At 43.0% G+C, this 286,670-nt stretch overlaps 10 protein-coding genes and 1 long non-coding RNA gene across 24 annotated transcripts; 6 read left to right on the plus strand and 5 right to left on the minus strand.

Annotated features, from left to right (window-relative positions):
• Positions 1–28,664: 28,664 nt before the first annotated feature.
• GNE (glucosamine (UDP-N-acetyl)-2-epimerase/N-acetylmannosamine kinase) lies at positions 28,665–76,939 on the plus strand. Of its 8 annotated transcripts, XR_003204629.2 has the most exons (13): positions 28,665–28,795; positions 45,337–45,542; positions 52,678–53,129; positions 56,337–56,489; positions 58,628–58,840; positions 62,592–62,679; positions 63,436–63,646; positions 66,587–66,716; positions 67,061–67,282; positions 69,160–69,342; positions 71,937–72,053; positions 72,810–73,097; positions 73,667–76,939. XR_003204629.2 is itself a non-coding variant. In XM_073881343.1 (12 exons), the coding sequence occupies exons 1-12, from the start codon at positions 28,745–28,747 to the stop codon at positions 73,043–73,045; spliced, it is 2,262 nt and encodes a 753-aa protein (XP_073737444.1). In that variant the 5' UTR covers positions 28,665–28,744; the 3' UTR covers positions 73,046–76,939. The 8 variants fall into 8 exon arrangements, 7 of the variants coding, with proteins under 7 accessions (XP_073737444.1, XP_073737447.1, XP_073737449.1 ...); XM_073881343.1 differs by having other exon boundaries at positions 72,810–76,939; XM_025853006.2 differs by lacking the exon at positions 28,665–28,795 and adding an exon at positions 39,888–40,093 and having other exon boundaries at positions 72,810–76,939.
• On the plus strand, positions 32,355–33,297 carry LOC112809647 (small ribosomal subunit protein eS26-like). Its single transcript, XM_025853009.2, has one exon. The coding sequence runs from the start codon at positions 32,519–32,521 to the stop codon at positions 32,864–32,866; it is 348 nt and encodes a 115-aa protein (XP_025708794.1). The 5' UTR covers positions 32,355–32,518; the 3' UTR covers positions 32,867–33,297.
• Positions 76,940–77,000: 61 nt separating the features above from the next.
• Positions 77,001–91,572, plus strand: LOC112809648 (uncharacterized). Its single transcript, XR_003204630.2, has 3 exons — positions 77,001–80,906; positions 81,205–81,304; positions 91,337–91,572. It is a non-coding gene; the product is annotated as an uncharacterized lncRNA (long non-coding RNA).
• CLTA (clathrin light chain A) lies at positions 82,030–102,351 on the minus strand. 6 transcript variants are annotated; one of them, XM_073881349.1, is made up of 7 exons: positions 102,004–102,351; positions 96,185–96,222; positions 93,836–93,953; positions 88,989–89,100; positions 84,574–84,627; positions 83,433–83,468; positions 82,030–82,474 (listed from the first exon to the last, which is right to left on the minus strand). In XM_073881349.1, exons 1-7 carry the CDS (start codon positions 102,218–102,220, stop codon positions 82,303–82,305), a joined length of 747 nt encoding a protein of 248 aa, XP_073737450.1. In that variant the 5' UTR covers positions 102,221–102,351; the 3' UTR covers positions 82,030–82,302. The 6 variants fall into 6 exon arrangements, with proteins under 6 accessions (XP_073737450.1, XP_073737453.1, XP_073737451.1 ...); XM_073881351.1 differs by lacking the exon at positions 82,030–82,474 and adding an exon at positions 82,487–82,911; XM_073881352.1 differs by lacking the exon at positions 84,574–84,627.
• Positions 102,352–123,138: 20,787 nt separating this feature from the next.
• On the minus strand, positions 123,139–125,077 carry CCIN (calicin). Its single transcript, XM_025852932.2, has one exon. The coding sequence runs from the start codon at positions 124,954–124,956 to the stop codon at positions 123,190–123,192; it is 1,767 nt and encodes a 588-aa protein (XP_025708717.1). The 5' UTR covers positions 124,957–125,077; the 3' UTR covers positions 123,139–123,189.
• Positions 125,078–128,950: 3,873 nt separating this feature from the next.
• GLIPR2 (GLI pathogenesis related 2) lies at positions 128,951–150,275 on the minus strand. Its single transcript, XM_025852803.2, has 5 exons — positions 150,138–150,275; positions 139,883–139,991; positions 139,432–139,535; positions 137,506–137,583; positions 128,951–130,479 (listed from the first exon to the last, which is right to left on the minus strand). The coding sequence occupies exons 1-5, from the start codon at positions 150,148–150,150 to the stop codon at positions 130,319–130,321; spliced, it is 465 nt and encodes a 154-aa protein (XP_025708588.1). The 5' UTR covers positions 150,151–150,275; the 3' UTR covers positions 128,951–130,318.
• Positions 150,276–162,369: 12,094 nt separating this feature from the next.
• RECK (reversion inducing cysteine rich protein with kazal motifs) lies at positions 162,370–236,194 on the minus strand. 2 transcript variants are annotated; one of them, XM_025852802.2, is made up of 21 exons: positions 236,040–236,194; positions 223,240–223,298; positions 220,480–220,554; positions 219,536–219,572; positions 216,678–216,763; positions 215,238–215,285; positions 200,302–200,335; positions 198,002–198,199; positions 195,387–195,654; positions 192,867–193,046; positions 189,350–189,562; positions 187,793–187,929; positions 185,665–185,805; positions 183,833–184,021; positions 181,558–181,680; positions 179,449–179,620; positions 169,167–169,359; positions 167,798–168,008; positions 165,736–165,809; positions 164,773–164,928; positions 162,370–163,916 (listed from the first exon to the last, which is right to left on the minus strand). In XM_025852802.2, exons 1-21 carry the CDS (start codon positions 236,137–236,139, stop codon positions 163,695–163,697), a joined length of 2,916 nt encoding a protein of 971 aa, XP_025708587.2. In that variant the 5' UTR covers positions 236,140–236,194; the 3' UTR covers positions 162,370–163,694. The 2 variants fall into 2 exon arrangements, with proteins under 2 accessions (XP_025708587.2, XP_073737456.1); XM_073881355.1 differs by lacking the exons at positions 215,238–215,285; positions 216,678–216,763; positions 219,536–219,572; ... (1 more) ...; positions 223,240–223,298; positions 236,040–236,194 and adding an exon at positions 213,918–214,019.
• A 15,724-nt stretch (positions 236,195–251,918) lies between these two features.
• Positions 251,919–252,863, minus strand: LOC112809621 (olfactory receptor 13C7-like). Its single transcript, XM_025852973.2, has one exon. The coding sequence runs from the start codon at positions 252,861–252,863 to the stop codon at positions 251,919–251,921; it is 945 nt and encodes a 314-aa protein (XP_025708758.2).
• Positions 252,864–259,321: 6,458 nt separating this feature from the next.
• On the plus strand, positions 259,322–260,281 carry LOC112809622 (olfactory receptor 13C7-like). The gene has a single exon (XM_025852974.2). It carries the CDS (start codon positions 259,325–259,327, stop codon positions 260,279–260,281), a length of 957 nt encoding a protein of 318 aa, XP_025708759.2. The 5' UTR covers positions 259,322–259,324.
• Positions 260,282–273,575: 13,294 nt separating this feature from the next.
• Positions 273,576–274,535, plus strand: LOC112809614 (olfactory receptor 13C7). The gene has a single exon (XM_025852969.2). The coding sequence runs from the start codon at positions 273,576–273,578 to the stop codon at positions 274,533–274,535; it is 960 nt and encodes a 319-aa protein (XP_025708754.2).
• Positions 274,536–282,792: 8,257 nt separating this feature from the next.
• LOC112809617 (olfactory receptor 13C7-like) lies at positions 282,793–283,752 on the plus strand. The gene has a single exon (XM_025852971.2). The coding sequence runs from the start codon at positions 282,793–282,795 to the stop codon at positions 283,750–283,752; it is 960 nt and encodes a 319-aa protein (XP_025708756.2).
• Positions 283,753–286,670: the final 2,918 nt, after the last annotated feature.

A 286,670-nucleotide genomic window follows, 5' to 3' on the forward strand; every position in this document is an offset into this window, starting at 1 on the left:
TGCAAAACATTATCGTAAGTAAAAGAAGCCAGACAAAAAGGCACATGTGCAGTTCATTTATGTGAAATGTCAAAGGCAAATCTATGGCAACAGATTAGTGGTTGACTAGGGCTGAGGGGGTGGGAGGCTGGGGGTGACCGCTAAGGAGTGTGGGGTTTCTTTTTGGAGTCATGAAAAATATTCTGAAATTGTGATGGATGTACCATTGTGTGAATATATTGAAACAAATGCATGCACTAAAATACATGTATGAGACTATTCATAGCAAACTGTAATCACCCCAAACTGGCAACAGCCCAAATTTTTATCAACTATTGAATTGATAAATTATGGTTGAGTTTTATAACAGTATTTTAATACAGCAAAGAGAATGACCTACAAGTATGCAGAGCAACATGATGAATCTCATCAAATATATTGAATAAGACACAAAAGAATTCATACCAATTATTCCAATTATATATATACATATATATTATATAAATATATAGATATACATTCCGGTTATAGAAAGTTCAAAAACAAGCAAAGTGGATCTATGCTATGAAAAAGTATGATGGTGGTTGTCCTTCGCTTTGGAGGTTGTAGTGACCAAAGGGTGCAGAGGGCATGAGTGGGGAGGGGTACATCCAGGCTGTCAGTAATTTTGTTTGTTGATCTCTGTGCTTGATGACACAAGTACTTCAGTTTGAGAAATTTGTTGTGCTTTATGATTTGTTCAGTTCTCTCTATGTATAATTCCATAAGCTTTATTTTAAAAAAATAAAGGGTAGGTCCCACTCTGTGACCCTTTTATTAGAAGTATAGCTATACAACACACATGGGCAAATGCATTTTTAACCATCTTGAAGGAGCCAAACCAGGTACGTTGATATCCCCAAGGGCACATGTTGCATCCCATAAAACCTAAACAAGCGAAAACCTGAATCAGACAACCCCACCCCTCCATGTGTGAGAGCAGGAATAATTTGAGAATATTGCCTTCATGCTAATAAAAGATAAGCATGACATCCACACCAGAGGGCACTATTGTACACAACCAAGTTCCAAATAAAAGCTTTTTTTTTTTTTTAAGATTTTATTTATTTATTTGACAGGGACACAGCGAGAGAGGGAACACAAGCAGGGGGAGTGGGAGAGGGAGAAGCAGGCTTCCCGCGGAGCAGGGAGCCCGATGTGGGGCTCGATCCCAGGACCCTGGGATCACGACCTGAGCTGAAGGCAGATGCTTAACGACTGAGCCACCCAGGCACCCCCAGATAAAAGCTTTTTAATGTATAGGTCAAGATTGATGTGGTTATAAATGTCCAAAATGTGCCTTAATGTTGCTTTTATTTACAGAAAGCATACATAAGAAATCTGTTTTCTTGGAATCGTACAGGATCAGGACAGCTCAGAGACTCACTCCTTTAACATTGTGTTTGTTCCGTACTGGGTAGGATTTCTAACAGTTTAAATGTTTTTTAATGTTTAACCTACAACTGGTTTGTTTGCTTGTTTGGGTTGCATTCCAAAATGCAATTTTATTTAAAATCACGCTCCCTTTATATTGATCAAGATCGATTCATAGATGGGAGCTCAACTCCCATGCTCCTTCCACATGCAAGCAGGTGGGACGGGGGCAACTATATCTGCCAAGACCTGCCCCCACCAGTCCCAGGTTTACCAGTGGCTTCTTTTTTTTTTTTTAATATTCTATTTTATTTATTTGAGAGAGAGAATGAGATAGAGCATGAGATGGGGGAGGGCCAGAGGGAGAAGCAGACTCCCCGCTCAGCAAGGAGCCCGATGCGGGACTTGATCCTGGGACTCCAGGATCATGACCTGAGCTGAAGGCAGTCGCTTAACCAACTGAGCCACCCAGGCACCCTACCAGTGGCTTCTTAAATGTTGAGGCAGATGGACACTTTTCAGTCTTAGTCTTGCTGGACTTCTCTCTGGTGTATGACACCACTCATTTCTTAGAGCTGTGTGGCTTTGGCTTTCGTGATGTCTCCCCACTCAGTCCTCCTTGTTTCTTCTCTTCTGTCTCTCTGAGTTTCTTTTCTCTGACCTGCCCCTTCCCTGTCAGGGCCCCCTAGGGCGTGTCTTCACCCTCTGGTTTTCCTATTCTGCATATTCTCGCTGGAGTGACTACATCCTCCTATTGATTCAACGGTTCTGTCAGTTCTCATGACTCACAGATTCATACCTGCAGTCCCAGCTGCTCCCCCGGAGCTTCTGCCTGCCTTCCCAGCTTCCTGCTGAACGTACCCTCCTGAACCTCCGCTCCCGAATATCCCATAGGCACTCCATCTCAGTGTCTCCAAATATAAACTCATCACCTTTCCCCCAAGCTTGTTTCTCCTCCTGTATCCTCTATTTCTGTTTGCTGGCCCCACCAGCCGCCCAGATACCCTAGCCAGAATCAGGGAAGTCCTCTGACTCACTCATCTCTGGCCTCCAAATTAATCAGTTGTCCCTTTTTCTCCCCTTCCTCCACAACCGTGGTTCAGTTTCCATCATCTGCTTTCTCAAGATCTTGCTTCCAGGCTTGCATCCCTCCCACCAACCCTCTTTTTCAGACCTCTCCACAGCTTCCCAAGTGAGTCATTCAAAATCTGGCTCCCTTCACCACCCACCCCCACCCAAAGTCCCAAACCCTTCAGTGGCTCTCCATCACCTACGGTCTTTTACATTTCTTCCTTTTTTTTAATTTAATTTAATTTAATTTTATGTTAATCACCATACATTACATCATTAGTTTTTGATGTAGTGTTCCATGATTCATTGTTTGCATATAACACCCAGTGCTCCATTCAATACGTGCCCTCCTTAATACCCATCACTGGGCTAACCCATCCCCTGAGCCCCCTCCCCTCTAAAACCCTGTTTCTCAGAGTCCATAGTCTCTCATGGTTCGTCTCCCCCTCCAATTCCCCCCCCTTCATTTTTCCCTTCCTACTATCTTCTTTTTTTTTTGACATATAATGTATTATTTGTTTCAGAGGTACAGGTCTGTGATTCATCAGTCTTACACAATTCACAGCACTCACCATAGCACATACCCTCCCCAATGTCTGTCACCCAGCCACCCCATCCCTCCCACCCCCCACCACTCCAGCAACCCTCAGTTTGTTTCCTGAGATTAAGAATTCTTCATATCAGTGAGATCATATGATACTTGTCTTTCTCTGATTGACTTATTTCGCTTAGCATAATACCCTCCAGTTCCATCCACGTCATTGCAAATGGCAAGATATCATTCCTTTTGATGGCTGCATAATATTCCATTGTATATATATATACCACCTCTTCTTTATCCATTCATCTGTTGATGGACATCTTGGCTCTTTCCACAGTTTGGCTATTGTGGACATTGCTGCTATAAACATTGGGGTGCACATACCCTTTTGGATCACTACATTTGTATCCTTGGGGTAAATACCCAGTAGTGAAATTGGTGGGTCGTAGGGTAGCTCTATTTTCAACTTTTTGAGGAACCTCCATACCGTTTTCCAGAGTGGCTGCACCAGCTTGCAGTCCCACCAACAGTGTAGGAGGGTTCCCCTTTCTCCACATCCCCGCCAACATCTGTCGTTTCCTGACTTGTTAATTTAAGCCATTCTGACTCGTGTGAGGTTGGTATCTCATTGAGGTTTTGATTTGAATTTCCCTGATGCCGAGTGTCCATCGCCTACAGTCTTACTCTCCAACAGAAGTGCTCCTAAGTCTGCTCCTAATCGTGGTTCCAGTCTTAACTCAAGGCCCCTACCCTACTGTCTTTTACCCTCTGGCAGCACCAACCTACTTGTGGTTTCTCAGACACACTGTGTTCTTTCTTTATATATTTTCTCCTGCAGACCCCTCTGCCTAGAAGGCCGCTTCTTCCTCTCCTAGCTCTTTTCTCACAACTCAACGCAGGTATCACCTCTTCCAGGAAATCTTCCTTGATCCCTGTGCGCTGGGTTAGACACTCCATCCCTCCTCCTGGAACAACCCGGAGTGTTCTTGTGGGTTCCTCACTGGCCTGTGAGCATCTGGAGCCTGCACCGTTCCGTGTCTTTACCTTTAGGGCCTAGCACAGAGTCTGGCACTGGATGGTAGTTCCAGAAAGGTCCCTTGAGTGGAGGAATGGAGAATGACTCAGCTTGAATGGTTAGGCAGCTGGTGGAAACAGTCACCCAAGAAATGAATCTTGCAGGAGGAGTGGGTTTTAACAACAGTGAGACACCCTGTGAGGTGAACACATAGGGGCAGATATTCCATATCCAGGTCTAGAACTCCTGAGAGAAGCTTGGGCCCCTGGGTGTTAGAAACATTTAATTGTGTCAGCTAGGACAAGGCTGACTTCAGGACGCCTCAGAAGGAAGTCTCCTCAGGGCCGGCTGGGGAACCAACTCCACCTTCTTCCAAATCTCGGCCAGGTTGCACATGACTCGGGATGGTGGAAAATAAACAGACACTCCTTTGCTGAGACGTGTCAGAGAGAGGCTGCTGAGGCTGCCTTTGACTCTTCCAGTCATAGCGAACTGCCCTTCCCGGATTTGTGTATTGAATGACTTAGGTTCAGCTCACCAGGCAAGGGTGAGAGCTGCACCCCACACACCAAATGCATGAGGAGATCACAATCAGGAATGAGCCCCAGCCTGTGCACAGAACACAGATGCCACCAGCTTCTTGCCTACCCAGGGTCCAGCATTTGTCTATAAAGGGCCTTGCTTGTCCCCTATGGGGTGGCTTGTCATGTCTCTTCCTAGGAATCCACTACCCAAACCCAACCTGGAACTAAAGACATTTGCTGGAGGAAATGCACCAGAATTTCATTGCATAGCAATGTGGCAGGAATCTCAAGTTCCAAGCAACCATTTCATTAAGGCTTCTCAATTCCACTCTGAATTGTGCAACAAACAACTGCAGGAGTTTGGACAACATGCCTGTGGAGAAAGAAAAGTAGGCAACCAGCAGAAGTGGGCTCAAAACGTGTTTCCCAGCGACCCACCTGCTGCTGCAAGATCCTGACTGAGCACGCACAGGTCAGTTATCTAGTGCTGGTCTGCAAAGAATATACTGCTTCGGGGTTATCCACTGCACTCGTCATGACCTTATTTGACACCCACCCAGAGTGGGGCCAGCAAAGCAGTCATTTCGTATAATTCACTCACCCCTGTGTGGATGGGTGTGCTGTCTCCAGGATTTTGGAATTGAAGGAGGAGAAAGAAAAGAACAGTGTCTTCAGTGGACACTTGTTCTGGCTCAAAGCTCGAAGAAGCAGAAAAGGTCTGTCTGCAGGAAGAGAGAATGAAGCAGAAACCCAGAGAGGAGCAGAGATGAAAGAAGGGAAACCTAATGGCTGTTCAGTCCCTAATTCTTGTCCCACCTGCATCTCAGGGCTCAGCCTCCAGGAGACACCTTGGACCCTGAAGACAAATTCCCTGTGTTTTGAGTCCGGTGACTCAACTCCAGTTCGCTGAGAATCCTCATACCGGGAACGTGCCACTAACTCCCTGTGTGCCGTGGGTCAGTTGCTTAACATCTCTGGGCATCGTTTCCTCATCTGTCAGCTGAGGGTCATAAGATTCTTCATAGGATCAAAGGAACTAAATGAAATAATTTAGCACAAGTGAAAGTGCCAATGATAGTGCCACCCACATGGCAGGCTTTTCCCGTTTATTTCTTCCCTAAGAGACCAAAGGCACCCCCTAAAGGTCTGGGGTCATTCAGCTCTTGGTGATGGGTGGTTGACACCCAGAATTAATGAAAAATCAATTCTTTCACCCGCTTAAAGAGGACTCAAGCATTTAGTGCTTCTAAAACAACAGGTGGCATCTTGGGATTCTTGGGTTTGCAGGTCTAGACGTTTTGTCTAATGAACACTTCTCATTGCCTACTGGTATCCATTCTCTCATTCTTCTCTGACAGTCCCTAGCCATCCCTCCCCCATGCACCCCATGCTTAGAGGAGGGAACTGGCTTCAGTCCTAGATCCAGGGTGGGCCCCGGCTGGGTAAAGTCAATGAACATATTCCATTTCCCCGGGCAAATCAGGGTTTTCAAGAGGCCACCTGGTCCAAGCAGTGCATGTGAAGCTGAATCTTACTTGAAATGTTGGCTCAGAGATGCTGTCTGTTCCTCTGGATGTAAAGATGGAAGTATGTATCCCTCTTAGTTCCTGACAGTCATCCTACAGGCATGAGGGAAATTAGCCTCCTCCCCTCCCCTTCCCTTTATTTCCCCTTCCCCCGTGGGGAGGAGCTGTGTGAAAGAACCACTCAGGAAATGACTAGAGGACTCACCGGTGTCCCTGGACTTTGGGGGACAGAAGGCGCGGCGTCTACCACCTACCTGAGAAGTGGAGAGGCAAAGGGTGAGGAAGGGCTGAGCAGGGCTGCACGGGCAGCAGTGACCTCCCACCGGCCAGTGCTGGACAGCAAGCGTTCAGATAGCAAGCTACCTGCACTCGAACGTCTCGAAGGATCGAAACCAGAATATTAACAGTGACTGTCTGCAGAGGGGAGTGGAATTCGGGGTTGAAAGGAGTGGAAAGGAACTCTGATGTTTTAATCCAAGTAGTTCTATATTGTTCAAATAAAACGTGTTCACATGCTACAAAAAAAAAAAGGAAAGAGAAAGAAAAGGAAGATAAAGAATAAAAAAAGTACATACAGGGATGCCTGGGTGGCTCAGTCAGTTAAGCGTCTGCCTTCGGCACAGGTCATGATCCCAGGGTCCTGGGATGGAGTCCCACACTGGGCTCCTTGCTGAGCAAGGAGCCTGCTTCTCCCTCTGCCTGCCTCTGTCTCTCTCTCTCTCTGATAAATAAATAAAATCTTAAAAAAAAAAAGTACATACAATAAACAGAACAGTAAATTGTTTCCTCTAGGAGGCAGTACTGGGAAAACACTTGTAGCGATTTTAGATTTTCATTGTGTTTGAAATTTTTACAATAAACATGTTTTATTCTTAGAAGTAGAAAAATATCCAGACAGCACTTAATAAATGAATGAACGAGTGAAAGCCACCATACGGGCCACACAGAACTCTGACCAGTTGGGTGGGACAGCAGCTCCCCTGCCCCAGGGCACCCCGGTGGGGGAGGCACTGGCACCAGTAGAACTCTCTGTTTCTCGGACTGCCCACACCTGGGGGGGAGGGGCGTTATCCAGCCAGGACTGCAGACTGGTCTGTGTTCAGGAGCAGTAGTGGTTAACTTTCTTTTTTTTTTTTTTTTTAAGATTTTATTTATTCATTCATGAGAGACAGAGGGATAGAGAGAGAGAGAAGCAGAGGGAGAAGCAGGCTCCCAAGGAGCAGGGAGCCCGATGCGGGACTCGATCCCAGGACCCTGGGATCATGACCTGAGCCGAAGGCAGACGCTTAACCATCTGAGCCACCCAGGCGCCCAGTAGTGGTTAACTTTCTGACGGGGAAACTGAGGCACACTGGGAAAAGGAAGTCAAGTAGGGGGTTAAGAGAGAGGTAGGGCAGAACTGGGACCTGGTTGTCCTAGTAGCTGGCATCATGTTCTTTCCATGAGTGGTGTTCACGTGGATGGTGGCCAACAAGGGGGCTTCCCCTCCTCCACTCTCCTCCAACCAGCAACGGAGCAACTCAACCTATTTGCTCTTTGGCAAGTAAATGAGATTGGCGAGGTTTATTGTTTGTCTTTGTTTTTTTTTTATTGTTTTGTTTTTACAACACTGGATTCCTAGGAAAAATGAAGAGAGCACTCTTTACTTACTGTGCCCCTGTAGAAACCTGGAGTCTCTGTAATGCCTGTAAGTAACTTCACGCACTCTCCACTTCTCCTTACCTACACATTAGCTGCGGGTTACTGGGGAAGTATTTCTGGAGCAGTAAGTCTGATGAGAGAGCTCTACAACCTAGAGCTTTGTTATCCCCAGGGTCGGATCTTAAGCCATCCATACCAGTTCTGGCAGAACCTCTCCTCTCTGGTCCGAGCCCCTTCCTATTGGCTCCTGGCCACACTCTTCCATCCGCCAGGACTGACCTGGAGTAATGGGCTGTTCCCAGAGTTAACGTGTCCTTGATGCATGGCCAGACTCCACAATAACTTTCTTAATGAAACAGGGAAACTGCAAAGTTCAAGTGGGTGTTTAGCCCTGAGCTTTGGCTCATACACTCAGTGATCAAATAGCAGTGGAGTCCTCAAACAAAGACCATAAAGTTCTCATCTCGACCTTCTTGAGGAAAGATGTTTGGGGTCTGGGAGTTCTTCAATAGGCCGGGCAGCCGGCTGGCAGGTGTTAGGAGCCGGCTGGGAGTTTTAAGCAGACAGCTGCTGAGTCTAAGGAGCCAGCTGATGGTGCAGAGGGAGAGACCCCTAAGGGGCCGGGGTCCCCGAGCCTCTGCTGGTTTCAGCTCTGACTTACGTGCTTAGATTTGGTTGTACCATGTGTTGGGGTTGGTGGTGGGGAATGTCAGCAGTGACTTCCCCTTACTTTATGTCTCCGGGGACCCTCCACCCATTTTCTCCCACGTCACCATCCTGTTCTCTGTTGGCCCTTGGTCAACTTCCTACAGCGACAGACATGAGCAACAAAGGGCTTTGTGTCTTCTGAAAAGGATGTTGAAACGGAACTGAACATGCCTGTGTTTTCAGAACCTCCCATTTGCTGGCCACTCTTCTGGGTTCTTAACCTTTCTGTGTGCCATGAGCTCACTCCTTTGGCAGGCTGACCAAGCCTGTGGACTGCTTCTCAGAATGCTGTTTCTAATGCCTAGAATAAGTACAAAGGGAACTGATCAAACTGAAATATAGTTACCAAACTATAAACAAATCTGCCATATGGAAAGTAAATGCTACTTTATTAACGCATTGAAGGAAAAAAATCTAGCAGGTCTAATAATGACTATGCTTTTGTTTTTGTTTTTTTTAAGATTTTATTTATTTATTTGACAGAGAGAGAGAGCACAAGTAGGCAGAGAGGCAGGCAGAGGGAGAGGGAGAAGCAAGCTCCCCACCAAGCAGGTATCCTGATGCGGGGCTCGATCCCAGGACCCTGGGACCATGACCTGAGCCGAAGGCAGCTGCTTAACCAACTGAGCCATCCAGGCGCCCCAATGACTATGCTTTTGAAGAGGTGATGAATGGAAGTGATAATTCATGGTCTCTGCCACAATTGTGCTATGAAAACATGTGACTCTGGCAGGTGACAAAGTCACGGGTCCCCTGCTATACCATGGTTTGTGGCCCACATGCTTAACCGAAGGAAAATCTAAATTGTAGTTGGAAAAGCAGGCTGTCATCTTTTCCTTACTTATATTTTATAGACCCTCTCAGTTCTCTCGTGGACCTCTAACTGAGCCCCCAAGTCAAGGCTTCTGCCTGCAAGAGGCCCTTTGCCTGGTAGTGCTGGCCCGGGTCTTGCAGCCAGGCCCCCACCTGTACTCTCACCCCCGCCCATAGACCCCACCCCCTCAGCCTCTCCTTGGTGCTCTCTCCTCAGGGCAGGGGGTAATATTGTCAGATTTAGGTGGACTTGGCAAGAGGCAGGGATTGTATGGAGTTCCCCCAGTAAACCGGCAGGTAGATGGGTGATGTCAACCTCCAAACCCAGGTTTGTCAGCGCCCAAAATAATGTTCTTCCTGGCAGGCCCCAGTCATCCACGAGAACTTCCCCCAAGAGAGCAATGACTACTACTGCCTCCCTCTAGCTCAGGAATGGTTCATCTAAACAAAGGGCAGCCATTTGGACCTGCAATAAGAGAATTTTCAAATGCTGCCCATGCAGCGGAGCGCTCAGCTGGCTTTGCCTGCCTGTTGGTCAAGGGCTCTGGTCTGGTGCACCCTGACATGAAGGCATTTCAAAATGTCGTTTGGTAAAGATTTCATAATGCCTTCTCCCGTCACAAGCCCTATTAAAACTGAGGGAAAGAATCCAAGCCAAAACCTCTCCCTGCCAAAGCCAGACACTGGCTTGTGCGTTATTGTCTCTGTGTCCTACAAACGCCGATCAGAAAGCATCGTTGGCTGGACATGGGAAATAAAGGTCACAATGTCCTGCACACACTGCTCCGAGGCTGAACAAAGGCTGATCCACAAAAGGCAGGTGTCTGCTTCCACTTTCTTTGCAAAGGATTACAGAAGCTGTCCACCAGACAGAGCTCTTTCTGAATGGCTCATCTGTCCCCCCACTCACACGGTCACCCTGCTCCATTCCCTTGATGGACCCAAGACGGCCTTGCATATTTCACTCATTCATTTATTTACCCATTCGCTATCCATCATTTGTTGAGTATCTAGATATGTGGGTGAAGCCAATCTGACCAAGCTCATAATCATTCGATTAGATTCCCTTTTAAAATGGATGTAAAGGGGCACCTGGGTGGCTCAATTGCTAAGCATCTGCCTTCGGCTCAGGTCATGACCCCAGGGTCCTGGGATTGAGCCCCACATCGGGCTCCCTGCTCAGCAGGGAGTCTGCTTCTCCCTCTCCCTCCCCCTGCTCATACTCTCTCTCTCACTCACTCTGATAAATAAATAATAAATAAATAAAATCTCAAATAAATAAATAAAATCTTAAATAAATCTTAAATAAATATAAATAAAATCTTAAAAAAATAAAATGGATGTAAAGCTGGGTTCTTATGTTGCTTTTTCTTTTTTCTAGAAACACTTTCAAAAAGAGGATACTGATATTGGAAAGCAACTTATACATAAGCCTATGGATTATGGCTGGTTGTTATAAATACAGAAGAGACTGAGCTTTAGTTCTGATCTGAAGGACTAAAGGACGGAAATCTGTCCTCCCTCCCCGGCAGCCAAGGCCCTCTGGATGGCCACAGGACAGTCCTAACCTGTCTTCTTATCCTGTGTAAACCCTTGGCTCCAGGAGTTCTGGTCTGGCTTAGTCTTATACCACCTCCCCGACAGGAAGCATCTCCCTGTCCCTGCTTCGGCCTTGAGAATCTCTGCCATCCCTTAAGGCCCAGAGGGCGCCAGATGTCCTCCGGGGTGGGGGAGGGGGGGCTTTCCTGCCCACAGTGAAATGAACGCCCTCTCCTCTGAATGGACATGCTGTTGTCCATGCTTTTTATCTGACAATGCCACGTGAGTTTTATGACCTCATAGGCATTGAATGTTGCTCTGTGACTTGTGACTCGGCCGTGATTAGGTCTTCTCTCCCAAGTTCTGGAGGCGCGTCTTCATCATATTCCTTCCATCTGAACCTTTTTTTCGGTGACCCCAAGCCCTTGTCCCTTCATCTCTGAATATAACCATGTTAGTAGTGTTAGCTGCCTACTTGAGGCCAGGGCTTGTTCTTTTTTTCAGCTTTATTGAAGTGACAAAATTGTAAGATATTTAAAGTGTATAACAGGACAATTTGAGGTTTTCACATTGTGAAAGGAGTCCTACCATTGAGTTAATTAGCACATGCATTACCTCATATATTTATCTACCTTTCTTTCTTGCTTGCTTGCTTTCTTGCTTTCTTCTTTCCTTTCTTTCTGGTGAGAACACTTAAGTTCTACTCCAACCCACAAAAGGCAGATGTCTGCTTCTGCTTTCTTTACAACTGATTTGATTTGGGGGCCTGTCCCTTGGGTGGCAGCTGCGAAAGTTGGGGCACTAGATGTGTGGACGAGCTCCTTCCAGGCAGATCACAGTGACCGGATGTTACTGTTGGAGCAGGCTGGTGGGGAGAAGGCAGGAGGATTTCAAGGATGGCAGCCAGTCCCTAGCTGGGTGCTAGATTAGAAGCCAGAGCCTCAGGCAGCAGCATGGAGAGTGTGCAATCAAATCTCCACCAGGGAAAGACAGGGAAATGGGCACTCCAGCCTCATCTCCCTGTGCTGAGCCCCAGGGAGAGAGCGGCGGTGCTGGGCACCCACTAATAACTATTTCTTTGCTGGCTTTAGTCCTGTGGGTCTTGTGGACACAAGGCCCATTGGCTTTCAGAGCGAGGTGTTTTGGAGGCCCATCTCTCACATGGGAGTCTTAAAAGTTGGGGTGCTAGATGTGTGGTCCAGACTCTTCACGCCTCACAGGTAATGAAATCCCCTCCTTTTAAAAACGAGAAAATAGAGATCCGGGTTGTAAAAGTGAATTGCTCGAGGTCATATAACTTGTTCACAGGTAATATTCCTTCCTTCCAACCCAGGGCTTTCACTAGGAAAAAACTAACAACACATGTGAATTTTAGAAGGCAAGACAAAATTGACTATCAGCTTACTACTCCAGCTTATACCCAGAAAACACACATGCCCAAGAAGATTTACATGGTAAAGATCCTGGTAGTGCCAGAGGCATCAGGGATTTCTAAACTTTATACTTCAGATCAAACAGATGCCTGAAATTGCAAAGCAGAAGCTCAAAAGGTTTGGTGGTTAAAAAAAAAACAAAAGCAAAAAAACAACCAAAAACCAAAAAACAACAACTCCCAAGTCCCATGAGCAAAAGCCTGGCCTCTGAATCGGGTTCACTTACTGAGAGCCGGGGCAGCAAGTAACCAACCACTCATGCTCTCTTTCATTTGCTCATTCAGTCAGCAAATCATCTCCCTGATGGAGCTTATTCTAATGATGGGGACAGAAACGTAAAAAGTAAGTAAAATCATTTTACTTTTGTAAAGTAAATCGTGTAAGACAATGACTTCAGTGAAAGAATGATGAAAACATACACGAGCAATAGGAATGAATTCTCACTAGGTATGTGCCATGGGGTGGGCACCTTCTAAGTGCTCAGTGTGTAGGAATTTATTTAATCTTTCCAAAACCTCTATGAGGTGAGCAGCAGTACACGCCCAAAGTTTGTATTAGAAAACTCAGGCACAGAATGGTTTCGTAACTTTGCCACAGACCCACAAGCTGGTAAGTGGATTCAGGCCCTCTGGCTCTGGGGCCTGCATCTTCCACATCTCACTTCTGTTCAGAGGACAAGGCAAGTGAGCAGGTAGCTTCCAACCAGAAGGATCGGGAAGGCTTTGTGAAGAGCTGGCATGTGAGTTCATCCCTGAGAGTGAAGGAAAAGAGCTTTCTGGGTTAGGAAAGGAGATGCAGAGATAAAAAGAACAGATGTACTGGGGGTAAGCGCCTGGCGTGGAAGGAGTAGGTGGGCAACGTGGGGGGAGGAGGGTGTGAGCCCCCTAACAGTTGTTTGCACATTATTTTGAAGGCACTGGGAACTTTTCTGAGCAGGGAAGGACTCTATTCTAACACTTTCTATCTGTCCCTTCAACCAGTATTTATTTAACATCTAATTAAATGTCTGCTTAAACACCTAATTGAATACCTGTTACGTATTTATCTGACACCTGATTTGGGTGATGGTAGAGGGCAATAATGTCAGCGATCAAAGAAGTATAACTGAATTGAAGACACAAGAAATAACATTTTCCAAAACCGTAGACAAGTTAAATGATAGGATACAAGGGGTGTGCCAAGGTAGTACGTGATGAATGGTTTGACAAACCACACGGTTTTGCAAATTTCAGGGTATATTAATTCTCTCTTTGGCTTGGATTGAGGGTTTGCAAGGGCAAAGTAGGAGAGGAGTCTGGGAAGCCTGTTGGGGCAATAGGTGATGGAGGCCTTCAATAAGGGGGCTACCCAGCCCGCTAGCCCTGGGACTGCCAGGTGCAGGAACAAAATGGTCAGTTTTGGAACTGGCTGCCCAAGCACCCTGTCCCTAATCCCCATCAAGCCCCAGGGAGAGCAGAATTCCTGTCCTCAGAGACTGGGAGTCGGGAGCCGGCTCCGATAGAGGCCTGGCTGTCTGGATCTGGCTGTTCCGGGCTGACTGTGTGGTCCCATAATTTAGAGTGAGAAAATTCCAAAGCCTCCCTGCTAGGCCACATCCTAAAGGTATAGGTTTCCTCAGGAAAAACTGTCCAAGATATGGAAGTGGGCAAAAGTGATTCCATACTAGGTTTCCTTTCTGATTCCATACTAGGTTTCCTTTCATTTTGGAGTCTCTGTCATTTTCTGATTCTATAAATTAGTGCAGTTTGACTGATTTCTTATTAATTAGGCTATTTCCTGAACTCTATAGGAATTAAAGGAAACTTGTAAAAAAAGTTGTTATTAATGCAAGTGGTTCTTATCCATAGCAATACAAATGAATTTTGTCTGGTAATAAAACAAGTGATTTCTGCTCTGTAGAAAAGAAAACCCCAAACTTTACATTCTCTTGCACTGGGATATTAATTAGTTTTGCATGGATTAGCAAAACCATTTTAGGTGGTTTGGTTAGGAAACCTCATTGCCTCTCTGTTCCTAACATTCTCCTTTGAAACGGTCTTAACATCTTACTGGTGCCCTTATGAATTAATGGGTTTGATTAAAATCTTTGACCCGTGTTCATTTCATATTTGCCTGAAAGTCATATTTTTACATTTTTGGAAAAATCATCCTTTAACACTGTTAATTCCCGCAGATTCTCCAGCACCTCGATTAATCAGAAGAAAAGAAATGCCACAATTTCCATTGAAGAACCAGAGGTAGTTTCCAGCAATTCTGACTGTGGAGCTTGTTGACAACACTTTGAGAATTCTAAATGGAGTTTTAAACAGATGCTTTATGAGAAATTAGAAAAGAAAGGGAAAAAACATTTATTGCGTATATTGCCAGTTTCCATGCTGGGTGATTTACATATATTATCTCACTTAATCCTCAGGAAATCTCTGAAATAGGTATTATTGTCCTAATTTTGCGGGTGAACAAGCAGGAAATATTTGAGTAAGTGCAGGAACACCCATCTGCAGGTGAAGTCATATAAGTGGAAAGTTACAGTAATGGTTCATGAACCCCAGTGGTTAAAAGGGCACACTATAAATAAGGGCGTAACATGCGATAAACATGTGAGTGAGAGGATAACCAGCAAGATTAAAGTCATAAATCACTAAAACCGGTGCTAATGCTCAGCTGCGCTCTTAGTTAACGTGGGTAGAGCCTGAAGGCTTCTGTCGGTAACCTGTTTCTTTAGACCTCGGTTAACAACAGACCCTCCCACACATCCCCCCTCTGCTGTCTGCCTGCCCTCCTGAGCAAGAGAGCGCGAAGTGAAGGTCCAGTTCAGTGCCCGCCTTCGAGTCCAGATACTCTCAGGCGGATGCGTACTCCGCCGGCGGAAGGCAGCGCCACCCACAAGGAGCTAAGGGAAACAGAGTCACCTCCTAGAGACAGGAAGGGCAGACCCCTCCGCTGTATCTGTGATCTTCATCTCACTACAAGGTTTATTGCAAAATGGCATAATGCTAACATTTAAAAGCTGGATAGTGACATTTCTCTCTGTTCTTGCCTCTGCATTTCATTAAAAAAAAAAAAAGTTTATTGTTAAGAGAAAAAAAACCTGGAGGGAAAAAGGTTTAAATTATTCGTTTTGATTTTGGCCCACCCTCTTCCAACAGAGAGGCGAGAAGGCAGAGGGAAGGCCGGGATGGTGCCAGGCGTTGTCCACACCCCTCGCGAGCTGGCGCGGCCCCTGCTGCTCCCAGGCCACCGGCTCTTCCTGTCAGGCTCTGGCCTCCCCCGGGGTCAACAGCCCTCTCTATCTTCCCCCTGATAGATGCCCCTTTCTCTCGGACACCATCTCTTGGAAAGCGCACGACAGCTCAGGGAGACCCTACATGTACAAGATCTGCGGGCATAGGCCCTGAACGTCTCTCCGGGCCTCATTTCTCCTCTGGCTCCCCCGTCCTGGCTTCCGTTCTCACTCGGCCCTCCCCTCTGAATCTTCTGCTCCCCCGTCTGCGTCTGTGCCTTTTAGCTCCTCATCAACGTATCCCGCGTCAACCACGGGTCGGGCACGCTCGCAGGATCCAGACCGGACTGTGCCAGCGTCTGCAGCCTCACAGCAGATCTCTGGAGAAGCAGTCAGAGCCCGGGGGTTCTGGCCTAGCGTGGCCTGCGGCGGACGAGTCCGCTTCTGCCTCTGGGAGCTCCTGCCGGCGTCGGCGACACCGGGCCCCGCCGGCTTCTACTCCGTCACTGCCTCCCGGCACGTCTGCCCGTCGTTTGGAAGAGTTTGGGCCTCACACACCAACACGTGAGGGCGGCCCCAGGGGGGCACCTATCCCTCCTCCCCAGGGCGCCTGTTTCCTCTCCGCGGATGTTTAAGAGGTTTTAAGGGCGCCCGGCTCCCCGCAGGGGGCACCCGCTGTCAGCGCAGGTGTGCTGAGGGGGCCGCCGGCGCCTCCCACGGGCCCTCACACGAGCCCCTGTCAGGCCTTCATTTTGGCGCCATTACCTGGGGCGTCTCCGGGCACTCTGACCCTGTCATGGCGCCTCAGGAGCCTTCCTTCTCCCTAAATCCCACCCTTAAGTCTGTATGGTAAATGTTCTTCCTTCACTCTCAGCTGACGCCCAGGCGTCCCTCGGGATAGAAAGTCTGTCGTGACAAGCTTTGACGGGCACCTGTCTGAAACCAGGTGCCCCTGTCTGCACAGGGCCCCAGGCAGCTGACTGGTTTGCTTCCTGTCAACAGCAAGCGAGCAGCTGGGCTGCTGTGCCTCGTTGGTTATGAATCTCCTCGTTCTTCTGAACCACCTGACTCCCCGGGCTCATGCTTCCTTTCTGAAACCCTGGGTTTTTCCTAGTGACCTTTCCGAGGCCTGGTCATGTGGCTTCCAACATCTCCACTTTTAGTTCTGGGCTCTGAGGGGCCATGAGAATGGAACAGGCTGCAGGTCTTCCCGCTCCCGACGGCGGGAGGCGCACTGCGGGGAAGGGCGGAAGACGGCCCAGAGGGAGTCGCTCTGAGAGAGGACGAGCGCAGGGGGAGAGGAAACGAGGCCAGCAAACACAGTCCTCTGGCTGCCCTCCTCCTAGGGGGTAGAGGTGAGTCAGGAAAAGCCTTGAAAAGGAGCCGCACAAGGCCACCTGGTGCCAGAGCCAAGGGAAGGTCCACACGCCATTGCCTGTTGGGGTGGATGAGGGTGGTGAGAAGTGACTGCCGACTTTTCGGAGAGCGGTTTCAGGAGAGTGGTGGGGCCTGGAGGCAGACAGACTGGGCCAGTTAAGGAAGGAGTGGGAGGCTGGCCGGTGGAAATCCTACATGTAACCTATTCTCACAATATTGTGTCACGAGAGGAAGGGAGGAGATGACCCCAGCATGCCAAGGGTATCCGGTAGCGAGAACTGGTTTGGGTTGGTTGTGTTTGTTTTTGCCCTAGAGAAACGAGTTGGTACACAGAGAGGAAGGCCTGTGGAGAAAGGAGGAGACCGAAAAGGTGGAAAAGAAAGGAGATGATTGAGCAAGCCCAGTCCTCATGAAGGAAGAGACTTGGAAAATCAGACCAAGGTGGCAGTCTGTATTAGTTGGAGCAGCATGTGGTGCCCTGTGGTGCCACGTGGTGCCACGTCTGACAGAGTCAGACACAGCTGGGGTAGAGCTCTTGGCTTAGTGTAAAGGTAGCCTCTCTTAACCCCCAAATCTGAATCTTGGCATCTTATTAGTGCATGGACCTGGAGCCCCAAACCATGTTGTGAGAAGGATGTAGGCCCCTGAGGAAAAGAAAAGAGGTTAAGATGGCTGGCTTGCCCAGGCACCGTAGGCCCTGAGCCAACTTACTCATGCAACCACCTGGAAAGAGGAACAAAAATGAGAGCGAGAGAGAAAACACATACACAGAGGACGGCCAAACCCACAGAGCAGGCTTGAGTCCATTTTTTTCTTTCAGTTACCTACAAGGAAGACTTAGATGAAAAAGTAAGAACAAGGGGTGCCTGAGTGGCTCAGTCAGTTGAGCGTCTGACTCTTGATTGCGGCTCAGGTCATGATCTCAGGGTCGTGGGATCAAGCCCCACATCGGGTTCCTCGCTCAGAGGGGAGTCTGCTTGAGATTCTCTCTCTCCTTCCCTCTCTGCCTCTGGCCCCGCTGACTTGCTCTCTCTCTCTCTCTCTAAAAATGAATAAATAAAATCTTAAAAAAAAAAAAAAAGAGTAAGAACAAGATGCTCAGGCCTTCAAATAGATTCCCCCAGCCTTTTCCATTTCCTCCCTTCCACTGCATGGAGGCAGTGGAAGAGCGGAAGAAAGCCCCTGGGGGCGCCTGGCTGGCTCAGCTGGAAGACCATGCGACTCTGGATCTCAAAGTCGTGAGTTCCAGCCCCATATGGGGTATAGAGACTACTAAAAAAAATAATAATGATAAAAAAATAAATAAACTTGAATGCAAGAAAGCCTCCAACCCGAGGCCCAGGATCTAGTGTTCCCTGCCTGGGCTCCTTGGTAAACACATAACAGACCTTCCTACCTGGTGTGGCAAGTCATTGATCTTCTCAGTCCCAGGAACAAGCCTCAGCGTGGGTGGTGGACAGCCCTAAATTTGTGCCAGCCTGTTTTTGTGTGTGTGTTTTTTTTAAGACTTATTTATTTATGTTTACAGAGAGAGTGAGTGAGCAGGGGGAGGGAATCTCAAGCCGACTCCCTGCTGAACGTGGAGCCCAACTCAGGGCTCGATCTCATGACCCTGAGGTCATGACCTGAGCCAAAACCATGAGTTGGACCCTCAACCAACTGAGCCACCCAAGCTGTTCTAACACAAAAAGATGCTCTAATATCTGCTGAATGAATGACTACCTGTATTCATTATAGTTTGTATTAGAAAAAAGATCTTAAAAAATCTATAACTAGCACAGTAATCCTATTGAGAGCATAAAAGACACTCTAAATTTCTTTGGAATATCCCTGTGTGTTGAAAAAAAAACATAATTAGCAAGTTAAACCCATGATTTCACAAATATTTGTTAGTACAAGGCTAAGTAAAAAAAAAATAGAAGAATTGACTTAAAGTTGATTTCAGGAAAAATATAAGTAAAACAAAGTTACAAGGAGATAGGGCAGTCATCAGACTGAGATCCACCGTCTCTCCCATTGCCTGCACTACCCATGTGCGCCTGCGTCACCACTCTGTCCGGCTTGGGGGAGAGGAAGAAGCTCCCTGAGCGTCAGGCACTGGGTGTGCATTTCGCATAGGTGTCTCCTTTGACCTGGCAACAGCCCTTTGAATATTATCTCTTCAGAAGTATCATCAACCTTAGATAAGTTAAATAACTTGTCCAAGATCTATCAACTGTAAATGGTGGAGCCAGAATTCAAACAACTCCGGCTGACTCCTCAGGCTCGCTCCTTTTCCTCCGCCAGGCAAGGAGAAGAGAGTGAGTCAGTGCTTAGTAAATGTTCAGCTCAGGGGAGGAAGCAGAAGGGAGTTTCCTTGGGAGGTTCTCTGTTTCCATGAAGTCAGTGGCGAGGTCACTGTGGGGGATTTGATAAGAAATCACCCTGATGGAAGCTTTCATCCTGATATAAGAGAAAATTATAAGAAATAAAAGCACTGGAAAAGGAAAGCCCTTAATAGGTTTGCAACCACCTATGGCACCTCATGTTGGGAACTAATACTTAGGAATTTATCTAGTGCAAGATACTTTTACGCTTATTCCCATAATTGAAGGGTCTCAAGTTTTCACAGTCCCCACCCCCCACAGGAATCTCTAGCTCCTTACTACTCAAAAGTGTGGTCTGTTGGACCAGTAATAGGGTGACCAACCATTCTGGTTGGCCTGGGGCTCAGGGTTTGCTTGGGACAAGGATATTCCAGTGCTGAAACTGGGATAGTCCTGGGGACATGTTGGTCACCCTAACCAGTAGCACCCTGAAGCTTTTAGAAATGGAGAATCCTGGCCTCATTCCAGATCTACTGAATCAGTCTGCACTTGAGCAAAATCATGTGCCCATTCAGGTCTGAGAAGCAGTGCTCTAGATGAGACATGGGTGAAGTAGATCTAATAGTAGGCCCCTGTATTAGTCTGGGTTTTCCAGAGAAACAGAACCAATAGGATGTGTAGGTATATATAGAAAGAGGATTATTTTAATGAACTGGGTCAGATGATTGTGGAAGCTTGAAAGTCCAAAACCCAGTGGGGGAGGCTGACAGGCAGGAGATTCTGGAAAGAGTTGTCATTTGAGTCCAAAGGCAGTTAGGCTGGAGACCCAAGAAGAGCCAATATCGTAGATGAAGTCCGAAGGCCATCCACTGGCAGAATTCCCTCCCGCTTGGTGGAGGTCAGCCTTCTGTTCCATTCCGGCCTTCAACTGATTGGATGAGGCCCACCTACATCATGGAAAACAGTCTGCTTTACTCAAAGTCTATTGATTTAAATGTAAATCTCACGCAAAAACACCCTCAAGGAAAATATCCAGAATAATTTTTTGCCACATGTCTGGGCAACATGGCCCAGCCAAGGTGACATATAAAATTAACCATCACACCCCCTCAAAAGATATGTCCTTGGCAAATCCTGGGAACCTGTGAGTGTTAACTTATTGTTAAAAAGTGTCTCTACAGGGGCACCTGGGTGGCTCAGTCGTTAAGCGTCGGCCTTCGGCTCAGGTCATGATCCCAGGGTCCTGGGATCGGGCCCCACATCGGGCTCCCTGCTCAGCGGGGAGCCTGCTTCTCCCTCTCCCACTCCCCCTGCTTGTGTTCCCTCTCTCGCTGCCAAATAAGTAAATAAAATCTTAAAAAAAAAAAAAAAGAATTCTCTTTCATATCTTGGATATAATTGCTGTCACTTCAAATAATCCAAAATGTGTTTAATCACTTTTAATAGATCAAATAATGTATTCTAGACATAATATCATGAAGATTAAGACTGAACTGACCTTCAGCACCAAAGAGACCATTCTTGTCTTTCTCAGCTTTTTTTTAGCCTCTTTACCCCCATTTATATCAGAAATCATGGTAATATCTTACCCCATCCAGAAATCATCTCATCTCATTTTAATTGAACTCACTATTTACTGAGTGTCTACTATGTGCTTAGCATTATGCGAGATTTTGGAAATACAAAGATGAACAAAATGGCTGTGGCCAGCCCTGATGGAGTTTACAGTCTACCTGAAGTGCCGGTCTGTTAAACCTATCCTACGCTGAGCAGTGGTTCTCAAAGTATGGTCTGAGGACCTCTGGGAAGGGAGGAGGAGTCCCTGAGACACTTGCACGGCTGTGTGTGAAGTCCAAACTATATCCCTATATTCGTTGTAATATAGCCTATTCTCGTTACGTGCAGTAGGACGTTCTGTAAGGTGACTGTGAATGCTGACTCAGTGAATACTAAACTGTTGCCCCCAGGGGAAAAATGGGATTATGTTCCTGCACATCTCTGGTCACATTTTTGTCAGTTGATCAATATAAAACCTGGTCTTCTGTGTTTTTCTGTCTAAAGGCACCTTAACATGAGAGGATGGGAGGCTCGTGGGCCATCTCTCATTCACCTCGCCAACTTCGCTGGGAGGATATCATGACATGATTTCTTCTGGTCTTCTAGGTTCTGATGAAGTGAGAGGCTTTCTGCCCCAGTCTCCTCCAGACGGAACTTCAGAGCCTCAATCTGCTCGGCCGTAGCCCAAATGGGCTCCTCAACGGCGGCCGGCCCGCATCTCACACTGAAGTCCACGGGGCCCGCTGTGTTTCTGTATTGTCCTTTCTGGTGTGTGGGACAAAGACCGGGGGAGTTGGCACCCTTAAAGTGGCTTCTTGTGTCTTTACCCTTCAACCAGGCAGGCTCATCCACAGCCTTGCCTGGGCTTGATAATCAGTGAGAGCCCAGGGCAGATGTTGGGTAGGCGCACTCCCCAGGTACTCTGTTCACAGCTGGGCCATCTCACCCCCGGATCCCAGCCTGCAACCCAGTGATGAGAACCTTCTTCAAGTCTCAGCCCTCACAGCTGAGCTTTCGTGGCAGAGACTAGGAAAGGAGGGAGGGGAGAAGAGGGCTTGTTTCCGAGAGTTTTTAGGTCATGAAGAGAAGCAGACTGGATGTGAGGAGAAGGTGGGAATGAAGAGTGGAGATTTAACAGAAGAGCGTTGCTGAGGGCTCTGATACACTTAGTCATATTTGGCCATGGTAAGAGGAAATTTGAGTTATTTAGAAATTACTCATTGATGGCCCAGCTGGTTTCTCTGACTGCAACACTGCTTTTAAATTCAGACCATGGCTTGCTTCATAATCTGTCAATATATAATGATTAACTAGGAATTTTTGTGCCTGGGGGGAGACTTCATGGTGCATGTCCCAACCAAACTGCAAGAGGTAGTTCTATTATTTTCTATGTAAGTACAAATTCCTTAAGCTTTCTACATGTGGTGAAAAGAGAGTGGGCATAATACTTCTGCAGAATTTTTCAATGGGAATGGTCCTGCCATTTGGGGCAGGGAAATTGTTTGTTGTGCAAGACAATTCCTGGCATTGCAGAAAGTTCTTACCGAGTGACAAAAGCACCCACTCCTCATTGTGACAATGAAAAGTACCAAACCCCCTCCACACACAGTTTTAAATACACCCCTCTTGGGAATGGAACTGCCTCCCTTGAGAACTATTGCCAGTCAAGAGCAGACAGAGAAGATCTGAGAAATTCACCTCAAGCTTCCCTCTGCCTGGGGCGCCTGGGAGGCTCAGTCGGTTAAGCATCTACCTTCTGCCCAGGTCATGATCTTGGGTCCTGGGATTAAGCCCGACGGTGGCCTCCCTGCTCAGCAGGGAGTCTGCTTCTCCCTCTGTCCCTCCCCCCTGCTTGTGTTAGTGCTCTCCTTCTCTCTCTCACAAAAATGAATAAATAAAATCTTAAAAAAAAAAAAGCTTAAAGCTTCCCTCTGCCTAACTGTGCCATACCATTTATTTCACTCCTGCAGCCACCCCCATGTTGGTGGGGCAGGGGAGAAGGGGGACCATCCTGTGAGGAATTCTTATGAACTAAATGTTTGTGTCTCCCCCAAAACTCATATGTTGAAACCCTACCCCCCAAATGGGTTGGTATTAGGAGATGGGGCCTTTGGGACATAGGTCGGATTAGATGAGGTCATGAGGGTCTCAGGGTGGGATTGGTGCCCTCATTAGAATCAGGAGAGTGCTCGCTTTCCCTCTGCTCTCCCCCACTTGAAGATACAACAAAAAGTTGAGATGTTGACAATTTGCACTTGAAAGAGGGCCTTCACCAGAAAGTAGCCATGTTGGTACCCTGAGCTCAGACTTTCAGTCTCCAAGGTTGTGAAAAGTACATTTCTGCGGTTTACAAACCACTAAATTATTTAACTATAGACTGAAAGTTCCTTCCCATAATTAATTATACGTTGAAAATAAAAATGTAAACACCTGCAAAACATTTTATGTTGAGTCATTATGCTATTATAGGTCATTCATTCATTTGTTCATCTACATCACCATTCTACAAATATTTATTGAGTACTTACTGTCCTCCAGGCACTAGGTTAGGTGCTGGCAGCACAGTGAGAACAAGATAGGCATGGCCTCTTGTCATCAAGAAGCTTTCAGTCTATGGGGACAGAGAAAACTTAAAAATTAATTAAACCCATAAAAATCCTAATTGTGTTTCTCATGGAACTTGGCAAGTTGATCCTAAATTTATATGGAAGAGCAAAGAATAGAGGAAAAAAGAAAAGTAAGAAGTGCATCATAATACCAAAATAGTTAAATAGTAAAGACTATGTATGTAATTTTCTAAGTTCTTAACAGGTTTAAGTGAAGATTGGAAATCCTGTTTGTATTGTGCTTTTTTGAATGTTGCATTGCTTTTGGAATAAAATGTGATTTAGTGACTACAGTAGTTGTTGACATATGAATACATATATACAGTGTATAGAATGTAGTTTGGATTTATTTTTTACATACACGGGATCACACTATGCATATAGTTTGGATGCTCCTTTTTCATTTAACGGTGTGTCCCAGAAGTGTTGCGTATCGATACGTTCAGACCTATGTGTTCCTTTAATAATTACATGGTATTTTACAGGGTGGATATCCCGTATTTATTTAACTGGTCTCCTATTGAGAGTTATTTAGGTTATCTCCAACTTATAAAAAAAGTACAATGATCATGATTGTACATATATCTTTGTATGCATTTGCAGGTACATATGTATAATAGAAGATTTGAAGTGGAAATGATGAGTCAAATAGTATATACATTAAAAATATTGATAGATGTTATCGGGCTCCCTGCTCGGCGGGAAGCCTGCTTCTCCCTCTCCCACTCCCCCTGCTTGTGTTCCCTCTCTTGCTGTGTCTCTCTGTCACATAAATAAATAAAATCTTTAAAAATATATATATTGATAGATGTTGTCAAATTGTTCTCTAAAAAGGATACAAACTTTTATACCCTCATCGGCAGAGTATGAGAGCTCTTATTCTGCCAACACCATCACCATCATTATATATTATCAAATCATTTTAGCTTCATAAGATTTGGTAGGCAAAAGATAATTACTCTGTCTTTGTTTTCATTTACATCTCCCTGAGTACTAATGAGGTTGAGGATCTTTTCAAATATTTACTGGAATATTTGTGTTTCTTCTTCTAAGAATTATCTGTATTTCTATCTTTTTTCTCTATTAGCGTTCTTTTTTTTTTTTAAGATTTTATTTATTTATTTGACGGAGAGACAGTGAGAGAGGGAACACAAGCAGGGGGAGTAGGAAAGGGAGAAGCAGTCTCCCTGCTGAACAGGGAGCCCGATGCAGGACTCCATCCCAGGACCCTGGGATCATGACCTGAGCCAAAGGCAGACGCTTAACAACTGAACCACCCTGGTGCCCCAGCTTTCTTGTTTTTAATAATGTATTTATAGAAATTCTATGTATTATAGTTATTAAGCATTTGTCTATGATACATGTTGCAAATATGTTTCCTCGTCATTCACTATGAGGAGTTTTAAATTTCTATTTAATAAAATCTGTCTGCTTTTGCTTATGACTACTGATTTTTTTCACCCATGATTATAAAGATATTGCCTTGTGTTTTCTTCTAGTGCTTTTATAATGTAGATCTTGAATCAATCTGGATTTATTTCTGAGAATGGTATGAGGCAGAGATTCACTTCATTTTTTCGCTTGTGGCTCTCTTACTGTCCCAGTACTATTTCTGAATAATCTTTCATTTTCCCACTGTTTAGAAATTCCACCTTTATCGTGTAATAAATTCCTATGGGTACTGGGTCAATTTCTGGACTCTATTCTCCTTGGTTAATCTGTTTATTTCCACTCCAGTACTGTACTGTTTTAATTATTGTAGTTTTATAGATTGTTTTCATATCTGTTACGGTAAGCTCTTCACCTCATTTTTTTCTCAAACTTTTTTTTCCTTTGGCTGCACCAGCTTGCATTCCCACCACCAGTGCACAGGGCTCCTTTTTCTCTACATCCTCACCAACGCTTGTTGTTCCTTGCGGTTTTGGTTTCAGCCATTCTGACAGGTGTGAGGTGATTGCATTTCCCTGATGATGAGTGATGTTGAGCATCTTTTCATGTGTCTGTTAGCCATCTGTATGTCTTCTTTGGAAAAATGTCCATTAATGTCTTCTGCCCATTTTTTGTTGTTGGTGGTGGTTTTTTGTTGTTGTTTTTGTTGTTGTTTTTTTTTGGTGTTGACTTGTGTAAGTTCTTTATATATTTTGGATACTAACCCCTTACTGGAGATAGTATTTGCAAATATCTTTTCCCATGCAGGAGGTTGCCTTTTTGGTTTTTTGATGGTTTCTTTCACTATGCAAAAGCTTTTTATTTTGGTGTAGTCCCAACAGTTTAATTTTGCTTTCGTTTCCCTTGCCAAAGGAGACATATCTAGAAAAATGTTTCTATAGCTGATGTCAGAGAGATTATGGCCTATATTTTCTTCTAGAAATTCTTTAGTTTCATGTCTCACATTTAGGTCTTTAATCCGTTTTGAGTTTATTTTTATGTGTGGTGTAAGAAAGTGATCCAGTTTCATTCTTTTGCATGTAGCTGTACGGTTTTCCAACACTATTTGTTGAAGAGACTATCTTTTTCCCATTGCATATTCTTGCCTCCTTTGTCAAAGATTAATTGACCATATAATCATGGCTTTATTTCTGGGCTCTCTATTTTGTTCCATTGATCTGTGTGTCTATTTTTGTGCCAACACGTACTGTTGTGATTACTACAGCTTTGTGGTGTATCTTGAAATCTGGGATTGTGATGCTTCCAGTTCTGTTCTGTTCTTTTTCAAAGATTGCTTTCACTATTTGGGATCTTCTGTGGTTCCATACAAATTTTAAGATTATTTGTTCTACTTCTGTGGAAAATGCTGTTGGTGCTTTGCTGGGATTGCATTAAATGTGTAGATTGCTTTGGGTAGTATGGACATTTTAACAATATTTGTTCTTCCAACCCATGAGCTGGAATGTCTCCATTTCTTTGCATTGTCTTGAATTTCTTTCATCATTGTTTTATAGTTCTCAGAGTACAGATCTTTCACCTCTTTGGTTAAGTTTATTCCTAGATATTTTGTTTTTGGTGCAATTGTAAATGGGACTGTTTTCCTAATTTCACTTCCTGCTACTTCATTATTAGTGTGTAGGAATACAACACATTTTTGTACGCTGGTTTTGTATCCTGTGACTTTACTGAATTTATTTACCAGTTCTAGTAGTTTTTTGGTGGAGTCTGTAGGGTTTTCTATGTATAGTATCAAGTCATCTGCAAATAATGAGAGTTTTACTTCTTCACCAATTTGGATGATTTTATTTCTTTTTGTTGTCTGATTGCTGTAGCTAGGACTTCCAGTATCATGTTGAATAAAAGTGATGAGAGTAGACATCCTTGTCTTGTTCCTGATCTTAGGGCTACAAATCTTAGTTTTTCCCCATTGAGATGATGTTAGCTGTGGGTTTTTCATACATGGGCTTTATTATGTGGAGGTATGTTTTCTCTAAACCTACTTTGTTGAGAGTTTTTGTCATGAATATATATTGTACTTTGTCGAATGCTTTTCCTGCATCTATTGAAGTTATCATGTAGTTTTTATGCTTCCTCTTGTTAATGTGGTGTATCACATTGGTTGATTTGTGAATACTGAACCACCCTTGCATTCTGGAAATAAATTCTACTTGATCATGGTAAGTGTATTGTTGGATTCAGTTTGCTAATATTTTGTTGAGGACTTCTGTATCTATGTGCATTAGAGATATTTGCCAATAGTTTTCTTTTTTTGTAGTGTCTTTGGTTTTGGTGTTAAGGTAATGCTGGCCTCATAGAATAAATTTTGAACCTTTCCTTCCTCTTCTATTTTTTTGGCATAGTTTGAGAAGAATAAGTGTTCACTCTTCTTTATTTATTTATATATATTTTTAAAGATTTTATTTATTTATTTGACAGAGAGATAGAGGGCACAAGTAGGCAGAGAGGCAGGCAGAGGGAGAGGGAGAAGCAGGCTCTCCTCTGAGCAGGAAGCCCAACGTGGGGCTCGATCCCAGGACCCTGAGATCATGACCTGAGCTGAAGGCAGTGGCTTAACCGACTAAGCCACCCAGGCGCCCCTTAACTCTTCTTTCAATGTTTGGTATAATTCACCCATGAAGTCGTCTGTCCTGGACTTTTGTTGGTTTAAAGTTTTTTGATTACTGATCCAATTTCTTTGCTAATTGATTTGTTTAAGTTTTCTGATTCAATTTTGGGAGGTTATATGTTTCTAGGAATTTCTCCATTTCTTCTAGATTTTCCAATTTGTTGGTATATAATTTTTCATAATAGTTTCTTATAATCCTTTGGGTTTTTAAATTTTTATTTATTTATTTTAGAGAAAGAGAGAGCATGTGCATGCAAGCGAGCATGGGGGGCAGGGAGAGGCAGAGGGAAAAGAGAATCTCAAGCTGACTCCCTGCTGAGCATAGAGCCTGATGTGGGGCTTGATCCCAGGACCCTGAGGTCATGACCTGAGCTGAAACCAAGAGTCAGTCGCTCAACCAACTGCACCACCTAGACACCCCTCTTATCATCCTTTGTATTTCTGTGGTGTTGGCTGTTATTTTTCTTTTATTTCTGATTTTATTTATTTGATTGGGATTCTTTAAATCAATTTCATTTTTTGATTGTGCTAGCCTGCACTAGTTCAGTAAATCTGCTAGTGTATGCTAGTGTATATGCTTCCCAATGTTCACTGATATTTACAAACAGCAGCATAAAGTGTTCCTTAAGTAGAATGTAATGTTGTGTAGTAGATAAGGCTAGGCTGACAATGTGTTCAAATGAACATATGCCAATCAAATGGAAAAAAGCAGATGATCAGCCTATATCCCTTGCCACCAGTCTGGCTGTGAGGGTCCCTGAGCACCAAAAGTGCAAGGTACAACCTTTACAAAATGTAGCAACAGTTTTCTATTGTAATGTAGCTTAGACAAAAATGCAACAATATTGATTTTTCCTTCAGTCTAGTGAAACTAAGGATTCTAAATATACTGAGGTCAGTGACTATTAAAAAATCTTAAATCCTCCTTTAATTTTAATTTTTTGATTAAAATTTTTAAGTTTTCAGTTTTTATTTTTCGTTTAATTTCTTTAGTTTCCTTCTTTGCTCAAAGTAGTATGTCAATAAGTGTTTTGAATATACCTGCGTGTGAAAACAACGTGAAAAAGACAACTAAGATTTTTGATTGTAGATTTTTGTTTCTACCTTTGAGAAACTCAGAAGAAAATCATTTTTCTGGTGGAAAATACAATCAAATGGTAGAAACAGGGAAGTAACACTCCGAAACTGACTGTCCTCCTACTTTCAAGCTACTGCCCAGGAATACAGGAAGACTTTAGAATCCCCCCTTTTTTTTTTCCTGGTCTTCCTTTTCAGAGGGGCGGGGCTCAAGATTTAGTTTGGAAATCACATGCCTATTAATGACTGCTCTGTGGCAGCTAAACCAAGAGAACAAACAGCTGCCCTGTTCATTAATTCAAACACCGGGTACAGAGCTTGTGCTACAGACCTTTTGCTCCGGGATGGAAATCAGTGTGTATCCTCACTGGAAGTTGTGCTTTCAAGGACCTCACGTAAGTCATTTAGCAAGTCAATAGAGCTTCCTCGTGAAAACTGCAATAGGCGGGTGGGACAGGGAAATTACAAGGAAGAAGAGGAAAGCTTTGGTTTTAAATCTACCCATCCATCTTTTTTTTAAATGTCTTCTTTTTACTGCTAACCCATGTTAGTCATCCTGTGGTTGCTATTTGTATCTCTGTGACTGTGCTGAAACTCCTGGTCTAAACTGAAAGCTGAAAAGGAACTCTTTCCCTCAAATTCCTCGTGCTTTCATCAGATAAAGTGGGTTTGCTTTTTACTTTCTGAATCTTCGGCTTCCTAAATGCAGTTTATTTCCAAAAGTGTGATGTTCACGACAACTATTTTTACTTTCCTCTTTGCTTTTTGAAACTTGACGTATAGAGGGGCTCAGCTAATGCTTCTTTCTCTCCCAATTATTTAACTATTGACTAGCCACCTGCGGGAGAGGAGTGTGTTTACTCTGAGTTAATTAGTACCCAGTGGTAATGGCAATTACCATGTTTATCGAAATATAACTATGTCATATAGTGTGCTATATTATAATGAAACTTACTTAACCTAAATTTTTTATTAAGGCGTATGGAAATCCAGATGTTTTAGGGAATTAACATCACATTTCAATTCGGTGATTTTAAAAAATATATTTATATATTTAAAGATCATCTAGGGGCGCCAAGCTGGCTGAGTTGGTGGAGCATGTGACTTGATCTCAGAGTTGGGAGATTGAGCCCCACAATGGGCATAGGGATTACTTAAAAAAATAAAATATTAAAAAAAAAAGATCGGCTATAGTTAAGGAATGGTTTATAAGCAGTTTTCAATCAAATAACGTCATTCTTGCAATTATTTTCAACACAGTCGACTTCTAACTGTATCACTAATGTCTAATCTCAATTTGCCTTCTTCGGCGAGAATTTATCATCTTTATTTTTTGTAGCACTTGCACTTACCTTTTTTTTAAGAATTTATTTATTTATTTGACAGAGAGGTAGAACAAGTAGGCAGAGAGGCAGGCAGAGGGAGAGGGAGAAGCAGGCTCCCCGCTGAGCAGGGAGCCCGATGCGGGCCTTGATCACAGGACCCTGGGATCAAGACCTGAGGCGAAGGCAGCCGCTTAACCGACTGAGCCACCCAGGCGCCCCTGCACTTACATTTAAATTCAAGGTCAGATTTTCTGAGTTCTGAGTTGGAACTTCTTAGTTGTTTTTTTTTTTCTTCCTCATGTCTTCAATGAAATCTAAGAAATGGCTGTCTCTAGTTATAAAGGTAGTAGTTGTTCTGATTCCCATTTTTCATGTGACTGATTTTTTTTTTTTTAAGCGCCTTGAAAGTACCATTTCATCCATCTACCTAATGTTTGGTGGTTCTAGGACCACATCAACTCTGAAATACTCTATGTGGTTTTTAAGTTACCTTTCAAGGTTCTCTGCCCCTTAATAATACTTCTGTATTTTCCAATATTCCTCAACAAAACTTTTCTCCTTGTTGGACTAGTCTCCTCTATATGCTGTTCTCACTTCCTTATTATGTGCAATCACACAATATTCCCTTCTAGAAAAATGCTCATCTGAAATGTAAAATTGGTAGGATCATGACAGACTGAATTTGAGAGTTAATGGAGAAGTCAAGGAAGTCTCCCACTTACTGGGTGGACGATGACACCATTCACTGAGAATTAGAGTAGAAAAGCCCAAGTTTACGGAGGAGAAGAAAATTTCACTCTGGCAAGTTGATTTGTAGTGTCTGTGAAACACAGCCAAATGCAGGTGTCCTAAAAGGAGTTAGTGATTTTTTTAAAAAGATTTTATTTATTATTTGAGAGACAGAGACAGAGATAGCAACAGAGAGCCCAAGCTGGGAGGAGAGAAGAAGCAGGCATCCTGCTGAGCAGGGAGCCGGACTCGATCCCAGGACCTGTGACCTGAGCCAAAGGCAGAGGCTTAACCAACTGAGCCATCCAGATACCCTGAAAAGGAGTTAGTTATTTGGGTCTGGACTGAGAAGATGAGGCTGGAGTTTCAGATTTAGCAATAATTTAAAATGTTTGTTAAGTCATGCAGTGGATGAGTTTCCACTGGGAGTATACTAAAGTGAGATGAAAAGGAAGCTAAGTGGGGAATTCTGAGAAAACATTAACTTTTAAGGAGTGGTTTGAGGAAATAGAGCAACCAGAGAGGTGGCAGGTAGGCAGGGAATCAGGAGATGTCATGGAAACGTGGGAAGAAGAAAGTTTCCAGGATGAGGCAGTGACCACAGTGTAAAGAAGGGATTAAGAGAAGAGCAGCCGGAGGGCAGGAAAGACTGGGTGCCAGAAAAAGTGAGTGGAGAAAGTGGGAATGTGGCCAGGAAAGCACCACTGAATGTTTAATGTAGCACACCATAAACTGAAGTCCCGGGGTTTCCACTCCCTATAAAATTAAATTTAATGATGTGTAATAGTCTGACCGTTTAGGACTTAGAAAACTGTTATATACAGAATATTATAAAAAGAGTTCTGAACTGGCCAAGAGTAAAAGTATAACAAACTGGGCATCAGGGGCATTAAAAAAGTCTGGTGAAACAGGTAGAACAAAAAAGGTAGTTGGGCTAAGAGTGTGCAGTGTATTTCAAAATAGATACAAATTTTGTTGGGTGAATTATGCCTATCACAATAAGGATCTCTGACCTACATCATTCTCCAGGTCTCCAGTCTAATGAAAATGACCTTTCGGTATTGCAAATTCAACATATCCAAATCAGAGATCCTTATCACTGCCTCCCGCCCATCCCCTGGACGCTTCTCCTCTGTTTTAGATAGCAGCCCTGCCAGCCACCCAGCTGCTTTGAAATGGAAACCTCATCATTCTCTTCGACCTCGTCATTCTCTTCGATCTCGTCTCTGAGATCAAGTTCTGTCCATTTTTTCTCCACATTCTTTTGATTCCATCCTCTTAATTCCCACTACCACCATCTTTTTTTTTTTTTTAAGATTTTATTTATTTATTTGACAGCGAGAGAGGGAACACAAGCAGGGGGAATGGGAGAGGGAGAAGCAGGCTTCCCGTAGAGCAGGGAGCCCGATGTGGGGCTCGATCCCAGGACCCTGGGATCATGACCTGAGCTGAAGGCAGACGCTTAAGGACTGAGCCACCCGGGAGCCCCCCACTACCACCACCTTAATTCAGGTCCTGAAATAGGATTCTTAACTGGTCTGCTTTCTTCTAATCGTACCCCCTCTTTCTAACCCATCTTCCACAATTGTAATGAAGCAAGTCTGATCATGTCACTGTCTTGATTTAAAAAATCTCCCAATTTTAATGAGGAGAAAGAAAGCCTGACCTTTTCAGTTCCAAGACACTTGCTGATCTGGCCTAACCCCACATCTTAGCTGCATCTTGTTACTTTCTGCCTCCACACATCTATGCTATAACACCATTATGTTTCTCCCTGTTCTTCAATTCACCATACTTTTTTTTTTTTTAAAGATTTTATTTATTTATTTGACAGAGAGAGACACAGCGAGAGAGGGAACACAAGCAGGGGGAGTGGGAGAGGGAGAAGCAGGCTTCCCGCGGAGCAGGGAGCCTGATGCGGGGCTCGATCCCAGGATCCTGGGATCATGACCTGAGCCAAAGGCAGATGCTTAACGACTGAGCCACCCAGTCGCCCCTCACCATGGTTTTTACACTTGATCCACTATAAAATCTGAGCAAGAGCTCTCGGGTCTCGCTACCAAGATGACCAAGAAAAGAAGCAATAATGGTCATGCCAAAAAGGGCCGCAGCCACGTGCAGCCTATTCGCTGCACCAACTGCGCCTGTTGTGTGTCCAAGGATAAGGCCATTAAGAAGTTCGTTATTCGGAACATAGTAGAGGCTGCCGCCGTCAGGGACATTTCCAAAGCGAGTGTCTTCGACACCTATGTGCTTCCCAAGCTGTATGTGAAACTACATTATTGTGTGAGTTGTGCCATTCACAGCAAGGTAGTCAGGAATCGCTCTCATGAAGCACGGAAGGACCAAACACCCCCACCCCGATTTAGACCTGCAGGTGCTGCCCCACCACCTCCACCAAAGCCCATGTAAGGAGCTAAGTCCTTAAGGACTGAAGAAAAGCTGTTCTTCAGAAAAAAAATAAATGGCGATTATACTTCATACGGAAAAAAAAAAAGATCTGAGCAAGAGTGTTGTACTAGTAAGATCATAAGCTTGGTTGCTGGAGGAGGGCAGATGGGGAAGTTGAATCCAAGAGACTTGGACCAGCCATGGAGAAAAGAACTGGGATGGCAGTGACTTTATTTTTATTTTTTTTTAAGATTTTGTTTCTTTTAAGTAATCTCTACATCTAGCATGGGGCTGTAACTTCACAACCCTCAGATCAGGAGTCACATGCTCTACTGACTGAGCCAGCCAGGTACCCAGCAATGACTCTTTGATAAGAGATATGATTCCCCCCATTTCACTCGATGCTTATTAGACGGTATTTCTTACATACATCATGATTCAAGGAACTATCAGGGAGACAAGTATACCTAACAGAATGAACTTCAAGGAATTTATGATCTGATGAGAAAAATAGGACATAAAGAGTAACTTATGTGACCGATTTTCTTATAAAACATCAGATCTATTACTTTACAGTCATAAATATGTACATTCAAAGATAGCAGGTAACTCGGAATAAGTATGAAATGAGTAATCAAGACAAGGGCAAGTGCTACAGGCATTTAGAGGAAGAAGAGATTGTTTTGGATGTTCAAATTAGGTTTTACAACAGAGATAGGACCAGAAGCATGAGTAGCCCGTAAGTAGCAGGAGGGATGATAGCCTTCTCATTGTGGGGAATGACGCAAAGTGAGGCGGAGAAGATCTGTTCAGGGCAAAAGGATCTGGGCAGGGGAAAACGGTCACAGGAACAGGTCACGGGGTGATTGTGGGGGACTTTCAATCCAAAATTGATGTCATAGGCATACCTTACCTAGCAGGGAATGGGGAGCTGAAGTTATTCTTAAGCAAAGAAATGACTTAATGAAAGCAATCCTTTAAGGGGATTCACCAGGCAATAGGGTGCAGGGCAGATTACAAAAGCAAGGGGGCATAGGCTGGAAGAACAAATAGAAACACAGTAATTTAGGGCTAAGATGCCATATTTTCTCAATTCTAAGACACTGTTGACATAACAGAGTTCATAATAAAAAACTCTACATTAAATGCCTACATTGATTATAAGATAAATCTTGACTTTAGGTGTGAAAATCATAAAAATATAGGCATTTCAGAATTGAGAAAATAACAGGATGAACTAAGGTAGTGATGATAGGAATGGTAGGAACAGGAAGGAAGAGTAGCTGTAAACCGCCCCCCCAAAACAAAACAAAACAAAAAACCCAAAACTATTTTGAAGAAGTTTAGACATTGGATGTTAAAAGTCAGAGAGAAGATTAAAATATAACTCCGTGATTTTGAGTCTGCATGAAAGTGGCAAGTTGGTACCATTAACAGACATGAGGAAGTGAAGAGGGAAAAAACTGAACTAAATTTTATATATTGAGTTTGAGGTGAGGAAATATCTAGCAGGCAATTGGGATATGGGCCTTGAACTAGGAAAAAAGATCAGGCTAGCATGTGCATCCAAGGAATTATCTACACAGAAGTCAAAATGGAAGACTTGAGAGTGAATGAAATTCTGAAGGACGGAATACGTAGAGAGGACCAGGGGCAGATGTGTAATCCTTAGGAAACCCACATTTAGAGACAGGAAGCAGGGTAGGGAAGAAAAGCAGAAATGATGTGATGGGTTGGATTAGATTCATTCCAGGGTAGGGGCATGAAAGTCATGAGAAGAGAAAGGTTGAGGTTTATGTTCATGCTTAGGATTTATAGACGTTAATTATGTGTATTTGGATGTCTTTTTTTTGGAGGGGTAGGGTAGGGCCCAGTGCAGAGCCCAATCTCACGACACTGAGATCATGACCTGAGCCAAAATCAAGAGCTGGATGCTTAACTGACTGAGCCACGCAGGCACCCCATGTATTTGGATGTGTCTTAAGCATTCACAGAGGTTAAGCCCACTAAAGTGCTCCAAAGGAATGTCCATGTGGGACTCCACCTTCATCCTTAGCTTCATGCTGACTACCAGATGTGGGCTATTCCTCAGCTCCAGGGGTTTTGGATCAGTACTTTGGCTGGTTCCTCAGCCTCTATTGAAAAATCATGAAATTTTTCCAAAGGCTTGTTGCTGATTTTGAGTGCTATTGATTTTAGCGAGGTCCTTTGAAGTCCAAAGAACATTCTTCTCACATAACTCTTTCATGAGCAGTTATTTTAGAACATAATTTTGTTGACCTAACTTTTTATAACAGAGTCAAAGTTAAAGATAAACTAGTTTTAAATACTTTTCCAGTTCTTCTGGAATAGCTGTGCAAATTAAACTTTCTGAACTCCAATTAGTCAGGGATGGCTGAGCTCTCTCTGGCTTACCTCATTTCCCTAGCAGACAGAGAAGAAATACAATTATTTACTGGTTTGAAATATGATACTTTCATAGCTCTTAAAGAAAAATACACTTAAAAGTCCCACTAAAGGGCAACCTTTCACAAAAACAAACACATAGTCATTGTATTTATTTGTACTTTTCTTCTGTAATTGGGGGAGCTGGCCTAGGGATGGCTCACCAGCAGAGGTGCTTTAAAAGGCTGATTGGCTGACATAAGAAACGGATCAGTAATTGAGGCCAGGAAGAGTAATTAAATGGTCCCGAAATATGAATTCCAAGAGGCTTCTTTTCTTGCTATAAATATCTTAATCACTACCTTTGTAAGCCTATCTTTCAGTCTTAGGCTCTTGCAAACCTGGAGTTGACACATAAAGTTTAGGATGTTACTGAACTATTTTCAGTCAATGTAACCTTAATCCTTACATGCTCTTCCTAAAGGGGAAAGAATTGCTTTCCCATCTATGTCATCATCAGTGCAACAAGAGCAGTTCTCTCTGTTCTGGGGAGGTGCCTATATGACTTGGTTGGGCTCTCAACAATCTGACTTATGCAGTGATATCTGGTTTGTAAGATGTGTTTTATCTTCTTTACATACTCAAGAGGTTCTGGCAATTAAAAGTTTTGTGCCTGAGATACAGAGTGGGATGAGGGGAACAGTTAACAAAAGGATATTTATTAAGCAGAAAATTCGAGCTTAAGATGGTGATTAGTTGCTCAATTTTTTCCATGTTTTGATTTCTTCATGAAACTGGCAAAGGACAGGAATGGCAGGTACATGGCACCACCCTGCCTGAAAAAACACACAGCTGATAAACCACAAGATTTTTTTCCTTTGAACTCAGCCTCAGAGTCGTTTTCCACACAGTTCTCTAGGAAGCCACTCCCAGTTGGTTGGAGTTGGGAGTTGAAATAATGGGGTTGGAGATTCTTCCTGGTTTACAGTTTTGGTGTTAGTATGACCTGATTGCAAGGAACAGGGCACCTTAAGAAACACAGGATTTTTAAAGGATTCACATGGGTTACAGTTGTTTAGGATCCAAGGCAAGTCAGGGACTAGATCCTCTCCCTGCAGCCCGCCCGTTCTACCTCCTGTAGCATATCTGTTGTGTCTGTTTTTGTGCCTCATTTTCCAATTCACTCCCAACTGGCCAGTCCTCCCTCTATTCCATAGCCTAAATGCTTCAGAGAAGTAGTTTAACATGCTTAATCAATACCATTGTGTCTATTACTAAGCACAGCCTTGGTGCTAGATCTTTCCATGGGTCATGGATAGGCAGCCCTTGCATAGACAGCCCATAGACACTGGCAATGTTTTCTTTCTTTATTTTAGTGGTAGTTATCCAAGTATGTTCACTTCATGAAAATTCAGAATTCAACACATACTTGTTATGAGCAGGTGTCTTTGTTACACTTTAATGAAAGTTTATTTTTTTAAAAAGGGCCAAACTGATCTCATTTTCTTTTTTGAAGGCTTTATAAAATTAGTACATCAGGAGACTGTCATAGACATTGTATGCCTTGAGTTTATTTTATTTTAATTTTTAAAAATATTTTATTTATTTATTTATTTATGAGAGAGAGAGAGAGGGATAAGCAGATTCCACGGAGCATGGAGCCCCAGAAAGACCCAACACAGAGACTGCGGGGTGTGTGTGGGTGGCTCATGTGGGGCTCAATCCCGCGACTCTGAGATCACCACCCCAGCGGAAATCAAGAGTCACTCAACTGACTGAGCCACCCAGTCTCCCCTGTATATCTTGATTTTAAAGGAGATATCTTTAAAAGTCTCTTAAAGACGTTTATATAAGCAATTCAGAGAGACGTGGGCTCGATAACAGAAGAGTTATGTAAATTCTTAACTAGTGGAACAGCATACCCAAAAATTGATGAGCAACCTGAAGATAGGTTTCTATCATAAGAAAGGCTCTGTTTAGTATAAAGAGGAAATTCAGGGTAGTGGCTAAACATGTGGGATCAAAAGCTGGGTTCTTCTGCTTAACAACTGTGTGACCCTAGGCAACTTTCTCTTTTGTGCTTCAGTCTCCCTATCTATAAATGGGAGTGATAGAATCTATATCTTAAGGTTGTTAGGAGTACTGTGGATATATAAATAAAGTGTTTAGAATAGTTGAGTACTAATACATGGGTAGATTTCATAGAGAGGCAGAGTACTTTATAATTAAACCACCAAATAAAAGAGCAAGATAAGTCCCTATTAGAACAAATGTTCCTAAAGTGGTCAGATGAATATCTGTCTGGGATGCTTTAGAGAGGTCTCTGCCTTTGATGAAAAGGTTGGGCTAGATGATCTTTTAAGATTTAGGATTCTCTGATATCCCAATTATGCCACAAATGTTTGAAGGTGTAATTCTGCTTATGGAGTAATCTATAGAAAATTTGATTTTATTACATTATAAACCCCTAAGTACTTTTTTGCAACTTCTAGAGCTCTCAGATTAAAGCCAAAGGAAACCAAACCAAACATACAAAATATAATGACTGGGGAAGATTTTTGATATGTTAATTCACACTGTTAAATAGCAAAGTGACAGAGATCTGGAAATGTAATATTACCTATAGAAATGTGATCAGAAAAAGCCAAAAGAAAATGCCTCCTAGAGCTCCTTGTTGCAACTTCATCTCCAGAGAACATAGAGAAAAATTCTAAAAAAGAGGGTCATTTCATTAATTTCATTTTCATTTCAAGGTTAAATGATTCCATGAACACAGAACTACTCGAACTATGTACAGAAATACAAAGTTTTCAATATTGGTCAAATAAACATAAAATCTACAAGTGGCTTAATAAAGTGCACAAATTCTCACAATTCTATTATCTTTATTAAAAGTATTTGTATTTCTAGCTACATTTTTTCCTAGCTATAATCTTAAGCATTAAGTATTTAAAAAATATATAGTACTTATACATAAAAAAGTACAGATATCTTAGGTGTACAATTTGAATTCTAATAAACTAAAAATAGCCATGTAATAAGCAGGGAGTCTGCTTCTCCCTCTGACCCTCTTCCCTCTCGTGCTCTCTATCTCTCATTCTCTCTCTCTCGAATGAATAAATAAAATCTTTTAAAAAAAGAAAATTGTTACTGTGTGGTGATGGATGTTAGCTAAACGTAATGGTGATCGCTTCACAATATATACATATATCAAATCATGTTGTACACTTGAAACTAACATACAATGTTTTATGTCAAATCTGTGTCCAGATTCATATATCTTATTGTTCACTTAATAGCTTTATATAGCTACTTCATAGGCATCTCAAACATATCCCAAATTAAAACTTTACTTTTAACTCCCCACACCTGGTCACTCCCTCAGCTTTTCTCTCATCTCGGTAAATGGCACCAGTCGCCCAATTACTAATGCCAGACACCTGGACGTCATCCTTGTTTCCTTCCTTTTCTGTCAGTCCCTCATACCTAATCCATATTTTTCAAATCTGTGTCCAAACTCAATCTCGTATCATCCATTTGAGTTCCACTGCCACCATTTTTTTACAATTAATTTTATTCTCTTTAATACGGAATATATGCATGTACTACAAGATACAAACGATATTATAAATCGGTATTCGGTGGAAAAGTCCATCTCCTTCCAGCCCTGTCAATCAGTGGGACCAGTTTTTCATGTATGCTTGCAGACTATTTTTTTGCATTGCCACATTCTTTCAGTGCCAATCCATTCTCCACATACTAGCCCAAGTGATGTTTTAAAAAATCTGTTAGCACTTCCTTACACATATCCTCTTAAAGTCTGTCCTTTTGTGGCTAATATGACCTTTTAGTAGCTCCAAGCTAGTTGCGGGGAACTGCTTGTTCATAAACACTCTGCAAATTACAGCTTCATCATTAATTGAAATACATGAAATGCAAAAGTTTTATTGGATTTGAAATTCGCTTTACAGCAAGAACGCTGGATGAGTTGTTAAATAGTTTCACCATTAATTATTTAATGGTTGTAAAAAATGTTTTAATGTTTTGTAACACCAACTCATTCGAAGCTTGTCATTGGTGACTCGGTGATTTGAAAAGATCACTAAAAGTCTTTATCAGGCGCCGTGGGAGCCCTCTTCCGCCACCTTTTCTGCGCCTGCCAAGTTCCCCTTTGGACATCCCCGGGCCCGGACTGGTGGAAGGTGCCCTGAAGGGGAGACCTAGGTGGAGCGCCTTATGATCAGCTGCTATCTGCCTTGTTTGGATCATTATCAACACTCCATCAGTCTTCTAGCAGACATGGTCCTGGAGTGGCAAGGCTTTACCTCAAGAGACGGCTCTGGAGCGGACCGGCTGCGCGACAGTATTGTTTTGGTCAGGGCCTACGAAATGCCTGAGGGAACAGAAGGCGTAATTCTCCCTTGGGTGCAAGGCCAAAACAACTGCCACGTGTGAGGACCCGCGTTCCCCAGCGTGCGTGCGGCGGCGGAGGAGAACGCGCCGGGGCGGGGAGCACACACTGGCCGGCCCACCACGACAACGGAAAACACTCCGCCCCCCTCACCGGGCCCCTGCCAGAAACCGTTTGGCAAGAGGGTGGGGCCCGGGCGGGCGCAGCCAATCACAGGGTCGCTCTCAGGTTACGTAAGGGCGCGTTCGCCGATTCGGTGCTGGGGGTACGCGTGCTGGGGCGTGCGGGGCTGGGGTCGAGACGAGAGTCGTCTACGCGCGTGGCGGACTTTGTGGAAGCCGCGGGGGCGGACTTGCGCGGGCCCGCCTTCTGGTGTTGCGTTCGGCTCTCGCCCGCGAGGCGCGGCGGCGGCGGCGGCGGCGGCGGGGGAGGGAGCTGCGCGCCAGCGTCTGGTGAGAGCCCCGCATCGGCCGGGACTCGGGGGACGGGCCGGGGAGAGCATCCTCCGGGCCCCCAACGGCCTCCTTTTCTGACTCCTGCCTCGTGGCCTCCGCGGTCCGGCGGAGGCCTCGGACCTCCCCGTGTCCCCAGGCCCGCACAAGACCCGGCCTTCGCCCTGTCTTCCGCAGGCCTACGTGCCAGGGCCCCTCTGTATTGCGGTCACGGGCTCCGTCTTGTGGCCCGCGGAGCAGACAGGTTCATTGCGGGCCCCGGGCGAGTAGCCGGCGGCTCGGAGTGACTCCAACCCAGGGCCAGTGCTGTCCAGTAAGGAAGCAGGCTGTCCCCCTGGGAGATAGTGAGGGTTCTGTTACGGAGGTGTGCAAAGGAAGGCGGCGAGCTCCTTAACAGACAAGTTGCCCTGGGGTGTAAAGGGTTGAACTGAAAGATGTTGAAGATCTGCGCCCAATCCTGACTACGTTCTGAGTCTTGGCTTTCTTAGAAGTTTGATAGGCGTTTATTTTTTCTCCCAAATCTGAGCACACCCGTTAAATTGTTAGAGCACGATAAAGTATTGTCTTCTCTGAAAGACAGGAGGGGTGCAGTTTAGCAGCTGTAGAGGGTCTGGAAGAAGCCAAAGCAAATTACAGCTCAGGAATAGGTTTCTGAATTTCAGGCCGTTTTTATATAGCCCCTTCTTCTTAATCCTGACTCTCATCCCCGCTGCACGGAGGGAAGAGTGATATATCATGTTCTTTTCATTGCTGTGGGCCCTGGCAGGACCTGGCACAAAGGTCCATGGATGTTAATGATCGGATACTAGGCAAACACTGGATGTGGCAGTATCCTGCGTGCTGGGTTTGATTTTTGGTTCTGGCAATTATTAAATGTGATTTGGGGCAAGTAAATTATTTTGGCTGTACCTCAGTGTCCTCCTCTGTAAAATGGGGCTAGTGAGAGGGCTGTCAGGATGAGATGGTTAATGCTTACGAAGCTCTTAACACAAGTGCGTAGCACCTCAGAAATACTTCTCAAATGTTTGCTGTTACTCTTTGCTTAGTGATTGCTTGAGCCAAATGTTTGTGAGTCTTTTTCCACAGCTGAGTGGAATATTATTCTGGAAAGTGTTGAATACCTTTTGTCAGTATTTAAAATGGTCAGTCTTGAGAGAATGCAGGAAGTGGTCTTTAAGAATTGGGTTTCTCAGAGATAGCCAGTGAATTCAAGATGAAAGCATACTTCTCTGGCATTTATCTATATTTTAGTTACAATTTTGGAATTCATAGGTGAAATGGGGGCAAATATCCAATCCCTCCTGACTTTCTGAGCTTTAGGCTTGAGGGACTATGGACGACATACCTACTTCATAATATCTGTTTAAAAGAGTTCTTGTTTTTAAGAATGAAAATTTCAAATGTGCTTAAAAGGACAGAAGATGGTATGACACCTTCTACCAGTCACCAAGATTTAACACATGTTAATATGTTACCATGTTTGTTTCACATTTCTGCTTATGGTATGATTTAAAAAAAAAAATGTTAGCTAAAGCCTGAAAAGCCCCATTTTTCTTTTCCTTCCTTCCTTCTCCAAAGGTAACTACTTCCCTGAGTTGGCGTGGAACTTTAGATCAATAACAACATACAGTAATGTTTTATACATTTTAAAAAACTTACAAAAATGGTACCCTATTGTAACTAACTTTTTAGAATTTGCTGTTTTCCTCTAATGTTCCGTTTCTGAGATTTATTAATATAGACAAATACAGACATAGTCCATACATTTTAATTGCTGTCTGGTATTCCATCATGTAAAGAATCGAGTTTTATATTGTTTGGTTTACGTTGTACTTTATGCAACTTAAATTTGTCCTATTACAGTTTAAGTCCATTTTGCCACTCATTATTTTGCCATTCATTCTATACTGGTCATGGGGACTCTGGTCATAGTTCTCAGTATAAAAATGTATCTTTGGGTATGACCTCTTATCCAGAGCAAATAGTAATGTATACTGGGCTGAGAAAAAAATTAATTTTGTTTCCGGGGATTCTGTTTGGAAAAGTGAACTAGTTAAGATCTGTTATGTGGCCTGGTGTCAGGTACTAGATTTAAGGTTTCTAAAAATCAGAGACAGGGTCTTTCTCAGTTCTGTGTCTCAGCTTTCTTTATAGTGCTCTGCACAGAGTAGATACTAAATGTTTGTGACACTGATTGTTTTTACTTCTGGGTCTTTCATAACCCTTCATATATTTAAAGAGATGATGGCCAGCAATTTTCAAAACTTTGCACTTTTAGTTTTGATATTTCCAGTGCCTTTAGACTTTCCCATTTTACCATTCAATTCAGAAACATAATTAAAAGCATTTTGAAAAGCAAGGTATGCAACATCAGTTTGTAGAAAGTTATCAGTTGTATAATATATGCTGTATGTATTTATAAGCAAATACATCTGTATTTATATATGTATGGTTTACCTATAAAAGTATAGATGAGAAACTAGTAACTCATAGCTTCCAGGGAGAAGAAGTATGTGGCTGGGGAACACAGATAAGACTTTTGCTATATAGCCTCTTGTGATTTCTCAGTTTTAAACCATGCGAAAGTACTCCCTTAGAAAAAAAATAGTTAAGATTATTTTAAAAAACCCCAAACCTCTCTCCTTAAAGAGGCATTTTAACCATATTTTAAAGATTTAAGTTCTTTCCTGAAGGAAACTTTGGTCTTAGTAACATTTTTGCCTTTTCATAGTTTGTTTGGCTAGCTTACTTTGTTTTGGTAGAATAACTTTTGAGTTACTTGGTAAATACTAAACATTTTAGTATTGCGAGGCAGAATTTATGTTCTTTTAAAATAAAAACAAATTGACCAACCATGAATGATTTGCCTCACCTAGCAAGTTGCATATCACCAACAATTTATTCAGCTCAAATTTAATGATCAGTGAAGGAAGGATTATGTATAAGAACATTTAAGACAACCATTTTTGGAAAAGTATTTTTGTCTTTAATTAGGTAGTGCTTAGATCTGGTGAATACAACTCTCTTGACAGAATGCCTATATCATTATATCATGAATGCTTTCTGTTGGATGGAATTAGCTTTTACTGGCGATTGTTGAGTTCAGAATGGGCCTAATGATGGGGCAGTTTGTGTGCTCACAGAAGTTTGAGCCTAATAGAGATGAGATGGCAGCTGATGAGATTTCCAGTGGGTTTTAGAGTTTACACTGATCTAAAGGGCAGCGCCCCTTCTACTGGCATCCTTAATCAAGCTTCTTTGTATTCCTGATTGCAAATTCTAAATATTGACACACTTCCTGAAGCAAAAGCATTGAATCTGTGAGGTGGAATTTTACATTGATATAGAGAAGTTTAAAATGCTCCATAAAACATCTCATATTCCTGATTGCAAATTCTAAATATTGACATACTTCCTGAAGCAAAAGCAGTGGATCTTTGAGGTGGAGTTTTACATTGATATAGAGAAGTTTAAAATGCTCCATAAAACATCTCTTATCCCTTGCCCCTGATTTTTACTTTGAATGGAGGGTATAGATGGCAGGAGGGAGGGCCGGCGTGGGCAGAGAAGTTGAGCAAAAGTATTATGTGTTGGGTAGGGCCATAGTGCTCAGAGGAAGGCAGCAGCTAAAAAGGGTGAGGTGAAGAGGAACTGAAGCTTATGTAGAGGGTTTAACGAGGAGGCAACGCTTAGACTGAGTTTTGAAGGAGGAGGAGGAGCCCAGGCCAGAGGGAAAGGAAGTTTTACCTAGAGGTGCATACGTCTAGAAAGGCACAGAGATTTGGAGACTCACTGGTTGAACGCAGGTACTTGGTATGGCTTTGGCACAGAGTAAGGGTAATTGTAGGTCAAGGAGAAGTGGTTGGAAAGATGGGGTAAGTCCAGATCAGAATTTGGACTTTATTTATAGGTTGTGTATTCTGTTGAGCATGATAATCAAATTTGTGAACTTTGGAAAGATCACTCTGAAAGTGTGTGGGAGGCAGGGCAACACTAGAGACAGGCAAACTACTTTGGCAGTTGTTAACAATGGTTCAGACCTAAAATGAGAGGTTAGACTAGGGGGTGTCCTGGGGATGAAGAGGAGGAGCTAGAGTTGAAAGATACTCAGGAGGTGGAGGGGCGCCTGGGTGGCTCAGTCAGTTAACCATCGGACTCCATCTCAGCTCTGGTCTTGATCTCAGGGTTGTGAGTTGAAGCCCTGCTTTGGGCTCCACGCTGGGCATGGAGCCTACTTAAAAAAAGTTCAGGAGGTGGAACTGACAGGGTTTAGGAGGTACAGAGTAAGGGACAGAGAAGACAGGGATGGTAAGGGTCAAGGCATTTGGATGAATGGAAGTTCGTACCTGAGGTAGAGAACAAGGAAGGAGGAACAGAAATGAGGAAAACAGTAAGTTCGGTTTGGGTCATTGACTTTAAGGTGTGTATGGGTCAGTAGATACCTGGTAGGCATTTGGAATTGTCCGAAGTTTGTAGGCACTGGCTATAGGAACTAATGAGGCCTTGAAGGTAAGGTTTTTTATTTTACCTTTCTCTTCCCCAACACTAATCACAGTGCTTTGTATATAGTGGGTGTTTAGTGTGAGGGTGAATAGATCCTATCCCTTATAAGATGTGATCTTGAATCTTGGGGAGGTAATTTCCTCTCTCAAAACATGTGTTTCCCTTTCTGTAAGAGAGGGAGTTGAACTAGATCAGTTGTTTTCAGTAGTCTGGTATGTTGGGATCAGTTGTGAGGTATGGTAAGTAATTTCTAATAAAGAGCTGATGTTTGCTTGCCTTTTAAATGGGAGCTGATTTATGTCACTGTTTCTTAATTGCATTCCAGTGTGTTTTCTTAAGTGTGAGAGAAAGGGGTGGAATTAGTTGGCAGGAATTTCCTAGCTCTGGATATACCAGTGGGTGTGTCACATAGCAGCAGCGGTGGGGAAAAAAGGTTAAGAAGCACTGTATTAAATGGTGGCTAAAAGGCTTGGAACTAGGGGCGCCTGCGTGGCTCAGTCATTAAGCATCTGCCTTCGACTTAGGTCATGGTCCCGGGGTCCTGGGATCACATCGCGCTCCCTGCTCCGCGGGAAGCCTGCTTCTCCCTCTCCCTCTTGCTTGTGTTCCCTCTCTCGCTCTGTCTCTCTCTGTCAAATAAATAAAATCTTAAAAAAAAAAACTTAGAACTAGAAAATTCTGTGTTTATGTCTAGGATGTATCATTCTGATGATAAATAATTTTTATTTTTGCAACTTTAGGAACTCTATTTTAATAACCTCTCAAAACAAAAGAAACAAGTCATGGAGAAGAATGGGAATAACAGAAAGCTTCGGGTTTGCGTTGCTACTTGCAACCGTGCTGATTATTCTAAACTTGCCCCGATCATGTTTGGCATTAAAATGGAACCTGAGTTCTTTGAACTTGATGTGGTGGTACTTGGCTCTCACCTGATAGATGACTACGGGTAAGATGAAAGCAATTTCTTACGATATCCTTCATTGCAACATGGTGTACTAGAGAGAGCTTGGATCTTGTGGCCATGTGTACCTGTCTTCAAATCCCGGTTCTCCCTCTTAGTTTTTATATGGCCTTGGAGAAGTTGCATCTTCAGGTTCCTCGGTTATAAAATGGAGCGAAAACCTGTGGTGTAGTTACTGTGAAGAATGGAGGTAGTGATAGGAAGTGGCCATCGCAGTGTAGCTGCTTAATAGGTGCTTGATAAATGATAGCTATAAATATTTTTATTATTACTTGTTACATTCAGGAGAAATGCCACTTATATGTTGTGTGACTCTAATAATGTAACTTCCTGTAATATGTTTTGTGAGTTCTAATGGTACTGCTTTCTTAAAACTCGTATATAGATTGACAGCATATAAAGTAGTAGGTATGAAACAAGATTTTAAAAATCTAATTTACAAGATAATTTAGAATGTTATATTGCCATTGGTATTTATCTTGGTGTTTGTCATTAGGTTTGTTATTGATCACAGTCTAAATTTGAAAAATGAAAGTTGGGAAATCTTAGAGGGAACAGAATGTCTAAACCAAAGATGAACATTCATTTTGTTCTGGGTAATAAAGTGGCATTTAGTGCACTCTTGTGGCATAAAAACGTCATGCAGCTTCCAAAGGTGGTCAGTAATACCATATTATATATGAAAGAAGCTTGTGTTAAAGTAAAATTGCCTTTTCAGACTATTCTGTAAAAGCAAGGCAACAGCAACAACAAAAGCAAACAAAAACCTGCCTCTAAAAACCAGCTTTCTCTAAGAAAATACTTAAAGAGTAGAGGAGAAACTCATGTATAGCTCAAAAATCCATAGGTTTTAAAAATGTGAAATGAATTCTGGCTATCTAAGAAAATCCACTGGGTTTTCTTACATAGGACAAAGTAGAAGAAAAGTTTTGGGTAGAGCCTGAAATGAAGTGTAAGTGTGTTCTTTTGCTTCTTTGAGAAAAGTTTGTTGGGAAGATGAGTAGGACAGAGGCTCTCAAGGAAATTGTGTTGCGTTTTCCTGTCTGCCACAGTAAGTAAGAGTGGAAAGGCAGTATTTGTCTCGTGAGACTGCTAAATAGGACACTGGACTGGTACTTAATGGAAAAGTCATGTAAAGTACATTCAGACATAAGTTGGTTGCTTCTGGGAGAGGAACTGGATGACTGGGAGACAAAAGTGAGAAGGTAGCCTTTTCACTAGAGAACCTTTTGTATCTTAAATTTTAAACCGTGTGAATGTATTATCTGTATTTCAAAGACATTAAAACAGAAAAGTGAGCTACCCTCTATTTCAACTACTTGTATACTTTTAAAAAACCAGCATTTTTATACTCTTTAAGAACTGGGTGAAAAAGGAAATCAAATAAGTAACAGCAGACTAGTTAGAAATTCATTTGTTCATTTATTTCATATGAGTACATGATACAAAATATTAAAACATTTTAGAGTAGTTTTAGATCTACAGCAAATTGGAGTAGAAGGTACTGGGGTTACCCTGTATACCTCTCTGCCTCCACACATGCTTAGTATCCCCCATTATCAGTGTTAGCCCTCACCTCCAGGGGTACATTTCTTTACGTTACATTTTGAGAGAGAGAGCGTGTGCGTACACGCAAATGTGGGGAGGAGGGTAGAGGGAATCCTAAGCAGGCTCCACACCCAACGTGGAGCCCAATGCGGGGCTTGATCTCATGACCCCGAGATCATACCTGAGCTGAAATCAAGAGTCCGATGCTTAACCAGCTGAGCCACCCAGGCGCCCACCCAGGTGGTGTAAATTCTGTATGTTTGGACAAATGTATAATGACTTGTATCTACCATTGTAGTGTCAGAATTGTTTCACTGCCCTAAAAATGTGTTCTATAACTATCTCCATAGATTTTACCATCTCTGTAGATTTGCCTTTTCCAGAATGTCATGTAGTTGGAATCATATAGTATGTAGCCACTTCAGATTGGTTTCTTTCACTTAGTAATATGCATTTAAGTCTCCATGTTTCCATGTATTTCCATGGCTTGATAGCCCTTTTTAAAAATTTTTTTATAATTTATTTATTTGAGAGAGAGTAGGACAGAGAGAGAACAAGAGCAGGGGGGAGGAGCAGAGGGAGAGGCAGACTCCCTGCCGAGCAGGGGGTCCGGTGCGGGACTCGATCCCAGGACCCCGGGATCATGACCTGAGCCAAAGGTAGACGATTAACTGACTGAGCCACCCAGGCGCCCTTGATAGTCCTTTTTAGCACTGAATAATATTCCATTTTCTGGATTTACCATCGTTTACTTATTCATTCATCTACTCACGGGTATCTTAGTTACTTCCAAGTTCAGGCATTTATGAATAAAGCTGCTGCAAATACCCGTTTTTCAGTTTTGTGTGGACATAAGTTTTTAGCTCCTTTGGGAAATACCAAGGAGCCTGATTGCTGGCTTGTGTGGTAAGAATATGTTTAGTTTTATTTATTTATTTTTATTTTTATTTATTTGAGAGAGAAAGAGAGAGAGAGCACATGAGAGGGGAGAGGGTCAGAGGGAGAAGCAGACTCCCTGCTGAGCAGGGAGACCGATGCGGGACTCGATCCTGGGACTCCAGGATCATGACCTGAGCCGAAGGCAGCTGCTCAACCAACTGAGCCACCCAGGTGCCCATGTTTACTTTTATAAGAAACCACTGAACTGTCTTCCAAAATGGCTGTATCATTTTGTATTCATGCCATCAATGAGTGAGTGTACCTGTTACTCCACTGTGCTTATCAGCATTTGGTGATATCAGTGTTCTGATTTTGGCCATTCTAATAGGTGTGTAGCAGTATCTGTTTTAATTTGCATTTCCATGATGACATATGATGTGGAGCATCTTTTCATATGCTTATCTGCCAATTTTACATTATCTTTAGTGAGGTGTCTATTAAGGTCTTTAGTTCATTTTTTAAAAATATTTATTTATTTGAGAGAGAGAATGAGATAGAGTACATGAGAGGGGGGAGGGTCAGAGGGAGAAGCAGACTCCCTACTCATCAGGGAGCCCGATGCGGGACTCGATCCTGGGTCTTTAGTTCATTTTTAAGTCAGATTGTTTAAAAATTTTTAATAAAAAATATAAAAAGGGGTGCCTGGGTGGCTCAGTTAAGTGTCTGACTCTTAATTTTGGATTAGGCCATGATCTCAGGGTCATGAGATCGAGCCCCATGTCAGGGTCTGTGCTGGGCGTGGAGTCTGCTTGAGATTCTCCCTCTCCCTCTACACCCCCCCCCCATTGCGCACATGCAGGTGTGCACTCTTTTAAAAAAAAAAAATTGTTTTACTGCTGAAGTCTAAGCCCATGGACCAAACAAATTCTAAGGGAAATTTGAAAAATCTTTTGAACTGAATAATAAATATTACAGTATATCAAAATTTGTGGGTATAGATGAAGGAATGCTTGGAGGAAAAAACAGTTTGGTTGAAAAGGAGTTTAGAGGGGCGCCTAGGTGGCTGAGATGGTTAAGCATCTGCTTTCGGCTCAGGTAATGATCCCAGGGTCCTGGGATTGAGCCCCGCATCGGGCTTCCTGCTCAGCGGGGGGTCTGCTTCTCCCTCTCCCTCTACTGCTCCCCCTGCTTGTAATCTCTCACCCTTTCTGTCAAATAAATAAATCTTAAAAAAAAAAAAAAGAAAAGGAGTTTAGAGAGGCACCTGGGTGGGTCAGTCGGTTAAGTGTTTGGCGTTTGAGGTTGTCCTTGGGCTCAGGCAGCCCCACATTGGGCTTTCTGCTCAGTGGAGCCTGCTTCTCCCTCTCTGTGCCCGCTGCTTCCCCTGCTTGTGCTCACACTCTCTCTGTCAAATAAATAAATAAAATCTTAAAAAAGTTTAGTTAGTGTTTTCACTTTATTAAGAACAGGATGAGAAAACCCCTAAGTAAGTAGAAGGGAGGAAACGATGAAGAGTGGAAATCAATGAAACAAAAGTAGATTAAGCAATAGAGAATTATACTTAAAAATATTAAGTTGACAAATTCCTAACAGAGCCGAAGAAAAAGAGAACACATTACCAATATAAGATGGCAAAGAAGATATCACTACTGATCTGATAGCCATTAAAAGAATAAAAGAATGTTAGGCCAACAAAGTTGGCAATCAATTTATATAAACTGGACAAAATCCTTGAAAAAACACTGCTTACCAAAACAACACAGAGGGAATAGAAAATATCTATAGCCCTGTATCAAAGAAATTGAATTCATTATCAAACACTTCCTATAAAAATTTCCCATAAAAGCGATGTTGTCATTTATGAATTCTATCAAACATTTAAGCAAGAAATAACAATCTTTTTGTTTTTAATTCCTGTACAGTTAAAATACAGGATCATCTTAGTTTCAGGTGTACAATATAGTGATTCAACAATTCTTTACTCAGAGCTTGTTATGATAAGTATACCCTTTACTCCCCTATGACATATTCCTCCCCACCCTTAACCATCAGTTTGTTTTTTACAGTTAGGAGTCTGCTTCTTGGGGTGCCTGGGTGGCACAGTTGGTTAAGCTTCTCACTCTTGGATTTGGCTCAGATTGTGATCTCAGGGTTATGAGGTCGAGTCCTAGGTCGGGCTCCACACTCAGTGCAGAGTCTGTTTGAGTTTCTCTCTCCCTCTCCTGCTACCCCTCCCCTGATTCTCTCAAATAAATCTTAAAGTCTACTTTTTGGTTTGTCTCTCTTTTTTTCCCTTTGTCTGGAAATAACACCAATCTTACATAGACTTTTTTAGAAAATAGAGGAGCAGGGAATTTTCCCAGATTGTTATAAGAAGTCAGCATAATCTTGGGGCGCCTGGGTGGCTCAGTCGGTTAAGCATCTGCCGTTGGCTCAGGTCATGGTCGCAGGGTCCTGGGATCAAGCCCCATGTTGGGCTCCCTGTTCAGCAGGGAGTCTGCTTCTCCCTCTACCCCTCCCCCCACTCGTGCTTGCTCTTGCTCTCAAATAAAATCTTAAAAAGTCAGCATAATCTTTTTTTTTTTTTTAAAGTCTTTATTTGTTTGACAGAGAGAGACACAGCGAGAGAAGGAACACAAGCAAGGAGAGTGAGAGAGGGAGAAGCAAGCTTCCTGCTGAGCAGGGAGCCCGATGCAGGGCTCGAACCCAGGACCCTGAGGTCATGACCTGAGCTGAAGGCAGACGCTTAAAGACTGAGCCACCCAGGAGCCCCTAAAAGTCAGCATAATCTTGATAATAAAACCTGACAGGGCGCCTGGGTGGCTCAGTTGGTTAAGTCTCTGCCTTCGGCTCAGGTCATGATCCTGGAGTCCTGGGATTGAGTCCCGCATCGGGCTCCCTGCTCAGCGGGGAGTCTGCTTCTCCCTCTGACCCTCTTCCCTCTCGTGCTCTCTATCTCTCATTCTCTCTCTCAAATAAATAAATACGAAATAAAAAAAAATAAAAAGTCATTTAAAAAAAAAACCTGACATTGTAAGAAAAAAAATTCGGACCAGTATCCCTTATGAACATAGACAGAAAATTAAAAAAAAAATTAAATCACATCCAGCAATATAAAAAACAGATAATACATCATAACCAAGTGGGTTGGTCTCAGGAAAATCAAGATAGATATAACATTTGAAAATCAGTGTTACTCACACATTAACAATAAAGGGGAAGCACATATGATCATCTCAACAGATGTCAAAAAAAGCATTTGACAAAATTAGTTATAAAAAAAAAAAAACAACTTAGCTGACTTTGAATAGAAGGGAAATTCCACAACCTGATAAAGGCCATCGGTGGGAAAACCTATAGCTAACATAAAAGTAAGCTTCCCCCTGAGGTAGAGAACAAGGTAAGGATTTTTGCTTTCACCACTTCTCTTCAACTTGTGCTGGACATAACAGCCAGTGCAATAAAGTGAGAAATAGACAAAAAGACATAAAGATTGTCTTTGTTTAGAGACAACATGATAGTTTTATAGGAAAATTCCAAGGAATCTATAAGATAAGACTACTGCAACATCCATATGATGTAAAATGATGTATGTAAAGAATCTTTCATGATCTGGGAAAATATATGAAATGGATTAAATAGATTATACAATTGTGTTCTCAACCATGTTAAAATGTACATAAAGTGGCTAGGAAAAAAAATGATTTACATTGGTATTGCTGAGTGGTAGGTTTAGGGACAATAATTTTATATTTTCCAATTAAAAATATAAAAATTACAGAATTACATTATATATGTTCTAAATATATATATATTTAGGGGAAAAAATCCGTATCTTTTAAAATTATTCATAATAGGAAACCTTGAGGCATTGAGAATTGCTGCTGTTATTGAAGCATGAAACAGATTTGAAATTGCGTTTCATGGCCAAATTTTTTTAATTACAAAAAAATTATTTGAGAGTGAGTGCAGGGGGAGGGGCAGAGAGAGAGGGATCAGACTCCCTGCTGAGCGCAGAGCCAGACTCCCAGGACTCCTAGATCTTGAATTGAGCCGAAACCAAGAGTTGGCCACTTAACTGGTTGAGCCACCCAGGCACCCCTCATAGCCAATTTAATGCTGTAAAATCTACATCTACATCCCATTCAGAATTATGGTGCATTAATCGTACAGTACAAATTCAGAAGATAATTTCCATCATTCAGAAATTTATAGTATAGTGCCATGTCAGGTATCCTAATTTCCTTTTTTTTTGTATTAAAAACACTTTGCTTTTAGAAGTAACTTTTTTTATTAGGTAGCATATTTCTTTTTTAAAAATGTATAAAAAGAGAAAATAAGTCAACCACCAAAAACTTTGGTCTCTGTTTTAATAAAAAAAAAATTCTCCGTCGGGTGTTTCTCTATCCAGGTATTGACCAGGGCACTAGTGAGACTTTGCAGGTGCTGAATGTGGTACATCTTGATCTGGGCGGTGGCCACGGGGGTATTCATGTAAAATAAGCGATCTGTACACTTATGATCTGTGCTTTTCAGTTTTTGTGTGTAAGTTATACTTCAGTTTGTCTATTTTAACAAGTAGATTTTAGAAAATATTTCTCCCTTCAGGGTTGATGTTAGATTGCTTTTTTCATATGTTTTTATGGCCCTGTGTTGAAGAACATTTCTCTCATATCTTTCTCTTCTGCTCTAGGAACACATACCGCATGATTGAACAAGATGACTTTGACATTAACACCAGGCTACACACAATTGTTAGAGGGGAAGATGAGGCAGCCATGGTGGAATCAGTGGGCTTGGCCCTAGTGAAGCTACCAGATGTCCTTAATCGCTTGAAGCCCGATATCATGATTGTTCATGGAGACAGGTTTGATGCCCTGGCTCTGGCTACATCTGCTGCCTTGATGAATATCCGAATCCTTCATATTGAAGGTGGGGAAGTCAGTGGGACCATTGATGATTCTATCAGACATGCCATAACAAAGCTGGCTCATTATCATGTATGCTGCACCCGAAGTGCAGAGCAACACCTGATATCCATGTGTGAGGACCATGACCGCATCCTTCTGGCGGGCTGCCCTTCCTATGACAAGCTTCTCTCTGCCAAGAACAAAGACTACATGAGCATCATTCGGATGTGGTTAGGTATGTATCAAACTTTATTCAGTCTAATGGTTGTTTTTGTCCTCTTGGGTATGTTTAAGGTTTTTTTTTTTTTTAGAAACTGTTGTAGGTAGAATATTCCATTAGAATTCGGAAGGCTAAAGTTTTCGTTCATAGATCTCACCCTATGGTATGACTTCACCTCTCTGAGACTCACCTTTTCTGTGGAATAGTCTTAATGGATTGAATTTTTTTTAAATCTGTGCTATAATTTGGGGCACCTGGGGTGGCTCAGTCGTTAAGCATCTGCCTTCAGCTCGGGTCAATGATCCCTGAAGTCCTGGGATGGAGCCCTGCATCGGGCTCCCTGCTCCGCGGGAAGCCTGCTTCTCTCTCTCTCCCACTCCCTCTGCTTGTGTTCCTGCTTTCACTATATCTCTCTGTCGACTAAATAAATAAAATCTTAAAAAAAAATCTGTGCTATAATTTATAGAATGGAATGCTTTTAATCCATTAAATATGCTGTGGGTAAATAGTTACAAGGACAGATCCTGATAATAACAACAAGGAGGAAAAACAGGCTACAAAATTATATGTATAATAGGATGCCATTTTAATTAAAACTATAACATAATGGAAATTTTAGGAAGTATGTATACCAAATCATTCATAATGTTTATTTCTGGTTAGTAGAGTTGTGGGTGTTTTGGTTTTTGGTTTCCTGTATTTTGTTTTTTGGGGAATGAAAAAACTTTTTTTTTAAAGACTTATTTATTTGACAGAGAGAGGGGTTGGTGGTGGGAGAGGGGCAAAGGGTAGAGGGAGACAGAGAATCCCAAGTCGACTCCATGCTGAGCACAGAGCACGACTTAGGGCTTGATCCCATGACCCTGAGAGCACGACCTGAGCTGAAACCAAGAGTTGGATACTTAACTGACTGTGCCACCCAGGTGCCCCTGAAAAAACTATTTTTAATTTTAATGTCTTTCATATGAGATTGTTGGAATACTCAGATAATGTTGAAAGCAGTAAGCTGTAAGTACTTATTAACATAAGGGATTGTGGTGATTATCATTAAAGCAAAAGTCATAGTTGTACCGTTAAGATTATCTCTGTAAATAGCCTTAAGTTCTGAAATCTTCACTGATCAATGATCTAGCTTCCTGGAAATTATCTTTTTTGAATAAGAGGCAAAGGAAAGTTTTATAAACAGAATGTCAATTGCTTAATTTATAGTGAGTGTACTATCTAAAGGGCAAATCAAGACCAATCTTAGACATTTGGGACTCTGCTTTTTTAAGAGGTAGATCTATAGTATAATGAAATTAATGAATAGAAAATTGATTTAATGTGGGGCACCTGGGTGGCTCGGTCGGTTAAGCCCCTGACTCTTGATCGCAGCTTAGGTCTTGATCTCAGGGTCAGGAGTTCAAGCCCTGTGTTGGGCTCCACACTGGGTGTGGAGCCTACTTAAAAAAAATTGATTTAGTGATTGTATGTATATTTCTAGCAAGTGGGGGGAGGGGCAGAGGGAGAGAATCTTCAAGCAGACTCCCTGCTGGGTGCAGAGCCCACCATGGGTCTCGATCCCCAAACCCATGAGATCATGACCCAGAGACAAAACCAAGAGCTCAACTGATTGAGCCACCCAGGTGCCCTGTGATTGTGTATATTTTTAATTTAGATCACATTAGAACAGGAAAGGAATAGGGCTTTCCTACTAATGAGTTAATCCAATCTATGTATTTCTTACCGTTGGACAGATATTAGTTATCAAGGAGCCTGTCTAGATAATGCCAATGGAATAAATTCTGTCTTTTCAGGCTCTCCTTTTTGTATGCTTTTTTTTTTTAGATTTTATTTATTTGAGAGAGAGATGAGCCAGGGGAGGGCCAGAGGACCACTGAGCAGAGAGCCCAGTGTGGGACTCGATCCCAGGACCCTGGGATCATGACCTGAGCCGAAGGCAGATGCTTAACCGACTGAGCCACCCCGGCACCCCTCCCTTTTGCATGTTTCTAAGTGTACACTCTTGCATTCTGATTATACTGTTTGCTCTAGATGGATTCTGAAAAACTTAGTATTTCTGAAAAAATGTAACGAATAGCAAATAACCCTTATAAAGCAAAATGTGGCAAGATTGTACTTGTGGGGCTTAAGGTTCTATTTGGAACCATTTCAGCAGTTTTTTTATGAAAAGAAGGATGACAAAATAGGAAGGCAATGAGTCTAAGCCACCCACCCCTGCCAGTATGTTTTGTGCAAAACCTGTAACTGCTTCTCCACCTGCAACTTCGTCATCAGAACATGAATTAATAACAGTCATAGTAAAAATAGTAGCAAAGTTAAAAAGATTTGGGGCACCTGGGTGGCCCTGTTAGTTAAGCTTCTGACTCTTGATTTCAGGGTCATGAGGTTGGGCCCTGCGTCTGGCTCTGTGCTGGGCATGGAGTCTGCTTAAGATTCTCTTCTCGTTCTCCTTCTGCCCCTCCCCTTCCTTCTCTAAAAAAAAAAAAAAAGGTTAAAAAGACTTGTTAAATTCCTAATAAAGAAATGCCACAGTAAATAGAGAACTTTACAACATGAAACAAAATGATGATACCTTAATGGAAAGGGTTGTGTAGAAGGGCTGAGTGAGACAAAGCAGAGTGATGTCAGAAGTTGCACATTGAGGAGCAAGAGGTTGCGTGTTTAGTCTCTTCCTTCCAGTTCCCACCAATGAGAAAATGCAGTAGCCAAGAGACATAAACCGTAGAAGGTGGGAGGGTGTCTCTAGGAAGGTAATGGCCCTACGCACTACGGGGAAATAGCCATTACTGCTACTTTTTGGTCTCTTATTTATGTTAGCTATGCATTAAAGTAATCTTGAGCTTCATCAGTTCATTAATATTGTTGATAATTCATTAGAAACACTGGTTAGAAATCGGGAAGATTTACATTTTTCTAATGCTTTGCAGTATTTTGAATTTTAAAGCACCAGATTCTTGTGACTACTGTTGAAAGTTATATATTTTTGTTTGTGGTAGCAAGCGCCTTTGTCAAATGTTAACTTTGCTAGGTTCCTGGACTTGTTCCTGTGAGTTCTTACTGTTTGATCCTGTATTCAGATACTCTGCCTGGAATGTGGCAAACTGTTTTTTCCTTAGAATTTTTAAGCACAGACTTTGGGTCTTGCTTTTTAGAATTTGCTTCTTCCTCTTTAAGATTCTTAACTAATGAAGCAGTGTGGTTTGATTTTTCTTTAAACAGGTGATGATGTAAAATCTAAAGATTACATTGTTGCACTACAGCACCCTGTGACCACTGACATTAAGCATTCCATAAAAATGTTTGAATTAACATTGGATGCGCTTATCTCATTTAACAAGCGGACCCTAGTTCTGTTTCCAAACATTGATGCAGGTAATTGAAAATGAAGTTATGCCACCTACTTTTCCGATTTGCTGTTTCTATTATGTCTTCTTTTGACTGCCCCTCCTGTCTTGCTTTTATCATTGAAGCCATTGTAGTCTGAAATGCATTCCAATTGTCAGGGGATCACCAAATTTGTAGTAGATGGAAGTTCGTGATGTTTTTGCCGAGTTTAGTAGAAACTGAAAAGGAAAGAAATACTACAAAAAATTTCTCCAGTCTCCACTGTAGTTCCAAATTTAGTCTCTTCCCTCCAGTTTCTACCAATGAGAAAATGCAGCAGCTAAAAGACATTAACCTTGGAAGGTTGAAGGGTGTCTCTAGAAAAGTAATGATCCTAGTGAGTGCAGTAAAATAGCCACCGTTATTTCTTGTTCTCTTACTTATTTATATTAGCTATACCTTAGTTTTGAGCATAGGCAGTTGAGATCTGGAGTCCCCAGCCGGTTCATCCTGAAGCCTGACCTGGTTGACCACCTACTGGTGAAAGGTACTGTAGGCTTTGGTGCTGGTGAGACCTTAAGCAGGTTAATGGGAAGATGAGATATAAATGAGAAATGCAGAGCAGGACCTGACACTGCAGAATTTTCAATTACTGGTTTAGCTGATACCACTCATTGCTGAGCTTTTAGGCATTTTTTGATGAAGGAGGCAGGACCCTTCCCTGCAATACCAAGATGTCACCATCTTACTCTGAAAGTATCCCTCTCTTAGTGTCTCTTGAATGATCTTTTCTGTTAGGGGAAACACTGTAGGATGTTAGTTGGAAAAAAAGAAATTAAGAACCCCCAACCCAGGTTTCATCCAGGTAATGTACCAGTATCTCAAAAACCTTTATATTGATTCTTCTAATCCTTTCAATTTTCTAAACATTTGGTAATGTAATTATATGTCTCTCATTCAGTATTCATTGTCAGCGATACTGTTTGTTATATACTTTCCTGATTGTATACACTTTAGAATTAGAGATATTTTTCCCCTAGGAAAATAAAGGGTCCCAGGAATACCTAAATCATGTCTGCTACTCACTTCTCCTCCTCACAGGGTTTTTGATAAAATATACATAAGGAACAATAGGGAAATAATCGTGGCATCTCTTTATCATTATGTAGTATAGGGCCCAATTCCCCAATGTAGGAGAACAGACGTAGTGTTTAAGCCTAAACCAGAGAAAGCCTTCACTGAGCCCAGATCTGAATCTTGGAGTAGTACCATCTTCTGGTGTACCAAATACTGCAGTAATTATAGTCAGTGACCGGCATGCTCTGGCAGGACTGGGCATAGAGAGAGGTGGTCAGGCCTGCTGTAAAGAGTTACACCCTGAGTCTGTTACTTACCTCACCACATAGAGAATGTTAAAAAGAGAGAAAACACACGCATGTCCAGCTTCTCTTAAGTCAGTAGCTCCTGCCCACTGGTGAACACAGTGTGGTAACATGGTGTGGTCTCTGGTCCCTGTCTTGTCTAACCAATCTCGGTAGCAACCTTGTATCCTTCTAGATGGTAGCTAGGAAAGGGTGAGTAAAGAGGCAAGCTGAGAGGCATTAAATATTGCCTCCCCCATACATGTTTAACATTTAAAAAAATCAGGCATTTGAAATAAAATGTCAGCTACAGTATCAGAATCTACATGTATTTTCTTGGAGCTTTGTCCATGTAAGTGGGAGTGCTATCCAGTTGAGCTGTTGTTAGGATAAATATGAGCATAGCTGAGGCAGAGGCTCTCTGATCAGCTTGGTGTGTGGAGCCTGAGACCTTTCAGTTTAGGAACTCCCAGCTTAAGAGAGAGAGTGCTGGCCTGTCTTGAACCTCTTAATTGCTGTTTAAGGTAGAGCTTTTATTGGGGCATCAATAAAAGGTATTTCCTTTGCTGAATGCTGTTTGAAACGTCCCAAATACTGCTGTTTAAAGTTCCTAGATGAGTTGAAGCAGAGAGCTGACCAGACATTTTAGATAGTCATCATTCCTGAAAAGATCAGTAATTAAAATTACTGTCTCCCTAATAACCATCGTGAATTTTTATAGGGTGATTTCTTTAGGTGGGGCTTTACTTGCCAGTGGAAATGGTTTATCTCATAAACCATTTATCTCATAAGCCATTTAACAGGTGGTTCTTTTCATTTTCACAGGGAGCAAAGAAATGGTTCGAGTGATGCGGAAGAAGGGCATTGAGCATCATCCCAATTTCCGTGCAGTTAAACATGTCCCATTTGACCAGTTCATACAGTTGGTTGCCCACGCTGGTTGTATGATTGGGAACAGCAGCTGTGGAGTACGAGAGGTTGGAGCTTTTGGAACACCTGTGATCAATCTAGGAACACGTCAGATTGGAAGAGAAACAGGTATTTACCTCAGTTTGTGTCTCACTTGACTAGAAATCTGTGTGGAATCAGTGGCTCCTGCCCACTGGTGAGCCATTGTGGCCGCTGTCCTGCTGCCTGACCAGTCAGATTGGCAGCTTTGCCTCCCCTGGTGGCCAGTACCTAGGAGAGTATGAGGGGAGAGGCATGAAACATGGGCTCCCCCTTATACATCTGTGACCTTTTTTTCATCCTGTATTTGAATTATTACAAGGTTTGCATGATTGGTGCTGTAATGCATTTTTATGAACGAGTGAGAGAAGGAAGTTAATGACCAGTTGTCGCCTAAAATCTGTAAATAGCAGAGTGATTTTTGTTTTTCTTAGGGCTCTACTTAATATTTTTATTGTCTTTGTAAATGTCAGAGCTAAGATTTTCTTAGCTGATTATGGTCTTTGATGGCTGTGTTTAAGATAGAATGATTGTGTTATAAGCATATGAATGCTCGTCTTCCATTTGTGGGTACAGTAGAGTGCCTTTAGTACTTTAGAGCATGGAAATTCTAAATAAGATGCCCCCTTAATAACTAAAGTATAAGAAGGATTATTATTAATGAATTCACTAGCTGAGCTAGATCTTGTTATTAATATTAGTCCAAGTTCTAATAGTATCCATACAAATACATTTCTGTAGCTAATGGAAAAATGTATATACTTTGTGGACAAAGAACTGGAATAGAATCAAAGAGGTTAGTTCCAGCTCTGCTCTTTCTGTGTTCATAATTGCTACCCTAATTTTCTGTTACCTTTAGGTCTTCCTTCTCTTTCATTCCCAACATATTACTTTGTTCCCCACTTCACAGAGAAAATACAAACCATTGAATTGAAATTCTCTCAACTTCATTCATTAAGAAAATATTTAATAAGCACCTACTATGTGTAGGCACTGGGATTTGGCAGTAAACTATACTAACCAGGGCTGAGCTCTCATGTAGCTTTATTCTAGTGGGAGGGGAGATGGATGATAGACCAAAAAAAAAGAAGAAAAAGAAAAGTATCAGATGTTCTGTGTGCTGTGCAGGCTGTAACACAAGGTAATATGATGGGATACATTAGATGGCATAAGGGAAGGCCTCACTGAGCAGATGACACTTCAGCCGAGACCTGAGTGACAGTGAATCTGCTATGTGAGAATCAGGGAGAAGCAGAGGGAACAGCCAGCGCGAAGACCCTAAGCTGGGAACAAGCCTGACGTATCTGAGAAACAGAAGAGCCAGTGTAGCTGTAAGGTAGTGGGCAAGAGGGAGAGTGATACAAGATGATGTAAGAGAAGGAGGCAGACCTTTGTAAGCCAGGGTAAATAATCTGGGATTTTTTTCTAAGTATCATGGCAAGCCATTTTTATGGGAGGAGGACACCATGTGACTTGGATTTTGGAAAGACCACTCTGCTGCTTTATGGAGAGTGGAATGTGGTGGGACAGGAGTGGAAGCAGGGAGACCAATTAAGAGGTTATTTCAGGTCCTATGAGAGATGGTACTGGCTTAGAGTACCTGGTAATAACAGAGATGGACAAAGGTTAGATTGGGGGTTTGTTAGAGTACTTGCTGCTGCTTGGATGTGAGCAGTGAAAGGAAGAAACTTTTAGATTTTTGGTTGGAGCAATGGGGGTACTCTTTCCTGACATGGGGGAAGCTGCAGGAGGAAAACATTTGGGAGGGGTGGAATTAAGAGTTCTCTAATGGCCGTGTTAAATTTGAGGTGCCTGTTAGATTTCAAAGTGGACATGGCAAGCAAGCAGCTAGATAGTTCTAGGAGAGTCAGAGTTGGAGATAGAAATTTGAGAGCGATTGGTGGTATGTGGATGGTGTTTAGTTAAGATATCAGTTCATTTGCTGTAACAGAGAGACCCAAAATAATAGTGCCTAAGTAAGTTAGATTTTCTTTGTTTCTCATTGGTATAGCTCCATGGTCATCAGAGAATTAGCCTCTGTCTGTCTTCTTGATAGATGCTCCACCTCTTGCTGTCAAGTCCACATTTTAGCCATTGGGAAGGAAGAGAGGAAAGGTATCCCTCCTTTTAAAAGCACAGCCCCCTCAAAAGTTGCAAATATTTCTTCACATATCCTATCAGAATATAGTCACAGGGTCACATCTAGCTGTAGGGGAAGCTGAAGAATGTAGTCTTTAGCTGGATTATCGGATACCCAGCTAAAAATTCTGATACTAGTACAGAGAAGGGCTATGGAGGATAATGGTGCACTCTGCCAGAGATGTCATTTAAAATGAAGGGACTACATGAGATTGCCCAGGGGTGACATGTAAATAGGGAAGAGAATGGAGCCTAGGACCAACCGTTGGAGCCCTTCAGCATTTAGAGTTCTGGTCAGGAGGAAGGGGCCGGCAAGGAAAGACTGAAAAGAAACTGCCAGTGGGGTCAGAGGAAACCCAGGAGGGTGATAGCATTAAAGCCCAGGAAAGAAAGTGTTTTGAATAGACAGTGCTGAACGCTGCCGAGAGTTTAAGGACGATTCGAAAAGACAATTGAACGCTGGATTTGGAACGGGTCTTCTGTTGTCAAAGGCGGTCTTGTATATTCCGTCAGCACACTTAGATAAACACCTGCCCATCCATCCTTTCCTTCTTACCTGTTTACTTTGGAGGCTGTGGCATCTCTCTGTCCTGCCCACCTCTCAGCCTTCTACCCACGTTCTAGATCCCCACCCTTCCTACCTTCTCCGGGACCTCAGGGGCATCCTTTTTCTGCCATGAATCTTCAGCCTCCTCATCATTGAAACATGCCTCGGCCTCTCACATCTTAGAAATAATGACCCCACACCTCTCTCTAGCTACCGCTCTTCTGCTCTTCTCTTCTTAGCCAGCGCTATTGAAAAATGTGGCCATTTTCACTGTATTGACTTCATCGCATTGGTCAGAAAATACATGGAGACAAAGTGACTGAACAGCTGACAGGCTTATTGACTGACTGACCAACCTCACTTGAGCAGCTGATGAACAGCCGGCTGAGTAGATAATGGAAAGAACGGACACACTAGACAGCTGGGGAGCAGGGGAGGGTTCGCAGGTGCTAGATTCATGCATGTCATTTATTTCAGTAAATCAACAAGAACTTGATTTTTTTTTTTTTTTAAGATTATTTATTTATTGGGCGCCTGGGTGGCTCAGTTGGTTGGGCGACTGCCTTCAGCTCGGGTCATGATCCCGGAGTCCTGGGATCGAGTCCCGCATCGGGCTCCCTGCTCAGCGGGGAGTCTGCTTCTCCCTCTGACCCTCCCCCCTCTCATGCTTTCTCTCTCTCTCTCAAATAAATAAATAAATAAAATCTTTAAATTCTGTTAAAAAAGAGTATTTATTTATTTATTTGACAGCAAGAGAAGGGAACACAAGCAGGGGGAGTGGGAGAGGGAGGAGCAGGCTTCTCACGGAGCAGGGAGCCTGATGCTGGCTCCATCCCAGGAGCCTGGGATCATGATCTGAGCCGAAGGCAGACACTTAACAACTGAGCCACCCAGGCGCCCCAACAAGAACTTGATTGATTCTCTTTGGGAATAAAGGACCCTAGTGTTCTTAAGTATTTGATACATGGAAATCTTGCTGAGAGTGCTTTAAAAGGTATAAAGGAGAGAAGTTGATGCTGCTCTAATAGAAGACTCATTTGAAGTCCTCTGGGTTTCAGGGTTAATTTTGAGCACAACACAGCACATTGCTAATTTCTTTATTCTTTGGACATTTCCACCTCCAAATCAATGTAATGTGTCACTGGGTTCACCTAGGGGAGAATGTCCTTCATGTCCGGGATGCTGATACCCAAGACAAAATACTGCAAGCATTGCACCTTCAGTTTGGTAAACAATACCCTTGGTGAGTATATATACCCTTTTTAGTGATTTCAAAGGGGAGCTGCCTCGGGTACCATTTTTAAGCTGTGACCATTCTTCAGTCATTTTAACAGTTTTCATTCTACATCCCTAGGGGTCCCCTAGCTGCTAGTGAGACAGGACTTGCTAATATAACCCCTTGTTATTCTACCAGGGGTTCAAATGGAGGATAACTTCTTTTATTTGTCTCAGTTAATTAATATAGCACTTCTGTCAGGAAATACATCTTTAGCCTACTTTGACTTTTTGTAAATATTAGAAAATAACTGATTTTCTTTAAAAATAGTCTAGTTCAGCATTGTAATTTAGACTGTTCTCCTATTTCAAATTAATGATATTTTCCTATATTTGAATGTTTGAAATGTTTGAGTTCTGAAAATAACTATTTTTCCCCATGAATGTAAAGATTAAAAAAGCAACAAGTACATACATTTGTTTTCCCAAACTATGCTATATTCTGAAATTGGCTTAACAAAGATAATTTGTCTTTGATGATAGAGGCATTTGCTAATGGTATCTGAGGCTGAAAATAGCTGTATTTCAATCAGCAGTAGAATTAGACCTTCCGTTAGTAATGTGCATGTACTTAACTGTGTTGCTGGAGATATCAGATGTTGTTATTTTAAAATGAAGAAGCACAACTTTATTACCTGAAGTCTCGGTTCCTATTTTACCATGTCCTACATATCATTTAACATGTATGAGGGAAGCATTTAATTTGAGTTTTTTGATATTGCAGTTCAAAGATCTATGGGGATGGAAATGCTGTTCCGAGGATTTTGAAGTTTCTTAAATCTATTGATCTTCAGGAGCCATTACAAAAGAAATTCTGCTTTCCTCCTGTGAAGGAGAATATCTCTCAAGATATTGACCATATTCTTGAAACTCTAAGTGCCTTGGCTGTTGATCTCGGTGGGACAAACCTCCGAGTTGCAATAGTCAGCATGAAGGTAAAATAATTCCTAAGTCTTAACTTCATATCTCATATAAATAATAGATTTTTTTTTTTAAGTATGGTTGGAAGGTAGGACTAGAAACATACATTAGAGCTTGTAATCATTTGCCTACAGTATTGACTTTTGGATCCATTACAGTGTTTGCCTGTTTTACTAAGCATTAACATTTCAAAGAAGTAAAATTCTCTGGGAATCCAAGTTAGTAGACTTGAGTTGACAGTGGAAGACCCCTTACACACCAGAGAGGGCTCTTGCCATCCAGGAGACCTGGAATTCTATACTTGGTAAAGCATGGAGCATGCTGATTACTGTCCCTACCCAGAGGAGGGTATCAGCAAATGGTGAAGGGAATTGCATCTTCTCTAGATAGAACATGATTTTAGTTGAGTACAGCATACCTTCAATCCCTTAACCAAGACACCAACACAGTGTTGACAGAAACTGAGAGCCTTCGTAAAAACATAAATTGTTTCATGTTAAAATGATCTCTGATGACTTAAGAATAAACCTACCAGAAAAACCTTTTTTTTTTTTTTAAGATTTTATTTATTTATTTATTTGACAGAGACACAGCAAGAGAGGGAACATAAGCAGGGGGAGTGGGAGAGGGAGAAGCAGGCTCTCTGCTGAGCAGGGAGCCCGATGCGGGGCTTGATCCCAAGACCCTGGGATCGTGACCTGAGCCAAAGGCAGACGCTTAACAACTGAGCCACCCAGGCGCCCCCCCCGTACCAGAAAAACCTTTGTTTGAAATGTAGTATATAAAATTTTAGGAGTCCATGAGAAATGGCAAGGATTTAAAAAATAAAGTTGTTTAGGTCAAATAAAACAAAGCAAAACAAAACATAATTTTCTCAAAAGAAGCCAATGGTCTCCTTTGTAAATACTCTTTAAAAAGCATTAAGACGGGTGCCAGGGTGGCTCAGTTGGTTAAGTGACTGCCTTCGGCTCAGGTCATGATTCTGGAGTCCTGGGATTGAGTCCCACATCGGGCTCCCTGCTCAGCAGGGAGTCTGCTTCTCCCTCTGACCCTCTTCCCTCTCATGCTCTCTCTCTCTCATTCTCTCTCTCTCAAATAAATAAATAAAATCTTTAAAAAGAAAAAAAGCATTAAGAGATTTTCTTAACCTAAAGATGGTCTTTCTGTATCACTAGCCAGAACCCTTTGTAGTGGTTAAATTCTAGAAACATTCCTGTTAAAATCAAGAAGAAAAGAAAGATGTTTTCTGCAACATTGCACATAATTCTGGAAGTTAGGAAGGGAAGAAAAGCAAGGAACAAACAGCACAAGTGGAGATTGTGCACAGAGTAAAACAAAAAATATTGTAGACAATATGAATGAATAAGCTTGTAGAATTAATAAGACACCTGAGTAAAATGGTTAGATGTTAGGATAAATATATAAATATCAGTGACTTCCTACTTACATGAAATTTTAGGCAAAGATTTTTGAGTTTTCCTGTAAATGAATGTTTGTTAGCCTGACTGCACATTAGCATTACCTGGAAGCTTTTAAAAATATATAGATACCTGGCTCCCACCCCAAAACTAAATTGAATTTCTGGGCGGCATCAATATTTATTCAAAGCCCAGGTGATTCTGCTGTACAGTGAACGTCTGAGAAGCACAACTTTAGGTTTGCTTTGTTTGTTTGTTTGTTTAGTTTAAGTAGGCTCCAAACCCAGCATGGAGCCCCAGTGTGGAGCTCAAACTCAACGACTGTGAGAGTAAGACCCGAGCCGAGATCAAGAGTTGGACCTTTAACCAACTGAGCCACGCAGGTGCCGCTAGGTTTATTTTTAATGACAGGCATTAGTGACAGCTCTAACCCTTGTAAATGGATAAAATCCGTTAGTAACAAAAGAATGGAAAAAGAACCTATTCAGAACAACAACCAGAAAAATTGTAAGAATCATCTAAACCAAAAAACTGTGTAACCTATATAAAGAAAACTATAAAACTTTAGCATATAAGATAAAGGCTTGAAAAATGTCCTGGATGGGAGTGCTGAATATTGTTAAAATGTCAGCACTTTCCAGATGGAATTATAAGTTTAACATAATTCTAGTCCACATTTTAATGGAATTTTTTTTTTAAAGATTTTATTTATTTATTCATGAGAGACAGAGAGATAGAGGCAGAGGGAGAAGCAGGTTCCCAACGAGCAGGGAGCCTGATGTGGGACTCGATCCCAGGATCCTGGGATCATGACCTGAGCCGAAGGCAGACGCTTTACTATCTGAGCCACCCAGGCGCCCTTTAATGGAATTTTTTAAAAGTTTAACAACACTGTTCTGAAATTTACTCAAAATAATGCACAAATGAGAAGAGCAAAGAAAATTTTTAAAAAATTTAGGAGAGACTCTCTTTGACTAGTATTAAAACATATCATAAAGCGCAGTAATTTATTTTTTTCAGGGGGCAGCAAAGTTTATTGAGCGATAGCAATGTGATAGTACAAAGCTCCCGAAGAGGAAGGGGACCCGAGAGGGTTGCCCACAAAGCGTGGTAATTTAAATATCATGGAACCGTGCTATTATTGGCTTCCGTTACAGGAGGTGATTAAAGGTTCACCTCCTTAGGATATTTATTTAGTTGCCTTAGTTTTTAAGCAAGGAAATTTTGTCAGCCTGAAAGAATAAACTATGACCTTCTCATGAAGATTGAGATTAGCCAGCATTCACTTGGTGCTGGAAGAGGGCCCGTGGTTTGCTGTGGAGGTGTCACTGCTTCAGGACGGCTTCCCAGGAGACGGCTTGGGCGTATCTTAGGGCTGGCCTGTACCAGAGTGGCTCCCTCCCGAGCACTCATCTAAATCTACAGGACTCTCTGTCCTTTGGCAAAGTCTGATTTAGCATGAAAAAGGTCTGAAGATTCACAGGATGCTCCTTAGGTACCATCAATGAGATAGGGTTTGTTTTTTTTCTCTTTTAGGGTGAAATTGTTAAGAAGTATACTCAGTTCATTCCTAAAACCTATGAAGAGAGGATTAATTTAATCCTACAGATGTGTGTAGAAGCTGCAGCAGAAGCTGTAAAACTGAACTGCAGAATTTTGGGAGTAGGTGAGATTGTGAATTGCATATTCAAGAAATGTTCATTTTGATATACAGAGTTTACTGAGTTCTGATGCATGACTGACCATCAGGTCACTGCCCTGTGTATGTGGCTCCAGGTCCTGTCTGTGGACCCCAAGCATGGGGACTTTCTGGAACACCAGTAATCATTATCATTGGTGGGGAGCTACAGATTTAGCTCAGAATTGCCTGACATTTCCTTGCAGTCTTTGGTAATATTTGTCTTAGGAGATCTTGGGTGAATTAATTTGTGTTTGAAACCCAGGAAGTTGGCACACTTTTCTAAGATGGCTTATGAGCATTATTTTCCTTATGTGTGTGGTGGAGCTCAGGTATTTCTACGGGTGGCCGTGTAAATCCTCGGGAAGGAATTGTGCTGCACTCAACCAAACTGATTCAAGAATGGAACTCCGTGGACCTCAGGACCCCCCTCTCTGACACCTTGCATCTCCCCGTGTGGGTGGACAATGATGGCAATTGTGCTGCCCTGGCGGAAAGGAAATTTGGCCAAGGAAAGGGCCTGGAAAACTTTGTGACACTTATCACAGGCACAGGTGAGAGAAGTAAGGGAAGGTGGCTCCGGGAGCTAGAATGTGTGTCGGGGCATGCCCTCAGCATCAGCCAGGCAGCTTGTAAGTCTGCTTTAGTCTTCACTTCCTGCTTGAGTAGAGCCAGAAGGTGAGGCCCATGTGAGTGCATAGGGCCTTCCTAGGCTTTCCTGAGCATGTGCCCTGCCCTGGGCATGCATGTGGACCTCTGACTCCCAGGAACTTGTCAGAGCTATTCAAAGCCTTTACTCCCCAAAGCTACTCATTCCCAGCTTCTCCCAGTCTTTTTGATTAGTATAATATTTGCCCCAACTATCAGCTGTTGTCCTGGACAGTGGAGACTAATAAATATATTTTTCCTTTAAATGTCTTTGACAAACACCCCCTGGGTAGCCCCCTCAAGTTCTGAGGTAGGTGGCATAACAAGCTCTTTGAGGTGGGAGCTGCCAGGTAGGTCAAAACAAACCACCACAGTTTTTTGAAAATAGGCTTGCTCCCTCCAGTACTGCCATCTTTGCTGAGAATGTGGGCTGGTTCAAGGCCACCAAGCGGGGAGGGGGTGGTGGGACCAGAAAATGCCAGAAAGCTCTCATTAAAATTCAGCTGGTTTTTTTTTTTTTTTTTTTTTGATTAAGCATTCCCCGGGATGTTACAAACTTGTTAGTTTCCAGAGCTCCAAAAAAATTGGTTCTGACAGTTTTTGCCCGTTTATTCATTGCTTTAGTGAAGGGGTGGACTTTTGGAGTTGCCTACTCTGCCATTTTTGCTGATGTCCTAGTTTGTTTTTGGAATGAGGAAACAGACTCCGCTAGTAGGTGGTTGAGCCACCGTTTGATCCCAGATAGGTCTAACCTCAAAACTTGTGTGCTCTTAAACTCTACATGACGCTACCTCCTCTGGAAGCTCAGGCCCTTCTTCTCTTAGTCTCAGACACAGTTTTAGCAAGCTTGGAGATCATTTCCTAGATTTCCTGTCAGAGCGGATAGTTTGCAAATTAGAGGGGTAGAGTTGAAGAGTAGGTGCCACAGGAAGTAACTGATGGCAGGGTAAGTCTAAAAAGCAGAGCCTTCTCAGGCTTTCCTCCTTAATGACTCCTAAACACCACAAAACAAGAGTCATTGATACTCATAATCCCTGAGTCACAGATTTTTAGACACGGTGGCATTAAGAAGAGGCTACATCGTATTTTGTACACTCTGTTTAAGAAAGAGGGTGGTATATGATATATTTTGGAAAGATGGTCTTCCCTTGAGTTTCCCCTACACCAGAGCCCAGGATGAGGACTTAGGTTATTTTATGTCGGAGGTGTTTCTGAGAAGCAAGAGTGAAGGTGTGAGAAGAGTAGAAACAGAGTAGGTGGAAAGCCATTATCCAAGTTGCCTTGAAGGCAGTGGGGGCTGAAATCTACCAGAACCTCCCAAGAAGTCTGCAGACCATCCAGAATTGTCCACTGGAATCTGCTGGCTCTTGCCATGCTTGGTTGAGGATGTCCTGTGCTCTCAAGGATGACGAGGCTCTTACTTTAGTGTTGGAGATGGCCTCAGGAGACACGCCATGTGAGCTTGAGGTGGTATACTGTCATCACACAGTGAGTCCGAGCCTGTGTGGATCTGTTCCCCACAGCCGTGGTTGAAATCACAGCCAAGTAGATGCAACACAGGGTTGCAACATTAGGGTTAAGGTTAGGGATCTGCTTGAAATATTTCCCTCCAAAATGCTTCCAAGGTAAAGTGTCGGTACTTAGTAAGTTACAGCTACTTAGGAAAGAAGGCATCATAAAGAACCTCACATTCCAGAGCTTTGCTAAACAGACGAGGAGTTGCTATATCACAGCTTCCTGTTTCAGTTGAAGAGCCACCTCAGTGATTGTTCTCTCACTGTAGGAATTGGTGGGGGCATCATCCATCAGCACGAGCTGATCCACGGAAGCTCCTTCTGTGCTGCAGAACTTGGCCATCTTGTTGTGTCTCTGGATGGGCCTGATTGTTCCTGTGGAAGTCATGGATGTATTGAAGCATACGCCTCTGGAATGGCCTTGCAGAGGGAAGCAAAAAAGCTACATGATGGTTGGTTTCTTTCGCCTGAGGAATTAAATAGCTATATGGTAGACAAGTATTTCAAAGTAGATATTCCAAAAAGAGCTGGACACTGAAGCCAGAACTTTTACCCTTCTCACTTCCTGGTGGAAAGGCGGGGCTTCCTTATACCAAAGCTCCAAAATCCCCTTAGTCCTGACCCATATTAACACTTCCCAGTGGTGGGGATGGACAAGGGTCTTGAGCCCCAGGATAGCAGGGAAGATTTGATTGTTGTTTCCTCAGCCCCTCGCTGAAGGAGTAAATGGATTAACATATTACAGCTGTGAACTCTGAGTCTATTTGAATTCAAGCTATTTCTGGACATGTTATAAAAGGATGGTTTCTAGTCTAATGCAAGAGGGAGTCATTTACTGTCATTATAATACAGTGTCAAGTGCCTTGAGACTGATGGCCAGGGGATGTAGATGCATATGACACCAGAGTTCCCTCCCTGCCCTCTTCATGCAGGGAGGGGAGTTTTAGGGTGCTGTCTGGGGGTTGAGAGAGGGTAAATAGAATTAGCAGGGCAAGTTGGGATGAGCCCGGGATGCTTTCAAGCCTGGGAAACAGTCCTGTGGGTGCATAAAGGGCAGGGTAGGGTTGAGCGTAGCAAGAGGTAGGCCAAGACCAGCACCTAATGGAGAAGCCATTGAGAACTTCTGGGGGAAAAACATGGTCAGGTCTGAATTTTAGACTCTTCACTAAACAGTAACTTTTTGTTTTCTGGGAGAAAAATAGGAGTCGAATGGAGTAGCTTTGAACGGTACAGTTCTAGGGTGACTTCGGTTTTCTCGTCGGAGCTGGCTGCGGTGGAAAGGGATGTGGGGGTGGGGGGTCCCGCCTGCGGGACGTGGGCTGGAGATGTGCAGGCGGCAGCTGGCTACGGGGGTCTGGCGCTCAGGAGAGAGTACTGGGCTAGAGGGTGGGGATTTGGGAATCATCAGTGCTGAGTTGCCAGTTAAACCCCTGAATGAGGTTTGGAGTGAGGCAAGAGTCAGGGGTGGAATCCTGCAAAACAGCATTTAACGGGCAGAAAGGAAAACCAGGAAAGGGTAAAGTCACAGAAGCCAGAGGGAGAGTGTCTCAAGGAGTCACACTGGGAATGTCAAGTGCTGTTTATGAGTAAGAGAAAATCAGAAGAGCTCATTGGCTTTGGCCATGAGGACATCATTTGAAACCCTGAAAACTTTGTTTTTCAACTTCTTTTTTATCATTAGCCTCCCTTAGGGGCCTGTTTGGACATTTTTTCCCTAATCATCGCTTCCACACATGATACTTCACAATCACAGATCTACTGTTTATCTATTTGTGTTTATGTACTATTTGTATAAAAAGAGTAAGCTTTTTTTTTTTTTTTTTGCCTCAAGAACAGTTTTTGTCTCCCTGGGGGCAAATGCGTGTCTTAAGAAAGAGCGCATTCAGATAGCGGGAGCAGAAGCCTCACTACTCTGAGTAGGAGGGAAGAAGTGCTTTGTCTCAGGGAGACTGAGCATCTGCCGGTGGAAAGTGCGGATGGAAGCGTCGGTTGAGAATGCAGACGAGAAGGGGCAGCTGAGCGCCCGCTGTAGGGCCCCTGAGGAGATGCAAGTCTGGGTAGAGGGCCTGAGAGGGAGAGGAGGAGTGAAGGTGTGCAAATACAGACGTGTTTTGAGGCGCGGACAGGAAAGTAAGGGAACCCCTGCCTCGTGGGGTCCTTTATCAGAGAGGTCAGCAGTCTGGAGGTCTCATGGTAGTGGGGGCGGGGTAGAAGGTTTGAGGTGGTGGAAGCGGAGAAGAGTCCTGGCGGGCCATGGGAGAGACTGGTGGCAGCTGTGAGGAGATTCCTGGGCCGGGGCTAGGTAGCAGCCTGCGTGGTTGGGGTTTGCTCTCATCAGGGCCCAAGTATGATAGCAGATGAGGAGAGTGTGGACCCGGGTTGATGACGGGCAGAGTGAGGGGCAGAAAAGCCAAGGACTACAGGTAATAGAACTACTTACTATTTAGTGAGCATTGACTTGGCCAGCATTTGATGAAGTTCTTTACGTCCATGATCTCATGTAGTTCCTCAAATAATCCTGCTAGGGTACGTGGTGGTACCCCCATTTTCTAGAGAAGAAAAGGGTATAGAAGGGATGTGCCCTGGATGTGGTTGTGCTGCTGCTCATGGCTGAGCTGGTGACCAAACCCCGGTCCGTGTCAGTGCTACAGGTGCTGCTGTAGGATGGGGGGCCCTGCAAGTGATGTGCACCTGGGATGGATAAGGGAAGGAGAGAAATAGACGAGTCTCTGTTGCATGTAGAAGTGAGAAGTCAGAAACTAGAGGGCTGGCTGGGAGGCTCTGGTCAGAGGTGAGGATTTTCTGGTTAGGAAAGTTCTGGATGATGTGTAAGCAAGGCAGCAAGAGGGCAGCAGTGGCCTCTGGAGCAATGTATGTGGACATTTGTGAATGAGAAAAAGCTCTGCCAATGTGAAAAGAACACGCTGTCTTCCCACTTGGGGGCTTGCTGCCCACAGGCAGACTTCTCAGCCTGGCCCTCCTGCAGGGCTGCCACAGCTCACTAATGCCTGCTAATGCCCGCTGCTTCTCCCCTCTGCTCACACAGAGGACCTGCTCTTGGTGGAAGGGATGTCAGTACTGAAAGACGAGGCCGTGAGTGCGGTCCATCTCATCCAAGCTGCGAAACTTGGCAACGCGAAGGCCCAGAGCATCTTGAGAACAGGTGAGCTTGTGGCTCCGGGCAGCTCTGCCGTAGGGGGGCCCTCAGACTGCCCAGGGCTCCTGCACATAACCAGCTTCCCTTGGGATCAGCGCCCTGGAATGTGTGGTCAGAGGTGTTTCTCCTGCTTTCCGAGACAGAAAGGGAATGGCATTCAAGGTATTTGGCAGCATCGCCTTTATTAAACAGGTTTTTTGTTTTGTTTTACAACTATGGATAAACTACTTGTTCATCTTACAGGAAATCTAGAGAAATATAGGAAAGTAAGAAAAAGTTTCACTTCAAGTTTTACCATTCAGAGATGAACTATTAACATCTCCTTCCAGTCTGTCCTTTTTTTTTTTTTTACATAGCTGAGATCATGTGGTATAGTATGTAGTATACCTAGTTTTTTTGTTTCAAAGCACATCACCCCCTCGTATCAGGAATGAATCATGAATAGCTTTGCAGGCACTGCTTTGTTCTCTAGTGTGGGTGTACTAAGTATTCTGGGCTGCTGACTCCTTCCACCATCCTCTGGCATTTTGTTGTTTTATTTTTTTAAAGACTTTACTTGAGAGAGAGAGAGAGTACAAGTAGGGGGCCGGGCAGAGAGAGAAGCAGACTCTCCGCTGAGCAAAGAGCCCAGCACTGGCTCAATCCCATTGGACCCTGAGATCATGACCAGAGCGAAAGGCAGATGCTTCACCGACTGAGCCACTCAGGCGCCCCCTCTGACGTTTTTGATTTGGTTTTACTTTCATTTTTGTTTTCTTGTAGCTGGAACGGCTCTGGGTCTTGGGGTTGTGAACATCCTCCACACCATAAATCCCTCCCTTGTGATCCTCTCTGGAGTCCTAGCCAGTCACTACATCCACATTGTCAAAGACGTCATCCGCCAGCAAGCCTTGTCCTCGGTTCAGGATGTGGACGTGGTGGTTTCGGATTTGGTGGATCCTGCCCTGCTCGGTGCCGCGAGCATGGTTCTGGACTACACAACTCGCAGGATCTGCTAAGCCTCTGGGGAGTGGACCTGGACCGAGACTCAGAGCTTCTTTGTGGAATCAGGTTGTCTTTTAGACGAGCGTTTCTTAAAAAGCAGTTTTGGTATTTAAATTTGGCATTTGGCAGGTGACTTCGGCAGTTAATTTTTTGCTTTTAGCCTCCTCTTCCGAAGTCACCTTTCCCAGCCCTCACTTTTGTAGATGCTGCTCTTTCTGGGGTCATTTCCGCTCAAACCCTGTAAGTACCAGCCACAATCTTCTGTGCCAAAGGAGCTCTGATCGTAGACAAGGACGCCTCAGGGCTCTGCTTACCAGATGGACCACGTAGACCTGCAGGCCTTGCCTGAGGCGGGGCCTCGAGACTGGAGTGTGGATCACTCATCCTTCCTCCTCTGACCCTAAACTCAGATTGCAGAAAGGGATCTGGTCAGGAAACAGAAGGAAATCTCACTGTGAAAGGCTTAAGTAAATTTTTTTAAAAACAGCTTTACTGAGGTATTTTTAAAAATGTACAATTTGATAAGCTTTGACATATGTATACACCTGTGAAACCATCACCGCAATCAAGACATTGGACACCTCTGTCACTCCCAAATGTTGTTTGCTTAACGATGTTATTTATTACTCTTGCAGAATCTTGAGCAACTTTAGGGATTTGAATGACAGTGGCCCTGCTGACCTTGTCCTTATCTTCTTAAGGACAGCTGAGAAGCCACTAGGACTTACAGCCTCTGAAAGGAGATTAACCATCCCCGAAGGATCCTTGCTGCTGACAGACACCTCTCCCTTCAGTAACTTTTCATGCTGATGTTGAGTAGGACTCTGGAGTATCTGTTAAGGCAGTGTTTGTGGAGCCCGGATCTGTGACTCTGGATTCGGGCTCAATAAGATTCTGTGCTTTCATTGGTGTCAAGATACAAAGGCCAAGGTTCTTGCTATCAATTTTAACCTAGAAGAAATGCTAATACCCACCATTTATTAAGTGCCTACTGTATGCCAGGCTCCGAACTAGGTGCTTCATATAAATTACTCTAAATTCGCACAACCTGGGAGGTAGGTGTCCTCATTTCCATTTTATACGACCCCAAACTAAGTCGTGGTGTGCTGAAGTGATGGACCTAAAGCCATGTGGCTAGTGAGTCTCAGAAACAGGGTTTGATCCCAGGTCCCTCTGTGCTTTTCTGCTACGCCATACAACCTCTCAGATAAAAAACTTGCAAAATGTGAATATATCCTAATTTACTTCATGCTACCAACAACTTTAATAAGACTGACTCACTTTGTCTTTGATGCTGTCCCTCAATGATAAATTTAATCAAATATTCCTCTCTGCTGTGGACATTTTGCCAATACAGTATTTGGTCTAGTAACAGGTTTTTATGGGTACTTTTAGATGATCTAAACAAGCATATGCATGTTTTTCAGATTTTTATTTTAGGAAAACCTGAAGGTTTGCGTTGTTTCAGTGTTAACATACAAAATAAAGTGAAAGAATCAATATTGCATTTGAACCACTTCCTTCCTGGGGGATTCATGTGAAAAGATGGGTTGGCTGATTCCTAGAATTTCACCAGCCCTGAAATAACCTCCAGGTCCTGGTTATTGTTGAAAAATTCCACAGTGATTCCTAGGAAGGAAGCTGGTCTGCTTGGCCATCAGCGTCCGGGGGGAGGCAGCAGACTATGAAGGGCATCAGTTCCTTGGCGACATCTGTCACTGCTCTGTACACCAGAGAGTTGCATTGCTACCAAGTTTCATACCAAATATTTGGAAGGATGGTACTAAATCTAAAACCAAATCTTAGTTTTTATTAAATTCATGGAAAGGCTAATATATTCCAATGTAATTATTACATAGAGTTAAATCACATATTAATTTATTTTAATGTAAATATTTTTATGTTACTGTTCTGAGCCAAATTCTAAAGAAAAAATAAATCTTTGTGGAAATCCTAACATTTTTGCATTTTGTTTTCTTAGTTAAAATCCCTTTTAGGAAGAGATTTCTATTGTTGCACTGCTTACTTTTCGAAGGTGATGTAACTTCTTAAGGCATCTAATATGAATTTCTTAAAAACGACAAAATTTTTTTTGATAATAGGAAGCATGCTATATAACATTTATATATATTGAAAAATGATCACCACAGTAAAAGAACCATCACCTTACATATAGAACTTCTCTTTCTTGTAATGAGAATGTATAAGATCTAGTCTTATAGCAGCTTTCAAATATACAGCTAAGGCATATATATATAGTATAGACACACTTCATTTTATTGTGCTTCACAGATAATGTGTTTTTACAAACTGAAGGTTTATGGCAACCCTGTGTCACACAAGTCTCTTGGCACCATTTTTCCAACAGCATTTGCTCACTTTGCGTCTCTGTGTCATATTGTAATTCTTGTAGTATTTCAAACTTCGTTATGTTTGTTGCAGTGATCTGTGTTCATTGATCTTTGATGTTATTGTAATGTTTTGGGGCACCATGAACTGTACCCATATGATGGTGAGCTTAATCGGGAAATAGTCTGTGTTCTGACCAGTCCATTGACCTGCCTCCATCTCTCTCCCTCTCTCCATACCTCCCTATTCCCTGAGACACAATATTGAAATTAGGCCAATTAATAACCCTAACAATGGCCTCTATGTATTCAAGTGAAAGGAAGAGTTACATGTCTCTCACTTTAAATCAAAAGCTAGAGATAAGTGAGAAAGGCCTGTCAAAAGCCGAGACAGGCCAAAGCTAGGTTTCTCATGCCAAATAGCCAAGCTGTGAACGCAAAGGAGAAGTTCCTGAGGGAAATTAAAAGTGCTACTCAAGTGAACACACAAAAGATTAAGAAAGCACAACGGCCTTACTGCTGATATGGATAGTTTCAGTGGTGGATAGAAGATCAAACCAGCCACAACATTGCCTTAAGCCAAAGCCTCATCCAGAGCAAGGCCCTAACTCTCTTCGATTCTGTGAGGGCTGAGAGAGGTGAGGAAGCTACAGAAGAAAGTTGGAAGCTAGCAGGGGTTGCTTCATGACGTTTAAGGAACGAAGCCGTCTCCATAACAAAACTGCAAGGTGAAGCAGCAGGTGCTGATGTAGAAGCTGCAGCAAGTTCTCCAGAAGATCCAGCTAAGATCATTCATGAAGGTGGCTCCACTAAACAACGGATTTTCAATGAAGATGAAACAGCCTCTATTGGGAGAAGATGCCTTCTAGGACCTTCAGAGCTAGAGAGAAGTCAATGCCTGGCTTCAAACTTTGAAGGACAGGTTGACTCTCTTGCTCGGGGCTAATGCAGCTGGTGACTAAGTTGGAAGTGTTTATACACTATTCTGAAAATCCTAGGCCCTTAAGAATTCTGCTAAATCTACTCTGCCTGGGCTCTGTAAATGGAACAAAGCCTGGATGACAGCACATCTGTTTACAACATGGTTTGCTGAATATTTAAGCCTACTGTTGAGACCTCCTGCTCAGAAAAAAAGATTCCTTTTGAAATATTACCCCTCATTGACAAGGCACCTGGTCACCCAAGAGCTCTGATGGAGATGTACAATGACACGAATGTTGTTTTCAAGCCTGCTAACAAAACATCCACCCTGCAGCTCATGGTCGAGGAGTCAATTTCAACTTTCAAGTATTATTGTTTAAGAAATACATTTCATCAGGCTACAACAGCCACAGATGGTGATTCCTTTGACGGATCTGGGCAAAGTTAACTGAAAACCTTTTGGAAATCACCATTCCCGATGCCATTAAGAACATTCATGGGGGGGGCGCCTGGGTGGCTCAGTTGGTTAAGCGACTGCCTCCGGCTCAGGTCATGATCCTGGAGTCCTGGGATCGAGTCCCGCATCGGGCTCCCCGCTCAGCAGGGAGTCTGCTTCTCCCTCTGACCCTCCCCCCTCTCATGTGCTCTCTCTCTCGCTCTCTCAAATAAATAAATAAAATCTTAAAAAAAAAAAAAAAAACATTCATGGGGCACCCGGGTGTTTCACAGTTGGTTGAGTGTCCAACTCTTCAGCTCAGGTTTTAACCTCAGGGTCGTGATTCAACTCAGGTTTTAACCTCAGGGTCGTGAGTTCAAGCCCCACGTTGCACTCCATGCTGGGCATGGAGCCTACTTAAAAAAAAAAAAAAAAAAAAAAGATTTGTGGAAGAGGTCAAAATAGCAACAGGAACAGCAGTTTAAAAGTTGATTTAACCCTCACAGATGACTTTGAGGGGTTCAAGACTTAAGGAAGTAAGTGCAGATGTGGTAGAAATAGCAAAAGAACTAGAATTAGAACTGGAGCCTGGAGATATATCTGAATTGTTATAATCTCAGGATAAAACTTTAACAGATGAGGAGTTGCTCCTTATGGATGAGCAAAGAAAGTGGTTTCTTGAGATGGAATCTACTCCTGATGAAGATGCCGTGGAGACTGCTGAAATAACAAAGAATTTAGAAATTACATAAACTTAGTTGATAAAACAGCAGGGTTTGAGAGAATTGACTCATTTCAAAAGAAATTCTGTGGGTAAAATGCTATCAAACAGCATCAAATGTTACAGAGAAATTGTTCATGATGAAAGGAGGAGTCAGCTGATGTAGCAAACTTCATTGTCTTATTTTAAGAACTTGCCCAGCCACCCCAGCCTTTAGCACCCACCACCCTAATCAGTCAGGAGCCATCAACTTCGACAGCAAGGCCCTCCACCGACAAGAAGATTACAACTCGCTGAAAGCTCAGATGATGGCTAGTATTTTTTAATTAAGGTATGTAAATTTTTTAGACATAATGCTCTTGCACACTTAACAGACCAGTATAAGCATTTATATGCACAGGGAAACCAGAAAACTCATTTGACTCACGGTATTGCGATGTTCTCTCTGTCACAGTGCTGGGGAGCTGAGCGTGCACCATCTACAAGGGAGGCCTTGCCATGCTGTACATCACTTCCCTGTGACTTGTTTTATAACTGGACATTTGTACCTTCTGACTCCCTTTACCCATTTCACCCACTCCCTCCCCACCCTTCACCTTGGACAACCACCAGTCTCTTACTGGTTCTATCTATGAGCATGGTTGTTGGTTTCTGGTTTTTAGATGCCACATACGAGTGAGATCACAGAGTACTTGTCTTTCTCTGACTTTGCCCTCAAGGTCTATCCATGTCACAAATGGCAATATTCTGTTCTTTTTTTATGGCTGAATAATACTTCATTGTGTGTGTGTGTGTGTGTGTGTGTACGTATGAAAAAATATCTATATACAGAAAATGTATAAAAATTTGTAGATACACATATTTGTATATACACGTCTATATACACATATTCTTGTAGTTTTATTTTTAAATCTTTGAGGAACCTCCACACCGTTTTCCACAGTGGCTGCACCCATTTGCTTTCCCACCAACACAGCACAGGGTTCCCTTTTCTCCACATTCTCACCAACACTTGTCTTCTTGATAATAGCCATTATAACAGGTATAAGGTGATAGCTCATTTGTGGTTTTGATCTGCATTTCCCTGATTGGGGATATTGAGCATCTATTCCTCTGTTGGCCGTCTGTGTATCTTTAGAAAAATGTCTATTCAGATCCCCTAATTTTTATTTGGGTTTTTAGTTTCTGCTATTGAGTTACAGGAGTTTTTTATTTTTTTTAAAGATTTTATTTATTTGAGAGAGTGAGAGCACGAGCAGGGGGAGAGGCAGAGGGGGGTGAAGCAGACTCCATGTTGAACCCTGGGATCATGACCTGAGCCAAATGCAGATGCTTAATTGACTCAGCCACCCAGGTGCCCTGAGTTATAGGAGTTTTTATTTTAAAAAGATTTTTATTTATTTGACAGGGAGAGCACAGGCAGGGGGAGCAGCAGGCAGAGGGAGAGGCAAGCAGAGGGAGAGAGAAGCAGGCTCCCCGGCTGAGCAGGGAGCCTGACACAGGGCTCTTGATCCCAGGACCCTGGGATCATGACCCGAGCTGAAGGCAGACACTTAACCGACTGAGCCACCCAGGTGCCCTTATAGTTTTTAAATATATTTTGGATGTTAACCCCTTAGCAGATACGATTTGCAAATACTTTTTCCCATTCATCAGGTTGCCTTTTCACTTTTTGTTGGTTTCCTTTGCTGGGCAGAAGCTTTTTAGTTTGATAACAAGTCCTGCTTATTCATTTTTTCTTTTGGGGTACGATTGAAAAAATCACCAAGATCGATGTCAAGGAGCTTACTGCCTATTGGTTTCAGGTCTTACATTCAAGTCTTTAATCCATTTTGAGTTAATTTGTGTGGGTCTAAGATAGTGATCTAATTTTCCCAACAGAATTTACTAAAGAGACTGTCTTTCTCAATTATATATTCTTGCCTCCTTTGTCATAAATTAACTGACCATACATCCATGGGTTTATTTCTAGGCTCTCTATTCTGTTCGATTGATCTAGAGCATACTGTTTTGATTAGTATAGATTTGTAATATAGTTTGAAATTAGGGAACAGAATGCCTCCAGCTTTGTTCTTTCTCAAGGTTATGTTGGCTATTTGGGGTCTTTTAGGATTCCATACACATTTTAGGATTGTTTTAATTTTTGTAAGATTTATTTATTTGGTCAGGGGAAGAGAGGCAGAGAGAGAGAGGGAGTCTTAAGCCGACTCCATGCTGAGCACGGAGCCTGAGGCAGGCATCAATCTCACAACCCTAAGATGAGACCAAGAGTTGGTTGCTCAACCGAGTGCTACACCCAGGCACCCCTTAGGATTGTTTTAAAATATGCCATTGGAATTTTGAGAGATTGCACTGATTCTCTTAAGTTGCTTTTAGTGTGAATATTTTAATATTCTTCCAATCTGTAAACATGGAGTATCTTTCCATTTATTTGTCTTCGGTTTCCTTCGTTAATCTCTGAGAGTTCTCAGCGTACAGGTCTTTCACATCTTTACATTTATTTCTGGGTATTTTGTTCTTTCTGATGCCATTGTAAATGGGATTGTTTTCTTAATTTCTCTAGTTTCTTTAGTTTGTTGTGCGTGTACAGAAATGCAAAAGATTGCTGTATACTGATTTTGTGTCCTGTAACTTTACTGAATTAGTTCCAACATTTTTTGGTCTTTAGGGTTTTCTATATATAATGCCATGTTATCTGCAAATACTGACAGCTTTACTTCAAGACTTACAGCCTTTTCTTTTTCTTGCCTAATTGCTCTGGCTAGAACTTCTAATACTGTGTTAAATAACTTTTAAAATCTGACATAAAAAGCAAAGTGGCCCCAATAAAGAAGTTTAAATGTTGAACACTGAGTTCCTGGACCAACTCCCTTCTTTTTATGGAGCCCCCTGTGGGTAATGGAGGCATCAGAAACAGTTCGAAGTTACTGCTGTGGAACAGACCTCAAAACTTAGAGGTTCAAACAGTAATCATTTCTCTCATGGTTTCTATGGATTAGGGATGTAGGAAAGGTTCTCCTTGGCAATTCTGACTCAGGGTATCTGATGCATTTGCAGTTAACAGTGGCTAGAGCCAGAGTAGCAGGAGGTTAGAACACTGGGGACTGGCCAGGCATTTCTGCCTGTCATTTCAGGGTCTGTGTGGGCTGGTTTGGGCTTCATCACAGAATGTGGCTTCAGGGTGTTAGTTTTATGTGGTGACACAAGGACTACCAGCCTACACAGCTTGCATATTCCAACAAACCAGCTGTAAGCTGTGTTGCCTTTTATGATGGAGCTTTTGGAAGTCTCATAGCCGTACTTTTGTCATATTAACCAGTCACACTTCTTGATCTAGGGAATATCAGACTTTACTGATCTTTTAAAACTGCCACATCTACCCTCAAGAAGCCTTCTGGTGTGGGAGGCCAAGACTAGTCCAGATAACACCACCAAGAGAATACCAAAAGGTAAGCTGCCCCAGGTAGAAGCCATGGGACCTCATGGAGGGGGGTAAGGGAAGGCACTGGTGGAGGTGACCTTTGAGCTGATTCTTAAACTGGACTGACATTTTTGAAGGAATAAATGGTTGGTGAACAGTGAGTGATTACTTGGTTGCAACCAGAAGTGGCTAAAGGGAAGGAGTGAGCAAAGAGGCCAGAAATGTGAGCCAGATCAAAGAATGCCCAACTAAGAAGCTTTGGGGGGGTGGGGTGCGGGCAGGGAACACACAGGCAGAGAAGTAATGAAGTTTCCTCTTCCCTCCAGACCTAATTACCATAGGAGAGATGGCAGATTCTCCTTGCCAATACCTACCCTTCTGAGCGGTATTACAGGAGTTTACGAGTCTCCAACTTGGAAATATCAGGTAACTATAAGCAGATTTGACTTGGCTTTATTACTTGCTCGAACCATTGCCTGAATGGAGCACAGGGTCTTAGTGGTACCTATTGTGTAGATCAGTATGGTCCAGAACTTTCTGTGATGATGGAAATGTTCTGTGCTGTGAAGTTGGGATGCTACCTAACCACATGTTGCCATTGAGTGTTTGAGATCTAGGGCTAGAAATGTACTTTTATTTAAATAACCACAGGTGCTTAGTGTATTGGCCAGTAAGGCCTAGTTGAAGGATTTGACAAGTGAAATAGAGTTGCTAGGGCTGGCATAGACCCCCATGTGTACTGTGGGAATCCAGAGTAAGGGGACTAGCCACACAGTAACACCACCCTGATTCAGGTTTACTGACTGAATCTGAAGGAATAATATATAGCCAGAGAGACCCCTGTTGAAAAATACTATCCAAGACCTTAAAGTAGAGGACAGTGGCAAGAGCCAGCTGGGAGAAAATGTCTGGGTTGGTGAGGGGATTTCCCAGCTCTATTATCTCAGCTGGGCAATGAGAGATTAATTTTTAGCCACAGAACCCTACTATCAATTGTTGTAACTAACTTGGAGCTCTCGGAGTTGGAGGCAGGGGTGGACATTCAGTGGCTGTGCCTCTGCAGTCCTAGAAATGGTAACAGGAAAGTTTTCATCCCTTAAAATCTCTCTCCAAGCTGCAGTAGGTCTTGAAATCAGTAATGAAGCTTCATGTTTGTTTGAAACAAATTTATTCTCAGAATAATGCACAAAAGTAGAGGTTGAGGTTACCTTTGGGAGGCTTCCCCCCCCCCAACTCCTCCCCCTCCTCTCTGGCTGCCAGCAAGAACAGAGCTGAAGGAAACATGCAATCACAAACAATGATCAACTCTAAAGACAAAAAGGTTTGGTCCAAAAGAACTCAACATAATTAATCCAATTACTGTGAAGAGCTTCACTGAGTAGGATTAAGATCTTGCAGATGTAGTGTTTCCACAGGGTGGCTCTTCAGTGCACCAAGGGGGCCTGCTTGAGGGAGATGAGGACAGAGCGCATGCGGGAGACGTCTTTGGCCTGCTTGCTGGACTTGGGGTTAAAGTCACACAGCCGGGCCACCCGTTCCCACTCAGTGCCTGGGGACGACTCGTCTATGTCGTTTACAAAGGCTTCTTCTGCTGCCCTGGAAGCAACAACACAATATGTTGGTTTAATGCAGAACCCCCTCCCCCGTGAGCTACCTGGCGGCTGCCTTGTGACAGAAGTGACTGCCTCTTCATGCCTGACTTCCTTGCGTTCTGGTTTTCCAAAGAGGAACAGCCCCTGGCTCAGGTCAGACTCGGGAGCAGACCCGTGGCCAGTTCTCCTAGGCACAGGGTGCCCGGACCGCTGTGTAAAATGTTGGAATACAGGTGTTTGGTTCAGGGCGCTCTGTCGATACAGAGCATTAAAAAAGCAAGTCCTTAGCCAGCTATGCACTGCCTTCAGCAACAGGAGCAAAGCAGCAGGCCGGTCAAGAATGTGCACAGGAGTTGATGGCGGGCTCTACTGAGTTTCAAGTGAATTGAGAGACTTCTCAAAAGCCCACCGGTCATTGCACGATAGCCTCTGGATTTATTCCTAAGACCAGAGAGAAACAGGGCAGATCAAAAGGAATTCAAGACACAGCTCCCATGCGAGCAGCAGGCACTAGAGACTAAAGCCATTCTGGAAGGGGGTTTGTTAGGACATTCTCCAGTTGAGCTGCAAGTTGGCCATTTTCCCTCCAGTCAGGTGCCTTGGGCCACTCAGGGCACGCTCTGGAAGGGGGGGGTGCCCAATGGCTAAAGAGCCAATCAATGTTAGCTGCTTTTGGGTAGGAGGCTGCTCCAACATTCTTTCCCATCAAGGTCAGCCCACCCCCAGTTGGGAACTGGTGGGAGTTACAGCCTGAAAGGACAGTGGAAAGAGGGAAGACACACTCTATTCATCTACTCCAACAAGCATCACGGGCAAAGCGAAAGCGATGGAGATGACCGGTCTGTGGGGACGGAGGGGTGGCACGCTTACAAGGATGGCCGTGGCAAACACTGCTGCAGCCCGAGCCACTACAACACTTCATGGCACACACAGTTAGGGGCAGTGAGAAAGGTTTACTTAACTGTTCTAGGCTGTAGCAAGGATGGTTTATGTTTGTGCTTAAAGGTGAAAAGAAAAGAAACGAGAGAAACTTTAGGTCAGATATAGAAAATGAGAATGAGCTCAATGCAGATGGTCAGTAAGCTAGACATGCCCTTGCCACTCCATCTACACTTGGGAACGTGCAGCTGGCTTTGCTGGGCCACCCTGCTGCCCAGCAAACCCAGACTCGACCTTTCCAGTCTCCAGTTCTACGCCAGAGAGAATGTGCAAAAATCAATCCAACACCACCTGTAAGTCCAGCATTTCACAAATCTCATTGCAAATGCATCTGGGGACCCAGGAAAACCCGCTCTGTATTCTAAAGGGATGAACATGTCGAGGTCACAGGCCCTAAGATAAGACGCTCTACAGACAGGAACCTATCGTCCACCCTTCCCACCTGTGGTCCTTCTACTACCCTCATCTCCCTTACATCAAAATGGAGTCCTAATTTTTGAGGAAACAGCAAGCATTGTTTCCAAGTCTTCTTCGGCAATACTGCTTTGAATACAAGAGTCAAATGTTTTTCCAGAGAAGATGCAGTTTTCTTTGGGGGAAAAAGCCATCGTGGCCTATCAGACAGCTTTGGCTATCCCGACCTTAAAAAGCTGGGGCTTCGTTGTGCTAAAGTGGGGGGATAGGCATCAGAAGCTGGCCACTAAACAATTTCCCACATCGAGAGAGAAACAGTTACAGGATCCCCACCCCCCCCATGAGACAACCTCCTCTGTTCCCAAGGGAGTAGCAACCAACCCCACATGTTCTTCAAAAGAACCAAATGTAGAAAGTGCTGCCCCGCCTGGCTCCCAAGCAGGGGGGCAGCAGTGGTGGCAGCAACCCCAGTCCCAAAGCCTTCCCCAACCAGGTCACAAATGACCCACACTTTAAAAGGGAATCCAGTTCCTTCCCTCCAAAACCCCAAATGTGGAAAAAAGGCTCTCAGAGTTAAAGGGAGTCACGCTTCTACAAGACAATCGATGGATCATATCCCCAACCTTCTCTTAGGCAGTCCCCAGAGTGCCAGTTTGAAATATTTAGAAAGCAGAACTTGTGACATAACAGGAGCATTAACTCTAAACAAAAAGAATCAAAACAGGAAAAAGAATTAGTTTTGCAACATACACATAACCAATCACGTCAGCGAAGGGTTGTTTGTAGAAAGCTTCATCTGCCACCCTAGACAGCAAGAGGTCCAAAAGGCAGGCAAGCAGGCAGGAAAAAAGAGAGAACATTGAGAGGCAGAAACATCTCAAATCCATAACAGAGGCACGACTGTGCTCCGGGGCGCTGCTCCCAAGGCTGGGTGCTCACCCAGGGAGGCTTCAAGTGCTGGAGACTCCAGCAGGCAAGGTTCCCCATGGACCTTCCCCCTGGGGATTCTCCCGGGTGAGCCCTGCCAAGCCCTTCCCAGCGTCATCCCTGCCACCGCGAGCAGGTCTCAGCACCCACTTCCAGGGAAGCCCTTTTAGAGCTACTGCGTCCACTTGATCCAATCCTCAACCCCGACAACATAGGGCACCGTGTTCTCATCAACACTTTACAGGTAACAGGAGGCCTGGACAGGAAGCCCCTTGCTCAACCCCAGGTGGCAGCAGAACTCCCAAGCAAGCCTGCCTGGCTCTTTTTACCAGACAGTAATGCTGCCCCCCAGCTGGCAGGTGCTCAGGAAGCTGGGCCACCTTCCTGCAGCCTCTGGCAAGCTCATGAGCCATCACGCTACGCGCCAAAGCCACTTCTGTCTTGGATTATCCGACTCCTGCTTCCCCGCCCTGACTGAATGGGATCACTTTTCAGTCATCTGGGAACAGATGTGGTCATTTCAAAATCCCCACCTTAGAGGTAAAAGTTGCTGGATGCAAGTGGTCTGGTGCAAAGAACTGCAGCCAAGAGTCCTGGCTCTGGCTTCCTGTCTGTCCCTAAAGATGGTCTGCTCAGTCCATGCCAGACGGGACTGAGGCTGTCAGTGTCAGGCTGTCACAAGGTGCAGCCCAGGAACCAGACCTTCACTTAACTCTTAACTCATACCATACATGGGTCAAAATGGCAGGCCTCTGGGACAAAAAGGAAAGGGGGGGCATGCTGGGTGGAAAAGTTTCCACCCCAGGGGACAGGCTCGCTTAGACCTTATTGGCCCGGCCAGCCCACCACAACCACTGTGGGTGGGCAGGGTACCTCCATCCAGGAGTTTTACCCTGTCCTTTGCCAGGTTGGTTTGGGACACATAAGTAGAAGGGACATTTTTAAGGATGATCATGCCTGCTTATTAGCCTAGGCTCCCTTATTTGAAGGGAAATTCTAGTAATTTTGTTTATTTTTATTTAAATTCACACATAGCCTTCCTTCTTTCCCATTTTGGTTTATACATAGGTGGTGGTTTGTGGAAATTTAAAGAAAGCAAAAAGAACAGCCTGATTGTAACTCTAAGTCAGCAGGAAAACAGAGTTGTTTGTGGAGAGAATGAGTGGGTGGGAAAGGAAAGGCAGGCCCGCTTGTAAACCCATAATCCTTATAGTTTACACAAAGGACTAAACATAATCGATTTCAAAGAAAATAAAGGTTGAATGACTACAGTCCAAGGCATCACTAAGACAACAAAAGCCTGATGAATGGCAGGCTTTCACTCCTTTGCAGCTAGCCCCAAGACTATGGAACTCGTCAGTGACAGCATAGCCCCATCCAGGTACAGACAAATGGAGCAAATGGAAAACCATGATCACCATAGGCGGCCCCTCTAGCTGTTTGTTCTTCACTCATCAGAGGGGCCTGAAAGCAGCAATCCTCAGGGAAGCCTGAGGGAAACGGGGGTGGGGGTGGTGGTGGAATGTAGGCCTGACCACAGGGTGCTCAAGCAGTGACCCACATTAATAGCGCCCAGTGGGCATGGAAAAAATATTTGCCATCATGGAGAATCAGGGGTTCCCCAAACTTTTATAAATCTTGAAAGATAAAAAGTTAGCACCAGAGCTCCCTGTAAAAGGGGTAATGTTTCTACTGGCTCCCATGGAGTGTCCCCCCTGCCCCCCAACAGGCTGTCACTAATCATTCATGGCTCTTGTGCAGCAATATTTGGGCCCCAAGTTGGGATAAAAGGAAGGAGATGCCAGCTGCAGAGGAACACCAGACCACAGATGCCATGAAGGCAAGATCTGCTCTCATTCACCCACTGCCCAGCACCATGCCTGGCACAGATGTGCTCCTGAGGTTTTAGGCCAGGGCATCTAGAAGGCAAGAGGCCTGATGATACACTCGTAGTAACAGCCTCCCCACCACATCTTCTCTCAAACTGCTTGCTCTGCCTTAGCTCTGTGTGCCACCTAAACATCCAGCTGCTGCAAAAGTCATCGAGAGGAAGACCGATACTTGAAATGAACACTCTATTTTCTCCTGAGATTCACTATTTACCTATAGACAGTTCTTTTACATATATAAAAGGACTTACTCCACTCCTTTAGTCCTATGGGATGCTGTTTAGAGAGTCAAACATGGAGGGGAAGTGGTCAGCAATGTCAAAATCTCCAGGGGAGGGGGTGTACCACTGGAAGAAGTCCCCCACGGTTGCTCTAAATGGCTCCTGCCCCAGCCCATGAAGAGTAAGTCAGATAAAGCATCAAAACCATCCCTTCTATCCTGGAATCCTGGTGACAAAGGCCAGTGTGCCATTAGTTTGACACAGAGTCTGCCCTGTGCCTCAAGGTTTCTGCAAGGCAAGGGACCTGGTTTGGGAAAAGCCCTACATTCTCCGTGAGTGGCAAGTGTAAGTCTCTTCCCCTGTCCAGAGCTTGGGAGGTTCATCTATGCGAGACCATCCAACTCAACATTCTACAATTCTAAGAAAGGTACCAAAGCCCTAAATCCAGGCCTGGAGGGACTAAGCCTTGGTGACTGAGCTCCTCAAAAAAGGTATGCTTATTTGCTCCAAGGACAACGGATGCTGTATACAGACAGCTCCTTTCTTTACAGAAGGGATACAGTTGAGCAAAACTGCAATTAGAAACCTATTCCTGACACAGTCATTTTTTACGTCTGAGAATCTATATGTGAGCCTGTTTACCCATCAGGGATCCTGAACAGGGAGGGTCAGCCTGGTTTTACCAAGTACTTCAGGGCAGAATGACTCATGGGCAACTTGCTGGATCAACGGGGCCTCACAGAGGGCTTGCACAAAGCACCCACTCATCTCCCTTTAGAGATCAGGGCTTGCACAAAGCACCCGCTCATCTCCCTTTAGAGATCTGAACTTGTACCTGGGGTCAATCATCTTGAAGGAGCAGAGAATAAAGCAGCCTGGACCTGTCAGCACTTGAAACTGATCACAAGCTCAGGAGAAGCCCTGGTACCAAATGCTCCTCCAAGCAACTCTGCACCAAGAGCGGAGAGCAGTCCCCACCATATTACAGAGCTTCCCCTGGAACTGGAGAATACATCCCCCAGCGGACACAGGCTGCAGCCTGCCATCTGAGGGGCAGCTGACAGGACCCAGGCTGGCCAGCCAGAGACCGGTAGCTGAAGCCTACTGCACAGAACAGTCCATCTCTTCTGCTATTGTTGCCCTCCTTAATAAGCAACACACTCTGGCTGGCAAAGCAGTCCACTCCCTCTTCTCTGACACATTTCCATCTAAGCTAACAGAGGCAAGAGCACTTAAACCAACTTCTGCCTCTGAGGGCAAGAACCTATGGCTCTTTGCCCTGACAATTACAAACACCCCCGGCCCAGTCTGGCCTTTCTTTCCAGTGAGGTAGTGGAGTGACCACGGAGTGAGAGCTGGGCTCTGAATCCAGCAGGGCAGGAAGCCACTGGTCTCCATCAGGGCCAGCAGCACTGCCTCTACCTTTCTCTGAGCTACTTCCAAGTGGACTTTAAGCATGGAGTAGTCCAGACCACAGGTGCCAGTCAGTGGGGGTAGGAGAATGAACTTGGTTTCTCCCCACAACTACTTCATCTTCAGTAAGTGAGTCCATTCTGAAGAGCATTTTAAAAAAGTCCACTCAAGTTTTTCCTAGACACGGAAGTACCCAGAGAATCCTTAATTCTGAAGTCACCATGTTGGAACATCCTTGGCTACCTAATCACACACATGGTTCCTGCTACCAGACCCCTTTGTAAAGCAGCTTTCAGAGGACAGGGTTGTATTTAGGGGATGCAACATGACCAAGTCTATAATCACCTCAGAAGTACTGAGACCCTGATATATTCATGAAAGTGGCCCTTCATTTCAGGGTTACATTTCCACATGGGGATTTGATCCATGAAATAACTTTCCCTTTTGCTGTTTCATACTATTACAAACAATACAGATTAACCAAACTCTTAGCTGAAGAGCTAAAGCCAGTACAACTGGGGTGGCTAAAGGACAGGCTGAATTATGCTCCCAAGACCCAAGAGACTTGCAACCTTTATGTTTCAAGTACTTTTTCCAAAAACTGCAGAGACATTTCGTGTAACAGGCAGCACCTGTGAGAACTATACCGGCTGCCAGAAATGAACGTGACTCAATCTTGGAGAACAAGCAGTTGCCAGCAGCACCGGAGACTGACCTGTTGTTTGCTTTTGTTTTCTGTAGCTGCTCGTCCTGCCTTGCATACCACTCTTCTAGCTCCTTTATTGCTTTTTCTTTCCACTCTGCTTCTTGCTTCCGAGAATTGGCATCTTTGAAGGGAAGGAAAAGAAACACAAATGAAACAAAACACAAACTGAAGTTTGCTCCATCAATTTCTTTTGGTCTTATTAAACTTGAGTGTGTGTGTGTGTGTGTGTGTGTGTGTGTGTGTGTGTGTGTGTGTGTTGGAAGGACAATAATCAGGAGGGAAGACAAAATTCTATTTCCCTATTTGTACATCCAGTCTCTCATCCCAGTGATTCTATCCAAGTTCTTTCATATTCTCTCTCAGTCCACTGACATCTTAGTGGATTCACCAGTTTTGGGGTTTCCTTTCAGGGTAGGGGAGAGAAGGATACACAGAAAAAAGCCTTTGGGGGCACCAACTAGGGAAAAAGCAGTTAAAGGTTTTTGTTTTTGTTTTTTTTTTTAAGATTTATCTGAGAGCACGCACACGCACAAGAGCAGGGGTAGAGGGGCAGAGGGAGAGAGAGAAAGTCTTAAGTGGACTCTGCCCTGAGTGTGGAACCCAACTCGGGGCTCAATCCCAGGACCCTAAGATCACGGGCTAAAATCAAGAATCAGGTGCTCCACCAACTGAGCTACCCAGACACCCAGGAGAATTCTTTAATAATTATGCTGCCAATATTAGTTCAGGGTGGACTGTTGATATTAGATAATATTTGAACAAAATCTTCTTACAAACTATAAGACCCCAACTCTGCTGATCGATGGGTTTTGTAAAACACAAGGTGGCACTCTCTTAACTAAGCATGGCGGAAACGCTTCTATGAAGCGGAAAGCTATTGTTAAAATTACCAGAGGAAGGGAGGATTCAGGAACCAGGGAACAGAACATAGATGTTAAAAGTTGAGGGGACCACAAAACATCTACTCCTGCTTAGACTGCACAGTGAGTTTGTGGCAGGGCCAGGACAGAACTAAAGAAGCTCTAAGGGAGAGGATTGCAGGGGGTTGAGGTGGGGTGGCAGAATCATTAGCAGTTATCCAGAAGGTTCTAGAATGAGAGAGAAAACAAACTTAGCAAGTTTGCCAGACTGGATTTTCAAATATGACAACTAGCTAAAAAGACCAAGTCAGTAGATAGCAAGAGATAGAAATGCAGGCCATAGCTACCGCTGCAGGTGGCATCTAAAGTTACCCCGAGATTTCACTTGAAACACGTTCTTAAGCATCCTCTCTGGTAGGTGTTTTGTAACAGACCTCTCCTTTAATCCTTACAACAATCCCCGAGAAGGTAAACTCTAGACCCATGTTCAGCACTGAGAAAAACTATAGCTCAGAAAGTCTGAGGAATCTTTCCTAAAGTAAGTGGCAGAGCTAAGATTCAAACCCAGGTCTGACTCTGAAGGTTACACGTTCTTTCTTCATTAAGCTGCCTCCAAAGGGAGGGATGGAAAGGAAAACAAACCTAGAAACAATCACAAGATGTGACTAGAAGGTGGTCACCAGTGACCAGACAAGAGTTTGGACAGTGCAGGGCCAGAGCCCAACCTGTAACTAGCTAGGCATCCTGGAAGAGTAGAAAGCAGTGGTGGTGGCGGCGAGTGAAGGGAAGAAATGAAGCACTTTAGGGCATTTTTAGGTCCTTTCCAAGAACATCTTACAGTAACAACCTGCAGAAGGCTGTGTCTGTAACTACTGGAAATAGCTTGTTCGCAGCTAGAAACTCCCCCAAAGTTTCAGATTATAAAGAACTTGTTACCCTGTTATTTAACTTATCAGAGGTGACCTATCAATTTTTTTTTTTTTTGAGAGATGGGGGGAACCCACAAAGGGAGAGAGGGAGAGTCTTGAGGCTTCACGCCCAGCGTGGAGCCCGACATGGGGCTCAATCTCACAACCCGAGATCATGACCTGAGCCACCCAGGCGCCCCACTCAGAATTCTTTTACTCAGTGATGAGTCAAGTCTATACAGCAGACTTCTGATATGTGTCCATGGCATTAAGCAGAAGTGGAATGGAGGGCGCTAGGATGCGGTGGGAGATGCTGTGGGCTGGCAGTGCATGTGGACAAGAAACTGAAAAATACTACGGTTAAAATCTCCTTCTCAAGAGTGGTGAAATCACTTCTGAAACACTGCTTTTTAATAGGAGAGTATTTCCTTTCTTTGTAAAGATTTTTTTAAAGTTTTAATATACTAGGAATAAAATAGCACAGAAATTTATCTCTGAAAAATTAATCTGAACAAAAATTGTAACCATCTGCACAGATTGTAGTTATTGCATAAAACCATCCCTTTAAATTGTCTTCTTGCTTTTACAGATTTTTTAAAAAAGTGACACTGGCAATAAGAATTTAGAATTCTGGGACATCTGGGTAGCTCAGTTGGTTAAGCGCGTGCCCTTGGCTCAGGTCATGATCCCAGGGTCCTGGAACTGAGCCCTGCACCAAGCTCCCTGCTCAGCGAGGAACCTGCTTCTCCCTCTCCCTCTGCTGTTCCCCCCTGCCCCTGCTTGTGGTCTCTCAGTCTCTCTCAAATAAAATCTTAAAAAAAGAAAACAAAAAAAAACGGAATTTAGAGTTCTTAAATGCTTAGCTCAGTAGGACAAAGATCCAAGCGACAACATAATCTGCATCTGGGCATGAGAAGAGGGAGGGAAAGCTGAAGAGTCCCCTTGGGGAACAGGGCACACTGATAGCCATCTTCGTGGGCAGTCCTTCTTACTGTTCATGGAAAAGAAAACTCTGAGAATGCAGTCACCAGCTAAGCTGAAAACCACGCACACTGGTTTCTCTATATTTAGCATCTTGTGCGTTCTCACAGCTTTTGCAAAGAAAAAAGAGGAAACTGAAGAAACACCTAGTTCACAGACCAATTTAATTCAATTGCAAAGCCCAATGTTTGACTTCAGAAAAGCATCTTAAGAAAACAACACTTCATGGAATATTCCCAAAGTGCCCAATCTGATCACTGAAAGGGCGGGGGGAGGCAATTTTCCCAGACCCCAACATGACCAAAGTGTACTCTCTCCATGGAGCAGAAAACTTTGCTAAACTTCGGGGAAAGAGAAAAGATAAAAGTTGGGTTCTGTAATCTGACAAATACTAGTACCAGCAAAGTCCTGCCTCTCCGCCCACTCAGAAGAGACACACAAGGAACAGGCCACGACTAAAGCTACCAGCATCTCATGAAGACAGTTTTCATCTTTTTTTAAAGCTGCACTATCCAGTACAGTAGCTACTAGCCACATGTGGCTACTTCTTAAAATAAATTAAAACTTCAGTTTCCCAGTCATACTAGTCACATTTCAAGTGATTAAGAGCCACATGTGGCTAGTGGCTACCATACGGGACAGCACAGATCTGTACTACTTCCATCCAAGAAATTCTACTGGAGAGTGCCATAAAGGTCCAAAGAGAAGTGTGCCCTTTGTTCTGAAAGCCACATAAATTGGGCTGGAAAGGGAACAGATTTGGCACTAACTGGGTCCTACTTCTAGGTGTCAGTTAACCCTCTCTGAAAAAACAAGGAGTCAGTTTTTACTAATTCATTGGTTCCCATGAAGGACTAATAATGCTGACGTTGTTGGTGCACAGAAGAACATCGTTATTTCCAGATATACAATATTTAAGCATGAAACAGATGATGTATCTGAAAGTGGATCAGAAATGTGTGTGTATAAAACATATACATACATACATGCTTCATTTACATAAAGATAACCCAATATGGCAAAATGTTAATCACTGAATCTAAGGGGGTACGCACAAGTTCATTTTACCCTTAACTATGTGGTTTGAAATTTTATTTCAAGTTTTAAGTAATCTCTACACACAATGTGGGGCTTGAACTCACGACCCCAAGATCAAGAGTTGCACACTCTACCAACTGAGCCAGCCAGGCACCCCTGTGTTTGAATATTTAATAAAAAGCTGAGGAAAGAATACCCCATGGCTTTATCTCCACACTGTGCCATACCTCTGCAACCCACCTACATACAGATACCAAGTCTCCTGATCTTGACCAAAAGCAAGAGCCCACGCACACAGTTCCTCACCAAAGGCTAGGCCGGCTGGCACTGGTCTCAGCGGGACAGCGTACACGACGTGCATTGTGGCTAGTGGATGGAGGGGGTACGGGCTATGAAGCAGGGCGGACATAAGCTGAGTTCTGACGCTACTGCTTCTCAGCCGTGTGATTCAAAAACTTGTTCGAGAAGTCTCACTTTCCTCACTTACAAAAACATACAAACTTAGCTTACAGGGGTATTAGAGTAGGAAAATCAAACTGTACACGTTTCCTAACATACTTCACATTTTCTTCTTAAAGCATTACCTTAAATTCAGCCTAGAAATGATAAATGGACCTTGAAGTCTCTTACCCGGAGACCTTCAAGTTTGCACAACACTCTCATAAACACATTCTCAGACGAACCCTGGAGGTGGTAACACCGATCTCACCCCACAGACGAAGAAACAAACTCTACAAGGTTTGAACCACCAAGTGCCCACAGCTCGAAGAGTTCAGGCTGGACCTTGAACCTACTCTTTCTTCACTGCAAGCTCAGGACTCTGCTCTGCTCTGCTCTTCCCAAGAGGATGCACTTGGTGGTGGCTCTCTGAGCTGCCCTATTCCTCACAAAATGGCCTGTAATTAAGCATCTCCCTGTGGGTGGCCTTGTGACCCCTCAGGCTGAGGAAGAGATCTTCCCAAATACTAGACAAGGACATTATGGCTAATTCCAGTTAAAAAGGGCTAAGAGTCAAGGGCAACTATTCCATTGAAAACAAGACACCCAAAGACAGAAAAAGATTCCTTACCAAGGGCTTCCAAGCGTTCCGTTTGCTCTTCTCTCCATTTACGGATACTTTCAGGCTCTGACTGCAATCGATCCACTTGTGAAATAGCTGCGTAACTGTCTGTTGGACCATTACTCTCCTTAACACAAAAAACAATTGTGTTCTATCAGTACCAAACACGCCTTCCTGAAATGCGCTTCATACACGGTAGAACACCCCTGGTTATGTACTGATGGCCACTTTAACATGTTAAAGGATTACCTTAAAAGCAACAACACAACCTTACATGCTCATAGGGAGCTCTCAACATTACTGCACCTAATCCTTACAATCCACAAGGGAGGCAGAGTAGTTGTTAGCCTGCCTCTTAATAACTGGGACAGAAGTGGGAGAGAGGAAAACAGGGGAGGTGGGTCATGGATTGACTAGGAAACAGTGTTAATGATTTTAGTGTCCTCACTTGACACACAGCTCATGTGGGATCTTCAAAGTAACAAAGGTAAATACACTGCACAGCAAGGCCTAGAACCTAAAACTTCTAAATGCTATTACATGCAGGAAAAAGAGCGCTTGATACCACCTAACCAAAACAGGTGATTTCTGGGTAAAAGGGAGTCCAAAAGAAAACATGTAGTCACTAGTCACACCAAGAAAAAGAATAAAAAGGCAAGCAAATAGGAGTCACAAGTTGCGGGGGGGGAATGCGGGGCAGATTCTTTATAGTCGGTAAGGTCTGACAGCTAATAAACTGATAAAACTCAAATAGAATTTAATCTTTAGAAAATTTTTCACCTGTTGAACTAGGGAATAAATTCCAGGTTCACCTAATCAGACTATAAAAAGATGGAAGAATTATTGAAAGTATTAGTAACTAACTTATTGACATTTTCCATGTGTCAGGCACATAAAAGTTTTATCTCCCACGCAACTTGCAAAGTTTTGATTCTCATTTCACATTTGATGGGACTAACCTGAGGCAGAGAGAAATGACATGTCCACTTCACAGCTAATAAGAGGTAGAGCCAGGTTCTAAACCCCATTCTGTCTCACTCTAAGGGCTAAGTTCTACCAGGCACTGGAAACTAGAGTCCAGGCCAGCTGCCTGTTTTTGTAATTAAATTCTACTGGAACACAGCCAGGTGCATTCATTCATGTACTGTCTGTGGATGCTTTCACATTACAGCAAGAGTAGTTTGACACAGTTACGACAAAGCTTAAAATGTTTACTATCTGGTACTTTACGAAAAAGTTAGTCCATCCTTGGTTTAAAACAATTAGACTAACATCCTTCCTGCCGGTGAACTGGTTGAGGGATGGGCAGAAACCCAGGCATAAGCAAAGCATCATGCTATTTCCCCAGGCTGTAGTGACTACTTGCAGTTGTTCCAGAAGGAAATGCAAGATTTTTGCTGGGTGGTTGGGAGAAGAGGAGAAACCCCCATCTTGTTCTAGATAACATGTCACGCACATGAGAAGCCCACAAGTGCTGTAGTCATCTGACCACCAAGAAAAAAGCTTGAGCACAAAAATGCACACTTAGCAAGCAGAGCCAGAGTCCCAGGGGAACTGAGAGTCCTGGTTGAAGGACACTTCAGTTATATAAACCGGTAAGACTTTTTGTGTTTAAGCTAATCTGAGTTGGGCTGGCAACTCAATGCCTAGTGATATAGAGGGAAAATAATGGCAGTCACCACAAATTCCAGCCCCCCTTCCCCCAAGACAATCTCAAAGGTTCAAATGCTGGCCCCACTGCATACCAGCTCTGTTACTTTTAGACTACTTTGTGCCTCAGTTTCTTCATTTGTAAAACAGGAATAATAGTACAGGTCCCCCAGGTTATTGAGAGAATTAAAGAGTAAATATAAACAGTGCCTGACAGTGCATGGCACAGTGTTTAAATTAGCCATTGCTATCATCACCATGAAAGCTCATTTCTTTTTTTTTTTTTTTTAAAGATTTTATTTATTTATTTTGAGAGAGAGAATGAGATAGAGAGAGAGGGGGGGGAAGGACAGAGGGAGAAGCAGACTCCCTGCCGAGCAGGGAGCCTGATGCGGGACTCGATCCCGGGACTCCAGGATCATGACCTGAGCCCGAAGGCAGTCACTTAACCAACTGAGCCACCCAGGCGCCCCTGAAAGCTCATTTCTTGAGAGTAAAATCAGTAATACTAGGGCCAGGTCAGTAATGTTTTAAAGGAATGATCAATGTCACTTCTCTTCAAATCCTTCCATTTTAGCAGGTAACATACCCAGTACTAATACATCTAGGAAAGTCAAAGGAGTGGGGTCCTTTCTAGGTCAATCAATTCAAATCACAAGAAAGGAAGACTCAACCACTATCTTTTAACATAATCAGAGTATTCTGTACCTGGTAGTACTCGCCATTCATCACTCCATCCACGGCATCTGCAAGACATAAAATTTCAGTTGGTCAGTCAGGACTAGTCAAATGCTGGGCCAAAGCATTACCAGTCTAATACAGTACTATCTGCCTCAGGTACCGTAAATTATACTAATGCTATCCCTGTGCTACGCACTAGACAGAAAAATGAACGACTTCCTGTTTAATGAAACCAAGATGTGCTTATACACAAATTACTTCACCAAAATGGACAAATCTGTACCAAACCCCCAGTTCAAAAGCTTTTTGATCTTTTACCCTAGAGAGGGAACACATGGATGCCTGGCAGAAGAGTCTCATAGAGCAACAGTGTTTCTCCATGAAAGTTCTGGAGAAGGCAAAGTGGGGCCTGGAATCATTCAGTGAGCCAAGGACATGCAGCTTCATGTTCAAACCAAGGTGCTTTCTTGGGAGTCAGGACTCTCCATCCTGTGCCTGTAGACCTAAGGGTCTACAGTTGAGACTTCCTGAGCTAATTTCTCTAGACCCCTGGAACTAGTCTGGGATAGTAAGATTTGGGCATACCAAATTAAGTATTTTCAAGGATACAAGTTACAAAAAACTCAAAGTGTGGTGTACAATCCAGTCTTACTGGCACAATTCACTCATGAGCTAAATGAGAAAGTCCATTTGAAAAATGTGGAAATGATCTTTTTTAAGTAAGACCTAGAGACCATCAATCCACATAGCATAAAATGGTAGTCCACAGGCTGAACACATTTAAAACACACACTATTAAGTCAGAAAACTTCACAAATTCAGGATGTCTAGGTTTTGGGGCAAGGGCAAGCAGACAGAAGATCTGGCAATCTTGGGCCTGCTTGAGAGGAGGGCAGCCTTTACATCCAGCACGCTCTGCTCTATCTGCCAGGACCCCAGGCTCCCCCGCCCCCCTTTTTTTTTTAACCCATTCAGTGTCTCAGTCATTCAGCTGCCCGATAAGTATGCATCCTAAGCCCTGCCCCAGAAGCCATCACAAAGAGGCAGTCTGCACAGGGCCGCCTGCCATCCTTTCGAAAGCCTTGATACAGACACCATTTTTAGCTTCTGCCTACACATTCTGAACTCTGGATTTGTTGGCTGACCCATATTTACTACCTACTATGTAGGACTTCCATTATTTTGTCCAAATTTTTTTTCACACTACTTCAAACTACTTATTTGTCCAATTTCTTTTTTTTCCAAACTTACTGCATGGGGTGGGATAGGGAAGGTGACAGAAGAGATGCACCTAGTGCTCAAAAACTGATACAAGTATTTGGGGGGCATATTCAGTTGCTTCTCAGTAAGAAATCCCTTCATCTAGAACCGCTAGCACAGACCGTGCCCGGTGGGCAGCACCGGAGCTGCCCCGCACGCTGACACCATGCTGGTCGCCCTGAAGACCCTCCAGCAGCCGACCTTCAAGAGAGAGATTCTTGGGTCACGGGATATACATTTTAAAAACTTCTAAATGCCGACCATTTGCCCCCTTTTAGTGTCTCATTTATATTACTACCAGCAGCACATGACCGCCCCATTTCTCAGACTCTTAGTGAATACTAAAGATGGAGTTTTAGGTTTTTAAATTTTTGCTAAGTTGACAGCAGGGAGAAAACTTAGGTGGCTTTGTCCTGCCAATCTCTTTTCCTGTGAGGTAATCATGCAGCTGACGTTTGATTTTCTTCTTTACTGAATTGTCTGAGTTTTGCCCATTTTTCTGCTATCTTTTGATCTCTATTCACTTTATATTATTTGTCCTCTCATATTACAATTATTCCCCCATTGTCATTTTTTTTTAAAGATTTTACTTATTTACCTGATAGAGACACAGTGAGAGAGGGAACACAAGCAGGGGGAGTGGGAGAGGGAGAAGCAGGTTTCCTGCTGAGCAGGGAGCCTGATGCGGGGCTCGATCCCAGGACCCTGGGATCATGACCTGAGCCGATGGCAGACGCTTAACAACGGAGCCACCCAGGCGCCCTCCCCCATTGTCATTTTATATGGTTTCTTCTGGTACTAAAAAAAACCCAAAAATGCCTCTCTTTAATCCCCCTGGAATTTATTTTTGTGTAAGATAGAAAAGAGGTAATTTTGACTCCTAGAACTTATAATGGTTAGCATGGCCAGACCTAGGCCTAAACTCTGGTTAATATATTACATTTAACACACCAACTATCCAGTTAATATATTCCAGCCCAGGGCCATTCCCAATAGGAGAGCTTTTGATCACTACACCATACACAAAACTAGAAGCAATTTTCATCCCATACCTCCTAAGTCACATGCTGCCTGTCCGTTATGACCAAAGACTCATCCAAATCCACTGGCAAGTGCTTTGAGCTCTTATTAGTTACTGTACTGACATTCAACTGGCCCAAGTCAAAGACCTGCCTGTTGCTACAAAACATACAGAAAGACATCTTAAGACAACCAGGCTAAGCAACCTGATGCTCCAGAAGGAACCTTTCTGGGGCATCTCAGGAACTCCAGAGAGAAACAAGGGCCAGAGTAAGTTTCCAGAGAAGAAATTTTGTCCCAAACCCACCTTCGACTTCCCATGGTGCCCATGCACTGGAAGTCAAGCAGATGTGGGTTTGATGAATCCCAGTGGAGACATGTATTAGCTTGCTACCTTAGGAACACTGCTTAACTTCCATGATGCTTTCTTTTCTGAAATACGATGCCTGCAGGTACTGCGTGAATCTGCAGCTACAGAGAACTGGCATGAGGTAAGCGTACAGTACTAATTGTCAAGCATGAAATTTCCCCGAACTTTTCTCCACCACTGCTACCAAGAAAGTTACTCTCCTCCTCCAGAAGGCTTTCCTTTAATTCACGTGCCTCTCTTCCTCCTCCAAGGAAAGGCTTGTCAGAAACAACAACCGGTGCCTCACTGCCGTACTCTCTCTGGAGCTCCTTAATCATCCCTTTCTCCAACCTCCTCGGCCCTCATACTTGAGGGCTTTACAACAGCTCTAGACTTAAGCGGCCTCTTCCTGACTACTTGCTCTTCCTCAGTATCTGAGCCACTAGACTCAGCTGGTTACCTTCCACCTTTAAACTTACCTCCCTTGTCCAGATCTCCTTACAACTGAAGGAATCCTCCAAGGCTCGGGCCCTCCAGTTTTTGCCTGCTCCCATCCTTCATGGGAGTTTTCCCCCAGGCTACTCGTCCATCTGTTAGAGTCTCCTGCTGATGTATCTCTGTATAGTAACATATCAGATACAGGGCTCTCTCCTAAATGTTTCCTCAGCACACCCCAAGGCCTACAGGCTTTGTAATGCCTCTCTCTTCCTACTCCCAAGGAATAAGAGGATAGCCAGGTACCGTGGCAGTAATATACCAAGTACTGTGTGTAAGCACTTCACAGGTCCTACTGTAGTCCTAGTAAGCCTATGTGGTATCTATCTGTACCGTGTACTGGTGAAAAGGCTAAGGCAGGGCAGTGGCAGTTACCGAAGCTGCCTGAGACCACAAAGTTAAACTTACACTCAAGCAGTCTAGGAGAGCACAGAATCTCAACCACTAGAGTGCCTCTTTTCAAAGAAAGTAAGTGTCCAACTAGTTCTCTAATCCCCAAAGGAAGTGCTGACCACTGCACTAGTGCCAACCTCAATTACACTGTCAGAGGTCTGGCTCTAAATCACTAAATGCTTAGTTCACTAAGAAAGTCCTTCCTAGAAACTAAGTCAGCAGTCATCCCTTCCTTCCCTTTGCTGAAAGCTTAACGCACAAGGGATCTGTGTATCCAACTCTACCCTTTCACCTCTCCAAACTGCTCATCATCAAGATTTGTCATTTCTCTACAGGACTCTTGGACCTGGTATTTTTGTTCATACCTTTCTATCTACTATGTGCCAGACACCCTGCTAGGCACTAGAGATACAACTGTAAGCAAGAGTGACATTGTCCTTGAATCAGGACAGTTTTCTAATTATGGGTCCTGATTCTAACTCTGTCCTACCCAAGGCAGCCACACTGCCTTTGAGAAATGACAATCTCTTGTCCCGTGATACCCCTGCGGAAACAACTGCAACAGCATATGGTACAGTCGACGGGTAGGGAAACTGGGGGCATAGCTAAGAACTTGGCCCTTTTTAAGTCATTTCTCTGCAGGACTCCTAAGTTTTCTCATATTAAATGAGGAAAGTAAACTAAGGATCTAAGAAGTAAATTTTGTGATTCTCAGGCAAATGTTAATAAACATCACCCAACAACAAAACCCTACTGACTTAAAGCCAACTTCATCTCCCAGCCACAACCTGGTTCAGTCCAACCTGCTTGCTGTAATTCGCATTTTTCAGGTGTATCATATGTTCTCGTGTAAATTCTTACTGGAGGGCTAATTTGCTTAGGAGGTAATATGGTACAGGATAAAAACTCAGAGGCTACAAAGGAGCAGTCTCCCTACCCCTACTCAAAAAATGGCTCCGCCTGGCTGCACAGTAACTTGAGATTTCTGAGTCTGAATGCTTTCACAGAGTACAACTCTAGTGCACCAAAACCTCAGTCTCCAGGGCGCCTGGGTGGCTCAGTTGGTTAAGCGACTGCCTTCGGCTCAGGTGATGATCCTGGAGTCCAGGGATCGAGTCCCGTATCGGGCTCCCTGCTCAGCGGGGAGTCTGCTTCTCCCTCTCCCGCTCCCCCCACTTGTGCTGTCTCACTCTCTCAAATAAAACCTTTAAAAAAAAAAAAAAACAAACCTCAGTCTCCAACACTCCGTAGTATCTCATTCCCAGCAGGTTTCTCTCATTTATGTTATCTGCCTGGCTCCTTAAGGTTTGAGGTTAGAGTAGTACAAACACTCCTATCTGCCCCACCGGTGCCCTGTTCTCCTTTAATTAGAATTTTTTTTTTTTTAAGTAAATGAAAACCCAGGTTTCATTTCTTCCAGCTAATTTCCTACTTCCTCATTCTACTGAATAGGTCCCTTCCACTCATCTTTTCCTCCCACTGTAATTCAAAGCATCACACACAGGTAAGGCATTCAGAGGTCACACTGACAGCCTACTGCTCATTTTGTTTGTTTGTCTTTGCTTGAGTCTGGCTGGGAAAAGGCCACCCTACATTCTCTATTCACTTTTTAGAAGACTAGTTCAGGCTAATCTTAAATTCTGCTTAGGCAACACTGCCTACCAAAGCTGTTCCTAGAGGAAGTAGAGCTCCAGAAATCCCGGCCATAATCCGTTCGACAAATGGTAAAACTCTTATCCTTCTTTGGCTGGAGTTTCTTCCTCCAGGATTAGAACACCCTTCTTGAGTTCCCTATTCACGCCTCCTTTCCTCCCCATAATCCAACATTCTGTACACCTGAAGTGCTTAAATACCGAATTGCACTGCCGTTTTTGTTTGTATATATCTCAAAAATGATACTAGTATTCTCATTTTTTTCTGCTCTCCTTTCCTAATAACTGGTTCTGTGCCGGGCTCAGGCTTGCCTTTAAGTCTGGCCAAACTGCGCCAATGCGGCTGTGTTTCAGAGGCCAAGCTCAAAGCACAGTAAGTGCTCAATGAAAAGTTCCTGGACTGAACGGGCTTCTTCGAGCTCTTCAGCCTGTCACCCTATTTTCTTTGCTTTCTCGCTCTGCCCCGTCCGGGAGCACTCAAACATACTCATACCACTGAGAAGGCTTCCCGAACCTAGGTTTCTGCTATGACTTGGGCCGGGGTCTCGTTTTTCTCCTTGCACTCTTCCTTAACCTCCCGGTTCAGCAAGAAACAAGAGTGACACAGAGCCCTCAGACCCACTCTGGGCCGAGTTTCTATACAAGCCCTCCCGCCCCAAACGCCGCCGCACTCTCACCGGGACCCCCTGGCGGCTCGCCGTGCGGCTGCGGCCCGGGGGCACCGCCGTCCAGGATGGCGAAGGCCTCGTCGTTCTCAATGCCCGCAATCTCGCTCTCTTGCTGCGCCAAGAAGGCCGCGGCCGGGTCTTCTTCGCCGGCACCGACCACCCCGTTCCCTAGCGCGGGGCCGCCGGGAGCGCCGGCAGGAGCGCCGAACGGATCTAGTTCAGCCATGGCGGGCAGTTCAACGGCACGGACACCGACGTTGAGCGACACGCCGACCGACCCACCAACACCGCGCCCCGCAGCGGCTGCTGTGGCGGCGACCGCGATCCGACGACAAGCGGGAGGGAGAAGACGGAAGCGGAAACCCTGCCCCTATATCCGGTTGGTGTAGGCGGTGTTGGAGAGCCGAAGGGATAACAACCAATCAGAGGACAGCGATGGTTCAAGAACTACCCAATCAGCAGGAGGAGGGGTAGGCCCCCGAGGAAAACTCGTGACTCGGGCCTCGGCGGCTGTGAGGGTGGTGAGTCCGGCGAAGCGCGAGAAAGGCGGAAGTGCCTTGACTTAAAGCAGCCTTCCCTGCCTGGCCTTTGGGGCTGCCCTGCCCGTGGACTGCCACCTATGCGGAGACTCAAGTGCCATAGCCGGAGGTGAGGGCGGCAACGGATCGATCGGTTGACTGAGGCAAGCTGCTTAGGTTTCCTGTGAACCCCCGTTTGCTCGTTTGTGAAATGGGAACGAGAATCCTACACTGCTTCCTTCGCAGTCTCCTTGGGAAGACTGAATCCTTTCACGGCTGTGTACTGGCTTTATTAAAAATTTTGTATTTGTTAATTGATTCACCCAGCCTGGATTACTTTCTCTTGTAGAGCCGCCTGACTTAAACGTAATTAAAAATTCCTGCAAATCCACTCTGGTTTTTCAACCCCACCGTATGTTTATAAAAGGGCGAATATCCCTCCTTTCCAAAGCCCTTTTGCAGCCAGTACATCTTTCTAGGGCTAGACAGAAGTTTCTAGAACTACAACACTGCTTAGGGATCACCTAGGAATTTCATATTGGAACAGGCCCCCGTCTGGGAAGGGATTTAGCACGCAGGGAGTGGTCAAGAGGAAACCCAGGTCTTCTGGGCACCTCGGTAATTGTACAGCCTCTTGTATGTACATATTTATGTCAGCTGAGGAAAACAGGAGCTTTCTGTAAAATTCGTTCAGTATTTTACATCAGGGGATTTTGTCTACACCATAGAAATGATAATGGGTGATCACTGTTATCGAGCTCTTGCCGAGATAAGCAGTGGCCAACAGGAGGATCTTTCTCCTTCACCACCACCCCCTCAAAAGGAAAAAAGCAAAAGTCAACCAGCGATCAAAGAAGTCTCCAGAGATAGCAAGGGACAGGAAAGTGGTTTTTTAAAATACACATGTAGCTTTAATGACAAAAAGTGGTAATTATTTGCTTAAAACATGTATTTTTAGTCATTTTCAGTATGGAACATAGGACAGTTTTGAAGAAAAACATTTAAGAAACTTAAAATTCTAGGGCCTGCAATTCACTCAGTTTTCTTCTCCCTCTTCTTGTTTAATGCTCATCCCTAACGTAAATTATCCACAACATAGGAAGTAGTTTCACATTCATCTTTTCCTTGAAACAATCTCTCCTGCCCTGGGCGGAGGATAATGGGAAAGGATGACCATGAAAGAGTCTAAAGAGGGCAACTGTTGAATGCTGAGGGACAGACAGCACTCACTCCTGAAAGTAAATCCATACAGCTGAAGACAAGTGTGGAGTCAACTCAGGGAGGACTTGAGTACCCAGGTGAGGATTATTCCTGAATTTCAGGGGGTATAAGGAGCCTTTGAAAGACTTTAAGCAGGCAATAACTTAGAACCCTGTTTTGAAAGAATCTTCTGGCAGCTCAGGCAGTGTAAGCGTATGAGAGGGTTCGGAAAGCAGGGAGTTCAGTTAGGAAAGGTGCTGCAGTGAACCTGCAGTGGTTCAGGAGAGGACAGGGGCCAAGGATGATATTTCAACAGAGCTCCTGTGGAAGGAAAATAATGGAGGTAATGTACAGAGCACTTGGGAAGTGACAGCATTTAGGAGGGAAGAGATTCACAGACAATATTTTTTTTTTAAAGATTTAATTTAGAAAGAATCTGAGCTGGGGGGAGGGGCAGAGGGAAAGGGAGAATCTCAAGCAGACTCCCTGCTGCTGAGCGTGGAGCCTGCCATGCGGGGCTCAATCTCAAGACCCTGAGATCATGACCTGAGCAGAAAGGTTTGACTGAGCCACGCAGGTGCCCCCACAGACAATGTTTATAGCTTAGAAAACCACGAACAGAAATAGGACAGGAAAAGCCAGTTGAGTAGGATGAGGCAAGAGATGAAGAGTTCAGTGTGACTTCTTACTGAGCACAAGGGACCTTTTAGATAATTGAGGCGTTCAACAGGATATTGGAAATCAGTCTGACATTTAGGAAAGAAGGCTCTAATTCTAGCAATGGTGGGCAGAATTGCCTACAGCCAACTCTTTGCTGCAAATAACCAGAAAAGTTGGGCAAGAAGTTTTCAAAATCTCTGAAGGCATCAGAGGACTACCAAAGCAGTGAGGAATTGTGGGCCCAAGTTCTAGGAGAGGAGGGTAAGCCAAGAAAAACGATCCTAACGTTTCAAGCCACTTTTTCTGTCAAGGAGATTGTTAGTTCTAAGAGCTGAGAAGCTGAGTAAAGCTTTCAGTAAACAAGGCTGGGAGGAGGGGCGCCCGGGTGGCTCAGTTAAGTGTCTGCCTTTGGCTGGGGTCGTGATCCCAGTCGCCTGGGATCGGGCCCTGAATCGGGCTCCCTGCTCAGTGGAGAGCCTGTTTCTCTCTTTGCCCTTCACCCCACTCGTGCTCTCTCTCAAATAAATAAATCTTTGGGGTGGGGGAACAAGGCTGGGAGGAGAAAATAGTTGAGGGCTTACCAAAAAGGAAGGACCCTGTTAACTACCAGGTTTTTAGTTGGGATCAAGATGAAAATCGACTGAAGCAGAGCTTTGAGTCCTGTAATTCCTTGATTGAATTAAAATGATCCAAGCTTTCTAGTGTCTTTAGCCTAGAGCTGCCTGCCGGAAGCAACAGTAAATTCTAATAGAAAAAAATTCATCGAAAAATAAACATGAAAAGACAACATGCTCAGAGACATTGTGAGAGACAGACTTAGAATAGAAATTCCAGAGGATTCAGATAATGGATTTATCAGACCTAGGTTTTAAAATAGCTGTGCTTGAGCTAAAGAAATTAAAATAGAGAATTTCAACAGTTTAAAAATGTGAGAACTAAAATTTAGAGTATCTGTTATTAATTCAGTGGATAAATTTAAGAGTGGATTAGACATGGCTGAAAAGAGAATTAGGGAACCAGAAGATAAGCAGAAGAGTATCGAGGCTGAACACAGAAAGGAACGTAAGAAAACATATGGGATATGAGGGATAGGTGTTGGGTTTTTTTTTTTAAGTTTTTATGTATTTTAGAGAGATAGTGGGTGCATGTGCTCACAAGGGAGCAGGGGGGGGGGGGGGGGGGGGCGAAGACAAAGGGAGAGAATCTCAAGCAGAATTCATGCTGCAGGCAGAGCCAGATGCAGGGCTCAATCCCACGATCCCAAGGCTATGATCTAAGCCAAAACCAAGAGTTGGAGGCTCAACTGACTGAGCCACCCACGTGCCCCAGGAATAGGTTTTATAAACATGTAATTTTAGCTAGAAGGAGAGGAGAGAATGGAGCAGTGTTAGAAGATAAAACGGCTAAGAATTTCCCAAAATTGATGAAACCAAGCCACAGTTTTAAGAATCCATGAACTCCAAGCAAGATAAAAAATACCCTCCCAACAAAATGTAATGAGCACTGGGTATTATATAAGACTGATGAATCACTGACCTCTACCTCTGAAACTAATAATACATTATATGTTAATTAATTGAATTTAAATAAAAAACAAAAATACCCTCCCTAAAACAATTTAAAAAAAATTGACAGGCCTCTTGTGCATTTTTAAATTGACATCTTAATTTTTTCATAACGTAGTTGCAAAGATGTAATTTCTAATATATTGTAAATATTGATCCATTTAAATAAAATTGTTGCATTGCTCATTAAATGTATCCAATGGTGTCTTCATGATTTGATACTATTATCCATTAAAAAAAATACATTGCAAAGCCTTTTATTAACACTAAAAAATTTCAGATTCTTACTTTCGCTCCTTGAACACATACTGTCATTACAACAATTGCCCCTAAATTCTATCCCATTAGAATGTTTTTGTGCTTGACTTTTTTTTTAAAGATTTTATTTATTTTAGAGATAGCAGAAGGAGGAGCAGAGGGAGAGAGACAAGTAGAATTCGCACTGAGTGTGAAGCCCCATGCAGGGCTCGATCCCACAACCCTGAGATCATGATCTGAGCAGAAATCAAGAGTTGGACACTCAACCAACTGAGCTACCCAGGCACCCCAGCTTGAAAGACTTCTATTGATCAATGTATCATACTTATTTGTAACAATGTAATATAAATATAATTGACTTTTTGAAAATATCCCATAACCATAAGGCTCTGTTAAAATTCTGTTTTGGATTGACATAATTATTAGTAGTATACATTTTAATCAAAACAGCAAAATATTCCAGAAAATGTCATAATTATTAAATATAAAATGTAAAATTTTATTAGAAATTCCTGTCTTAAAAAGCTAGATGGGCTTGTATTATCTATTACTGTGTAACAAATTATCTTAAAACTTAGCACCTTAAGGTAACAAACTTATTATTTCCCAGTTTCTGAGGGTCAGGAATCTGGGCAGGCTTACCTGGGGTTCTGACTCGGGCTCTCTCAGGAGGTTGTAGTCAATCTACTGGCAATGTCTGCACTCATTAAAATCTTGATGGGGATAGGATAACCACTTCCAAGGTCACTCACATGGCTGTTGGCAGGAGCTGTTGGCTCCTTGCCACATGAGCCTCTCCAAAATGTTGCTTAGGACACGGAAATTGGCATTCTCCAGAGTGAGTAATCCAAGAAAAAATGACCAAGACAGAGGCATGGTATCTTTTAATAGTTTTATTGAGATACATTTCACATCCCATACAATTCACCCATGTAAAGTGTACAATTCAATGGCTTTTAGCATATTCACAGAGTTGTGCATCCATCACCACTATTTTCATTACCCCCAAAGAAATTTTACACTCCATCTTCTCAAACCCTCTAACTCTAGGCACTAAGTTTCTACTTTTTGTCTCTATAAGTTTGCCTAATATGGACATTTCATGAAAATGGAATTATACAATAGGTGGTTCTTTGTGACTAACCTCTTTCACTTAGCATAATAGTTACAATGGTTGTCCATGTTATAGTACATATCAATACTTTGTTTCTTTTGATGATTGAATAATATTCCATTGTGTGGCTATATCTCATTTATCCATTTATCAGTTGATGGACATTTGGGTTTTTCTACTTTTTGACTATTATGTATGAACACTCATGTACAAGTTTTTTATGCATATGTTTTCATTTCTCTTGAGTATATAAACCTAAAATGAAATTAATGGGGAATATACCCCATATATATTACTAGGTCATATGGTAACTCCACGTTTAATCATTTGAGAAATTACCATACTGTTTTCCAAAGCTGTTAAACCATTTTATATTCCCACCAACATTGTATAAGGTTTCCTTTTTTTTTTTTAAAGATTTTATTTATTTATTTGACAGAGAGAGACACAGCGAGAGAGGGAACACAAGCAGGGGGAGGGGGAGAGGGAGAAGCAGGCTTCCCGCGGAGCAGGGAGCCTGATGCAGGGCTCGATCCCAGGACCCTGGGATCATGACCTGAGCCGAAGGCAGACGCTCAACAACTGAGCCACCCAGGCGCCCCTAAGGTTTCCTTTTTTTTTTTTCCACATCCTCACCAACACTTATTTTTATTATAGTGATTCTGGTGGGTATGAAGAAGCATCTCATGGTTTTGATTTGCATTTCATTGAAGGCTAATGATACTGAACATCTTGTCATGGACTTATTTGCCATCTGTGCATCTTTTTTTGAGGAAATGTCTATTCAGATCCTTTGCCCATCTTTTAATTTTTCTTTTTTTTTTTTTGCTTTTTATTGTTGAGTTGTAAGAGTTCTTTATGTATTCTAAATACAAATTCCTTGTCAGATATATGCTTTCCAAATATTTTCTCAATTGTGTCTTTTCACATTCTTGATGGTGTCCTTTGAGGCACACTTTTTTTTTTTTTAATTTGATGATGGTTATTTGTGTTTTTGGAGTAATATCTAAGAAACTATTGCCTATCCAAAGTCATAAAGACACCTATGTGAGAATGATACTATTTTTAATTCAAAATCTGGAATAAAAATGGGGTCACTGAAAATTTAAACACATTATAAAGTTCAAAAGAAGATATACAGGGGCGCCTGGGTGGCTCAGTTAAGTGTCTGCCTTCAGCTCAGGTCATGATCCCAGGGTCCTGGGATCGAGTCCTGCATCAGGCTCCTTGCGCAGTGGGGAGTCTGCTTCTCCCTCTCCCTCTGCCTGCCACTCTCCCTGCTTGCACTCTCTCTCTGTCAAATAAATATATAAAATCTTTTTAAAAAAGGAAGACATACAAACAATTGTATGTTAATAACTTTGAAAGTTTAAATGAAAAATTCCTAGAACATGTAACTTAAAAATAACACAAGGAGAAATAGAATTAAATATTCCTATAACTAGTAAAACCAGTTTAATAAACCAAAATCCTTCCCACAAAGAAAACTCCATTTGCCTTCATCAGTGAAACTTCTTGTCTTCACAAATTCTTCCAGAGAATTTTAAAAAAGAGAATACACTCCAACTGGTTTTATGGTAAGCACAGTCTTGATACAAAATCCAAAACAGACAGTAAGAGAAAGGAAAATTACAGGCAAAATCATTCATGAATATAGTTGAAAAAACCATGAGTGGGAGTGAGATGGAGTAAGCACATTCCTCCTGGTCTTTCCCACTGAATGCAGCCATAAAACCTAGCCAGAGTGCATGGAGCAGAAGCTATTTGAGGACTCTGGAGAGTAAATAGTGGCAGGCAAATTGGGGAAGAAGACCAAAAAATATGAAGCACTGAACTGGCAATGAGTTCATTATTTTTTATCCTCTGGTTATCCTGCCACTTGGCTTCAGACATGGGCACAGTTACGAAAGTGCGTGGCAGACAGAGTAGGCTAAGCAAAGCTCTAGCTTTCTAGTGGAGAACCAAAAAGAGGAATCTCAGGGAAATGAACAGTACAAGGGAAATCACAGAGAGGGAGCACCTTGGGGAAGTGACCCTGTAAAATTGTTTACAAACCCCTGGGCTCAGCCCTCAGCTGTAATTAGGTTGACGTGGTCTTAATCAGCACCTAACTTTTGAGAACCGAATTTTCCACCGTCCAGGTCCCAGACTGTCCACTGGGTGGCGCACATGTGGAATAGATCTGAACACCATTGCAAAGTCTGAAAATTGAAATGAAATTCTAACCACAGTCCACAAGAGTGGTTTGGAAAACTTATGGCCTGAATCTAATTAGGTTAAATGCATACTAATACAAAAATATCAACATTCTTCATATGATTTAAACAAGAGCCAGAGTTTCATAGCCTAACATTCAAAACGTTTAACATATATTCTTAAACTTGGCAGATGAATAATTAATTGGCATGTGAGTAAGGAAAATCTCAACTCACAAATAAAGACAGTTAACACATGTCAATACAAAGAGAACTTAGATATTGGAATTGTGACACATACTTTAAAGCAGCTATTATAAAAATGCTCTAAGAATTGTAAACACCCTTGGAACAAACGGATAACTAGAAACCTTCAGTAAGGAAATAGAAAATACAGAGAATAATAAAATGGAAATGTTAGGACTGGAAAGTAAGAAAACCCAGAAATTAAAAACTCACTGGATATATTCCAAAACAGAACAGAGATGACAGAAAAGTAAGTGAACATAACAATGAGTAAAAATAGGTCTGGAAAACAGTGAGAAAAAATAAAACCCAAAAAGATCCCCAGGGACCTGTGGAACAATAAAAAAAGTCCAGCATTTGTTCCATCAGACTTCCAGAAATAAAAAAGGGTGCAGAGCTGGAAAAAATGTTTGAAGTAATAACAGCTGAAAACTCCCCAAATTTGGCAAAGAACATAAATCTACATATGCAAAAAGCTCTGTGAACTCCAAACCAGATAAAGCCAAAGAATTTTATCCCCATATACATCATAATAAAGCTGCTGAAAACTAAAGAAACTAAATCTTCCACGTGGCCAGACAAAAATAACACATTCCTAACAGAGAAGCAATGATTTGAATGAATGCTGAAATCTCGTCAGAAACCATGAAGGCCAGGGGCACCTGGGTGGTGCAGTCAGTTAAGCATCTAACTCTTTATTTCGGCTCAGGTCGTGATCTTGGGGGCTCAGGTCATGATCTTGGCGTCATGGGATCAACCCCGCACTCAGCAGGAGTCTGCTTGAAATTCTCTCTCTCTCTTTCCCTCTGCCCCTCTCCTCGCTCATGTTCTCTCTCTCAAATAAATAATACATACATAAAATCTTTCTTTTTAAAGACTTTATTTATTTGAGAGAGAGAATGAGATAGAGAGCATGAGAGGGGAGAGGGTCAGAGGGAGAAGCAGGCACCCCGCTGAGCAGGGAGCCTGATGCAGGACTCGATCCCAGGACTCCAGGATCATGACCTGAGCCGAAGGTACTTGCTTAACCAACTGAGCCACCCAGGCGCCCCATACATACATAAAATCTTAAAAAAAAAGAAAAAGAAAGAAAAAAGAAACCTGAAGCCCAGAGGAGGTGGCACGACATTTTTAAGGTGTTGAAAAAAGGAACTATCAAGCCAGAATTTTCTATCCAGTAAAAATAACCTCCAGGAATGAAGACAAAATAAAGACATTCTCAGAAGAAGGAAAAGTAAGAGAATTCATGGCCAGTTGACATGCTCTAAAAGAACGGCTAAAGGAAGTTCTTCAGAGAAGGGAAATGACACCAAAATGAAAGCTAGAACATCAGGAATGAAGGAAAAGCAACACAAATGATAAGCATCTGGGTAAATATAATAGACCATTCTTTTTCTCTTGAGTTTTTAAAAATAAGCTTGATAGGGCGCCTGGGTGGCTCAGTCGTCAAGCGTCTGCCTTCGGCTCAGGTCGCGATCCCAGGGTCCTGGGATCGAGCCCCATATCGGGCTCCCTGCTCCGCGGGAAGCCTGCTTCTCCCTCTCCCACTCCCCCTGCTTGTGTTCCCTCTCTCGCTATCCCTGTCTGTCAAATAAATAAATAAAATCTTTAAAAAATATATGCTTGATATTTGAAAGCAAAAAAAATCAGTGTCTGATGGGGTTTTCAATGTGTGTAGATGTAATGTATAAGATAATTATAATATAAAGGGCAGGGCGCCTGGGTGGCTCAGTTGGTTAAGCGACTGCCTTCGGCTCAGGTCATGATCCTGGAGTCCCTGGATCGAGTCCCGCATCAGGCTCCCTGCTCGGCAGGGAGTCTGCTTCTCCCTCTGACCCTCCCCACCATGTGCTTTCTCTCTCTTTCATTCTCTCTCTCTCTCTCTCTCAAAAATAAATAAATAAATAATCTTTAATATAAAGGGCAAAGGTAAAGGGACCTATATGGAGTAAGGTTTTTATTTCCACTTGAAGTAGTAAAATATTAATTTTAAATAGACTATGAAGTTCAGTATATATATCGTAATCCCTAGAACAACCACTAAAAACTTTATACAAAGAGATATTGTCAAAACACAGTAAATTAAAATGGAATACTAAAAAATATTCAAATAACCTAAAAGAAGGCAGGAAAGAAGGCGGAGGAATGAAAAAGAGGGGGAAAATGGAAAATGAATAATAAAATGATAGACCTAAATCCAAACATATCAATAAGTGCCATAAAATGTAACTGTTTTAAACACACCAATACAAAAATCAGAGTTTGTTAGAATAGCAAGATATGAACCAATTATAGTCTGTCTATAAGAAACTTCAGGATGATATAGGTAGATTAAAAGTAAAAGGATGGAAAATTATAAACCATGCAAACACTAATATCAGAAAAGTAGACTCAAAGCAAGGAAAATAACAGGGGATGAAGGTGTATATTACCTAATTATAAAAGGGTCAATTCACCAAGAAAACATTAAAATCCTAGATGTGTATGTAAGTAACAACAATTACTTCAAAATACATGATGCAAAAACTGACAGGATGAAAAGGAGAAACAAATACACAATTATAGTTGGGGACTTCAACACTCAGAAAAATCTGTAGAACTAGTAGAAAGAAAATCAACAAGGATATAGAAGAACTGAACAACACCATCAACCAACTGTATCTAATTGACATTTATAGGACACTCTATTCAACAATAACTAGATATATATTTTTTTCCAAGTGTACACGGGACATTCATCAAGACAAACCATATCTGGGGTCATAAAACAAACCTCAACAAATATTAAAAGAACTGGGAAAAAATAGTGTATGCTCTCTGACCATAATGGAATTAAAGTAGATATGATGAACAGAAAGATATAAAGAAAATTCTAAAACTTTGGAAATTAAACAAAACACTTCTAAATAATCCATGAGTCAAGTCTCTAGGGAAATTAGAAAAATATTTTTAACTGAATGAATGAAAATACAAATATAAAGTTTGTGGGATGTACTTAAAGTAGTTTTTAGAGTAAAATTTATAGTAGTAAATGCTAGTATTAGAAAAGAAAGGTCTCAAGTAAATAAGCTTCCACTTTAAGAGACTAGAAATAAAGCAAATTAAACCCAAAGCAAGCAGAAGAAACAATAAAGGGCATAAATCAATAAAGTTGAAAACAGAGAAATAGAGAAAATTAATGAAATCAAAAGCTGGTTCTTGGAAAAAAATCAATAAAATAAATCTCTAGCAAGACTGAAAAGAAGAGAAGACACAAATTACTGGCATCATGAAGTACTCTGCAACATGAAAAGGATAATAAGAGAATATTATGAACACTCTGGGTACATAAATTTGGCAATGTAAGTGAAATGGACAAATTCCTGAAAGCCACAAACTACCAAAACTCATCAAAGATGAAATGGTAATCGGAATAGCCCTATGACTAAAAAATCGAATTTATAGTTAAAAACCTCTCCCCAATGCAAAAAAAACCAAAACCAAAACAAAACAAAAACAAAAAAACAACAGCAACAAAGCAGAACAGAACAAAATGAAAAACCAACAACGACAACAACAAAGCAAAACAAAACTCCAGGACTAGATAGTATTGTCAGCCAGTTCTACCAAATATTTAAGGAAGTAACCACCAATTCTAAGCAATATCTCCTGAAAAAAGAGAGAGAGAGAAAAGGGAACACTTCCCAACTAATTTTATGAAGCAAGCATTACTCTGGTACTAAAACTAGGCAAAGGGAGTCCAAAAAAAGAAAACTATGGATCAATATCCCCTAAGAACATAGATGCAAAAATCCCCCAACAGAATACAGTCCCCAACTTAATGATGGTTCAATGTGTGATTTTTCAACTTTATGATGGTGCAAAAGCAATACTCATTCAGTAGAAACTGTTTGAATTTTTTATTTTGATCTTTTCCCAGGCTAGTGATACGTGGTACAATACTCCTTAGTGGCGGTAGCTCCAGATCACAAAAATAAACAACCGATACACTTAGAACCATTTGTACCCATACAACCAATCTGATTTTCACTTTCAGTAGCCAATAAATTACATGAGATATTCAACACTTCATTATAAAATAGGCTTTGTGTTAGATGATTTTTTCCAACTGCAGGCTAAGGTAAGTGAGCATGTTTAAGGTAGGCCAGGCTAAGCTATGATGTTTGGTAGGTTCGGTGTATTAAATGCATTTTTGACTTGGATATTGTCAACTTAAAATGGGTTTATCAGGACATAACCCCACTGTAAGTTGAGAAAGATCTGTATTAGCAAATTGAATCCATCAACATATTAAAAAGAACAGTATATCATGACAAAATGGAGTTTATCCCAGGATGCAAAACTGGTTCGATATTTGAAAAACAAATCAATGTAATCCACCACATTCACAGTCTAATGAAGAAAAATCATGTAATTTACACAGAAAAAAATTTTGACAAAATTCAATACCTACTTATTATAAAGACTCATCTATGAAAAACCTATCATATTAATGATAAATTTGACATATTAATGGTGAAAACTGAAGGTTCTTCCCCTCAGATTAGTGACAAGTCAAGAATATTCCTTCACCGGGACGCCTGGGTGGCTCAGATGGTTAGGCATCTGCCTTCGGCTCAGGTCATGATCCCAGGGTCCTGGGATCGAGCCCCACGTGGGGCTCCCTGCTCAGCGGGGGGCCTGCTTCTCCCCTTCCCTCTGCTTCTCCCCTTGCTATATTCTCTCTCTCTGTATCTCTGTGTCTCGAACGAATAAATAAAAAAAAACTTAAAAAAAAAGAATATTCCTTCACCACTCCTGTTCAATATTGCATTGGAAGTCCTAGCCAATATAGTAAGATAAGAAAAAGAAAAAGAAGGCATATTGGAGCGGAGGTGGGCAGGGAGGGTGGGTAAAATAGGTGAAGGGGATTAAAAGTACACTTATCATAATGAGCGCTGAGTAATGTATAGAATTGTTAAATCACAATATTGTATACCTGAAACTAGTATAACTCTGTATGTTAACTGTACTGGAATTAAAATTAAAAACTGAATTTAAAAAAAGGCATACAGATTGCAGAGGAAGGAATAAAGTTGTCCCTATTTGCAGATGACATGACTGTCTACTAGAAAATTTCAAGAAATCTACCCAAAACACTCCTAAAATTAATAAGTGAGTTTAGCCAAGTTGCAAGACATATGGTGAGCACACAAAAATCAATCATATTTCTCTATACTAGCAATGTGTGGTTAGAAACTAAAAATTTTAAAATACCATTTATGATAGCTTCCTATGATAATTTTACAAGTAAAATAAAAATGAGTGACTATATGGCAAATGAAATCCAGCAATACATAGAAGGAATTCTATAGTTACTAAGTCTAGTAATTATATAAAAATATACAGTATTTTATATAAAACTATGTTATATGTCATAGCCAAGCTTGAATGGTTTTGCATTGACAAATTAATAAAAGTGACTTGTCCTAATTAATAGATTAAAGATGAAAACCTGTGCTCATTTCACTAGATGCAGAAAAAAATATTCAATAACATTAACTATCACAATAAAAACTCTTAGTGAACTTGGAATAGAGGAAATTTCCTTAAAGAAATAGAAAGTCATTATATGTAATATAATTGTGTATTTGGAAAGTACAGAAATATCTACAAATAAATTATTTAAAAATTATTTACATATTCTGGATACAAGTCCTTTGCCAGATAGGTGATTTGCAAATATTTCCTTCAATATGTGGCTTGTCTTTTCATGCTCTTAATAGTATATTTCCCAGAGCAAAAGTTTTTCAGTTTTTAAAAGATTTTATTTACCTATTTGACAGAGGGAGAGAGCGAGCGAGAGCACACAAGCAGGGGGAGCAGCGCACAAGCAGAGGGAGAGGGAGAAGCAGCCTCCCAGCTGAGCAAGGATCAGGGGACTCGATCCCAGGACCCTGGGATCATGACCTGAGATGAAGGCAGACGCTTAGCTGACCGAGCCACCCAGGTGCCCAAAAGTTTTTCATTTTGATGAGGTCCAATTTATCAATTTTTAAAAGGGATCATGCTTTGGATGTCATATCTAAGAAATCTTTGCTTAACTCCAGGGTACAAATATTTTCTCCTATGTTTTCCTCTAAAAGTTTTGTAGTTTTGCTTTTTACATATTCATATTACATGATTCATATTAGTGGAGAGAAAATATTTACCACATGTACAACTGATAAAAGGCTCACATCCAGAATATGTAAAGATGTCCTACAATTTGCTAAATACAAATCAATATACAAAAACCAGCTATATTTCTAAATACCAACTATAAAAAGAGGAAATGAATTTTTAAAAGGATATTATAAGGTATACTTACATGTGTGTGTACAAATTTTTAAATGTCAAGTACCTAGAAATAAATCTAACAAAAGTATGTGAGACCTCTACAAAGTGAAGTATAAAACTTTGTGAGAAATTAAAGAAGACTCTCTAAAGTGGAGAGATACACCACGTTCATGAGTTTTACAAAATTGATATTGTAAATATATCAGATTTCTCTAAACTGATCTATAAATTTAGCACAATCACAACCAAAATCCCAACAGGTTTTCTGTGGATCTTGATGGTCTAATTCTACTAATCTAAACTGTGTAGGATGTGATAAAGCTTTGGTAATGTCAGTAACTGCTGCCTGTGGTATTGGTATAAGATCAGAAAAATAAGAACTAGGAGAGCTCATAAACACATTTCTCTATAGGGACATGTGATTGACAACAAAGGTCACACTGCAGAGAAGTGGAAAATTGATTGGACAGTTATATTCCCACATGGGAACCTTGTGACCCCAAGGTAGAGAATATTTTCTCCAATTATCAAAGAGCAGTAACCAAAAAGGAAAAAACAAATAGGACTAATTACAATTAAAATATACCATGAAGAGTGAAAAGACAAGCCACAGAGGGGAAGAAGATATTTACCACATATGTAACTGATAAAGGGTTCATATCCAGAATGCATTAAGAATTCCAGGGACACCTGGGTGGATGTCAGTTAAGCGCCCACTCGTGATTTTGGCTCAGGTCATGATCTCATGAGTCATGGGACTGAGCCCTGTGTCAGGTTCCACACTCAGCGGGGAGTCTGCTTGAAGATTCTGTCCCTCTGCCCCTCCCCCAGTTCTTCCTCCCTCTAAAATAAATAAATAAATCTTAAAAAAAAAAAAAAACCCACATTGAGGGACGCCTGGATGGCTCAGTCAGTTAAGCATCTACCTTCGGCTCAGGTCATGACCGAGTCTGGCATCAGGCTCCTTGCTTGGGCAGGGAGCCTGCTTCTCTCTCTGCCTGCCACTCCCCCTGCTTGTGCTTGCGCTCTCTCTCTGACAAATAAAAAGATCTTTTTTTTTTTTTAAAGATCTTATTTATTTGTTCGACAGAGAGAGAGACATAGCCAGAGAGGGAACACAAGCAGGGGGAGGGGGAGAGGGAGAAGCAGGCTTCCCGCTGAGTAGGGAGCCTGACGTGGGGCTCGATCCCAGGACCCTGGGATCATGACCTGAGCCGAAGGCAGATGCTTAACGACTGAGCCACCCAGGTACCCCCAAATAAATAAAATCTTAAAAAAAAACAACCACATTGAGATACCACTTAATATCTAATTGGCTATAATTTAAAAGCCTGAGAATACCAAGTAGTGGCAAGCGTGTAAAACAACAGAAGTTCTCATATACTGCAAATGACAATGTTAATTAACAATCACTTTGCAAAAATAATTTGCAAATTATCTTACAAATAAGAGAGCAATCCCACTACTAGGTATATGCCCTAGACAAACTTGGTACATGTACACCGAGTACACTCACAAGAACAGCATTGCTTGTAATCGCCCAAACTGCAAACAACCCAGATGTCCATTAACAGGAGAATGGATAAGGAAAATGACATGTTCATATGACAGAATAGTATACAGATGTGAAATGGATGGAACTAAACCTACATACAACAACATGGATAAATTATAAAACATATCTTTGAGCAAAAGAAGCCAGGCACAAGATAATTCATACTGTACAATTTTCTTGTGAAGTCCAAAAACAGGTTGAACTTATCTATACATGAGAAATGCCTATTTAGATAATAAAACTATAGAGAAAATCAGGAACATATTATCATAAAGGTCACAGGGGAGAGAAGAGCTTATAATCAGGAAAGCGGCCAGAGAGCTTTTGAGGTCTTGACAATGCTCTATTTCTTGTGCTCAATAGTAGTTACATGGTTACTTACAATATTTACAATAATTTGTTAAACTACATAGTTATGTATCATTGCTTTTGTGTGTTGTATTCACAATAAAAAGGGTTTATTTAGCATGTCATATTTCTTATATGACACAAGAAATTTCTCAATAAGCAGTCTAACTTACATGGGATATATTTACTTTTCTCAATAAGCATTCTAACTTACATGTGATATATTCACTTTTGTTCAAAGCTGTAAAGATGTAACACTGATCTTTTGGAAGTAAATGTGGAATGTTTTATGTCATCCTTTAAATGGTATAAAATAGGCAACTAGACGTGGGATAACGGAGCTCCTTCTCACTAATGAGAAAGGTGAAAATGCAAAGCATACTTTGTCCTAGGTATTTTCTAAAATACTTTTAACAAATCTTCAATATTCAAATTCGAAAATAAATGGGTAGGTAGGAAAGCATAGACTTGCCATGATTCTGTGGCCAGAATGAAATCATACACTATGGCTGTCGATATTTCTGGGCCACACTGTCTTTGTTTTGTCCTCCCAGAACCCTTCCTCAGGAAGAATGCTTTCTCTGACAACAGCTCAGAGTGGAAGAGGCAAGGTTATTAAACAGCTCTCATAAAATAAGCCCATGGGAAGATGCTCCGGCATCATTAGCCATCAGGGAAATGTCAGTCAAAACCACAATGAGATACCACTTTGCTCTCAGTAGGATGACTGTATTTGGAAAGACAGTAAGAAGTGTTGACAAGGACATGGAGAAGTTGAAACTGCCATACATTGCAGGTGGGAATGTAAAATGATGCATCTGCTTTGAAAACAGTCTGGCAGTTTCTGAAATACTTAAACATAGAGTTACCACAGGATCCAACAATTCTACTCTGAGGTGTATACCCAACAGAAATGAAGACACATGTGAACACAAAAACTGGTACATGAATGTTCATAGAGCATTATTCATACCAGCTAGGAAGTGGAAACAACCTAGATGTCTATCAATTAACTGATAAATGAATTAATAATATGTGGTATATCCATACGGTAGAATATTATTCAGCCATAAAAAGGAATGAAGTACCGGCATATGCCATGACATAGGTGAACCTCGCAAATATTATGCTAAGTGAAAGAAGCCAGGTAAGAAGTCACATATTGAATGATTCCATTTTTATGAAATATCTTGGATGGGCTAATCCATAGAGACAGAAAGTAGACTAGCAGTTGCCTAGGGCTGGGAAGATAAGGGAGTTAGAGAGTGACAACTAAGAAGTTCAAGGTTTCTTTTTGGGGTAATGAGAAGGTTATAAAATTGATTGTGATAATTATCGTACAACTCTGTGAATATACTAAGAGCTAATGAATTGTACACTTTGGTTGAATTGTATGGTAGGTGAATTATATCTCTATAATAAAGCTTTTCAAAATATGTCATCATTCCATCATGCTAGTTAATATTTCTGAACAACCTAACTTGGACCAAAGTACCCCAGTTTTTAACACCAGACTTCACACCTTAACAGAAATAGTGTAAAAGTAAGACAGAAAAATACAACAAACTCTTCTTTGGCTGTTGGTGTCTTGATGAAAGGAGGCTTCACTGACATCTGTTTACACCCTTGTGTGGCATCCTGAAGCAGTGCATCCTAGGAAGATGTGGAATGGGTAAAGGTTGGTGTGTGTGTGTGTGTGTGTGTGTGTGTGTGTGTGTGTGTGTGTGTGTGTGTAAGGTGTTCGGAGAATAATTTTGAAAGGGAAGGTGGGAAAAGAGAACTAGAAGGAAATCACCACAGGTGTATTCTCAAGTAGACTGATTTTAGGAAAAAAGTTGAAGATCCAGAAGCCGATTCCCTAAAAACTGTGCATGCTGAATTTCCCTTGGAAAGACTTCATGTTCCTGAGTTTGAAGACCTGAGTTGTAGTTCAAAAGCCTTGTCTTTCAAGACCACATTCCCTGCTATGAATTGCTAAAGCTTCCCTTGGAGCTAAAGCCAAGATTTTGACTCCGAGTCCGGCATTTGGCTCTGCCAGCCTCCTCAAGGTGGTAAGCCTTGAATGGTTCAGCCTTATGGTCTGATTTTAATGTGGGGAGGGCTTAGGTATGCCAGAGATCTCCCTTTTGAGCAAGCATCCTAGTGATTCTGCTACAGGTAGGAGAGGTCGGTGCTGCCCAGTACTGCCAGGGAAAGCATTGATGGAGAAAGGGACGAAGAAGACAATGTGGTGAGGAGACAGTTTGCAAGCATGGTAGGAACAGAAGACAGCCTGAGCCACTTAGAGATTGATCTGGAAATGAGAGATGGAGCCAGAGAGCAGAGACGTTTAGGACGCTCAGCTGAGGAAAAAGATGGGCAGATGGCAAGAGGTGGGCCTCAGAGCTGAAGAGGGTTTGTTTCCAGAAAAAGAGAAACTTGAGAATATTTATGGAATAAAGAGAAAAAATCAGGAAGGGGATGTATAGAGAGAAGGAACTGAGGGGTCCCGAGAAGCTGCGAGGTGACAAAATGGAGAGCGAGGGGAGGGGGATCGGCGTTGAATCGTGGGAGGACACTGCTTCCTCTGAGTGGCAGGGAAGCAGCAGAAGCTCGGGAGAGTTTTGGGGGATGTGGGACTCTTCGTGGAGCTCAGATCATGTGACCTCTCTTTCTCTGGAGGTCTGGTGGCAGAATGAGAGGTAAGCCGTTGAGAAGGAGGTGGGGAGAAGAGTAAGGCCTCCGGACACCAGAGAGGCCTAGAGAATCAGCTGCGGGGAACGGCATCCGGAGTCAGACAAGCCTGTGGGCTCGGGGTGGGGGAAGCCGGGCTGAGCGGCTTGGATCTGTAGGACCCTTCCGTGCTTCCAGCTGGAGAATGGCAGTGAGGCCCGCGGAGCTGGGGGCTGTCCTGCGTCGAAGAAGTGAGAAAGGTGGGGGAAGTTCCAGAAAAGAGAGGGTCAGCTGTGAAGTCCAAGGTCCTCACGTTCAGGGAGCAAAGTAAGACTTGGGCAGAAGGTGGGCTTTGAAGCAAGTGGCCACCCAGCGGAGAGGTCAAGAAGATGGTGCTGAGCCGGTCGAACAGGACTGAGAGGGAGAAAGAAGGGGATGGAGCAGGTTTGAGCCAGGAAGCTATCTAAACTGTCCTGCACCATCTAATACAGTAGCCCCTAGCCTCCTGGGGCCTTATGTATTTGGTTAGTCCAAATCCATTTGTGCTCTAAGTGTAAAATATACACACGATTCCAAAGACTTAATATGAAAAAAAATAACGTAAATATCTCATTAATAAATGTTTACACTGATTATTTATTTAAATAATATTTGGATCTATTGGGTTAAATAAAATATTATTAAAAGTAACTTCACCTGTTTATTATTACTTTTGTAATGAAGCTTCTAGAAAACTTTAAATTACGTATGTGGCTTGCGTTACGTGTCTATTGCACAGAACTGCTCTAGATAGTCCCTTGCTGGGACATGGATCGTCTTTGTCTGCACAGAGAGGCCTCAGGGAACGGTGTGCGTGTGCGTGTGCGAGTTGATGAATAGATGAATAAGTAAATTCCTGAACGAGTGGATAAATGAGGATCGAATATGTTTCTCAAGGACTTGGTAATTTCCTCTCAGTTGTGGAGGATTATAGATTAGTACACCACTGGGTGAAAGGGAAACAGAGATAGTTAGAATTGAGGAAAGCTCACCAAGGCTTCGAGGGAGGGAGTCTCTAAGAGCCTTTCAGGGGATCTTACTTGATATAAAGGCTCAAGAACCTGGACCCTTGCCACACTCCTCTTTTCTTTTTTTGTTCCTTTAAAAAAAAATATTCTCCTGTGGCACCGTAATAACGCCAGGAACCGTCCTAGGTATTCTGCACGTATTAACTCATTTAGGCTTTGCATCACCCTAGGAGGTAGGCACTCTTACTCTCCCTCTTTTGCAGACAAGGAAACAAAGGCACAGAGACCTGAAGTAGTTTGGCCAGGATTACCCAGCAGGTGGTGGAACGGGTTTTAAGCCCCAGTGGCCATGCTCCCAGCTACTACACCACCCTGTCTCTCTCTCATCCCCAAGGTTCTCCCCAACAGAGATACAGTAGTCCCCCCTTATCTGCAGGGGGTCCGTTCCAAGACCCCTGGCAGCTGCCTGCAACTGCAGATAGTGCCAAACCCTCTATATACTATGTTTTTTCCTATATACACACACACACACCTATGATAACGTTTAATTTACAAATTAGGCACAGTGAGAGAATAACAGCAATAATGAGTAATAGAACAAATTTAACAATTTACTGTAATAAAGTCATGTGAATGTGGCCTCTCCTGCTCTCTCAAAACGTCTTATTGTGCTGTACTCCCCCTTCTTGTAACGATGGGAGATGCTAACCTGCCTACGTGAAGAGATGAGGTGAGGGGCATGACGGGGGCGTTGTGACGTAGTGTAGGGCTAAGGCCGACCTTCCGAGGATTCGTCCGAAGCAAGATCGTCTGCTTCTGGACAACAGCTGACCACAGGAAGTAAAACCGCAGATAAGGGGGGACTACTGCATAGATTTCTTTTTTCTCCCTTTACTGATCTCTCACTCCCAGTCCCTCAGGCCCTGTATTCCTCGAGAAAGTTCCCGATGTACTTTGCTTACTGAAAATAGTTGTAAGTAACCCCCCAACTTCCCCACAAATAAGACTCAAACACAGCACAGCTGCATGGGCAGGTACAACGGCCAAGTAACCCTGCCTCCTCTGTTCCCGCTGTCCCCCTCCCTGAGCCTTTCCCGCACCATTTTCTCCACCCCCACCCCCCAGCCCAGCCCATGAGTTTCCTGTCCCAAACCTGGCATGGGCCCTCCCCTGTCTTCCCGGACAGACTCGAGGGCAGTGAGTGTTGGAGGAGCCTGAGGCTTCATAACTCTAAGCAAACACTTTATCTGTCCGTCTAGCAGATGCTGGCGAGAGAACTATAGGGGATAGTAGGGGGCTTTCCAGAGACCACCCTGGCCAGTGCCCAGGAGATGCTTCAGTCCCACCCACCAGGGATTCCATTCCAGCCTCAGCTTGGATCCCTCCAATGACAGAGTCGCCCTGAATTTCCACCCACTGGGAGCAGCCCCAGCCCAGGATCTCCACTTTCAGGGCCAAACAGACTGGAACACTAAGAAGGAACCAACAGGCCATCTTCCACTCTCTCATTAAATTGTTAATAATAATGCATTTACTTATTCTCCCACTTAAAAAGTTGTTTAAATCCTTTGAAGAATCTTGCAAGGTAGCTTGGCTAGACAGCAGGCAGGACAGTCCAGTGCCTCTGGTGGGGGGGCCAGGGTCTTCCACTCGCCTGTCTTTTGGTCCAACAAGTAGGCGTTTGGGTTGATGGTGTAGTCCTTTGTCTGGACTTCGCTGGCTGCGGTGACACCCCCACATACAAACACTCTGCTCTCTCCAATGGAGCATATAGCATGGGACACATCTAAGGGGCAGTTGTTGGGCAAGAGAGGCACCGAGGTGGTCGTCTTGTTGGCCTTTATCTTCTGCAGGTTGATTTCCACACTCTGCCGGTGGCTGTGCACACAGAGGATGTTGTCCTGATGGAAAGAGAGCAGGGGCCTGTGGTTGAACTCAATGGGGAAGGTGATACACTGGACCACATCCCCAGTGTTGGTGTCAAAGCAGTCCACCACTCCAACCCGGGAAATATAGCCTTTCACCAAGCACCGCCCTGTGACAATGTACAGGTTCCGGTCACCCTTGGTGATCACGGCTGTGCCATCCATAGGGATGCTCATCTTCCCTGCCAGGCACCAGGCCTCCTTGCGCTCATCATAGCGATAGATGTTAGAGACATACCGCCTTGGAGCAATGCTTCCACCCACTGAGTACACTGTCCCCCCGCAGGTCACCATGGTGTGGAAGACAAGCCCGATCGGCAGGTCTGGCAACTTGGTCCAGGAGTTGTCATCCATGTCATACCGCCAAGCCGTCTTCAGCCCGGAAATCTGCTCAGTGGTACCACCAGAGATGTAGATGTAGCGACCAGCAGAGGTGGCACTAAGTGCTGCCGCCCGATAGGGCATCTCTGACAGCTTCAGCCACAGGTTCTCCTGGATGATGTAGGCAAACACTCCATCATTGAACTTGCCATGGGCCTTTTGGCCACCCAGGATGACCACCGAATCAAGCAGGGCCCCTTTCCGCTGGTAGCTCAACAAGCTGGATGGCCTCTCCTGCTTACGGTCCATGAGGACACTCTCAATCAGGGTTGCATGGGCTGAGCTGTTCTCCATGCCCATCAACTTGTTGCTGGCAAACATCAGTGTCTTGTTGGAGACGGCATTAAGATTGATGTAGTTGAAGAACTTCTTGAAATACTTCTCCCGCTCATCCTTCCTGAAGTACACCCAATTGATGAGTGCACTGAGAGCCTGGTCCTCGTTGAGCACATGCAAGTTTTCATCTCGGAGCAGGCGGCCAAAGATGACAGGTGGACAGCGCATGAAGTGCATACAGCCCTCAGGACTGGCCCAGTAGTGGAAGTTGTCACGAATGCCAGAGTAGGCCAAGTCTGATACTTCTTTGAGCTCAAACAACTCAGCCAAGAAGAGGTAGCGCAAGCAGTTCGCACGGCGGATGGACTTAATCAGGAAGTCGTTACAGTGGATTCGAAGGCGTGGTGTGTTGAAATACTGGGCCCCGCGAAGGAGCTCCTCCACGTTCTGCTCTGAGATCACCACCTTGCCACTGTAGAAGTAGTCCAGGAGCTGGTCCACCGTGGCCGGACTCAGGTAGTTGGGGTCAATGGTGATAAAGAGCTCATCGGTGGTCTTCATGTCATTGCTGGAGATGAGGCTCTTCACCAGTGGGGAGACAGCAGCCAGCACGTTGCGATGTGCAAAGAAAACATGGTGGTCCACAGTCAGGGCCATGTCCCAGTACTCTTTGCGTTTCCTCTGTTTGTTCAGGTTCTGCAGCACAAAGCTGTTGTAGTTTTTCTCCGTGAATTCCAATTTCATGGTGCTTCTTGCTGGCTGAGGCAGAAGATCAGCAGCAGGTACTGGAGAACAGACGTTCTCAGGCCTTTGGGATTCAGAGTGATGGTTGTTTGCAGAGCAGTTGATCAGGGAGGAGGGGGGCTGGGAGAGAGGGTGATGTCATAGAATGGATGAGGTCATCACAATGCCAGCCCCTGAGGCCTTTCTCAGAGGCACAGGACCTTTCTCGCCTCTGATGGCTCCAACCTGCCAAGGCTAGATACCCTGCCAGATTTAAAGCCCTGGGCCCAGAGCTCAGGAGAATCTCAGAGACGGGTTGCGGGGCTCTTACCTGGGGCTTTTAAAACTCAGTTCAAGGCTATTTTTGGAATGTCTGAGCCAGTCTGGGTGCGGGAGGTATGGGAAGGGAAAAGGGGAAGGTGGGGGAAGATAAGAGATTTTTGGATCTAGAAGGATCCTTCCATGTACAGGAGGGAAACAGGCCCAGAGAAGAGAAGGAACTTGCCCAAGATCACACAGCAGGTTGGAATCAGACCAGGGCCTGGAAGCCAAGCCTTCTATAACTCAGTACTCTTCATCTTTCCAGAGAGCTCCTAACTACCTAACTCTCCTCAGTCTCTGTTTCTCAGGCCTCTAGGTACCTTTCTCTGCCAAGGCTCCTGGCCATCAGAGAAGAATTTCAGGCTCTGTCCCTTGCCTTCTGAATTTTGTAGCCATCGACATCATTCTTTAAAATAGAGGGAGAGGTAGAGACCACTGGCTGGAGTAGGGATAGAGGAGTTAGCCCCACACGGGGGGATGGGAGGGCCTCTGAAGCCCTGATGATTTCAGTTCCACAGCAAACTGGGACCTTCTGTCCACATTTTCATGTCTGTGGTCATGCAACTTTGGGGGCTGTGGTGGGTCAGCTCTCTCCATCAAACGTCGACTTGGACAAGTGGCTCAGACTCTCTAAACCTCAGTTTCCTCATCTGTGACATGGGAGTAATAGTACCCGCTTTGAAGATTATTAAACGAGAAAATGATTAGAGCCCGTTAAGTAACAATGTTTGGCTTGTAGCAAACGTTCAGTAAATGTTAGCTGCCGTTACTTTATTGATAATCATCTTAGTTCATCCAGCGCCGGTGTCCTTGGCTGCTCCCTTTGTACGTAAATACCTGTCGCCGTCCGGTTGGTGTTTGGTTGGGGGTTGGGGGGAGTCTGGAATCCCTCCGGAATCCCGCGCCCCGTTTGGGCGGGCTCCGCGAGCCTCGTCCGGCCACGCGGTGGAGCTGGAGGGCCACCTCGGGCTCGCAGGCCCCGGCAGCAGCGCCCCCCTCCCAGCCTCCCCGGCCCCCTGGCCGCGGGGCTCCCTCGCGCCCGGCCGCCTGCGGCGACTGGAATGCCCGTGGCAGGGCCTCCCACGTTCACCACAAAGCCGCCTGTGCCCGCTTTACAGGTGGGGTGCGGAGCCCGGCAGACAAGCCGTCTCTGACTCGGGGCGTCACCCCTGGGCCCCCTGCCGGGTGGGGTGCCCGCAGACTCCGCCGCCCCCGGGCGGGCGTGGGGTTCCCGGAGTGCCCGTGCCGAGGAAGGCCTAAGGGTCAGCCGGAGCCCCCACGGAGGGCGGACGGCTTCTGCCGAGAGTGGGAGAGCCCAGGGGCCCCACCCCGGACCAGCCTTGGGGGGCTCCCGGCCAGGGGCTCAACTCGAAGGCCTTTGCGGCGATGGCCACATGGTACCGAGAGGACCTGGGCCCCAAGCGCCACCCCTGACCCTTAGGTCGTCCTTAGCGCCCCTACAAGGAAGAGTGGCGCCTGGCGCTTGGGGAATGGGAGCGCGCCTGCCCTTTCCTTCCCTCCCTTAGTCAGGGGATCATTCAGCGTCTCTGCACCTCGTTCTTCCATATCCGACCTGGCTTTTTCTTTGGGGATTTGGCAACTTGAAAACGATTCAAAAGTACTTAACGTTTTTTGTTTTTGTTTTTTTAAAAGATTTTATTTATTTATTTGACAGAGGGAGACACAGCGAGAGAGGGAACCCAAGCAGGGGGAGTGGGAGAGGGAGAAGCAGACTTCCCGCCGAGCAGGAGCCCGATGAGGGGCTCAATCCCAGGACCCTGGGATCATGACCTGAGCCGAAGGCAGACCCCTAACGACTGAGCCACCCTGCGCCCCAAAGTACTTACATTTTAATGCTGAATCTGTTCACCTTGATTCCCGAATGGTATAGAGGCCCTCAGTCTCTTGATGGATATCTGCACAAAGCTAAGACCTTCTGTTTTCCCCCATGAAAACGCTTAGATTTCAGCCTCTCCCCCAGACTAGCTGTGTGGTCTGGGTGGGTTCTTCTCTGTTTTCTCCATGTGAGATTAACTGAGCTCTAAAGGCTTCGCCAGCCCTGATCTCGCGAGGGGTGGCAGCAATTTAGGCACAGGCGAGACCTCTTGGTGTTGATACCAGACACCTTTTCATTCCTATTGGCATCTAGGCCTGCCCTGGCGAGAGACTGGCCGACCTCACCTCCTGGGGCATTCCAACCAAGAGTAGAGCATGGGTGGAGTCAGGCCTGTTGTTGCATCTGCCCCTTGGCTCCCACGACCTGGGGCACTTTGGTGGAGTAGGTGGCTGGGCCCCTTTGCTTTTGTTTCAAGAGCCAGACCACAAGGGCAGGAAGGTCTCTCCAGTTGAGAAAGTTGGGCATAGGGGGTGTCATGGGCCTGAGAAGGTCCAGTAGACTTAACTCCATGTGCCAGGGCTTTGTACAGCTGGACGGACTGCAGCCCAGAGTGCGGAAGGGCGCATAACTCTGAGAGCACGGGGCTAGAGCTTGGAGCTGGGGTCCCTGACTCCTTCCTCGGTTCTCTGGCTACAAAGGAGAGCTGGCAATCTGGCTTGTCCTCTGCTCTAATTGAACTGTGGGAGTTGCTGTCTTTAAGAAATCCACTGAAGAAGTAAAATTAGTGCCCACCTGCTCAGCCAGCTTTGTTGCCTGGCTTTTCTTCAGCCTAGAAAGCTCTTCTGGTCAGCTTTTATCTTTCTCCAGCCAACTGAGGAAACAGATGCCAGCCTCAAGAGCTTGGCTGCATGCCAGTGTCCACCCCCTGGTTGTGTATGTGTATTGCGTGCAAGGTCTCCCTAGGAACCACCAGGAAGTCCACTGACTGGTCATTCAGTCCCTGTTGCTCATGGTGGCTGCCCAGGTGTGGCCTCAGCCCAGTCTTTTTTTTTTTTTTAAAGATTTTATTTTATTTATTTGAGAGAGAGAGAGAATGAGAGAGAGAGAGCACGAGAGGGAAGAGGGTCAGAGGGTCAGAGGGAGAAGCAGACTCCCCGCCGAGCAGGGAGCCCGATGCGGGACTCGATCCCGGGACGCCAGGATCGTGACCTGAGCCGAAGGCAGTCACTCAACCAACTGAGCCACCCAGGCGCCCTCAGCCCGGTCTTTTTATTCCACCCACCCTCCGCTCCTGGCCCAGCTCAGCATTTTTGGCTTAAGAAGACTCCCTCGGGGAGGGGACCCTCCTAGTCCAACCTTCTGGGGAACATCAGTTGACAGATCCTTTTGCTGGGAAGCCCTGCAGACGAGGGGTATGTTTTAATGGTGCACGGATTGGGCCCGGAGCTAGAAAGCTCAGGAGCGCGCTCTTTTGTTCCTCTAACACTGGCTTTCTCACTGCCACTTATTTGCAACTGGCAAGTTGGCTTGCATATAGTTTTGGCTGGCCATGGCCCTAACTCAGACTCATGGCATCCTAATTTTTTTAGTTCCACTGGCAAATTCTCTGCTCATTTCTTAGCTCAAATTCCTGGTCCGTGGCCAGCCCAGGGATTGGCGGCCCTTGGATCACATGTCCACTTCAGTCCAGTCAGCCCTGTGAGGGTAGGTCACATGGATCAAAACGTAGCTGCCAAAGGGGCGCAAGGTACGGGGGAGAGGTTGGACGTACTGGGAAGCCTCAGTTACCTAAGACAGGAACTAAGATGATTACCTTGGTCACCGATTAAGAATCGGGCATGAATGACATGGAAGATGTTACACAAAAAAAGAAAATTTTATTGTTGTCTCAGTCACTATCCCCGGGTGAAGTGGAGGGCACAGCACGAGGCTGTGTTCACAGTGCAGTGCAGACCTTCGGGAAGCATGTTCCCTGACTGGCCTGCTCTGACGTCCCTAAGGCGGCAGCCTCCTAACTCCCACCCCGGCCGTCTTAACGCTTGGAGAAGCCATGCTTTCAGGACACCCAGCTTGGCATCTGGGTCGGTTCCTCCCACGTGGACCATGTGAAATCATTATTCAGGGGAACTTTGTAGGGTGTGAGGCAAAACAAAGAGCCAAACTGGCAAGTCTAAGCCCCCACATGGGCTATCTCCCTGGAACACTTGGGCCTGTCACACACTCCAGGAGGGAGCAAGGCACAGCTGCAGCCACGGCTGCCGGAACAGGCCAGGGCTCCCGCCCTGTGTGCGAGGGCAGGGCAGAGGCTGGAGGGCTTCCTCTGGGGGCCCTGGTGAGCTCACACTCACCCCCACGCTCACTGACTTCATCGGTCGGACGCTTGGCCAAGAGCCCGGGCAGTGTGAGGGGCTTCCTCCCAGAACAGGCCCTGGGCCACCTAGCCAAGGGGGGGAAGGGTGACTTTCAGACCCAGGCCCCAGAAACCAGGGGGCACATACCGAGCTCTGAGATGCCAGAGGATTTTAAGAAAAAAGGCGGGAGGGGGGCAAGGGCGGTGGTAGTAGTGGTACTTTGCTATTTAAAGATAGAAAAATGCAAGGAAGTGCAACTTTTCTCTCCATTTGTTCTTTGGCATTCCCATTAGAGAATTCCAGGAGGCGTGCAGATGACATCATGTCTTACAACTGAGAGATCCCGATCATTTTGTGAAATGCAGTTCCTGCCTGTCCCATGTTTCCAATGGAAGCTGCTTTATATTTACGTGTTTAAAGCTGTTTTATGTTCCATTTAGATGAGAGTTTAATCATCTTAAATATCTACCAAAAGTAGATTACAATGCATGAAGATCACATAAAATGAACTTCACCTGGAAAGCATCACGAACGTTTAGAATAGAAAAAGACCCGGGAGGGGTATTATAAGAAATGTACAAAAGAAGTTTGCTTAAAAAAAAAAAAGAAAGTTTTAAAATTGATTCTTTCCCCCCTATGTTCAAATAATTGTGGTCTAGGGAACCATCAGGGTAAAGGCTTCATAGGCTCATTCCTTTTGATAAGAATAAGTTCATACAGAACTGTATATCCAAGTGCGTGTGCAAGAGACACTCACATGCATCACACACACAAGCACATACACGCACAGGGACAGACACACAGCTGAGTTTTTGTTGTTCTAGGCACTTCGTATCCATGTTAAGTCTGCCACATTCCCATTACATTTAATGAATTACTTCTTTGGAGGCAGGACATTTTCTTCGAAGAAGCCCTGGTTGACGACATTCCCCGCTGGGAAGTATCGGGCCACCACGAACGAAGACCCATCACTTGCAGATGCCTTCCCCACTCCCATCTTCTTTGTATTCTTCCACACCATGGCTGTGAAGTGTCCTGGAGGGGCAGAGGCAGGGGGAGAGGGAAACAGGTTAGTTAGCAGAATCTGGAGGAGGATGTTTCTAAGGATCCTCGAACCCCTGCGCCATCTTGTCAGGCTTGGGAAGCTTGAACTTCACATACACCAGTCAGAGGCAGGAAACATACAACATTCTGCCTGCCTGAGTTTCTGAGGTATCAGTTCCTCTCGATCAGCCACACAAGACCCTCCTCACCTCACCGTTTCCCGATGCCCAAAGGTTTCATGGTTTCCCAGAGATCACAACGAAGCCGAGTGACCCCAACAGTCAGGATGCCACCCCACCAGCACCTGCCTCCCACCCCGTCCCGCCGACTGTATTCTTCAAGGTCACCCATGATCTCCATGTTTCTCCCCAAAGATCACTTTTTGTCTCTCTCTTACTTGACATCTCAGGAACATTTAATAGAGTTGACTCCTCCCCTTTTCGAAGTACCCCCTCTTTTGGTTTCCATGATGCTGCCCTCTCTTGGCATTCCCATCTTATTGCCTTTTCCTCCTCTTCCATTTCGCTGGTAAATGTTGGAGGGGCCTGCCCTTCCCAAAGCTCAGTCCTGGGCTTGCTTTTCTTCACTTGCTGTACTCTTTAGGCAATTTCATCTTTCCCTGGCTCCCAAATTTATTTTCCTAGCTCAGATCTCTCCTCTGTGCTCCAGATACAACTACTTACTTGACATTTCCACTTGGATGGCAACCAGGCATGTAACCTATCCAAACCTCACTCTTGATTTTGGTTCCCCCAGAGTTACTGCTCTTCCTACCTTTCATTTCCATTAATGTTCCCTCTATGCACACAACCCTAAGGCTTGGTCTGTATTCCTCCTTCTCCCTCATTTCCCCCTCAACAAGCCATCATTCAATCCTCGAGACTCTAACTCCAAAATAGATCTTGAGTCCATCCACTCCCCAAACGTGGGTTCCAACCACAAACTTTCTCACTCGGACCACTGTAATGGCCCTCGATCGGTTCGCCAGCGTCCACCTGTGCCTCCTTCAATTCACTTTCTCTAAAGGAGCCAGAGTAATCATTTTTAGACATAAGTCATATCTGTTTCCTTTCCCACTTAAAAATCCTTCAATTGCTTCCAGTTGCACCTCAGATGAAAGGGAATGCTCTGGCCCAATGGCCTCTTTTCCATTCCTTGAACATGTCCGGTTATTTCCCACCATGGAATCCTTGCACACATTGGCCACTGTGTGGAATGCACTCCTGATGACCAACATCTTCCTAACCCTTAGGCCTCAGGCTGAATGTCACCTGTGCAGAGAAGTCTTTCACAATCACTTATTTCCTGAACACCTCCCTCCCAAGATCATCTTATCATACCCTGTTTTACCCCTCAGAGCATTCTTACCATTTGCAAGGTTATGTGCGTTTGATTTCTTGTTCATTTTGCTTGGCTCCTTCACTAGCCTAAGAGACTCACAGGGGCAGGAACCAAACTGTTTTGCTCACCAAATTATACTCAGTACCCTGGCACAGCCTGGCACAGGAAAAGTGTAAAATAAGACTTTGTTGCATGAATGAGTGGAATGAATGAGGGAATGAATGAAAAGGTATACGGAAGAACCACCTTGGACTTGGGTTCTACCCTCACTGCAAGTGCAGGCCTTCTACATTTTGTGCTCTTTGAGACATTGACAAGTTAGAGCCTCCTTCAATTCCCTCTGCTCTGAGCCAAACAGTCCAGTTCCTTCTCAAGCTACTGCCTGACCCTCCACACATTTCTGTGGTTTGCTGAGCTTCTCAGCATCAGTGTCCCACTGCTGAGGCTGCCTGCCCCTCACTCACTGCTTCTTTCAAACCTTTAATATAGCTTAGCTTCCAACTCCCCTTCCACTTGGGGGTCAAAGAGTTGCTGTAATGTACTCTTTGCTCAATGACCATAAATTCTTCCGTCTCCAAGGAGTAGAGGGTGGAAGCTGGTCCTTCCCACCTTTACTGTTAAGGACTTACAGAGATCCTTTGACAGGTCAATATTGACTTCTGTAGCACAGAATGGCATTCATTTGCTCAAACAACACTGAAGAGATTATGTTTCCTCCTTGAGGGGTGGGGACCACACCTGTCTTATTTTATTTTTTTAAGATTTTATTTATTTACTTGAGAGAAAGTGAGAGCAAGAGAGAAAGCACAGAGGGAGAGGGAGAAGCAGACACCCTGCTGAGCAGACAGCCTGGTTGCAGGGCTCGATATCAGGACCCCGGGATCATGACCGGAGCTGAAGGCAGACGCTTAACCGACTGAGCCACCCGGGCGCCCCTGCACCTGTCTTACTGACCACAATGTCCCCAATGCCTAGCACTGAGCTTGGCACATAGGAGATGCTCAACAAACACCAGATGAAGAATGGAAGAGACAGAGGGAAGGAGGAAAACTGAATCAGAAGTGGCTAAGTATCCCATAGGGTAGGAAAGAAAGAGGGTAACCATTTTATACCCATTTGGGTGGATTTTTTTTTTTTTTAAGAAGAAAATAACAAGCGTTGGTGAGGCTGTGCAGAAATTGGAACCCTTGTGCACTGCTGGTGGGAATGTGAAATGGTGCAGCCACTGAGGAAGACAGTATGGTGGTTCCTTAAAAAATGAAATATAGAATTACCATCTGATCCAGTAATTCCACTTCAAGGTATAAGCCCAAAAGAACTGAAAGCAGGGACTCAGATATTTGCACACCAATGTTTTAGCAGCATTATTTACAATAGCCAAAAGGGAAAAAAACCCAAATGTCCACCAATGGATGAATGGAGAAACAAAATGTTATATATAAACATACAATATTATTCAGCCTTAAAAAGGATGAAATTCTGATACATTCTACCTTGAGGATGAACCTTGAGGACATTATGCTAAGGGAAATAAACCAGACACAAAAGGACAAATATTATATGACTCCACTTATATTAGATACCTAGAATCACCAAACTCATAGAGACAGAAAGTAGAATAGTGGTCACCAGAGCTTAGGGGTGGGGAGGGAGAGAGGGATGGATGGGGGTTATTGTTTAATGGGTTCAATTTGAGATGGCTGACAAGTTCTGGAGATGGGTAGGGAAGTGGTTGTACAACAATGTGAATGTACTTAATCTCACTGAACTGTGTTCTTAAAATGATTAATTTTTTTAAAGATTTTATTTATTTATTCACGAGAGACAGAGAGAGAGGCAGAGGGAGAAGCAGGCTCCCCGTAGAGCAGGGAGACTGATGCGGGACTCGTCCCTAAAAATGGTTAATTTTATGGTAAATATGTTTTACCAGAAAATGAAGAAAGGAAGCAAGGCAGGCAGGCAGGCACCTGGGTGGCTCAGTGGTTAAGCGTCTGCCTTCGGCTCAGGTCATGATCCCAGGGTCCTGGGAAAGAGCCCCACATTGGCTCCCTGCTCAGCTGGGAGTCGGCTTCTCCCTCTCCCTCTGCCCCTCCCCTCTGCGTGTGTGTGTGTGTGTGTGTGTGTGTGTGTGTGTGTGTGTGTGTACGTGCGCGCGCGCTCTCTCTCACAACAAATAAAATCTTTAAAAAAAGATTGTGTGTATTTTGCCCTACAGATGAACTCCATTTTTATAATTTTTAAATTTAGGTAATACTTTATTTTATTTTGTTGTCTATATCCATAAAAGATTTTAGGTTACCAAATTGTTTATGAGAATAACAAACCATAAACGGTAATCAGCAGAACTGCTGTGATAAAATCAAAGCAAGAACTAAAGGAAAACAAACCCCACGTATAATTAGGCATCTTTTCCACTTATCCTTAAACTTGTATTAACCACTGCCCACTAAACTCTTGACTTTCACCTCAAAATAGAAGAGAAACACTACTTGCCTATTCCCCCTTGGACCTCCTACTTTTTGAGTCACAGCTCCAGGCTTTCCAGCAGCTTTGCAAGGTGTCGCCGCTTCCACAGGCTGTCTTTTCATTAAGGCTCAAGCCCTTCTCCACGCGAGCCTTTTCTCTCAAGAGAACCGGCCACTTTGGCTATTGACCACCCACTCTCTCTGTTGCCCAGACAAGGAAGAACGGCCATTTATCCACTGGTTACCAAGAAAATGATCACAGACACAAGGTGCCCGTCAGCAGCTCACATGCCTGTGGAAGCCTTTTCCAAACAGCTGAGGCTAAGTGATTTTCCCACTGGCCGGGGAGGTTTCTGTCCAGAGATAATTAAGTATGGGTATTTAGAAACAAGTTAAAGGACACGACTTCTTTAGCAACCATCAGATACACAGTGGTTTCTAACTAAATCACTAACTCACACAAAACTTTTTTTTTCCCCTAAAGGGATCACATCCTCCTTTCCTGCAGTCGACCCAAACTTCCTAGAATATACATTTGAAAAAACACATTAAATAAGTTACAGTATATCCTTGCAAGACAATAATGATAATGTGCAACAGTAAGAAAGAATGACAAAGCTCTTTTTGTATTAACACGGAACAATCTCTAACAATCTGCTGGGTGAAGAAAGCAAGTGCAAAACAGACCATATACCAGGGTATAAATAAAGGGGAAAAGAGACCATATTTACCTAATGCTGGTATAAGATCAGACCAACTCTAGGATGACACACAAGAAATGGGTATCACTGGTTGGAAGGGAAAGTGCTAGAGACCAGGAATGGAAGGACTTTTTACCCTACACAGTTTGCAGATTTCATATCATGTAAAAGTATTATTTACTCAGAATAAATGAACAAACCAACCTACTCATTATGTCACAAAGGGGGCGCCTGGGTGGCTCAGTTGTTTAAGCGACTGCCTTCGGCTCAGGTCATGATCCTAGAGTCCCAGGATCAGTCCCGAATTGGGCTCCCTGCTCAGCAGGGAGTCTGCATCTCCCTCTGACCCTCCTCCCTCTCCTGCTCTCTCTCTCAAATAAATAAATTAATTTTAAAAAAGAATGTAACAAAGTAACAGTTTCTCTCCGCTCACCACGCAGCAGAGAACTGTGTCCTTCATCACAAGATGTGGACTCAGGGTGAGTGGGTGGGGATAGATTACAGGATATTTCAAAGGCTCTTTCCCTACAACACCGACTCGGGCCAGGGAATCCCGACACAATGGTGCGGCAAGAAGCAGCTCTGGGGGAGCCTGAGGCGTGGGAAGGGTCTCGCAAGCTCTGATTCTAACACCACCCAAAGCTGTCCTCCTGTCTTAAGCTCAGGCTCTGCCTGTCCACAGGCATTGCCCACTAGCACCTGGGACAGCCTAGGGGCTAGCTGCTCTGGGGTTTTCCTCTTTAGGGGTGGGAGATGTGGGGCAATGGGTTGGACAGGTGGTCAGTGATCACGGCAAGTCCCATCCCAGCTCTGACACTTGCAAGATTCCCACCTTGGAGCAGGAGCCATGGAAAAAGCATCGGATTGAGGATAGGAGATCTAAAAGACGTCTCTTCCTCTTTCTGGGCTTCAGTTTCCTCCTCTGCAAAATGGGTAGAGTAAAGCCCCACCTACAACCGGTGTTGTGAGGCTTATGTGGCCGGGAATGCGGACCCTTTACAACGGCCAAGTGGCAGGCACACATGATCAATGCTAGTAACTTGCCCTGACATGTGTCCAGTTGCTCGGGAGCCTTGCTCATGGGAAAAGCAAATCCAGAGGCTGTGAAATAAAATGCCTTCTGGACACTGAACTTTATGAAAAGAAGACAGGTTCTGTGTCTTCATAGAACCTTAATCACCGGGCGGAGGCTGTTCCGGTTCCCTCCCTCACCTCTCGAATTTAACTGCCACAGAACCATCGATTCATACTTAGGCCGCTGACAGCAGCTTCCTTGGCCCCGGCCTGGAGAGCTGGGAGGAGAAATGCCCCAGCAGATGCCACCACCTCTGCCCCACAGTCCTGCCCACACTGTTGCAAGAACCCCTGCCCAAGAGGGGTGAGCAGCAAACCACAGGAAACAGTGACTAGCTCCGAGAGCATGTCACTTCCTGCTTCGGAAGAATCTTCCAGAGGGTGAGAGGCCATAGGGGCTCCACCCGGGGGGGGGATGGGGTAGGGTAGGGTAGGGTAGGGGGTGGGCAGGGAACCCCCTTTTCAGTTTTCCTGGCGCCTTCTGGTCAGAGAAACTCTCAGCCCCTTCTAACCCATCCTGGGCCGCCAGTAGATCTGAGTCGGTTCTGAGGAAAGACAGGCAGGTGCCAGGTGAGAGGAGTCGGCTGAGGGGCAGGAGGGAGCCCAGAACTCAAAGCGGCTGCCTGGGGCTTCAGTCAGCCAAATGTTTACTGCTTACCCTGGAGGCCTCACAGAAAAGCTGGATGGTCTCAGGGCTGCCGGGGCCTGCAGCTCTTGCCTGCATCCACACACCAGCTCTCAATGTCCCCTAGAGGCTACTGCCTTGCCCCTCCCTCTCCCTCTGGGACAGGGAAGGACAGAGAGTCAATCTAAGTTCACACAACTAATAGTGCTGGAGCTGAGAGCAGCTCTAGGCTGTCTGCACTCCAAGCTCATCTGAACCGCAAACTGGAGAAAAAAGGTGAAGGGGGAGGGGGGAGGGGATGCCTGGGAGGTGGGAGGTGTGGGGAGCATGTAGGAGGGATGCAGGGTATTGGGGGGGCGTTAAGACTAGAAGGGGAGAGTGAGCAGTGTGGCCCTTTTCCTGAAGAGAGGGCTTTAGAATATTCTGGTTGCTGGGGGCAGGCTGGATTGGAGGGGAGCAAGACTGGCAATAGGACGACCGGTTATAGGACCACTTCTGGGAGGAGCACTCAGGAACTTTTTAAAATCCACAGCCTCCTTATGGCACCCTCTAGTCACGTGGAGAACTTGGAGCTGGTGGGGCAGGAATCCGAGGCTCACATGTTCTCGGACGGAGGAGGGTGTGTGTGTGTTGGGAAAAGTGATGGGGAAAGAGAGTATTGCCCTTTGGGAGAAGCTGAGCCAGAGAAATGTGGAAGAGGTAAAACAGGAGGGAAAGGATCGATTTTCAGAGGGTTAGTGCCTTTCCAAACTCACATGCCCAATGGCAACCCTGCCCAGGCCCAGGCCACTGGGGTGACCCCCTCACTCACCAGTCCCAGAGGTGAAGCCAGGCTGCTGGAAGTTGTAGTTCTTGATTTCACTGTACCATCGATCAGCCACCTCCTTTCCTGTATGGAAAAGACACTGTTTCAAACTCAGCAGCAAAATCAACCCACTCGCTACTCCTTCCATCTTCTCCCCATACCAGCCACCCCACAGTTAGACGTCTGATAAAGCACCAATGAGCTGAAACAGGGACTCCTGCCCATGAGTGTATCCAGGCTGAAAAGGGGGCCTTGCTGGGGATTGGGAAGAGCCTTGGCCTGGCGTTGGGGGACCTGCCATGCCACTAACTTACTGTATAATCCTGGGCAAGGCCTCCCCCTCTCTGGGCCTCTGTACGAGGGTTGAATGCCATGTCCTCCAAGGGCTTCTAATGATGCTCTGAGTTTTCGGGACACTCTGTCCTCACCCCACCCCAGGTGTGTCTCCTGAAATATCCACAGGAGGAAAGGCAACTGGGCTGGTGGGTCCTCATTCTAAGCATCTGCTGGTCCAGCCGGTGCTGGTAGGCGAAAACCCACAGCATTTCCCTGGGAACTGTTGATGTCAAGGCCACAGCAAGGAGCCTCCATCCCACAGCAGTAAGTCTCACTCCTAACTTTGATATACGTATGGATCAGCTGGGGTGCTTGTTAAAATGCAGATTCTGACTTCCTAGGTCAAAGTTGTCTGCACTGTTGTTGTGCAGGCTCTGAGTCTGCATTTCTCACAAGTTCCCAGATGCTGCTGCTTCCCCACGGACCACACTTTGAGAAGCAAGGCCTCAGAGAAGAGAGGCTACACACCGGCCTCACGGGGGGAGCACTGAAACGTGGCTGACACGCGGGGCCCACCACAGACTGCGTCAGTCTCTCTGGAGGAGAGACCCAGGCATTGGTGTTTTCTAAAAGCGCTGCAAAAGATCCCAATGTGTAGCCAGGGTGGGGATAAAGACAGCCTGCGGAGACAGAGATGGGAAAACCGGGGCCACAGAGGGTAGCGACTTGCTCAGGGCTCCACAGGGGGCCAACGCAAGGCTGGGACCAATCACCTCCACTGCCTGCTCCTCCTGTCCGTTCAGGGAGCCTTCTTCCCATCAGGGCCCATGGCCTGGCTTGGAAAGGAGGCTGCAGGCTGCAGGCTGCAGGCTGCAGGCTCCCGCCTTCCTCAGGAGCATGCGCACACCTCTCCCGGAGGCCCGCTGCTCTGGGGAAACCGAGAGGACTGCAGGCCTCCCCAGGGAACTCCCAGGAATGTCAGGCCCTGGGTGTGGGGGGGAGGCAGGCAGGCATCCTCCTGCTGGGGTCTGGAGAAGGCTTCAGAGGGCAAAGTAGCTCTCTCCAGCACTTTTTCCTAAAAAGCCACGGCAGCCCTGTCAGAGCCAGGAAGCTCAAGAATGTTTGGTCAGTGTGGCAGGATCACCATTCCAGGCTGCGACCTTGGATGGAGGGATTGTCTTTCTCATTTTTTTTTTTCTAACATGAAAAAAGCTCAACTGCATTTTTCTGAGGATAAAAGTGAATACACCAACACTTTAAAAAAGAAAGCAAAATGTGAAGAATGTAAAACTGTGTCTGGGGATACTTGAGAGCCCACAGGGTCAGGCTGAAACTCTGCACGGAAAGGGCACAGAAATGATTTGCCTCCCCCGCCCCCATTCCTCAGCTGGGAGCTCTTCCGAAGGGGAGGGTCGGGCAGTCTGACTCATCTGTGTGTCCCTGGCACCCAGCACAGGCCTGGCCCTGAGCCAGCCATCTGAGACACTGTGGTGAGCTGCAGGCCGACCTGGGAGCACACACAGAGAGTTCTGGGGCCCCTTTCCCTTTCTGGGCCTGTGGCACCAAGGCTACGTGGAGGAGGGTGCTGGGGCCTGAATACTGGAGGTCCCAGGCCCAGCTCAGGCGAAGGAGAGGGAGGCTGAGAAAGCAACCTACCTGTCTGATCATAGGAGGCCCATGCCAGGTTCTCTCCACACTGGCCACGACTGGACTCCGGGCTGTGCTTGAGGATCCTTGTGCTGGCCAGGGCCTCTGAATACCTGCCAGAGTCCATGTGCCTCCTCAGAGCGGGCCAGCCCAGGGAAGCCCCAGAGGGTGAGTCCTAACCTAGTGTGGCTGAGCTTCCTTCCCCGCCCCAGGCTAGCTGTGCAAATCAGGAGCATCAGGCCAGCCTCTCTTCTGCGTCCACAACAGCCCCATTTTACAGAGGAGCAAACCGAGGCTCGGGGCAAAAGGACCTGCCTAGGTAAGTGGTACAAGGGTTATTCAAGCCTGGCTGTATCTGCCCCCCAAACCCATGTCCTTCTGGCCACCCCACTGCCCCTCCGTGACAGCGGCAACAGCGCCATGAAGGGCCAGAGTCACCCCGGGGCCCTGGGGGACTCACTGCTGAGCCTCCCGGTTGAGCTTCTTGCAGAGCTTCAGTGGGGGGACGCCATGCTGCTGCCGGTACTCGTTGTGGGCCTTCAGGACCTCATTATTAAACTGCTTGGAAGCTGCAATAATTTCAAAATGGAGAAGGTCTCAGTGCAGAGAAAAGACCCACCAAGAAAGTATGATGGCCAGCTTCAGAGTGATGCTCAGCTCAACCCTCAGGCCACACGGACGGGCTGCCGCGCCCCTTTTGGCACCCCGGCCAGCCGAGCAACCGTGACATCCTGCTCCACACCCCTGATGTCAGCCTCCCCGTCTCTGCACATCTGCACCTCATGGATCACGTGGGGCCCTGTGGACCACGTGAGGGATTTGGGGCTTTGTCCAGGGCAATGGGGAGGGGCTGAATGGGCACAAGGGGCTGAGATGAGGAGATGTGTGTTTCTGAAAGACTCTGCTGGCTGCTGAGCGGAGGCTGGGCCGCAGGTGCACAGAAGGTGCAGGGGATCAGGGGCGGGACAGGGAGACCGGAACGGCTGGGAAAAAAACGTGTGGAGCCTGGGTAACTCAGACTGGACCTATGGGGTGTGGTGGGGGCTGGGAAGGGCTGGAGGTGGGAGCCCAGGGAGAACAGGCCTGGCTGTGGTGAGGGTGCCTGCGTTGTGCTGGGGAGACCAGAAGACTGGGACAGATAAAGAAGGGGACCAGGGGAGGACAGCACTGGGGCAGTGGAGTGGGGGGGACAGGGCGGAAAGGGGGGGGGGGGGGGGGGGGGGGGCAGCTGGGCCCAGGGATGCAGTGAGGGAAGAGGTTGAGCCTGTGCCCAACTGGGTCATGACCTCCAACGAACAAGCTCAAGGAGGCTGGAGTTAGGGAGAGAATAAGAGGCAGAGGCAAGGTCAACGGTGGACGGAAGCCACCCCAGTGTGGCTCTGGAACGGAACCCCCTCCATCCCACACCCTTCACCCGTCTCCCCACCACTCATCCGTCCCTCTCTTGGTTCGTCATCCTTTCGGCAGCAGCCAGCCACCCATCCCCCACCCATCAGTTCATCTGCTCTCTGAGCGCCGCCTCCACTCTGGCTCCTGGATTGTGCGAGAGCTCCGGAGACACATCCACCTTGTCCTGCCCTCGGGGAGCTCACACACAGAAGGGAGACGGCCTTGGAGACAGACACCGGCAGAGTGAGAGGGCCAAGGTGCAGGTGAGCATAGGTCAAGAGGAACTTGGAGAAAAGTAACCTACCATGGGTGGGGGGATCAGAAAGTTGCCCAGACAGGAGCCAGTGAGGCTGATTGGGCGGGCACTGAGCACCAGCCGTAGGACTCTGGGATCGGGTGGCTTATGAGGAAGAGCCACGGCGGCCCTTACACCAAGCTAGTCTCATCCGGCAGGGGCCTGTCCCTGAGGATTGGCCGTGGGCGGTAAGGGTGCGCCGTGGAGGGTGAACAAAGCGCCACTCCTCCCCCGCCCCGGGTCATTCACCAGCTGCCTTTCCTTTCCTCTGCTCTTTTCATTCACCCCAGAGGCTGAGATGACCCCATAGGGAGTCTTCCCCCTCCCTCAGCCAGATTCCCCAGGTCTCCTGGGGCTTCGAATCAAATCCCACTGGGTCTCTGAGGAGATGCAGGAAGAGACCTAGGGCAGGGCCTACCCTCAGGGCTAAATGCGGCCCTTGAGAAGGGAGGTAACTGCAGGCCATGCCCGTGGTGGGTGGCAGTTGAGCCGGCCCAAGGGGGTTCCAATCACCTTAAGAGTTAGGCCTCTGGGGCCCAGCGGGGCAGTTCAGTGAGGTCTGGTCACAGCAGTGTGGGCAGGGGGAGGCGGGGCTGAACAGCAGGATTTGGGAGGTTGTGGCTGACAGGCAGACATGGGGGACACCGTGAAGGAAGGGGTGATGGTAGCTGCTGTCTACCATCTTGTCACCAAGACAGAGGCGGAGCTGCAACCTGAACTCTTCGGGTCTCTGTGGTCAAGAGAGGGGCCAAACCCTTGTTTGTGTGAAAGATAAAGATTTCATGTTTATGGGAGGGAGGAGGAAGAGGGAAGGTACTGTTTACTGGGCAGTTTCAGATTTTCAGGATGGAAAAGTTCAGCAGATGTGTGGTAGAGCAATGTGAATGTACATACACTACTGAACTGCATACCCTGCAATGGTTATGATGGTAAATTTTATGTCTCGTGTTTTTTTACCACAGTAATAAAAAAGATTTTGGGTTGAATATGTTAACGTGGTATTTGGGATAACGGAGTCAGAGAGGTTCTTAAAGAATATCTCAGGGGCGCCTGAGTGGCTCAGTTGGTTAAGCGGCCGCCTTTGGCTTGGGTCATGATCCCAGGGTCCTGGGATCGAGTCCCATGTCGGGTTCCCTGCTCAGTGAGGAACCTGCTTCTCCCTCTCCCTCTGTCTCCCGGCTTGTGCTCTCACTCTCTCTCTGTGTCAGATAAATAAATAAAATATTAAAAAACAAAACAGAATATCTCAGGTGGAAGCCATAGCGACTAGTAGGAACCAGAGGGGTTCTTGTTGATGAAACGCAAAGGAGTCAGCAGGGTGGCTTGGCGGCTAGAACCCCACCAGCTCCTGGGCAAAGGCACTGCTTGTCCTGTAGGAGCCAGTGCCCAGCCGTAGTGCCTCGCCCAGCCTGGCCCCCACCTTGTCTGAGAGGCGGCAACCATCTGAAGTGCGTCCACAAGTGATGACCAGGTGGAGAAGGGGCTGGAAATGGGTCTTATAAGGAATGGTGGCAAGTACTGGGTCTGTTCATCCTGGAGCTCAGACTTTGGAAGACACAGAGGAGACCTCTGATGAATTCTGGGGCTCCAGAGGGCAAAGTCAGGGCCAGTGGGTGGAAAGGGCAGGACGATAGATTTTAGCTCAGCCTAAGAAAGAACTTTCAATCAAAGCTTTCCAAAAAATGAAAGAGTGACCTCACGAGGTAATGAGCTCTCCAGCACTGGGGGAGTACAAACAAGTGACTCCTCTCAAAAGGATTCAGGCATTGGAGGCCAATCGGATGACCTTCAAGTCCCTTCAATCCTGAGATCCCATAAGGTCCCATCAGGGTGGGGTGAGAGGAGACAAGTGAATGGCTACCCTCAGGCTTCCAAGGAGTTCAGAGCTTCTCTAAGGAGATGGAGTGATCACAAGCGTATGTGTCTGTGCAGGGCCAGGTGTGGGTGCACATGGTCAAGGTGGCAGCGGGTCCCCATCTGAGGGACAGGCTTGGCGAGGCCCACACTAATGTCCCTGCCCGCTCCCATGTCGCCGGCAGGCCACAATGGGACACCACAGGAGGTGCATGGGACTGAGTGGTGCAGGCAATGGGGACCACCAGTGTACCGGGGAAGGCTCCCTGGAGGAGGCAGGGAGGAGGCAAAGGGGGCACAGAAAGAGCCAGGGCAGACCGGAGAGCTGGTGGATCTGGGGCTATGGGGAGGAGGGGGAGATCCAGGGAGCAGGTGGGTAGCTAAGGTGAAGCCAGTTTAAAGGCAGCTCTGAGTGCCGGGCTCAGGTCGCACTGGACCCAGTAGCTTTATGGGTCCTGCAGTCTTTTTGGCAGAGAGGGACGTATAAGGCTGCTAAAAACTAGGTCACTGCACTCCCAGAATGTGGGAAGTAAAAAGAAACAAAAGTGAAAGTTCCTGTGCCCAATCTAAGCTTGGTGCCCAGAAGCCAATGCTGGTTACTGTTGCCAGTGGGGCCAGTGCGCTGGGCCAGGGTTTCTAGGAAGGGGTCAGGAAGACTTTTTGATAAGGGAGCCTTCTCTCCCTACCCCCAGCCACACTTCTGAGGCCAGTCCCTGCCCAGGTGGCTCCTCAGAGCAGGGCCTCAGCCTCCGGAGTGGGGGGGGGGGGGCAAGATATCACTTGTGAACACACCCAGCAAAAGGCACACTTTATTCTGTAGAAAAACTCTAGAACACAGATAAACATAAAGATTAAAAGTCAAAGAAAACCCACCCATCCCCACATTAGGCAGGGAGAGCCCTCACAGCCACCCCACAAGGGGCGAGGGTAGGAATGATATCCTTATTTTGTAGGAGGGCAAACTGAAGCTCAGAAAACGACAGGTTCAGGGTGCCAGCCCAGAATGAAAGGGGTCCTTTCTTCTGCTGACCAACTATTTCTAGGTGCCAGGCCTGCACATGGTCTTATTTGCTTATTGCCACCTTTTGTACGAGCCCCCACTACTGTACCTTTTTTTTTTTTTTTTTTTTTATAAGGAAACGGAGGCTCCAGAAGAGAAGTAACCTGCCCAAGTTCCCACAAATGGTCCAGGGGTAGTAGACCCACAAAGAGGGAAACCCTGTCCTTAACCCCGTACTACCCCCAAGGCCCAGGACACAGAGAAAAGCACACAGAAGAGACAGCGGGGTCACCAGATCCAGGAGGAGGATCAAGTCCAGTGTGGTTGGGCCTGCCGGTCTGAAGAGGAGGAAGGAAGAGGAGAAAAGAACTTTCTCAACAGCCTCCTCTGTGCCAAGCCCTTTATGGACAGACCTGTCTGAGGGGCCCCAGATGAAAACCGGGGGCTGCCGGGGACAGTTGTGGGGCTTAAGGTCAGAGCCCCTGGAAGGTGGGAGGAGCTGTCTCGGCCTGGCTCCCTGTGGCTGAGGGACGGAGTCGGGGTGGGGCTGTCTCCACCACAGGAGGGGCGCTGAACTAAGATGGGGGCTCTTGAAGGTCCTCTGGGGCCCAGGCTTCTAACTGCCAGATAAAAACTCAGGTCCTGCCCCTCCTCCCTCTGGCTGTTGGCTGGGACAGACTCCTCCCTCAGCGTTGGTCCTCTTCTGAGGCCTCCCTGGGCCCAGCATGACTCATGTCTCTGCCCTCTCCAAAATCCCCACCAAAGAGGCCCATCAGGAATCAGGGTGGAAATTGTGGACAGGCTCCTTCTGTCCCCTTGGCAAAAGGCTGAAAAGAGACCTGGTCCCATCTTTGGGGTAAAGCCGGTTTTGCTAATTTATCAGGAAGAAAAATTATGAGTTGATTTAAAAAAAAAAAAAAAGGAGTGAGTTCCAGACGGGTAGCCTGGGTAGCTCCTGCTCTTTCTGCCTGGGTTCCAGGAAATTCAAGAGGCAAATCCCAGCTCTGCCTTTTAATAGCTGTGTGATCTTGGACAAGTTGCTTAATCACTCTGTGCCTTTCTCCCATACATAAAATGGGGAGAACAGTTTCTTACCTCACAGAGTTGTTGTGAGAGTTAAATGAATTAACTTATGAAAATGCTTTAGAGGGACGCCTAGATGGCTCAGTTGTTAAGCGTCTGCCTTCAGCTCAGGTCATGATCCCAGGGTCCTGGGATCGAGCCCCGCATCGGGCTCCCTCCTCGGCGGGAAGCCTGCTTCTCCCTCTCCCACTCCCCCTGCTTGTGTTCCCTCTCTCGCTGTGTCTCTCTCTGTCAAATAAATAAATAAAATCTTTAAAAAAAATTCTTTAGAATAGTTCCAGAACACAGTGAAGAGATCCTAAATGTCAACCATAATTATTATCGTCACTTTTGGGCAGAGACCCTTTGGCCTCTGGCCTTGGGAGAAACTGCCCTGTCAAAGCCTAGACTTTAGGGGCTCCTGGGTGGCTCAGTTGGTTGAGCCTCAGGTCATGATCCCAGGGTCCCAGGATGGAGCTCCATGTTGGGCTGCTGCTCAGCGGGGAGTCTGCTTCTACTTCTCCCTCTGCCCCTCCCCCAGGTTTGTGCATGCTCTTGCTTGCTCTCTCTCAAATAAATAAATAAAATCTTAAAACAAAACCAAACCTAGATTTTTTAAAGCGAGCAGTCCTGCTGGTATTTAAATTGGTCTCAGACACGTGCAGGGTGAATGAATACATGAACAAATGAATGGAGCCCCCACACGGGCCTCGAGAAGGCACTAGAATGGGAGCCTTCTCATTACAGAGGAGTAAACTGTGGTTTTCGGTTGGCTATGTGAATTGCCTGAGGTCACACAGTGAGTCCACATTACAGCCGGATCTAAGAATGTCCCTCCCTTCACCTTCTCCCCTCCCTCGTATCTTGCACACTTTCACTTCACATACAGTCTTCCTCTCCCTAAGGGCAAAAATGATGGACAATGAAGAGTTGTCCAACTGGCCACTTGGGAACAAGGATGTCCCGGAGCGCTGGCCCCAGGCAGCCCCTTCGTGGGCAGACAACAGTCCTTGCAGGACTGAAGGAGCCCAGGAGAGCTAGCTCTGACCTGCAGAGTGGCTGGGTGTTCTCGGCCGGGCCTGCGGCCCCTCGGGCCTGCCACAGGCACCGGGCAAGTCCCTGCCTCTCGGCCCGCTGCTTGCCCACCTGTGTGAAGGAAGGATGGATGACATCTGCGGATTTCAAAGTAGCTTCAAAGCAGGAAACCCTTTCTTTGAATCACTTCCTCCCCTCACCCCCCTTTTTTTTTTCAATAAAATCAACACATGAAAATGGAACTGCTGGAATGATCTGGTCCACACAGCCTTCCCTAGCAGAGGTGTGAGAGCCCCTGCTCGGTAGGAAATTCCTGGGCTGTCAGTCCCTAAAAGGCCTTCTGCTCTGCTGTCCTCTGGTGCTGGGACATGTGGGTAGTGGGACACTAAGATTCTTAGAGGTAACCACAGGCTGTGTAAAGGTCCCTATGGGGCTGGAATCCAGGGTGAGAAGCAGGTGGGGAGCAGGCGGCAAGTGGTCCATGTGGCAGAGGGAAAAGCAAGCGGCTGGGAAGGCAGAAACCCGGGTTCAAATCCCGATTTGTCCACTTACTGGTCAACGTGTGAACGTGGGCAAGGTAGTCAACCTCTATAAACCTATAAAATTGATAATACCTGTCCTGTAGTGTTGTTAACAAATGTTGGTAACATGTATAAAATACCTAGCTCCAAGTCTGGCATGCACTAGGAGCTTAATAATTGGTAATCACTATTATTAGGGACCAGAGGCTTCTACAGAGCCTGAGGCCAGTGCTTTTCTTCTCTGCCCTCATCACACCTACTGCAGAATGAAGCCCAGCAGGGAGACCGGGGCTAGGAGCAGGTCCTGGGAACCTCGAAGCACTGGGCCAGGTGTCTTCTGGAATTTAAGCTGTGTCAGTTGTGTGATACATCTTCAGCAATGCCTACAACCCCAGGAAGCTCTGACGTATATCTGAGGTTAAAAAAAATTTTTTTTTAAAGATTTTACTTATTTATTTGACAGAGAGAGAGAGGGAACACAAGCCGGGGCAGTGGGAGAGGGAGAAGCAGGCTTCCCGCCGAGGAGGGAGCCCGATGCGGGGCTCGATCCCAGGACCCCGGGATCACGACCTGAGCCGAAGGCAGACACTTAACGACTGAGCCACCCAGGCGCCCCTATCTGAGGTTAAAAATTAAAAAGAGATTGGCCTCTATGCAGTGATGAGAAAACTGAGGCCCGGAAGAGGCAGGGGCTGACTCCTTACCCTGGTCTTTCTGGAACCACATAAAGCCCCTGCGTGGATAAGTATCTGTGAGTGCTATGGCCACCGCAGGCACAGATAACCTCTGGCTGGTGGCCTGGAACCTCAAGGTTGGGCCTGTGTTGAAGGCCCATGTGGCCTGGGTCACCTAGAAAAGTCACTTTCTCTTGGGTACCTTTAGGGGAGCCAGACACTGTCCTGGGGGCTGTTTTTGGGAGAGCCAAGTGAAATGCGTGTGCCTGTGAGGGAGATAGGCCTGGACCAGCATTCTGGAAGGTCCCCGGGTATGTGTGGTGGGGTGGGAAAGCAGGGGAGGGGGGCGGGGATGCCTGCCTGAACCAGCTCTTCCTGTCCTCTACCACTGCCCTCCACCTCTGAGAGCAGCCTGACTGTGCATCTCTGGTCCTCTGAGTGTCACCACCAGCCTGCACCCAGACTCACCCTGCTGGCCCTTCCCTCATGTTCACAGTAAGCCGGTCACCAAGGCTGCTTCTGGCTACCATCTCAAATATCCATCTCCTCGTCCTCTGCAGTCCTTAGATGCCTCTGTCATCTCTCTCCTGGGTAAAGGCAAGAGTCTCCCCTGACCCTCACCTCCACTCTCCCCGTCTTAGCCACCCTCCACCCTGGCACAACTCGGGCTTTCAGATCAATGTCTTTCAGCGGCACCCAAGGTCCCATGGGTAAAGATCCTCCGCGAGGTTCGATGATCCCCTCTGCAGAGGAGATTTCTCCCTCCCCTGATCTGCCACTCTCCACCTGTACCCGCCTTGTGGCTTGAATCATTTCCCACTTCTTACTGGAGCCTATCCACCCCCACCTCAATCAGCTTTAGGATTCGTTTCCCGATCCAAATGAACAGTGCTGAGGACAGAGGCCGTGCCCGCCACAGCAGGGGGTCTGCAGCTTGGCACACAGCTAAGAAATAGATGGGGGGAAGAGAGGGAAAGAGGAAAGGAACCAAGAGGGGAGGGAGGGAGGATGGATGAACAGATAGAAGAATGGGCATACGGCTGAATATTAGAAGTTCTGGAAAACTGTTTCTTAGGGAAGAAGCCAGAAACAACTGACACAAATGTAGCTTTAGAGAATTTGTGGATTTTCTCTTACGGTACCGAGAAAGGAGTTGATTTCTCAAAATGCTTTTTCACATCTGCCATGCTCTTGCCTCATTACCGCCTATCACCCTGTTCTTGAACTACATGACAACTCCTTATGTCACCTCTCCATACTGGAGAGCATATGGGCCACCCTCACTGTACAGATGGGGAAAATGAGGCACAGAGAAGGGAAGAGCCTTGTTCAAGATCACACAGCAAGTGATTAGCAGAGCCAGGGCTGAAAGCCAGACCTGTCACAGCAGGTCAGGATGAAGGCCAGGGAAAGCCACTTACTCTCGACACCAGTACCTCATGAGTCTGGATCTTGAGAAGAGATTCAAGGAGGGACCCAGCCTCACCCAGCCAAGGATGAAATCCCCAAATTCCCATGGAGCAGGACTTCTGAAGTCTGTTGGACAGCTGTTCATTGAGAGCGCCCTGTGAGGCAGGAACTATGCTGGGATAGACTCAGCCCCTGGCCCCCAGCAGTGAGGAGTCTGTGGAAAACAGGTCCACGCCTGGGGTAGTGTCCCAAGCTGATTGCTGGGAGGGCTGCAACAAAGAAGACACAGAGGGGGCCGGCCCTGGGGGGTGGGGGTGGGGGTGGGGGAATCAGGGCAGGGAGCCCAGGCCAAGTTGAGCCTAGAAGGATGGAGAGGATTTGCAACCTCAGCAAAGTGGGAGAGGCAGAGAGGTGGTGGTGAGCGCTGGGAGAGGGAACCCAGGGGAAGGGACAAGCGTGCCAGCCTCCTAATAGCTGCGTGCAGGGGGAGGAAAGAAGTGACGATCAACTCCCAGCGAGCCCCACGCCCCACGGAAGAGTACCTAGTCTTTCACCTGCCGACAATGGGATGAAAGGTGTTAGAAAGTGACGGGACAAATCTGCATTTTATTTATTTTTTTTTATTTTTTAAAGATTTTATTTATTTATTTGAGAGAGAGAGAATGAGAGATAGAGAGCATGAGAGGGAAGAGGGTCAGAGGGAGAAGCAGATTCCCTGCTGAGCAGGGAGCCCGATGCGGGACTCGATCCCAGGTCTCCAGGATCATGACCTGAGCCGAAGGCAGTCGCCTAACCGACTGAGCCACCCAGGCGCCCACAAATCTGCATTTTAGAAAGTTCACCCGGACAGCCACAGTGGTGAGGATAGGCAGCGACAGGTCAGAGATAAAGGGGAAGCGCGACTTTGTACCCGGGTGGAGCCAGACTGAGCCTGGCACAAAGGGGGCACTCAGGGGAGGAGGGACAACGACAGAAGAAAAGGATGCTCAGAGCCGTCCTTAGGAAGGTTGGTTGGGGAGAGCTGTTTTGTAGCAAGAGATGCTGTCATAGTTTGGAGGCTTTTTCCAATTGTAACTCTGCTCTAGAAACAAAGCAAAAGCCACGCCTTGGCCGGACGCTGAGCGCTAATCCCATCAGCGCCTGGACACCCTCCCTGACGCAATCTCTGGCTCGCAGACAGGGGGACCCTCCCTCGGTCTCGCCTTCTCTCCTTCTCTCCCGGTGGCCCGACGGCCACCCCGGCTTCCTGGCTGCCCGGGAAACTGCCGGCGCGGAGCCTCCGGGCGCTTCGCCTCGTACGCCTCTCCAGTCCGCAGCCGGGGTCCCGCAGCTCAGCCCGCGCCCTGACCCCGCGTAGCGGCGGCCGCCCCGCTCCCCCGGCCACCAGCCCGCCGCGGGAGAGGGTGAAGGCGGGGGTCTCGGAGCCGAGGCTCGCGAGCCTTCCCCGCACCCGCCCGGCCGGCCCGCGGGCTCACCTGACTTGCCCATGGCCCGCTCGGCGCGCTCCCCGGCTCCCGCCGCCGCTGCGCTGCGCTCTCTTACCGGCCCCGCGCAGCTGGACCCCGGAGAAGGAGGCCGGGCGGCCGCAGCCCCTCCCCCGGCGCGGCCCGGCCCCCGCCTTATAAGGCAGCGGCAGCTGCCGGCGGAGGCGCCGGGGGCCACCCCGCCGGCTGCCGGGAGGAAGTGCAGCGCGCTCCGCTCTCCGCGCGCCTCCCACTCGGGAGAACTCGCCTAGCGAAGGGACCCCCACGACTGTCCAGGGCTCTCCCGGTGTGGACTGGGAGTCCGGGACCTCCCGGATCTCAGCCCCGAACTGCCCCTCTCGGGACGGAATGGGGGTGCATAGGGAAGCCGCTAAGGCGCTGCGAGGACCGTAGTGCTTACTGTCGCGGCACGAGAGAGGCAGTTCCAGCCCGCATCACCAGGGGTCGGGGCTCTCCCCACTTCGGCCTGACCCCCACAAACACCTCAGGCTCCGAGTGCACCGCCTTCTGCTCCCCAGTGACACTGGACTCCAGGGGCATCTCTTCTTCACAGGACATACCCTCCGGTGCGAATCAGGGTTGGAGTCCGGCTCACCCTCCTAACCTCGCCAACCCTGCGTGTCCCTCCCAGGGAGGCTGGGCAGCCTTGCTCTGACCTGTGGGCCTGTCCCTCATTGGCTATTAAACCAAGCCAAATCCCCCACCCCTGAAGTCTGGCTCCAGACCTGTCTCTTCAACTCCCTAACTTCATCCCATGCTCCAGTTAAACTAGACTTCTTGACATTCCCCAAACACGCTCAGAGACTTCTTCCCTCTTCGCCTTTGCTGGGTCTGTTTCCTCAGCCTGGGTGCTGGCTCATCTCTGCCCATTCTAGTCCCACCTACCCCTCACGGCCTTTGGGTCCCTTTAACTTCCAGAGGCTCTGACCTTTCTTGACGTTGGGGGCTGTGGTCAGTACACACCTGGCAATGGGGAGACTTGGTCTCAGTCATGGCCCCACACCTGTGTGACAACAGAGCACTTGCAGGAAGACACACCCTGGGTCACCTGCGTCACTCCCCTGAGTAACTCCTAAGTAAAGGAAGCTAAATTTAGGTAGGCCCTTTCAATAAATGGGCACTGAAGTGAACTGACTTGATCGGAAGGGGAGAATTTGCAATATCATGGGCTTCAAATGTCCAGTAGGGCAATGGTACTTTCTACTTCCTCCCCCTATGTCAGACTTTCAAACTGTGGTAGAGTGTTAGAAAGAGTGGCCCACCCTGAATCAAAGGGAATTTTGGTGCTAGATGAAGATCCAACCCATTGTGTTCAACGCCCTCTCCCATTTTGCCAACAAATCCCCATTGAAATGACCAAATACACCCTGTTCCATATCACCTCTAGGATCTCTAGAAGGCTGTCTCCATTGTAAGGAAAACTTCAAGGCCCTGAGTGGAGACAGCTGAGCACAATGGAGCCACTCTACCTGCTGAGAAGGATCACTGAGTTTCACTCCCATTTCACCCCCATACAGAGATGAGGGTGGGCTTGGAGGGGGTGGGGAGGACAAAATCCAAAGTTTAATGGCATCTTTGGAGTCTGTGCGGGGTGGGATGCTGTGGGCTCTAGAGGTGGCCTTAGCTTGTGGAAGGGACAGTGTGCTGAGTGGGGTTAGGGCAGTGCCAAAGTTGCCCCTTCCAAGGGCTGAGGGCTGGTTGGAGGGAGCCACTGCCCAGCTGGTCCCAACCGGTGCCCAGGCAGCAGAGATGAGAGAAATGGCAACAAAGGTCAGACACAGGGAGGGTTTGACCCAAGCTACCACTTCTTTTTCATTTTATGTCCTATTTAAGAACTCCTTACTCCAAGATCATGAAATATTTCTGTTTTCTTCTAGAAGTCTTGTTTTTTTAAAGAATTTATTTATTTATAGCAAACTGGGAGGGGGACAGAGGGAAAGAGAGACAGAGAGAGAATCTCAAGCAGACTCCACCCTGAGCCGGAACCAGAAGTGGGGTTCGGTCTCACCACCCCAAGATCATGACCTGGGCCAGAACCAAGAGTCGGATGTTGGACTGACTGCAGCACCCAGGTGCCCCTCTTCTAGAAGTTTTAAAGTTTTAGCACTTAGATTCATTCTGATTATGGTGTGTAGTATAAAGTCAGGATTATAACTCTCTCTTTCCTTATCTGGCATATGAATGCCCAATAGCTCCAGTATCATTTCTTGAGTTAACTGTATGTGGGCTCCCTATTCTGTTCCATTGATCTATATGCATATTTATACACATATTTTTACACTAATACCACCCTGTCTCAATTGCTGTAGCTTTATAATAAATCTTTTTTTTTTTTTTTAAGTAGGCTCCATGCCCAGTGTGGAGCCCAATGTGGGGTTTGAACTCACAACTGTGAGATTGAGACCTGAGCCAACATCAAGAATTGGATGCTTAAATGACTGAGCCCCTATAGTAAATCTTGATATCAAGTAATGTAAATCCTCTTATTCTCTTTTCAAAGTTGTTCTGTTCATTTTACTTTATTTTATTTTTTGGTTTTGTTCATTTTAAGTCCTCTGCATTTCCATATAAATTTTAGAATCGGCTCATCAATTACTGTAAAACAAACAACCTGCTGGGGTTTTGATTGGAATTGTCATGAATACATAGATAATCTTGGGGGGAACTGACCTCTTAATGAAATCGAGTTGCTGGCCCATCACCATGGTGTATCTTTATTTATATCTTCTTTAATCTCTCTGTGTTTTGTGGGGTGTTTGCTCTGTATTTAGTCTTTTCTTCTTATAATATCTTTCAGATTTGGGGATCAACACTGGCCTTATAAAAGAAGTTGGAAAGGGTTCTCTATACTATTTTCTGGAAGAGTTTGTATAGAATTAGTATTATTTCTTTCTTAAATATTGGCTACAAATAATCGGTGAAGCCGTCTAGTCAAGGAGGTGTTTTTATTCTTTTTTGGGCGAGGGAAGGTTTTCAATTACAAATTCCGCTTTATTGATAGATATGGAATTCTTCAGATTGTCCTTTTCTTCTTGAGTGAGCTTTGGTAACTTGAATCTTTTAAGAAATTTGTGTATTTCATTCACCTAAATGGTGGAATTTATATGCATGAGGTTGCTAATATTGTTATCCTTTAAAAGAATGATGTCTAATGGTGACCCTTTATCATTTCTGATACTGTGCCTTCTAAAGGTTTATCAACATAGTTGATCCGTATTATTTGTGGATTCTGTGTTTATGAATTCACCTACTTGCTAAGATTTATTTGTAACCCTCAAATCAATACTTGCAATGCTTTCAGTCATTGGAAAACATGTGCAGACATTGAAAAATTTGAATTGCCCAACACACAAGTTCCCAGCTGAGGTTGAACAAGGAGACGCCATGAGATAGCTCTTACTCGTAAACAAATGTCCTTCCCAGAGTCTATGTAGTCCCAGGTTTGGGGCATTTTTGTGTTTTCTGTTGGTGATTCTGCTGTTTAAAATGGTCCCCAAGTGAAGTGCTGAAGTGTTGTTTAGTGCCCCTAAATGCAAGAGGGCTGTGTTGTGCCTTATGGAGAAAATTTATGTGTTAGATAAACTTTGTTCAGGCATGACTTCAAATGCTGTTGGCCATGAGTTCCATGTTCATGAATCAACAGCATGAATTAAATAAGGTATCTTTAAACAAAGACACACATGAAGTAAAGCTATTACTGATCCACCGACAAAAATGTTGTGGCCAGAGGCTCACAGGAACCTAACCCAGTATTTTCCCTAGCAGCAATGGGTCAGTATTCTCCAATGCCGTGTCCCCTGCAATTTTATAGAACATAACTGCTGCAAATCATGAGAATCAATTGTACTATTGATCTCAAAAAAAACCCAGCTTTTTGTTTCATTGATTTTCTCTATTATTTTCCCATTTACTATTTCATTGATTTTTATATTACTTTTTTTTCTGTTTACATGGGGTTTAACTTACTCTTATTTTTCCAGTTTCTTAAAGGGGAAATCAGGTCATTGATTGTAAGACATTCTTCCTTTCTAATATAAGCATTAAGTGCTATAAATTTCCCTCTAAGACTGTTTTTAGCTGCATGTCACTAAATTTGATATGTTGTGCTTTTGTTTTTATTTAGTTCAAAATCATTTCTAATATCCCTTGTGATTTATTCTCTCATGACTTATAGGTTATTTTAAAATGTTATTTACTTTCCAAATATTTGGGAAATTCCAGATTATTTTTCTGTTATTGATTCCCACTTTAATTCTGTGTGGACCGAGAATATACTTTGTATTACTTCAATCTTTTCTTACATTTACTGAGAATTATTTTATGGCCCAGAATGTGGCTTTATCTTGGTAAACATTCTGTGTACACTTGAAAAGACTGTGTTCTGTTGTTACTGGGTAGAATGTTCCATAAATTTCAATTAGATGAAGTGGACTGATAATGTTGTTCAAGTCTTTTATATCCTTATTGACTTTCTGTCTACTTATTCTATCAAATATTGAGAGAGGGATGCTGAAATCTTCAGATATAATTGTGGATTTGTCTATTTCTCCTGATATTTGAATAAGTTCTGCTTCATGTACTTTGTGTTTTTTTGTAATTTTTAAATTTAAATTCAATTTAGTTAACATATACTGTATTATTAATTTCAGGGGTAGAATTTAGTGATTTATCAGTTGCATGTAACACCTAGTGCTCATTACATCAAGTGCCCTCCTTAATGCTCATCACCTAATTACCCCATTCCCCCTACCCGTCTCCCCTCCAGCAACCCTCAGTTTGTTTCCTAGAGTTAAGAGTCTCTTATGGTTTTCCTCTCTCTCTCTGTTTTCATCTTATTTTCTTTTTCCTTCCCTTCCCCTATGTTCAGCTGTTTTGTTTCTTAAATTCCACATGAGTGAAATCATATGGTGTTTGTCTTTCTCTGACTGACTTATTTCACTTAGCATAATACTCTCTAGTTCCATCCACGTCATTGCAAATGCCAAGATTTCATTCTTTTTGATGGCTGAGTAATATTCCATTGTATATATATCTTTATCCATTTATCTGTCAGTGGACATCTGGGCTCTTTCCATATTTGGGCAATTGTGGGCATTGCTGCTAGAAACATTGGGGTGTATGTGCCCCTTCGAATCACTATGTTTATATCCTCTGGATAAATACCTAATAGTGCAATTGCTGGGCTGTAGGGTAGTTCTATTTTTAACTTTTTGAGGAACCTCCAGCCTGTTTTCTGGAGTGGCTGCACCAGTTTGCATTCCTGCCAACAGTGTAGGAGGGTTCCCCTTTCTCTGCATCCTTGCAACATTTGTTGTTTCTTGAGTTGTTAATTTTAACCATTCTGACTAGTGTGAGGTGGTATCTCATTGTGGTTTTGATTTGTATTTCCCTTATGCCAACTGATGTTGAGCAGTTTTTCATGTGTCTGTTGGCCATTTGCATGTCTTCTTTGGAGAACTCTGTTCATCGTCCCATTTCTTGACTGGATTTTTTGGGTTTTGTATCCATTTCTTGACTGGATTTTTTGTTCTATAAAAGAACTCATAGGTTTTGGATACTAGCCCTTTATCTGATAAGACATTTTTTCTCCCATTCTGTAGGTTGCCTTTTATTTTTATTTTTTTAAAAAGATTTTATTTATTTATTTGGCAGAGAGAGACACAGTGAGAGAGGGAACACAAGCAGAGGGAGTGGGAGAGGGAGAAGCAGGCTTCCCAAGGAGCAGGGAGCCTGATGCGGGGCTCGATCCCAGGACCCTGGGATCATGACCTGAGCTGAAGGCAGACGCTTAACGACTGAGCCACCCAGGTGCCCCTGTAGGTTGCCTTTTAGTTTTGTTGACTGTTTCCGTTGCTGTGCAAAAGTTTTTTATCCTAATGAAGTCCCAATAGTTCATTTTTGCCCTTGCTTCCCTTGCCTTTAGAGACATGTCTAGCAAGAAGTTGCTGTGGCCAAGGTCAAAGACGTTGCTGTCTGTGTTCTCCTCTAGGATTTTGATGGATTCCTGTACCACATTTAGGTCTTTCATCCATTATGAGTTTATTTTTATGTATGGTGTAAGAAAGTGGTCCAGTTTCATTCTTCTGCATGTGGCTGTCCAATTTTCCCGGCACCGTTTATTGAAGAGACTGTCCTTTTCCCATTGGATATTCTTTCCTGCTTTGTCGAGGATTAGTTGACCATAGAGCTGAGGGTTCATTTCTGAGTTCTCTGTTCTGTTCCATTGATCTATGTGCCTGTTTTTGTGCCAATATCATACTGTCCTGATGACTATAGCTTTGTAATATAGCTTGAAGTCCAGAATTGTGATGCCTCCAGCTTTGATTTTCTTTTCAACATTACTTTGGCTATTCACGGTCTTTTGTGGTTCCATACAAATTTTAGGATTATTTGTTCTGGCTCTGTGGAAAATGCTGATGGTATTCTGTAGGGATTGCATTGAATGTGTAGATTGCTTTGGGTGCTTCACGTACTTTGAAACTTTTTATTTGGAGCATAAACATTGAAAATTCTTGTATCATTTTGATAAATTAACTCATCATTATGAGAGGGCTCTATCTCTAGTAATATTCCTTCCTGTGAAATTTACTTTGTCTTATATTAATGTAGTCATTAAAGCTTTCTTTTAATTAGTATTAGTAGATTCATCTAGTTTCCACCCTTTAACTTTTTTTCCTTGTTTCAGCAACATAGGATACTACTGTTTCCCATACCAGAATGCCATTTGGCCTTTATGTTTCATAGAATTATAGCTTATTGGCATAAAACTTGATTTTGAGGGGCGCCTGGGTGGCTCAGTTGGTTAAATGTCTGCCTTCCCCTCAAGTCATGATCCCAGGGTCCTGGGATCAAGCCTCGTGTCAGGCTCCCCACTCAGCAGCCTGCTTTTCCCTCTCCCTCTGACCCTCTCCTCTGCTTGTGCTCTCTCTCTCTCAAATAAATGAATAAAATCCTAAAAAAATAATAAATTAAAAAACTTGATTTTGATGTATTTGAAGGTTATGTATATCGAGTAGTATAGAAATATGTAAGATGAAATGTGTACACATATGCAAAAAATGTATAACCCTTGCTTTATTGCAACATTGTTCACACTAAGCCACCTGTAACTGAATGCTCTGTAAATATAAAAATATAAACTTCATGTGAACAATGTGTGACCTTGGATAAGTTACCTGACTTAGTTTTCTCCTCTGTAAAATGGTAATAGTAATAGTACCTCCCTCATAAAATGATTGTGAAGATTAATGAGCTAGTAAATGTAAAGTGCTTAGAATAGTTCTTTTTTTTTTTTAAAGATTTACTTATTTATTTGAGAGAGAGAGAGCACATGCACAAGAGTCAGGGGTAGGGGACAGAGGGAGAGAGACACTTAAGCGGACTCCATACTGAGCGTGGAGCCCGACAGGGCTCGATCTCATGACCCTGAGATCAGGGCCCTGAGATGATGACCTGTGCCAAAACCAAGAGTCGGATGCTCAACCGACTGTGCCACCCAGGCACCCCAGAACCGTTCTCGACACAGAATAAGCACTATAGAAATGTTTACCACTACTTCACCCTTTAACGTCTAATCAAACTGTTTCATTACATTAAAAATGGACAGCTGTAGTTGACAAGATGTAGCTGGATCTTTCTTTTTATCCAGTCTGACAATATCTGCCTTTTAATTTGTGTTAAGACCACTTAAACTTGATAACTTTATTTTCAAATTTCTAGGGAACAAATACAAAAGTTGACCCCAATAGTAGTCCTTAAAGTAAACCATGATAAATTCCTGAAAGTAGAACCATTTAAATTTTCTGAGCATAATGTAATAAAACTAAAACTTAGTAACAGAAGGCTAATTGAAAAATTTTGAACCATTTATACATTTTTTAAAAATCCCTCCTAGTGCACTGAAAGGCAAAATCAAAGCAGATGTTCAGAGATGAATGAGAATTAGAATACTAACTGTAGGGGTGCCTGGGTGGCTCAGTCAGTAAGCATCTGCCTTCGGCTCAGGTCATGATCCCAGGGTCCTGGGATCGAGCCCCACATCGGGCTCCCTGCTCAGCAGGAACTCTGCTTCTCCCTCTCCCACTCCACCCTGCTTGTGTTCCTTCCCTCTCTCACTGTGTCAAATAAATAAACAAAATCTTTTTTTAAAAAAAAGAATACTAACTGTAATGTTTAAGAGTGTGGGGCATGGACATGAAGTCATGTGGCTCTCATCCAAGTTCTGGCTCTGCTCCCCACTGACTGTGATTCTGATCCAGGTGTTGATATAAAGATAGTAATACCTATCTTAGAGGGTTTTTTTTCCAATTAAATGAGATGACACTTAGCAGTCTTTAAGTGTCACTGTTTACACTGTGCACTTAACATTTCCCAATCACAATTTAGATATGTAAAAAGGGAATTCTTTCCCTGTCTAGATCAAATCCAAATTCTACTGATGGCAGAAAACGCACACTTGAACACTGAAGGTAACTCAGTCACAATTACTGTAGTCTCTTGGGGATTAATACTCAAGCAATCCAGAATCTTTCCTGACTCTCTCCACATTTCTGGGTCACCTTCTCCAGACTCAGGTTCCTGGGCAGGAGCATCTGGTGGAGCCAGGGTCACATGCCTGCATCCAAGCTTTCAGATTTCCAATAGAGAAATGAATGTCTACCCCCTTGCAGCCTCCATAGTTGGGTACAAGATCTTTTACACTCAAACAGAGACTTCTCCACAAGCTGAGCAGCCTAAACCCAGCAAATGTCGACCAGATCTCCCTTTTCAGAAAAGGCATTTTGTTTTTGTCCTAAAATCTGTTTCCCCAGAATGTGCTGCATCCCATGACTCAGCCCTTCTCAGTCTAAGCTCTTACAGCGTTATAAAGTCTTCCCATAGTTTAAGATTCAAACTATGCTTTAAGCCCTTCAGGCTTTGGCTCTTGTTCTGCAGAGGTTTTTAGAACAAAAAATTCACTGTAGTAGCTCAATGGGTAGAAAGCCATGGCAACTAGAAATTAAAAACCTTGGCAGAAAATCTCCTTATTTTATCCTATTATACTCTCTTCATTACTGTTGTTAGAAAATATATGGGATGGGCCAAAGCTGTACTTAAAGGGAAATACACAGTATAATAAATATGAGCATAAGCTTTAAGTTAGGCCTGGGTTCAAAATGTCCCTGCTTTGCTACTTACTAGCCATGTGACCTTGGAGAAATTCTTTAATCTCAGGCTTAGTTGCATCAACTATAAATGGTGTTAATAATATTACAGTTTGGGATACCTGGGTGGCTCAGTTGGTTAAGGCCTGCCTTCGGTTCAGGTCATGATCCCAGGGTCCTGGGATCGAGCCCCACATCAAGCTCCTTGCTCAGCGGGGAGCCTGCTTCTCCCTCTGCCTCCCGCTCCCCTTGCTTGTGTACTCTCTCGCTCTCTGACAAATAAATAAATAATCTTTAAAAAATAATATTACACGCGGACTCTCCTGCTTCTGTACCTTTCTCATACTGTACCTTTTACCAAGAATGCATCTCCTAAAGTCATCTGGCAAAGCCTTCCTGTTTCTGGCCCAGCTCAAATCAAACCCTCTCCAAGAAGCCTTCTGTCTCCTCCTTTCTCTCCTCCTCCTAACTCCTCCCAAGGCACACTAGACTGTCTAGTTAGGAGGAGGAGAGAAAGGAGGAGACAGAAGGAAGGCTTTGCCAGATGACTTTAGGAGATGCATTCTTGGTAAAAGGCACAGTATGAGAAAGGTGGGTCCCAGTAACAGAAGAGTGGAGCTGACAAGTTAGGAAGGGGAGGTATTGAGCAGATGAGATGTGCTGGCCTTGAATGGCATCCAGAGCCTCTGCCCTTGCCCTCTCGGTTCTTCTGACTAACCTGGATAGCTCTGGTGTGCATGAGAGACCTTTGATTTGAGATCATCCCCTGATCTCGTTATGAGGCAGTGCTTCCTCTCCTTCTGTCCTGTGAACATCCTGGACTCTGCTGAGGAGACATTAACAGCCAGGCCAGGTGCCAGGCTTCCCCTGGGCCTGGCCTCCATTCTCAGGGTTTAGCCTCAGCCTGTTTATCTCATGCAATTCTCACAGCCTCTCTATGAAGCAAATACAGTTGACCTTGAACAACACAAGTTTAAACTAAGTGGGTTCACTTATGCACGACTATAGCTGGCTGGTCGGGCTCTCTACACTCTGCTGCCCAAGCCGAGTCAAAGTCCAGGAAGGCAAGTAAAGAGGCAAAGGCTACCAAGAGCATTTGCCTCAAGATAAAAACCAGTCTTTCGCAGGCTCCGCTTGTTAGGGTGTAAACATGAAAACAGTTTTACTTTTCTAGGAACTGCCTTCAGCTGTGCTAGGTGGACCCCTGTCTGCAGCTAGGTAGTAGAACTCCGTATCAACATTGTCTGCCTCCATATCATCAGTATTACCTCCAGTTATCCAAACAGCCTCATTCCATTTCTCAGGCCTCTTCCCGGGTTATTTTAAAACTTCAATCCCACATCCTCCTCCAGCGTCAGCTCACTTCTCAGTGAGTTGGTGAGCTTGGCATGGTGTCACTATCGGCATCAGTCACAGTCCCTAGGACATCTTCAATACAAGCTTTGGGACATTTGTTTCTGGTAAGAAGGTCTGTCAACTAAGATCTGAGTGGCACAGCGGTTAGTTATGGTTTGCCTGTACAAAACAGGAGTAGGTAATCTAACTGTAGTCTGTACAGTCATAGTCCTCTCTCATTTCTCTAGTTCCTTCCCAGACTATGAAACTTCTACTAATTTTCTAATAAAAAATTTTTGTCCATCCTGGCTATCCTGATGAGAAACGACTTCCATGGTGGACTTTATTATTGTCCCAAATACTCATGGTCCCTCCCCCAGCTCCATCCTTGCTGCCTCCCCCCAACACACACACCCACCCCAGAAGATTATACCTCCCTACCTTTTGAACTCAGGAGTGGCCATGTGAGTTGCTTGGGCCAGTAAGATGTAAGCAGAAATAACAGAGTCACTTCTAAGCAGAGACCTAAGGGACAGCTGTGGTTCTTGTCTCTTCTTCTCCTCCTTTGGTGGTTGTTTTGTTTTTTGGTTTAAACAATAGATATTTATTTTCTCAAAGATCTGAAGGCTGGAAGTCCACGATCAAGGTGTCAGCAGGGTTGGTTTCTTCTGAGGCCTCTCTCCTTAGCTTGCAGATGGCTTCCATCTTGCTTTGTCCTCACATGGTCTTTCCTCTGTGCACATGCGTATCTCGGGCACGATGTTCCTGGTGCCACCATGCCAGGCTCAGGGGGATGCTCTCCACCTGATTTTGTACACAGGGCTGACCGAAGATGGTGATTTCAGCTAAGTCTCCAGAGTGAACTATGTCCTCTGTTGGCAGGACCTGGCTCATCCACTCCATTTTCAGAATTACGACTTGGTGTCTGGGCTGAAGATTGAGTCAGTCAGCCACGCCTCCAGGTAAAGCACCAATGGGTCTCCTAGTTCCTGCACAGGAATCTGCCACAGCTGGATGTGAATCCGTGGTGGTGGAAGTGGTGACCTCAGCGGCCTATCCAGGAACCCGGCAGGTGTCCACTGTCAGCCTGGGCCTTAGCGGCACCTGTGCTGTCGACCCTGCTAGGACCAGCAGCCCAAGAGCAAGCTCCGAGTAGCTCCCTCAGAGCTCCAGCCTCTTTCCTCCCACTCTGTGAGGACACTGGAAGGGGTCCTGGAGTGAAGACGGTGTAAAGCAGAAGTGCAGCTGACCCACAGTAAACACGTGATGGAAGTAAAATGTGAGCCTCTGTTGTTGTCAGCCATGGAGGTTTGGGGCCTTAGCCTCATGACTGATAGATCCTCTCAGGCTCTAATCAATAGGCCCTCTGTCTCCACAGCCCAGAGTTCTGTCTGTCTCAGGATGTGCCGTGGAGCGGCAACACTGGGCCCAGGGCAGTGGGGAGGAGGACTGCCTCGACTGGTGCTGGGTCTTGGAGGGCCTAAAGCTGGGGTCTTTGTCCTTGACTTCCTGCCACAGCATGCCCTCTGGTCAAGCCTCGGTCTGCTCTGACCAGCTCCGTCCCAGCTGCCCCGTTCTCCTGGGGCCCTTGGCTGGGAATAATAAAACTCCCATAATTTCTTCTTCTAGAACAAAGGACATAGCTTACCCAAGAGTGGTCAGTGGTTTCATTTTAAATGTCCACACTGCTTGGAAGTACACATAATCATATAAAATTATTTTTATTAAAATAGAAAAGCTTTCCAGTATATTGCATTGAAGACATTTATATAGAAAAAGCAATTGCAACAAACATGCTACATCAGCACTGAGATATTCTGAAAGCTTTAAGTGCCCACTTTTAAACAATATTTTGGTATAATGAGCATATCCCTATATATTTCAAAGGGTACATATAATACTGAAAAAAGTACTTCATGTAACATCTAAGTTTAGGTGCATACAAACAAGAAGCATTACATTGAATAGCTTATTTCAAACTGTGAAACACATTCAAAGTATTCAATTGCTTAGACAACATGCAAACACTTTAATACTTAGACTGACATTTTTAAATATATAAACCACAATTCTTTATAATTCTATATCAAAAAAGAAAGTCAGAACACTTACCCACACTGTGCATATCACAAAAAGCAATGTGTCTTCATGAACGGAAAGTACTGGGTTAACACACATGATTGTCATTTTACAAATATGGCTATTTACCTTCTTCATAATAAAATAGAAATATCATGTATTATTTACATGAACTACTAATTATTTCACTTTTTGGCAAGTATATAAGTAGCAGCAATTGGTTTAAAGATTGATATTTAAAAACTCTAGGTTTAACTCGGATGAATACCGAAGAATATACATCTGGTTAATATAAAAATGCATAATGCAATATGTTTTGATGTGATATAACTTCTCTCCTTCGCAAAAGTCATACACACATTAGTAACCACTGAGCCTATTGCTTACAATGTATCTCGTAAATGCCATTTCCTTAGCTGGCTTTGCTGAACACAATAGATGGGTTCTGGAATTAAATTTCTGTAAATTAAATTTGCCTGATGATTTATATGATAATTTCAAAGATGCATTATCTTTATTTCACACTCTAATAGCAGGCTCTTCACGGTGACCCCTAGCTTCTAGACAGAGTAGGTAATTATCTGTAAAGAAACACACACACACTAGGGGCACCTTAATACTTAAAGGAACTCTGAAAAGAAATTTCTGGGTATGAAGCTTATAGTAAAGTGAGTTCCTTTCTAAAAAGTGATCATCTCACTTACCAATGATATCAAATTTGTTTTACAGTGTGGGGGGGGGAACCCATCTAATGAGCAAAGTATAAACTGTAAGGCAGTGATCCACCAAAAGAAGACGTCCTCTTTTCATTAGTATTTGGAAGAACATATTTTAACATTTGTAAGAACAAAACAAAAACCCTAATATTGGCAGATTAAAAAAAATACTGTGTGGTGAACAGAGGTGACAAGTGCTTCTCCTTGGCCACTATTCAACTACAAACCAGGAGTCCTGCATGTCTTTCACAACATTTTGCACTTTTCACAGGTGGTCAGTTATGTGTCCAGACCATGTGCAAGGCAGGGCCCAGGCTGAGGAGGACGAGGCAGGAGGGGCAGGGGGCTCTGGTCTCGATGCCGGTTGATGGCACACTGCTCGAGACCTGTACCTGGGAAATGATGAGGGCAGACAGAGGGACGTGGGACGCCAGCGTGGGGCTGTCGGAGTTGATGAGGGATTCGATCTTCTCTGCTTCTTTATTGCAGGCCTCAATCTGGGAGAGGAGAATCAGATTTTTAAAGTCTACAACCACAGGATCCGTGAAATGGGCAAGTCAGACACAATCCACATATATTCTAACAGAGAATGTGCTTTCTCTGTCCTTTTTTAGCCAAAGTCATATTTTAGTATAGTCTTACTTTATTACACCAATAGTAACAGCATCGAGGGAAATTAAATCAGAAATGATGCACAATGCCACTGCCCTTACCACTTAGCCACATTTAGACATTACCTTCCCACAGTTAGACACAATGGACTTTCAGTGCTTCCTTCCCCATCCCAGAGGAGAGCAAGGGGCTTTCCTCAGCTTCCTGACTGTGGCAGTGTACAAACCGCTTGTATTCACCCTTGACTTGAGCCCCCACTGTTTTGATACTGACACTTGGGCCCACAGGAGTGAGACTCACCTCTAGAGTATGAGGAAGAAAAATGGGGTCCATAAGACCAGTCCTGGTGGGCTTCTCCTCCCCACTGGGAGCAGGGGACAGGTATCTTCTCGTCCCCTGTCCCAAGGGGACAGGTATCTACTCCGGCTGTGTCACTGCATGACCTGTATCAGCCCCTTCCCTCCCTGGGCCTCAACTGCCTCATCTGTATGTAAGCAGATGCCTTCCACGTCTGCATACTGCGCAACCTCTCAGCCTCTCCACTCTCCCACTCCTTCACATTCTGCCGTCAGATATGTGCCCCGCCTCAGGCACCTGGAAAATGCTCACCTGGTACAGCTCTGTTCTTCTGAGACTGCCTTGCTTTTCTCCCTCCTGCCCTAGCTTTCCAAATGCCCCCATTTCCTACCCCCTCCTAAGTCCTCCAAACAAGAAGCCTGCACAATGCGTGCTGAACCCCACCTGCAAAGCTTTTGGATAATGATCAACAGGAATGATCAGGATTACAATTTCGGATTCAATGCTGAAGTATCCAAATACGTCACACTGCGGGACAGATACATGCATGCGGATTTTCTGAAGTATTTCCAGAACTGTTATTGGCTTTTTGTTTGTTACCTGGGAAGAGAAAAAAAATTCCATTACCTGAATAAAAGAGGAATTCCTTATTACTGCCTAGGCTGCCTTGCTACCTTGCCTATTGGAACCCTAAGTGTGGGGCCCCAAAAGGGGCCCTGCTGGCTGAATTCTAAATCTCCAGAGTCCTTTCCAAAGGGCTTTTGTCTTACTGCTGAGCTTTGTAGCCAAGATAAACACTCACCCAAAGCCCCCCACTCCCTTTTAAGGGACTGTTCTCAGTTGGGAGCCACAGGAAAATGATTAAATTCTTCCTATAAAAATACAGGTATTTGAATCCAAACGGGGATACTTTTCTAGGTAGTGGCAGGTGTTGGCTGCTACATTTCTGGAACCCTGTGTCCACAGAAGTGGAGCAGAAGTGATGGTACATCAAAGGGAAAGGAGCAAAGCGGCCATGGGAAGGTGGCAGGTTCTGGAAGCACCCCCATGGAGGAATGGGGACTGTGAGGGCAGGCCGCCTTGAAACCATCTGGGCAACTACCAGTCTCTGGCTGCTTGGTTCTGCCTCGAGCTCTAACTCTACATACTCTGCAAGCAGGGGACCTTTTCTAAGGCAGGCTCAGGCTGTGTTGTGCACAGCAAGGTTACCAAACAGCCAGGGTGTAGAGGAAAGGAACACAGGATTGGGGGCCAGACAGCCTGTGCTCAAATCCTAGTTCCACTAGTTATGCTTTTCTGTGAATTACTTTCTTCCTCTATAAATGGGACAACACATTCTACTCTATAGGATTACTGAGAGGTTTATCAATGAGGTTTCAACAGTACCTGGCACATAAAGCAATTTACCTTTGCAATAGTATCCAGTTTTTCTTTGTCAAATAAAACTCTTAACATTCCAGCACATAATGGGCAACAAGCACCTGTATAACAGAAACCATTTTATGTGTGTTCAGAATTAGAAAATGAGAATTCAAAATAGTCGGTGAAATAACCAACCCTTCATTTTGTGTTAGGAGAGTTGTAGCTGTCCTCCCTGATGACGGTACTTTTAGGTATGTTCCCTGACCAACTGGGATCTTATTATCTATACGTTTACCCAAATACTTCCTCCACCCCTGCTTTCATCCTTTACCACTTTCTCAGGGCGACGTGTGATGGTCTAAGATAGCAGAGAAGAGAGCGCCTTTCAAGAGATGTGGGGCCTGGACCCTGCCCTGCCTCAAAACTCACTGTGATCCTAGGCAAGTGCTTTCCTGGGCCTTTGATTTCCTGTCTGCAAAACAAGGGAACAGATGTTTTAGGGATCCTGTGAGTGTCTGATTAAAATTTAATTATAAAAATTATATTTAAGCTGTTAAAAAATGGTAACAAAATACGAGAACATGGTCTCCAGGAAGAAAGAGGCTTTGTTTTGCTCACTGCTGTGCCCCAGTGCCTAGAAGAGTCTCTGGCACACAGTAGAAGCTGGAGAAACATTTTATGAATCCAGGGATGGAGGAATGAACTTGTCAGACTCCAGATAACCTGTTCTGTGCAGAAGTGGGATAAAGTCTTTTCTGCTACCTCTGTTTAACTGAAAAGTACAGCACTCTAAGGTAAGTAGTTTAAGAAAACTGTTACTACTGGGGCGCCTGGCTGGCTCAGGTGGTTAAGCATCTGCCTTCGGCTCAGGTCATGATCCCAGGGTTCTGGGATCGAGCCCCATGTCGGGTTCTCTGCTCAGCGGGAGCCGGCCCCTCCCTCTCCCTTCCGCTCCCCTTGCTTGTGTTTGCTGTCAAAAAAAAAAAATCTTTAAAAAAAAAAAAAACCTTAAAAAAAAAGAAAACTGTTACTACTTGTAAGAGTCTGTATGAAACAAGACTTTCTTGATCATATGCAACTAGATGCTAAGGCCAATCTAAGACCACTATCTTATGTTTCTCTCAATTTCAGATGTTTGTGTTCCTCAAAAGTACTTCATTCATTCATTCATTACTTATTTATTCATTAATTACTAATTCTTTGTTTATTAACTTTATAACGAGTAAACTTTATGCATTTGAACTAATAACCATAATTTTAGTAACAAAATATTGCTTTATCTATTTATATATTGGTGTTTGGTGGGATTTTGCCTGAAAAAGTTTGCCATATTTATTTATTTATTTATTTAGGTGGATTTATTTTTAAGTAATCTCTACACCCAATGTGGGGCTCAGACTCACAAATCTGAGATCAAGAGTTGCATGCTCTTTTGACTGAGCCAGCCAGGCACCCCTGCTATATTGTTTTAAATCCAATTGACAAGGGGCGTCTGGGTGGCTCAGTCATTAAGCGTCTGCCTTCGGCTCAGGTCATGATCCCAGAGTCCTGGGATCGAGCCCCACATCGGGCTCCTTGCTCGGCGGGAAGCCTGCTTCTCTCTCTTCCACTCCCCCTGCTTGTGTTCCTTCTCTTACTGTGTCTCTCTCTGTCAAATAAATAAATAAAATCTTTAAAAAAAAATAAATCCAATCGACAAGATGATGTCTAAGGTAATCTATAGCTTTTTAAGGTGGAACCAGAGTAATGCAACTAATCAGCATCAGGTAGAGCCAAAAGTTTTTTTCTTAAGATTTTACTTATTTATTTAGAAAGAGAGAAAGTGAGATCATGAGCAGGGGAAGGGCAGAAGGAGAAGGAGAAAGAATCTCAAGTAGACTCCTGCTGGGCACGGAGCCTGACGCAGGGCTCAGTCTCACGACCCCAAGATTATGACCTGAGCCAAAATCAAGAGTTGGATGCTTACCTGACGGAGCCACCCAGGCGCCCCAAGCCAAGACTTTTTGAAAAATCTAAGTGAATGAGTCAACTCTCTTTCTGAGTGACTCACTCCCTGGAGGTAGATAAGGAAGTCTTCCCAATCCCATCCCAAATACTGCCAGCCTACCTGGCGGGATGATTGGTTTGCACTCAGTCACAGAGAGCGAAGGACACTTCACTGCAGCACACTCAGCGACAGAACTGTACTCTGAGAGGGCCCCAACAGCCTGGCAGGGCCCGTGGTAATCAACTGCTACGCGATCTGAGTAAGCAGCACACACACTACTGTACGTCTCCCCATTGTGCCCACAGATGGGCTCTGTGGCTCTGCAGAAAGGCTGATGACAAACAAAGCACATTTAGCCTATAAACCTCTATGGCACATTTTTTCTAACCAAGAGTACAGAATAGAAAGGAAAAAAGACACAGGTATAAATTCCTGGACCCTCTTAATTAAGCTCCTAAGGTCAGCTAAACTTTGGATTGGGGGTGGGGTCAATAGGGCTGTCCCAAGATGAACTGAAACTATTACTTTGCTGAGCCTCTCTGGGACGTGGGTGCTCATTCCATGGGAACTGAGAGGAGATATTGCCCCCTTCCACCCCAGACTTCTATCATTCCAGAACTACCTACCTGTTTGATGAAAACAAGATCAATCTCCATGCAAATTCAGAAGCCTTATCATTTCATGCTGGGTAGGCATAAGTAGAGGAAAGAGTAGAGAGATCAGTGGGGTGGAGACTCAGGACCCATGAGGTAGGTTAGGGTAAGTAAGACAAAACTCGTAGCCAGTAAGAGGGAAGAAATAGGAAGAGAAGACTGGGAACTCAGAGTAGACGGTATCAGTGCACTGGGAACACAAGCTCTGAGGGCAAACAGACCTCGGGAGACACGCTGAAGGCATTCTCCTGCCAGTGAAGACCAGGAAATGAGAAGCAATCATGTCAGGTGTTAGCTGGCTGGGGGCGGCAGGGGCGGGGGCGCTGCAGTGGTGCGTGTGGGGTTGTCCTTGGGGGTATTTTTTTTGACATGAACCGTAAAAGGCTGAGAGATAAACTGATGTAAAAAGACATTAAGTCTTCGAGAAATTTTCACTCACTCTTCTACGAGTGGGACTTTGGTGGAAAGAGTGGGAAAGGACTCTTCTTGGTGGCTTTAACTCGCATTCTCCTGGGCTATTTGCTAATGACGGCCACAGAAGGGGAAGTGAAACCGGTACTGATGCATCCCAGGAGTGTGTAACTTTACATTCTTTTCCTAATGGTGGGTGGCAGGAGGCCACTCTGTTCTTGCTTGTCCACTAGATGCCAAAGGTACCAACACAAGCAGGAGGGCCCTCCAGAGTTAGGAGAAAAAACCAGTCTTGGGAGGGCTCATTTTAATTCTCTAGATTTGATAGGATTCACAGAAGACCCCCAAGTGGTCTTACTGCTGCTTCATCTGTAAAAGATCATAAACTAATTTTATGCTTGGGTTTGTCAGCCAAACAACTGTACCTGGCAAGGGCCTTTGTATAAGAGGCTTTGCCCCCTCTGGTACAAAGTGCAGAGATTGCTGTGTTCCATGTGGTTTGTGTCACAAACAGGATCGCGAACCTGGTCACAGGTGAGCTGTCTTGGCAAACACTCATATTGGCTACATCCAAATTTATCAAAAGTTGTCAGGCAGACTTGTGGTTTGGGTATGCATCTGAAAAACACAAATGTGGAACCATCAGCCAATGCTGGGAGGGGAAATGATGGGGCCAGTAAGGCAGTGACGAGGCACAAGAGGTTGAGAAAAAAGCGAGAGAGAAATCCGAAACAGTCCCTATCCCCAGGACTTTATGTAGAGTGGGAGAGTCAAGCATGCATACGAAGCGAGCGAGCAAGTTACACTCGAAATGCCCTTGGGAGTGAGTCATTCTGGTTCAGGAGCCTGGAGAAAGCAACAGGAGCAGGTGGTGTCCTGGCCGCCACCTGGGGGACTAGAGGGGCTGCCCAGGCCTGCCAGCCTGAAGGAGCAGCAAGAGCAAAGGTGTGGTGCGACTACAGTGCTGGGGCAAAGGGGAGGTGACCCTGAGGGCAGGAGCCAAGGTCACAGGGATAGAAGTGGCAGGACATGAGGCCCATTGGGTGGGTTGGGGTCCAACGTCAGAGGCCTTTTAGTCAATAATAAATGAAGCATTTTCTGGGGCTTATTTCCAGCTTGGGTTATACGAGTCTGTCTTAAAAGAAGCCTTCACAGTATAAGCTGAAAAACTCAGGCTCCTGTGCTTACAGGCTGAGGACCTGCCACTGGCTGGTCGTGAATCACGGAGAGCGTGCCACCCCCCGAAACTGGGTTTTCCTAGTAACATCAGGACCTTGCCTCATTCTCAGTTCCTGAACTTCCTCCGATGGTTTGGGGATGATAGCTCTTCTTTAGACTTTTCTGCTCTTTCATTTCTACACTGGGCATTTATAACTTTCTATATGGAGACCTATTAAAATGTGGAGCTTTCACTGGGCATTTGAAATAACAGGATACATAAATGTTAGTCTGTAAAATAAAAGGAGAAGAATATAGCAAATAGCATTATTTTAATTTCAAAGAAAATGAGCTCTACTCTCTTTAGGGATAAGCCTCCTGCTCTGAAATGACCACCACCACCATCACTACTACTACTACCTACAGTCGCCTTTTCTGACAGGATTTAAAATTAGAATGCGTGTAGTTATGGGTTTTTTTGGAAATTTAAGACATTTGAAAAAAACAATGGAAAAGAATATTTAGAACTTCATTATCTATTAACATGGAAGGGATGAGAACCAAGAATATCAGGAGACATTCGGTAATTTTGGAAGGAAAAACTTTTATCAATTTGAGTATAGAGAAATAAGATCAATTGGAAAGTTGAGAATCCAGGGGCTAAGTTAAACATGATCAGGGCAGGGACTCTGTCTTGCTTAGTGCTGTGTCCTAGTGTTTAGAAAGATGGCTGGTACATTAGTAGGTATTTGATGAATGGACACAACTTCCTATTTTTTAAACAATTATTTTTTTGAACAGATAACACAAGCCCATGGTGAAATTGGAAAGATAGGAAATCGTATACAGTGCAAAATAAGTCACCGCCTACTCTTCCATCCCAGCCATTCGCATGCCCCTCAAGACAGCTGCTATTGTCAATTTCTTGTTTAGTTTTCCCGAGATCTTTTATGTAAGTATAAACATTTATATATGCTGAGTCATGAGTAAGTGCATTTAAAATTTTGATAGGCTTGGACAAATTGCCCTCCATAGAGGATGTACCAACCTTCCCTTCAACCCCCTTCTTGTATGGGAGTGGATTCCTTACATTATGCTACCAAAATTTTTATCTTTGCCAATCTGGTAGAAAGAAAATGGTATATAGTTGTAGTTTTTTTTTTTAAGATTTTTTATTTATCTATTTGACAGCAAGAGAGAGACATAGCGAGAGAGGGAACACAAGCAAGGGGAGTGGGAGAGGGAGAAGCAGGCCTCCCGCAGAGCAGGGAGCCCGATGCAGGGCTTGATCCCAGGACCCTGGGATCATGACCTGGGCCGAAGGCAGACGCTTAACGACTGAGCCACCCAGGTGCCCCTACAGTTGCAGTTTTAATTTAATTTACATTTCTCTTAATATGAGAAAGGTGAAACATTGTGGTACACTGGCTGGATGTGCATCAAATTCATTTAATTTTCTTCCTGGGCACACATCTAGATTATATTTCCCAGGCTCCCTGGCAATAGTTGTGGCCAAATGATTGAGTTCTGACGGGAGTGTGGCTGGAAGTAGAGGTGAATGTTACTTTTAAACCTGGCCTATGAAAGCTTCTCAAGAGCAACCTTCATCAACAACCTAATATAAAAATGGGCAAAAATAAAAAAACCTAATAGAAAAATGAACCAAAGATACAAACATAGAAAAACAAAGTTATTAAACATTTGAAAGGCTTTTATTAGAGTACCTCTAGCTAGTGTATACAAACCCCAAAGTATCAGGACTTTAAAATAAGTTCAAATACAATCCATTTGTGTGTTCAGCAGGTGGATTTCCACATACTGATTCAGAAACCTAAGATCCCTCCATCTAGTGACTCCCAGCTCCTACAGAATCATAGTCCTCTATATCTTCTGTCTGGCCAGCACATACTAGGTTGTTGATTTTTTCATGTTGATTTGTAGGGACTCCTTATATTGTAAGGACATCAGCCCTTTCTCTGTGATATTCTTTCCAGTTTGTCATTTCTCACCAAGCAGAAAATTTTCATTTTCTTGTAGCTGCAATTTTCAATCTTTTCTTTTTATATTGGTTTTGTATTATACCCAGCATGACCTTCCCACTTTGAGATTTTATTGTTTTATTACAAGAGCAAAACAACCTTATTCAGAAGGGTTAGCTAATAGAGAAAATAAATGAACAAATAACAAAACAACCCTGAAGTCACATCCCAACACAACTATATCATCCTATCAGCTTATTTCTTATGCCCAGGATCCTGTCTTCTTTCCATAGGAACTTTTTGGGCTTAGTTTTCATGGTATAAGCTTTGCCAGATGGGTGACCAATTCTCTTTGCCATTTCTTTTAGTATGTGTGAGAATGGGTGACCAATTCTCTTTGTCATTTCTTTTAGTATGTGTGAGAATCTTCCCCTTGCTCCATACTGCATCAGGTTTTTCAGGATGGAGAAGCAATTGCTTATTCTCCACAATATCCTTTACAAGAAAAGAATGCGTCCTGTTCAGGTCTCTGAGGCAGCTAGTGAAAACTCCCTGTTCTAGAAGCCTAAATCTAAGAGAGTCAGCAGGACTCCTGCCCTGTGGCTACCATATACAGAAACCCATCCTTACGGTAGATCCACTGTACTCTGAGCTCATGAGGAAACTGCAGAGGAAGGAGCCTCTAAACAAATAATGTCACATAAAACTGAAGTTGCATTTCCAGAGATTTCTCATGTCCAATCCCTAAAATGGAGGTAGATAAGTAGAAAAAAATTTCCATTACTATCAGGCATAAATACCTATAATAAGAATACATCCATTTCTCTCATCTTGTCTGCTACCATTCTGTGCCTCACACTTTCTGTTTTGGTCTTATAGAACTGCTATAGCTCCTGGGAGACACCATGCTATTTCCTCATTTCTAGCAGTCAAGATCTTTGCTCCTGTTGTTCTCTCTGCCTTCACCAGCACCACCCTCCACCGTCAATCTTGCTGGCAATCTCCTCCTCGTCTTCTTAGCTGAGTATCACATCCTCCAGAGGCTTTCCCAGGCTGCCTCAACTCCACTTCTGGGCCTCCAATCATAGCATGTTATCAAGGAGCTTTACATGGCTCTTTCCCTGTAGACTGCAAACTCTTCAGGGCAGAGGTCTTCTTAATTCATTTTTGTATTTCAGTGTCTGGTAGACAATAGATGCTTAGTAAGTGGTGGTCTTCAGTTGAAAAAGATGAGGAGTGATTGGAGAAGATGGCAGTAGAGTAGGAAGACCCTAGGCTCACCTCATCTCACAAATACACTAGATAACTATCAAACCATCCTAAATACTCTGGAAATTGATTTGAAGACTAGCAGAACAAACTCCACAACTAGAAGTAAAGAAGAAGGTAGGAAGTGCAGAGACATAGCTCAGAAGAGAAATGGATCATGGCCCCTGTGGTGGGGGGGCAGTCACAGTTGCAGAGAAAGGTGAGAGACAAACCAGCACACAGGGGAGTGCATGGGGAAAAACAAATCCCCATAACAATTGGCTTGGAAAGCAAGAGGGCCTGAATTTCATGACTTCTTGGAGCCAGTGGGACTTAAAGCCTGGAGTTTTAAAGGTCAGTGTGCTTGGCTCTGGGAGAGCTCAGAGGACATTGGGGCTGCTCTTGAAGAAAAGGCAGGGCCAACAGCTCAGAGACATACAGTGTGGAAACAGCAATCTGAAGAGCACCTGGGGCACACAGTAGGGAGGTTATTCACTCATCTCAGAATGTGTCCCAGAGAGACAGCATTCACAGAGACACCTCCAGGGAAAAAAGGAGCTGGCAGGCACCATTTCCCTCCCCTGCCTCTCAGCATAGGCACAGGGCCACCTTCAGGAACCAGTGCAGCACCAATACTCGCTACTTCACTTGCTTAAACCAAGCCCGACCCCATCATGTTCTGGTAGAACTGCCCCTTCCAGTAACAACTGACTGAGTCCCAGTGTGGCAGGGTCCCTCCTCCAGAAGACTAGCCCAAACCCCTGCTCACACTGCATCTCCCCATGTGGGAGTTTTGCAGAGCCTAGGTTCTAGTAGCAGTGGTGACAGGTCTCATTTCACAAAGAGACCCAAGCACACCTAGTTAAAATGCCCCACATTCAGGCCAGGATCAAACACTGCCCACGACAGGTAGAGAGCCTCTGCGGATGACTGGCCTAAAGGACAAAGTGGTCAGGACACAACAGCAGAGCACACGCAGCACACACTGGAGATACTCCCAGGAGCACCGGGCCCTAGGGAACAGGGGACACTATACTGCAGGGCACTACAGGACTTCTTCATAAAGCCATTACTCTCAACATAGAAAAACAAATAGTTATTAAACATTTGAAACGAGGCTTTTATTAGAGAACAGGGGAAGCAGTTGACTTTCCTAACACACAGAGACTTAAGACAAAATGAGAAGACAGAGAAATGTGTCCTAAACGAAAGAATAGGACAAGTCCACAGCCAGAGATCTAAGCAAAACAGACATAAGTAACATGCTGATGGATAATTTAAAGCAATGATCAGATGGATACTCACTGGACTTGAGAAAAGAGTGGAGGACATTAGTGAGACACTTAACACAGAGATAAGGAATAACATAGAGATAAAGGGCTCAATAAACGAAATGAAAAACCCACTTGATGGCATGAACAGCAGGCTGGAAGAAGCAGAGGAATGAATTAATGACCTAGAAGACAGAGTAATGGAAAGTAATCAACCTTAACAAAAGAGAGAAAAGAGAATTACACAAAATGAGAAAAGACTTAGGGAACTCAGTGACTCCACCAAACATAATTACATTCATGTTATAGGAGTCCCAGAGGAAGAAGAGAGAAAAAGGGAGCAGAGAATTTATTTGAAGAAATAACAGCTGAAAATTTCTCTAATCTGGGGAAGGAAACAGATATTTAGATCCAGGAGGCACAGAGAACCCCCAACAAAATCAATAAAAGCAGATCCACACCAAGACATACTGTAATTAAAATGGCAAAACACAGTGATAAAGAAAAAAATACTAAAAGCCACAAGACAAAAGAAGACAGTTACATATGAAAGAAACATCATGAGGTTATCACTGGATTTTTCAGTAGAAACTTGCCAAGCCAGAAAGGAGTGGCATAATATATTCAAAGTGATGAATGGAAAAAAACTTGCAGTCAAGAATACTCTATCCAGCAAGGCTATCATTCAGAATAGAAGGAGAGGTAGAGCTTCCCAGACAAACAAAAACTAAAGGAGTTCATGACCACTAAACCAGCCATACAAGAAATATTAAAGAGTATTCTTTGAGTGTAAAGATCAAAAATTACAGTATGAAGGCAGGAAAAACAAAAGGAGTAAAAAATGAGTATTTCTGTAAAAAAATCAAAGAACTCACAAAATAAAATGATGTAATATATGACACCACATACCTAAAATGTGGGAAGGAGAGGAGTAAAGAATGAGTTCAAACTTAAATGACCATCAACTTAATATAGACTGCTGTATGGTGACAATGTTAGATACAAACCTAATGGTAACCACAATTCAGAAACCACTAATAAAGAATAAAGAGAAAGAAAAGCAAATACATCATTAAAGAAAACCAGCTAACGAGAGAAAGACAAGAAAGATCAGGGAAATCTTCAGAAAGCACCACAATAAATGGCAATAAGTACATATCTATCAATAATTACTTTGCATGTAAATGAATTAAATGCTCCAATCAAAGGACATAGGCTGACAGAATGGATAAGAAAACAACCCATCTATATGCTGCCTATAAGAGACTCATTTTAGACCTAAAGACACCTGCAGATTCAAAGTGAGGGGATAGAGAAACATTTATCATGCAAATGGATGTCAAAAGCCAGAGTAACAATACTTATATCAGACAAAATAGACTTTAAAACAAAGACTGTAACAAGAGACAAAGAAGGACACTACATAATAATAAAGGGTACAATCCAATAAGAAGATAAAACAGTTGTAATTATACATATAATAGTTAATACATATATAAATACATATAATAGTTAATAACAAACATAAAGGAACTAATTGATAATCATACAAAGTAGGGGACTTAAACACCCCACTGAAATCAATAGACAGATCATCTAATCAGAAAATCAACAAGGAAACAATGGCTTTGATGACACACTGGACCAGATGAATTTAACAAATATACTGAGAACATTCCATCATAAAAAAGCACAATACATTCTTTTCAAGTGCAGATGGAACATTCTCCAGAATAGATCACATCTCAGGCCACAAAACAAGCCTCAACAAATTTAAAAAGACTGAAGTTATACCATACGTCTTTTCTGACCCAATGCTATGAAACTAGAAGTTAACCACAAGAAAAAATCTGGAAAGACCACAAATGCATGGGGGTTCATGTGCACTACTAAAAATGGGTCAATCAGGAAATAAAAGAAGAAATAAAAAAGTACATGGAAACAAATGTAAATGAAAACACAGTGGTCCAAACCCTTTGGGACACAGCAAAAGCGGTTCTAAGAGGGAAATTTATAGCAATACAAGCTTACCTCAAGAAGCAGGAAAAATCTCAGATAAACAACCTAATCTTACACCTAAACCAGCAGAAGGAAGGAAATAAGGATCAGAGCAGAAATAAGTTATATAAAAACTAAAATAAACAAAAAACTAAAAACCAATACAACAGATCAATGAAACCAGGAGCTAGTTAAAAAAAGATCAATAATATTGAAAAACCTCTAGCTAGACTTACCAAGAAAGAAAGGGAAAGGACCCAAATAAATAAAATCACAAGTGAGAGAGGAGGAATAACAATAAACACCACAAAAATACAAACCATTATGAGAATATTATGAAAAACGATATGCCAATAAATTGGAGAACCCAGAAATGGATAGATTCTTAAAAACATATACCTACCAAAACTGAAACAGGAAGAAATAGAAAATTTGAACAGACTGATTACCAGCAAAGAAATTGAATCAGTAATTTAAAACTCCCAACAAAGAACAGTTCAGGACCAGATGGCTTCATAGGCGAATTCTACCAAACATTTAATGAGGAGTTAATACCTATTCTTCTCAAACTATCTCAAAAAATAGAGAAGGAAGGAAAAAAAACTTCTAAATTCATTCTATGAGGCCAGCACTACCCTAGTGCCAAAATCAGATACAGAAACCACAAAAAGAGAACTACAGGCCAATGTCTGTGATGAACATAGATGCAAAACCCTCAACAAAATACTTGCAAACCGAATCCAACAATACATTAAAAAACTCATACACCACGATTAAGTGGGATTTATTCCTGAGTTGCAAGGGTGGTTCACTATTCGTAAATCAATCAAATGATGCATCACATCACTCAGAAAGGATAAGAACCATATGGCCATTTCAATAGATGCAGAAAAAGCATTTGACAAAGTACAACATCCACTCATGAGAAAAACCCTCAACAAAGGTTTAGAGGGAACATAACTCAACATAGTAATGGCCATATATGAAAAACCCACAGCAACATCCTCCTCAATGGGGAAAAACTGAGAGCCTTTCCCCTAAGGTCAGGAACAAGACAAGGATGACTGTTCTCATCACTTTTATTCAACATTGTACTGAAGTCCTAGCCACAACAATCAGACAACAAAAAGAAATAAAAGGCATCTAAATCAGAAGGAAGAAAAACTTTCACTATTTACAGATCACATGACACTATACATAGAAGACCAGAAAGACTCCGCCAACAAACTGCTAGAACTGATACACAAAATCAATAAAGTTCCAGGATACAAAATCAATTTACAGAAATCTGTTGCATTTCTATACACCAATAATGAAGTAGCAGAAAGAGAAATTAAGAAAAAAATCCCACTTACAATTACACCAAAAATAATAAAATGTCTAGGAATAAACCTAACCAAAGAGGTAAAAGACCCATACTCTGAAAACTATAAAACACTGATGAAAGAAATTGAAGATGACACAAAGAAATGGAAAGACATTCCCTGCTCATGGATTGGAAGAACAAATACTGTTAAAATGTCTATATTAACCAAAGCAATCTACACATTTAATGTAATCCCTATCAAAATACCAATAGCATTTTCCACAGAACTAGAATAAATAATCCTAAAATGTTTATGGAACCACAAAAGACTCTGAATAGCCAAAACAATCTTGAAAAGCAAAGCAGACCTAGAAGCATCACAATTCTAGACTTCAAGTTAGTAATCAAAACAATATAGTACTGGCACAAAAATAGACACATAGATCGATAAATAGAAAATCTAGAAGTAAATGCACAATTATATGGTCAATTAATCTTTGACAACACAGGAAAGAATATCCAATGGGAAAAAGAGTCTCTTCAACAAATGGTGTTGTGAAAATTGGACAGCAACATGCAGGAGAAAGAAACTGGACCACATTTTCACACAATACAGAAAAATAAATTAGAAATGGATTAAAGACCTAAATGTAAGACCTGAAACCATAAAAATCCTAGAAGAGAACACAGGCAGTAATTTCTCTGACATCGGCTGTAGCAACCTTTTTCTAGATGGGTCCCCTGAGGCAAGGGAAATAAAGGCAAAAACAAATTATTTGGACTACATCAAAATAAAAACCTTCTGCACAGCAAAGGAAACAATCAACAAAACTAAAACGCAACCTACAGAATGGGAGAAGATATTTGCAAATGGCATATCTGATAAAGGGTTAGTATCCAAAATACATAAAGAACTTATAAAACTCAACACCCAAAAAACAAATAATCCAGTTAAAAAATAGAAGACATGAACAGACATTTCTCCAAAGAAGACCTACAGATGGCCAATACACACATGAAAAGATGCTCATTACTCATCATCAGGGAAATGCAAATCAAAATTACAATGGGATATCACCTCACACCTGTCAGAATGGCTAAAATCAACACAAGAAACAACCAGTGTTGTAGAGGATGTAGAGAAAAAGGAACCCTCTTGCACTGCTGGTGGGAATGCAAACTGGTGCAGCCACTGTGGAAAACAGTATGGAGCTTCCTCAGAAAGTTAAAAATAGAACTACCCTATGATCCAGCAATTGTACTACTGGGTGTTTACTCAAAAAATACAAAAACACTCATTCAAAGGGATACATGCACCTCTATGTTTATAGCAGCATTATTTACAATAGCCAAGATATGGAAGCAGCCCAGTGTCCATCAATTGACGAATGGATAAAGAAGATGTGGTGTACATATATACACAATGGAATATTATTCAGCCATAAAAAACAATAAAATCTTTCCATTTCCAACAACATAGATTGAGCTAGAGAGTATAATGCTAAGTGAAATAAGTCGGAGAAAGACAAATATCATATGATTTTACTCAGATGTGGAATTTAAGAAACAAACACGGGGCAAAAAAGAGAGACAAACCAAAAAATAGACTCTCAACTACAGAGAACAAACTGATGGTTACTGGAGGAGAGGTGGGTGGGAGGATGGGTGAACCAGGTGGTGAGCACCACGTGAGTAAAATAAAAACTTTTTTTAAAAAAAGAAAAAGATAAGGAGCTATTTAATTTACCTTTGGTTTTTTGGGCAGGGATTAGGATTGCATGGATCCTTTGAGATGCATGATCCAAACTCAAACTGATGGTCTTGGAGGCCCACACAGCGAGCAAGGCAGGCACTGGGGTAAGTGCGTCCATTCTGCCCACACACGGGGACGAACTGATCTGCACAGTTACAGGGCAGACCTGTGGAGAGGACACAGACCCAGTTATGGGTACTTGTACATTCCCCTGCCCATCATATTTCCTAATTAACACGGAGCTCCCAAGGGAAAATAGAATTGTGAATCAAGTCAGGAAAAAGCATCCCTCCAATCTCTGATAGTGCTTTTAAAGGTGGCAAGGCTCTGAAAAGCTGTTTGTCTGCATAATGGCTTTCCTTTGTTCCATTTATTGCCAGCTAATTGAGGCCTTCAGACCTTGATCCCAGGGGTGGAGACCCATATAAACAAAGCTATAGGTAGGAAAAGTAAAGAATGCTCCACCCAATCTAGTGTATAAATCTAGAATTCAGATGTCTTAAGTCTGGCTTGGGGGATTTCTGGAATGTTAAAGGGTAATAACAAAAGAATGAGAAAGTAACTTGTGAAATCACTGTAATTTTGAGACTTAAAAATGTTTATAAGCAATCAATCAAGAACACTACTTTCTTGACATTCCCATGCTTTATGCTGCTGGGTTATGCTCCGGGAAGCAAAAAGGACAATGAGATGCGATGCTCTTTTCTTGAGAAGCAACAGCACGGTCTATTGCTATCTACTGGGATCTGCTTTGCTCCAGATCTGAAATACCCTTGGTGCTGGGTAAAGAGGAGAAAGGTAGCCTCCTAAATTTACTCCATTTCATGTGGCTGCAGCACTAAGTTGATTCGTCTTTCCCCGGGAGTTAGTATGACACATGGAGAGGGGCGGGAAGAGAATAGATTAGGGATTTACCGACCTTGTACCTCCAGCCCACTGGAAATAAAAAGGAAATCAGAAATCAGAAGTGCAGAGAGGGCGGCTGGGCAAGTGAAGACAGGATTAACCCCGCCCCACCCTCTATCTACCCTGAGTACCAACCTTGATGCTTTACTGCCATCGTTGTTGTTGTTATCCTTATTATTATCCTCTATCTGCTCTGCTTTGATGAGAGCAATTCGTTCTGCTTAGAGAAACCATAAAACCATTGGGGATGAAGAGTAAATTAAAGATTTTTGTGGAAAACTACTTATTTATTTAATTTACTTATTTACTTACTTAGTTACATCTAAATGTACTTGGAAAATGAACTTTACAACTAGAAGGACCCTTTTTCCCTGTGGTGTGTAGCCCCTCATGTCCTGGGATAGATTAAGGTAATGACTGTTTAGCCAGCAGACTCTAAGGAGATTTTACTGGCCACAAAGTATACCACATTTCTTGGGACTCAGATATTGTCCCAGTCCAAACGCAACTCAGAGATGTTCATAGAAATGCCCAAGTCTCAAAATTACAGTAATTTCCCAAGTTACCTTCTTGTTCTTCCCCTTCCCTAAGGCGATGAAGAGTGGAAGGAACCTACGTGATTAGTTTACAACCTTTGTCTTTATCTTGTTTTTGGTATTACCCTTTGACATCCCAGAAATCCCCCAAGCCAGACTTTAAATATCTACCTTCTAGATTTTAAACACTAGATTGGAAGGAGCATTCTTTACTTCTTCTACCTCTAGCTTACTTATAGGGGTCTCTACCTAATGAACTAAGGCAGGTCAGGGAAGAAAGTGATGAGAAAAACATTGTAACACAAACAAACTTAGAAAATACATTTTATAACATAACGGTAGGGGTGGATGCGGTATTTTAGCAGACAGAAAAGTTCCATTTAACCAAAACCGTCCCCATCACTTGGCCCTGATCTTTTTAAAAACCCATGGAATTTCAGATTATTAGTGCTGGAAGGGTCCTAGGAAACCATTTAGTTTAATGCCTTCAATTCAGAGGAAGAAACAGATCCAGAGAGGGCGAGTATCCTGTTCTCAGATTATGTGTTTATTTTACTGTGTACATTTGCAGTTATGGCAAGACCAGTGAAGCTGTCTTGAAGGGAAATGGGCACAAAAGGATGATGGCCGCTAAGGAAAGGTTCTGGGTGGCCACGGTTACCTGTGAAGGTGCGACGATCATCTTCTGAACTGTGTTCACTGAGGCACAGGCGAGTAGAACACACCAAATTGCCAGCAAAACAAGAACAGATATTGCAGTCAATATTAAAGGATGTCCCGTGACCTAAGAAAAGGAGAAATAAAATGTTGATCCATTTCATGCATTTATAAGTAAATCATACATTAAAAATTGAATCGTTTAAAACATTTTAAAATAGGGCGCCTGGGTGGCTCAGATGGTTAAGCGTCTGCCTTCAGCTCAGGTCATGATCCCAGGGTCCTGGATCGAGTCCCGCATCGGGCTCCCTGCTCCTTGGGAGGCTGTTTCTCCCTCAGCTTCTCTCCCTCTCTCTTTCCCTCTGTCTCTCATGAATAAATAAAATCTTTAAAAAAATAAATAAAACGTTTTAAAATAGAAATTCTTGAAAGATGACTTCTGAATATACAAACTGAGAAATTAAATCTGTAATATTTATATTTTCATACTTACCTCCCACCATTTCTCTCCAAACTGCCACCATGCTAGTCTCACCAGACTGCTCCCTAATCTCTGAGAATGTTTCTGGCTGCCCCTCTTGCCTCACATGCTCCTCTCCTCCTCTGGAACTTCAGTCATCTCTTCAGATCAGCCCTGATGCCATCTTTGAATTGAAGACTCCCCTGATGCCGTGGCAGGAATGACTAGGTCCTTGAAGAGCACTTGGTCTGTTCCTTTTTTAGCTCTAATTCTCCCCCATCTGATCACGTACAGCATGATCTCAATCCCTCATCCCAGTTTTAGCCCCACAAAGCACTAGTATGTTCTTCTGTAAAGAGTAGGGATTTAATCAGTGGAAGTCTATGGAAGGAATGAATTTGTTTATCCTCAGATACTGTGTGATACAAGGTACCTATATTACATTTTGGCTAAGTAGAATATGGATTAAAAAATGAATACCTAGGGGGGCCTGGGTGGCTCAGTCAGTTAAGCGTCTGCCTTCGGGCTCAGGTCATGATCCCAGGGTCCTGGGATGGAGTCCCAAGTTGGCTCCCTGCTCAGTGGAGAGTCTGCTTCTCCCTCTACCTCTGCCCCTCCCTGCTGCTCGTGCTCCCATTCTCTTTCAAATAAATAAATAAAATCTTTTTTTTTTAATTGTTTGGTTTTATTTTTTATTATTTTTTTTAAGATTTTATTTATTTGAGAGAGAGAGAATGAGACACAGAGAGCACGAGAGGGAAGATGGTCAGAGGGAGAAGCAGACTCCCCGCCGAGCAGGGAGCCCGATGTGGGACTCGATCCCAGGACTCCAGGATCATGACCTGAGCCGAAGGCAGTTGCCTAACCAACTGAGCCACCCAGGCGCCCAATAAATAAAATCTTTAAAAAAAATGAATACCTGATTTGTTGGTCTAGGGCAGACACTTGCAGGCTCTTTCTAGCCAAAAACACCCTTCTTTCAAATAAGATCTCACACAGAAGAGTAAACCAAGAGGCATATGAAAGCAGAACTACCCTGGTCGATACGTATGGGGTGATGTAGGGGTGAGGGTAGCAGAGTGAAGAGCTGTCAGGGAGTACATTCTCAAAAGTAGTTTTTTTCCCCACAGTTTTTGAGGTCGTATATTGACATGAATGGTCGTTAGGGCTATAAGCAAAACGTGGCTAAGGATGCAGTGAGAAAGCAAGACCCTGAGACTTATAGAGAGGGCATCAAAGGGTGGCAGGTCTTCATGTGCTCTATCCCAAGGCCTAGTCAACAGTGTACTTCCCATCCTCCAGTTCACTTTCCACGATGTCAAACTCTGTCTTTTACTTCTGGTAAAGAGACAGTGGAGGAAGGGATGGGAAGGAGCACACCTGTGTCCTTGCCTGTGGAGGGCAAGGGCTTTGGAGTCAGACAGGCCTGGGACTGAATTCTGTTTTGGTCACTTACTAGCTGGGTAACCTGTCTGAGCATCAGCTTCCTCACAACAATACTGAATTCAAAGAACAACTGGGAGGCTCACATGAGATAATACAGGCCAAGACTTAGCATAGTGCTTGGCACACAATTAAAAATTCAGTAAGTATTAATTAATTGTTATTAGCTATTAGTCCCTTCTTAAGGAGGCTCCTAAGAGGGTTCCTTAGAAGTACTAGTGTCCTGTAGAGTACAGTTTAGCGAATACTGCCCTGGAGGATCTGATTTGTAGACTTTACTCTTCGGTGGTAATCTATCCAATGTTCTTCCTACAAAGTTAAGATAACTAATCTCATATTAAAAACAAAAAGCAAATAAATACAGCTCAAGACTCACTTTTTCTTTTTCCTCCAACAATGCAGGACTTCTGAAGATCTATACAGTGCATCTCCATACAGTTTTCCAGGAGTCCACTTTGTCCACATGAGCAAATTTTGTAACAACCAACTTCCCCAGCAGATGATGGCACCTGGATTAGTGTCCCTTGACGGACGATGAAATCAGAGGCTTCTCCCAATTTGCAACCTGTAGAAACAAAAATAAGCTGAGGGAGATGGTACTGTTCTATGACATTGTTTTATGACATTAGATATATTTTACATAAGTCTCATAGGTATTCTGTGGCTCCTAAAAATTATGTGATAGAACTTTCACTCAGCTAACAAACTGATTTGGTTCACTGACCAAAACATATCCTCTCAAATGAAAAATTCCATGTTCTGTGAGATAGTGGTGATTATAGACCTATACCCCAAAGTTAGCTATAGTTCAGTAAAAAATGCTATAAGATATATTTTTTTATTGCTTTGGGCTTATCAAGGATATTAAAAAATCACAGATATTTAAAAAATGGACTATGGAAACTGACAATATTTTTTATTTATTTTTAAAAGATTTTATTTATTTTTTTGACAGAGAGAGACACAGCGAGAGAGGGAACACAAGCAGGGGGAGTGGGAGAGGGAGAAGCAGGCTTCCCACTGAGCAGGGAGCCTGATGCGGGGCTCGATCCTGGGACACTGGGATCATGACCTGAGCTGAAGGCAGACTTTTAACGACAGCCACCCACGTGCCCAATGTTTTTTAGAATACTCTTGATCAGGAAAACTTTTAGTGATGGAATACAAGCATATTGTAAATTCAAAGAAAAGTTGAATACTTGATTGGGCTTAAGGAAAACCCATTCATTTCCAATTTTAACAAGATTTATATTGACTCTATAGTTGATATATTCTGGTATTATACAAATATTATAGATGATCCTTTGAGACATCATGCTTATTTAATTTAATCTTCTATTCCTTTTTACTTCATAGATATTTTTACATGGTGATTTTAACATGACAAAGAAACATTTTCAATTGGGAAGTAGATAAAAAGAAGCAAAATGTTGCCACACTGTACAACAGAAGAGATAAAGACTATCAAAATTCACTGGGATAAACATTTCTTATTCAAGAGGCCTCCTGCATTAAAAAAAAAAAAAAAAACCAGGGACGCCTGGGTGGCTCAGTCATTAAGCATCTGCCTCCGGCTCAGGTCATGATCCCAGGGTCCTGGGATCAAGCCCCGCATCGGACTCCCTGCTCGGCAGGAAGCCTGCTTCTCCCTCTCCCACTCCCCCTGCTTGTGTTCCCTCTCTCACTGTGTCTCCCTCTGTCAAATAAATAAATAAATAAATAAAATCTTAAAAGAAAATAAAAATTAAAAAAATTTAAAAAAATCAGTCTTAAAATCATATGCATCCCAATAAAACATTAAGCTCATGGAGATAATTGCACATCCCACTGAGTATGCCTTTTCTCCATATAACTAAAGGAAAGAAAAGAAAAAAACATGAACAATGTGCAGTACACTTTCTTAAACATCACAACATGGAAGAGAATGTATAAAAAACAGGCTCAAGGTTTTCTTTCCTTTTGTTGTCAAGAACCCTGTAACTCTTTATGAGAATCAGTTTACAATCTAAATGATAATTAAAAATTACATTTGTCTTTGTTTTCTCCTGCCTATATAACTAACACAGGTTTATTGGGAAAACCTCAAATGTTACAGAAAAACATAACTTAGAAAATAAAGTCCATTGTGAGCTCACTCCAAAGATAATCCCTATACAGAAACACAAATCCATACCCCTCACCCCACACCCACACCCATCTACCTCTTACCTTGCACACAAGAGAATGGAAGGCAGGGATCTCCAGATGGACACCCCTTCCGGTTTACCTCACAGAGCTCATTAGCAGGGCAAGGATTTGGGTTACAGGGATGAGTGACTTCTTCTACAATGTTACCCAAAGTACTTGGCCCTGAAAAACCAAACACAGATCAGTTTAACCAACCCAAAAAGCTAAGAGAGATCTGTAAATTATCTGAATTAATTATGGCTAGAATAAATGGAGAGCTCATGACTAGAAAGTAAGGCCTGATTCTAGTAAACTATTAAAACACACAGATGCTCTGATCATTTGTGAATTTAGCATACACATACATACATTCATTCACTTGTTTATTTACTGGGTACCTACGATACGCTAGACAAGGTTCTGAGCACTGGAGATACAGTAGTGAACAAAACTGACAAATCCCTAATGTAGAAGTTACATTTTATTTGGGAAATAGACAATAAATAGACCGGGGGTATGCATGTGCATATGTGTCTCTGTGTGTATAAATAAAAAAGTCACCTAATGATAAGTAGTAAGTAGTATAAAGGGATGGTAGGGTGGTCAAACACGTGCTTATGGCTGAGAGGAATAACTTGGCACATTTTACCATAAACTATAATAATTCACTAAGGTAAGATGGGTCCTGTACCATGATTATATTTGTCAACTTGTGAAATAATGACCATGGAAGAGTCTCACTTAATATAAAGTATATGTGATATTTAAAGAGAGTATTAAAATTCAAACAAAAACATTTAACTTTTTTTCCTTCTACACATATATTTCACTGCTCTAATAGAGTCTAGGCTTGTGACTACATTAGCTTTGCTTACTTGAGGTTAGGCCAGACTCAGACTGTAGGGCTAATAAAGGTATAAGTATTCTTGGAGTTCATCTCATCCAGCCCAATCCTTTATAAACAGGGAAGCTGAGGCTGCAAAGAGGTGATCTGTCCAAAGTCACAGAGGCCCATACTCTAGTCTAATGCTCTTTTTTTTTTCACTATACTGGTCATAAAGGCTGAGGGACACAGTTTGTTGGCCTTAAGAAAATGTGGTTGATATCACTAGCTGCAAATCTAGCATCCACTCTTCTCTTCCTGCTTACTAATAATAGTGTGACAATGGGCCCACAGTTAAAAAGATCATCTTTCTCCGTTTCCCTTACAGCTCGGGTGGTTTTCCCTTACACTAGAATATGGCGGCTAGAATTCTAGGAGGCATGTTGTGATAATAAAGTACCTCAAGTAACCTTGAGTTGGAAGCCAAGCACTAAGGACAGTGCAGAAAGCAAAAGGAGCCTGGACTCTGGATGGTAGAACCACTATAATAGCCCTGGACTGTTTATTTCTGGGCTTTCCTTTACTTTTCCCTGTTCTTCTGTTATTTGCAGTAGAACTTAGTCCTATCTGACACAGGAAAACAAAGCAAGTAGGAGGTGAATTCAGTCTGCCTTTCCAGCCAGCTCGGGGCACTAACGCCCCCTGGTGGCAGCACAGACACTTGCGCTACCCTAACTACATACTTGGTGTGTATGAGTTCTACTCGTCCTCTCTCTGGTTTCCACCACACAGGGTCACCTCCTGCTGAGAAACTCAGCTCCAGGATCCCTCAATGAGACACCAACTTATTCTTCTAGCTCTTGGCAGGAATACTGTGGCAGAGACAAAAGTTCCATTTTTATGTACTAACCCAGACCGTCATTCCTTACTGCCTATTTGGTGGGTCAGTCTAAGCCAATGCCTGGCTCAGGTACACTAATATTCTCAGGACAAAAAGCTGAAGATTCCCTGGGGAAATTCCACTTCCTGGTCAAATCATGGCAAGGGGACAGCAATGATATGGAGCTATTATCTAAGATGCTTGTCCCAGATTCACTGCTTAGAATTCCTGATTGACGATAGTTCATCACTTCCTCAGACTGATAAGATAGTCACTTGGGCCTATATATTTTAAGATGACAATTCTTTCCAGGGCCAAAAAGACCAAGCGAATAAGATAAGAGTCTGCAATTGAGATAGTATAATTAAACCACACATTCTCAAGAGATAGATGTTCATCCAAAGCAAACATGAAGGGCAGAGATGAAAGGGAGAAATATTTGAAATCTAAAAAAACAAAGTACTTACTTAGGTATGTATCCAAAGGTATACAATTCTCTAGGTCATCTGTAGGTGACAGAAGCTCACAAATACTTTCAGCTGTGTGGTCTTCAGGGAATTTGTGCTGGTCCCCACATTTCTTGAGAATCTCCACACAATCTGATCTTAAAGAGAAAAATAAAAATTTAGAGTTCAAGGAAGCTCCTCATGTTTTCTAGTCAATATCAATCCTGTTTCTGAAGGCTTCCAGAAGGTGAGTTTTCATAACAATATTTTACAACTGGTTAGCTCAGAGTAATGGCAAAAGAAAACAGGAGTCATAGAAGACCTCAGGTTGCATAGTAGTAAGTAATGTATTATACTAGCAAAGCATCCCTTTCTCTTATCTGAGATCAAAGGCCTTGCTCAAATTTTATACTCATACTGTTACTACCATCAGTGTGGCTTGTCCCAGTCTTTGAAAGGAAATTAAACTAGGCTAGTCTGATTTTCTCTTTGCAAAATCATACATCTTTTCTTTCAGGACCTTATGCTTACTTGCTTCTTCCTCCCTCTGTCCCCTTCTCTTTTTAAATATCTTTTTAGTTATCAACATTAAGGTGTTTGGCCCATAACAACTGGAAAGTATACTACTTTAAAATTTTCTCAGTCTTCAAAAGGGATTTGATTCCTTTTCTATAAATTTTTGTGCTATGAGTCTATAAATTTCCCACTGGTTGCCTCTTGTCACCCAACTTACCCCTCATCTTTCCCCTTACTCAAGTCATGGCCAAGTCATGCCAGAGAATAGATCTGGACCCTGTTTAAGGTTGAAATAATCTGTAATCAGTCATCAAGTGTCCAGCGGCACCAAGACACATACCAACTTAGGGGCTGGATATTGACTTGGTTTTTAGAAAGTTTTTGGAAAAATAGATGCTTGAAGATCAGCTGGCATAGATTACTACATGGCTAATGCTTTTGGTTTCACCCAGGACAGCAGCTTTCACCTTTACTTTATCCTAGATCTCCTAAACAAACCATTCACAAAACGCTCACTAGAAATAGGCCCTAATAACTATATTCCCTAACTCCCTCACTCATTAAACATGCACAGAACACCTACTATGTGTCAGGACTACCCTAATCCCTGAAGAGAAGAAAAAGAGGAAAGAGGAGACAAGAAAAAGAAGTTACAAGGAATAAACTCCTCAAGGAGAACAAAGGCTAACAGAATGTAAGTACACAAATTAAAATATAAAAATAGAGTTGAGTATTGAAGGTACTTGACAAATGTTTCTGGAACTAAATTCCATAAGAGAAGTTCACAGATCTTTCCAGCTATAATAGTAATTTATCCTTCCTACAAACTTCTGTAGACCTTTATTTGAAGATTCCATGGGAATGACTGGCATTTGAGAGAGGCTAAGAAAGACAGTCAGTGGGCAAGTGGAGATGGAATAGTATCTCAAGCAGAGGAAAAACCGAGAAAGCATTTGACATGTAGGGAGGATGGGCAAAGAGAAGTGGTGGGAGAGAAAACTCTGTGGTTCAGATCATGATCTAAACCAAGACTGGAGAGTCATTACAAGGAAAGAAACTTACTTGCAAATAATACTTCCCCGGGATTTACTATGACAAGGTTTAATCTGCAGTGAACAAGCTACCGCTTTCCACATTTCTGGCTGGCACTTCTTAATGTCAAGAACAGGTATGTTTATAAATGGCATCTTTATGCTTCCTTTCTCCCACAGCTTCATGTCATTCATGGCTCCTTGATCTGACTGAGCATTACAACTCCTGAAAAGTTCTGTTGGCCTGAAAAGAAAAAAGGTCAGAAAGAATCAAGAGGCAATTATTTTCTAGAGAGAAGTAATAGGTAAGATCCTGATGTACTAATGCAGTAGGAAAATCTGATTTTCTTAAAGAAAGTACATATAATGCATTAAAGGATATCAGCTTTGAATACATGGTGGCTATTTTGATGTCTTTGGTGAAAGACCCTTGAAAGTTTTTTGCCTATTTTTTTTAAATTGGGTTGTTTGACTTTTTTTTTTTAAGATTTTACTTATTTGACAGAGAAAGAGAGAGTACAAGCAGGCAGAGGGAGAGGGAGAAGCAGGTTTCCTGCTCAGCTAGGAGCCTGACTCAGGACTCGACCCCAGGACCTTGGGATCACGACCTGAGCTGAAGGCAGATGCTTAACCGACTGAGCCACCCAAGTGCCCCAAGGGTTGTTTGACTTTTTATTATGATGTTACTGGAGTTATTTATATATTTTGGTTACAAGTCCTTTGTCAAATGTATGTGTGACTGTAAATGCGCACATGTGATATACTGAATATTTTCTCTCAAACTGTGGCCTGCCTTTTCAAATCTTATGTGGTGTCTTTCGGTGAATAAGTGTTTACTGTTGAACCCTAACTCATTATTTTTTTTTCTTTTATAATTAGTGCATTTTGGGCGCCTGGGTGGCTCAGTTGGTTAAGCGACTGCCTTTGGCTCAGGTCATGATCCTGGAGTCCTGGGATCGAGTCCTGCATCGGGCTCCCTGCTCCGCGGGGAGTCTGCTTCTCCCTCTGACCCTCCCCCGTCTCATGTGCGCTCTCTCTCTCTCTCTCATTCTCTCTTTCAAATAAATAAATAAATAAATCTTTAAAAAAAAAATTAGTGCATTTTGTCTCCTGTCTACAAAATCGTTGTCTACACCAGGTTTGTCAAGATATTCTCCTAAGTTTTCTTCTAGAAGCTTTATATTTTCAGCTTTTATGTTTTGCTCTATGACCCATCTTAAATTAATTTTATTTTATTTATTTATTTGTTGAGAGAGAGAAGAGGCAGGAGGCGGAGAGGGAGAGAGAATATCAAGCAGACTCCAGGCTGAGCACACAGCCCAACCTGGGGCTCAATCACAGCACCCTGGGATCATGACGCTTAACTGACTGAGCCACCCCAGGCGCCCCTAATTTGTGTTGCTTTATAACAAGTCTTGAAATCAGGTACTGTAAGTTCTCCAAATTTGTTATTTTTAAAAAAAATTCTTTTAGCTATTCTAGGTCCTTTGTATTTTCATTTGAATTTCAGAGTTAGTCTGGCAATTTCTATTTTAAAAAGCCTGTTGGGATTTTGATTGGGATTGCATTGAATCTAGAGATCAGTCTCAGGAGAATTAACATCTTTTTTTTTTTAAAGATTTTATTTATTTATTTGACAGAGAGAGACACAGCGAGAGAGGGAACACAAGCAGGGGGAGTGGGAGAAGGAGAAGCAGGCTTCCCGCGGAGCAGGGAGCCCGATGCGGGGCTCGATCCCAGGACCCCAGGATCATGACCTGAGCCAAAGGCAGATGCTTAACCGACTGAGCCACCCAGGCGCCCCAGGAGAATTAATATCTTAACAATATTGAGTCTTCTAATCCATGAACACAGTACCTCTTTCTGTTTATTCACTGTCTTTAATTTCTCTCTGCAAAGTTTTCTGGTTCTCAATGTGTAGTTCTTGCACCTCTTTTGTTAAATTTACCCTAAGTATCTCATGTTTTTTGATGCAATTGTGTAAATTTGTATTTTTAAAATAAATTTCATTTTCCCATTGTTTGTTGCTAACATACAGAAATACAATCGGCTTTTCAATGTTAACCTTGTATACTGTCACTTTGTTAAATTTAAGGATTTACCGGGAGTTTGTTTGCAGATTTGGGGGCATCTCCTTTTGTGGTTCCCACCTTTCTCAGGTTTTCTACTCCTGCATCTAGCCACTCTGGCAGCCCTAAACTATGATCCCTAACTCCTCAGCCCAAGACTGCTGCTTTTTGCTTGAATTCTTTATGCCATGCAAGGGGGCTGAGGGTGCCCATGAAGGAAAAACTGGATAAATGCGGCCCTCGTGCAGTGTGGTTTCTATGTTTCATGAGATACAGCCCCTCCTGCTTTTGGTCACTCTCTAACACCTTCAAAACAGTACTTTTTTAATATTTTGTACAGAGTTCATAATTGGTACTTGCAGAAGTATTAGTTTGATACAAACTACTCCACTATCCCCAGAAGCCAGACTATGAGTCCAAGTTTAACTTCAAACATTTCATAGATTTCAAATTTACTCAATCTCTAAATCATGTCCTTATTGGCTAACACTCTATTATCAGCTGTAAAGATATCTCAATTTTCTTACTTGAAATAATATTCTGAATACCTTTTTAAAAAATATTCTGAATACTTTTAAAAGAATAGGATTATGTTCGTTTGAACTTCTGTCTGACCCAACTGAATGATTCTTTTTTTTTTTAAAGATTTTATTTATTTGAGAGAGAGAATGAGAGAGAGAGAGAGAGCATGAGAGGGGGGAAGGTCAGAGGGAGAAGCAGACTCCCCGCTGAGCAGGGAGCCCGAGGTGGGACTCGATCCCGGGACTCCAGGATCATGACCTGAGCCGAAGGCAGTCGCTTAACCAACTGAGCCACCCAGGCACCCCCAACTGAATGATTCTTTCCCTCTTTGCCCCCTTGATCTCCAGGCTGTAGCTCACAAAACTGGCCCCCTCTTGCTTAGAAACTCTCTCTCTGCCTTCTCTGATATGGTGTTCTCTAAGCTTCTGGATGCCTTTTTGTTCTCTTCACTGTTTGTTCAGCCATTCAGTTTTGGGCCCTTGTTTTTTTTAACCGTACTTGATACTTCAAGAAAATACAAATAGTAAGACAATATTTTTGTATGAAATAGCAAACTTGCTGAGTGGGACCTTCAGACTGGTTGAAGTAAACTTCGAAGTAAACTGTTCAAAAGAGAGCATTTGGACGGCCAAATTGTTCACAGTGATTTATTCTGCAATGAACTGTTTCCACTGGTTGTGTAATAGAAGGAAGAGGGGAAGAATGGTAGGCTGAAGGCAGAAAAGATTCTTTGAATTCTAGATGCTTTAAGTATCTCTAGTCTAGAAGGGACTTTGTTATAGCGCTTCCTTTCCCAGAGGTGATTTACCAGATGAGTTATAGCATTTAAAGATGAAATCATAAAAAAAAATACTACTTCCTTTTAACTTGGCATCAGAGTAAAGTGGTCTTTTCACTTATTTAAAAACAAGATAATGATAAAATACTTCCATTCCATGTACAATAGTTTGCTCTTACCTGTTGTTAAAATTAGTACAGTAAGTAAGATTTCTACAGCCCAATTGGCAAGGTTCCCGAACATCTGCTAAACAGGTCAACATGGACACTTCCACTGGATTATATTCACAAAAACGATCAAACTCTTGCCAACTCTGTGTATTGCCCCAGCTCATGCTGTAAAGTTTAGTGCACAGTTCTCTGAAATAAAGGCACAAATGCAGAAATGCAGATGAGCCAAATAAATAATTTGATTTGCATAAAACTCAAATTCTATGAACTATATTCTAGAATATAAATAAGAAAAAAATTACAAAAACCAAAAAACTAAAATTTATCTCCTAGAATTTAGAGCCATAAACAGTGAACTCTTCCATGAAAATGTTAGCCTTCTTTTATCATCCATCTCTTTCCATTTCCCCATGATTGCTACAAAGCTCAGTGCTAAATGTAATGTTTAATTTCGGTACTTGTACATCCTTATTCTTGGCACAGTTATTTCCTCTATATTTCTGATCTCTCTTTTACCTTTATGTAAAGTAAGGTAAGGCATATGGTTTTGCCTCCACAAAGACAGATTCTCCTATATTTATATTTCAACCACAGGAGGTGAAAATGTGACATGGTCCTCAGATTTAAGAAGCTTTACAGACTTAGGGTTCACTAGTTTTTCTCTGAAAAATTATCCCAAAGCCACTTATATTCCTTAAGATAGGCCAAGGTAGTCTACATGTAAAAGCTGATGAATTCCAAGGCTTCTATATACTATTGTAGTTAATATATGACAATCTTATTTGTAGTACTTGATGATTACAAAGCAACTTGCATATGACTAAAATAATATCAGTACCATTTCCAAAGTGCCTTCACATTAGTTTAATTTTTAAAATTTATAAAATAAAAATGGAAAAAAACATAATACATGTAATATAAAATACACTACCAAAATATACAAAGTCACAAGTAAAAATTCTCCATTCTTGCCACATTTTATTTGACTTTCATATTCAACCCTATGAGAAGGATGTTTTTACTTTTATAATTTTGCTCATTCACTCTACTGATGTTTACTGAGTGCCTATTTTGTGTTAGACCCTGTTCAAGGCACTGGATATATAACAGTAAATAAGAGAGACAAGGTCCCTGCTCTCCATGGAGCTTATACATCATAGAGAGGAGGAAGCTGCGAATGAGTTAAATTAGGTACTTTGAGCTAGAAACCAGTCCTTTCTCTAGTCCTTAACTTTCTCTATGACCTTGAACAGACTGTTCAATAACATCTCAGAATTAGCTTTCTATATATAAGCAGGAATTATACAAACCAACACCAATCATAAGATGGAAATAAACCATAAAACGTTACATCAAGTTAAGGTAGGGCAAAGTGTTTCCAATCTCCAATGACTTTAGGGCATAAATACTTTTAAGGACATTCAAAGAATTACTCAGCATCCCTCCCATAAATACATTTAATTCCTATCAGCAATTAAATTTCCTTAATTATAGGACCAACTTAACTTCTCTTTAAGCTCTTCTATTAATTTTCTTCAGATATCTTCCAGTTTTTTTATATCTTTGGTAAAGTTTGATGAGTTATTCTGGGCACAATTTTTGCTAAAGGTCCATTCAATTCAGAAACCACAGGAAAAACTGTTTCACTCCTGGTAGGTGATATTTCAGGATGTTCTAGTAATATGTGGTCCATTTTCACCTAAAATATCCCTAATAAAGCAAACTTCTTTTTTTTTTTAAAGATAAATTTTGTCTTTTTTTTTTAAAGATTTTATTTATTTATTTGAGAGAGAGAATGAGAGACAGAGAGCACGAGAGGGAAGAGGGTCAGAGGGAGAAGCAGACTCCCTGCTGAGCGGAGAGCCCGATGCGGGACTCGATCCCGGAACTCCAGGATCAGGACCTGAGCCGAAGGCAGTCGCTTAACCAACTGAGCCACCCAAGTGCCCCAATAAAGAAAACTTCTATTTCACCTGTGTTCTGCCATGACTTTAGTTATCTCCATTTATTCTTGTCTCTTAGATTGTTTCTTCCATCTTATATTTGTATAATTTTTCCCTAAGTGTATCACCCAAATGAATGCCAATACACTGTTATCTAACTTTGGGTTTAAGTGCCAACCCAGATCATTCACCAATATATACAAAAGGTCAGTTACTGTTCAAAGTTTCATAATTTAACAAAGAGAATATCCCTTAGATGTCACATCAAAACATCTTCTAAACTGTAAGCTTACTTAATGATAGCCTTGAGGGTAGAATCCATGTTGCATCATCTTTAAATATTTATTGCCCTGCCAATGTTAATCCTCTATACTCCAAAACACAGTTCTTTTAGCAATGTTCAAAAACAATGTCTTATGTACACATGACGCTTAATAAATATTTGCTGGATGAAAGAAAGATTTTACATCTTCTAAACTCTTAAGTCTACACAATACAAAAATATAACGTACATTTGCTAGGCTTAAAATCACTAATTAAAACGCTATTTTCTACTGGTTTTAATAAAGGAAAATGAGATACTGACCTACATGTTGAAGTGTTTGCTTTAGAACAACAATGCAATTTAGCTCCATCAAGGCCCGTAGAGGGAGGAGGGTGTAGAGTGACGCCAGGGTGAACAGACTGTGAGCTTTCAAGAAAACACTGCCAAAGAGGATCCTGAGGCAAAGGCTGGGTCTTACAACCCTCAATGAGGCCATCAACAATCTCCATTTCTGTTTTCTTAGACATCAGAATTCTCTTGCAGGCATTTTGGCAAGCATGGTCTTCAGCTCTGTCACAGCAATATAAACCTACATTTTCAGAATATATGTGACTTAATTAGCTGATTTTATGTCATGCACTGCTCAGAACAAAAGAACATGGTGGTATACTGGAAATACTACTACTCAGTCATATGTCAGTATCTGTAGTACACAGAGCCTACCAAATTCTCTCTCCATTACTTTGCAGTGTAGCAAATAACTGAAGAGCTAAAGTGGACAAGGTAACTATTACCAGAATTTACCACTATCTCCAAACATGGGATCTTCAGCACCAGTACTACATAAATGAAAGGTCATCTCGTCCAACACCTAAGAAGTCCTTACATGCGAAGTATCTTATGTTCCTGGAAAAGGTATTACAGATCAAACTGGAATTATTTCACGCTAGAAACTGCCTAAAAGGGATTGTGTTCTTGACAGAATGACAGAGATGACTAATTTCAATAGCAAAACCCACAAAAACCATAGTCCATCACATTTTGGGATATAAAGCTTTCATATATCTGTGCAAGTTAACTAATCTAAGTTGTATAAGATTTTTTTATTCATTTGAGAGAGAGAAAAAGAGCACGCACTCGAGCAAGAGCACAAGCAGGGGGGAGGGTCAGAAGGAGAGGGAGAAGCAGACTCCCTGCTGAGCAGGGTGCCTGCTGCGAGACTGGATCCCAGGATCCTGGGATCATGACCTGAGCTGAAGGCAGACGCTTAACCTACTGAGCCACCCAGGCACCCCTCTAAGTTGTAATTTAAGTAACATAATAGCATACTCTGACAAGATATCAGGTTGCTTCTGCCTTTAAAATGAATGAAGTTTGAGGTGACTGGGTGGTGCCATCGGTTAAGCATCAGACTCTTGGTTTTGGCTCAGGTAGTGATCTCAGGGTTGTGAGATCGAGCCTGCATGGGGCTCCACACTCAGTGGGGAGTCTGCTTAAGATTCTCTCTTTCCCTCTCCCTCTGCCCCTCCGCCCCATGCACATGCACTCTCTCTCTAAAATAAATAAATCTTTAAAAAAATGAATAGGGATGCCTGGGTGGCTCAGTGATTAAGTGTCTGCCTTTGGCTGGGGTCATGATCCCAGGGTACTGGGATCAAGTCCTGCATCAGGCTCCTTGCTCAGCAGGGAGCCTGTTTCTCCCTCTGCCTGCCACTCCCCCAGCTTGTGCGCTCGCTCTCTCTCTGACAAATAAATAAATAAAATGTTTAAAATAAAAAAAGGAATAAAGGTTACTTGTGGCAAATGCTTCATCCTCTGATTTTCATCATACAGCCACTCCACAGAATGTTATAAGCATAAGAGTTCTGCTTTAGATGCTGGACAAATGGCACATATCACTGCCTCTGAGTTTACAAAAACAAGTCTTTCAGTAGCCCAGTGTAAATCAAAACACTGGCATTAGCTTATAAATCTTTTGTCAGTTTTGTTAATTAGTTAATTGTTTAAAGTTTGTTCACCTCTAAATGAAGAAAACAGATTATAGGATGTACAAAGCTGAGACTTCGAAGACCCCATAAGGTGCAGGTTCACTAGGAGGCCCTGATTTTCATAAGTATCAGGATCTCTTCTCATTTTTGTGATAGGGCTTTTATTATAAAATAATTGTTCATTATAAAAACATATAAAATGGAATAGGTATACAACTAAAAATGTAATATACTATACAGTTAGTTCTGCAACTTGATTTTGCTTACTATATCTTGGACTCCTTTCTATATAAACATACTTTTTTTCTTTATGTTGGTTATAAAGTATTGTTATTATATAGATATATAATTTATTTCATCAACTTTAATCAATTCCCTATTGATGGGTATTTGGGTTATTTCCAATTTTTCTCCATTACTATCAGTGTTGCAGTAAATATCCTTTACATGTGCATGTATATTTATGAGTCTTCTTGAAGGACAAAGTCTGAGAAATGGAATTGCTAGATTAAAAGGTATGATCATTTGAAATTCTCATGGTCATAACCCAGCTTCCTTTCAAAATATCCATACCAGTGAATTCTCCCATCCCCAGAACAAAGAGTGCCTGCTTCCTCATACCCTTGACAGCTCTACCTTTCTTGGCACCTTTCAGCTGTGATAATAATATCCAGTCTGTCAAATCTAAACACCAAAGGAAGTCTGGTGTTTTCCAAATGACTGAGACTGCAGATATCTACAAGAATTTACTTCCTTTTTTTAAGTAGGCACCACACCCAGCATGGAGCCCAATGAGGTGCTTTAACTCACGACTCTGTGATCAAGACCTGAGTTGAGATCAAGAGTCGGACACTTAACCAACTGACCCACCCAGGCAAGAATTTACTTCCTTTTTACAAATGATTTTACCAAAGATTGAAACGAGAGGAATATGTCTATTTTACTTACTATCTGTTGGGTTCCTCATTGGATAAGATTGGGTATAATTGTTCACACAGTGTATTAATTGTGGACTAATAGAGGCACAATAATTTTCCACTGCTTTGATCTGAGATGGACCAGGAGAAGAGTCTGTTCGAAAGATGGCTTGACAGTATTCTCGGCAGTTTGTGTGATGGCCTGCATAACTGCAACAAACTGAGCCCACTATGGGGGAAAAAAGGAAATGATGCTGAAATGGAAATAGCCATTTGCTAACAATAAATCGTCACAATATTGATAAAACAATATGTACCTTTTTGAATTTGAGATATAAAACCATGGCACAGAAGACAAGTACTTTAAATCAGCACTACTATAGAAATAGCCATGAGGACATCCAGGTGCTCAGTGGTGTAAGAGAGTCCTTATTTGTCAATGTATAGTCTATCTAGCATAGTGGTTCTCAGCAGGAGCAGGACCACCCCTCTGGGAGATTCTGGAGGCATGTGGAAATGTTTCTGGTTTTCACAATGACTTGGGGACTACTGCCGGCATTTAGTGCATGGGGTCGGGGTTGTTAACTGCTCTGCAACGTACAGGGCAGACACACAACCAGAACGGTCTCCCAAAATGCCAATACTGCCCATGCTGAGAACCACTGGAACACCTTTCTATGTTAGATTTGTGGAGATTTGCAAACAAAGCAAGGCAAACAAAATCAAAATAAAACCAAACCCCAAATGCTTCACATTTATAAAACAGGACTAGTAAAAACTAAGCTACCAGGCTCATTTCATAAATTTGACAGTTATATAACTGTATATCGTGAAAAAAAATCTCAAAAAAAAGAAAAAATCTCATAAGTTCTATTCTCATGTCTAATTTGAAATGGTCTTTACCTCACAACTGATATGACCTGCTTTAACACTGAAAAGTAAAACCCACATTTGAAATACCTTTTTTGATTTGTGTATTTTTAGAAATCAAGGGAGACCATCTCAGGTATCTGGGGGGAGCTAGATGAGTGGCTTGGGGGGGTGCAGATGTGGGATTTATACTGGGGAAGAGTAAGAGATCCACATAGGAGGGGTTAGAGGGTCTGTGGGAGTCTGAAGGGAACCCAGGTGGAGGTATGGCAGGAAACGGGTAAGAGAAAGGCAGGTAGGAAATCTCTGATAATTATTAGAGGTTATGGAGGAATCAGAATCAGGTTTCTAGTGAATTCCACTGACTAGGGAATGAGCAGAGAATTCAGGCAACTTCCAGAAATAAGGACAAGGATAAAATTATACACAAATTAAGCTAGGATTGAACTGATACAGGATAGGCCTGTTTCCTGCACCAGGAAACTGTTTCACACTTACTGTGCCACCTGTTGTTAATTTACAGTTACTACTTACTGTGTTCACTGCTGAACTGTTCAATTTCAACACAAAGAATAATTTATGGCTACATTTATCACCATTAACCTTAGGATAAACTGAGGGGCGGGCTGGGGACAGAAGAGACAAGTGAGAAAAAGCCAAGGATGCCCATCTTCTGATTCCTCCATTAGGCTGGCTTCCTCACTAGTGTGGGAGGACAGAGATTACTAGGAGAACAGCTAGGAAATTGTGAATTAAGCCCTAATTAGAGAGGGTTAGAAGATAAAATATAGCCAGGTAATGTTTCTTATCATACTTTGATACAGTGAACTGCCAAGCTAATCCAAACAACTCTTCTGTTCCTCAGCTGTGTTTTCCTAGCTGTAACTGCTCACTACTCCCTTCACCTGGGATGTCCTTCCTCCAATCTCCACTGTTCATTTCTTGTCCATACTTCAAGGCTCAGCTCAGCTACCAACTCCATGAAGCCACTCTAAGCACCCCTGCAGGATGTGATCCCTCCTTCCTCTGAATTCCCACAGCACTTTTATCAGTGACACTATCTATCCTATATCCTGTGTCTGTCTCCACAGAGCAAGTAGGCAGTAAATGTCCGAGGAATGAATTGAGAGGCAGTCCTTGGCAAGTGCTACACTGTATCACCTGGGAATGCTTAATTTCTGTGAGTAATCCTATTTATTCAAGCAGGGCATGATCTTCCCATCTAACAGTAGTATCTGCTTTGTAAATCTGCAGTTAAGACATAGAAACTGTCATAATTCATGAATAGCCTGAAAACCACTGAGGAAAGAGCCTATCAGAATCCTGCTGGGCCTTCAGGCACTTACTAACAGCCCATGTCATAATGCCAGGTCTTGGCAATGCTTATAACAGCTAAATTGTAATCTGTAAACTGAGTTTTGCTCTTTGGACTGCTCATATAACCATTGACAATATACTTACTTTCATTTCTGCTAATGCAACTGAAAAGAGCATTCTGTAAATTAAAGAAAAAACAAACAAGTTAACCACCATGCAGAATTTCTAATTTTATTCTACTTTATGGTTACATGGAAATCAGAATATCAAGACTGTTTAATTCTTCTCTAAATCCAAGGATGAAGACAAAGAAGCTGAGATAGCACCCTGTTAAAAAGGGAAACCATCTTCTAACACAATTATTGGGGGTCAAGATTCTCATCCTGAGCCATAAGATGATCACATTATAGCAAACCAAAGCTGTCCCTGTGTGTGTATGTGGAGTAACCTACAATGTATTAATCTCAATTATTTCTTGCAGTATATAAAAGAGCTCCCAGAAGATAATATAATAAAAGGCATTTAGGGAAATAGAGATTTCATGTAACCACTGCATTTTAGAGTTGAAAGGTCCTTAGAGATCATCTCTAATTGTTCTCAAACATGGCCATGTACCAGAATCACCCGGGCTTCCTAGGCCTTACCCTACACTACAGAATCAGAATGGGGGAATGAACCACAGAAATCTACATATTAAACAAGGCTTCAAAGATAATTCTTATGTAATTGTTAAATCACTATATTGTATTCCTGAAACTAATATAACACTGTATGTTAACTATACTGGAATTAAAATAAAAATAAAAAGATGATTCTTATATAATTACCCTGGGAAGTTGGGGGATCTCTACCATTTTAAAGATGAACAAACTGTTTCCTCAGCAGGGGGGAGTCTGCCCCAGGTCATAGAGCAAGTCAAAAGCAGAGCCTGAGACTAGAATTAGAATTTCGAGTTCTTAAATCACTGTTCATAAAATATCACACTGTGTTAAAGTCACTGTAAGGAAAACAAGAGGCAAAATAAGACAAAACCAGAAAAATTTCTTGTTCAAAGCCATCTAGATATTCAGGCCTTGTCAGCTATGATTAATATCCCTTACAATTGGAAAAGAATGAATTCCTAAAAGAAATAATATGGGCATAAGTAAAAGGAAGATGGAAATCAAGTGTTCTTTTAGTTGAACAGAGATGACTTTAGCTTTTAATTGTAGCTAAATCACAAGCCAGCTATGTGATCTGGACTTTTAAAAGACCAGCTTTATTGACATTTAAAATCTACCTTCAAGGATCCATCTATGTAGTTGTGTGAAGCTATACTGCATTCATTTTCTCCAGTAAATAATATTCTACTGTAGAAATAAACCATACTTGATTTATCCATTTAAAGCAAAACAAAACAAAAAACCCAGACTTGATAGATAAGGGCTAATGAATTCATACAGTATGAATTCTTTCTGTTAGAGATCTCATCAAGTGATATGAGGAGTGAAAACTAAACATTTTTGGTGTTAATGATCTCTTCTAGATCCCTCTTCATCCATGTTTCTTTGTTTGACTTTTAACCTACCTGTTATAGATAGCCATCTATTTTGGTTCAGTGGTTTTAGGAACATTTTCCACAAAATGATCTAAATCAATATTAAAATGCAATCTACTGGGGCACCTGGGTGGCTCAGTCAGTTAAGCATCCAACTCTGGATTTTGGTTCAGGTCATGATCTCAGGGTCAGAAGATCGAGCCCTGAGTTGGAGTGTGTGGGACCAGGTGTGGAGCCTGCTTAGGATTTTCTCTCTACCTCTCTCTGTCCCTCCTCTTGCCTGCCCACCCACCCCGCTCCCTTTCTCACTCTCTCAAAAAAAAAAAAAAAAAAAAAAAATTTAAAAAGCAATCTACTACCAAGTTTCCAGCCCCCTTTGATTCTCACTGTCTTTCTTTTTCTAATAAACTGATTGTTCTTTTGGGCTTGGCTTTTTTGACCTTGTACCTGAAGGAAGGCGTTTATTATCTCTGTGGCCATCCTGGGTCAAATGGCCTGATTTCCAGTTTTGATACTCTTCCAGTTACTCATACAAAGTCTCCAGAGCAGTGGTTCTCAGCTGGGGGTGATTTGCCTCCCAGGGGACATTTGGTGTGGGGGAGGAGTGTGTGTGCTACTGGCATCTAATGGGTAGAGGAGACCAGAGATGCTGCTAAACATCCTAGATGCACCTGGCAGCATCTTCACAAAAGCAACAAACAACAGACCAAAATATCAATAGTGCCAAGGTTCAGAAACCCTGTTCTAGAGACTTACAGATTTGTTCAAGTTGGATTTTAGGAAACTTGACCTTACAAATAAAAGAAAAATCATTCTGAGTTGGCCTGGTGGATCACTTAGCTTCAGGGAGAGATACTAAAGGACACAAAACCTGAAAAATGTCAGAGATCCTCTAATTCAACCCCTTATTTGACCAAAGCCAGAGATGGAGGCCTAAAAAGGAGAAATGCTTAGAACTCTAGCCTTCGCCTACAGGTGGGTTGGCAAACTATGGCACATGGCCAAACCTTGCCTGCTGCCTATTTTTGTAAATAAAGTTTAATTGGAACAGTCACACCCATTTGTTTACATACTGCATATGGCAACCTCATACTACAATGGTAGAGTTGAGTAGACAGAGGCCATATAAACTGCAAGCCTAAAATATTTGCTATCTGACCCTTTACAGAAAAAGTCTGTCAACTCCTATGGTAGGAGAGCACAACTCGATGTCACATCCACAGTTCAGAAATGATCCTTAAGCACTTCTGATTTCCTCTTAAGGTTCACTGATAGACCTTTTGTGTATAGGTTTACCTTAATTTATTGAACTGAAAACATTTATATTTATATTTCCATATAGCAGTACCTCTAGTATTAATAAACACCATTTTTATATCTCTATTTTTATCTTTATTAATTTTAAGGTTTTAAAGAATGGTTCTTCATTCAAGTATACCAGCATTTGATGAATTCATCAGTTCTCTCTTGCTTACTTTATACTCATCATGATTTCAAACTCTGATCAGATCCCCCTCTTTGATAAAGGATTCTTAACCTTAGGTAACTGTAAGTAGGCATAAACTATACCTTAGGTAACTATATCTAATGTATAAACTATAGGTAACTCTACCTTTTCACTGCTGAAATTATTGCTGACTAGTGTGACAGGGTTTAAGACATACACATAATCAGTTACACCATTAACTTATAATTTCTTCATTTCCTAAGACATTTGTTAAGTCTTAGCTAAAGCTAATTCTTAAGTCTCGCAAATGTCTGGTCACCATCTGGTGGCGAAAGAGGTAACTGAGGCTTTATACTAACATGGAGCCTCTTCTGACCTTTTGCCATTACTATAAGCTCTGTGCCTCCATACAACAGCTCCCTCACTCTGCTCATCTTACTCTAGAATAGATAAAAATGACAGTGTTACCAAGATGAGGATCTACCACAACCTCAGAGACCCAAAGAACACAGCAGTGTGCTGGATTGACAGGATCCTGAGAGATCTTCAAATCCAAAAGCCTTCACTATCCAGCTGGAGAGACAGAGGTACATAGTAAACAAAGGGCAGAGCCAGGGCTGGAACCCAGACTTTCTCTCATGTCACTACACTGTAAGAAGACTGGATTATTTTTCCGAATGCAGCCAATGCAGGTTGAATTTATGTCCACATTGTAATCTCTTTTTAACAGTCCCCTATTTTTAGAGTCAGCACATTAAACTGTGGGGACAACAATCATTTCTTAAGGTTCATATTATTTCTCTTAAAAATATTTGATCATGAAATCTTTCCTCAGGTAGCTACTTCCAATTCCCTGCCCTACTCCTACTGGCTTTAGAGAACAGCAGCAAGCCCTTCCACCTAGTGTTGGGAGCAGGTTATCAGGGGGCAAGCCTGGCAGAAAAACTAAAACACAAAGGAAAATCAAAGTCCAGGGAACCATAGTGATCCTGCAAGCCACGGTGATCCTCCTTTGGGGGAAGAGCCATTGGGGTGCAACTGGAAGGTAGACTCTCCTGGTCCAACCACTCGTTCGGAAGTTAGCTCTGTGGATTTATTTTCTGTCTCTGCCACACATACTTTTCCATTTCTGGGACTCCCTTCTTCCTTTCTAACAATTCTCCATTTGCCCACTTGTCTCAATGATGAGGATGATGAAAACTAAACACACACTGATCATATGAACCTCATTTAAAAAAAGGGGGTTCATTTTGGATATTTCAATCACTTCTGGACAAAGACCCAAAAGAGCACATTTTATGAACTGTTATTTAATGTTCCCTATTTCCAAGGCTACTAGTTAAAAGTAAAGGAGCTGCTCTGTTCTTAAGGCCTTGATAAATAAAATGTTTCTTTTTCATAAATGGACTGAAATTTCTCCCACTTTGAAGTTTTGCATCTCATATGAGGAATCTAGCTCATCAGATGCCAAGTTGGAGGTATTAAATAATTGACCTCTATTTTACCTTACTTTATTTGATTTTAAGTAAGCTCTAGGCCCAATGCAGGGCTTGAACTCACAAACCCAGATCAAGAGTCGCATGCTCTACCAACTGAGCCAGCCAGGTGCACCTAAATAATTGACCTTTAAAAAAAAACATGTTTTGGGGCACCTGGGTGGCTTAGTCGTTAAGCGTCTGCCTTCGGCTCGGGTCATGATCCCAGGGTCCTGGGATGGAGCCCCGCATTGGGCTCCCTTCTCAGCGGGAAGCCTGCTTCTCCCTCTCCCACTCCCCCTGCTTGTGTTCCCTCTCTCACTGTGCCTCTGTCAAATGGATAAATAAAATCTTTAAAAAAAAAAGCAAACATGTTTTTATTTTTAAAAAAACATGAAAACTCTACAAGATGTTTTTTTCTTTGTTGTGGACACCATGGCTTTTTAGTCAAAAAGTTTAAGTGACCAGAATATGTAAAGGATTTAATATCATGATATGGATATTGCTAAACAAATGATTCTTCCGTTTCTGCCTCCCAAATATCATTTCAAGAGTTGGATAAAAACACCTAAAACTGGAAATAAGAATAGTAAGTCTAGACCGCTCAAAGAAGTTTGCTCATTATCACCAGTGCATCCAACCAACTGGAAGCAAATTGAAGGGCAAGTAACATTTGTAGAGTAACACAAGGTCTAGGACAGAGCTCAGCACAGTGTTTTGGTAGAATGAGTGCAGTAATGACCCCAGTTTTTCAAATTTCCCGCTATTTCTCTCACATCAACTCTGGACTTAGCCACGTGATTTGCTTTGGTCCAGTGGACAGTAGCAAGCTTGAGGCAAGCAAAGGCCTGCACAGAGACTTGCATCTTTCCACTTCCCTTCTTGCACCCCTATCACCACCACGGGAACATGTCTGAGCTACAGGGCTAGAAGAGACACATGGAGGAGAGCCGAGCTGACTTAGCCAATAGCATCCTACAGAAGCTAGGCTCAGGCTGACCTGCAAGCTGACTGCAAAAGCATGAGTAAGCCCAGCCAAAATCAGCTAAGGTTGGCCAGATCAGAACTGCCTACCTGGCCCTTAGATTCGTAAGAAATGATCAACTGTTATTGTTTCAGGCTATGGAGTTTGGGGATAGTCTGCTACACAACATTATTGTGATAACAGATACAGTATTCAGTGCTTTCTGTACTCATTCTGAGGATGCCTAATTCATAGACATTTACACAAGGTTTCCACATAAAACTGCTATTTACTCTGAAACAAAAAACCTTGTGTAATTCAGCTGTCCAGAATGGAAAAAATTTCTACTGAAAAATTCTATCTATAAAAATACTGTTTTTAGCACCCATTTATAGGCAACAAATTTTTGTTCATCCTTTAAGCCTTATCGGCTCTGTGAAGACTTTCCCATTACACTGGGCAGGGTTGTTTTGTTTTGTTTCCCTTCAGGCTCCAATGTGTCTTATACAGACTTCTAGCAATGGACTTTGTCTCACTGTATTGTAATGAATTATTTGAATTTCTCTCTTCCCATGGAGTAGCTATGAGCTTCTTACAGACAGTGGCTAAATCCTTTCACCTTTGTACCCTGAGAACAGCACCTGAGACACATTAAGTATATCAAGTTTGGTGTGTTATCAGTTCAGTGAATGTTACGTGAATGAATGACAGATGCAAAGACAACTGAGAGGTACATTCTGCCCTAGGAACTCAAGAGTTTAATATTAAAAAGGGACATGTAAACACAGAGTTACACTATAAGTTGAAAAATGCTATAATCAAGCCTGTAAAGTGTTTAGAAGTAGCAATTTTATGTGTGTAGAGGGCTGGGCAGGAAAGGTTTCAAAGAACTACCTAAGCCAGAATTTAGGCAAAGGTGGTTGTCAGTTGGACAGGAGTACTGGTGTGCTAGGACCAACTTTTGTAGGGGTGGGGGTGGAGGGAAAGTCCTGATTTGTAATATTTGCTGATGTTTGTGGTGAAAATACCCTTATCGTGGCTGTTTTTGAGTTAAAAACTGGCTGGCAAAATTCCTGAATATTTAACAGTTCTCCTTAGCTAGTAGGAGTTGGCTCCAGCATACCACTGGATGGGGTAAGAGGATGGATTCCAGGAGAGGGAATTCTAGGTAGAACAAACAGGTTGTACAACTACAACTAACAAAACACATGGTCAATCTGGGAAATTACAAGTAGCATAGTGCTCAAGTGTAAAGAAGACAGTCAGTGGCTAGATGGAGAAAAGCTTAGTTTACCAGGCTGAGGAACATGGACTGTATCCTACAGGTGAGCCACTGAAGAGTTTTAAGGAAGGAGTGACATGACCACATCTAGTCTTTAAAGAGATCACCCTATGAGAAGTGGAGAGAGTAAATAAGGGGAGAAATTAGATAGGAAGGCTAGCTGGGCAGCTACTGTAGTCCAGAAAAGTGGTACAGGGGCCTGAGGTAAGGCAGTAACTGAGGATCTGGAAAGGAGATTGACTGAAGATAGATTTTGGAGGCAAATCTTTAGGGCTTGATAGTCACTTATTTGTGGGAGGTGGTGAGAAAGGAAGAGTAGACAATACCTCTTAGGCTTTTAGTTTATGTGTCTGGGAGGACTGCACTGGGACAACCAAACAAGAAATGTATAAAAAATGGTAAGTTTTTGTTTTGGATATGTGTGTGCGTGTGTGTGTGTACATGCACACGCGTGTGCACATGCACTCAAACATGCACGCACACACTGTGTAGCAATGCGGTAGAGGGAAGGGGAAGTAGGGAAGGTAACAATCAGTTCGGCTGATTTGAAATGCCCATTGAACAGCAAAAGTACAAATATTCAGTAGTGACTCAGGACCTCAGAGAAAAAGGTTAGCCGAAGATTTTGTAGTTGTCATCATATTGGGGCAGTTAAAACTACAGGAGTAGATGAGATTGCCTAGGGGGAAGAACCTGGCCATTTATTTATTTATTTATTTATTTATTTAATTTTTTTTTTAAGATTTTATTTATTCATTCATGAGAGACAGAAGGAGAGAGAGAGAGAAGCAGAGGGAGAAGCAGGCTCCCAAAGAGCAGGGAGCCCGATGCGGGACTTGATCCCAGGACCTTGGGATCATGACCTGAGCCAAAGGCAGACACTTAACCATCTGAGCCACCCAGGTGCCCGAACCTGGCCATTTAGGTTAGACCAGGTCACAACTCAATCAAACTTGATCCAACTTCCCTTTGGAATGATCTCATTCAGGTGACTCCTGAGAAGAAAGGACTAGAAGAGGAAATACACTAGCACAAGGAGACTGAATAGGAGTTATTCCCTTCCAATACAAAATATAACAAAACCAAACCACATACAAATGGAATATAATCAAGGTTTTATATCTTAAGCCAGTACTGCAGGACCTAATAGGTTTCGCTCTTTTTGGAGCTCATCAGCTGCAGGTAACGGCCCACATCTACTCTGATAGCGGGTCTCAGTATAGCATTTTATCAGGTATAAGCCTCCCATTCACAGTCTTCTATTTACCATATTCTGCCGATTCTTGGAGTTTCCTTAGCACTAACTAAAGAAGCTTTACATTTAGGTCCTGAAGGCTTTGCTCGGGCAAAGTACCATATTATTCTTCTTGCTAAATTCCCCAAAGCTGACTAACTACAACCTAGCCTATCACTTGACATACAAGATGGTCTACTCTATTCTTAGAACGCTGCAGAACAGATCCAATCACATGAGGCATCAGAGGCCTCTAGCTGTCCAGATAATCCTGCTGGCCCTGACATCCCTGCCTTCTTATCTCTAAATTTTTACAGCTACTTCTTCATCCCTTTCTTTTATGCTTCTGGCAGTAAATCTAGAATCAAGGTTAATTTGAGAGAAAAAGGAACAAAATAAAATTAATACATAGAAATCTTTAAAGCAGAACAATTTATTGTGACATTTCCTGAGAATACACTGTACAGCCCATGTAGACATATGTAAATATGTACCAAACACTGGCATCCAGGGATATGATAATTTGTGTTACAGGGGGTGGAGGAGAACCACATAAATATATATGTAATATATATATTTAATATAAGTATATTAAATATAAAATATAAAAATATAAAAGCAAATATGTATATATATTTGCTTTTATACACATAAATGACTTTAGGAACTGGGTGGCTATAGTACAGGAGGTTGAAAAGAGACTTTTAATTGTACACTGTTTTGAATTTTGAACATGTGATTATTCGAAAAATAAAAAGTAACACATACCTCAACCTTTGTCTTATGCACTGAGCTGTGTGTTGACAGGATGGTGCTGACAGAACTGAGTCTGAAATTCACAAGGCCGACCACCTTTGTTTTTGTGGTTCTTAGAGCCTCTTTTTAATATCCTCAGAGCCTTAATTTTATCTTAGCATTCTCACAGAACCAGAACCCCAGAACAGAAAATTATTTTAGTTTTGTTTAGCAACTGTTTAGTTTAAAACTTAAATGCCTTTAAGATAAAAAAAAAAAAGTGAGTCCTCATAAAAATACCTCCTACTGCCTTTCCTTTATAGTTTCTCACCTTCCTTAATGAAGTAACATCAAATAACTGGACTGAAAAAAAAGCCAAGAAAGAGAGAATTGAAAATTGTATTTCTAAAAAGAATATAAAGAAAAACATAGAGAAGGATCTGTGAAAGGAAGAAGAAACAAATAAAAATGTAAAAGTCTGATGAAAATCTGTAGCACTGTATTTCAGTGGCTCACTCAGCAAATGGAAAAGGTATTTATATTTATGATCACTACGTTATAAGAATGGCAGGAAAGCCTGACATAAAGGTTATGAAATAGATTTATGAACCCAAAACTAAAATTTGTGTCATCACTCTACAGCCATTGCCAAGTCTCTGGAAATTCATCAGCCTCACATGATAACATGATAACATATTTATCCTGACATTTAAGAAAGAAACTATAAACAACAATTTTTTTTTAAATCACCATTTTGGTGGCTAGAAGAAAATACTATTTTCAGCCAACTTGCAGACAAAGACTATGTAAAAAAAATTATACTAGACAGGGCGCCTGGGTGGCTCAGTCGGTTAAGCTTCTGCCTTCAGCTCGGGTCATGATCCCAGGGTCCTGGGATCGAGTCCCGCATCAGGGTCCCTGCTCTGTGGGAAGCCTCCGTCTCCCTCTCCCACTCCCCCTGCTGGTGTTCCCTCTCTCGCTGTGTCTCTCTCTGTCAAATAAATAAAATCTTTAAAAAAAAAAAAATGAGGGCGCCTGGGTGGCTCAGATGGTTAAGCATCTGCCTTCGGCTCAGGTCATAATCCCAGAGTCCTGGGATCGAGTCCCACATCGGGCTCCCTGCTCAGTGGGGAGGCTGCTTCTCTCTCTCTCTCTCTCTCTCTCTCATGAATAAATAAATAAAATCTTTAAAAAAAAATGATACTAGATGTCTCACAACTCACAGAAAATACGACTTAGTTCGTACTTTGGCTTTAATGAGGCAGTGTGCCCTAATATGGCTTGCTGATGGTTTACAGCATCTGTTCAGTTGGTGCCTACGTCATTCCAGCTGTTGAATATTTTGACTATCATCCCTGGTTCTAGTATCACACATCTATGAATCCATGTGGCCTGACCAATACTTCCAGGGGCCAAGGACCACACCTGTGAAAATACATGGAGAACCTAGAACTGAGCGTGCCCATGACATCTGGACATGTCCCGGTCAGAGTTATCAAGCCACTGGTTGATAATGGTGGCGCTAATCGAAAGTGTGATTCTATGGGGCGCCTGGGTGGCTCAGTTGTTAAGCGTCTGCCTTCAGCTCAGGTCATGGTCCCAGGGTCCTGGGATCGAGCCCCATGTCGGGCTCCGTGCTCAGCAGGAAGCCTGCTTCTCCCTCTCCCACTCCCCCTGCTTGTGTTCCCTCTCTCGCTGCCTCTCTCTGTCAAAATAAATAAAATCTTAAAAAGAAAAAAAGTGTGATTCTGAAAAAATACTCATCAGTACTGAAGGAAGTACTCTTTCTTAGGTACGGGTCAGAAAGAGAGAACTGCAGAGTTGGGAGATCATTAGCTAAATCTCCCATCCATTGCAGAAATCCCTTCCACAATATGTGAATCCAGTAAGCCCTTGCTTGAACATATCCACTGAGAGGAAGTTAGATCCCTTTTTCCTGGAACATCTCATTCCAATAGTCTTATTCAACACAGGTAGGGTCCTCCTAATCGGTATCTGTATCCTTCTCTTCTAGGTCCCTAAAAAAGCAATTTCAAAATCCAGCTCTCCACTTTTTTCGACACTTTCTCTTTCATCAAGTTTTCTTTAACTCTCAAGGTTCAAGGGTTACTTCATGGTTGACTTGGGCATGATCTTTCTCCTCCTCTTTAGTCCTGTATTTCTACCTACCTCTGAGATATAGGTTGTTACATTTAAAAACACCTAACCCTGGGTGCCTGGGTGGCTCAGTCGGTTAAGCGACTTGCCTTCGGCTCAGGTCATGATCCTGGAGTCCCGGGATCGAGTCCCACATCGGGCTCCCTGCTCAGCGGGGAGTCTGCTTCTCCCCCGACCCTCCCCCCTCTCATGCTCTCTCTCTCTCATTCTCTCTCTCTCTCATTCTCCCTCTCAAATAAATAAATAAATAAATAAAATCTTTAAAAAAAAAACAAAAACACCTAACACTAATATCCCTCAATTTCTTTAAACTCCCTTTCCAACAGAGGGGCTGGGGAGAAAAAAATAAAAAAATAAACTCCCTTCCCAACATATATGCTATTGTGGCTGTGTATTTTCTCTAGTTCAAAAACTGAATAAAAGGGGCGCCTGGGTGGCTCAGTTGTCAAGCGTCTGCCTTCGGCTCGGGTCGTGATCCCTGGGTCCTGGGATCGAGCCCCGCATCGGGCTCCCTGCTCCGCAGGAAGCCTGCTTCCCTCTCTCCCACTCCTCCTGCTTGTGTTCCCTCTCACTGTCCCTCTCTCTGTCAAAAAATAAATAAAATCTTTAAAAAACAACAACTGAATAATATGTTATTACTGTTTTCTACAATCTCTGTGTGTGTTTTAACTTAGTCACTTTGTATTTTCATCATTCTCATTTTCTTTTGCATCTCAAAAAAGATATTTTACAACTTCCTTTAAGGGTCCAGTATGGCAATTCTTCATTTTTGTTGTCTGAAAATACCTTTAATTTTCCCTTAGAAAATATTTTTACTGGATATGTCATTCTAGGTTGATAATTATTTTCTTTCAGAACAGTTTAGGTATCATTCCACTGTCTGACTTCCTCTGTTGCTACTGAGAAATCAGCTGTTAGTCTCCTTTGAAGGTAAGGTCTTTTCTTCCGTACTGCTTTTAAGATCTTGGCTATGAGGTGTGTCAGTAATGTATGGATATATATATATTTTTAATCCTGCTGGAGATTTGATGGTTTTTTTTTTTTAAAGATTTTTTTATTTGACAGAGAGAGAGAGTACAAGCAGGGGGAGCGACAGGCAGAGGGAGAGGGAGAAGCAGGCTCCCCGCCGAGCAGGGAGCCCGATGCGGGGCTCAATCCCAGGACCCCGGGACCATGACCTGAGCCGATGGCAGACACTTAACAGTCTGAGCCGTCCAGGCGCCCCGATGGGTCTTATTAAAGGCCTCCGTCCCTCTGTCCCATACTCCCTTTCCTTCTCCCAGCATTCCAGTTTGAACACTTGATCTCCTACATCTCTTAAACTCCCTTTTAGTCTGTCCTTCTGTGCTGCTTATCCATAGAATTTCTTCAGTTCTACCTCCTAATTCGCTAATAATTTTTTTAATATTTTCCTGAACATTATCTACTATAGTCAATCCACCATGTTAACAAATCCTTTTGATGGATTCTGCCTTCAAATCTCTGATTTATTCCTTAATACTTGGTTCTATTGTTATCATCCTAGTTTGGGGCCTTACCTGCTTTTAGCTAAGTTAGAGGAGTCTGTGGGATCTAAAACTTAGCATGCATACAATTAAAGCTTTAGTTTTCTAAAATATGGAGTCGTTATGTTGCTCTCCTATTACAGAATTTCCATCATCTCCTTCTACTTAATGATGGGCTGAGCCCTAAAACAACATCTTTCCAAGATCTGGTCCCACGTTGTCTATCCAACTAAGCACAGATTCTCAGCCCCAAACAGGCCTATTTTCTTTCTGTCCCCTGCACAAGCCATGTGCATTTTTGCTAACATGTTTTTGATCCACAGTCTTTTTACCAAAGTATGCCAGTTCTTTCAGGCCTTTCTCCTTCATAAAGTTTCCCCTGATAAATCCCAACATGCTCACTCTGCTTTCTGATTTCCCTGAGCCCTCGTGTGTGTAGTATTTATTTTAATTCTTCACTCAGATACAATTCTTCAGTATTTGAAGTTAAGTTATAAGTAGTCTTAGCTAGAATTCTAAGTTAGCTATAACTCCAAAGTTTATGCTTTCTATTATATAAAACTGCCTCTTACATTCAATAAATAATTGTTGATTTGCATGAGAAAAGGAAACATGCTATAAAATCAGACATAACAATGCTTTACAGTTAACTGCTTTATCTTAGCTTGGTTGGAACAAAATTTTTAAACTTTATTCATACAAGTAAATTTCTCAGGAAATCCCCTCAAAAGGGATTCTGCAGCAGGTTACCAGTAAAGATAAACATTAGCTCCTCCAAATGAAATTACTCACTTTCTGAATATCTAATCAAACTGCATAAAACCATGCTGCAGGGTAAATGCTAACCCCTATAATTTAAGCCTAAAGTAACAGCTTACACGTCTTGGAAGTTCACTCCAGGGATCACTCCAGTGTTAAGGAAAGGATACTAAAAGCCTAGTTTTATAAATTATTCTTATGTTGATAAACAACCAGTCCAGTTAAACTAGGTTGTATTACACCATATTTACCCCATTCACTTTATAACCAATAGTCATCATCTTTGGACTACACTTCAACAATCATGAGAGTGAATGTTATTTGGGGTTTATAATGCAGAACCCTCCTTCAGCATTAAAGTGCTCTTGTCTCTCTTTTATTTCTAAATAATACATGAGAAGTCAGATTGAGCCTTGAATTATCTTAAATAACTTAGAGAGTCAGTTTTTAACAGATTTATATTACATATGTATATTTTTCATATATATCATACTACGTATATGTATTTTACATATATATTTTTATATATATATGTAAAAGAACCCTCTTGGCATGTAGATTTTTGGAAAATAGTTGCTTAATTCTGGGCCAATAAAGGAGGACAGACTGGGAAAAGTAAACTATCCTTAGTATTTCTCTCATAGGACAGTGTTTATCTCTCTTACCTTTCCTGTCCCGTCCTTCATCAACACATACTGGCAGACTTCCTAGGGCAATGCAGAAATCCAGACAAGAGAAGGAAGCACACTAAAATAATGGAGGACAGGCTACAGGAGATGGACAGTGTCAGACATCATGTGGGAGAAAAGAAGGAATTATCACAGTTAGCCACTTTGTTCAAGAGAAACTAAAACTAGTTATTTCAAAGGTAGAGAGATAAGAAAAAAAAAGATCTTTTATTTCTTTGCAGCAAGGCTCCTTTTATTAAGAACAGAGAAGAGTTGCAGTTAATTTGGAAATGTGTCTTCAGAGAAACAGATATAACTTAGCAAACAGTACAAAGGGACAAAAGATAAATAAGATTTTTCCACTTTAAAAATATTAATCAAGAGCTATAATTATAGGCATTGAGAAAAGAAAAAAAGGCAGAACTATCATCTAGAAGCTGTTAAGAGAACTGTTCTATCTCTTCCAAGAGAATACAGACTATTAAAAGCAAGGAATCCCAATGTTCTAGATAAAAATGATGAATGAGGAATATGCATGTAAGTACCTTTAACTGCATGGTCTCACACTATGAAGAACAATAATGTCACATTTAACAATGGAGTTCTAGAAACTGAAGAAAGTAGTCCAATGAGGAGTTTTTCACATCAGGGACAATCTTCTGTACATATTTGCATGACATGAAATACCTCCTCTACCCGTGCCCTAGGAATTACCTCATCTAGATACAGCGCTTGAAATACTACCATTGGGAAATAAGAGTCCTTTAAGATTTAATACAGCCTTTGTAATTTAGTAATTTTTCCGCCAAATGCAAGAGCTAGGCAAGGTTGAAGCTACTCACACAGGCAGTGTGATTTTGTTTCTTTCAATTAGAGACAGTTTATAAAGAGGGATACCTGGATGGGTCAAGGTACAGGAAAAGAGGCAAAAAAGGATATGGAACCTAAGGAAAACTACTGTACGACCCTGGGTACAACCAGTTGCTATTATGAATACATTATAGGTTAAAGCCTCTGTATATGTGATTCAGGCATTTCTTAAAAAAATTTTTTTAACTTTAAGATTTTACTTTCTTAATTCATGTATAGCTAACAGGGCATTTCTTTAAAATTAATGCTCAATTTCAACAAGTCAATTAAAGTTGTGACATTTCTAAACAAGGTAAATGACAAGGCTATATTTTGTCAAGGCTATATTTTCTGCAAAGTAAAAGGCAATTTAATGTAAGAATGAATTCATTTTTAAATTTTAAGTGGTTTTATCAATTTTGATAATATCTGAATAGTCTATCCAAATTTGTTAAATAAAATGCATACCTCATATTCTTTTCTGCAAACTCTGGAGATATCATTTTTTGAAGATGCCTAAAAGATAACAAATTTCTCCATTAGTTTATTATACATGTTATTCAACACAGGACAAAAAGAACATAAATTAATATATGTTACTTGCTGGTATGGTATTCTTTATTTCATCAAGGAAAATCTTAAGCTCCAATACTTAAAAGTCCCTAAAATACAACAAACAAATTTCACGCAAGTTCTTTAAAACAAACAACCCCAGAAACCTACTCAATATGCTAAAACTTCACTCTTTTATGGCTTTAATCTCACATAATAACAGGTCCTGTTGTTATTTCAGAAACTAGATGACTTTGAAAGAAATATAAATCAGAGAACTTTTTTGTTAGTTGAATTCCACTCTGTAGCAAATTTTCTTGTGAAGCTCTGCCAAGGCATTTATATTTTGCTTTTTCTTTAACCCTTTATATTCTAAATTCTCATACTGATTTATGAGTCAATCTCCTCAGAAAAGATCCACATGTAATGAAGTGGGCAACTAAAGAGAGAAAAGGCTATGCTAGGCAATTAACAAAAGTTATTTTTATGTAATTCTCTTTATGTCCCCCTAGACCCATTACAGTTCAAATCCTCTGCAACTCAGCTTCATCTCAATGACTGGAGAAGAACAGTAGATTGCTAGGCTGTATGCTACTCAAAGAGTTTTGCTCAGACTAAATAGTACAGTGGTCTGTATGAAAGTAAAGATGCCACCATCTCTCATGTACTCTGGTCCAGAGACCAGTCATTAAAAGAAGAAAATAAGAAAAGGCTTTCCAGCTCTGGTTTCCAGTCTAACTAAATTTCCCAGTTAAGTCTACTCTCACCAGTTGGGAGTATGAGCAGCTAGGAGGCCAGTTTTCCCACAGCACTCTGGGACCATTATGAAAATACACAGAGTGAGGAAGAACTCAGGGGCCTAACTTGAATTGGACTGGAGATCTATCCAATCAAAGAGAAGTCACAGTTCACTGTTGGAGTCATGCTCACCTTAGGAGCAGGGAAGGGTATAAGAACATGCTCAGGGTAAACCCATGATGAAAGAGAGAGGGAAAGATGAAAGCTAAATAAGCCAACTGTGTCATCTGCTCTCATCCAAGCATACTCTAAATTTATACAACCATTTGGAATCACTCAGCATTGACTAAGTATGACCACAGGCAGAGTACAAAAGGCTTCAGTTCCTATAATATTCTTTCCTCTCTCTTGCATGTCAGAGAGGAGAATAAGAAAAGGCTGAAGGTCTTACATGCAGCAGCCGTACTGAGAAAGCAGCAAGTCTAAAAGGAATTGGTCTATGCAAGAAATGCTAAATTTGCAGCTTTTATGGGTCATCTCTCCAAATGTATGAGGTGGGCAAAGTCTAAAATATACACACAGCTAATACTCAAACTGTACTCCATGCTGAAGTATTACCTGCTTGCATGCCTGTCGACACTCCAAGGTAATAGCCAGTTCACAGCAGCCTAAGCCAACCCAGCCATCAGACTTCTTAAACACACCTTAAAAAACAAAATGTTCAAATGTTTTGGTCATAAGCAGTAACAAACACAAATGGCATGCCAAATTGGTTCATGGATCTCACTAAAAGTCAAAGCAGGTGTCCACAGGAAAACTAGCTCAGATAACAGGGCCTCAAAATTATTAAGGCCTTCCTCTCACCCTTACTCCCAGTGCTGTCAGTCTTCTCAGAGCCCGCACAACATAATTATCAGGTGCTTTGTTTTTTCTTTCTTTTCTCTGCCCCCCAAACTCTCTTTAGATCATTCTCACTCTTGGGTAGACAGCACCTCTAGAAGACACGCAGGTTAGGGAAAGCAAGGAGAGGCCTTCCTCACTTTTAGACTATGAATCAGAGGCAAAGATTCCAATTTAACTTAACATGCAAACAAACAAAAAAGGGTACAAGGATTATTACATTTAAAATATTAAATACCTAGAATAGCATTAAACCCATGATACTGTTTAGAAACTGATACTTAGTGAACAGACAGGACAGAAAGGAACATTTCCTGTGGGCAAGAACTGACTTTGATGAGTACACTTAATTATGGGGCAAAATGACTATTCTGTTTCAATTTATAGACAGCAGCTATTTCTCCAGCCAAATTACGGTAATATCAAAAGGTGATGCAATTATAAAAAGTGTCCTAATGAATTTTTTTACATTCATTTTTGCAAGTATAAATGTCAATGAATGACTCCTAGGATAATATTAGGAGACACAAGTAACAATTATAAAAAGAGGAAGGACATACGCTCATAGGCATATAGCACATTCCTCCTGATCTCTTTTCAGAAATACTTTAAGCTGCTTCCATGTAATACATACATCTGCAAAATCACATCTAAATTATTATTATTTACATTTGAAAAAAGTGTCAAGAATTTAATGCAATAGGTAACATAGTTCTCCAAATGAAACTAGGACTTAATATAACAAATAGAAGCATTCTGCTAAAAAAAAAAAAAGTAAACAAATGGCCTGCAGACAGACAAAGCTCTCAAAATTATAAACCACCCCAACTGTTAAAACTGGCTAGAAATACTGCATATCATAAGCTTCTGTATTCCTACATGTTTTAATGGTACAAAGGGTAATAGACTTCCATCTAACCCTTTGCCTAGTATAGTTTCCTCTAAATCTCTGCTGCTTACTGTTCAGAATCACTCACGTTTTCTAAATTATTTTGAATGGAATCAATGTAGGTCATAAATTTTGTGAACTTCTATACTATAATACAGTATATTGCTGTTTCCATACACCTAGTGGCCTCCTAGAAACTATTACTGTCCAACAAGGGTTTACAGTATTATGTACAAAGCACTCCATTAGGTATTATGTGGGTTATGAAATAGATAAAATATATGATTTATCCCATTATGGAGATCACATATGGAGATACCTCTAACAAAGATATAAATTATATATAAATAATTCCAGGACATTAGGTAGAGGGATAATTGGGAGAATAAGCAAGGATATGGGTAATTCCAAGAAGGAAAATAGACCAATTTGTTTGAAATACAAACTTCAAACAGTGTGAAAGCCTTTAGAGTTCAGAAATACATAAAATATATTTCCTTTATACTTATACTTCCTTTTTTTAACCAGGACTGGAAGCTTTAATCCTGGAAGACTATGAATGCCAGGTTAGGGAGTTTGGGCTTTATTCTAATGGAAGTGGATATCCCCCCTGAAGGGTTTTTTTTGTTTTTTTTGTTTTTGTTTTTGTTTTTAAAGAGCTGGGGAGGACAGCTATGATATGTTGAAAGACCAGCTACAAGGTTGTTACAATATTCTATTCCCAGAGAATAATAATAATGGCCTGAACTAGGAGTAGAGAGAACAGCTCCAAGATTTTACAAGGAGAGAGTCGATGGAGCTAAAAAGAAAAAGCAATCAAAGATAACTTGAGGGATTCTGGTCTAGTGTCATTCACAAGACAGGCACTTATGAGTTTGGTTTTATTTATTTTTTTAAAAAAGATTTTATTTATTTGACAGAGAGAGAGAGACAGCGAGAGACGGAATACAAGTAGGGAGAGTGGGAGAGGGAGAAGCAGGCTTCCCGCTGAGCCAGGGAGCCCGATGCGGGGCTCGATCCCAGGACCCTGGGACCATGACCTGAGCCAAAGGCAGACGCTTAACTGAGCCACCCAGGCACCCAATGAGTTTGGTTAAATTCATACTTCAGTTGTCACCAGGATGCAGAGAACCATCCTGGTGACGTGTCTAGAAATCGTGAGTGACAACTTAGATTTGAAGGCTATCTTCCCAGTGCTGACTAGTTAACAGTTCTGGGAAGGAAAGCAATTACCAGAGTAAGTGTGGAGAGAGAAAAGAGGACCATGCACAGGAATAACCAAGGTCCTTCTTGGGGGGAGGGGGTGGCAAAGAGGGAAGGTACGAGAGGATAAGGTCATGCATGAGGCTAAGGTGGAGTCATAAGAAGGTAAGGTTCACAATATCAGGTGCTGCAGGGCAGTCAAAGGGAATAAGTACTGAGAAAAGGCCATAAGATTTAGGTACCATGAGATCCTGGTGCTCTTTCAAAGACCAGTTTCACTAGAATGGAAGAAGTAGAGACAAGAGTACAGTTAATGATTGAGTGAATGAGAATAAACTATACATTTGAAAATTTGGGTGCCTACAAGAAAGAGAAGACAGGAACTCAAGGGGATACATTAAGTTACAGGACTATGACACAGATTTTACAATCACAAAGTAAGTTTTTAAAGATAAAATGCTAAATGTTACACTTCTTTGCTTACCTGGCAAAGATGAATTCATACAACTCCAAATTTCAACCTAAAATTGGAATCACCAAAAGGCTTTTATATAACCAGTTCCAAAATATGACAATTTATATAGAAATTATATACAGCTAATTTGATTATGTTTGTCTCTATATAGTCAGTGTTCTAAGACCACATGAGTATCAAGCAGCTATTCAGGGAAGAAAAAATAAAACTGAGTGCAAAAATATTGCTTGCTCTCTTCCCATTTTCCCATCTGAGAGCACTAACAATGAGTCTGGGTACTCAGGATGCTTACTGGAATCACTGTTTCTAAGCACAAAGAAGTGTCTGTAGAGCAAGTAAAGGCAAATGTGTCAGTCAGAATTGTTTAACTTTTCCTCCCTCACATAAAGCAAGCCACCACATCTAAAAAGTCGGTCTCATGTAAGCTCATATTCCGTAGCCTGGCCCACCAGTGTCCCAAACACTGAGGATGGCCCAAGCACTGGAGACATTTTAAGTTACATGATTCAGAGAGGCAAGCCATATATCTATAGTATACCAAAAAATGGGAAGATAGGAATAATGAGAAATCACACATTTCCCCTTACCCCAAATTTAACTTTTCAAATTCAAAATAAATGTAAGATTACAGTTATTATGGTTTTCATAAAATTATCAAAATAATGAATAAAATTCCAAATTCCAGCTAAACGGTTATAATGAAATTTAAAGACTGTAATACATTTATATTTAATATTATTTTTATACCTGTATCATGGGATAAATAATAAAAGATCAAAGATAATATTCTACCAGCAATTTGTGTGATCTTTTTAAAATACCTAGTTAAATCTAACATTTTAATTTGATCACAAACTCAAATCATTTTGAACATTTTCCTGAATCTAGAAGTTAGCTCATTAGATGGCTTCATTTAGACAAAAGCTTCCATAGTTAAGTTAAACAAGACCTACCATTGTTTCAGGGCAATAATCTGGGGCTCGCTGTAACAGATGCTTTAGTCGGGACTCACTTTTTGAGGAGAATATCTGGCAAAAAAAAAAAAGTTTTTGTGGCATTTAGAATTAGAAATAAGAAGAGGTAAAATTTGTTGTCTTCTATACTTATCAGTCGCCTAGAATATTTTCCAACTTCCTTTTATAAATGGAAAACCTTTGGAAAGATCTAAATTAAGCTGAGGTAACATCTCTTAAATGGTTTGTTAGTTTGGCAAATAACCAACAAAGTCCACATATGCAAGTCTAGACCCTTTTCTAATGACCAAAAATGGAAAAAAAAACACGCTTCCAAATCTGTTAGAGGACAAAGGAGAAAAAGAAAGAAAACAGAAAAGAAAAAAAGATAAGTTTATTCTAAACTGTTCTACAAACTACTTTTAGTCAACTGACAACAATGTAAAACAGATTATGTCATACCCTTGATATTAGTGAAGAACAAATCTGTGGATAGCATTATGGCATAAGCTTCCATAAAATACCAATAGAGACAAAGCCATTTTTAATAAAGATGCTGAGGAGCTGACAAGTTCATTCACCAGGCTAACTGGCTCTCTTCCAAATAGAATTTTAATTAATGCAATTACAATTTGATGTCTCAGTAAATTATAAGCCATTATATATGAGATAGAACTTCATGGTTACCTGCAAATAGTCAAGACTGTGAAATCCATGAATGCTAAGGACAATGAAAAAGGATTTATCTCCAGTTAGTTTTAGTAGCCATTTTTTCTCCCAAACTACCAACTATTGTTAATAAGTGACGAGAGCTAGAATATCACCATTTTGCAACCACTAGTGAATTAATACATTTAGGTAATTATCAATAATGACTATAATGTTAATTATAGCCATAAAAGAGACAGACACAATAATGTTATGAGTAAGACCTGCTGAACAAACAAAACGAAAATAAAGCAAAACCTAACCTGAATCTGATCAAGCCTCTCGACCTGTCTCATTAGGTTACTGTTAGCCATGTGTGGCTATCTAAATTTAAACTTAAATCAATTAAGATTAAATAAAATTTAAAATTCAGTTCCTCAAACTCTTTCTCTTTCTCCTTAACCTCTCTAAACACATTTCAAATGTTCACTTGGCACATGTAGCTAGTGGCTACCATACTGGATCACACAGATACAGAATATTTTCATCACTGCAGAAAGCTCTATTGGATAGCTCCGCTCTAAATCTACCTACCAATTACTAAGAAATATAGAGGAAAGGGGAATATATTAAATGATACCATGGAGTTGCAAATAGCATAATTCAGATTGTGAGAAACCCTACAGGGTAAATGACCAGATTTATTCATCAAATAAGCAAAGTCAGGAAAGCAGTGCTTCAGCTTCCTTATGATGACACCATCTAGGAGCCATTTTTGCTTTTAAAAGCTGTTGTTCTTACAATAAATTTGCAGAAAACTTAGTTTGCCATAGTGTTTTGACATGAATTCATGTACTTAGATGAGCTGAGTCACTGTTTTGTTTTATAATTAAAGAGTATCTTGCAAAATCTTTCTAAATTCATAATATTGTTTGAGAGGCACCTGGGTGGCTCAGTTGGTCAAGTGGCTAACTCTTGGTTTTGGCTCAGGTTGTGATCTCAGGGTTGTGGGATCCAGCCCCTAACCTAGCATCACACTCACACTCAGCAAGACGTCTGCTCATCCCTCCCCTTCTGCCCCTCCTCCCCCCCCACTCCCCCCCACTCCACCCCACCTCCGCTTGTGCACACATAGGCTCTCTCTCTCTCTCAAATAAATAAATACAATCTTTAAAAATAAATAAATTCATAATATTGTTTGAGAGAAGTTTTAATTCCAATTAGGTAGCTCTCTAAATTTTAGGAAGTGACAAAAATCCACATTACTGAAAACTCTTCAAAAGATACTTGAGGCCATTTGTTCTCAAGTGCCAAGGCCAGAACTGCACAACCAGGATGAGGAAAGAAGGTTAAGACTTTATATAAACAGGTATTGTGTCTCGGTGGAACTTGACTTAAAAGGCTCAATCAGAAAAATTCAAACCTACAGAAGTTTCAAGAACACCCACACAGTCTTCATCTAGTTACTCATTATTAAAATTTTGCAACATTTAATTCTCTCTACATATAGAGATATTATTGTTATTTTGATGAAACATTTTAGAATTCATTACAGACATGATCATTCATTCCAAATCCCAGCATGTATCTCCCAAGAACAAGGACACTGTCCTATGTCACCACAATACAATCACCAAATTTAGGATCATAGCACTGATTATTATAGTTCATATTCAAATTTCACCACTTTCTTCCAATAATGTCCTTTATAGCAACCTTTTTTAATTCCAGGATCCAATCCAAGATTGTATATTGCATTTAGTAGTCATATCTCTGTAGTTCTCTTTAATCTGCAAGTTTCTTAACCCTGACAACTTCGAAGAATACAGGCTGTTGTTTGAGGAATAGCCCTCAATCTTGGTTTGCCCTATTTTTTCCTCATGATTCAGGTTATGTATTTTTGACAGGAATGCTACTTACAATGCTGTGCTTCTTTTCAGTGCATTATGTCAGCAGACACAATGTGTCTGTAATGAATTCTAAAATGTTTCATCAAAATAACAGTGATGTGAACTGTGATGATTTGGTTAAGGTGCTGTCCAGCAGATTTGTCCAAAACAATTATACTTAATAAACAGTTACATAACCTCAACAATTATTATGTAAGCTTACCTGTTCACATACATCATGGCACATTTGGTTATCCTTTGAATGATTACAACACAGTGCACCTAGGAGCAAAAATAAACACCAGATGTTACCCACTGTTATATAAACAAGATGATTAAACTAAATCAGATGGCTATACAAAATATTTATTCAACAGATTATTATTATTCATTTTAACTCAACAAACTTTTACAAACTGAGGACAGTGTTGTCTGAGCACATGGTCCCTGCCCTCAAGAAGCTTGCAGGCTAACAGTGGAGACTGTCATGTGTACTTTCTATGTACCAGAATTTTACTAAGTTTTCTTTAAGCGTTATCTCATTCAATCCTTATAATTACCCTATAGGCTATATTCTATTATTGTACCTATAATGTATGACTAAGTGATAAAAAGGCAATGAATTTTGTTTTGGACATGTTAAATTTAAGGTTCCTATAGGACATCCAGATGGAATAGCAGTAAAGTCAGAAATCTAAGCCTGGATTGCAGGTAAAGCCAAGCTGAAAGATCCAAGTTGAAAATCATCAGCATAAAGGAGATATATGGAAACAAAAGACATTGCCTAGGGAGAGTTTCTAGTAAGAAGTCATCACAGCATCAAATTCTAAAGAACACCAAATCTGAGACATGGGAAGAAACAAGAAAAGACACTGAGATGAAACAGTCAGATAGGTAGGTCAGCCTCGAGAGAGTAGCATTACAGAAGAGGGAATACTTAGTGGCATGTACCAAAACATACAGGTTAGATTGAAGACTCAAAAAAAGGAAATGGATTTACTAAATAGGAGGCCACTTAGTAACCTTCACAGGGTACTTTCTGTGGAGCTAGAAGTGGATGATATTAAGGAGTAAACCAGAGGTGAGGAAGTATAAACAAAAAATATTGGCTCTCAGTAAGTCTGGCAGAAATGGGAGGGAAGGGGCACCCGGGTGGTGCAGTCAGTTAAGGGTCCAACTCTTGATTTCTGCTCAGGTAATGATCTCAGGGATTCAGTCCCTAAGGACTCCACGCTCAGCAGGGGGTCTTCTTGGGATTCTCTCTCTCTGTCTCTCTCCCCCTCTCCCCCACTCTGCCCCTCCCCTGCTCTCTCTCTCTCAAATAAATAAATCTTAAAAAAAAAAAAAAGAAATGGGAGGGGGAAAAAAAGAGCAGTGGTTACGGAAGGAAGGATGCAGGATCAAGGGAAGGAAAAATCCTCCATTTGCAGTTGGCCTTTGTCCCTGATTCCTGGGAGGAAGACTCTAATCCTTGGAATTTCTAGAGTAAGAGGTGTATCTTTGTTATGCTAATGAAGTGACCCCCCCCCCCCCAACCTCCCAGATAGCTTCAGGATGGGGACTGGCATGCCAGACAGACCAGCCCTTTGATTAGAAGGTTAGAAGGTTGGGACTTTGAGCTCCATGATAGCAGTCCAACCTCTAGCAAGACAGAGGGATGAAGATCAAGTTCAACCCATATGGCCAATAATCAAATCAATCATGTCTATGTGATGAATTCCCAATGAACACTAGATACCAAAGCTCAGTGGACCTTTCCTAGTTGGTGAAGACACTGATGTGCCAGGAGGGTGATTGATACACACTGATTCCGTGAGGAGAAGACACAAAAGCTCTGCATTTCCTCCCAGACCTCACCCTGTGTGTCTCTTCATTTGGCTGGTCCTGATTTGTATCCTTTATAATAAAACTGTAATCATAACTAGAGGGCTTCCCTGAGCTCTATGCATCATTCTAGTGAATTACTGATTTTGAGGTGGTCGTGAGAAGCCTGGATTTATAGCCAGTTGTTCAAAAGTGTGGGCGGCCTGGGGACTGCCTAAGTGTGGCTGGTGTCTGGGGTAAGTGCTGTCTTGTTGAGGACCATGCCCTTTAACTTGTGGAGTCTGTTCTAACTCTGGGTGGTTAGTGCCAGAACTGAACTTCCATACCACACAGTTGTGGTTGAAACAGAATATCGGAGAAATGAGGTGACTGCTGGAAAGGGATACGGGTTTAAGAAAAGGCACTGAGGGGTGCCTGGATGGCTCAGTCAGTTAAGTATCTGCCTTCGGCTCAGGTCATGATCCTGGGGTCCTGGGACTGAGTCCCGCATCGGGCTCCCTGCTTGGTGGGGAGTCTGCTTCTCCCTCTCCCTCTGCCCTTCCTCGTGCTCTCAAATAAATAAAATCTTAAAAAAGAAAGAAAGAAAGAAAAGGCATTGAGTTTGGGGCAAGGGATGCAAGCGATGCAACAGTGAATAAATGTTATGTTCTCTGACTTTATCAGGTTACAGTCTGATGGTAAAATGAAGTCTAGACAAGAGTAAAGGATATAAGGACACTAATAAATTATGAGGGAAGTTGATGGCCTCCATTTTCTCAGTGAAACACAGATTAGGTCTGAAAACAAAAAGGGCTGAGATGCAGTTGGGGACTTGAGGTGAAACTGTAGAAGTGTGGAGCAGTCACTTTGGAGAACAGAGAAAGTAGGCAACTATAAAGGTGTTTCTCAAACTTGTATTCTATTCACGAGTTGTTAATATCTACCCCTCAGGAAAAAACATTTCATGTTTAAATGAACTGGGAAATGAAGGATTAAAAAAAGTTAAAGAGAATTCCTTATTGCAGGACTTCACAAAGCCTTTAATATGTTTATACATTACTAATCTCCCAAAAAGAGATCTAAGTAGACAGACTTCTCAGAGCACAGAACACTTTTCTCATGCCACTTACTAACATTTCAGAATGCCAGTTTGGGAAACATCAAATTAGAGAAAAGGAAAAACATTGCCAAGTGGCATTACAGGCCGAGAAACGCATAAATGGGCTATAGAAATAAACAGCAGGGAGATGTTATTATTCTAGAGTGTACCTGACTGGAAAAAAGATACAGCTGGGTTGATCGGAGGCTGTCAAGAGACAAGATGAAAATATTACATTTCAGGCAGCTGGATCTGATACAATGGTTTAAAATATAAAAAATTTGCAACATAATTTCTTCAAATGCAATCTATATAATTTCAGTACACAAATTAGGTGAAGGCAGAGCTTTTTTGATTGAAGGTAGGATTTGTATTGGGGGAAAATGAATGAATAGATGAATAAACGAAGAGCTCTTTAGATCTCACCAACAAGCCTTCTACATTCAAAACTGGAAATTCTAGCAAAAGAAACAGTCCACAAAACCAAAAGACAACCGACAGAATGGGAGAAAATATTTGCAAACGACATATCAGATAAAGGGCTAGTATCCAAAATCTATAAAGAACTTATCAAACTCAACACCCAAAGAACAAATAATCCAATCAAGAAATGGGCAGAAGACATGAACAGACATTTCTCCAAAGAAGACATCCAAATGGCCAACAGGCACATGAAAAAGTGCTCAACATCACTCGGCATCAGGGAAATCCAAATCAAAACCTCAATGAGATACCACCTCACACCCGTCAGAATGGCTAAAATTAACAAGTCAGGGAACGACAGATGTTGGCGGGGATGTGGAGAAAGGGGAACCCTCCTACACTGTTGGTGGGAATGCAAGCTGGTGCAACCCCTCTGGAAAACAGTATGGAGGTTCCTCAAACAGTTGAAATTAGAGCTACCGTTCGATCCAGCAATTGCACTACTGGGTATTTACCACAAAGATACAAATGTAGGGACCCGAAGGGGTACATGTACCCCAATGTTTATAGCAGCAATGTCCACAATAGCCAAACTGTGGAAAGAGCCAAGATGCCCATCGACAGATGAATGGATAAAGAAGTTGTGGTATATATACACAATGGAATATTATGCAGCCATCAAAAGGAATGAGATCTTGCCATTTGCAACGACGTGGATGGAACTGGAGGGTGTTATGCTGAGTGAAATAAGTCAATCAGAGAAAGACATGTATCACATGACCTCACTGATATGAGGAATTCTTAATCTCAGGAAACAAACTGAGTGTTACTGGAGTGGTTGGGGGTGGGAGGGATGGGATGGCTGGGTGATAGACATTGGGGAGGGTATGTGCTACGGTGAGCGCTGTGAATTGTGCAAGACTGTTGAATCACAGATCTGTACTTCTGAAACAAATAACGCAACATATTTTAAGAAAAAAGGAAAAGAAGAAGATAACAGGAGAGGAAGAAAAGGGGAGTATGTCAGAGGGGGAGACGAACCATGAGAGATGATGGACTCTGAAAAACTGAGGGTTCTAGAGGGTAGGGGGGTGGGGGGATGGGTTAGCCTGGTGATGGGTATTGAGGAGGGCACGTTTTGCATGGTGCACTGGGTGTTATGAACAAACAATGAATCATGGAACACTGCATCAAAAACTAATGATGTAATATATGGTGATTAACATAACAATAAAAAAAATTAAAAAAAAAAAAACTGGAAATTCTTCTCCATAAAACAGGGTATAAGTGGGGCAATCACTCATGAGGCTTTCTCAGAATCCCTTCTCCTCTGCCGTGCCACATCATGCTCCCCCCCATCTTCTAAGATTCGAGTTATGTCCCCAGTCTCATTACTCATTAGAATGAGAAGGGCAGATAGGAAAAAGAAAAACAAAACAAAACCAAAAAAAGGCTCTCTTGTGTAATAATTGATGTGCTCTTTTGAAGTGCTGAAGAAGTTGCCACTTTCTACTATCCTCTAACACAAAGGTCATTTGAGGGCAAAAAATCCGGCTGATCATGAGCAAAGATAACTCAGGATAACATATGGTCCCAATAAGCACAAGCTTAGCAAAAAGTAAACAATCAGGCAGACAAGAGTCTGATTTGGGCCTAGGGATTTTTGAAAAACAGTTTCTTGGAGCAAAGGTCTATTTAGAACAGAAACAAAATGTGTTATAATTAAAAGTCCAATAACAATAGAAAGTTTTATTAAAAGTATAAATATAAAAGCCCATTTTTTCCTATTTAATAGTTAAGGTCAAATTTACAATGTAGTGACCCCTGAAGTTAGACTTTTAAAATAATTCTTTTTTTCATTAAGAAACCCAAAAGTTTGGAAAATAAGAAGAAAAATGATCTATACTCCCACTGTCTTGCCGGAACCTATGTTGACATTTTGACTTCCTTCTAGTCTTTCCAAAAGCCTTCTGATAACTCTGACAATACGTGATTACAGAGGGCAGCCCAGAGTCTTCTGGTAATAACTCCCTTCCCCCTCCCAATGGAGCATTCCTCTCTAATAGTACATTTCCTCCCTTGAGAGGGCTGCCACACTCCATGAACAGGCTAGGGGACCTATGTATGTTCCATCAAATTTTCCATACCCTATCCTTAACCTTAGCCATTATTATATTGGTGTACATTTTTCTTCCTTTGAAACAACAAAACTTTTTAGAATCTTTAACACATATTTTTCAAGAAATAAAAGTCTACAAATAGACATCAATTCATATGACTTCATTAAGAATGGGGAGAAGGGATTCAAATGCAATTAATGTGGCAACTAAAGGTCTTTGTCTTTTTTAGAGCTATTAAAATGAATTAATTGGGTCATTTAACAATTAGAGTGCAAAAAACTCTCCAAGGCCTAATGTTTTTACAGAAGACAATTAATTCTAGAAATGTTTTGTTTTTATAATTTGATTCTAATCTAATTTCTTGTTCTTCAAGAAAAATAGTTTAAAACACTGCTTACTCTCAAGAAATGGAATAGAACAGATAAACGTAAATTAGTTAAAAATAAAACTTGATATTGACATGATGAAAATAAAAAGCTCAGGTGTTATCTTCATTAAAGACATAAGGATGAGTGTCATATTTTGCACCCTATTCCAAGAGTCTATAATTATAAAATTAATAAAAACCAAAGAGATTGCTAAAAGCCATGTATATTGGCTTTAAGAAGGTATTAGTGGAACCTAGAAATAAGCAAGCAGAATTACCCAATAATTAGAAACATCAAGGACTAACAGTTTGGGCCACATGTGTACTAAAGATAGGCAAGTAAGCAGGAAGCACATGCTCCAGCCACAAGGGAAAAATGCAACTTCTAAGACCAACCAGCACGTAAGAAAACAAATACCCTAATCTAAAACTAAAATATTCATAGAATTATAGGATTTTTGAAGTTAAAAGGAATTTTGCCACAGAAACCTCCTAAAAGCTAAAATTCAATTTACTTAATGAAAAGCCATTCTTGCTTTCTTTTCTAAAGAAAATAAAGATTCCCCCTAATTAATGTCTTCCTAAAGAATTACTAAAACAGAATATGTATATCCCACACTGTTGAGGAGGAAAAAAACTAAATCTGAGCTGATACTGTAAAAGATCATTCTAAATAAAAAAGATGTCTTAATAATAAAAAATTAATCTTACTTTTAATCACATTTTTATTTTCAAAACAGCCTGGAAATTGACACTTTTAAAACATTTAAATGACAACTACATCTTCAACTTAAAAGTCCTCATTCTTGCAACTGTTACATTTATTCCTTTAAAAATACTTGGTGTTGGGGCCCTGGGTGGCTCAGTCGTTACACGTTTGCCTTCGGCTGAGGTCATGATCCCAGGGTCCTGGGATGGAGCCCCACATGGGGCTCCCTGCTCAGCGGGAAGCCTGCTTCTCCCTCTCCCACTCCCCCTGCTTGTGTTCCCTCTCTCGCTCTCTGTCAAATAAATAAATAAAATCTTAAAAAAAAATACATGGTGTTTGTGTTTGTATTACAAAATGTATCATCAGCTAAGGAAGAGCCACAAAACAGTAAAGTGACTACCCATATACCCACTACCTGGGTTCAACATTGCTAACATTTCATCATATTGCTTTATTTATCTATCTAGACAGATGTATTTTTTTTTCTGAATCATTGGCAAATTACAGATATCCTTCTCCATTGCTTGCCTTATACTACAGTGCCAAAACAGCCAATTATATTCATTTGATTCTATTACCAAAATGACTGCCAGATAGACCCTTCATAATGTCACTCTTCTAATAAAGGGGGTTTCCAAGTCTTGTAACTTTACCTTCCCTGACCTTCTATTATTTTTTAACAAGGAAAGTCTACAGTTACCTTGAACACAGCCTTCTGACAGAAATGTGTTTAGTGCCCTTTCCCTGCTGACCTAAATCCAGGATATCTTTCAAGGCTTAAATCCCACCTCAACTCTTAGTAAGAATTTCTTCTCCAATAACTCTAAGCCCTATTAATTTTTTGGTTATTGAAGGCCCTGATATTCTAGTCAGAACTGGCAACTTTAACAATTAAATCTTCTCTAATCACTTCATGTGTGTACTTATGGTATTCCCAGTTTGACTGTAAACTTCTTGTATCCATTTAACATACTGCTCAGCTCAAAAAATGATATTCATTGGTTAATAAGTAATAATTTCCTAATTATACAATGATTTTTATCAGAAAAAAAGTACAAAAAGTTGTATTTCTCCCACTGGGACACTTCAGTACCACATTTCATTTGGTGACCAACCCATAATTTAGCAACATATGAGGTTTTGGCCTAAGTCAAAAGATAAATTGGACCCAATCATATATTCAGGCACAGAAGTGTGCAGCCAGGTGGTGGTGGACCCTGGAAACATAAGGTCAAGAAGAGCTGTGGCTAGGGAAGCTGAAGTTTCATGGTAGCCCAGAAATGATGAGTAAAAAGAGGAAGCTGATTGGTGGAGAGTGGGAAATGCAAGAGATGCACAGAGAAGTTATGGAAGGTAGAGAGAGACTATCTCTAACAGTAATTTTGGCTCCTGGCAGCTTTCTGGTTCCCACAGCAGTCCCTGAGTCTGCTTTGCTGAATTTCCTACCTTTGGATTTCTATGTGCTTCCCTGTTAGATGTTACATACTAGCCCACTAATCCTGAGCTACCTTGGTTTCTGTTCCCTTAGGGGGTCAAAAGAGCCATAACCTAGACATTCATCATTCTGAAACAACTAAAGCAAATGACTCTTGTAAGGTCCTCCCCAAAGAGGCTAACAGCCAGTATTTTTGCTTTGTCTATTCTACACTGTAGGCCCCCCATCTATAAAACAAGGAATCTAAAAGTATAAATGTCTGGCACCCAGTGGTATATTCCATGATCAGATAGTTTCTCTTTATACTCACTTTTCTTGACATCTTTTTCATGTTATTTGTGTGCTTTACAGCATCCATCATATTATGTGCCATATACTGAACTAAATCACATTTTTCCTCAGATATATTCTTCATATTTAGAATATAAATGGATATGTACTAATACAACCACATAATGTTAGCAATGAAGATATATATATGATACTTAATGTCTGAATTTCCTACTAAATAAAAAACCCCATGAAAGCAGAGACCATGTCTGTTTTTGCTTACCCCTTTATACCTTGCACCTATCACAGTATCTGGCACTATTAACAGCTTAACAAATATTTGCTGAATGGATTACTGACAGGTATGAAATGGACCTAGAGCAGTTATCACTAATACCCATCTTAAACATACACAAAAATGGAACTTTTGATGCTCTTCTTGGCTCACCTTGCCAACCTTCCTCCAATCTGTGCTCCTCCCCATCTTCCAGACTTCAGTAAATGGCATTTTTTACTAAACTGCCCAAGGTAAAAATCTACAAGTAATCTTTAATTTCTCCTTCCCTCACTTCCCACATCTGATCCATCAGTGGTATCCTGAATCTCTCCTCTTTTATCTCCACCACCACTTCACTGTAAATCACCACTATCTCCTGCTTCGCCTACTACAGAGGGCTTCTTCCAGTCGACCTGCTGTTACTCCTACTCCACTACAATCACTTTTTTTCATTCAGCAGCCAGAGTGATCTAAAATATAAATCAAAGCTTACATCTCTTACATAATAGTCTATTGGTTTCTTTCTGCACAAGGAATAAAATTCATAATCCTCATGTGGCTTTTTGCAAGGCTCAGTACTGTTAGCCCTAGCCTACTCTCCTGCTCACCATGTTGCAACCATACTGGTTCCTTCTTGCCTTTGGGCCTCTGCACTTTCTGGTCCCTATTCCCGTCTTAGACCTGCAGTCTTCAGATTTTGTTTCTGAACTTTATCTTCCCAAAGAGGCCTCTCTTGTCATCACTATGTAAAGAAGCCCCCCTCCCCACCCACAATTCTGTTATCAGCTGGTTTCCTTCACAGCATACTTATCACTATCAAAAACCATTTTATTTATCTGTTTATTGTCTATCTTTCCTCTGGTAGAATGTAAGCTCCTTGAGAGAAGCAATCCTGTACTTAGAACAGTGCCTGACATCTAGCAAGCACTCAATACTTTTTTTTGAATAAACAAACCTCTGTGGGATGTTTTGCTCTTTAAAAACCACATTTAAATTGTATAAAAACCACCTCCTTGACATCGTCCCATTTTCTTCTAGAAGAGGCACACAGTGAAAAGTATGGTTATTGAGATTGCTTAAATCTGTGGATATGACACAAGAACTCTGAGCAGCATACCAGAATAAACTGTCATATCTGCTCTATCACCAATCCTAGCTCTTTCCACAATGTGGGCCAAGATACGTCTTTGGGAAGAGAATCTGCTTTTTATTACTTTCCTCCAGATAGACGTTTGCTTTTTCTAACTTAAAATTCATTACATTCTTTTTCAGGATTCTAGGCTGACTATTACATAATTCCTTAAATGTCAACTTATTGAAATTTAGCCCTTAATGTTTCATCTTTCCTTTTTTGTAACATTACAAAACATCTTAAATAGAAACAGAGCTACTATCAGACACCATGACACACAGATCCTGAGAACAGCATAGGGTCCCATCCCATCCTTCAAAGTGAACATCAGAAATGGCGGGGGTGGAGGGTGGGGAGGCGGTGCTAGGACTGGAAAGTACACTGGGATAGGAAGAGTGGCATTACACCAATGTAGAAGGTGTGCCCAAACTTCACAAGAGATAATAATCTCTGAGCTAGTAATATCATTCCCTCACCTCCCCCAGTAATAGCAATAAAAATCTCTAAGAACAGATAAGACTTCTAAGTAAAGCCTTATACCAGAGGATATATAGGAATACCCAGACTTGGAGAGGAAAAAGAAGACTGTCTGATCAGCAATAAAAGCCAGACCTTCACTGAAATAAAATTTAATATTCTGTTCTCAATTTTTATTTAGGATTGAAGAACTTTTTCCACACTTTCTACAAAATCACAATGGAAGCTTTTGTCCATTGTATTACTCAATGTCCTTTATGTAAGGACCAGGCAATAAATGCTTCCTAGAACTTAGAACAAGGGACAAATCTCACTTTTAGATCAAACTTGGAATTTTTCTTTTTATCAAACAACGCAAACTATATGTTGTCATGGATTTTTAGAGCTGGAAGGGCCTTTAGAAATTATCTAGGCCCAGCATTTTCTAGTGTCCTTTAGGTATCATGAACAAAAAGAGTTCATAAGCAAACAAGCTTCTTTCTTTCTATAATAATTTTATTGAAATATAAATCATTAATTAAGCTAAGTTAAATTAAGCAAGGAGGCCATTAGACTGAGGTGGTTTTAATGCCCTGATAGCCTACTTAAGCAAACCAAAACCTAAGCCTATAATGCCTCAAGGTTAAGAAATTGAAACCTAAGGACAACCAATCACAAACAGCCATCTAGGCTTTCCCAATAAGGCATCCACTTAAGCTACAGCCAATCAAGTAATTTCCTTGCTTTGCTTCTACCTCTTCTCTATCAAAATCTTTCCACTAGCTCCTGTCACTTCCTGTTTGATGCTACTTGATTCAAATCAATTTTTGCTCAAGTAAACTCTTAAAATGTTTAATATGCCTCGGTTTATACATTAACAATCACATACCATTAAATGCACCCTTTTAAAGTGTATAATTTAGTTGTTTTTAAAATAAAATATTCACAGAGTTGTGCAACCATCACAACTACTTAAGAACATTTTCATTACCGTAAAAAGAATCCTTGTACCCTTTATTGTGAGTCTAACATGTTTTGAGAATTTATAAAGATACAATGTGCAGTGTTTCCCAAGCTTATTTAATAGTTAACGTTTCAGTGCTTACTATACACTATTCTAAATTCTATACATGTATTACTTCAATTAATTCTCACAATAAAATCCATAAGGTACTATATATAATAAATGTGGATATTAATGCACAAAAAGACTAAGGATAAGTAACTTGTTCAAATATTCTTAATTACTCCACAGAATCAAGTGGTTGTGGGATGAGAATGGACTAGTATTCCATGGACCATAACTTTGGAAGTGCTTTAGATCAACTTAATGAGAAAAATGGGGCCCAGAAAGGTCAGCTGATTTAGCCAAGTATACACAGCATATTCTCATTCTCTCTCTCCTTTGTTGTCTAATTGACAGCCAAATTTAGAACCCAGTCACAATTAACTATCTAATCCCAGGTACCTGACACAATTCTCTCCCTTCTTTAAATACTTTATTGTCTCGGGACGCCTGGGTGGCTCAGTTGGTTAAGCAACTGCCTTATGTTAAGATCCTGGAGTCCTGGGATCGAGTCCCGCATAGAGCTCCCTACTCAGCAGGGAGTCTGCTTCTCCCTCAGACCCTACCCTCTCTCATGCTCTACCTCATTCTCTCTCTCAAATAAATAAATAAAATCTTAAAAAATAAATACTTTGTCTTAAAAAACAAACAAAACCTTTAACATTTTAAGTTATCTTAAAACCTTGTTGGGATTGATTTTGCTTGTTCTAGGTGTGTCTCCCTGTAGGCAATGCACTTCTCCGCTTTGCTTGTATAAATCCCAACCATCTTTTTTTTTTTTTTAAAGATTTTATTTATTTATTCATGAGAGACAGAGAGAGAGAGAGGCAGAGGGAGAAGCAGGCTCCCAAGGAGCAGGGAGCCGGATGCGGAACTCGATCCCAGGACCCTGGGATCACGACCCGAGCCGAAGGCAGACGCGTAACCATCTGAGCCACCCAGGCGCCCCCAACCATCTTCTAATGTTTGTGCAATCGGGGGATCATTCAATTTTCCTCCCACCCTAGATGGATGTCATCTCTCTCCCTCTGTGCACCCAGTCTTCCATCTCCTCTGGACACTACTACCTTGAATCCCAGCGGCCCGTGTCCTGCTGTACCCCACCTCCTACAGAGCTCTCCGGGGGACAAGAGTTGGCATCAACTCCTAAAGCCCAGAAAGTGGGAAGCACTGAACAATTTCTTACCCATTCTTGGTTTAATTCCTTAAGAGCAGGAACACAACTCTCCTTAAGCCCAAGAGCCCCCAGAAAGCAGAGTTTATTGATTTTTAATCTATCTCCCGCCAGAGCCCAGCGCTACCTTGGACAAACCGTGCACCCACCGCGGATGGCAGCAGAATTGGACTTGGCAGGCTCGGGCCCATTCTCTTCAGACTTGAACCTGGTAGGCTGTGGGGCCCATCAATGCTCGCCGCCTGAGGTCTGCCTTTCTGAACCGTAGGTCAAGTTACAATAACTGGCCAGGGCGGCGGTAAGGCTGCTGCACCTCGGAAATCCCATCCAACCCTCGCGACCGTCCTGGGCAAAGGCATTTCACCACTTCTGGCAGAGACCCGAGTCCGCTGTGGGGGTGAGGGCCGAGACGGGGGCCCCTGTCCTGTGGGTGACAGGGCAAGGCCTCGAACCCGGGTCACCGTCCCCAGTGCAGCAGACGTTCGGTGCGGAGAGAGCGAGGGTGGAGAGGGCTCCTCGCTCGTGCCGTCTCGGAGCACCCTCCCGCCTGCCGGGACGTCCGGACCCTGGGTCACCGGACTTGGGCCAGGTCTGGGGGTCGCGCGCACCCCCGCCCCCTACCTCGCGCCATCTTGGAGCGCTGAGGCGGCCGCCCTGGACCGCCCCGAACCGCTGCTCTAGCAGTTACTCACCCGCACTGCCAGGGGCCAGGCCCCCTGCCACCTCCGCGACCCCCGCCACGGCCAGAAGAAGCAGCAGCGCGCCTCGCGGGGAGGCCGGGACGGCCGCCATGTCCGGGCCGGGGGTCCGGAGCCGCGGGATGCTCGGACCCAGCCTGGCAGCCGCCGCTGCTCGCGGAAGCCCCGCCCCGGCGGCCTGGACCTTTATTGATTGGCTGCGGCGCTCTCAAGCCCCGCCCCTCGGCCTCTGGGAGTTTCCAAAACCTGCTGGGGGCGGGAACATTCCCGAGACCCCCGCTCTTTGTTAAGACCCAGCTGTGCGTGGGCTTCTCCTGAGGAGTCCCGCAGACAGGGTTCCCCAAGTGCGGGGTCAGAAGGTGTCAGAGCTGGAAGGGCCCTTTCAACACCTTTACCACCTCCTGAGCTTTGCAGCTGGGTTCACTGAGGCTCAGAGAGGAGACTGACCTGCCAAGATCACACTCTAAAATTCGCCTGAGAACTAGGGCATAGTCCGAGGCTGAACCAAAGGGACCTCTTCCTTTCACTTCTCTTTACTCTCAATGAGCCTCTTAATATCCTTTCTGCCCAGACGCTGCCTCACTCGCAAAGAAAGCACTCGGGTCAACTTGACCTCCCCTAAAATCTGAGGGGCACTGCCGAAGACACGGTCTCCTAACAGGACCAAGGGACAATTTCACCACCAAAGCTCTTTGGCACATGTAGCCTGTATGTGTCTTTGATGTACTGTTATGGGGACTAACATAACATAATAAAATAAAAAATTTTTAAAAAGTACTTATTCCGATTAGGAAAAGGCGGGTGTTGGAATGGTTGTGTATCTAGATATGGAGAACCTTGAATGTCAGGTTTAGATTTTGTTTAAGAAGTAATTTGGAGGTAGGTCTCCACTCCACCCCTTACCCCTACAGCTATTGTGGGGAATGTTTGAGAGGGCCCACTGGTTATCAAAGTGTCTCTCTCCTTCTCTCCGTTCCTGAATTAATACCTTAAAAAAAAAGATTTTATTTATTTGAGAGAGAGAGAGAGCATGGGGGGGGGGCAGAGGGATAAGCAGACTCCCTGCTGAGCAAGGGCTCTCAGAACCCTGAGATCATGACCTGAGCAGAAGGCAGACACTTAACCACTGGGTCCCCAGGGGGCCTCCTCTCCCCTCCCTTTTAAAAAAAGTAAAACCACAGCTACAAATTTAAAATTCCTTAATATTATTAAATATCCAGTGTTACATTTCCCCTATTATCTCATAATTTCCTTTTACAGTTTTTCAAGTTCCAAAGTCCATATATTGCAATTTATATGTGTTTTAGGTCCCATTGTATCTATTCTCTCTCTCTCTTTTTTAAAAGATTTTATTTATTTATTTATTCATGAAAGAGAGAGAGAGAGAGGCAGAGAGAGAAGCAGGCTCCCAAGGAGCAGGGAGCCCAACGCGGGACTCGATCCCAGGACCCTGGGATCATGACCTGAGCCGAAGGCAGACGCTTAACCATCTGAGCCACCCAGGCGCCCTCTATTCTCTCTTTTAAGTTTACAAAGGGAAAATATAGATAAATTATGATAATCTTTCTGAAACATCTGCTCTGATGACAACTCTCTTGCTTCAAAGTCTGAGAGGCCACCTGTCTTCTTACAGGATACAGTGATATACAATTATTTAACATGGAGCCAGAGGTTCTTAGCCATTGGACCCAGTCGCCTTTTCCAGCTTCATCTCCACACCCTCCCTGCACCTCTGCCACCATTCTTTCAGAACCTCTTACCTTTAGTTCTGGACCTCTGAGGTGCTTTCACCCCTCTGTCACAGTATGTATCTCTTCTGCACAGAATTCCCCAGTTCCTGTGGTAACCCACTCAGCTGAGGGGACTAAGATGGTTGCTCTGGGTTCAACTGTGCCCTGGAAGGACCTGAACAGGAAGTGGGCTCTTTGTAAGGTGACCAACACATCTTGCTTTGCTTGGAACTGTCCTCATTTTAAAACTGAAAGTCTCATGTCTTAGACACTTCCTTAGTCCCAGGCAAAACAGGATTGTTGGACTCCTTAGCTCTGTGCACCTTAGAAAATGTCATAGAGAGGCCTGTAAGGAGGTTTCCATATGGAAAATTGGGGTCATACAGGTAACAGATACCACTCCCAAGATAATTCAATAGGTAGACCGATTGTTATAAGCCATGTAGGTAGGTCATTAGACCATTGGGTCCCTGTACTAGATTCCTAGGCTGCCATAACGGAGTACTACAAACAGGGTGGCTTAAGCAACAGAAATTTATTGTCTTAGAGTTCTTGAAGCTAGAAGTCTGAGATCAAAGTGTTGGCCGTGTTGGTTCCTTTTGGGAGCTGTGAGGGAGAATCTGATTCATACCTCTCTCCTAGCTTCTGCTGTGTTACTGGCAGTCGTTGGCACTCCTGGGCTCGTAGACACATCACCTTGATCTCTGCCTTCATTTTCACATGGAATTTTCCTTGTGTGTGTGTGTCTGTGTCCAAATTTATCCTTTTTATAAGGACACTGGTCATATTGATTTAGGGGCCCACCCTATTCCAGTATGACCTCATCTTAACTAATAACATCTACAATAATCCCTATTTCTAAATAAGGTCACATTCTGAGGTACTGGGGGTTAGGACTTCAACTTACAAATCTGGAGGGGAGGCAGGGACACACAGTTCAACCTATAACGATTCCTAAAGGAAAGACTATCCACCCGCCCCAACAGAAATCATTGACTCTGAAGGAACAGCTGAAGAAGGAGGAAAAGGATAAAGGGCTGCTCAGTTACGGTTTGAAGATCCTAAGTCCCCAATAACACGAGTGGTTGGCTGCAGCTTTGTTGACTTTAGAGGTGATACCTGGAGTCTCATGCACAAAGAGAATGCCTGAATACTTGGAGATCTCTTAGCTATAGAATCAGAAATGACTTTATTTCCAGATAATTCTTATGAGAGAGGGCAGTAAAGTTGCTCTGGACAAGTAAATCAATATAGTTATAGCAGTGAGGTTGAGGGGACCTGGTAGTAGAGACAATTTCTCTACTACCAAGATTTATATTTGAGACGGACATGTTAGAAGAATGGCTGAAATCTGAGTTGTGATGATGAACCACCAAATGGAAGCTACTTGAGATCCTTCCACACCAAAGGACGGCTGACTAGACACTATATCCTGGGGGAAGTCAAGAAATAGGGACATTGAGGCCCTTCTTGGCCAACCATTTTCTGGCCAGCTCCCTGGTACATTAACCTTCCTGTGGGGGTACCCTATGAAGCATATACGATTTGGAAACTCTATTGGTGATTGCCCACTGGGGGCAAGTGATCTGACACTGGCCTCGGGCATGTTCAATACGCTTGAAGAAACAGCACAACCACTTTGGGATTACCTTACTGTATTTTGGTGAAGCTAATAGCTTATTTCTTGTTTCCCTTTGATCAGACCACCGGAAGCAGTTAGGTTTCCCACGAGACAGAAAGCAGCAATGTAATGTAGTGTAAAGAGCATGGACTTAAGATACACTGGAGTCCAAATTGCACTAACTAGCTGTTAATCACATTAGTATTCATTGTGTTAACTAACTGTCTGACCTTGGGCAAAGTCATTTAACTTCTCTGAGTCTGTTTTTTCCTTTACATAAAGTTTATCTTGGACTTCTTAAGAAGATGAAGGAAGATATTATATTTAAAATGTCTAACACAGTGCTTGACAGACAGTGAATGATGTTAAACACTCTAGAACTGTAATGAGAGATATGGACAACCTTCAACTTGGGTCACAGAACTCACTGGCTGGATTTACTTCCCACCTTACTTCCCATCTCCTCCCCAGGAGAGAAGAGGCAAGTCTCAAGTTGTACTGTCTAATATGGTAGCCACTAGCCACATGTGGCTCTTGAGTACTAGAGAGATGGCAAGTCCAAATTGAAATGTGCTGACACCAGATTTTAAAGACTTAGTATGAAAATAAGAACGTAAAATATTATTAAAATTAATTCCACCCGTCTCTCTCTCTCTTTTTTTAATTTTAATTATTTATTTGGCAGAGAGAGACACAGCAAGGGAGGGAACACAAGCAGGGGGAGTGGGAGAGGGAGAAGCAGGCTTCCCGCGGAGCAGGGCCCGCCCGATCCCAGGAAAGACTGAGCCACCCAGGCGTCCTCCACCTGTTTCTTTTTACCTATTTTGGGTTTTTTGTGTTGTTGTTGGGTTTTTTGTTTTGTTTTGTTTTAAACAGACTTCTTCTTCTTTTCTGTTCTCTTCTTTTCTTTCTTTCTTTTTTTTTGGGGGGGGCATTTTCAGTTCGCAGCAAAATTGAGCAGCAAGTATAGAGATTTCCCATATACCCCCCCACACCAACATAGGCACAGGCTCTTCTGCTATCAACATCCTGCTCTGAGTGGCACATTTGTTACAATCAATGAACCTACACTGACTCATTATTGTCACCCCAAGTCTAGAGTTTACATGAGGGGTGATACTTGGTGTTATACATTCTATGGGTTTTGACAAATTTATGAATATCCACCACTATTCTTTTAACTCTTTTTCGTGTGGCTGTTAGAAAACTTAAAATTACGCATGTGGTTCACTTGGGACTTACATAGTTCTATTCCATGGTGCTGTTGTAATTATCTTTCATTCTAAAGAAAGGTTAACACTTAGAGATCAGTATGGCACTTTCATTTTATTTTATTTTAATTTTTTATTATTATGTTAATCACCATATATTACATCATTTGTTTTGGTGTAGTGTTCCATGATTCATTGTTTGTTCATAACACCTAGTGCTCCACGCAGAATGAGTATGGCACTTTTAAAATGTTACCAGTAGGGCACCTGGGTGGTTTAGTCAGTTAAGCGTCTGCCTTCGGCTCAGGTCATGATCCCGGGGTCCTGGGATCGAGCCCCGCATCGGGCCCCCCACTGATCTCCCTCTGCCTGCGGCTCGCTCCCCTTTCTTGTGTTTTCTCTCTCTCTCTCTGTGTGTTAAATAAATAAAATCTTAGAAAAAATGTTACCAATAATTTTGTCCTGAGCTCAAAACATCTTTCTATATTTTAGATAAATAAAACCCATAAAATCTTTTGATTCCTGTTTGTGTGGTATAATTTCACCATCATTTCATGTTTAATTCATCTGTTCCTTTATATTTAAAGTAGGTTTCTTGTAGAAATCATATGGTTGGTTGCTTTTTTTCTTTTTAACTTAATCTGACAATATCTGTCTTTTAATTGGAGAATTCAGGTAATTTATTTTATTTTTAAAAATTTTTAATTTAAATTCAATTTAGTTAACATATAGTGTATTATTAGTTTCAGGGGTAGAGTTTAGTAATTCATCAGTTGCATGTAACACCCAGTGATCATTACAAGTGCCCTCTTTAATGTCCATCACCCCATCCCCCTACTGCCCTCCCCTCCAGCAACCCTCAGTTTGTTTCCTATAGTTAAGAGTCTCTTATGGTTTGCCTTGCTCTCTGTTTTTATCTTATTTTCTTTTTCCTTCCCTTCCCCTATGTTCATCTGTTTTGTTTCTTAAATTCCACATGTGAGTGAAATCATATGGTATTTATCTTTTTCTGGCTGACTTACTTCACTTAGCATAATACCCTCTAGAGGGTCATTTAGATTTAATATAATTATTGATATGGCTGAGTTTAAATCTACCATCTTGCTATTTGTTTTCTATTTGCTCCATTTGTTCTTTTTTCCATTTTCCCATTTTTTCTCTTTTCCTACATTCTTCTGTAATAATAGAGTGGAGTGTTGTTTTTATGATTTCATTTTATCTTCTCTATTGGCTTAGTAACTCTACCTCTTTATTTTACTTTTCAGTAGGTGCTCTAGGGTTTAAAGTGAACATTTTAACTTATTACAGCCTATCTTCAAATAATAACTATCACTTCATGTAAAATGTAAGAACATGACAACAATATTCCATTTTCCCCCTTCTTATTTTTGTGCTAATGCTGTCATACACTTTGCTTCCACACACTATTATTATTTTGCTTTAAATAGCCAGTTATTTAAATGAGGGATTATAAAGCAAGAAATAGTGTCTTTTATGTTTACCTACATGTTAAGCACTTCGGATGCTCTTCATTCATTGATATAGATCCAAATTTCTCTCTGGTATCTGGAGGAGAGAAAATTTTTGATTAAGAACACGGCAGGTTTTGTTGATTTTAATTAGCTAGGATCCCATACTTTGTTTTCAGGAATTTATGCATAGTAAATTTCTGAAGTTAATCTTTAATGAAAATATTTTTTCTGGATTTGTCTAGCTTAAACACATTTTACTATCATGAATCGATCTATCTTGAAAAGGAAGAGGTCTGTTTTGAATTCTTTAAGACTTGATGATATATGGGGACACTTGGGTGGCTCAGTCAGTTGGACATCTGACTCTTGGTTTCAGCTCAGGTTGTGATCTCGGGGTTTTGAGATCGAGCCCCTTGTCAGGCTGTGTGCTCAGTGGGGGAGCCTGTTGAGATTCTCTCTCTCCCTCTGTCCCTTCCCCCCAAAATAAATAAATAAATCTTAAAAAAAAAGACTTGATGATATCTGTCTTCATATGTATATAATGGGCCAACTTTTAAAATATTAATATATTTCTCATATATATAAAATATATTCTTATTTCTTATAATTCCTTCATTAGACCTAAAACACGAGGGTAAGGCATTCATTTCTTCAGAGATGATTACTAGAGTAGAACAGTAGACAAAGAAGACAATTCCTAACTTTTTGGTTTTAAAAATAGACCTTTGAAATTCCAGGCAGAGACGGTGGTCATCAGAGTAAAAGCTTCTGAGATATCAGCATCTAGCCCCAAAGGCTGAGGGCATATGAACAACAGACTTGGAAGAATACTCTGAGAGACACAGTCCTGCCCCCCTGGAGTTCAGGGAAGTGACATATGTCATAAAATTCCCCTGCACTCGCGTGATGTGAGTGTAGAGGAGAAATGGCTGCAAGTGTGCCTTGTTCCCTGGTCTCCACTTGCAGGGCCACCGAAGAGTAGCTGAGCATTTGCTATGCCATTTGAGAGGGGCAAGCAGGAGTTGAGAGAGCACTGAAAGCCTGCAGAGGCCGTGGCTATTGTTTGCATGATCTCTACAACCGGATACCACACGAGAGTGCAGGTGTCAACAGGAACTGATGATGACAACTGAGGACCAGATGTCCTGCCTTCCTTTCCAGTCCCAGCTGGTGGGTTTGGTTCTATATAGGCCTCTGAAAGCTAGGGAGGGGGTTGAGGAGAGGCCTCAACGAAGCTGAGATCCCACTGAATTGACCGAAATTAAGTTTTAGTCGCTTAACAGGAGAGGGACTTGCACAGACAACTAGCTTAGAAGCAATGGTCCAGCCAGAGAAAACATTTTCTACCTGTTATCATGTTCACTGCTGATTTAAGAACTGGGAGTATGGCTTCGTAAAACAAAGGTGATCCCTGTGCCCGAAAGCAGAATCTGTGTGTATCTGCCCTTCCCACCGGCCCCTGTGTTGAGATCTCACAGGAGGAAGAGAAGCCCTACCCCAAGCCACCCAGTACCGGCACATTATACAATTCAGCACTGTGACCCTTAATCTGTGATGCTGTAGAATACCTGCCAGCCTCTGATGAGTCCTCTAAAGACATGAGCCTGCCAAATGATGGAGAGAGCCCAAATGTCCATTGACTGATTAATGGATAAATGAATATTACTCAGCCATGAAAAAAAAATCTTGCTGTTTGCAACGACATGGATGGAGCTAGAGTGTATTATGCTAAGTGAATAAGTCCATCAGAGAAAGGCAAGTACCGTATGATTTCACTCATATGTGGAATTTAAGAAAACGGATGAGCATATGGGAGGGGGGCAAAAGAAAAAAAGGAGAGAGGGAAACAAACCATAAGAGACTCTTCACAATAGAGAACAAACTGAGGGTTAATGGAGGGAGGCGGGCGGGGGATGGGCGAGATGGGTGATGGGTATTAAGGGGGGCACTTGTTATGAGCACTGGGTGTTATATGTAAGTGATGACTCACGAAATTCTATCTGAATCCCTAAATTCTACACCTGAAACCAATATTGCCCTGTATGTTCATTAACTAGAATCTAAATAAAAATAAATAAAAACATGAGACTGTGAGAATGAAATTGGCCCCATTCTCTACTCTCTTTGTGTATTTCAGTAGTTTTCAAACATAAAAAATATTACTTTTACTTTTTAGCAGTGGAAACTTTTTTCCAACAAAATCTTGTAGAGTCCTGCTATGTAAAAAAGGAGGGGGAAAGCTGTGTTTTATTGCTACATTTCTCTTATAAGTTTAAATTTATAACAATTACTTGGTTCAAAGATAATGAACTAGAATTCAAAGATAATGAGATTTTGATGAACACAAAAACTTGAAATCTGGAATTACGGATGATAACGGCCTTCGCACCAGTTTCAGCCTCCAATTTATTTTGGTATTTTGTTTTGGTTGCCTGCTGTAGAGAAAATTCTCATTCGTACAGATGAGTAGTTTGCAAAGGGTCATGGTTTCTGAAATAGCTCACCTTGCAATCTCAAACTACTTTTTATTTAAATCAAGATGGTACCCTAAAGAAGAAGTACTGAGAAATTTTTGTTTCAGTATCGATTTGTGAAAATTTATGTCCACACCAAAATCCACACATGGATATTTATAGCAGCTTTCTTCATAATTGCCAAAACTTGGAAACAACCAAGATGCCCTTCAGTAGGTAAGTGGATAAATAAGCTGTGGTATATCCAGACTGTGGAGTATTGTTCAGCACTACAAAGAAATGAGCTATCAAGCTATGAAAAGACATGGAAGAAGTTTAAAAGCATGTTATTAAGTGAAAGAAGCCAATATGAAAAGGTTATGTACTGTATGATTCCAACTATATGACATTCTGGAAAAGTAAAAAGACGAGGGGTTCCCAGGGGTTAGTGGGGAGGGAGGGAGAAGAAACAGAGCATGGAGGCTTTTTAGGGCAGTGAAGGGATTTTGCACAAAACTTTAGTCATTATACATTTGTCCAAACCCACAGACTGTACACCACCAAGAGTAAATCCTAATGTAAATTATGGACTCTGGGTGATGACGGTCAGTGTAGGTTCATGGGTTCTAACAAAGATAATCACTCTGGGGGGAGGGGACATCGATAATGAGGGAGATGGTACATGTGCGGAAATGGGGCTTTCTGCCCAGTTTTGCTGTGAACTTGAAACTGCTCTAAAAGAAAAAGTTCATTAATTTAAAAAATGCTAGTTTGACATTAAAAATCAGAAAAAAATAGTGGTTCACTAATAAGATTGGATAGCTGTTCAGTTCCTTATCATAAATGTAGTCAGAGAAGTAGCGCCCCAAATTTATGGTTAATCCCATTACTATTTATAACGTGGCATTATTACTGTGTGACCAGTTACATGTTCATTTGTTATTGTGCAATCGGCTATGACACCATGATGAGAACATGCACCAAGCAGATGAATCTGACCCTTGCCCGACACTTAATTGAGAACAGTGCTTATGTGTACTCCCTGGTGCAATTATATATACATGAGCGGATGTGCATCAGCCTAGATTAAAGAAAAGATCGGTGCAGAACTACACTTTTTCTAATCAAGGGCACGTTTAAAGAAGATGAAACAAATGCACAGAGATGGCAGGAAGGGATTTATACTGAGGTCTATGCAAAAGGAAGTCAACTCAACGGCACGCTTGCTAACGTTACACACTAGGGGCCCCTAGTGTGTAAAAAACTCAAAACATTGCAAGTTTGCATGTGTCCATTGTTTTACTACCTATTAAAAGTTATTTGGGATATATACACTTTAAAGAAATACTTGTGGAGTCTGACAAACTCCCATTTGGCAGTAGTTTGATACTTGTTTGATCAGACTTTATTATTCAGGAGTTTTGTACAATGTATGTTTGAACTTCTCCATTTTAATTCTGATACCTACTCTCTTCCAAAATAATGAATCACACCCCCTTCCACAGCTGGAGTAAATATGTTATTCTGTTCTTTTTTAGCTTTTTGTCATCACGATGGTATTTTATGTTGAATTCCAGTCCTTCAGAAGTGTGTGGCAACGTACGGTGTAACGTGTGGATCACAGGCAAACCTTCATTCAATTCAAAGTTGTGGCTGCCCACTATTAAAAAGTGATTTTTTTCTTCATGCTTTGAATTTCGACCTGACATATGTGTATTTAATTCTTTTTTTTTTTAATTCATGAGAGACAGAGGGAGAGAGAGAGGGAGAGAGAGAGAGAGAGAAGCAGAGGGAGAAGCAGGCTCCCAAGGAGCAGGGAGCCCGATGCGGGACTTGATCCCAGGACCCCGGGATCGTGACCTGAGCCGAAGGCAGACGCTTAACCATCTGAGCCACTCGGGCGCCCTGTGTATTTAATTCTTATAGTTGGAATCTTCTGGTGTCTGATACCACTAATGTTACAAAACTTTAAAAAGCAATGGTATGTAGTTCAGTAATTGCTACCTTGTACGAAGTTCAAATCTGGTAGGAAGAATCTAACATTGTTCCCTTGAAAAGATCTTTGTATTGTTCAATTGTTTTCACAGCAATTTATGTAGCTCAGTGGAGTCTTGGAGGGATTTAAAAACACTAAATAACTATGTTTCTGAGCCGTGAGCCCAGCTTTTCTATTGGCCTTACCTCTGACATAAGCAAATTGAAATATTTGGAGGTAGAGCTCATATTAGAGGAGGGTCTTCTGTTTGATACAGTTTGAGAGCTTCTACCCTAGAAATTAAGGTCATTTTTATTGTTCTTCTCCCTTGCTTCTCCCGAGAGTGACTCCAGGTCAACCACTCTGCCTTCCCCTGTACTCCCAAAACACTCATAATTTTTTTTTCTTAACTCTGTCATGCCTGCAGTTAAGTTTGTTTCCAATTATTGAACACTTACTTGTTGCCACTGTAACTAGCATATTATTCATGTTTTTTTTCCTTTTGTATGTTGATGGTATGTAGGAATACAATTGATTTTTGAGAAGTTATTTCTATCTCCTTAACTTTTCTGAACTCATATTACTGCTAATAGTTTTCTGGTTAATTTTTGGAACTATAATCATTGTGTTTTCTGCAAAATTTGATATGTATTTCTTTCTCTGCTATAATTATACCTCTTATTCTGCACCTGACCACATTTTTATTTTTTAAAAAGATTTACTTATTTGAGAGAGAGCGAGAGAGAGAGAGCGCATGAGCAAGGAGGAGAGGCAGAGGGAGAGGGAGAAGCAGGCTTCCTGTGGAGCAGGGAGCCTGACGCGGAGCTCGATCCCAGGACCCTGGACCATGACCTGAGCCGAAGGCAGATGCTTAACCGACTGAGCCACCTGGGTGCCCCTGACCACATGTTATACTGGCGCTTGACTGCACTTTGGAGCTATTGGAAATGGGAATGGCTAGTTTCTGGTCTAATATGTAAGAAGCTAGGTAGTCAACACTCTACTGACAAGTAAGAGGCTGAACAAACTGATCAATCAACAATCTTTAGATCCACAGAGAAGTGAGGTCACAGGGCAAACTGCTGCCCTAGAAACTGGAGAGGCCAGATCGGGTGGCTGACGCCAACGGACCTGGCACATGGCAGGAGACTTCCATGCGGGAGTTGCTTCCCTGCCTCTTCCTTCGGTCCCTCAGTCCTGCTCCCAAGTCTTCTAGCGCTTGCTGCTCAGTGTGGCCTGCAGAGCAGCAACATAGGCATCCCCTAGGAACTCATCAGAGATGCAGGGTCTCGGGTCCCACCTCAGGTTCACTGAATCCAAATCGGCATTTCCACAACATCCCCAGGTGACTGGAGCACACAGATTCAAGAAGGACGGATCTCCGAGGCTGGCGGAAATGGCCACCAGGTGGCGGGTGTGCAGCAGGCGCGGGTGGCCAGGGTCACAGATGGGCCACCAGAGGCTCCTTCAAATCTGTGCCCCAAGTGGCATTGCATTAGCAATTTGGAGCCATAGCTCATGAACTGTGGAGGAGGAGAACCCAGAGGGGACCCCTAACCAATGAGTGATAGGCTGTGGGGTGTGAGCCATGAATCCCTCCCTTCTGGGCTCTCCCTAGGTGTCTTCCCATGCGTTGTTTATTGACAGGTATGGGGGGATATGCTCCCATTTCACAGACAAAGAAATTGAGGCTCAGAGAGGGAAAGAAACTCAACAGTAGCAAACAGCTACTGGAAGGCAGGTCTCTGGCTCTCCGGCCTGGGCTCACAGTACTTCTGGAGGGACGTGGCAGGATGGCTCAGCCCCAGTCTGTGCTGACCGGAGCAGCCCGCATGTCTCCCTCCCCATTCTCCCCTTACCCAGTTGCTCTTTGAACTGCTCTCTTGTTTTCTTGGGGAGTGCAAGAAGCAGCTGTTGTAATCATTCAGTCTGGAATACTAATGGACTTTCCACAGTACTCAGGTTCCTGGACTTGACTCCCAGGGGAACTGAGCATCAGTCTTAATTGGGAGCAAACAGAACCAGCCCTGGTCCTCAAAGGACCCCCTGGGAATCTTAATGGTTCCTGAGTCTGTGGCCAGTACCAGCCGTGAGCCAGTGATTCTTCAGTGAACTTTCATCTCAATCTGTTTAGTTTTGCTCTTTTAGTTAGAAGAACAAAGATTTACTTGTGTAGGCTCCAGTAAATGTTTTCTCCTTTTTTTCCCCCTAAGAATTCATTTGGGTTGACTAGGAAAATCACCTAGAATTCATGAGCACAAGTTTTAGTAGAGCTGAGGCTGATGGAGCCGGAACACTGGTGTTTCCAGACTCTAAAGAAAATTTTTTAAATGGGGTGGGGGAGCAAAGTGCTGTAATAAAGCTCAACTCCACCCCTCTTAGTCACTATTAGTAAGACTTGCTCTAAGCACGATGTTAACACAACGAAACAAAGGAAAATGCAGAGACAGCAACAGGTAGCCCCAGCCCCCTCCCTGTGTCCCCTTGCCCAACTTCTCCTGGGTAACCCACTTTCCTCTATTTGCCCATAGCCCCGCTCACCTCTGGTGGTGAAGAGGGTCGCATTGTGGTCAATTCAACAAGAGTAGGATCCTCATTTTACAGCTTTCCAAGGAGAGATGCTCTGACCCCCGCTCACTGTCCCCAGGCCCAAAGAGAAGTTCAGTAGAGATTGGTGTACTCTTTCCTCTCTCCTGCTAGAAAGCCCACAAGAAGTCCTAATCTTTGCAGGTAGTTTTGGTATTTCATATGCAATCATACATGAAAGGAATCTCTACCACCACCCAGAATCTGGGAGTGCGCAGAATCTTTCAAGTACAATCGCCAGGTAGCACAGATATACCTTTGGGGGTATCCATGACAAAGGACCTGAGATCTGCTCATAGAGCCTTGTATTCCGGCAAATCTAAGTACATACGTGGAAATAATTATAATCACCATCTCCTGTATCATATAACACATATAATAAATCCAGGGGACTGGGAGTTGAGGAAGCAGCACAGGACAAGGACGCCCTCGGGACCGTGATACTGGAAGGTGGCTTTTACAAAGTCTCATTTCACCATCCTAGTCTCATGCCTATGGCCTGGGGTTAGAATCACCACCTTGGAAAGTCAGCCTGGAAAGGACCTCGCGGGCATCCAGTCCCAAACTTAGGTAGAGCAGGGGAGAGACAGCAAGGTCCAGAGAAGGAGCTGGGAGGGGCTACGTCTCCAACAGCCCCACTGCTGCCCCTCCCACTGCCGTGTTTTGTCATTAGTTCATTTGGGCTTTGTTTGTTTATTCGTTTGCTTGCTTGTTGCTTTGTTCACTTGTTGGTCTCATAATATATGCCTGGCATGATCCCACAAAGGACTGACATAACCCAAGATGACATCCAAGGCCAAAAAGTTAAAAATAGGTGAGAAAATGGGGCAAAGGAAACCTAAAAGTAGAAAAATTATAAAATTACAAAGCCAAGGAGGAGTAAGATTCACCTCAGAAGGCAAACCATCAAGAGGATTTCTCAGTTGCAGAGTTGAGACATGATACAAACAACCCAGGAACAGGTTTGAATCTAGGACAAAAATTCAGATGTATGAGGAATATTCTTGTATTTGTTTTCTTTAATCAAATTAAGTCTGGCATTGAGCCGCCTCTGACCAGACTGGGAATATTCGGCCTCCGTATTCAATAAGAGACATTCTAGGGGCACCGGGGTGGCTCAGTCGGTTAAGTGTCCAACTTTTGGTTTGGGCTCAGGTGGTGATCTCAGGGGTTGTGAGATCCAGCTTCTCCTGGGGCTCTGAGCTCAGCGGGGAGTCTGCTTCCCCTCTCCCTTTCCCTCTGCCCCTCCTCCCACTCGTGCACTCTCTCTAATAAAAAACAGTAAGATCTTAAAAAAAAAAAAAGAGGCAGGAAGCCTCATGTAGGGCCCAGAAAATGGTAGACATTTGTTGGCTGCCCCTCCGGGGTCCATTGCCCCTCTACCACTTTCTTACTCCCAACTCCAGATTTTCCTCTGGATAGCAGCTGTGGACTTAGGTTAGACTGACCCCATCTTCTGTTTCAGAGGAGGGTCCTGCTGGTCTAAGTCAATCTGCATACCCTTATCTCACCTGCCACTGTGATTGGTTTGCTGTTTGCATTGATGGGTCCAGTCAGAGCAAACCTCAGGACACTTGTTCTCTGGTTGTAGGAACCAGTGGTTTCTATTCCATAAGTGAATGGGGAAACTGCAGGTCTGGGACCCTGGCAGCCATCTTGTGACCATGAGAAGAGTCAGCTTGAGAACAAACCTGACACTTGGAAGGGTGAAGAGTCAAGAGAATCTCAGGGCAAAGGAGCTAGAGTCTGATTAACTTTGCCTGAGGTTGGTCCTACTTTTGGATAAATCCATATTATTCTTAAACCAGGTTGAGTAGAATTCTCTCTTTTGTGCAAAGGTCTCTCACCCAATATGACCTCCAACCTCCAAGCTGTTGTGGCTGCTATCCAAGAGTCCAAACCTGCAGCCCCCCCAGCCCATCACGCATCACACCTGTGCCATAACCAACCTCTTACTAACGGCTGGTGATAGCTGTGCAACTGAGGATTATTATAACCCTTTGATTTCCCCAAAATATTTTCTGGATTTCCTTATTGTCTGGGCACCCACATGGGAGTGTTTGATGCTGAGTCATGTAGCTTGTGTGGGGAACAAAAGATGGAGAGTTGCTGCCTTCCAGCCCTGCAGTACTGTATTAGTGCGTGATTGGAGCTGGAGTATGGGGAGGAGAGTACAAACATCTCTCTGTGCTTCCTCAGAGTGTTCCACACTCAAGGTAAGAGCCCTCTTTTCCTGGGGCTAAGACTTAAGGTGAATTCTTGCCATGGTGCTATCGGCCAACATGCTGTGATGGTATAGATGATATTTTTCATGTTATTCTTACTGAACACAGGCCTCTAGGAAAATCCTGAAGCTTGTATAGTGATTAGCAGTTCTATATGGGGCCTCACAGTATATTCCAAGAGCCCAGTTCTACTAAAACCTGATTCTGTGTTTGTCTCTTAATTTTGCACACACCGATGAGGCTTCACGGACATGTACCAGCTTCTGGTGGCAGAGAATGTAAGATTTCGTCAGCATAAAATTGCTATGATACAATGTCACTGTGGTTGTGCACAAAGCCAACAACTAGCCAACATTTCTAGAAATGTGAAGGCTCTTCCCTTCCAGGGTCATAGAAGCTTCCATTAACTATGGAACAATGGGTGGGTGAATAGATAGAGAAACAGTTTACTTTTTAGTGTTAGTCCCGTGGTCTACAGCATGGACCTTAGAAAATTCCCTTCTCTACTTTGGGCTACCATTTCCCCATGAATACAATGAGGAGTTTGGAGGTCTTGCATTCTGGCAGCCTGGAAATCACTGAGAGTCACTCAGTTAGGTGTTATTGACGTACCAGGTTCTTCATAGCAGCCTTCACATCCTTGTTCCTGAGGCTGTAGATGATGGGGTTGAGCACGGGGGTCACCACCCCATAGAAGAGGGAGGTGAGCTTGTCTGAAAGGTCCTGCTTGTCTGCTCCCAGGGGGTCCTTGGATTTGGGCTTCCCATACATGAAGAGGATGGTCCCATAGAAGACGACCACGACTGTGAGGTGGGCAGAGCAGGTGGAGAAGGCCTTCTTCCTCCCCTCAGTTGAGGGCATCCTCAGGATGGCAGCAATGATGAACACATAGGAGACAAAAATGAACAGAACTGGGGCCCCCAGGAAGATCACATTAGCCACGACCATGCTGATCACATTGATGGAGATGTCAGCACAGGCCAACTTCAGGACAGCCAGGATCTCACAGGTGAAGTGATTGATGACATTGTCCCCACAGAAGGCCAGTCTCATAGCCTGGGATGTCTGAACTACAGAGTTGGTGATACCAGCTGCCCAGGAGCCAGCAGCCAGGGGTATGTACACAGCCTTGCTCATGACCACAGGATATCTAAGGGGGTTACAGATGGCCACATAGCGATCGAATGCCATCATGCCCAGAAGCACACACTCTGTGGCTCCCATGGCAAAGGAGAGAAACATCTGCACGGCACAGGCAGAAAAGGGTATAGTTTTTCTGGGGGTCAGGAAGCTGTCAAGAATGAGGGGGACTGAGGAGGTTGTGTAGCAGATGTCCAGGAAGGAGAGGTTCCCCAGGAAGAAGTACATGGGCGTGTGCAGGCGGGAGTCAAGGAGGGTCACCACGATGAGGAGCCCATTGCCCAGCAGGATCACCAGGTACATCTGGAGGATGAGCACAAAGAACGTTTTCTCCAGCCTTGGGTGGGCTGAGAGTCCCAGGAGAATGAACCCCACCACAGGGGAGGTCTGATTGGACCTGTCCATGGTGCATCTGCTCTGTCACCTGCAGGAACTCTCTGCAATCAATTTCAGCATACTCTGACTCCAAAAGGGCCTGGGCAACAGGGCAAAAATCCCCACCCTGCTGAGTAACTGGAGAATAGCTCTGACAATTTGGTCATCTCTATAGGATTCTAGGAAAAATGTAGTAGGGAATAATATTTAACTTCTGCTTCTAGTAAGAACGAAGAATTAAATTGGACTAACTCTCCTGCATATGACAATTTAAAAAACTAGACAATGACATAAAATGTCTGCATAAAGCATTGGTGAGGTTATAAGACAGTAAAGAATCATAGGATCATGATTCTGGGAATCTGGAATTCAGAGAAGTCCGGCATTTGAGGCTGAGTCAACTGAGGCATTTGCAGCCTCTGGAGGTAGCTACTGAGAGGCTAAGAAGTACTACACACAGCCTCCTGAAGGTGGGGGGCAGGTTTTGAAGTGCAACGCTCACTGTGAAGGGCCTCTAACTAAACTGAGTTGGCCAGTCCTCTCCCAAGAAAATGTTCCCTTTATGCCATCATCACTAGATCCAGAAACATGGCTCATTATTATTACTGAACTTTGGATTCTTAACTACAAAAAATGAAAGAGCCTCCCACCCCCCTCCCCGGTTTTAATCAAGAAGGGACAACTGCATGTATGCAAATGACTATGAGCTGTGTGGTCCTGGGCAAGCCCTGTCCCTTCTGTACGAGGTGGGTTGAGGCCAGATGATCTCTCTCAGAGACATTTGCAGTTTGCTGGGTCTATATGACTCTGTGAGAATGACACCATACCAATGAAGGGGCTCCTCCCTTTCCTGAGCCTCTACTCCATTACAATCAAGTCTGATGACTGAAATGTAACTTGCTAACGAAAACTTTGATATGATCAAAATCTGGACTTACCTGGATCAGAAACATCGTGAACACAAGCGATCCATTTGTTTCCTAAGGGTTGGGAAGAGGCCAAATGTCAGAAATAGCAACACTGGGTCTGAAGTGCCAGGGTGAGAGCTCAGAACATGTGACAAGGGAGGTGAAGGGTCCAGCCGGTCCTCCACCCTCCACCAGCATTAGGTAAGCAAGATTTAGGAAACAGTTATAAATTAATGGCTACTCTTATTAATATCAACGTCTCACCATTATCCTGTGCTCAGGGCACAATTTCCAAAGGACTGGCCATCACCTTTAGAAGATAATTTAAATTCTAGTGTGTTCTTCGGGACCAATTTAGTCCCTGAAGTCATTTAAAGTTTGGAAAGTGAGTGGTACTCAGTTTAGAAACTTTGTATCCTTCTGGGATAACATCCCCAAGATCCAATTATGCTGAAGGCACTGGAGGAAGTTTGCTGCCTGCTTGCTTTCTCCCTCCCAACCCTCCTTCCTTCTTCCCTGTCTCCCTTCTTCCCTCTGACCGTCATAATCCTGTTAAGAGAGTCCAACAGCCTGCTGGGCAGTGATCCCAGCACTCAGCCTGACTCCCAAGTCTTTTCTCCTGTGCTGTGGCCAAGCCCCATCACCCTAAGTCTGCGCTTATGCAGTGGTTTTAGGACCCTGAATGGAAGACTTTTTTTTTTTAAGATCTTATTTATTTATTAGAGAGAGACAAAGAGAGTGAGGGAGAGCACGTGAGCAGTGAGGAGGGGCAGAGGAAGAAGCAGGCTCCCCCTGAGGAGAGAGCCCCTGATGTGGGGCTCAGTCCCAGGACCCTGAGACCATGACCTGAGCCAAAGACAGACACTTAACTGACTGAGCCACCCAGGTTCCCCCTGAGCTGAAGACTTACACTTTCCCTCTAAATTTTCAACTCATTGGATTAGGCCCCTTGGAAGCAACCTGCTGCGTTCTTCCCCAATCCTCACCTAGCATTCATTTAAATCACTGTCTTTTCAGCTTCCTGTCATCTGTGCATGTGCTCTGAAACCTCTTGGAAGTCACTGATAGAATGTGGCCAAGAACAGGGGTGGGTCCAGAGAATGGGTACATTCCTTTATTCCGCCAACAATCACTGAGTGGGTACTGCACCTAAGGCGGAGATGTGCAGAGGAACTAGGGTCTCCGCCTTCTGGATTGCGCCCTCTAGTGGCAGGAGAGGAACATGAAAAGAAATGACCAAGGGAGGAAGGGCAGCAGGCGAGGAAAGAGAATGCCCAGGTTTTGGGAGAGCCCAGAGGGAGGCAGGGGTCAGACTTCCCCGGGGAGATGACCCAAAGTCCATCATGTGCTGGAGCTGACTTACCATTGTGTACATTTCTTCCCAACTCCCATTCAGTGACTTTATTGGTTGCTTGAAATTGGCCAACCACTTATGTGGCAAGCGCTCAGTGGAGACACAAGTGTGTAATTTCTGAAGTCTGAATGCTGGATTATTTAAACAATATTTGCCTGATTCGCTGCTTCATTCTAGCAAGCCTCACTCACTGGATATACACATGTTCTCCTTCCCCTCAAATTATTTCCATGCTTTATACCATGAAGCACTCGGGCCATAGGACTCAGCTGACTAGATCAGTGGACTCTTGTTCCAGGGGAAGTTAACGTGTGAGTTCTCTGGTGGCCTATACTAGATGATGACTAACCAAACCCTTTAGATCTGTCTCTCAGGAGCTTGAACTCAAACACAAGGATGTAGTCAGCAGCTGGTGTAAGGAAGGAAGGGGAGGAAGGAGAAACCACAGTAACACAGGCAGTTAGGCCTGAGAAGAAGCCAGAGCCAAGGTAAGCTGAAGTCGAGTCACAGGGAAGAAAGTAGGGGGCGATTAGTCTCAGCCGGAGTAAGACCAGAGTGGTTGAGTCTCCCATGTGGTAGAGCCCTAGAGGTGGGGGACACAGAGCTTTGCCACAGACGGGCCAGCAGGAGCCCCTCAGATTGACATTGCAGTGCCTGTCCAACCACAAGGCCCACCTGCACTGCTGTGACCCCACGAACCCCAAAACGTCCCTTGGCCTGAGGAAACCAAGAGTGAAGGAGGGACAGGCTCCCAGCAGTTTGAGGGCAGAGGTCAAAGATGTTAGACATCATGAATCCAAGGCTGGAGCCCAATGATGGAGGGTCCCTCCACCTGCTCACTTCCAAGTATCCCTCATATTTACCTCAAGGGATCTTGAGGAGCATTAGGTAAGACAAGATTTAGGAAACAGTTAGAAATTAATGGCAACTCTTATTAATATCAACATCTCACCATTATCTCAAATATAACAAATCCAATAGGCTATAACCTCCTCAACCATAGAAACTACTTCTTAGTCATATCTTTATTACTAGTAACCAATGAGCTGGGCACAAAAGAGGTACAAAACTGTATACTGAAATGTCAGAAAGAACGCTGCAGCCACCCTATCCCTACCAGTCCAGATAGGCTCATGTGTATATCCAGTGAGTGAGGCTTGCTGGAATGTCACCGGCTGGTTCCCAAGATCTGGGATTTTAGCCACTGTTGATTCTTCTCTCTCCAGCATCTCTCCCAGATCTACCTCTAAATTCTATCATTTCTTCCTCCCGAATGTCTCCCTGGGCCCCCATCTCCCCCGTCCCTGTTATTTTCATCCTGGGGCCAGTTCTGTACATTCCTCCTGTGCACAGCCTCCTGGACATCTTTGTGGTCCTCTCAGTGATGCCTGCTCTCTAGATATTTCTGCTGTGCTGGCATTCTCTGAAGACAAAGACCCATTTCTGGACATCATGTCCCCCAGCTCTACTCTTTGGTACTTGGCACAAACTATGACATGTTCATAGCAGTTGTTCAGAGTGGTGGGCAGATTGGTGAGAGAGACAGAGAGCAAGAGGATGAACGCCAGGTCACTGAGTGGAGGGGAGGAGGTGCCTGGCTGGCAGGGAATCTGTCTGGCTCAAAGTTCCTGGGAATACTTGAATCACTGAGGCCCAGCTCTTCTTCCTCCCAGGTTCTCTGAGGGCAATGACAGAGCCATCTTGGACCCATTATTGTGATCAAAACCCAGGGGAACTCTGATTAGCTGGCCAGAGGATGTTCTAAGCTGAGATTTCCTTGTAGTGAGAGGGCGGCATTGGGTAGACTTCACAACATTGTCTAATTGGGTCTATGGGAGTGAAGTCTTAAATTCTGAGCCTCTCACCAAACTTTAAATTGCTTCTGGGATAAGGCCCGGCCCCAAAGTACCCAGCCTTAATTCCTGAGAGGGGGGAATTAAGGGGCCCTCTGGAGAAAGTGTGGAGCAGAGAGAAGAGGGTGCTGGGCGCAGTATCTAGGCATGGCTTGCCAGCCCACCCGGGGGTACAGCCTCCTCTGGGCTGAGGCTCCTGGCTGAGTCTCAGCCTTGAGAGTCAGCTTTTGCCTCCTTGTCTCACTGAGCCCCAAGGTGAGGCAAAGGCACTGTGAGTAGCTGTAGCTTCTACGGGCTGTGACTTGTGGCTGCATTTTGGACCCCTCTATACCCAGGGTCATTTGGAGACACCAGGAAGTCAGACAATAGTTAACAATGTGCCCATGTTAAGAAGGTGTATTCATATGTTGCTTGAGCAGCTCTGAGAGATAAGGTCTGTAGGGCCCGCTTGGTTATGGCTTGGTAGCACCCAGACGGGCAGGTGAGACCAGAGACAGTCATTTCTCCTTGCTCCTGTCAACTTGCTCTCCTTGCTCACAGCCTCCCCACTCCAGGGGCCTCCCTTCCTGTGAGCCACAGACCCAGCCTAGATGTCTCCCCATGCTGGGTAAGTGCCAGGTGATGTCTATGGCCAGCTCTTCACCAGTTGGGAGGGAAGAAGAGAGGCGGATGCAGAGTGTTGTGCATGGTGGTGGTCGGGCTGTGGGGGGAGAACTGGGCTGGGGGACAAGACAACTATTTCCAAAGCTCTGAAGGCTACAGCTGTGGCCAGGGAGCAGGTCTGTTTGCACGAGCCCAGAGAGTCCTTAGGGCCAGCGGAGGAAGGGAGAAGTTAGGAAAAGGGCAGATATCAACAGCCCAGCTTCCTGACAACAATATTGGAGGCTGTGAGCCCTCATGTTGTTCAAATGTTGAAGCAGAGGCAGAGAAATCACTTCCTGAAGAGAGGATCACTGTAACAGGTGGGTTAGAGAAGGGGACTGGACTGGTTTAATATCTGAAGATTCAGCCAAGACTCAAATTCTGTACTCCCTGGTATTAAGGGAGCCTTTCTCTAAAAATGATTTCTATCCCTTAATTCCACATATCCCTAGAGAAGGTCTTTTAGCACTGTATCATTACCAATTAGAAAAAAGTACCCCTTCTTCGGGGCCACATGCCATTCACAAACCTCTCTCCAGACTTCAGTTCTTCCACCTTTAAACTAAGAGGTCAATGATTCCCAAGACTGGTGTGGATCAGAAGTACATGAGGAGGAGCATTTCTTTAACAACCAAGCAAACAAAAAACTAATCTCTATGATCATCTACAAATGTAGGACTCAGCAATCTGTATTTTTAACTGTCAGTCATGCTATTTTGGGCCTCCTGCTACAGGGCCCTGATGACATCTGGTGTTCCTAATATAGTTGGCGGTAAAATTGTGATGATCTACAGTGTGGCGTTGGATGTTCTGGAAAGCTGAGTAGATTTACATGTGACAAGGTCTGCAAAGCATCTAAGTGGCGCTGGATGGCATGTGACTCAAGACCCCACTCAACCTACCCCGAGGATGTGAATTATGAATGGGTCCTGACCATCAGGTATGATTTTATTCCTTGGGCCTGAGTTCCAGAGAAGCAGAGGTGCAGACAGATCAGCTGTGGTTACAGGACGCAACACATAAGGCCTGCGCTGCAGATCAGGTTTCCGGAGACTTTGGTGGGAGCTCCATGTGGTAGGCTCCAGAAATTCAATTTGGTCAGATTTTTCAGAGAAGAGAGCCAAGATCAGATAAACTGATTTACACTCACTAAACTCACAAAATACTGAAGTGTAAACCAGATACTGTATAAGAAATAAAACTATTAAAGATATAAGTAACTTTATGTTTTCACACCAGTACATTCTCTTCCTATAAGACTCTCTGTCCAATTATAATAGAAACTTGCTGGGCAAGGAGGAACTAGATCCATAGGAATGGGCCACATGACATCAATGAGCAGTGTCACTGAGCTGTGCTAGCCTGAGGTCCCAGTTATATGACAGAGACTGAGTTACTCAGAGGCCCCTGCTTCCCTGTAAAATGCGGAAGACACACAGCATAGGCAGACATACAATTTTTGCCTTAGGTATATTAATATCATTGACTAGACAGAAATGTCTTTTATTTTATAAAGTTTCTTTAGATTTTCAGGTTCTGCATTTCATGCTTTTGACTGATACACAGGCTAACTTTAGATAACTTGGTCTTTTAGTTGAATCCCACAGGTTAAGTTTATTTACAATTTTAGGGACATCATATTGTGATCCCCACGTATTGACTCAAGCAAGCCATCAAAAAACCAACATGTATTTCTGCCTTCAGTATTTTTAGGGATAAAGGAGAGTGTTTGAAATGGAAGCATCCAACCAATCTGCCATGACAGGATTTGTTTTGCTTGGCCTCTCTGCCCATCCAAAACTAGAGAAAACGTTCTTTGTGCTCATCCTCCTGATGTACCTGGTGATCCTGCTGGGCAACGGGCTCCTCATCGTGGTGACCCTCCTTGACTCCCGCCTGCACACGCCCATGTACTTCTTCCTGGGGAACCTCTCCTTCCTGGACATCTGCTACACAACCTCCTCAGTCCCTCTAGTCCTGGATGGCTTCCTCACTCCCAGGAAAACCATCTCCTTCACAGGTTGTGCCGTGCAGATGTTTCTCTCCTTTGCCATGGGAGCCACAGAGTGTGTGCTTCTGGGCATGATGGCATTTGATCGCTATGTGGCCATCTGTAACCCCCTTAGATATCCTGTGGTCATGAGCAAGGCTGCCTACGTGCCCATGGCTGTCAGCTCCTGGGCAGCTGGTGGAGTTAACTCCCTGGTGCAGATCTCTCTTGCAGTACAATTACCCTTCTGTGGGGACAATGTCATCAACCACTTCACCTGTGAGATCCTGGCTGTCCTGAAGTTGGCCTGTGCTGACATCTCCATCAATGTGATCAGCATGGGGGTGGCCAATGTCATCTTCCTGGGGGTCCCAGTTCTGTCCATCTTTGTCTCCTACATCTTCATCCTCACCACCATCCTGAAGATCCCCTCAGCTGAGGGGAGGAAGAAGGCCTTCTCCACCTGCTCTGCCCACCTTACTGTAGTGGTCATCTTCTACGGGACTATTCTTTTCATGTATGGGAAGCCCAAATCTAAGGACCCCCTGGCGGCAGACAAGCAGGACGTTTCAGACAAGCTCACCTCCCTCTTCTACGGAGTGCTGACCCCCATGCTCAACCCCATCATCTACAGCCTCAGGAACAAGGCTGTGAAGACTGCTGTGAAGACCCTGGTGAGTCAGAAATACTTTGCCCAGTGAGAGTACGAGGAAGCAGCCTATCTTGTGGTTCTGTGCACACAGATCCCCTAGGAAATGGCTACTTCATAAGCATAGACTTGTTCAATGGTCCTACACATCAGTTTCATCACAAAAGTGCCCAAACAATGCACATCAGTATGGGGCTTTCCCGAATGACTGACAATGGAACATCAAGTCTTTCTAATGAAAAGGGGGTTGTGCTAAATCACCTAGAAACGAGGATAAGTGACTATTAAATTTTATTTTTATTATGAAAAAATAAGTAAAAATTAAAACTTTGAAAGAAAAACATACTTTCCTTGTTCATGTACAGACCAGCTGCAGTTTGTATGTGCCATTATGTTGTTTTCTGCTCTACTGTGCAATAGGAAGGGAGGGTGGCAGTGAGGAAGAGTCACTTCTTAATTGGTGTCCAAACTGAAAAGCAACCTACCATTTGGGAAAATCACCAACACCAAGGCATTTCACTCTGCAAGGCCCAAAGTGTTTCCTGTTTAATTATTTCCTGCTTAATATCCTAGAAACAATTTTGGGAAACTCTGTCTTCTTTTACTGTACATAAAGCACATCTATTCGCTGGAATTCATATTTGCAACCAGCCAGACCCTAATGGTGAAACTCATTCTCCTCTCTCTCTTCAGGATTTGGACTTGACATTGGCACCAATTGCTAAAAATCTACTTGCAAATACCCTTGTGGTTAAGAGCATGGACTTTGGAGCCTGACTGATGTGGAGGTGCCTCTGCCTGTGTAATTTCAGGTACATTAAAAATAAAAAAGCTACTTAATCTTGTAGACTCTGAGTTTTCTAATTTGCAAAATGGAGATAATTAAGCCAACCCCATGGAGTTGTTGTGAGGATTAAATTAAAATAAAGCACACACACACACACACACACACACACACACACATAAAATGCACAATGGCTAGCAAAGAATATCTTCCAAATTGATAAGTGAACATTATTATTATTATTATTGAACTATATTAAATAACTCCTCTGTGGAAGCCTTATGACATTTGAAGACAGAATTCAATTCCACACTTAACCAAATCAATTCTAATTTATTATCATAGCACATTTTTGTTTGGCTTTCTAGTTTATGAGCCAACAATCGCGTTTCTTTGGGCATTTTTCCCAGTCACCTCTCTTCCTTAACCACATAGGTAAGGTACTCACGTCTGTGCTGTGTGACACTGACCCTGCCTAAACCAATCAGATTCTTTCTGCAAGGTTTTGGGGATTGTTGTTAATAGCCAGGGAGTGAGTCCCTGGATCAATAACAGACAAACTTGGGAGTTTTGGGGTAATTGCGTTTGCCCATGTGTACTGGAGTGGTAAAGAGAAACCAAGTCTGCAAAGAGAAAAGAAAAAACAGCCAAAGAGCAAAGATGATGAGGGTATCCTCACATGTCCCCAGTTCTTGGTTTCCAATTTTCCCTAGGCCTGGCCCATATTCCTGCACTTTTGCTTCTAAAAAGCACTCCTCTATCTTTATATTAGATTCTATTTTTCATGAATCTAGATTAAGTTACTTTCTTTGAAGGAGAGAACAAAAGTTATATCAAATATAATTACCAACTTGTATAAAGTAGATATTCTCTATAGTGTGCCTTGTGCAAAAAGAGTGCCAGGCTATAATGCATAGCAGAAATCTTACAGAACTCAGTTTTAAAACAACTGCTGTTAGCTCAATATGTAATGCTAATGCTTCTTGTAATCAATTACTCCCTTTCTGCTACAGTGGCTTTTCCCTCTATGGATCCTATCACCTGTAAATTTGGAACATGGTCTGGGTTCAAATCCCTGCCCTCCCACATAGAGCTGAGAGACCAAGAGTGTATTCTCTGCTCTTGAAGAATTTCCAGTATATTCTTCCACACAATGAAGTGGGAGTACTAAATTTCAGGTGACGCCCACCTGTGAATTTCCTTGGATCTATGGTTCCATTCTCTGGTAGAGAGTGGGGTTTTCACCATCTGAAAACTCAGAGGATTTGATTTAATGACTAGGGATCTTGCATAATATCTCTTTGGGCCAAGACTCACTTAGCAAAGTTCATATAGCTGTGAGATCATGATTATGGGATCCACTGATCCTTCCATATACTGCACCATCCAGAAGTAGCTAGCCCAAGAGAGTGACGTCATGGCCTTTTGAAAGCACAGCTAAGGCACCAGCTTAAAGAGAATGCCCTTCAAGAATGGGGGACCACCCTCCAGAACGCAGTATGAACCCTAAATCAGTGACTGTTTTATGGTACTGTGTTCCCAACAGGCAAAATACATGGTCCAGGAATCAAGGATGGTAGCAAGAATAGCCCTGGTTACATCACCTCCAGTTACCTACTGGGAGAATTTGTGCTTTCAGTCACTGTAACTCTAGGCTTTACTGGTCTATGGATCCTAGTTCCTAAAGGAGGGTTGCTTCCGCCAGGGGACACAGAAAGAGCCTCATTAAACATTTGTAGCACTTAATTGAGCTATAATTTATATCCATAACATTCACTTATTGTAAGGTACAGTTCAATGATTTTTCTGATAAATCTATACAGTTGTGCAATTATCACTACAAACCAATTTTAGAACATTTATATCATTTCACAAAGTTCCCTCATGCCCATCTGCAGTCAATCCCCAACTCCAGCCCCAGGTACCGACTAATCAACCCATTTCTAGAAAGATTTGCCTTCTCTAGAAATTTAGATAAGTGGAACCATACAATATGTAGACTTTTGTGTCTGGCATCTTTCATTTAGCATGTTTTTGAGACTCATCCAGTTATAACATGCCTCAGTACTCTCCTTTTTGTTACAAACAAGTATATGGATCTACCACATCATGTTTATCTATTCATTGATGGATGTTTGGATTTTTCCAGTTTTAGGCTATCTTGAACAATGCTACTGTGAACATTCAAGTAACACAACTTTGTTTGGAATCGTGGGTCATATGGTATAAATGTGTTTAACTCTAAGAAACTGCTAAACTATTTTCCAAAGTGGCTGTATCATTTTAAATTTCCACAAACACTGTATGACATCTCCAGTTTCTCTACATCCTTACCAACACTTGGTGTTAAAAGTCTCTTCAATGTAGCTCTTGTAGTGGATGCGTAGTAGTATCTCAGTGTAGTTTTAATTTGCATTTCCCTGATGGCTGCTAATGCTGAGCATCTTTTCGTGTGCTTATTAGTCATTCACATACCTTTTTGATGAAGATATTTTAAACTGTGCTGTTTGTCTTTTTATTATTGAGTCATATGTAGGCGTTTTATTTTTTTTTTAAGATTTGTTTGGGAAAGAGAGAGAGCATGGGTGGGGGGAGGGGGAGAGGGAGAGGGAGAGAGAGAATCCTCAAGCAGACTCCCCACTTAGCATGGAGCCTGACACGGGGCTCAATCCCAGGACCCTGAGATCATGACCTGAGCTGAAATCAGGATTGGGCATTTAACCAGCTGAGCCACCCAGGCACCTCTAGTCATATGTATGAGTTTTTTATGTAACCTGGACATAAGTCCTTTATCATATATATAATTTGCAAATATTTTCAATCTTTTTTGTCTTTTCATTTTTATGGTGTCATTTAAAAAACAAAAGTTTTTAATTTTGTAGTACAAAAATCAATTTTTAAAAATAAATTTTCATGTCTTATTTAAGAAATCTTTACTTAACCCAAGGTCACAAAGATTTTCACTCATGTTTTCTTCTAGAAGTTGTATAGTTTTAAGTTTTACATTTAGGTCTGTGATCCATTTTGAGTTAACTTTTTGTATGGTGTGAAATAAGTGTCTTATTTATTTTTTACATATGAATATTCAATTGTTTCAGACAATTTGCTGAAAAGACTATCTCCCCACCCACCCCCGCCATTGGATTGCCTTGGTTCCTTTGTTGAAAGGCAATTGACCATAAATGTAAGGACTTATTTCTGTAAGGACTTTCTATTTTGTTATATCTACTAAACTTAAAGCTGTGGCTATGCCTCAGACATGTTGAACTTCTTATGCCAAGAGACCAGGAGGCAAAGGAAGGAGTTACTATCCTAATTATGTATAACTGATCCTAGTCATCAGGAGGAGATAGGGCTGCTTTTACACAATGAGGGCTGCTATGTACTAAATGTCTGTGCCCCGCTAAAATTCATATGTTGAATTCCTCAGAGTCTATTACTTGGGAAACTCAACCTATCACTACTATCTATCCAACAGTAGGGTCATATTTCAGAGATTCAGAATCAGGTTGTCCTGCTTTCAAGAGAGCTATCATTTCAGTCCAGAAGTTACTCCATTGTAAGCACAACACAGCTGTGGAGATAGAAGACAAAATTTCACAGAAAAATAAAATAAAATAAATGTGGCATTGCATGGAGCAAAAGCATTGTATATTTTCCATTTAGAGGGTCTAGGGAAGCATCAGGTTTAAGAATAATGCAGAAAGCCAAGCAACTGATAGTACAACAGAAGATTGGTTGTGTGGTTGTGGCCAATTTGGGATAGTACTCACAATAGGAGCAAACAAAACTATGCAAGTTGACTGAAGACGATCATGGTATGGTGGATTACAAGAAGTGATGGACATCATCAAATAGGGATCCTCATATGTCTAATATTTGCACTGTATTACTACAGAATGTCAGTTAATTACTGAGGACAGTGCTTCCTAAACTTTAATGTGCGTATGAGTCATGTGGGGATTTTGTCAAAATGCAGATTATAGTTCAGTAAATCTGGAGTGGGACTAGAGATTCTGCAGTTCTAACACGATCTCAAGTGATGTCACTACTGGTCTTAGACTACACCTTGAACAGCAAGTACCTAGAATATTCTGGCAGAAGTAGTCTGTCACTGAGATTGATTTATTAATTTGTTTTCCTGATTTATATATTCTTGTTTGAGTAATAATTTTGAGACAGCTAAAAGATTCAGATGTATATAGTAATCTCTAGAGCAATCACTAGAAAAATAAGGCAAAGAGATACAGGCAAAAAGCCAATAGATAAATTAAAATGGAATTAGTTCTAAGAACTATTCAATTAAACCAAGAGAGTGCAGGAAAGGAAGAACAGAGGAACAAAAAAAAATAGATGAGATAAATGGAAAACAATAAGAAAACAGTAAATCTAAACCTAACTAATCAATGATTACATTAAATAGAAATAGATTAAACATGCTAATTAAAATACAGAGACTATCAGCCTGGGCAACAAAAATAAACTCAAAATGGATGAGAGACCTAACTGTGAGACAAGAATCCATCAAAATCCTAGAGGAGAACACAGGCAGCAACCTCTTTGACCTCGGCTGCAGCAACTTCTTGCTAGAGACATCTCCAAAGGCAAGGGAAACAAAAGCAAAAATGAACTATTGGGACTTCGTCAAATTAAAAAGCTTTTGCACAGCAAAGGAAACAGTCAACAAAACTAAAAGGCAACCTAGGAATGGGAGAAGGTATTTGCAAATGTCTTATCAGATAAAGGGATAGTATCCGAAATCTATAAAGAATTTATCAAACTCAAGACCCAAAAAACAAAAAATCCAGTCAAGAAATGAGATGATGACATAAACAGACATTTCTTCAAACAAGACATACAAATGGCCAACAGACACATGAAAAACTGCTCAACCTCACTCGGCATCAGGGAAATACAGATCAAAACCACAATGAGATACCACCTCACACCAGTCAGAATGGCTAAAATTAACAACTCAGGAAACAACAGATGCTGGCAAGGATGCAGAGAAAGGGGAACACTCTTACATTGTTGGTGGGAATGCAAGCTGGCATAGCCACTGTGGAAAACAGTATGGAGCTTCCTCGAAAAGTTAAGAATAGAACTACCCTATGACCCAGTAATTGCACTACTAGGAATTTATCCAAAGGATACAAACATAGTGATTCAAAGGGGCACATGCACCCTAGTGTTTACAGCAGCAATGTCCACAATAGCCAAAATATGGGAAGAGCCCAGATGTCCATCAACAGATGAATGGAAGATGTGGTATATATATATATAACGGAATATTACTTAGCTATCAAAAAGAATGAAGTCTAGCCATTTGCAATGATGTGGATAGGACTAGGGGCTATTATGCTAAGTGAAATAAATCAGTCAGAGAAAGACAAATACCATATGATTTCACTCATATGTGAAATTTAAGAAACAAAATAGATGAACATAGGGGAAGGGAAGGAAAAAGAAAATAAGATGAAAATTGAGAGGGAGGCAAACCATAAGAGATGCTGAATTCTAGGAAACAAACTGAGGGTTGCTGGAGGGGACGTGGGTGAGGGGAAGGGATAATTGGGTGAAGGGCATTACGGAGGGCACTTGATGTAATGAGCACTGGGTATTATATGCAACTGATGAATCACTAAATTCTACCTCTGAAACTAATAAAAAAATGGAAAAAATTAATGGACAAAATACTTGAACAGATAATTGACAAAAGATTTATGAATGACCAATGGGCACATGAAGAAGTGCTTGATATCATTAGTTATCAGGAAAATTCAAATAAAAAACATAATGAGACCACTACACATCTATCAGGTAGGCTAAATACCACTGACAAGAATGTGATGCAATGAGAACTGTTTTTTTTTTTTTCTAAGATTATTTATTCATTTTATTTGACAGAGAGAGGCATAGCGAGAGAAGGAACACAAGCAGGGGGAGTGGGAGAGGGAGAAGCAGGCTTCCCGCGGAGCAGGGAGCCCGATGCAGGGCTCGATCCCAGGACCCTGGGAGCATGACCTGAGCCGAAGGCAGACACTTGACGACTGAGCCACCCAGGCGCCCCCAGTGGGAACTCTTGTGCATTATTGACAGGAATGTAAAATGGTGTGCTTTGGCAAAGGATCTGTCTGTTTCTTATAAAACTATGTGTATACCTATGTTGTGACCCAGCAATCACATTCTCAGGTATTTAGCTAAAAGAAGTTGAAATACATGTCTACAAAAAGACTTGTATAAAAGGATACAAAAGTGCTGATTTAAAGGGGCACATGCCCCCCAATGTTTATAGTAGCACTATCAACAATAGCCAAACTATGGAAAGGGCCCAAATGTCCATCAACTGATGAATTGATAAAGAAGATGTGGGGTGTGTGTGTGTGTGTGTGTGTGTGTGTATAAAATATATAAATAAATATATATATAAAATGGATATATAATGGAAATATATGTATATATGTATGGATGTAATGTATATATATAATGGATTATAATTATATATAATGGAATATTACTCAGCCATCAAAAAGAATGAAATCTTGCCATTTGCAACAACATGGATGGAACTAGAGTGCATTATGCTAAGTGAAATAGTCAGAGAAAGACAAATATATGATTTCATTCATAAGTGGACTTTAAGAAACAAAACAGATGAACTTAGGGGAAGGGAAGGAAAAATAAAATAAGATAAAAACAGAGAGAGGGGCAAACCATAAGCGACTCTACAGTTAAGAGAACAAATTGAGGGTTGCTGGAGATGGGTGGGGGGATGGGCTAAATGGGTGATGGGTATTAAAGAGGGCACTTGTCACTCTGGAAAATAGTATGGAGGTTCGTTAATATGTTAAACATAGAGCTACCCAATGACCCAGCAACTGCACTACTAGGTATTTATCCCAAAGATACAGAGGTAGTGAAAAGAAGGGGTACATGCACCCCAATTTTCATAGCAGCAGTGTCCACAATAGCCACACTGTGGAAAGAGCCTTGATGTCCTTCAATAGATGAATGGATAAAGAAGATGTGGTTCATATGTACAATGGAATATTACTCAGCCATCAGAAAGGATGAACACCTACCATTTGCATCGACATGGATGGAACTGGAGGGGATTATGCTAAGTGAAATAAGTCAAGCAGAGAAAGACAATTATCATATGGTTTCACTCATATGTGGAACATAAGAGATAGCGTGGAGGACCATAGGGGAAGGAAGGGAAAACTGAATGGGAAGAAATCAGAGAGAGAGACAAACCATGAGAGACTCTGGACTCCAGGAAACAAACTGAGGGTTACAGAAGGGAGGGGGGGTGGGGAGTCGGGGGAGCCGGGTGATGGGTATTAAGGAGGGCATGTGTTGTGATGAGCACTGGGTGTTATATGCAACTAATGAATCACTGAACACTATATCAAAAACTAATGATGTACTATATGTTGGCTAACTGAATATAATTAAAAAATAATAAAATAAAGAGGGCACTTGTTGGGATGAACACTGAGTATTATACATAAGCGATGAATCTCTAAATTCTACTCCTGAAACCAATACTACACTATGCGTTAACTCACTTGAATTTAAATTTAAAAAAAAAGACTCGTATGAGAAGGTTTTTTTGTTTGTTTTTTTAAGCGGCTCCACTCCCAGTGTGGAGCCCAGTGTGGGGCTCAAACTTACAACCCTGAGATCAAGATCTGAGCTGAGATCAAGAGTTAGATGCTTCAATGACTGAGTCACCCAGGGCACCCCATTATATGAGAATGTTAATAATGACTTTATGTATAACAGCCCAAACTGGAAACAGCCCAGATGTTCATCAACAAGGAGAATGGATAAACAAACTGGGATGGTCCTATAATGGAATATTAGTTATAAAAAAGGACAAACCGCTAAATCATTTAACAACATGGATGAATCTCAAAACCATCATTCTGAATAAAGACTTAGACAAAAGAATACTTACTGCATGTTTCTATTAATATGATGTTTCTAAAAAGGTGAAAAATATCAGAACAATGGAGATTGCTCTGGGCAGGGTAGTATGGGAGACCGACTAGGAAAGGGCATAAGAAGCTCACTGCAGTGTTGGAAATAGACCGGATTTGGGTTGCATGGGTGTGCACATCTGTCAAAACTCACTGGATGATCCGCTTAAGATGTATACATTTCACTGTAAGTAAATTTTATCAAAAAAAAAAAAAAAAGGCAAACAACTTTCTATCAGTCTGCCTAAACGTATGGACTTGCTATAATGACTGCTATGGGCAAGGCACAAATTTGTCTAATGGACTTCCTAGTAGACTCAACACAAGAGGAAGGTGTATTCTGTTGGGAGCTTGTTATTGTATTTGTTACCATTTCTTTGCTCTAAATCATAGTGAAAAGTCCCTCTCAAAGGCCGGTCATTCGAAGGCCCAAGATTACTTCTGCCATGTGGTCTGATGCTAGGGGCTGGTTTCCCAGGATGGGTCTTAGTCAGGATTTCATTATATATTTATTGAGTTACTGTTTAGTTACTGTTAGTTGTGAAATTATTGTGGAAGGAATGTTGTGCTTAGTTCAGGCTCACATCTTCAGTGTAACTGAGCATGTCTACAATGACTTATTGTCTTGTTTTTTAAAGGCTGATTCACAAGAGGAAGCAACCATGTCCTGTGTGTCACCCAAGAGCTAAGCAAGGACCCAGGTAGAGCTGCAGGGAGATAAGCAAGCTGTGGTCTAGAATGAGGACAATCCTTCTGATCACCAATGTCCTCTGGCAGTGAGACAGACTTTTGGGAAAGTAGAAGGGTCCCATTCACTCAACAACTTTTTCCCAAACATGTCACCTCTTTCTTTTCCTAGCTTCTTCCTCACAGCTCATAACCATACTCTATGAATCAGTTATTTATTGTTGCAAAACAAATTACTTCAAAACATAGTAGCTTAGAAGAGCATATGAGTATTGTTTCGTAGTTTCCGTAGGTCAAAAATCTGAGCACAGATTAGCAGGGTCTTCTGCTTCAGGGTCTTTCACAAGACTGCAATCAAGATGTTGACTAGGGCTGGGATCTCTTCTGGAGGTTTCACTGGGGATGAGAGACGAGCTTTATTTCCAAGTTCATTTACACAGTTGTTGGCCATGTAACTTGAGGGTAGTTGATTTGGTAGTTGGTCTGAGGACCTTAGTTCTCTGTTGGTCAGAGACTTCCCTCAGTTCCTTGCCACACAGGCCTCTCCAATGTGACGGTTTGCGTCATCAAACCCAGAAAGGCAGTGTAGCCTTTTGGTCAGAAGCAAGCCACTAAAGGCAAGGGAATTACACAAGGTCATAAGTAACAGTAGGCAAGAATCAGCAAGGGGAATCCTAGAGACTGCAACCACATTCCAGATTCCACCAGCGTAGAATATCTCCCCTGGACTTTGTTCTATACCTCCTGTTCCACAGTGCTTTTCAAACAAATGACTTGTTGAGGCTATGGAAGAAATACTCAAGCCCAAGACCTGCCAAGCTCTGTCCCGAAGACAGTTTTCCCTTTCCCCCACCTCTTTCCTATCTCTTCGTGTGTAACTTCTCCCCCATTGTTCAAGTCCTGGCCAGAAATCTCCTGCTCCTTGAAGTCTCCTCAGGGTTCTAGGTGGAAGGTCCCTCCAAGTGTCCATAGTCATGCCTTGAGCATTGGCTTAGAAGCACTGTGCCCACAGCTGCTGGTCCCATAATGCCATGAACACAGAATGTTTGTAAATAATTCATATCTCTCTGGCTGCTCTTTTCAAGAATTTTAAGCAATTTGAAGTTTGTAGAAATTTAAGCAGGACATGGAGATGTTTCCCTTGATGTCCTTCAGTGGCCTAAGAGTGGAAAGGTCTAGCAGGAATGAAGGAAAGAGAAAAAGAAGTCTTCTTAGAGTGTTTTCAGCATGATTAGATCCTGGGGACATTGTCCCAGAAGTATAAAAAGTTTTCTTACTTTGTATGATTCCATTTCCAAACTTTTAATCACTTCAGGGAACACAACAGTCCCAATTACTACACTGATTTCAAATTGCCTTCTGCATGTACTGGTTGTTCCTTTGGAGATTTTGCCCACAATACACAATCAAGACAGATGGGAAGAACTTGTTCTCACCCCTCTTCAAATCAGAGGTGGACATCTCAGCCTGGGCCTTTCAAACTAGTGTTGCTATTTTTGGCCCATGCACTATTCCCAAACTGTAGGGAACCTTTCTCAGTAGGTTCCTAATAAAGGTAAGTGAGAGTTCTTATCAGAGTAATCCTCAACCTTTTGTTAGCACAGTAAACATTTCCAGCCTTTGACTTGATTTTTCAAAGGGGTTGGGGCTTGAAAAGGGAAGAGATGAAGCAATTTCAGTGGTCTCACAAAGACCGAGGGCAACACAAACCCCTTCTTCCTGGATTAGAAAAACCTAGATGGCAAGAAACCTATGAAACTTTTCAGTCTCATTTAATGGACTCATCTAACTTTAGAGGCACCCTCAGAAATGAGATGGGCCCATGGTTTCAGAGCCCCTTCTTGTATAACTCCGGGGAGCATCATTCACATAATAGCCATGGAAAGGCTGGAGTTGTCCCAGAGTTAGGCTCCAGAGGGCACCATTTAAATTGCTTGCAATGCCTTGAAGGAGCCTCACTGGCTGAGTAGCTCAGACTTTCCCAGCCCTCCTTCCCCACTTCAACAAGAGCAGCTCTGCTTTATATTTGAGGGTTCTAAATTTAAGAAAACAGAATTTCTCCTTCCTAAAAAAAATAATAATTCTCTTTCCTAAATAGTTTGAACATCCTTGATCTCTTATAATCCCAATACAGAATAGGGTAAACTGAGGATGTAAGAGAGGAAAGGAAGTACTGAAGCCTACATAGCAGATTAGAGGGTTAAGAAGAATACAGTCCAAATCGCTGCTTTACAGACCCGATGACTTTCCACAGATTCACTGCAGTTCCAGAAGGAAGCTGACTACCATCATATGAATAGGGAACTCTTAGAAAGTTGCCTGCTTGATTCAATATGAAGAAACATTTTCTAATACTCTAGAGCCTGCAAATAATGCAGTATGCTGTGGGGGAATATAGTGAGCTCTTCGTCATGCTCTTCGTTATGAAAATATGTCAAACGAAACTGAAAGCCATGCATCAGTGCAGAAAATGATCTAGAGTGGGAGAGAGGATTGGACTAGATTACTTGGGGACCATAATCAGTGACAGAATATTAGTCTGGGTGACATATCTAGGAGCTGAGTCAAAAGGCTCAAAGACTACTCATTCCAGTGATTCCTATAAGGATGCTCATCCAGAGGAAGGGTGACCCAGTAGAATAAGAAAAAAAGGACTGCTTTAGTTATCTGAGAGAACTAGACTTCCAGAAGCGGTGATCCACTATGCATTTTTAGATCCAGTCCTCTATCTTCATGGAATATCAGATTAATACTATCTGGGACACACCAGCATTTCCAGAGCATGAAGTTATTTTGGAGACCACCCCCCAACCAAACACACACAACTTCCCTTTCCATCTCTGCATGTCCAGTCTCTTTTTGTCCTTGAAAACCCAGCTGGATTCTGTATCACTAAAGGAGCCTTCCATAACTCTATTCCCACCGATACCCTAGATACCCTTTCAGATACTCTAGCCTCTCCAGAATCCTTCTGCTTCCCTTTCCTGCTAAGTTGTAAGCATACTTAAGTCTGGACTATGGGGCACCCCTGCTTCTCATAAGAACTGTCATACCCACATACTAGTTGATCAACAAATATTTTAGTGGAAGGATGTTCAGACATTAACGGATGGATGGATGGGTGGGTGGATGGATGGGTGGGTGGGTGGATGGATGGAAATACAGATGGATGGAAAGCCCTGGAGCAGGTGGGGCCTATGAGAAAGGAAATCTTGGGAACAACAGGAGTATGTTTTCTGTGAAAATGATCTAGAGAGAAGAAAGAAAGTATGCGGTCACAACTAATCATTTCACTAGTAACTGGCACAAAGTTGGAGAACATGAAGCAAACTTAAAGTCACTTTCCTGATTGAAGTTGAATGAGATGAAATGCCATATGGACATAGAACCATAAAAATGAATGTGTTATGGGGCGCCCGGGTGGCTCAGTCATTAAGTGTCTGCCTTCAGCTCAGGTCATGATCCCAGGGTCCTGGGATCAAGCCCCACATCGGGCTCCCCGCTCTGCGGGAAGCCCGCTTACCCCTCTCCCACTCCCCCTGCTTGTGTTCCCTCTCTCGCTGTGTTTCTCTCTGTCAAATAAATAAATGAAAATCTAAAAAAAAAAAGAAAAAGAATGTGTTATATGTCTTCTCTCTGATCAAATGCATTAAATTTAATCAGAATCACCATTTTACATATTGTGAATTTGATGTCCTATGGCCCAAAGTAATTTCTGATTTTATTGCTTCTTTTTCTTGGAAGAAATAGAGACTGTGGGCTTTCAAGACTATTTTCTAACCACTCAGCCTAGTTGGAACTCCAGACCAGATGCCCTGGACCTAAGCAAGGCAAAGAATATTGAGTTTGGATCTCCGAGTGTTTTCCTCTGTTGAAAGAGGAGACATACCATGGAAAGTGCCAACCAGACCATCTCTGTGACAGAGTTCATTCTCCTGGGCCTCTCAGCCCACCCAAAGCTAGAGAAAACGTTCTTTGTGCTCATCCTCCTGATGTATATAGTGATCCTGCTGGGCAATGGGCTCCTCATCCTGGTGACTGTGTCTGTCTCCCGTCTGCACACGCCCATGTACTACTTCCTGGGGAACCTCTCCTTCCTGGACATCTGCTACACAACCTCCTCAGTCCCCCTCACTCTCGACAGCTTCCTGACCCCTAGGAAAACCATCTCCTTCTCTGCCTGTGCCGTGCAGATGTTTCTCTCCTTTGCCATGGGAGCCACAGAGTGTGTGCTTCTGGGCATGATGGCATTTGATCGCTATGTGGCCATCTGTAACCCCCTTAGGTATCCTGCGGTCATGAGCAAGGCTGCCTATGTGCCCATGGCTGTCAGCTCCTGGGCAGCTGGAAGTGCTGCTTCCATGGTTCAAACATCCCTTGCAATGAGGCTTCCCTTCTGTGGGAACAACATCATTAACCACTTCACCTGTGAGATCCTGGCTGTCCTGAAGTTGGCCTGTGCTGACATCTCCATCAATGTGATCAGTATGGGAGTGACAAATGTGATTTTCCTGGGGGTCCCAGTTCTGTTCATCTTTGTCTCCTACATCTTCATCCTTGCCACCATCCTGAGGATCCCCTCTGCTGAGGGGAGGAAAAAGGCTTTCTCCACCTGCTCTGCCCACCTTGTGGTGGTGGTCGTCTTCTATGGGACCATCCTCTTCATGTATGGGAAGCCCAAATCCAAGGACCCCCTGGGGGCAGACAAGCAGGATGTTTCAGACAAGCTCACCTCCCTCTTCTATGGGGTGGTGACCCCCATGCTCAACCCCATCATCTACAGCCTCAGGAACAAGGATGTGAAGGCTGCTGTGAAGACCCTGGTGAGTCAGAAATGCTTTACCCAGTGATCTCTGGAGGACAAATGTCCCTATAGTTCTGTGCTCTTGGCTCTCGCACCCAGGAATCTCAGAAGAATGTGTCCCCAAAGAAGAGATATGTGAAGAGTGATTACCAGAAAATAGAATTACATACCTAATGGAGAACTTTAGCTATTACTGGACCCAAGTTCTAAAAATGATGAAATCTAAAACCTGATGGGGTGAGACTTGAGGGGATGGAATGGGTGCTGGTAAAAAAACAAGTAGTGATTTTCTGGTTCCCTTCTGGGCACATCTGAATTCACCCTTGTGAGCAGTCGCTTCATTGTTTTGGGAAAAACAGCTTAGTGTTCTTTTGAGTTACATAAAGATCTAAGATCCTTCTGTGCAAAGAAGGCATGGAAGACAGTGTGGGGCAAAACTTCATGACAAAAGAGTACAAAAAATTGTCTACATTGGGGATGAAATGGCACATCTTTCAACGTTGTTTTTCTTAGCGGCAGGGCTGAGACAGGAGATGAGAATTAAGTTGGCTCTTTCCTTCCCCTGAGACTCCGAGGACTTGGAATCATGTAGATTCCATGTAGAGTATTCCCTTTGAGGGCAAGTAAGCCGGATCCTACAAACGCATGTGGAAGATCTTAGCCCAGGAGCACTCATAGCTGGTATCTGGTTTTAAGCTTCATTTTCCTGCCCTCGGTAAGTCTTACATATTTAAGTACACAGTCTGGCCCGATAGTCTGGAGAGTTAGAGGATGGACCTATGGGGGAGAGTAGAGCAGGAGCACCACGGGACCAGCAGAAGATGCGGCAAGGTGGCTGACTGAGGAGAAGTGGAATGATAAAACTGAAAGGCAGAACCAGTTCACCAAGCACCTGAGAAGGGGTCCAGAGGTGTAATGTGTGAGGATCTCAGTCACTAGAGACACAAAAAGGGACAAAGATTCTGTGAGGGAGTGAACTCTGAATGTCTCTTTTTCCTTGAGGTATCTGGATGCCTATTTTTTTCCTGAGAATCAAAATTTCCTGATGAAAACAAATGCTCCCTGCTTGCCTTGCTTGGGTGTCCTGGGCTTGTCCTATCTGAGATGTGGCCAGCCACCCCCTTCAGCCCTACAGCACTCTCCTGTCCATACTGGGCAGAAACGTGGTTGCTGGTCAATACCTGTGTGGGCCCTTAAACAGTCTCTCTGGCTAGTCCTTTCTCACCATTTCAAACCCAGTATTATCTGTCCCACTCTGGTGTGAATTTGCCTTTCCCTGTTGAGCACAGAGCCCATCTATGTCCTTCTTAGCTCACTACAGGGAGGATGACATCAATTCGGGATCAATTCCATCCTTTGTAAGTCAAGAATTGACTTAGAAATGAAACATACTTGCAGAGCAAAATTCCTTTTCAACGAACTTCATTTTACTAGTTTTGACTCAGAGAACCATAACTAGTTTCCACCCAGATCTTTCTACTGGACTCTCTACAGGACTCCTTCAGCTGATGAAAGTGCCACCCTCAGAAAGCCTTCAGGTGTCACTTTCCTTCAGGAATCAGCTAAAGAGTGCCCTTAGCTGAAGAGAGCTGACTCCCCCAAGATCATGCCCCCTTCCTTAGGGCAGCCCATATCCAGTGATTTACTGATGAAGAGATATGAACATCTTGCCCCTACACAGGATACTTCTGAAGGGTGATCCTACTGCTAGAGCTCCCCATGGGGTTGACTGCGGCCTTTGTTGAGACTACATCACGGGGCAACTCCTCCCTCTGCCCAATCCTGCTTTCTCATCCTCCCTCCCACCAGTGTTGATCCCAAGAGCACTCCCTAATAAATATTATGCCCTGCAATCTCCATACCAGAGTCTGCTTCCTGGCAAACTCAAACTGTGACATCATGCAAGCTCCATTGCTCATATAATGCATATATTCTCTTTTCAGAATCCATGGACACTGGCAATCCTCACAAAAATCATGTACAATAGTTGTGTTAGCATCAGAAGCTTTGAAACCAGACCTGGGTTAGGTGCCAGGTCCTCTATTTATCAACTTATCTTGAAGTTTGTTTTATACTGTAGTTAACTTCTCTGAAATCTGCCTACCACCGCCTTAGTTCAGTGTTTTCCATTCCCATTTTTTGCCATGAACCACAAAGAAAATAATGGGATCTGTATGACATCCTGGGATAGGTAGACGGTAAAGGCAATTCACCTGGGGGATTAGGTCACAACATGTCCTGCTTAATGACCCCAAGGGGACTCTAACCTTGGCATATCTGGGCCCTGTAGAAAACTAACTAGAAAGTTCTGCCAGAGGCAAGCTGTTTCCTCCTTAGTACCTGATAAGAGGACAGTAGTGCCCCTTCCCCTGGGCACAGATGATTGGACTATTGACCAAAACAGAGCTAATCATATTTTCTCTCCAAGGAATATGAATGTGGATATAGAGACCCTTGTTAGTTGGCATAGGGCTCTTGAGCTGAGAGACCACATAAATGCAGGACTAATGTGGCCAGGTGCCTTGCAAGAAAGAGAAAACTGGTCTGCAGAGAAATGATAAATCAAATGAGAACCATACAATACATGACCCAAGACATGGAGAATTTCTCTTTCGTTTTCTGGAAAAATTTAAATCTACAGAAAAGTAAAGAAGATAATAAAATGAATCCTTAGGTATTCATGTCCCAGATCCAACAATGAGCCATTCATGACCAATCTTGTTCACCTATAACTCCAAGGATTATTTTTCCCTCTCCTGAATTATTTTGAAACAAATCCCAGATATTCATAGCATATCATCCTTAAATATTTCTGTATTTACCTCTTAACATAATTAGTACTCTTGTAAAATATAAATAAATTACCATTTTCATACCTAAAACTCACACTAATTCCTTAAAATCATCAATTATCCAGCATTTTCTATTTCCCCAGATATCTTATAAATGCTGTAATTATTTCAATTTGTTTATTTGAGTCAAAATCCAAATAAAACTATACATTATGATTAGTGTATTCTTTCTGCAGTTCCCCTTCCCCTCTCCTATTCCCCGTCTGTCCCCCTCCCCCAACTCCTTAATTTCCTCTTAATTTGCTAGAGCAGCTTCCAGAACTCAGAGACACATTTTACTTACTAGACCACTGGTTTATTATAAAAAGATATAATTCAAGAATAGTCAGATGGAAGAGATGCATAGGGCAAGGTATTGGTGAGGGTGCAGAGCTTCCATGCCCTCTCCACTCTCCCCTATGTTCACTGTTCACCAACCCGGAGGTTCTCTGAACCCTGACCTTTTTGGTCTTTTTGGAAGATTCACTACATAGGCACAATTGACTAAATCATTGGCCATTAGTGGTTGTTTTGATCTCCAGTTCCTTTCCCTGCCCTGGAAACTAGGGATGGGGATGGAAGTGGTGGGAATGAAAGTTCCAACATTCTATTCAAGGTTGGTCCCCCTGGCAAACAGCCTCCATTCTTATTTATGTTCTAAAAGTCACCTCATTAACATAAACCCTGGTATGGTTGAAATGGGCTTGTCATGAATAATAAGACACCATTTCACCTTTATAGCTCTGAAGTGTTTCTCAGGAACTGAGGACAAGAGGCCAGACATTATAACAGAGGTGCTCCCATTGCTCTTGTTCAGGAAATTCCAAGGGCTTTGGGAGCAGATTCCTGAACCAGGAATCTTTGACAAAGGCCAAATATATGTGAGAAATATATTTTGGTCATCTGAATGAACAAATATATACCTCTTATCTGTTACAATATCACATTACTACAATCTACTGATTACAGTTCTATAGTGTGTGTCCCTGTATTTCCTATAAATTGATGATTAGGTCTAGATATTTGAGAGGTTTTAGTAAGTTTTAGTGTGGTTATGAGCTCATGGCACCTGAGATCTTCTAATAAGACCCTAGTATCTTTAATGGCTTCCTTGCTTTATAGTATGTCAAGATATAGGCTCAACATTTGCAGTTCCTTTCCAGATATGGAAATAATCATTTTCTCCAAGGAGGTCTTGTTTCCTTTAGCGGGGACTGGTATTTAGAAACCACAATCTGGGGGCGCCTGGGTGGCTCAGTTGTTAAGCGTCTGCCTTCAGCTCAGGTCATGATCCCAGGGTCCTGGGATTGAGCCCCGCATCGGGCTCCCTGCTCAGCGGGGAGCCTGCTTCTCCCTCTCCCACTCCCCCTGCTTGTGTTCCCTCTCTCACTGTCTCTGTCAAATAAATAAATAAAATCTTTAAAAAAAGAAAAAAAGAAACCACAATCTGGGTGCCAAGGGTGCTAATGAGTTTATCATAGTTTCTAGGCCTTTCAGTGGAAAGAGGAAATATATGTAAAAATAAAATATTTATAAATATATAAAATTCATACCTACAATTTCTACAGAATTTTTACTTAACCTACTGATTAAGGTTATTTCTTCCCATGCACAATCTCATTGCAGAAAAGTATGGAGAGGGCTTAAAGTTGTTAGAGGCAGTTAGTTAGGTTCTGACAGGATGCCTGGAAGCTAGCAAAGAGGAAGTCACAGCTAAAGTCAGGGGTCTATCCTGGCAGCACTCCAAAACAAAAACACAGGAAACCAGATTAACCCAGACAGGCCCAAGATGGCTAACAAAGTCTCCTCCCTAAGGGTGCCATGACAGAAAATCCCCGACCAACTAAGGAAGAAAAGGCACATGACCCACATTCCTGGAGGAGACCACCTGTTTTGAAGAAAATTTCCACCTTAGAGTAATGAATATTCCACCCCTTTGTTAACCACTGTCTATTAAAGATAGAAATCCAAACCCCGGTGGGTGCAGCACTCCCTTGAGCTCACCCGCTCTCACGTCTAGAGAGTGAGTAATAATAGTTAATAAACTCTCCGGTTTGTGCTGCTCATCTCCTGTGTTGTGTCTGTCTGTGAATTCTTTCTCATAAGACTAAGCCCCCAGCAATATCTTTTGGATGGGCTGTGTCAAGGCCGTGAAACCCAAGGTAACCCCAGTCCACCCAGCAACAAAGATATACCAACATAATAAGATGTTAAGAGCTAATGTGGGCACAGCTCCTGTAAAGAGCAGAAGTGAGTCAGGTTGTCACTGTGATATGTGTCCCAATGCCTGTGTACCTGGCAGTATTGGGGCAAATCATAACAGCTGAGGCAATGGTGTGGGCCCTCCCACTTGTTCCTGAGCTTTCCACAGGAGACCCAAGCCCATGAGTGGAGTACTGAGGGGTGACAGGCTGTGGAAGAGTTGCAGGAGAAACCCAAGGTGGGGAGAGAGAGACAGAGACTCCAAACCAGACCCTCAAGGCATCTCAAAGCTCAGAGATGACTTTCCAAAACAGGGGCAGTCACCCACCCCTGTTCACCATGGATGGCCTCCAACCGAGAAAGGTACAGGGTGCAGACAAGTAAGATGGCAGGTTATCTTTGAATAGGGCCGAAAGTCCTGAGTTCTGCAAGCTTGTTCTGCTCAAGATAGATGCTTCCAGTATTTAAGAGCCACTTAGAAAAGAGAGGTTTGTTACATATCTGAAAGGCTGGAACCATAGCCAGAAGCTATATATCTGGTCAATGGTCCCCTAGGTTTTAAAGCCATGCATCCTTACAGTTTACACCATCTGGTTAGTTATTTATAAAATGCATAAGTGTTCTACTGTACCAATATGTTATATACATTATAAATTGTTTACAAAATAAAAATTTAAAAAGATGGGATAAAAGTAAAAATATAAAAAGAAGAGCTACCATGGAGAAAGAAGAAAACAAGGGTAGATCACAAATTCGTTTATTAATTTATTCAGCAACTCTTCATTGAGTGCAACCAGGTCCAGTTTTTATACTTAGGATACATTTATAAACAATGGAAAAAAAAAAACAGTAGAAAAAAAAAACAGTAGAAAAAAGTCCTTGCCTCTATGAAACTTGCATTCTAGCAGATGGAAACAGACAAGAAACAATTACTAATGCACATAAGAAAATAACAGAGGATGTTAGAAACTGCACAGAATCAGGACTGAGGCATACAGGAGGACTGAACCCATGCACCTAATTTTTCTCCCTCCTGAAACACACAAAAACTACAGCTTTTTTGTTTTGTTTCATTTGCTTTTAACTGACAAACCACAAGGTTAAGAAGAAGGGGGGCATCAGAGTGATAATGTTTTGAAGGCTGGAAAGTAGACGGACTAGTGGTCGTTTCTAAGGCAGATCTGACAGAGCCAAATCCTGAGCCACAAATGGGAAGAGTGCTATAACCAGATCTCCAGCACTGAGCAGCCACTGTGCCAGGTCCTTCTGGGTCCAGGGGTGAAGGGGTGCTGCTAAAACAAGGGGGATTAGGCAAAAAACGTATAAGAAACAGAGTCCCCCACACCCCCTCGCTCAACCCATGACATCGGCCACCTGTCTCTTAGCCATCCCAACAAAAAGTTTATTCTCTGGAAAAAGGATAAAACAAATGAGCATAAGAAAGACTTCAAACAACAGGACATCACTTCTGCAATCAACTGGCTTTTTTCAAGCCCACAGCTGCTATGCCTGTGGAACTCTCATGGCAAGAGCTAGAACCAGATTCATTTATGAATCTCCCAATGCCTTATAAAGGCCTGGTCTATGGTAGGAGCTCACAATCTATATGGTGGGACACAGACAAGAAGGCACTTTCCAGGTCACTTGCCTCTTTCCAACCCCAACATCCTGAATTTGGAAATGCCAGGGATACTGAGCTATAAGGATTTGTCCTGTGCAGTGAGTTATACACTCTCCTAGACCTATCATGGACTCTACTGAGAGTTCTCATTGACTTGGGGTTTATGTTAATTCTGGCAGGACCAGAATGACCCTTCCTCCTAATCTTTCCAGTAGCTCAACAGGATGGGTATAAAGGGAGGGAGGGGGAACAAAGTATTTCTGGAAGGACTCCAAAATAATTGGATCTTGGGGACATAATCCCAGATGTCTAAATTTTCTAAACTTCGTCACTTCCCTTTCAAAACTTCAAATCACTTCAGGGACTAGGATAATCCCAATAGCTGGGTGGAATTTAACTGGCTTCATACACAATGCATGGTCCTTTGTGGATTTTACCCAAACATAGAACAAAGACCAGAAAACTCAGCTCTCATCCATTTTAGGGGCTAATTCCTCTGGCTGCTACTTACAGATCAGATTGGCTAATTTCAGCCTCTGGACTATTCCCGGACCTCAGACAAGTGGTTTTCTTCATTGCTCTATTTACAGAAAAGGTAAGACAGAACTTGTAAAAGAATATGTAAACTCTGTGGGCCCAGCCCAGTTCCTGGTTCCATTCCTTGTGACTAGTGGCATGGGGTGAACTGGAAGGAAAGAGAGAAGGACTTCTCAGTGGTAGGACAGAAAGTCCAAGAATGAGAAATTCATGAGATCATCTAGTCCCTGGATAGAATATTTCTAAGTATAATCCATTCCAAAATGAGTATTAGGGAAACAGAGCCCAGAGAGGAAAAGGGACTTGATAACCCCATAAATTGAATGATTGGTGAAAATCAGTTCTTTTGGTAAGTGCTCCAAGGAGTTTGGAAGGTGAGTGAAGGAATGAATTAATGAATATCCCAAGGGTCTATGGACAGTAGGAGAGAACTCTAAAAGAGGAGGGAAGTCATATGCAAAATTACTTGGAGAGGGGAATGATCAGGAATTGAGAATGAAGATCAGTTATTTCCACCGGTCTTATGTCCCCAAAGAAAAAAATTCAGGGGCTCCTGGGTGGTTCAGTCATTAAGCGTCTGCCTTTGGCTCAGGTCATGATCCCAGGGTCCTGGGATCGAGCCCCGCATCAGGCTCCCTGCTCGATGGGCAGCCTGCTTCTCCCTCTCCACCACTTGTGCTCTCTTACACCCACACCCACACACACACTCTCTCTCTCTCAAATAAATGAATAAAATCTTTAAAAAAAAAAAAGAAAAAATATTCATACAAATGGAGTATAACAATTCTCACAAAATTGATTAAAATGAATCAGCCACGCATGATATAAGCTGAGGTAAATGTGTGATGTTAATCTTAAATGTGATTAGGAAAAGTAAACACAATTTTGTGAAATGTCAAACACCTCTATGGTTGGCCAAATATCGCAAAGTAGATTTTGACCAATTTCTCTGCATCTAATTAGAGCAATGTAAAGAGCCCCCCAGATTGCCAGGGCTGTTCTCCAGCTGCTTAGCAAAGAAAGTATCCTCAATGGCTTTCTGGCCACTTTAGGTATCAGAGCATCGTGAAATTGACTTTCTGAGTTCCTGCAGGTGACAGGGGAGATATACCATGGACAGGTCCAATTGGACTTCTCCTGTGGTGGGGTTCATCCTCCTGGGGCTCTCAGCCCACCCAAAGCTGGAGAAATTGTTCTCTGTGCTCATCCTCCTGATGTACCTGGTGATCCTGCTGAGCAACGGGCTCCTCATCGTGGTGACCCTCCTTGACTCCCGCCTGCACACGCCCATGTACTTCTTCCTGGGGAACCTCTCCTTCCTGGACATCTGCTACACAACCTCCTCAGTCCCCCTCATTCTCGACAGCTTCCTAACCCCAAAGAAAACCATACCTTTCTCTGCCTGTGCCATGCAGATGTTTCTCTCCTTTGCTATGGGAGCCACAGAGTGTGTGCTTCTGGGCATGATGGCATTTGATCGCTATGTGGCCATCTGTAACCCCCTTAGGTACCCTATGGTCATGAACAAGGCTGCCTATGTGCCCATGGCTCTCACCTCCTGGGCAGCTGGAAGCATGACTGCCATGGTGCAAACATCCTTAGCAATGCGACTGCCCTTCTGTGGGGACAATGTCATCAACCACTTCACCTGTGAGATCCTGGCTGTCCTGAAGTTGGCCTGTGCTGACATCTCCATCAATGTGATCAGTATGGCAGTGGCCAATGTCATCTTCCTGGGCGTTCCAGTTCTGTTCATTTTTGTCTCCTATGTGTTCATCATTGCTACCATCCTGAAGATCCCCTCAGCTGAGGGGAGGAAAAAGGCCTTCTCCACTTGCTCTGCCCACTTCACAGTCGTGGTCATCTTCTATGGAACAATCCTCTTCATGTATGGGAAGCCGAAATCCAAGGACCCCCTGGGAGCAGACAAGCAGGATGTTTCAGACAAGCTCACCTCCCTCTTCTATGGGGTTGTGACCCCCATGCTCAACCCTATCATCTATAGCCTCAGGAACAAGGATGTGAAGGCTGCTGTGAAGAACCTGGTATTTCACAAACACTTTGCCCAGTGATGGTGAAGCGGTCCTGATAGATCTCTACTCCCTAGTTTCTCTCACCTGAGGGTCTGAGACGATAAGATAAGGGGACAATTTCATGAGAGGTGCACAGGCAAATCTGATTACACAGAAGGCTTTATGTGAGTAGGAAGCATTTAATGGGATGTTTCTGCCCCATTCTATAAGCACTTCTACAAAAATGTATATCATTGGTCAAGCCTTATAGTTGCCCATCTTTGGGATACCTACTAAACTAATTGACGTCCAAGAAAAATTACTCTTCAAGTTTTATTTTTAACTTACAAAAAGCTCTAGTCTATAGATCTGTAATTCAATTGCTCCTTGGCCTCTTTCTTTGAACATAATTGGATGGGTCCTTGATTCATGTTACCTTTCAACATGCCCTACTCCATATTAAATAATAGTAATATTTTATCTTTATGCTCATTGTTTCTTTCTCCTTATTTTCACATTCATTCCTAAAACTGTTTCTTGAATTGTTCTCTTCCTATGTCTCCATAATTAACCTCATTTCCTGTCCTCAATCATGGTCCCCACCAGAAAATCATTCACACCTTTGGAGCAGAGAGGAGAGTGAGTAGGTTGTGGCAAAACTGATGCAAGGATCAAAGACTCAGGCCTTTTTTCTTTCCCCTTTTTGAAGATGTTTTTCACCCCTGGCTTCTGTCCCTGGATAGCTGAGGCCTCCCATAGGTCATCAGAGTGATGTGGAAACTGAGATGTATTTAGGAGAATCAAATGAATTTTGGAACACTACATCAAAAACTAATGATGTAATGTATGGTGATTAACATAACATAAAAAAAAAAAGAATCAAATGAATTTTTTAACTTCCTGACCTGGCTTGACCAAGCATGCCTCCAAGTGGTGACATCAGTCGCTTATTTACCTAAGAATACCCAACCCTACATGGCAGTCAGAGGGAGAAGAAGGTGATGTTCACCAGCAGACATCCAAGAATCACCCGCATGACTGGTGAGGAATTCCAAGTCAGCTCCCAGTAGTTAGCAATCTAGAAGTCCAGTTAAAAGAATGAGTGGAATAGAAAGCCTCTGAGAGCTGACATGAACTTTTAACCCAACAGGGAGGAAATAAACTAACCCTCCAAACAAACAGGCTTTCCTGAAAAAGAGTTATTGCAGGAAGATGATGAGACAGTAAAGAAAAGCCTCAGTGGTATTCTCTGTGGGATTCTGGAGGCTATTGAATCAATAAAGCAAAAGCAGTCTATCAAAGAGAAGCTAGGGGAAAAGGTAACTGGGAGATAAAAACTTGTCTTAGAGGAAAAAAATCAACATTGTTGATCAAATAAAATCCAGTAGGAAGTATTTAAAAGTAGATAAAACAATGCTTAAAAATGAATTTTTAAATTAAAAAGAACTTAAGTTTCTCTCCTAGGCTTAGAGGGGAAAAAGAGAGAGAGAGAGAATTCGGTTATTTGAGAACAGGTGAGCGACATAAAAGGTAGACCAGGGGGATCCATTATGTAATTCAGGAGGAGAAAACAGAACAGATGAAAGACAAATAATAAAGGAGGAGAAAAACATTTCACTGAACAGAAATTCTGCATATTTTATCCATAAATGTTCATCAGTCACCAGGTAAGAATTGTAGCAAAAGACATACCTATGTACAGTCGATCCAAGGATAAGTTGTAATTCTCATATATGCCAAAATAATTCTATAGACATTTCCACAGCATAAAAGCATATTTCCCAACAAGGCACAAGAATCTGGCTGCTGTTGGCCTGCTGCTCTGCCTCCCTAAATGTAGATGCCAGCAGAACAAGCTTGGCAGAGTTCTGAGGGAAAGGGGCTGCGAGTCCAAATTCTACACATCCTGACCATTGCACTAATATGAGAGTTGAAAAGACATTGTGGGACATGCAAACACAGACAGCACATACCCCTATAATCCCTTTCTCAAAAAGAAATTTTATTTATAAAGTTCTCCCAACAAATAGTTAAAAATAAACAATGGAAGGACTGGGACCGATATGGTATGTAAGACACAGTGGAGAATGGTCAGATGTCCAAGGACCAGTAAAGTCTAATGAATGCTTGATATCAAATGTGCAAAGACAAATACATGAAGGAATTATTAGGAAATGCATCGAGGTAAACAGTGACAACAAAGCAAGTGTGTAACTCCAGTTACAATTCTAGACGGCTTCATTAAGCTGAGAAATTTAGAAAAAGAAGTATAGTTAGATCCCATTAAAGGTCTTGTCTTACCAAGGATGTGGCAGGAAGGGGAATCTTATGAATATAATACATGAGTATAATGCATTGATACTGAAATAACAAAAGTATTAATATGCTTGTTAAGGGGCACCTGGGGGGCTCAGTCAGTTAATGGTTGCCTTGGCTCAGGTCATAATCCCCTGGTCCTGGGATGGAGCCAAGTGTCGGGCCCCCTGCTCAACAGCTCAACTTGAAGTCTGCTTCTCCCTCCCCATCAGCCCCCTCCCCTGCTTGTTCTCTCTCTCTCTCTCTCTCTCCCTCTCACTCTCTCTCAGATAAATAAAATCTTTAAAAAAATACATGCTTGTGGAAATTTAAGACAAAATACCAGTAGACAAGTATTAGGATGAAGATTTGAAAGAATAAGAGGATGATGAATGAGCAAAGAAAGTTGATCAAATGAAAAACGTCATTTGCTGAACCTGAGTAGATTTAAATCATTGCATATTAAATACATGATACACAGTACCCAGTTTTTTAAGAAGCATCAAGGTTTCTAACATTAGGAAGGATTAGGAGATCTATTGAAACCATTTTACTAATAGATTCAAGAAGAAAAAGTGATCTCATCAACAGATGGTGACAAGTCACTTGATAAAATTTAACATTGCTTTCTGCCTTTTTAAAAGTAGCACACTTCAATAGAGGAAACTACCCTTGACGTGAAA

The sequence above is a fragment of the Callorhinus ursinus genome, unplaced genomic scaffold (assembly GCF_003265705.2).
Source record: "Callorhinus ursinus isolate GAN/ISIS: 27379988/994484 unplaced genomic scaffold, GSC_fseal_2.0 scaffold42, whole genome shotgun sequence".
Taxonomy (NCBI): Eukaryota; Metazoa; Chordata; class Mammalia; order Carnivora; family Otariidae; genus Callorhinus; species Callorhinus ursinus.

What these genes read in the sequence shown, in the direction of transcription:
- LOC112809617 (XM_025852971.2), top strand. Translation starts at nt 282,793, where the DNA reads ATGGACAGGTCCAATTGGACTTCTCCTGTGGTGGGGTTCATCCTCCTG.
- CCIN (XM_025852932.2), bottom strand. Translation starts at nt 124,956, where the DNA reads ATGAAATTGGAATTCACGGAGAAAAACTACAACAGCTTTGTGCTGCAG.
- RECK (XM_025852802.2), bottom strand. Translation starts at nt 236,139, where the DNA reads ATGGCGGCCGTCCCGGCCTCCCCGCGAGGCGCGCTGCTGCTTCTTCTG. An exon ending in ACCTTTGGATACATACCTAA is followed by an intron (nt 185,806 to 187,792) that starts GTAAGTACTTTG and finishes TTGGTTTTTCAG; the next exon opens with GGCCAAGTACTTTGGGTAAC. An exon ending in TCCATTCTCTTGTGTGCAAG is followed by an intron (nt 184,022 to 185,664) that starts GTAAGAGGTAGA and finishes TTGTTTCTACAG; the next exon opens with GTTGCAAATTGGGAGAAGCC.
- LOC112809647 (XM_025853009.2), top strand. Translation starts at nt 32,519, where the DNA reads ATGACCAAGAAAAGAAGCAATAATGGTCATGCCAAAAAGGGCCGCAGC.
- LOC112809622 (XM_025852974.2), top strand. Translation starts at nt 259,325, where the DNA reads ATGGAAGCATCCAACCAATCTGCCATGACAGGATTTGTTTTGCTTGGC.
- CLTA (XM_073881349.1), bottom strand. Translation starts at nt 102,220, where the DNA reads ATGGCTGAACTAGATCCGTTCGGCGCTCCTGCCGGCGCTCCCGGCGGC. An exon ending in TGAATGGCGAGTACTACCAG is followed by an intron (nt 93,954 to 96,184) that starts GTACAGAATACT and finishes TTTTGTGTTAAG; the next exon opens with GAGAGTAATGGTCCAACAGA. An exon ending in AAAACAAAAGCAAACAACAG is followed by an intron (nt 84,628 to 88,988) that starts GTCAGTCTCCGG and finishes CTTGCTGTCTAG; the next exon opens with GGTGGCAGATGAAGCTTTCT.
- GLIPR2 (XM_025852803.2), bottom strand. An exon ending in CTCAACCGGGAGGCTCAGCA is followed by an intron (nt 139,536 to 139,882) that starts GTGAGTCCCCCA and finishes GGACTCTGGCAG; the next exon opens with GTATTCAGAGGCCCTGGCCA. An exon ending in TGGCTTCACCTCTGGGACTG is followed by an intron (nt 130,480 to 137,505) that starts GTGAGTGAGGGG and finishes CTGCCCCTCCAG; the next exon opens with GACACTTCACAGCCATGGTG.
- LOC112809621 (XM_025852973.2), bottom strand. Translation starts at nt 252,863, where the DNA reads ATGGACAGGTCCAATCAGACCTCCCCTGTGGTGGGGTTCATTCTCCTG.
- GNE (XM_073881343.1), top strand. Translation starts at nt 28,745, where the DNA reads ATGGAAATCAGTGTGTATCCTCACTGGAAGTTGTGCTTTCAAGGACCT. An exon ending in TTTGGTAAACAATACCCTTG is followed by an intron (nt 62,680 to 63,435) that starts GTGAGTATATAT and finishes TTGATATTGCAG; the next exon opens with TTCAAAGATCTATGGGGATG. An exon ending in CCAGAGCATCTTGAGAACAG is followed by an intron (nt 72,054 to 72,809) that starts GTGAGCTTGTGG and finishes GTTTTCTTGTAG; the next exon opens with CTGGAACGGCTCTGGGTCTT.
- LOC112809614 (XM_025852969.2), top strand. Translation starts at nt 273,576, where the DNA reads ATGGAAAGTGCCAACCAGACCATCTCTGTGACAGAGTTCATTCTCCTG.